At 37.1% G+C, this 288358-nt stretch overlaps 1 pseudogene; it reads left to right on the top strand.

The window, feature by feature from the left end:
* The first annotated feature begins 125618 nt into the window (after window positions 1-125618).
* On the top strand, window positions 125619-241817 carry LOC110565839 (cilia- and flagella-associated protein 68-like; annotated as a pseudogene).
* Window positions 241818-288358: the final 46541 nt, after the last annotated feature.

Below are 288358 nucleotides of genomic sequence, written 5' to 3'. Positions count from 1 at the left end.
TATGTGAGTATTTGAACATGTATGCATGTGCCCTTGAAGGGTAAAGGTGTCATAACTCCTTGAATTTGGAATTATAGGCAATTTCTTGTGGTTGCTGATTATGCAGTTTGGGTCTTCTCTATGAGCAGTGTGCATTACTAACCTCTGAACTTTCCCTTTAGCTACTACATCCATCTTTTTGAAACATGTTTTGTGTTCTCTCTTTTATTCTGTAACATCTTATTAATATTCACTGCCATTCAAAATACTAAGTCTCTCAAATACACATAACTGTCCTCAGTTGGTGTTGTCCTAGGTTTTACCTATACTGACTATGGACTATTATTATACAATATTCATTACAAAATATTATTATTCATTCTAACATACAGGATGACAAAATCAACTGGAGTGTTGAGATGGCTCAGTGAGAAAGGCACTTGCCATGAAAATATGACTACCTTAGATCTTTCATCCTTACCTTTCATGGTGGGAGGCTAGAACTGAAATTCAACAGTAGTTACCCTCTCACCTCCAAATGACATGATCTCTGTGGTGCTTGTGTTCTCTCTCTCATTCTCTCTCTCCCATGTTTGTGTATGTATCTCTCTCTCTTATCTTTCTTCCTATCTCTGTCTCCATGTTTCTCTGTGTGTTGTGTGTGTCTTTCTCACATACACATGAGAATAATGAATTATTTAAACAAAATTCAAATGGAAAGCAGTTTATATCAAATGTTTTTCTAAATTACTAATGTAGAAGAAGAAAAAAAAGGTCCTTCTTAGCAAGATTAAGCTCCCTGTACTTTTCTCCATTCTATTTCCAAATTCTTCTCTTCAAAAAGAAATAATGAGGTTGTGGATATAGCACACTATAAGAATAATATTTCTGAAACCTTACAATGACTTTGGTAGAGTTAGCCATCTTCTGCCATGATGGAATGTCCCAATAACCAAGCAAAAATTTTGCTTTTCTTAACAAAAGGTTTTGTTGCAACTTTGCATACTTTGCCTCTGAAAAACATTATTTTCCCATCTGATTCTTATTTTCATATATTACTCAAGTTACTGAGACCTAGAAATAATAATAAACAAGTTTTAAATCATTGCAGCTAATTTCTGTCATGAAGCTGATGCCTACTACAGATGACATAAAGAATATTTATCTACTAATTTCTCTAATTCAACTTGCTTTCTAATATAATGAACATTTTCAATTGCTGTGACAAGTACGCTCAGACTTTCCGTGGCTTAACTCATTGTTTCTTTTTCCTCACTCATAACAATGTCCCAGGAGAACTACAGAAGGCTTCTCTCCCCTGAGTCATGTAATAACTGAACAATTTTCCATACTCCCTGGGGCTCCCAACACCCCCTCAGAAGCGGGAAATGGAGCCCAATGCTTCAGTGAGGATGAGAAAGTGCCGATGCTGCTGAGCAGTAGAGGCTTCAACACATTTTGTAGTAAATGGTTTCCGCAAAATATATTGTATTAATTTCACTCTCAGAGAAACATTTTCACAGAACTATGATTTCCCCATGCTTGACTTTTATGTAATTCCATTATGCTACACAACCTCAGAAGTCTGCTTCCCATCCTTCCTCTGTCAATGATTGAAGATGCTGGGCTTTTATATTTTTTTTTTCAGTTCAAAGTTTTAATATCAAATTGCATTTATTTGTTTTATTATGTTGTGTTTCAACTTGCTTAATTTTGCAAATGTGAGCATATGGGACATGAATAAATGCTAATAGTAACATTATTTTGAGTAAATTTAATTTGTGATTTTTGTCCACAATACATTGTATATACCATTCTACTTTCTATGAATCTATATAATACAATAACCTCAGAGAAATTTAATAGGTCCACTCAACAAAACATTACATTAAATAGTGTTGTAGTAAAACTTCATTAGTTCCTGAGAACAAGAATTGCAACCCAATTTAGAGATACAGTAACAACTCTTGTATCAGTTGGAGAAAGCAAAACAAACAGTAACTTTGAAACATGTTTGTAGAGCAGGACCAGGATAAACCAGTCACAACCAGCCAGAGTTTCCAAGTGTAACTACAGGATCAATTTGCTCTACCTCTTACTCTGGGTCAGTAAATATATTGAAATAATGAATAAATGGGCTGGACGCTTCTCATCCTTTATTTCTGCTGGTGACAGGGCCTCTGTATTCTCAAGTGAACTGAACTTCAAACAATTTTTATCTAAAGTTTTGTGGCCTGTTTCTTCCTTCCTCCCCTCTCTTCCTTCCTTCCTTCTTCCCTCTCTTTCTCAATCCCTTTCTCCCTGCATTTATCTCTCCATACTTCCTTCATTGCTCTCTCTATCCTCCTCATTTTGCTGCTTTACTTCTCCTTATCTTTCACCTTCTTTAAATTTACTGTAGAAACTTGCTTTTGTAAACCATTCCCTTGTTTCTTTATGATGTAAATAGTTAAAAAAAACCTTCTTCCAGATTTGCAACTCTAGTCCCAAGGATTTGAATAGTAATCATCAAGAAATGGCCAGCCTATAAAACTCTTCTTTATATCTAGAAACAAATCTAAACATGTACATATGGTCATTAAATTTTGGACACACACGTTAAGAGGAAGATATCAGTAAAGCAGAGGCTTTTCAATTACTAAAGGTAAGAAAATAACTTTTGACCATTAACATAATAACATTGTGTCTTTATATCCTAACAAAAAGAAATTTACTCAATATGAATAAAAACTGTAAATAATTTTTACATATTAAACTTTGCATATATATATATAAATATTTGAATCACATTAATAGAAGCTAGTCTTTATGGCACATGTCTAGAATTCTAATACTATTATAGAAAATAGGATCATAGTTCAAGGTTGTACTTAAGAGAGTGAGTTTGAAACTAAACAAGACTATTTGTCAATGTAAAATTTAGTTTTTATAAAGTATGACATAATTTCTGATGCAGACTGAAGTCACAGTGTTCCATTTTTCTCACCAATCCTAGTCCGTGCCATGTTGTGTCAGTGCTCAGAGTTTCTGCATACTTATTTTCAAGGTGCATTTAAGTTAAGCTTAATTAATCAATTTAATTAGAAAACTTATTCCACTCTTCTGTGAATCCATGTTTTTGTTGATAATAACTTTATAGCTATTTTTCATCTAATATTGAAAGCAAGGAAATGTTTCTAAAAACTTCTTTAGTGGTGACCGTTGAACTTCAGCTTAATGTGCAAGATGAAGCTGCCCAAACACAGGTGAGTAATGAAGAAGGCAAACTGAAGCGAATGACTTGACCTCTTTACTGGAGTGAAAATGTTGAAGGATCCTATCAGCACATGCATATTTCTGAAAAATAACTATTACAAATTCTAACATTATACATATATATATATACATATATATATATATATATATATATGCATGTATTATTATATGATTTTTAGAATGGTACTCAGGCTATAGTCTATGTAGCCCAAAATTGGAAGTCTTCTGGTGGAAAGGTCAAGGAACCAGTAGTTGTTCAATCCAGAATACTAGATGTTTCAACAGGCCCAATCTGGTTCCCAAAGAGGACCAAGAGAGCTGCCAATTTTTAGTCCACATTTTCATTCCTAAGAAGTAGTTTCTGATAGCAGCAATGGAATGGCTCAAAATAGGCCAACTTGCTAGTGAGAACGGGGTCAAGCAAACAGAATGCGCAGACTTCCTTTTCCCGAGTCCTTTACGTGCACTGCCGCTAGAAGTGGTGGCGGAGACTTACCGTGGGTCTTCCGTCCTAAATGGTCCAACCATAATAATCCCTCACGTGTGTTGACAACTAAAACTGGTCACCACAGCAACACAGATACAGTGTAGGAAGAGACTGGTTAAAAATTTGTACAGCAGAATTAAGAATTCTAAAATCAGAAGATGACAGTGGTTGAGCTAAATTTATTGAGGAGACACAGCACCCTGTTCTGCTGAAAGCATCAGCTACTCATTTGGGACCATAAAGTAGATGACAGCAGGGTGAAACCCTGGCAGCGAATCGTTGATTCCCTCTGTCTCCGTCTCTGTCTCTTTCTCTGTCTGTCTATGTCTCTGCCTCTGTCTCTAGTTCTCTCTCTCTTTCTCTCCCTCTTTCACTTCTAGTCAACTGCTTTCTTATTCTACATGTGGGCATGGTAATCATCTATGAAAACTCTGTTTAAAAACTCACGAATATCTAACCTACCCATGCTTTTCAGGACGAATAGCACGGAGAGTGATCCGGGGCTTCTTAGTGTCAGCATTTTACAATGTCCTGTCTCACACTTTCTAATGTAACCTATAAGTGTCTAGTCATTGTAGTAAATCTACAGTCTTCTAGGATTCCAGAAACACTAAAACCTGCTGAACAATCCGCACCTAGAATGCAGCTCCCCATGATGGCCTCATTGCACCCCGGAATAAAGAGAAGTCATTACTTGAAAACGGTTTGTCCTCAAAAAGCAAAAACTTTTTCAATTTGCAACACAGTAGAGACAATGATCTACTATTTGATATAATTTAAGCAGGTTTGCTTTATTATAGACACTGCTAACTCCTTTGCATCTGAAAATCTTTCTTTGCCTAAGCATGAAACTCAAGCCTCTACTCAGGAAACAGATTCAGAATTACTGGATCTCTTTATTTACTCTTCCCAAATGCCAAGTTAATTTTAAACACTTTCCTCTACTGTCCATCATATTTATTTTTAATTAACTTAATTATCATATTGGAAGGCAGATCCACACCTAGCTGTTGGGGCTTGCCAAAGTCAGGATTTTTGTCCCCAAACTCAAGTTATGCATAGAAAAAACAAAAATAACAAATGGCCAAACAGAACGGCATTGGTGTACTTGTTTCTTGGCTGTTTGTGAGTTTTATTTTTTGGAATACATACAAAGAAAGAATTGTACTTCCAAAGCTACAAAAAGCATGCAACCCTCAACACACATGTTAAAAGAAAGAAAAATAAAGAAAGCTCAGGATTTCTTGAAAATGAGCCAATGCTGTTCCTGAATATTTAGGGCACTCCCAGGGGAGTTAGTTCCTTGGCAATCCTTCTAGTGTTTTCATTTATAGATAACAGTCTGGCAACTGCAAATTGACGAACAACCCAACAGCGTGCTGTCAGCCTGACTTTGTGTAGCTCTACGAAAATGATTTTTTGTCTGGTTACTGTAGATTTATTTGTGCAAAGAGATTGTGAATGGAAACCCGAGCTTTGTGTACATGCAAATTATGAGGTTCCCAGGTGCCAGTATTAATTGAGCATGCAAACTTAATTGCTTACAATGTTAGAACGTTCAGACTGGAACTCAGAGGGAAGAAACAACATTTACATTTTAACAAACCATAAAATTCCTGTTACCTGTAACTTTATTTCTAGCATTGATAAGACTGAATTTGAAGTTTTATCTTTTGGCCTGGTGAGATGGATCAGTGGATAGTGGCACTTGCTGGGTAGCCTAACCAGAGTTTAATCACAGGACTTTCTACCTTAGAAGGAAAAAACCTATTCCCTGAGTTTGTCCTCTGACCTCCCCTTTCACATTTGGGGCAGTTTTTCACACACATGTACTCATCACACAGGATAAGAAAAACTTAAACATACAAATTTAGACTTGTTCTTTTATTATATGAAGTCTTCAATTAATAAAACATCAAGCTATGAGCATAGAATTGTTTTTTTGTATATTAGCGCTAAAATATTTCAGAATCTAAATCCCAAAAATGGAATTAATAACAAATTATCATCTGTTATTGAATGATATTTTTGTATTAAAGTACTAGAAATCAAAAATTAAATCCAGTCCATAGCTAACAATTTCTTATATTTTTAATGTGACTTTTTTAGGGACTATGCAAGCTGTATTCCCTAACTAGACAACAGAAAAAAACACACATACACATACATGTAATATATACTAGTATATCTATATGTATATATAGATATATTATATATCTATAATATATATTAGTATATACGTCTATATTACATATCTATACATGTATATATACTAATATATATTTAGTATATATATATTTAATATACATATTTAGTATATATATACATGTATAATATATATGTAATATAGATAGATATTGAGGTAGAGATAGATAGATAGATAGATAGATAGATAGATAGATAGATAGATAGAATTTCACTATTTGCTTCTTTGATTGGTCATATTTATTGAGACAGATTTTCATTATAGCCCAGGCTCACATCAAATTCAGGATTCTCCTATCTCAGCCTTCAGAGGTAAGAAATTATATATCCACTATGCTTGACAACCAAGTCATTATAAAATGCTAGAATAAATTAAGTGTAAAAGTAGACTCACCAGTTTGTATTTATATTCCTATATTTGTATATATCTGCATATATGATGTATATAGCATTAATAATTTACAAAACAGAGGTTATGGATTTGAGATGAGGTAGAGGGCTATTGGGAATTGTTAAATTGAGGAAAGGAAAGGGAGTAAATGATGCAATTATATTTTAGTTAAAACTAAAACTCATTAAGAGAAAAATAGAATATAAATGACTATTTATATTCATCTTCCTATCTAGCATATCTATTTGCATTTAAAACTAAAGCCAAATGATCATTTATGTAATTGCCCTTGCTGCATCATGATAATATGTCTTTGTGATGCTGCATTGAAAAGTAGAATTATTGTGTGGCTTTTCTCTGTCTCGGAGAATGAGCTGTAGAGCAACATTATAGCTAAGTTTATCTATACATGTAAGAACTCCATTCATTACTACCCAGCTGTGTTTGCTTAGCCAAGTGATAATAATGGATTGCTGTAGAAGCAAAAACAATGCTGTATGGATTGGCTGGGGAAACAGTGTGCTAGTGAAGGACACATTGGAAAACAATTTGGAGTTTCAGCCTCAATTAAAATGGCTAGGAAGTAAGAGAGCAAATGGATCATGCTGGGAGGAAGTAATATAAACTCTGGGTGCTTTTTACAGCGCATCAGAGCACTCCCAAAATGTAAGGAAAGGAACTCTATTATCAGGCAAAGACCCTTGCACACAGTATGTTCATTCATTCATTGGTTTGCAGATAAATTTTATTGAGCCTTTGTTTTATACTCATTCCTGAAAAATGTTAACATTTTCTCATCAGTGTTAATGATCTGAAGCAAAGATCAAGCTATATCTTTATTTTATTAAGAGAATTTGTCCCACTGTAGGTGGCCTGGGTAAGTTTGTGTGTGAGTGGCTATAGACTTGCACAGCTCAGAACTGACTGCAGTGTCCTAATTCATGATGAAAAAATTTTCATAGGGTACTTCTACCTTGTTTCAATTAGACTCCAGATCATCAGAGAAGCAATAAAACCCACACTTTGATGAATTTATTTTAAACATAGTAATTCAATAGTAGTATAATATAGTAATAATAATATGTTATACTAATAATATAATGATATAAAACGTTTCTATTATCTCTACGTATTAATTGATTTACACAGACTGCCAGGAATTCCATGTTTGATTAAGGAACACAGATAATGTGAGGTAATTTTTTAACTAGAATGCTCAGTAACATTACACCATTTATTTTTTCCTTTTCCTATATTGCCATAATAGGTATGTTCACCATTGTGCCTCTTTGAATAAGAACTGTGACTCTATGTTGCAAATTCAACAGTAGTCTACATTGTTAGTGCTTAATTTCAATCCTGGTAACCCATAGTCTTCCCAATGCATGGTGATAGGCTATAAAAGAAGCATATCCTCAGAGTATGTGGTGTGTCATAAGCAAAAGACACCTAAGAAAAGATTTTTTGAGGTTTGTCGAAGCACATTATGCTTTGGTGCTGCATTTGATAGGATTTGGAATTTGTCTTGACCTTTCAATTGTTAATGTTGCTACTACTCATGATACGTGCTAAAGGCATGGGGTCAGGTCTTTAGGGGTAGACTGTTCTCTAGAGGAGATTTTTATCTTAGTTATGCTTAAAAAGAAAAAAATGCCTATATAAGTGTAGCATGTCACAATTTTTTGAGGAATTATATAAAACTTTTCTCCATCACAATTCTTCAATTGTTAGTATGTATTCTTCTAATATTAAAGAGATGTATGATTGTATTTTGAAGAATTTATGAAAATGGTATGTTTATGTGTTTTCATATTCTTGAGCACCATAAGCCATAATCTTTTTCCAAGAAAAATCTACAATATATTGTGTGAAATAAATCTGAGAACAAAACAGTCACAGTGGCATTATTTCACACACTGCTGCTTAATAACATTAGAAGAATTAAAGAAAAGTTTAGAATAGAGTTAGAAGCTGAGCATAAACTTAATTGATTCAAAGTACTATGATAGTCGTGATATGATTCAGAGCAACCTACCTGAAAAAAAAAAAAACAGCAAAGACAGAATAATGAAAATACAGATAAACTTAGAAATTAGAGAGAAATTCAATGTAGACCAAAGAGCTTTGAAGCCTTAATATGAACGTATAAAATAACATGACATGGGGGAAGCTTCCAGAATCCCACATAACAATGCTCACCTTCTATGCACGGATGCTGTCTGTAATGATGTTTGTAAATTGACACTTGTAGATAAGTACCCTATAATCCACCCAGGCATATCTGGATAATGGTGGTGCATGCAAGGGCTAATGGACTCTGTACTGCCCAGCTTGAGCAGAAAATGAATACTGACATGTGAAGCAATATTATTTCAAGTACTTTGCTAAGCTCCCATGCCAAAGACAAACACATCCAGTGGAGTTATCAAGTCTGTTGGAGATAAACTGTTTTCTACAGTGCAGAAGGACATGTAAAGAATGTGTTACCGAGAAGGATGAAGTGAACAGTGATGCTCTGAGCTAGCACTGTCAGTAACAAGGAGAAAGAAAGGCTGCATTTATTTATGCTAAAGCAAAACTTACGTTGGTTCTAGGATGCTTTTACTTAATGCATCTTTGTTCAAATTCTATTACCTGTTTTTGAATCTTCTTTTTTTTCTTTTGTAATCTTATTAGATTTTATTGAGAATTTCATACAATGTATTTTGATCACATTTAGTCCCCTTCATCAATTGCTCCCAGATCCACCTTCTACTTCTTGTCTACCTAACATTGTATTCTCTTCTTCTTGATTTTTTCTTTTTTTTTAATTTTTAATTTAACTTTTATTAATTACACTTTATTCATTTTGTATCTCCTCTATAAGCCCTTCTCTCCTCCCCTCCGGGTCCCACCCTACCTCCTCTTTCTGCATGCATGCCCCTCCCCAGCTTTCCTCTCAGTTAAATAATTCACCCTGAGTAATTGTACTCCTTAAACCTCTCTAAATCATTTGAAACTTAGATAAAGCAATGCAGCTCATGTTGATGTGTTTGGGCATTATTCTCAGCTGATGTCTCTTAATATACAAATGGTAAGACCAGTGCTGAGCATACTTTACAGCATTTAAGCAGTATCTCCTATATGGTTAGTCAACCCTGGCCAGTAAGATGGCTCAGTAGATTAGTGTTCCGTTCTTCAATTCTGACACTCTCACTTAAATCCCTGAACCAACATGGGGGAAGGAGAGAACTAATTCCTGCAAGTTGTCCTCTAACTCACACACACACACACACACACACACACACACACACACACACACACACCACGTTGGGGGGAAAGAGGGATAGGCAGGGAATTTTAAAGAAAAGATTACTCTGCTAATTAACATAAAGTGATTTATTCCGATTTAAAGTAAATTAATATGGGATATTTTAATATGAAAAAGTAGGAGGAGGGCTTAGCAGCCAGTCCTGAAGACACCTGATAAAACAGGATCAGATGAATGGGGAGGAGGTCCTCCCCATCAGTGGACTTGGAAAGGGGCACGGTGGAGATGAGGAAGAGAGGGTGCAATTGGGAGGGAATGAGGGAGCAGGATACAGCTGGGATACTAAGTTTAATAAAAATAACTGATAAGAAAAAATAAAATTAAAAAAAGTAGCATTACTAATGAAATTAACTCACTATTTAAGTATGTTCAGAACAATCAATAATACAAAATCTAGCTTTCATTTTCGGCACACGGAACTACTGCAACTGGATTGGCAATTGCCATATCAACTTTAGTAATCTCCAATTCTTAAGATACCAAATCTAAACCAGTACTAAACCAACCCATAATCCCAGAGTGTGCCAGATGAGAGCTATTAGCTTGCAGCCTCCAAAGAGTGGCAGTAGAGATGACGAGGAACTGACTCAGGACATTTGCTATGCCTTTGGGCTGTTTTACACTCCAGGTCCCATGTCCTGCTTCAAACTATTTACTGTGACATATTAGAACTTACGAACAATGAAGATAGACTCAATAAAATAATAGTCAGAATGACAAATAGTAAATATTCATTTTTAAATGTTTTTTTTTTTTATCCTGGAGATAGTTCATCTATTGCCTATTGTGCAAAACTAGAACACTATGCAAATGTTTGTAAATATGTAGCTAACCATCATTTGCGTTTCTCTTTTAAAATGACAGCTTAATCTATATTAGGTGTTATATGTACATTATATATTTGCCATGAATGTATAATTTGTTATATATTACGTATTTCTCATATATATTTTTCTGTAACCACTATTTTGATTTTTTTTCTAAGACACAAAATTACGTATTTACTTATTCTTGACTGATAAGGGAGAACATACAATAAAAGACACACTAGATATCTCAAAAAACTTTCTTTGCTCAGTTTAAGAGACACATTTAGTATTTTTTCTGTACTTTACAAAAAAAAGCATTGAAAAATAATTTTATATAATCACTTTCAAAGCAGGAATCAGGCATTTCTAACCTGTGGCCACCCACATTCAGCCAAGAATAGTTATGAATGCTGCCCTACACAGAATCATAAATTTATTTAACTGTTAGGAACTTTTTATGCATTTTTTGTTTTGTAATTCTGTGATGGGATTTTCAGACTGGAAAAGAGGACACTGGAGGATTTTACTAAGAAGAAAGTTTGTGTTAGCACAGATTCCATTAATGAAACTGAGCACAGTGGGGTTTGGCTCATATGCATTTGTTAGACCCCATTTCACCCTACGGTAACATATATTCCCATTGGTTATTTTACTTCAATAAGGCCATGACATTATGGCATTGTGACTGTACAAATCCTACAGGAATGCCTTGATTTTGAGGAAAAGAATAACATATGGAAGCTATATACATACTTACAGTGTCACTGATTAAGTCACAATATTTCCATGCTCTAAAATAGGCCCTTAGCACAACTCTATCACAATTCTTTCATGTGAACTTTGAAGATGACAACTTGGGTTTCAATGTTGAATGCACCTGATGTATGCTAGGGAGAAATCTTTGATAAACAAACTTGTGTTTGTTTGGAGATTCCTTATTGTGTTTCATCTTTTAAATTTAATTTTATTTATATATTTACTTATTACAGTTTATTCACTTTGTATCCTCTCTAAAGCACCCTCCCTCATCTTCTCCCAGTCCTATCTACTCTCCCTCTTCACCCTTTGTGCTCTTTCCCTAGCCCCTGATAGGGAAGGTCCTCCTCCCCTTCTATTGGACCATAGCCTATCAGGTCTCATTACAGCTGGCTGAATTATCTGCCTCTGTGGCCTGGCAAGACTGCACCCTCAACAGAGAGGTGATCAAAGAGTTGGCCACTGAGTTCATGTCAGAGATAAGCACTACTCCCCTTAATAGGGAACCCACTTGGAAACTGAGCAGCCAAAAGGCTTCCTTTGAACAGGGGGTCGAGATCCTCTCCATGCACAGTCCTTGGTTGGTGTATCTGTCTCTGCAGGCCCCCCCTTTCATCTCTTGAGACAAGTAATCACTGTGTAGCTCAAAGTTACTGATTGCTATCCTTCTTACTTCAGCCTCCCAGGTGCTTAGATCAATAATTTAGACTACACTTTGCAAAAGTTTTAATGATTAACTGAAATAACACAACATGCCTAACTTTCCAGAGAAATAAAAAGGAAGGTTTAATTTAAGTTTCTATTTATTGTATAGCAGGAAATTTTGACTCTAACCCCCCCTTGTGAAGGAAATAACAAAGTTCACATTTCTAAGAAAGGAGAAACTTTTATATTGAGTCAAGCCCCTCCCATCTAATAAAAACACAATTTACTTGGTCATCCAGTCTTGGGGCCTCAGAAGTTATAGTCATACAGTCACTTTCTCTTACTGGAGTGAAGGGGGAACAACCCAGTAGTTACTCAGTCAACCAAGCTGATGGTCTCATTCTGGAATCAAGAACTTAGAATCCTCCTGGAGATGTAGTTCTTAGTTCATGATGAAAATCTGAAAATGTTAGTTCTGAGCTCAATAAAGGAATCAGCATTAGCAGCAACAGAGAAATCAATTTGGTGGGAAAAGGAAGCTGAAGAGAGAACAAAGACAAAGGAGGATTTTTTGTTTGTTTGTTTGTTTTGTTCATTTGTGTTTTTGCCACAGCAGATTTTGGGGTTTTGTTTGTTTGTTTGTTTGTTTGTTTTTAATCTGGACTGCTATAGAGGGTGCCTCCTACTTTCATGGGAGGGAGGTCAGGGCATCCTTGCATCCAGGAAGGCAAGGAGGGTTAGGTTTGGTTAGAGTTCCTAATCAAGTGTTTCTAAATTGTGACAACTAGGCTTTAAGAATTAAAATAATCTAACATTTAAATTTAGTCAGATGTTCCTAGTCTAGAAACCTTGTCTGGAGAGACAAGGCCTTGAGATTTTAGGTTAGTGTAGTGTTACCATGATTTACACTACTGATTTCAGTTAATAATAACGCATACCTGAAATTATTTTTTGTATTCTCATTCAATATTTATGAAAATTTACTTTGTATTCCCTCCCTCATCTCCTCCCAGACTCACCTTACCTCCCTCTTCTCCTATGCCCCTCCCTTAATCCTATGATAGGAGGGGTCTTCCTCTCTTTCTATCTGACCCTAGTCTATCAAGTCTCAACAGGACTGCTTGCATTGTCTTCCTCTGTGGCCTGGCAAGGCTGTATTCCCCAAGGGGAGGTGATCAAAGAACCAACCACTGAGTTCATGCCAGAAACACCAACCTGCTATCCTTACTAGGAAACCCACTTGGAAAATGAATCTATGGGATACATCTAAGAAGGGGTTTTAGGTCCTCACATTGCTTGGTCAGTGATTGGGGTATCAGTCTCTGCATGGACTCCTAGACCCAGATATTTTGGCTCTGTTGATCTTCTTGTGATGCTACTTTCCCCCTCCAGGTCTTTCTTTCTCTCCCTTCACACATTAGATTCCCTGCACTCTGCCCAAAGTTTGGTAATGAGTCATGGCATCTGTTTCATGGTTAGTCTTTCAGAGGCCCTCTGTAGTAGGCTCCTCTCTTGTCCCCTTGTCTTCTCCTGCTTCCAATGTCTAATCACTTTTGCCCTTCTGAATGAGGATTGAACCTCTTCCCTAGGGTCCTCCTTGTTGTTTAGCTTCTTTAAATCTGTAGATTTTATTATGTTTATCCTATATAATATGTCTAAAATCCACTTATGAGTGAGTATGTACCATGTGTGTCTTTCTGCTTCTGGGATACCTCACTCAGGATGATCTTTTCTAGTTACCACCATTTCATGATTTCCTTATTTTTAATAGCTGAGTAGTATTCCCTTGTGTAAATGTACCACAATTTCTGTATCCATTCCTCAGTTGAGGGACATAAAGTTTGTTTCCAGATTTTGACTATTATCAGCCGCTGTGAACATGAGCATATGCCCATGTATAGTTGAGCATATTTTGGATATATGCCTAGGGGTGATATAGCTAGATATTGAGGTAGCCCTATTCCTAATTTTCTGAGAAAGCACCAGAATGATTGCTAAAGTGGTTGTACCAGTTTACCTTCCTACCAGCAATGAAGGAGGGTTCCCCTTTCTCCATGTCCTCTCCAGCATGTGCTATCACTTGAGTCTTTGATCTTAGCCATTCTGATGGGTGTAAGATGAAATCTCAGTGTCGTTTTGATTTGCATCTCCCTGTTGACTAAGGACACTGAACATTTCTTTAAGTGTTTCTCGATATTCCTCTATTGAGGATTCTCTGTGTAGCTCTGTACCTCATTTTATTTTAATTGGATTATTTAGTTTGTTGGTATTTAACTAAATGAGTTCTTTATATATTCTGGATATTAGCCCTCTCTCAGATGTAGTTTGGTGAAGATCCTTTCCCAGTCTGTAGGCTGTCGTTTTGTTTTGATGACAGTGTCCTTTGTTTTATAGAAGCTTTTCAGTTTCATGAGGTCCCATTTATTGATTGTTGCTCTTAGAGCCTGTGCTTTTGGTATTCTGTTCAGGAAGTTGTCTCCTGTTCCAATGAGTTCCAAGCTCTTCCCCACCTTTTCTTCTAATAGGTTTAGTGTGTCTGGTTTTATGTTGAGGTCTTTAATCCACCTTGAGTTTAGTTTTGTACATGCTGATAAATATGGACCTACTTGCATTTTTTTAAGAGACAAAAATATAGTTATGTTTAACAATCTTCTCCATGCATAAGTGTAACAACCTAAGAATGTCTTTTTGTTCTCTACGTTCTTAAAAGTTGAGTAATCATATAAGAAGTACGTCAGTGGTACCAATGAGATACCCTCATAGGAATGGCATATGCCATCTTCCCCTGCATCAAAACTGTCTCAGAACAATAAGTATATTCCCTATAAAAATAAACGTAATAAGAATTCACATGAGAGTGATACAAAACAGCATGACCATCATGCACTTCATGCACATTTTATGATTTACATGTTGCTGGCCATAATGGTTTCATGTTTGAGCAACCTGACATTCATGATGTTCTTATCATGTCTCTTCTAGTCCTGATTTGCCACATCATTTTATCAATTTTATATTTTCTTATTTTGTATATTTTTCTCTTTCATGAAACTGAATGCTGTAAAGAATTTAATTTTTATTCTAAAATCTGCATTATTTTTATTTGTGGTCTATTTCTTTAAGTGTAATAACAGTTTAGCCATCAGACATGATTACAAGTAAGCAAATTGAATTCACACCTTTTTGGAAAAGTAATTCTTGTGAGTTCCAAAGCATCACACTTTTTCCTAGTACCATCTTAATGTTGTCCAAAAGGCAAGATCTGTTGCACAGTTTAATTCATAGAATTTGAATCATATTAGCACCCTTAGTTTTTTTGTCATAAGTGGTATGACATAAGCTCATAAAACAATCAAATGACATAAGGCTGCAGAAACCTTTGATCTTTTATGATGGAAAGTTGTGATTAAAATTTGTTTGGCTATGACAGCTTCTACTCCTCATACCCTAATACTGAAACTAGGAACAGTGGAGGATTTAATCAACGAGGCATGTTTTCCTCTGTTAGAGATCTGTCATTTCACTTTGTACGCACAGCCACAAGCATGCACATAGTTCTGTACTCAACTTTTTCTGACATTATCGATCAATCATTATTCCTTCTAAAACTGGCCATACACCATTAATCACTAAAGAAATCCATCAATTTTTACAAAGTAAATCAAATAAAATTTTCAATAAACACCATTATAAAGATGTCTGACTAACTTTTTGCCACTGCATGAAGTTGATGCTTTTGGGTTGCACACACAGATGCTTTGATTTGTTCATTTGCTCATAAACAATCCCACTGGGGTATAGACAGAATTATCAAAATGCAAATATCCTAAAATTTTCTATGCAAATGAAAAAAAACACAAATTAATAAAGCAAATGTTTGAATGACAATAAGTACTCCGATCTGCATAGAAAACTGGAAAAAATACTACTGTAATGATTTATGTATAGAATAAAAGATATTCTACTTAAAGACGTGAAAAGTGGTTACTGGCTATTGATTCATGATAATAAAGTTTTTAGGTGAATTGCATGTATATGAGAATTACTGACAAATTTGATAAAATATGTAAATGTTACATTAAACTATTATAACTAAGCAATTAACATACAGATGGCAATAACAAGACTTATCTGCTTTCTTTATATGTATATAAGAGTGTGCATTATTCATTCTTTTTCTTCTATGAAAGAAATAAGGTTTTTCAGAAGTTCTATGTTACATTATTTAACCTAATAAACTGTTTTATTGATAAATGGACAGGAAAAAAATTATTTTGATGTGTTACTGCCAATGGCATGCACAGCCATTGCTTCAAACCAAAAAAAGGACAAAGCCTGTGGAGGCATTCTGTCTCAGCAGAGAAGTGTGTTTTGTTTGGTGTATATTAATGAAGAAGTTTCTAATCAAATATGTTTTAATTTTCAGTGTTACTTACATAAAGACACTAGAAGGGCAGTCATGTACAGTGATAAATGTTTTCAATATTAAAATGTGTAATATATTAATAATTGTTTGGCTTTCCCATGAGCACTGAGGGTCAGTGATTTTCATCTAATGACAAGAGTTCTAGGCAACTATTAAATGTGGCTATGAATTTCTGGTGACTTCAAAATGCTTACAGAGATTTTTAACTGTTCTATTATATTTAATAACCTATTCATTTTACTTAGCCTCTGAACATTTAACTAGTAAGTAATTAATACGCAGATGGTAATTAAAAAAAAACCCTGAAATCCCCAAGCTCAACTTAATGTTTGGCTGTAGGTCTCTGCTCTCTGCATCAGTTTCCATCATTTTCTGAGTGAAGCCTCTTTGATGACATTTATGCTAGGCTTCTGTCTGCAGGTGTAGCAGAATATGATTAACAGTATAAAGTGGGAGCATTGGCTGTTTCTGACTACATTGCCTGCCTTTGGATCCCTTTCCCTCATTTGGGCTGCTTTGTCTAGCTTTAATAAAAGAAGATGCACCTAATCTTACGGCAATCTGTTATGCTAAGGCTAGTTGATATCCAGGGGAGGCCTCTGCTTTTCTGAGAAAAGGGGAGGGGTGAATAGGTGAAAGAGGAGGAAGCAGTGAGGAAAGAGGGGAGGGGAGGCTGTGATCATGATATGAAGTAAAGAAGTAACTAACTAAGTAAAAAAACTGAAGTCAAATTAAAACAAGGTAAGTTTTGTGTTTGCAAGGAGAAAGAGAAATGGTCTGGCATGTGTTTGTTTAAGCTAATTATTTTAAGTAGTTTTCAGCAAACTTATTTTTTGTGTACTGATAAAATTCTTAGCCTACACAGTTATTGCCATCTTACCAAAAATCCGAAGTCCTTCCCTAAGAAGATGTTGATGTTATCAGAGAAACCATGATCATTATTCTTCTGATGTGATGGTTCACTTCAAAGGCAAACGAAGCTTAGAACAGGTTTTAGTATACAGTCTTGTTAGTATTATAGCTAAGTCTAACACTTCCTTGAAGATGTGTTTTCTTACAAAAGTACTGTACAGCTTCTGCAACAGCTGGGATGCAATAATTGAGTCAGATGCCTTGTGGGTGATAAATCTAAGTTAGACTCATCCGTGATTTATGCAGACGATAAGGTAGAAAGACAAAACAAAAGAAAACGAAATAAAGAAAAACAATATTCTTCGAAGGCAAATACACAAGTAAGAAAAAAAAACAGTTTTATCCATCTTTTGTTTCATTGTTTTCTACACTCAGTTACTTGGCAGAAATTTTGCATCACTGTCACCCACTTTTGAGATTTCTCCTGAATTGCTGACAAAATTGCAAATTCCCCAAGATTTGTGGCCTCTCATGGACCGCAGCTATAGTTTGGCATCAGCACACCACTCTGAAAGGTTTAGAGCAAAAGAAATAAATGTCATTATTTCTCAAATGTAGGGTGAGTGCATTAGACATGAAACCATGAGCTGCTGGGGAATTCTAATTAGCACCATTTGTGTTAATGATGATGATTGAAGTAGAAGGCAGAACTTTACAGAGATAGTTGACTTTGACAAGGGCTTCAGGGAGAAATGGCCTTGGATTTTTAGTACCAACCAGGTGAAATTTTTGGAACTTTCTGCTTTGGAGTCTCAGGCTGATATTCTTAGTGACATTTTTGTTCTCTGTCCCTGCAATTTCCTCAATAGTCAGTTTCTTATTCTAATTTTACACTCTACATCTAAGTACATATTTATTTACATTTGGCTACATGCATAAATATAGTTTTATTCCTCCAGGAAGAAGATCAAAGATATGTACTAGTTCAGAATTGTGTGTTAGGGATAGACCCAGACAAATTTGAAGTTTGTTGAGAGGAAGAATTTTATTTTTGTGTGTTTCTCATGCAGTAAGTGTGGTTCTGGATAGTACAGATGATATCATTGGTGAAAGTTATTTTCTAAGTCTCTGACATTAAAAAAGCCTCTATTTTCTTCCCTAAGTTGGGAACCTGCCACAGAGGGCCTCTGAAAGGCTCTGCCTTGCAGACTATCAAAGCAGATGGTGAGACTTATGGGTAACTGTTGGGCAGAGTGCATGTAATCTTATGAAAGAAGAGGGAAATAGTAAGATCTGGAGAGGACAGGAGCTCCACAAGGAGAGCAACAGAACCAGAAAATTTGAACACAGGGGTCTTTCCAGAGACTCATACTCCGACCAAGTACCAGGCATAGAGATAACCTAGAACCCCTGCACAGATGTAGCCCATGGAAATTCAGTGTCCAAGTGGGTTCCACAGTAATAGGAAGAGGGACTGCCTCTGACATAAACTGATTGGCCTGCTCTTTGATCACCTCCCCCTGAGGGGGGAGCAGCCTTACCAGGCCACAGTAGAGGACAATGCAGCCACTCCTGATGAGATCTGATAGACTAAGATCAGAAGGAAGGAGAGAGGAACCTCCCCTATCAGTGGACTTGGAGAGGGGCATGCGTGAAGGGGAAGGGAAGGTGGGATTAGGACGGGCAGAGGGAGGGGTTTATGGGGGTATACAAAGTGAATAAAGTGTAATTAATAAAAAAAAGCCTCTAGTTGAGGCTGGAGAGATGGCTCAGAAGTTAAGAGCACTGGCTGCTCTTCCAAAGGTTCTGAGTTCAATTCCCAGCAACCACATGGTGGCTCACAACCATCTATAAAGAGATCTGGTGTCCTTTTCTGGGGTGCATGTATACACATAATAAATAAATCTTTAAAAAAAGCCTCTAGTCCTGCTGGTAGAAATGTATCGTGTCTATGGTAACAACTGGGGAGACAGGAAGTGGTAGGTAGTTTAGAAAATTGGTCATGATTGTATTATGAAACCCAGTTAGGATAAGATTTTGATAAAGTAAATAGAAGATGACTATTGACTGAAGAGAAAAGGTAAAAGCAAAATTTTATAAATGCATCTGATTGATAACAACATCCAAAACAAAAGAAAAACATATGCCTTTTAGTATCTATGCCAGATTTCAGAAGTAAATCAGAAAAACTACTTTTGGATTGTTCAATATTATACACAATAATCAAGGAATATATATATTATGCAAATCTATGTCATGGAGAATAGCAAAGTGCATCATGACAGAGAGACTAAAGTCACTGGATATATGCAATACATCCAATAAGAGTCAATAGAGTGGTTTTGATAGACTTCTTGTCACTATTAACTTTTATTCTACTGGAATAAAGGTCTTGACTTGGCAGGTGGATGATAACTCCAGGACACTGACAAAGATTCCATTTTGCGCCTAGATCAGCAGGCAAGAACAAATGAGGTACTGTGCTGACATAATGATCAATTCTGATCACCAAGGAAGCCAGGGATGCTATTTCACATTAGAGGTGTAAAATAATACAGCTGGAACACATTAGATATCTCAAAGTATTATTTAATAACACCATATTTTCTATTAAAGCCGGTGGAAAATGATATAAAGTCAGCTGGACTGATGATAAGCAAGACTCTAGGAATTAAATGTTGAACACTGATAGGGAGAAAGTCATAACCAGCCTAGTCACTAAGGGAGGGCAAAGAGAATATGACAGGGGTACAAGGGTAACATCGTTACAAATACGAGCTAAAATGATGCAGCTAAAATTAAAACTATTAAGAATTATGAATACTATGATTCTGTGTCCCTTGTTTAAATTATCTAAATATTTATATATCTAGTCTAGTTTTCATCTTCCAGTATCTATTATCAACATAAAGAAAAACTGACAGTTTCCATTGCAAATGGATATTCTAAGTGCACAGAAGTTCACTGAGTTGAATAGTCTTTAAGTTAGACTAATTTTTATGTGTAATAATATTTTTATTTGTGACACTTTTATAATATAGATTTTTAAATAAATAAAAAATATCAACAATACTTTAAAATCTAGGCATGCAGAGATACCCAGGCAAAGCCTCTGGGTGTTGTTTCCAAATAAAAAATAAATAAATAAATAAATAAATAAAACAATTAGCAAGGGCTGAATAGTTTAAGAAGTTATTTAACATGGTAAGAGTGAGTGTATGCATTCTCATGCACTAATAAAACTGATCCTATGAAAAAAGTTTACCATATAAAAGTAAGAGAGAACAGTGAGATTTGCTGGTTTTGTGTATTAGTTTATGCACCTGTGTGTGCCAGTGTGCACTTGTATGCACATGTGAGTGGGTACCAGAGGTCTACATTGAATATCTTCCATTTCTTTTTTTTTTATTTTTTAAGACTCTCCCTGAAACTGGACCTAGATGATTTTCTAAGTGTGTTAGCCAAAGACCTCCATGGATCTTCTTTTCTTCACTGCCTTACATTACACCTTATTCTTTTTATTTTATTTTATTTTTATTAATTACAGTTTATTCATTTTGTATCCCACCTGTAGCTTCCCCCCTCCCCTCCCAATCCTTCCCTCTCTCCCTCTTTTCCACTATGCCTCTCCTCCAGTCCTCTGATAGGTTTGGTCCTCCTCCCCTTCCATCTGATTCTAGTCATTCAGGTCTCATCAGGAATGGCTTCATTGTCTTCCTCTGTGACCTGGTAAGTGGTAAGGCTGCATGCCCCTTTCAAGAGGTGATCAAAGAGCAGGCCACTGAGTTCATCTCAGAGACAGCCCCTGTTCCACCATTACTAGGGTACTCACTTGGAGACTGAGCTGCCATTGGCTACATCTCTGCAGGGGTTCTAGGTTATCTCCACAGCTTCTGATAATCTGAACTCAGACTGGTAGGGGGGCACAATAAGCACTTTACTGACAGATCCACTCTCCTAAGACCAAAGATGTGCTTTAACTCATTTTATCTCTTAAAACACTTATTTAACGTTTATATACTATACTTTGATTACATTCTTTCTTCTCCCCCAGCTCCCCTTAGCTTCTTCCTACCCCCTGTCTACCCAACCTCATGTTCTTTCTCTCTCTCAAACAAATAAAACATAAGAAAAAAAAGGAAAAACAAATAAAATTGAAAATCAAAGATGGCGTAACAAAAACAAGAAAATCAATAAGACAAAAAAAAATCACAAAACAAAAACATAACACAAACACATCTTGTTAGCTCTCAAACTCAGTACAAATGGCTAACTGAGGTCCCATTAACACATGAAAGCAGAGTGTCTGACCACCAAGTTCTTCCAGCATCCCTGGGACTCTACCAGTTACAGCGCCCTCCTGCTTAGCAAAGCTCATATCCTCTGCTCAATTCCATAAAGCAGGTATTGGGCTGGGCTTTCCTCCACCCAGCTCTTCTGACTCCTATATAATTAAGACATTTTGGCTTTGTCAGTCACTTAGCTGGTCTCTTGGTCTGTGTGTCCTCTCCTCTCTCCTCTACTTCCTCTCCCTACATAGAGTAACACAGGGACATATTCACTCTGGACTCTTCTAGATGTCCCTGCCTCTGCCTATGCTCTCTTTTTTTTATCAACAATAAACCTCCTCCACCATACCTTGGAGCAGTCATGTCCTTTTTTGTTTTATTTTTATTTTTTTATTCACATCCTGTTGATGTCTGCATGCCAGTGTCTCTCTGTGTGTTAGCAAGTTCACAGGGACCAGGGTAGGATCTGGGTCGCCAAGCTGCTCTAACAAATTCCCATAAGCTGAATTCCTTAAAGTGAGATTGGACAAATGCCAGGAAGAGCTCTGCATTTGGCCCATTCTATTACTCCAAGAAGTCCAACAATAAGATGAGGACAGTCACAGACAGAAGGACAAGGACACACAGGCACACGTTCCCAGAGAAGTAAAGTCAAGAACCAAAAGCTAGAGACTGCTTGAGAGCTGTCATTCTCTTCCAGAGGGGGGTCCAAAACCAAAGCCACATGAAAAACTTCATGTTCTCCCAAATAGGAGGAAAAATATCTCCATACATCAGGCTGGGGGTATTTTCCAGTTCATCCGTTAATGACAAGGGCCAGTTCCAACTCCTTTTGCAAAAGGATAGTAAAACAAGAAAGTGGACACTAGAAAAAAAAGATTACAGACACAAAGAAACACAAAATATAAACCAGGATCTCTGATGGGGAGTCCTCCTAACTCCCTTACCTACCAGTGGGGAAGTCAAAGGTTCCCCTTAAACACCTTACTAATTGAGTAGAGGGCTTCAGCTAGTTTCCGGCCAATGTTGTTAGGGTCTAGAAGACACGGAAAGAACAACCCCAGACTCAAGTAGCATGCAAACAACAAAAGGCATTTATTCTGCAGAGAACCAGCATGCCTGGATCACCAACCAGGAGGAACAACCACCTCCAACAAAGGCACACTGGCCTTTTTATAGAAAACTAGGGGAATTCTAGCTGGGTAGGTAATTTAAAACTTCATTGGTGGATGCCAGGAAAGTTACAGGGTCAGTTTATCATTGGCTTTTGTCCAGGTGGTCAGTGGGCTTCACTCCTGAGCCAAGAATGTTTCACTATAGGATGAGGTACTATATTCCTGTACCATGGATGTTTAACTATTGAAGGCGATAAGGCTACTCAGTACAGGCCCCATCCTGAGTTAAGATGTCTTACCATTCTTGTGGTTATATCCAGGCTATTCCTCGGGTAGGCGATTTTATGGCCTTGTGCCTGGATTTGGTGATCTATGGCCTGGTTCTTGGAACTGATAATTTTTGAGGGTGTCAGGCCTGTTCTTTTCACAGTTGCATGTTTCTACTAGTGACCTCAATCCAGCAGTTCCTCTTTGGAGGATATTACTCTTCATTTGGAACTGCATCCTAGCTGTCAGCACCCTCATTATCATGTGCACCATTCTTTTTACAAATTGTGTTCAAGAATTGAGCCATGCCATGTAAAGCTCAGATTTTTTTTTAAGAACCCCATATTACATAATATTAAATACAAAGGAAAAGTTGAACATAATCATAGCCTAAAACATGAAACTGATTTCTGATGTTTCTGAATATTAAGGTAAAATTCAAAGGCTATTTATGGGCACATGGAAGACTGTATTGAGAACACAATGACAGCAGTCACATTCCTTCTGTGTGGCCTGATTTCATGCATTAAAGGCAACTCACTCCTGCAAAATATCTCTTCATCTGCAAAGCTGATGCCTGCAATACCATTAATGAGGACAAATAGCATTTTATTCCACCATATCACTGGTAGCTAAAAATACAAGTACTTTGAGAAGTAGTGCATTGATTTATATTTATTCGGTGCTGTAAATAACTGAGATCAAATCCTTTCCTACAAGGAGGTTTTGTTATGAGGAAATCACAATTCTTCCTACATGGAGGTTATGATATGAGGGAATTACAATTCTGCAAAGAAACAAAAGTGACTTTTCCTGAGGGAAGTGAAGTTGTTAGCAAAAGAAGGCTTTTCACTCAAGGCCATTGTTCCTAGTTTCAACATTTTGCCTAAGGCTACTTGATAACAGCCCTGCTTTCATAATCATTAGAAAGAAGTAAGCTCCAGTGTTTTTGAATCTGAGAAAGCAAAGTGCTAATGCAAGAACCATTTTCTCACTCTGAAATATCTGTTACTGTTTCTCAGGTTTCCCTTAACAGATGGGAGATGCAAGGGATAAAAAGCTAAATTATTTCCCTAATTGTTTGTCTTTTTTTTTCTTTCCCTGGTTTAAAATGAACAGAAAATGCAGAACCCATAAGATTAATTGATCATATTCCTCTATCACAAGACTTCAAAAAAATCTTCAAATGAAATTACATCTCCTACAAATACAAAAACATTCTCTGGATTGTGTATTATCAGATCATGGTTTACCATCTTATTAGGATTACTACTAATCTACTACTAATAATAAATAGTGATAGTAGTATGACAAGTTAAACTATGTCAGGCCATTCTTGTCATTCCACCACTCAGGAAACTGTAGGATCTTGAATCCAAGTCCAAACTAGGAAAAAGTAGTAAATTAAAAAAGTTATTTAATTGTTTAGTATTCAAATACCATTTGATTAAATCTTTCCTCCTTTTAAGTAATATCTTGTTATAATAAATTGATAATATTTTTTTTCTATCTATAAGGTCTCTTTGTTCTACAAAGTAACTGAAAAAAGAACTTGATACCTTTTTCCAAACAGCAAATATAATCCTTGTCCTAGTGAGTTAGAAATTAATGCAAAAAAGTAAATTTCTTCAAGAGATCCTACAACCTCTATATTATTTCCCATATTATTATCTTATTCTAATTATAAACACACATGTAAATGACACTTACTTCACCTGAGGTTAGACCTTAGACTTTATAACTCAATATACGCTACACTATTTTTGCCCCAACACTAGGCTATACACAGATAACCTAAACCATCACTATATAACAGACATTTTGATTCTGTCTGTCTGTCTGTCTGTCTGTCTGTCTCTCTCTCTCTCTCTCTCTCTCTCTCTCTGCCCCTTCTCTCTGGTTCTCCCCAGACTCAGCAGCTCTCCTTGTCTTCTTTTTCTTAATCCTCTCACTCTGCAAGCAAGTGTATTCCTCTCTCTGTTTTTGCCCCTATCCTGTTCCCAATAAACCTGTATTCATAAACTATAACTTCCTCTTGCAATTAGCTCATTCCGGTGTTTCAGTTACCTCACTCCTTTTGAAGCTTGCATGGGACTTTCTGTTACTCTGAAGATTAGTCTTCAGGGAGAGAGTGTTCAGGTCTGTTCCAACTCTCGGGAAACTGTTTCTGTGGTGCCTGGTGCCTTCAGCAATAGGAATTTTGATTTCTCTCGATACCGAATATCTTAAAATAATATTACTGCAGGGTCCAAAACCATTTCTTTAAGTGTTATTATTTCTTATAAATTCTTCATAAAACCAATATCTCAAGTATGAGATAGTACCTGGCTATTCATTAATAACACAATAATAAAACCAAGGTGGCTTATCAATGGTGAAATGACTAGAGTTACACTGGAGGAGTAGATGAAACAGAATTAGACACTCAAAAGCAGTAAGATGCTTTGGAGTCTCTGTGTGCTACATATCTCCTATAAGTAGAAATTTCTTCTAACCCATCTCAATCTTGCTCTTGTTATATTGGTTGTATGTTCTGGTGTTACAGCTATTGGATTTAAGATCATGTGTCTCAACACATGTCTTTGCTTCTGTGCTGCATAATATAAACCAGAATTTGTTTAGTCCAGTGTTTCCCTTCTTATTCCAATTAGCATGACTTTTATATGACACCTTAAGTACTTAAACACTTAAATACAGTTAAGTACTAGAGAAACCAGAATTGTTAAACAAGCAGACATTTTTTCTTCAACAGAAGTAATTTCCCATCCAGAAGGGTAGGAATGGGTGCCTTAATACCTGTTAATGTTTGCTATTCTGTAAAGCTATACCTTATTTAATCACTTGGAATATTATCCATTGTTTTACAGCCAATACATTTCCTCCTCATTAAAGAGGCCCCAAGTACTTTGCAAAAGAGTTTGCCATTATGGTTATTATAAACCATTCCTTCCTAAGCCACAACTCAGGAACACAGTTTCTCATTCAATACGACCGATTCTTATGGAAAAGTTTACAGGTACTTTGCTGAAGATGTACTTTGCAAAGGAGTTTCAATGTGGACATACCTAAAGCTTTGTTGTGATAATTGTTATAGGGACCCCCTCAAAAGCTCATGATAATTTTTATTACCAGTGTAATAAACTGAATATAGTTTTCTTACTTTCTAGACCATAGTTCTGTCAGATAAGTTTTTTTTAATTGCAATATGGATTCAGAAAACTTAAATTCCTGTGTATTATCACAGTAACACTAAAATGCAAATTCAGAAACATATCTACTCAGTTTTCTCCCCTTTTCTATGCAATCTACTTATTAATTTGTGAAGAATGATTACCAAAGAAGTGCAGGGCTTACTATCTAGGCTATAGGGAAAAGAAGAACAAAGTAATACTGGTTTCGCTTTTTTTTTAAAGTAAATTACATTCTGAAATCAAGCTAACACAATTACACATCCATTAGGATGCATAAATTAATTGAGCAAGATAACCAACACTACTTGTGCAGCTAAATAAGTCAGAGACCAAAGAATTAAAAATTTTTCTGGGGAGTGAGAGGGGTGGGGGAAGAGGGGTATTCCTTTAAAGTTTAATGCACAAGCCTGAACAAAGCCCAGCCAAGTGGAGACGTGTCTGGCCACCTGCTGTGAGGAACCAGCTCTACCCCATTTTTTCCTGCCCACTAGAGATACAGTTGCTAGGAAAAGAACCACTTAAAGAGATACCTTTTCCTAGCAACCCATCCAGATGGCCAGGCCAGAACTATTCACAGTCTTAGCACCTAAAGTAAACCAATCATTTCAAAAGTCAATTTCCCTTATCCAATCATGTAAGGACAAGGCATATAACTCCCTGCTTGAGGTTTTGCCCTTTAAAACCCTTGTTCCCCTAGACCACGCCACCGCACTCCTCCTCTTCACCAGGGAGGTTGCTGCAACCCGGGCTCGAGCTTGTATTAAATAAACCCTCATGTATTTTACAATGGACATGACTTCTGGTGGTCTTTTGGGGTCTTGCGATATGGGTACAACATAAGAAACTGTGGGTTTAAAAGTAACTTGTTGCTTTGAGAGACTTGTCACTATGATCCCACTTTAGCCTTTCAATTTCCATAACTATTTCAAGGCAATATATACCTTTCTACAAAAATATTGCTCTTGCCAGTTTTTTTTTGTTTGTTTTTTTGTTTTTATCATTCCACATGTAATCTGATTTCTTGTCTTACCTTCTGCTCCTCTCCAACATACCATGCTTCCCAAGCCACAAAAAGGACATTGATTTCCATGGCAGTTGGACAGAGTTGGGGAGAGCAAAATGTACTTATGTTTGGACTTTTTGTTTTAAAGAGCATTGTTCAATCTAGAAACTTAGTTCAGACTGAGTGAGACTGAGAGTCTAAGATTGATGGAAATGGAATGTCACATATCTTGAGGTGAAAATTTCAAAGAGCTTTAGGGAACAAAGGGTCTCCTGATGGTTTCCACTGAGTTATGCAACTTTTAGAAGTTTTATTAATAAATATTCAAAAATTGATTACCCACCATAGACCTAAATGTGTAAATAAAAATAATTATATTAATTATTTTATTTTTGTCCTGAAAAAAAGTAACTACTGAAAAAATTCATCTTGGCTTACAGCTTATGAGACACAGTTAATTCATCATTTTATAAAGGGTGTGTGAGAGTTCCTGGTGCCAGGATCATTCAGTTGCTAGTATAAACACCAGGAAGAGGGGGAGGCAGAAAGCAGAGGAGCACTTTTTTTCACTCTTTTATTCATCTGGTTATCTCAGCTCATTCATGAGATGGTGCTACATTCATATGTCTTCCTTCCTCACTAAAAACATCTCTAAACACACTTATAGAGGTATATATCCTGGCTAACTCCAAATCCTCTGATAATTTAGATTGATCATACCAATGGAAAACAAAAGATAGCAGGCTGATGGCGAGTTCAGGGTAGAGTATTGGGACTGCCAGCCATGACCTGCAGCAAGTAGGGACGGAGGGATATCTGATACCAAACAGTAACCATTAATTCTACCCAGCTATGGTGCATATGAACCACATTAACTACCAGCATGGCCCAATAACTCTATAGTGTAGTGAGGGCATGCATACATTGTGGTAAAAAAAAGGCTCTCTAATTCAACTTAAGACCTAAGACCTACACAACAAGAGAGATGTCCTGCCTGGTCCTGAAAACTTAGCTGCTTTATCAGTGCCAGTGAAATCATGGTCATTGAAGGAAAACTGAGCATTAATTTACTACCTCAGCATAATTTATAACAACAACTTGTAAATATGAATTCTTATACCTACAGATAAGACTAGATTTTCCTTTGCAACAGACCAGTACAAAAATCACAACCAATCAAAATGAATAGCTGTGGAGCTGTCTTAGATAGGGTTTCTATTGCTGCCACAAAACACCATGACCAAAAAGCAAGTTGAGGAGAAAAGAGAGTATTTGGCTTACAGATTCCACATTGCTGTTCATCACTAAAGGAAGTCAAGGAGAGGAACTCAAACAGGGCAGGATCCTAATACACAAGCCAAGGAGGAGTAGTGTTTCTTACTGGCTTGGTTCACATGGATTGCTTTCTTATGGAAGCCAGAACTACCAACCCAGGAATGACACCACTCACAATAGTCTAAGCTATCCCACAGTGATCATTAATTGAGAAAATGCCTTACAGCTGGATCTCATATGGGCATTTCCTCAACTGAGCCTTCTTTCTCTCTGATGACTCATTTGTGTCAAGTTGATACACAAAAACAGCCAGTACAACAGCCCAGTCCCCATGTGTATATTTATGAAATGTTCCTACTTGTGAGGCTCAGAGAACAATGCAGAAGAGGGGGCAGAGAGATTGCAAGAGCCAGAGGTTAAGAAAGTTTGCTGTGAGACTGTGTATCCTAACACCACCAGAAGCTATATCTCTGAAGTCTCACAAATGTGAGATAAACAAATATGAAACCAGTGAAGATGCCACATGGATGGAGAAAAACCCCTGTGAGCCCCTACACAAAGAACTGCAGACACCTGAGGAAAGCTGTGAAGAGTAGAGCTGGTCTGCTCTGGGGAAGAGTACACCAATTTGTTGTGCACTGCCAGTCATCCCAGAAAACATACATGTTAATAACATATGGACACAACAGGTTAAATTAGTTAAATTTAACAGGCTGAAAATACAGATTGCCTTATATAAGCTATATGGTATATCTTTTCATATATATATATATACACATACATATTTATGTCTTTTCATATATATATATATGGATGAATGCAATAAAAACTGATGAATGGTGAGATTATCATTGTGAATGATAGCAAAAGGATATATGGAAAGGCTAAGATGGAGTAAAAAGAAGATAAATAATTTAATTAAATTAACATTTCAAAAATAACATGTTTCTTTTAAACTTTCAGAATGGAATGAAAACAGAATAATGGTTCCATGGGATTTCGGTAAATGTTGCCACTTATCCCATTCATCTTTGTGTATGTGAGTTTTTCTAAGGTAAATGTAAACAATAATATGTTTATTAAAGTGAAAAGTATAGTAGTTTTTAGTGGGTGTTTTGGGCTAGGCAGGATGTTGATTGAAGAATGAGAGCCACTGCAGGATAAGTTTTAGCTTTTCTCAAGCGGCAGGGGAATCAGCTTCCCAAGAACTGAGCACTGGCAGCTTCCTAGAAGTGCCTTTTATTGTTACACAAAAGGTACTTTTAGCAAGTCAATTTCCTCGTACTAAAAGCTCTATCTGATCTAGGGGTTTATCTTGAAATAACCATCACCTAAGCAGTTCTCAGCCATGAGCGACTTCCTGGTTTACCAGGTATGTCTCTCCACTAGGTCATACAATGGCTCTGAGAATTCTTCAAAGGAGCAACCCCATAAAATCTCAGATAATAATCACTGACAAAAGGCTACTTCAAAGCCTAGGTACCATCACTCAGAACTCATCTCAGATAGTAAGGCTCTACTAAAATTGTGCTACAATTAATAAAACCATGATCAATCTTAAAAGCACAGCAAAAAAATAAACCACCCAGTGTCGTGTTATCTACAGCAAAGTTTTTTTTTTTCCACTAAAAGTTGAAAGTTTGAAGCGGCTTTAAGAAGAACAATTTAATATTTGAATAAGGACCTATTAAATTAGGCATGATACATAGCAACAATGTTTTTCAGAGGTGGATTTGTCTTAAGAAATTTCCTGTTCATTATGTGCCGATGGGTATTTTTCATACAAAGTAGACTAGCTTGTATGTAACATGTGTGCTGGTCTGCACTGCTGCCATCCTATGCTGCTGTGTACTGTGCATCTTTTGCATTGTATTAAGCACTGATGTCCCTTTGTAGGTGAGAGGAATCTGAATTCATCTTGTTATATTTTATTCTTCAGAGTCAACAGCAAGTGTCTTGAAAAGATCTATGTACCTGAGTGTTAAGCTTTTAACCTTTATTTGTGTGGAATTGAATCAGTCACTACATATGTGTATGTATGTAGACTAGGTATAAAACATATATTTTTGTTATATAATTTATTTTCTATAAGTATGTATACAATTAGGCATGCAGTATTGTATGAACTAATGATGAATGCTCAGCAAAATATGTTTTCAACTGAGATTACTACTATATGAAGATGACAGAAGACTCTTACCCACTTACAAGATAGCTATGAGCCTAACTGGGCAACAAATATTCTTAAAACCACAGTATGATGATCAGTTTTAAGTTTCACCTTTACACAAGTTAGAATAACCTTGGGAGAGTCTCAGTAAGCTCAGTGTCAACATCAGGATGGCCTTTGAGTGTAACTGTGGGCAATTATCTTGATTTATGGTTAATGAGGTTAAACCAACCCACTGTCTGTGACACCATTCTTTAGGCAAGGGAACTTTTTAAGTGTATGGAAGCGATTCAGAACAAATAAGCATGCATGCATTTACTATTTCTCTGCCCTTGACTGTGAATGTGATATGACTAACAGCTTCAACTTTCTGCCTTGATGGCCATAGTCCACGATAGACCATAACTTAGAATTTTGAGGCAAAAACAAACAAACAGAAACCTCTTTCTCTACTGGACTGTTTTTGAGAGGCTATTTTATTACAGCAACAGAAATGGAATTAAAACACACTGTTCCATGTCTTGTCGTCATTGAGCTAAAGGTCATTATCTGATGTATGACTGCATTATCCTAATAATATTAACCACATTAATATTCTATTACTTATTGTTTGTTTCCTCTGAAAAGTTGGGAGGTAATATTAAAACCCTTTACATTTGACAGAATCTATGCAGTGAGATTAAGTGTCCCTGTTCAAAGAATGAATAAAGAGCTGGTGCAGGGTCTGGACCAGAAAGATTTTTTTTTTCTTTTCTTTTTTTCAGATTAAATACACTTAACACTGCACTATCTACTGCATCCCAACAGAAATCTTGAGAAATTTATAAACTATTTAATTGTACACATATGCTAAAGTATTTGCTTAATAAATTTATATATTCACACACATAATCATGTATCCTCTATCTTCACATATGAAACTCTAATTTTAAATACAATGTCATAATTTTAAAGAAAAAGTGAATAATCTTTTAAGAAAGTGCAATGATTTCTAGTTCCAACTTGGAGCACCAGTCTACAATTAATAGTTATGTGTATATTCACACCATTGTATGCGTGAGGCAGGAAGAGGAAATGAAGAAGTGAATGGGGATTTGATTCAGTTGGTACACTGATCGCCTGGTTTTCATGAAGCTCTAGATTCATTTTCCTACCTCAGTACTTGCCTAAAGACCAGCCTTGGGGAGGGAGAGGCAGGATCAAGAGTTGAAGGACAAGCTTTGCTAAGTAGTGAGACTGAAGCCAGCCCGCACTACAGGAGAGACTGTTTCTTGTAGTCTTGCTTTCTATTTCTTGGGACCTCAGTCGTGGTGTGGCAAGTTTCTAATGTCCACATCTTATTCCACCCCAATTCACATTTACTTCTGCCTCTGTCAAAGTTGTACCTGGGAGTTATATTATATTGTAATCCAAAGGGGTTTCCTGACTACTTTAATATGAATGGTTAAGCAAATCATATCGAGCTAAACCATTTTTTTTGTTGAGATCTTTCATGATAGAGGTGGCCACTGATCTCTATTTTGTGACTTCCTTTAGCTTTAATTACATCCACTGAGCCAGGACAATCCACCTAAGGAAACAGTGGCATCTATATCCAGAATACATTTGTATTAATATTGGAGACTTGGAATTTATGCTACATGAAAATTCTGACAAATAGAAGATCATAGAAACAGAACATGCTGTTTTGCTGTCACCAAAAGTAAAGATATAGACACCTTCCAGGTGAGTGCAGGGTGGATCAGTTGAGGAGAGTCAGACTTCATTGCCAATAGGTAAACAAATGACTCTCAGCTTCTTCATTCATTCCTCACTTAGCTCATGATTGATGAGTGAGCACAAAAACAAATTCCCTTTAGATTGCTTTTCTTTCTATCAGAGCATAATCTTTTTGATATTTCAGTGTTTTGTAATCCATATTTTGTACTTTCTGATGTGTTCTTCTCATCTAGACACTGCACCTGACTTATCATTTAGTCCTCCCTATAAATTGAGTTCACATTACTCCTGAAGGAAAGATGTTCACCTATGTCAAATGAACACTTCAATAAGTTGTTCCCATTTCATTTTCGACTGATTGAAACCAGCAGCTGGTCTCCAGTTTTCAAGCTGAATGTGCCACAGCCACAAACTAATACAAAATTTGCTTCCTTAGTTCTCCTGAAATTTGATATTCTTGAAGAACGTGAAAATTATCTTCCCTTAAAAACGGAGAACAATTTCAAGTGATGTGCATGCACGTATAAATTTAAACTGCATATGTACACCCAGAATAAATCACACAAGGCAAGATGATTATGTTTTATAATTGAAGGTTTTTGCATTGAATGTATTTCCCTACATCCTATTTATGACATTTAAAACATCAAAATTCAGGAAGCCTGCATAAGTAGGCGCATAATAAAAAGAATATGTTTTTATATAGTAAGAATGTAAATAGTGAAATACGTTTCTTCCATATTTTGAGATTCTACATAGCAGAAGTTACAAAAAAAATATGTGCTTGATCATTGCTCATGTGTTATATTATTTTTATTTAACAAAGTTAGATTTAACCACAATTACTTACAATTAAATAAGCAAGTCAAAGTTTTAAAAAAGAACACTACCATATGCATTGGGACATGTAGTGATATGAATGAGACTGGACTCTTAATCTCATATATTTGTGTTGGTGGATTGTTGGAAAGGATTTGTAAGTGTAGCCTTTTGGAAGTAAGTGTGTCACTGTGGGTGTTATAATTTTAAATGCACAGGCCAGGCCCAGTCTCTCTGTGTGTCTGTTGCCGATGAATCAGGATCCAAAGCTCCCACCTATTTCTCTAGCACCTGCCTGCACACTGTTAACTCCCCACTATGATGATCATGAACCAACCCTCTGAAACTGTAAGCAAGAACTCAATTAAATACTTCTATAAATTGCCTTGGTATAATTGTTTCTTCAACAATAGAGTAATTACTAAGTCAAAGTGTTATTTATCATTCATAGTATAGATTATTTTTCTACATATAACTGACTTTTCCAAAATATGTATGTATGTATGCCAATATATTTTTGTTTTCCTATATACATATATGTACATATACATATCTATATACATATATGTACATATACATATACATATATGTATACATATACATATGTATGTGTGTGTGCAGCTATAGGTACACATACATATATATATATATATATACATATGTACATATACACACACACATATATATATATCACAACATAACACAGTATACGGGTCAACAGATTTTGCTCACTGGTGTTATTCCAAATGTTAAAATCAGCTTTTATGTGTTATTCCTTAATGTAGTTGTGACGAGGAAAGTGCAATTATAAATTTCTTTGAGATAAGAAAAACATCTCATCATAAAAACAGTGCCATTGGATAAAATATCAATAGATTCTCTTGATGTTATCATTTTAAATTATTTTTAGAGATAAATGCTTTTCTTTGATTAAATTCAATACAACTTACAGACTCTGGACTTGTGAACACATATAAACACAGAGGAGAAAATTGTGAATATCTTAATTTCTCAGATGGCTAAACAGACATAGGATGTCTTTTCTTAACTTCTACAATTTTACTACCCAACTGTAATGCCAACAAATACCCTTCCCTTTTACTAAATGTTCTTAAGGGCTAGGTACACATTACTTGAGGCCCTAGATTCAATACTCAACATTAAAAAGTAATAATAATAATGATAATCAATTTAAAACTATTCCAACAATAGTTTTACATTTTTATGAACCTCTCACAGTAATTGTGTGGGTAAAGAAATATTGTCATAAACCTTCCTAATAGACTATTTCAGCAAAATAAAGTAATTTACAAATGTATTAACTCAGATATTTGCTAATATATTGACTTATAAAAAAGTGATGGATTGTAATTATAGAAAGCAGTGGTAGAGCCACTAGGAACTGGACCTTGTTTGCTCAAATAAGCATATTTCCACTGAATCATGGATATCAGATAAATGGAGACACAAGCCAGGATGTAGTTTTTTAAATAAGAAAAAGCAAGATTAAATGGATTTGGTTAACCACATCTGTGAAGGAGAGGTCATCTGGAGGGCATGGGAACAGTCTTCTGCAGCAACTTGTCATCTCATTTTAAGAACACTGCCTCAGGGGACAGAAGTGACAGCCCGACATTTGGAGAGGGAGTATGCAAAGACTGTATAACCTTGATGACATGATGGCCTTCCAAACTGAACCCTCCCTCTCCAGCTGTTTCCTACCCATATCTGTGTCTTCTTCTCCTCCGTATGTAAGGGCAGCATGAGCTAACAATCAGAATGCAGGCAGCCAGATGTTAGTAAAACTGGCCAAAGCGTGTTGTGTCACACTACAGTATTAAGTAACTTTAGTTCTTGGTGCCTTAGAAGATCTCAGATCAGTCTCAATGAGCCAGCTATTAATTTATAGACGCACGTTTTTATAGCCTTACATTTTCTCCCATTACTTCTTTTTCAATGAATATTCAAGGTGTACTTGTTACGTTTACCTAGTGCCAGTAGTAGTTTGATGCTCAGCAAAAGTATTTTTATTTATTATTCATTACAATTTATTTACTTTGTATCCCTGATGTGCCCCCTCCCTTGCTTCCTCCCAATCCTACCCTCCCTCCCTCTTATCCCCTTATGCCCTTCCCCTAGTCTACCGATGGGGAACAGTCTTCATCCCCTTCCCTCTGACCATAGCCTATTAGGTCCCGTCTGGACTGGCTGTATTTTCTTCTTCTGTAGCCTGGCAAGGCTGCACCTCTCAGAGGGAAGTGATCAGAGAGCCTGTCACTGTGTTCATGTCAGAGACAGCCCCTGCTTCCCTTGCTAGAGAACCCACTTGGAGACTGAGTCTTTGGGCTACATCTGTGCAGGTGTTTTAGGTCCTCTCTATGATCCTTGGTTAGGTTATCATTCCCTGCAGGGTCCCCAGGGCCAAGTTTTTTTTTTTGCTCTGTTGGTCTCTTTTAGGAACTTCTGTCCCACTGAGGTCTTTCTATTTTCCCCTTCTTTCATAAAATTCCATGCATTCTGACCAATGTTTGGCTCAGTCTGTTTCTAAAGCTAAATCTATGATAGTAATCTGAATTTTCAGCCATTTAACTGTGTTGGAGAGCTAATAATCTTTTTGTACTCACTATTATGTCACAGTCTAAGATATGCCACCTGTTTCTAGAATTGTTAGTAATTTTAAATGGTAATATAAGACACTGAAGAAAATGGAATGTTTACTATTCCACAAACCTTTAATTTTTTTTCAAATTAATTAAGCAGATAGCTCTAATTTTCCCTTCCATCCACTTTATGTGATCAGGAAACTCTCTTTCTCTACTCAATTGATCAATTATTAGAAAAGCAATGAAAAATACAGAGATGAACCCAGAACATTTAGGTTGGCCCTTAGGTATGCCACAAAAAGCATAGAGGCCCAAGGCTATGCTTAAATATTTTTTTTAATGTAAGAATTCCTCCAAAGTCACAGGAGATCACTGTACTGATGTAATATTAAATGTTCCAATTTGACAGTTGCTGATCAAGAATCCTCAATTTTCATATGTGGGATTGATCTTTATTAGAGGCCAAAGCAATCTTTTCCATTTTCCCCGTGTATCTCTTGAGCCATGTACTGGTACAGGAGTATGATAAAACATCTTTTTTTTTTTCCTGAGAAAATCAATATTGTACTGGATCATTTTAATACCATTGTTTTAAGAAAAAACCACAGGTATTTATGTCACCAACATTATTTTGTCAAAGGCACTACAATAAAATGATGAAAGATTATACAGCTTCATTTGAGTTTTTCTTTTTAAGAGAGAAAATGACAGTCAGAGTACAGGAGTACAAAGAGACGTCACCAATTCTACATCTGAAAAAAAATTCTACATCTGGTGATCTGAGCATATCTGACTATATCCATATAGATGCTTGAACTTGGGAGCAGAGAACTGTCAACCACTCGACACTTTTACCTTAATTTGTGACCTCTCAACTCATATAACTGTGAGACATACATTTATAAATTATTCAGAGGAAGCGTCTTCGCTATAGTAGCAAGAAGTAACAGAAGAAGAATAGTTGAATTTTAGTAGACAAAAGAGCAAATGTAGAGGTCTCTACTCTTCCCTTTTCTGTCCTATCATGCTCCTAAGTGATCTCTGGGCTGCTGATGTGCTAACATTTCCTGCATGCAAATAACAAAATTAAACATGATAAACATATATTATGCTTTGAACATTGCCATAAACAAGAGAAATATTTTCACAAAAATATATCCTATTGTCATCATTAATTTAAGTTTTAAGGAGGTCTGCCTAAGATTTTCTAAATAAAAATATGAAGTTTACTGATGAGCTAGAACGTGGTAGATTAAAAAGCCCTTCAAGATAGTTGCTTCTAAATCCTCCACACTTGTATAAAGTAGCTATAATTAGATTAATGGGCTTTTTTTTTTTCTGTTTTGGTGATGAGGATTAAGATTACTATAGATACTAAACTGTTCAGTATTATTCCATGAGCTCTTAAAAATAAAGCATATTTTCCAGCAGGAGTCTGAGAGATCCAAGTAAGAAATCAGAGAGATTCAAAGTATGAGGGGATTTGACCTGCTGTTTCTGGAGGGAGTTACAGGAAAAGCATGAAACGAAGTATGATTATGTGCATGGTTACTACAGAAACAGAAACCTCAGGCCTACATCTGAGAAAAGATGCCTTCAAGAAATTTGCAGGCAAATGATGGAAACTAGAAAAGATCACCCTGAGTGAGGAATCCCAGAAACAGAAAGACACACACGGTACATATTCATTTATAAGTTGATACTAAATATATAATATTGGATAAACCTACAAAAACCTGTACACCTAAAGAAGGTGAGCTAGAAAGAGGATCCTGGGTAAGATGATCAATCCTTACTCACAAAGGCAAACAGGACGGACATTGGAAGAAGGAGAAAATAGAAACAGGACAGGACCCTACCACAGAGGACCTCTGAAAGACTACCCAGCATTGTAAAAAAGCAGATAATGAGACTCATAAATAAACTTTGGACAGAGTTCAGGGAATCTTAGTAAAGAAGAGAGAATATGGTAAAATCTGGAGAGGACAGGAACTACACAATCATAGCAACAAAACCAAAATATCTGGGCACAGGGGTCTTCTCTGAGACTGTTTCTCCAACCAAGAACCATTCAGGGAGATAACCTAGAACCTATGCTCAGACATAGTCCATGGCAGCTTAGGCTCCAAGTGGGTTCTCTAGTAAGGGGAACAGGGGCTGTCTCTGACCTGAAATCATTGGCTAGCTCTTTGACTGCCTCTCCTGGATGGTGGAGCAGCCTTGCCAGGACAATGCAGTCAGTTCTAATGAGACCTGATAAGGTAGGGTAAGATGGAAGGGGAGGAGGACCTCCCCTATTCGTGGACTTGGAGAAGGACATAGGACGAGATGAGGAAGGGAGGGTGAGACTGTGAGGGGAGGAGGGATACAAAGTAAATAAACTGTAATTAATATAAAAAATAAAAATTTAATTAAAAAATTAAGTAATTAAAAAGTTAGGAAAAAAAAAAAAAAGAAAGAAGAAAAAGATACCTGAGGTGAGTTAGGCAGTTAGGGAGTGCACACATTCCAGAATGGATGTCATTCCCCCAGGCAGTCAGATCTTAGCTTTCTAAGACCCTCAGTTGAGGATCCGTATGAACTGAGCAGGTTCTAGCCTACAGAAACTAGTACAATAAATTTACCTTGCTTTCATCACAAATTTCGTAGTAATTTTTATGTCAGCGATATAAAATCCATACTGTGCCTATGCATACGTTTGCATTGAGTTCACAGTAAGTAATTAAGGAATATTCACTGTTGAATTTCTGTCAGGTTCATATTTGCAAGGGATTTATTTATCTCATTCCTTTACTGAAACAAAACAATAAACTGCCTTTTAAGCTTTTTCTTCAATTGTAGTTTTATATGCTTCTAATTTTACCTGAAAACGTTACCCTGGATCTTTCTTTCTCCTTTCTATGGAAATTTCCTGTGAGATGAGACGTGCTGGTCAATGGCTGTCATTCACAAATCTTTCTTCCATTGCTCTTAGAAGGACGTAGATTTTCAAGAGGCAAGGTTTAGATCCTTTATCTTGTCCTGTCATGCTTTTCAATGTCACCCTTGGATTTCACAATACTCTGAAATTTTTAACTTCTTTCTCTGGTAGGTAATCACAATTACTTAATCCTTGGCATACTTTTACATGTTATTTTAGCTTCATGGTGCTTCGTATAGTGTATTATGAAGGTCTTTAGTCTGCTGAATAAATAGTACCTTTATTTATACATGAAAAGTGTACATCATTAAACTTATTCTAAAATACATATCCCTTTGGAAAATGAATAACTCTAAAATTTAAATAAGATATTAACTTATATCAGACTTTTGTGTAATAAAGAAAATAAAAATTTGTAAAAAATTGATAAATCATAATCAAGAGAACAATTTATCACTGTTTAGTCAGTATATTTTAAATGAAAAGAAATAATATGTTACATATCTGGAAACACAAAATACCAAAGATAGGCAAAACAACTTTTAACAGTAATGATTATAAAACTTGTTGAGTGTATCATCATCCCATATTTAAAATTACATACAGAGCTACAATAAAGAAACAAACCCAAACAAACATGGTAGTGGCAATAAAAAAAAAACTTATCAATTAAATAGAATTGGGGAGCCACATATGAGCCCAAGCAAATAAAGTCGTTTGATTTTGACAAAGGCCAACAATACACACTGAAGAATAGACAGAATCTTCACCAAATAGTGCTGGTTAAACAGGATAGCTACATGTAGAAGAACTTAATCCTCATCTCTTACCCTATTCAAAACTTAACATCAAGTAAATCAAGGAATTCAACATAAGACCTACTACCCTGAACACAATGGCCAAAACATAAGAAACATGCTTGAATTTGTAGCTCAAGAAAAGGATTTTCTGAACATCATCCTAGTAAGGCTGTTATTAAATCCAAGAATTGATAAGTAGGATATCATGACACTAAAATTCTTCCGTGTTAAAAAGATACCTTCATTAGAGTGAAGAGACAGGCTACAAAAAGATAAAATAATGTAACCAGCCATACATCAGACAGAGGATTATAATTTGTAATATATAAAAATTAATAAAACTGAACATACAGAAAAGAAACAACCCAATTTAAAAGGGGGCATGATCACTTTCCTAGAACTATATTCCAAGTTGTTGTCTTTATAAACAGAGAAAAATATACTTTCATTACTCATCAAAGCAGCTTCTTTTTGGTGTGTATCAAGACTATTATAGAGAGAAAACCTATAAATAGTGTGCAGAGAATAAGGGACGGTGGGTTGCCAAAACTAACTGATACATCTGCCCACAACCCCTACACTTAAGGCTCAGGAAAAATTGCACAAGAAACAACAAGAACACTTTAAGATCCTGAGGCCTCTGATGTTTCTTGATAGAAGGTATCCTCCTCTGGACATGATAAAGAAAATACACACATGGTATCTCAACGATATTATTGCCTGAACAAAACTGGCATAATTACATCACTAGCTGACTGCCAATGTGAATAGGGGAAATTTCATGGTTCCTCTGTTCAATGAAGAGCTACAGACAGAAGCAAAATGAGAATTAGTTTCCACGAAGGATCAGTTTCCCCAGTGGATGTTCAATCTCAAGTGGTCAGCTGTGGACATACACACACATAAACACATACACACACACACACTTTGTGTGTGAGAGAGATTTTATATATATATATATATATATATATAGTAAAGTCCAAAGGACCAAAGAGTTTTTTGTGAGACTCTGTCTCCTGATAAGTCAGAAGCCTAGTAATGTCAGAGTGCCATAAAGTCTCATCAACATGACTGCCTAAACATGAACTCACCAAGGACAAAAAGGACAGGCCAACATAGTTGTGGGAAAGACCTTGGGGCCTCAGCCCAACCCACAAAGAAGTACAGGCAACACAGAAATGTTGATAGTAAGAGTCTATTGTTCAAGAAAGAAAATAAGTGAATTTTCTCAGAATATCGAGAAAGCAAGCTGGTGTTTAACTGGAAGCTTCATTCCTATCTAATACCTTTCCTGGTGATAGAAGGTGCCATGCATGCTACCAGAAAAGATAAGTCAACACTAAATTTACAGAGCTGTAAATGCTTTGAGCTGTACAACACAACAGTAAAAATAATTTACAGCTAGATATAAAAGTGATTAAAATACTGTATAATATGAAATAATTTCCAATTGTTGTTTTCCATTTAATTTCACTCTTCTGTGAGCTGCTGCTGTTGAAACTACCTTTTACCAAAAACTTAGGGGAATCTGAGCCCCCATTCAGATCAGATCAATTACTAACATCAATTATCACATTAGCGGTATAGCATTAAAAACAATTAAGTCACCGTGGTATCAACTGTGCACTGCATAGTTAAATAATCTCTATGCTAAAATTCATTTCTACAGTATTGATGATGGCATATGAAAATCAGCCTTTCCAGTTTGTCTAAGGATGGAAGAATTATTTTCTGAGTTATGTAGTTAGTTTCCTCAACCAAAGATAGTGTAGATCTGTGCTACTTGTTAAGGTAGTCTTCAAGGTAAATTATTTACGTTCTGAATTTTCCTGTATCTCAGGAAGTATCTGTTTATAAAATAAATTGAATAATTTTAATTTCATAATTGTTTTGCTTAATTTTGTCTATCCGTTGCTTATAAACAAAGCTTGCCACAGAAAAAATATTAGAGAACAAAACATTTAAAAATATTTTTCCAGCTGATTACTAAGGTAATCATGATTTTTGAAACAATAATGGAAAAAGAAATACAAAGTTAATACTCCAGAATTTTATTTGAATGCTTCTCTTTGAGATCTTATTATTCCACAGCCTTGGGTTCATCATATCTAATAAACATTGTCTGTAAATAACCCATTTATCTCCAGCTTTAAAAACTTTTCCTCAAGTTATTTCTGTAGATAATCTTCAGAATTAGCAGAAACTTAAGCACCCCTCAAGATAAAATGTGCTGAAAATAGTATGTTATAAAGATCAAAATTTAAAAATCCACTCAGACATAACACCTACAAGATTTACGCACTTCAAAAATGAGAGGCAAACAAGATTTTAATGATGTAGATTTAGATTTATTTATTTTAATGTGTGTGAGTGCTTTGCTTTATGTTTGCAAGTGCACCATGTGTATGCCTAGTGTCCGTGGAGGTCAAAATTGCTTACTGGTTTTCCTTGAATGTGCAGTTAAATGGTTCTGAAACACCATGTGGGTTCTGTAACAGAACCAAAGTCCTCTGGAACACCAACAAGTGCTCGTAAACATTGAGATATCTCCTGAGGCCATGATGGTTTTAATTGTCAGAAAAATAACTTACCTTTCTTATTTGACCCTCAAAGATCCAGAATAAATCTTTTAGTTCACGATATTTTCTTCAGGACAGGAAATTCTATCCACTCACACTGCATGGCCTGTCTGTCTGCTGCTTTTTATGTGTTTCCTCTCAATTATGAAGCCTTTTATTTTTTTATTTATTTTTTTTCCTTCTACTGTTTTATTTTTTTTTTATTTTTTTTTTTCAATGCAGTTTATTCAGGAACCTTGAACAATCATCTGACCCCGGGGAAAGCCAGCCCACAGAAGCCTTTTAATTTAATGCATGTGAGTGTGTATGCACGTATGTGTAGGCACACGTTGTTAGGAGATCTGCTAAGGCATGCCAGAGAATGATGACTTGTCTTCCACATCTTTTCCATGGAATTTAGAATCTGAAGAGGTACTTTACTCCTTGGTTCATGAATCCTATGAAAGATCAAAGATAGGTAAATTCTGAATGTTTCAGAATTTACAAATTTACTCTTTGTGAGAGATTCTAAATAACAAAAATTTCTGTATAATAATGTGGATGAAAATGTAAGTTTACAATGTTATAATTCTTTTTGAAGCATTTTAATAAATGTGTGAGATGATTTACTGAGCAGACAGGATTTTTTGATAATTTTTGATATGATAGTCAATTACAGTAAGTGAACTCAAGTAGTACAAAGGTACATAAAAATGAAATAAGACATATTCCATGACTTGTATTTTTCTGTATCAATTAAACAGCATAGTCTTATCGAACAGATGGACTATGATTGGGAATCTGTGTAGATATACATGTTTGGCATTAGAGGATGCAACAGTTAATTCACACTCTATATATGATTTATGAAATAATAAATGAAATAAATGACAATCAGAAGACCTTTTGATAGCTGATAAATAATCGCCTTTTGGTCATAAACATTAGTCAAAGAATGGAACAAAAGAGCATTTATTTGACAACAAAATTTTTCAAAATTTGAATTGGATTATACCATTTTCCTTTGTGTGTAATGGATTATCTACTAGTTCTATAATTAGTATTTGGGGTACACTACTGTTAAGTATTTATGTCAAGAAAGAGAACATGTCACAGGAATCTACAGATGACAGGTATCAGTAGCGTGTAATATTTGAATCTTCTGTTATTTAAGTCACTGATGTTTGGTTGCTGAATGTTATTAATGCACAGATGTAGCCATGGCAGCTCAGTGTACAACAGGGTTCCCTAGTAATGGGAACAGGGACTGTCTCTTTAAACTCAGAGGCTAGCTCTTTGATCACCTCCCCTTGATATGGGAGCAGCCTTACCAGGCCACAGAGGAAGACAATGCAGGCAGTCCTGAGGAGACCTGATAGACTAAAGTCAGATGGAAAGAGAGGAGGACCTCCCCTATCAGTGGACTGGGAGGGGGCATAGAAGAAGAAGATGGAGGGAGAGTGGGATAGGGAGGGGAAGAGAGAGAGGGCTACAGCTGGGACACAATGTGAATAAACTGTAAGTAATAAAAAATCAATTAATTAAAAAACCTATGCTGACTGATTTCTGAATATAAAGATAAAATACTGCATATTTTTGAATAATTGGTGATTATTATATCATTCAATTTTATGTTTCCTTTCATTAGAATAAAATAAAACTAAAGAAGCTTAATTTTTCCAATAGTCCAGATAACTGCAAATATTCATCAACATGATAAGCATACAAGTAAATTTGTGATTTATCAAACATTTACATTTTATCAACATAGTGAAAACATGTGCAAGGCATATGTACCTTGCACATAAATTCAAAAGAACATATTATACTGTCTGCATACCTATCTAATGTTTTACCTATCTAATCTTTCATTTGATAGCAATATTGCAAATCATGGCAACCTATTTATACTTAATCTATAGTCTGAGAATTTTAAATACATTTTCAATTTTCAAAGAACATATTACCTTCTAAGGCAGACCTAGTAACAATAGCTTAAGATCCTTTTGTTTTTACATCAACGTGTTTAATAAAAATACATACATAAAGAATAAATATGATGTAAATAAGGAGCTGAAGTAAAGAATGAATAGGAGGAGTCCAGACAGGAGATATGGTAATAGGAGGGATTATATAAGAGATGTCCAGAATGAACTTGGCTCAGCGTTCCTCCAGTCAACTATGGAATCTAGAAATGTTTTAATGTTAGAAAGCTTCTATGTCACTCCTGTTTTTTTTTCCTCTTTAATGACAGATTTCTGTCTTTCAGTCATTTTTTTAACACAAGCACTGTGCCTCAGAACACATTAATTTTTGTTGGCAAACATGTCCAAATAAACTAGGATGACTCTCATATACACATCACTAAAAATATCAGAAAGAGTAAATATTGTGATCGTGCAAAAAAGACCATAAATTCCATGAACAACTAGATATGTTCGTTTTGTTTTTGTTCCAACGTCTAGTTTTGAAAACATATTACAAAATTTGCAGAAGACATATAAAATTTTATACTGTTAGTAGTCTGTTTGGAACTTATGGTCAATGTAACAAACAGTATCCCTGATTCCATACACCTCCTCAGCAGGTTCTAAGGTTTTAGTTTTCTATACTTAAATCATGTTTCGGAGGCTTCTCTTTTTGTAATAACAGAACAGCCTGTATTTTTTTTTGTGAATAATTTTACTGAATATACATGTTCAAATATCACGTGCATTAACACTAAACCTCAATTTCAGAGGAATTTGCAATATTTTGAAGTGGATTGTGTTTGATCCCTCAGAGATTTATTGACTTAGATTTTAAGATGCTTTCTGTCTTCATGCCTTTGAAGACACATCAGTTTCCAATGCTTTGCTTTCATTTAAATATATTCAAATACAAAGATGAATTCAATATAAATAAATACATAAAATAACTATAAAATTGAAAAGGCATATCATGAGTATATTTTATTTTATTATTTTTTTTAAGTTTTACACGGTGTTTGCCTCCTAATTATAGAAAGTAAAGTGGTAAAAACTAAAGCAATATTGAGGACACTGCAGATGCAAAAATGAGTTTAGAAACTTCCTGGCTGCACAGCATCACAAGAGTGATATGAAAACGTACCTTTTTATCTCTTACCTTTTGAAATATTTAACTAGGATTTGTATGTGAAAAGTTATTGGGGGTAATCTCTTTTTGCACTGTGAAAGATCATCTTTGTATTATTTAAATGTACCAGCAGAGCACTGAGCACTGTCTGGATTTTGGTATTGTTATGTTATAGATCACCACCTGCCTCGCCTCCCTCACCTACTGATCAGCTCAATAAAGAGCTGACAGCCTCTATCTAGACAGGAAAGGGGAGGCAGGTTTTCCGAGCAGAGAGAAGGCTGGCGATGTGACAGCTCACCACGGGGACACAGAGGAGGTCAGACATGCTTTAGTGAGAGTCAGGGAATGGGCCACATGGTGGAAGCAGGTGAGAATATGCAGGTTAATTAAGTTACGTGAGCTAGCTCGCGGCTAGCCTGAGCTAAAGTCTGCGCTGTAAACAAAAGTTGTATGTGTTAGTGCCTTTATGCTAAAGGCTAGCGAATGCAAGAACGTCCCACAATAGAAAGTAAAGTATGAATTCTTCGGATTGAATTTTGTGAGTAAAAATATGGATTGTTGGAAGATTCATCCACTGTTTATTATTGATTCCAAGTATGAGAAGCCCTTATTTCATGTAGAATCTGCAATAAAAGGGAGCATGGATAGTTCAAATTATTCAAACACAATATACAAAACAAACAAATAAGTTTGCAATGTTTAACAGACAAATGTCTTTACAACAATGACATCAGACTTTTAAATACATAATTGTTCTCTCTTTTGTGTGATCTTTCTCTTGGAGTGTAAGCATGAGCACATTATTAATATCTGCTACTAGCAGTTTTCTGGAAAACATTATTTAAAGATTTCAAAAGTAATTTAATAGTAACTGGATATAATAATTAACTATAATTTATATTCTTAAATTTAAACCTCAAATGCACAAGCTCATGTATAAAATTTACTTATTAAATATAGAGAAATTATTAAGTGAATATACTATAATATTTTTAAAATCTCAGTTTTCAAATTGGTAAGTGCTTCAGCATTCTCAACCATTATTCTCAGCAATGGTTCTGTTACTCTTCCTATCCCTTTACAATTAAAAAAAAATCTGGATCCATTCTAACTATTCTCATAGTATTTAGTTCAATTAAACTACAAATTTTGAGTTTAGAGACATGACCTTCACTTTTCTATAATGAAATAACATAACATAAGGATATGGTATAAGGAACACACATCACTTAATAATAAAACATAAAATTACTAAAGTCTCACTCATAAAATGTGTTCAGAGAGTTGGAGAGATGGCTCAGTGGGGACTGACAAGTACCCTTCTGTCCTACAGGGCACCTGGGTTCCGTCTCCAGCATCAAAAAAGTAGATAAAAATGGTTTGTAATGCCAGTTCCAGGGTTTCAAATGTCTTTTTATGGGCTCTGGCATACGGATACACATGCAAAACACCCATAAATAAGATACAAATAAGTCTTTAAAGTAGTAGACAACCAATCAGGGTGGTAACTTGGTGTACAAAGTATGTCTCATGCAAACATAAGGACCTGAGCTTGCGTCTCCCTTATACATGCAAAGGCTAGATATGTCAAGGTATATCTGTAATTCAAGTGCTGGGGTGGAGTATGGATCCTGTTTCTATGTGCCAAATAGACTAGAAAAAATATATGGGCCTAGGTTCAAAATGTAAAGGGAATAAATGAGGAAGACATTCCATGGTCAATGGTCAACCTCTGCCTTCTACATGTGCCTTGAGGGCCAGCATAACCACACACACATTTATGTCTCCCCAATCACTTTCACTCTTCCCCACACACTCTCTCTCTCTCTGCCAACACACACACACACACAAAGTATTTTCCAAAGAATATAAAAATAATGAATAGTTATATCAACAGGAGGTTCACTTCTCTTCAACAAGTAGATACCAATACACACTAAAATAAGATACCACCTCAAATCTGCTACAGTGATCATTTTTAAAACATGAGGATAAAGGAAATGTTAACAAAAGGAAAGGTGCAGAAAAGGAAGGTGGCATAATGTAGTGGCAGACAGGGAACTACACACTGCATTTAGGAAACGCATTATGAGAGGAGATGTTGCATGTGGCAAAATGTACCTGAAGCGGCTGAAATGGGCAAGATCATGAGACTAGACAGGACATGTGCCTGGGGGGGAACCTCATTCTGTTATTCTGCTACAGGAACACAGTAAAAATGATCCCTAATTATGCATTATTATACCCATAGATCAGAGCCTGTCTCATACCTCATCGGAAAAACTTCTTGCAGCAGGTGGGAATTAACACGGAGACTCAGAACTGGGTATAGTGCAGAAATTGATTTTCTTTGTAGCACTCAAGTCCAAATGGGATGTGTTTTAACTAACACCTCTCCTCAAAAGCAAGGAACAGGACAGGAATCTTCTACAGGGGGGCTTTGAAAGACTCTACCCATCAGGATATTGAAGGAGATACTGAGATTGATAGACAAACTTTGGGCAGAGTGTAGGAAACCTTATGGAAAAGGAGGGAGTCAGAAAGACCTGGGGGACAGGAACTCCACAAGGAGACCAACAGAGCCAAAAAAATCTGGGCAAAGTGTTTTTTTCTGAGACAGATACTCCAACCAAGAACCATGCTTGGAGAGGAGCTTGACCCCCTGCTCAGATGTAGACATAGGCTGCTCAGTTTCCAAGTGGGTTCCCTAGTAAGGGAACAGGAACTGTCTCTGACATGAACTCAGTGGCTGGCTCTTTGATCACCTCCTCCTGATGGGGAAGCAGCCTTAACAGGACACAGAAGAAGATGATGACGCCAACTCTCATGAGACCTGATAAGCTAGGGTCAGATAGAAAGAGAGGAGGTCCTCACCTATTAGGGGATTAGTAAATCGTTTGGCTCTTTGTTTAATTTTGCTTGGTTTTGACATTTTGTTTTCTAATTTGTTTCCTCTGTTTTGTTTTGATATTAATTTTCTATTTTTTTTTAAAAGGGAGAGGAAACCTAATGTTGGATGGGTAGAGAACTTCAGAGAACCTGCAAGAAGTGGATATCCAGTAGATAACATGATCAAATATATTGTAAATATATTATATGCCAAAGTTTAAAGAAAAAGATAATAATAATAATATATTTAAAAATAGATACTATTACCAAATATATCCTCAATGTCAAATATAACAATAATCTTTGACATAAATAAAAATGTTAACTGTACAAACTGATATAGTGCTTATGCAATACCAAAATATTTCATGTTTGAACATGAACACCATGATGCAGTCAGAAGTAGAAATTAGAATCCCAGGTAAAAGAGTGCACAATTACAGATTCACTTCTCCCATACTGTGAAGAACAATGTTTCCCAGTTTTATTCAGTGAGAAAGACATGCGTCTCTTGAAAAAATTTACAAAAGTAAGCTGTTTTAAAAACAATATATTCTTTTGCTCTAAAAGGCACAGTCATGTTTACTTGCCCCACAGAAAGACAGAGGATATTTTAGAAACAGAAAAGGATTATGAGTCTTAGTATCTGCTTTGATACACTGCTAGGTAGAGTCTTTCAGAGGCCCTCTGTGGTAGGCTCCTGTCCTGTTACTTGTTTTCTCCTATGTCCAATGTATCTCCCATTTGTCTTTATAAGTGAGGATTGATCATCTTACCCCGGGTCCTCTTTTTTGTTTATCTTCTTTAGGTGCACAGATTTCATTTTGTTTATCATATCTTATAGGACTATATGAGGGAATATATACCATGTGTGTCTTTCTCCTTCTGGGATACTTCACTCAGAATGATCTTTTCTAGATACCATCATATGAAAGAAGGGGGAGTTTGTATGACATGGAAAGGATAGGAGTGTCACAAGGACCCAATATATCTGGGCACAGGGGTCTTTTCTGAGACTGACACTCCACCAAGGACCATGTGTGGATATAACCTAGAACCTCTGCTTGGATGAAGCTCATGGTAGTTCAGTAACCAATTGGTTTCCCATAGTAAGAGGAAGAGGGACTATTTCTGACAGGAACTCAATGGCAGGCTCTTTGACCTCCCCACCCCCCAAGGGAGGAGCAGTTCTGCTAGGTCACAGAGGAGGACGTTGCAGCCAGTCCTGAAGAGACCTGATAAAACAGGGTCAGATGAAAAGGGAAGAGGTCCTCCCCAGTCAGTGGCCTTAGAAAGGGGCAGGGAGGAGATGAGGGAGGGAGGGAAGGTTTGGGAGGGAATGAGGGAGTGGGATACAGCTGGGATACAGAGTTATTAAATGTAACTAATAAAAAATAAAAATAAAAAAGAAAAGAAACAGAAAAGGAAATATCTCTACATGGAATTACACAGCACTACAGAAAAGAATCAAAGACTGGGTAACCCACAGTTTATATCAAGTTTAGGAGCTGGGGTTTGCATGTCTTTATATTTGTTAACCCACTTAATAGTATGTCACTTCTTCCTGAAAAAAATATTTTTTATTCTATAAACAACAAACTAATCTGTCATTTGATGTCTGCAGGGGATAGACTGTGGAATAGGAAGATAAATCTCTACTCTTGGTGTAATGGAAGACTATATCAAGACCCAGCACCGCAACCAAGTAGGCGATGCTTGCTGAAGACAGAGGCTTAGTCAGAATATTGAACATTCCATCTAGTTTCCACCGTACTGACCACGAATTAGCCTGGGACAGAAAGTGTATGACAAGGACAATAGTGGCTGATGGCCTTCCTGGACAACCGCAATGTGTATATGTGTGTTTATGTTTGTGTATATATGTTTGTGAGTGTGTTTCTGTGTATGTGCATATGTCTATGTATGTGTGTATCTGTGTACGTGTTTGATCACTAAGATCAAAGAAAAAAAATGAAAAGAAATCTGACATTGGGGACTTGTAGTACAGTGTATTCCCTTCACCACAACATCCAACTTTCATTCTTGCCAATTTTTTACCTAGGTGACCACATCCACTGAAATGCACACGGTTAGAGCCTTCTAACCTTTCTAAATTTATGCTTTGCTTCAGCATCCTTTGTTCTGTACAACACATCTGGATTACACAGATTATCAGGAAGCCCAGAGAAAAAGAAAAATAAATACACTTTTTTTCTTATAAATATCTAAGAACTTAAATAGACAACAAAACCTGAATGAAAACTATCACAGGATGGGCCCTTTTTTTTTTTCATTCAGACAAAGAATTTTCACTTATAATAGTAAACATTATAAATTCCCTCCTGGAAGAGGGAACTAAGTCCATAGCGATTTAAAGAATATCTTGCAGTCGGTCTGTTACTATTAAAAAAGAAGAAAGAACGTTGCAAGGGAGATGTAATAATGGGAATGGGAAAAGGAAATTTGAAAGGAGATATTGGTGTATGTGAACAAGATATATTGTACACACATAAGCTTTTTTCAAAGAAGAAAACAGTCTTTGCATACAATAGGAAAGAATCAGTGAACCTGAAGATTTGTTGATGAAAATTATATAGAAAAAGGACTAGAATTATACATGATATTTTTTATTAAATTTAATTTGCTATATTAATTGCAGTTTTCATTTTGTATCTCAGCTGTAGCCCCCGTCTTCATTCCCTCTTAATCCCACCCTCCCTTCCTCATCTCCTCCCATGCCTGTCTCCAAGTACACTGACATGGGAGGTCCTCCTCCCCTTCCATCTGACCCTACCTTATCAGGTCTCATTAGGACTGGCTGCAATGTCATTCCCTGTGACCTGGCAAGGCTGTTACCCATTCATGGGGAGGTGGTCAAAAAGCCAGCCACCGAGTTTATGTCAGAGACAGTCCCTATTCCCCTTACTAGGGCACCCACTTGGAGACTGAGCTGCCATAAGCTACATCTGAGCAGGGGTTTTAGGTTTATATCCACAAATGGTCCTTGATTGGAGTATCAATCTCAGAAAAGACCCCTGTGCCCAGATATTTTGGTTCTGTTGCTCTCCTTGTAGAGCTCCTGTCTTCTCCAGGAGAAAATCTCCCCTTTCTTTCATAAGATTCCTTGAACTTTGCCCAGAGCTTGGTTATGAGTCTCAGTATCTGCTTTGATACCCTGCTGGGTAGAGTCTTTCAGAGGCCCTCTGTGGTAGGCTCCTGTTCTGTTTCCTGTTTTCTCCTTCTTCCAATGTCCATCCTGTTTGTCATTCTGAGTGAGGACTGATCATCTTAGCCAGGGTAATCCTTCTTGCTTAGCTTCTTTGGGTGTGCACGATATTTTTAAATGAGGTAGAACAATGTTAGATGGGTCAAAGATTGCCTAAATAGGATTTGTAAGAAGTAACAATAACAAGAAAAAATGTTGAAGCCAATAAAAGAATGTTTGCCAAATTAATACAACAAACATCAGATAAAAGTAGCTCAGAACAGTAGCTGGTAAAAAGGAAAGTCACACACATACACACACACACACAAATAAATACACACATGTACCCACACATTAACAAACACATATCCATGTACACTAATTTAAACTTCTAAATTAAAAACAAATAATAAGCCAAAAATAAGTAATGAAAACAAACAGGACAAACAGCCAATGTGGGAAATATTAGCATTTTACAAACAAATAATAAAGACAAACTCTCCAGAAGCATGTAGAGAGACAAATTGGATGCTATTTTAAAACTGTGAAGCAAAAGTAATTATTTTGTCAATACAAAATTAAGTTTTTAAAAAAATTATTCTAAAATGAAAAAGAAATAAGAAATTAGCAGGAAAAACACAAGTATCTTTACATTATCTTTTACATAAATTTTAGCTCTGGCCTGACCTTGAAATTATATAAGATAAACACAGAATGAGAGACATAAATGAGCAATGTCTTTCATACATCGTCAATATATGCAAAAAAATGCAAGATAAAAAAACATTATAAAATAAAAATGGTATTATTAATTCTTCATCTCTATTTGGGAGCTTTCAAAGTTATGCAAGGCTCTGCACACACAAATGAGGGAGAAATGTAAACAACTGTGAGACCCAGATATGAACTGTAGAATCTACTATAAAACCTAACCTGGCAAGACATGCCTATTGAGGAAATAGTGGCAAAATGTTATGATAAAACATACCATTTTCTGCGTGAATTTAGGGACTGCATCACAAAATAGAAATGCTTACCATTAGCTGGGCAAAAAACCTATAGCACTGTAAAGTATATAGAATAGTACCTACAGCTGTCAAATTGCAAAGTGAACATGGTAGTAAAATGTCCTGTGATTTTTTTGAGCCATGTGAACCACACATAAGAAGTTTATAAACGTTAGTGATTGATTCTGAGTAACCAGTAACACATCTGTGGCACATTAGGGAAAGAAATAAAAGTATTTCCTCTTCGAATTATTTAAACAAGAGTGACTCTAGATACAAACTGTCTGCTTCATGATCACTGTGTCTTCATGATCACTGTGTCTGTGTTTCATTCTTCTGAATCTATCCTTGTCTGCAGGCTGTGTTAGACCCTGTGTTTCTTTCCGTGTTTGTGTATGTGTGTCTAGGTGTCTGTTGTGTGTGCCTCTGTGTGAGTTGTCTATTTCTCTAACGAAAGGCTTCTTTCTGTGTTTATTGAAGAGCACAGAAAACATCACATTGGAAAGGAATAACATCTTTACAAAAACCTTTAACTCTTTTAGAAGAGAGAAAGTCACTGGCTCCCATTGATCCCAACTCACCCAGGTAACAAACATCATTGTTTATCAAACAATATCCATAGATGTTTGCTTTTAAATTTTATGATAGATGAAATTGCTTTCAACTTACATGTTTACAGCATTTAGCAAATGATACACTTGCATTATACTGGGTCAGGGCCATGGAAAAGTATATAACTTAAGACTGAACATATGCATTAGTCAGTAAAACTTCGTTAGATGGGATATCCAAGCAAGTACATTTGCTCACATTTTTCTCTTAGAGGCAGGTTCAACACTCTGAATAGGTTGCTAGTGTTAAGTCTTAAGTGACCTCAAGTATATTACTAACTTTAGCTGTGAGGCTTGCTCTCTTATGGAAGAAAGAAACATCTTCAGAATATTGCATCACCGCACACAGATTACATTATCTTTCAACCCTCAACAGAGAAGTATCTTCTTGCCGTAGGTGGGAATAATTGAATGAGTGAGCTCTCAACTACTCCATTTGTAATTGAATTTTCAGCTCAAAATGGGACATCTATATCATGCCACTTTCCCCAAACCATAGCCATAGTTGCAGAAGAAGAGGCAATGATTTTGTGAGAGGCAAATATAACACGTATCTAATGAAAAGCAGTCGTTATTTGCCATGACATCATTACACACATGAACTCAGTATCTGGAACACCTATGAAAGATATGGGCTAGATCAAATCGTCCAAAGTCACAGAATGGAAGGGAATGGCTCCTGAAGCCTTATGTTTATCTGAGGAGCTGTTGGCAACGGACGGCTGTTGGTGCAGATAGAGACAACTTTCTTCAGGTGTGAGGTCCTAGAGAAGCTACATGCGATCCAGTGGATGCTTGCTCCCACAGCGTTGGGAATAAGAGGACTTAGTGATTTCAAAAACAGAGAACATAAATTTTGATGGAAAATTTGTGGGTGGTGGTAGGAGAGATTAGTGGGGGCTGGACTGAGAGGTGGATTTGATCAAACATATTTTACATATGTGTAAAATTCTCAAAAATAAAAATAGTTCTAGAAAATGACTGAACAAAGTTTTGTGGGTTTGTTTGGATTTCAGAGAGAAAAAGCATATTCATAAAAATAAAAAAAAGGTGAAGTTGTGGATCTGTGGCTTCATAATAGCAGTCCCCTGACTATGGTACAAATGGTTGTATTTTAACTAAAGAGTAGCTCATTGGTAGAAATGGGCTGTTTTCTGTTCAATTTTAAACTTTTAGTAAAAGATTCTAATATTACTTAAAATAAAACTACTCAAGGAAAGCATGTCTTGTTGTAAATTACCAACTTTTAGTTATATGATGCAAATGTTTTCTGTCCTCCGGTGATTCTCTCTCTCTTTATGGAAAATAGAAATTTTCATACTACATATTATGATTGTTTACCTCCCCTAATTCCTCTTATAAGCAAACATGATAATATTTTGATAAAATTCCTTTCCTTCTATACCAAAAATAGCAAACATTTCATTGGCTACAACCCGATGCTCTGGTCATTCTGGTCATTTATATCTTTGCCTTTTAGGGTACATTTTCTGCATATGTCTTCTTAAATCAGGCAGTCATTAAAAAAGAGAGAAAATATGAGGCTTAAAATTAGATGAAAAAAATGCCGCTTATATACTTCTTTCTTTATTTAATTATTTATTACAATTTATTCACTTTGTATCCCAGCTGTAGCCCCCTTCTTCATTTCCTTCCAATTCCACCCTCCCTCCCTCTTCTCCTCCATGCCCCTCCCCTGGTCCAATGGTAGGAAGGTCCTCCTCCCCTTCTGTCTGACCTTGCCTTTCATGTCATAATTTTCCCTTGAAAAAAATTCTGAAATCATTTATAAACAGGGTGTACATAGTTAAATGAGAAACATGAACATCAGAAATATATAATTTTTCTAACTGCCATCCTTTTTCAAAAGCAAATCCTAGCTGTTCGTGGCCATTTTAGGACCATAAGAAGGAAGGAGAAATAAAGCAGTCCGCTTTTCATTTATTTCAGGAAGATTTAGTTGAAATTTGTTCAATCATTTTTGCTGATGACCATTTGCAAAAATTATTAGTACGGACATACCTTGCTTCTGAGTTATGGGTTTCTTTGGTTCATGACAAAATCCGGAAACCCCCTGATAACCTGGTATTTTGTGCAGAAGAGTGGGGATGTTAGGAAGTAAACTGCTTGAGAACCTGAGTTTGCCTTAAGACCTATGTAAAGTGAGAAGGAGAGAAGGAACTCTACCAAGCTGTTTTCTGACCTCCACAGACTAGGTGTAGCATGTATGCATCCCCAACATATCACACACACACACACATACACACAAATTAAAACACAAAATATACAATACACTAAATGTAATAAAATTAAAAAGGATGATCTGGAAACAAAGAAAGAAGGGTGAATATTCAGAGACAGTGAAAGTCATGGCGATCTTCACCCTTCCAGGAGAAACAAGATTATTAAAGGAATGGATTATAGTTAAAAGTATTTCTTATTCCTCATTTCTTGGTTGATAATGAGGAACTGAAAATATTCTGGCATGAGAAACAAATCACTGACTTCCCATTCGGCAGGCTACTGGTAGTCTGACTGAAGGTATCCTATCAAGATTAGTGGGGGCACAGAACTTGTGGAAATAAGCAGAAAATGTTAAGTTGACTTAATATTAACTCTACAAGAAGGAACTCATACCTGAGACTGCTTGGGTAACCAAGAACCAAAGACTATATAGCCCAGAGACCTAAGGTAAAACCAAACACTACTGGCCTAAAAAACATGTATCAATAAAATGACTCCTAGTGATATTCTGCAAAATTAGTAGATTAGTACCTTATGTAGTGATCAGCACTATTTATCTAGCAGCAGATGGGAACTGGGGCATAGAATCACAGCAAGACTTTTCATAGAGAGAGAATATAAATGGGACGTCTTCCTTAAATGTCTCCCTTCAGAACTCAGAGAATCCCATTGAAGAGGAGCCAGAATAATTGTAAGAGCCTGATATATCAGGACACAGGGGTCTTTCATGAGACTGTTTCTCCAACCAAGGACCATGTATGGGTATAACCTAGAACCCCTGCTCAGATATAGCTCATGGTAGCTCAGTGTCCAAATGGGTTCTCTAATAAAGGGAACAGGGACTATTTCTTTTTTTTTCCATAATTCTATTTGTCTCATTAGTTATATTTTGTTAATTCTGTATCCCAGCTGTATCCCTCATTCCCTCCCCAATCCCACCCTCCCTCCCTCATCTTCTCCCTGCCCCTTTCCAAGTCCACTAATAGGGGAGGACCTCCTCCCCTTTCATATGACTCCCGTTTGTCAGGTATTTTTAAGACTGGCTGCAAAGTCCTCCTCTGTGGCCTAACAGTACTGCTCCTCCCTTGGGAGGTGGGAAGGTCAAAGAGCCAATCATTGAGTTCCTGTTAGAAATAGTCCTTGTTCCCCTTACTATGGGAAACCAATTGAAACATGAACTCAATGGAGAGTTCTTCGACCCCCCTCCCAAGGGAGGAGCAGCCTTGCTAGGCCACAGAAGAGGACACTGCAGCCAGGCCTGAAGAGACTTGATAACTTGGGTCAGATGGAAGGGGAGGAGGTCCTCCCCTTTTAGTGGACTTGGAAAGTTGCAAGGAGAAGATAAGGGAGGGAGGATAGGCTTGAGAGAGAAAGAGGGAGCGGGCTATGGCTGAGATACAAAGTAAATAACCTGTGATTAATATAAAAAATAAATGAATTAAAAAATCAGCCTAAAGAGATGGAGGACACCAGGAGAACAGGCTCTCTGAATCAACTAAACAAGGTGCATATGAGCTTAAAGAGACAGAAGAAGCAAGCACAGACATACATTGGTCTGTGCCAGGTCTGTGGCATATACATTATAGCTGTTAGGTCAGTATTTTTATGGACATTCTGTGTGTGAGAATGAGTGAGTATCCGACTCTTGTGTCTGTTATTGGGACTCCTGTCTTCTTTTTGGATTGCCGTGCCTAACTTCAACGCCATGATTTTGCTTCATCTTATTTTATTTTGTTTTTATTGTTTTATTTTATTTCATTTATTTTCAGTAAAACGGACTTTTTAAGTCACTGATTTCAGAATTAAAAGCTCATTGATTCCTCTCTCTCTTTTTCTCTCTCTGTCGGTTTAACCAGTATGTCTTGAAAGCAGGAGGCATTTGATTGCAGTTCCTCGATGATCCATATTTGCCTTTCCTATATAGAACTGTCAGTATCAAAGCATGGTTCTTCATTGCCCACTCTGGTAGCGTATACCAGTGTACATACTCTCCTGGATCCACAGAGGCACACAATCTTGAACCAAAGAAGAAAGATAAGCGTTTTCTCCAGGTCTTGCAAATTTGGAAAGATGGAGTGAATTGAAAAAGTTAATGCCTATAAGAGAAAAAGTACTTCTACAGGAGTACTGTAAATCCTGTCTCCCCTGAGACCTCCACAGGAAAACAGTGTAGTATTATGTCCCTAAATTGGCAGTGATAGGACTCCCTGCCCTCTGTCCAAAGTTTGGTGCTGAGTCTCTGCATCTGCTTTGATCTCCTGCATGTTGGTGTCTTTTAGAGAACATCTGTCCTGTTTCCTCTCTTCTACCACTTCTGGTGTCTATCCTCTTTTCCCCCTGAATGAGAACTAAGCATCTTCCCTAGGGTCGTCCTTGTTGTTTAGCTACTAAGTCTACATATTTTAGTATGTTTATCCTATATTATATGGCTAATACCCACTTATAAGTGAGTATATACCAATGGAAGAAGAAAGATATAAAAGGAACCAGAAGGGACAGGAGCCACACAAGGAGACTAACAAAGCCAAAATAATTAGACCCCCTTCTCAGATGTATCCCATAGACAGTTCAGTCTCCATGCGAGTTCCATAGTAAGGGGAAAAGAAACATTCTCTAACATGAACTTGGTTGCCTGATCCTTGATCACTTCTCCCTGGTGGGGTGACCTAGCCAGCCCACAGAGGAAGAGGATCCAAGCACTCCTGATGGGACCTGATAGACTAGGGTCAGTCCCATATCTGTGGACTAAGGAAAAGAGATAGTGGAGGAAGAGGGAGGGAGGGTGAGAGCAGAAGAATATGAGGGAGGAGGCTAAAACTGGAATACAAAGCAAATAAAAAAATAATAATAATAATGATAAATTGGCTGTGATACTTTACTTTCTACAGTGGATATCCTTGTAATTCAGTATTATTTTGATATTTTCTAATATATTAGAATTCTACATATAAGTGATATCTTTCTTTTTCTTTCTTTAAAAATCTTCCTGCACTCTACTGAATAGTGTTTTAATCACATTTAATGAGTTGGTATTTATAGAAGATCTTATATGCAAGAAAAGGTTAATGGGAAATTTGTCTAAGTTCAAAGAAAATCCATGAAGAATTAGATACTGTAAGGACATAGTTGCACTTAGTTTCAGAAATAATGATACATTTTTTGGTGGAAGAAAACCAGTCCGTAAAGAGAAAAATATGGAAAAAGTCCATCCCATTGCAATAGGCAAATTAGCTATGACTAGAAAGACAGACAAAACTAGGAAAACTAAAGGCAGTGAGAAAAATCTGGGAGCAGGGGAACTTGTCTTTCCCAGGAAAGAGTATGCAAAATGCATATTGGTAGCCAAGTGCTTAGGAACACATGAACTAGTAACTTTATACAGACTGAGTGGGGGATATGTGTGAGAAATATATATATATATATATATATATATATATATATATATACACACACACACATTGGATAACAACTAATGAGCAAAAAGAGATCATGAAATTGAAGGAGAGAGGCAGGGTACATGACAGTGTTTGGAGTCAGGAAAAAAAAAACATGATAGAAGTTTTGTAATTATGTTATAATTTAAAAACAAAACCAGAAAGAAAAAAATAAAAAGAACTTTAAAAAATTTTTGTTTTGTTTTTAGTAGTTACAATTTATTCACTTTGTATCCCAGCTGTAGCTCCCTCCCCAACCCTTCCCAATACTACAGTCCCTCCCTCTTCTTCTCCTATGCCCCTCCCCCAGTCCAATGTAGGGGAGGTCCTCCTCCCCTTCCATCTGACCCTAGTCTATCAGGTCTCATCAGGACTGGCTTCATTTTCTTCCTCTGTGGACTGGTAAACCTGCTCCTCCCTCAGGTGGTTGTGATCAAAGAGCCAGCCCAGGAGTTCATGTCAGAGATGGTCCCTGTTCCTATTATTGGGCAATCCTCTTGGACACTGAACTGCCATGGGCTACTTTTGTGCAGGGGTTTTAAGTTATCTCCATGCATGGTCCTTGTTTGGAGTATCAGTATCAGAAAAGCCCTTTATGCCCAGATTTTTTGGTTCTGTTACTCTCCTTGTGAAGTTCCTCTTCCCTCCAGGTCTTTCTATCTCCCCCTTCTTTCATAAGATTCCCTGCACTCTGCTCAAAGTTTGGCTATGATTCTTAGCATATGTTTTGATACCTTGCTGGGTAGAGTCTTTCAGAGGCCCTCTGTGATAGTCTCCTGTCCTGTTCCCTGTTTTCTCCCTCTTCTGATGTCCATCTCGTTTGCCTTTTTAAATAAAGATTGAGCATCTTACCCAGAGTCCTCCTTTTTGATTAGCTTCCTTAGGTGTTAGACATATAACATAGGATAATCATACTAAAATATGTACACCTAAGGAAATAGACCTTTTGTAATAATGAACACGGTATATATTGTATGTATCTATATTTACATAATCTATATTTATACCTATATATAGATATAAAAAATTCTAGTTATGAAGATAAGTACAAACAGGACTGGAATAAAAAATACTTCCTGTACAAAATATTATATTATTTTCCCCAATCAAAACTTGCCCTTCATTAGCCATGAGTCATACTGGGCAGACTGCTCAGAACCTGAATAATCATTTAGCCAATGTAGCTCATGCCTTAGTTGTACATAAAGGAATTAATGCTCAATTAAAAGAAAGCTTGATGGTGTTCAATCAGAGGATTGACCTCGTGCAGGAGCAAATTGATACCCTATGGCAAATCGCTCAACTTGGCTGTCAATGAAAATATGCTGGACTTTGAGTCACTAGCATATAACATGAGAATTTTTCCTGTGCTGCAAATCTGTCTAAACAATTGTCGAGCTATATTTTAGGTAATTGGACTGGAGAATTCGATACTACGATGGAGCAGCTGAGAGTGGCCATTGTCACAGTAAATTCTACCAGAGTGGACGCAGGACTAGCCACAGGATTATCATCATGGATTGCTGCAGCCATGAATCATCTGAAGGAATGGGCGGGCATGGGAGCGTTAGCAGGCCTTCTGGTGTTGGTCTCCTTGGTTTGCCTGTGGTATATATGCAAGATTAGAGTCTCACAACAGTGTGATGCAGCCATGATCATTCAGGCCTTTACAGCCATTGAAGCAGGACATTCTCCCCAAGCATGGTTGGATACCATAAAAAGCTAAAATGTTAAACTCAGGATGCGAGGCTAAGCACTGCACTCAGGGTCAGCCGCTTTCCACCCAGAGAAGAGCATGTCTGATTGCATGCGGGTTGATACCCCAGGTCCCGCCTCTGAGAAAAAGGTATCGGACGGGTCTGATGCTCTTTGGGTGGATGACACCTAAATGAACATCGGTACAAAGTCCCAATTTATTTCTAATATCAGAGATCAGACCTCTACTCTAGCCTGATGCGTCTAAAACAAAAAGGGGGAACTGTAGAGAGCTGCGGAATGCTGTGCCTTAAAGATGGAGCTGGTTTCTGCCTTCCACCTTCCCGATGGTGAGTGCTCTCTGTCACGAACAATTCCACATTTGGCTAAGGCTGAGGATCTGGCTTGCTTCCATGTATGTGGACCTATCTGCATTGCCCACGTGGCACGCCTGGGTTGGCTACCCAGAGGCTATTTAAGCTGTGGGCTGGCTTTCCCCAGAGTCAGATGATTGTTCAAGGTTCCTGAATAAACTGCATTGAAAAAAAAAATTGCCCTTTTATTAAATATTCCATCACTATTTTTATAGATATGTTATATAGATGCCAGATTTCTAAACTATGAATTTCTTATGGACAAGTATACTTATTTTGAAGTGCAGCCTTTCCCACTCATGACCTCAAAGCACAGAAATATAAAAAAATATCCCATTTTTTAACTGAAATGTGTGAAGATTAGTAGGTTGATTTCAGGCGTCCCTAAAAGACTGTTAAATAAGATTATAACACAACTCCATCCTTTATGCTCAAATAATCACTTCAATGTGATCAAAGAAAGCTGGAATTTTACATTTACTCTCATCAATTGAAGACAGAAGATGAAATATTAAATTACTTTGTGTATTTGTGACTATAAAGCTCTTAGTAAAATTGTAAGGATTATTCTCAGGTGAAAGATATCTTTGTCAGACAATTATTAATTTAAATAATTTATGCTGTTACTCAGAACGTGAGATGATACAGTATCCAATATTCAACCTCAATTCAGTTTTTATATAAGTTGAATAAAATATTTTGCTTTGATTTTACTTGCTCAAATTTAATAAAACATCACATTTGATATATACATATACAAACATATGTATGTATCTGTGTGTATGTATAGATATATATCACATATTTTACTTGTGTAAAGACTTTGGGAAGTGGTTGATTCAAACAAAAGTTATATTTCTATAGTAAAAAACAACCAGACAGAAACACTAGGTTTGATATATCCTCACATTAAATGAATTGAATAAAAAATGAATCAGCAACTGTGAAAATATAGGAGGTCTGTCTGAATGGACATGTCTATGGAGGTGAGAAAATTGGCAGTGTTTTCAATTATTTTTCACAGCAAGTGTCCTTGGGAAAATCTCTTACATCTGCTTCACATGCTAAGCTCAGCGCTCTTGCTGTTGCACTGTGCATTCATCGTTCCTTAAGATCAGTTATACAGAGACATTTTCTGGTTCTCAGGTAATTTCTGTGTCATAAAACATATCATTTACCAGGTTTGCAATAGTTTACTCAGAGTTACTAGCCTGACCACATTTACATACAGAATTGCAATACCAAGATCATCTGTTTAAAACATTTCACAGATGACACATGGAAAGCCACGACTCTTCATTTTTCAGTTTCTCATGAGTGCTACATTTGTTATTGTTTAAATATAAATTACTTATTTAAGAAATTAGGATAAATTCAGTGATAATAAAAACTAATTATACTCATTCACACAAATGTTTAAGAATAGTTTTGAAATTCATTTTTTTTTCATGCAACATGAATAGGCTTTCTACATCTGGTATAAACATGTTAGATTAGTTCTTATTTTGATTAATCAGCATGTTGCATGCCACTGTAGAATTACAGGTAAACATACGTAGCAATGGATACTTAAGCAAGCAGTGGGGTGGCAAATGGACTGTTTCTTATCCAACATTTATCAGCAACATAGCCTTCCCATGGTCATCATTGTGAATATGTTCAGCAGTACACTGGTTTAAAGCTTATTTATAGACAAACAAAAGTATGTTGAATACTTAACCTTATTCCCTTTGCATTGGATTAACCTGATACCATTTTGTTTTCTGCCTAAACAACTTCATTTTTTGACCCATACAACAAACTTTAATATCAGCATCATTGTTTATCAAGCAATTTCCATATACATTTGAAAAGCAAAATGTTTCAGTTTTTGCTTTCAATATTTTATGTAAAAGTTTTCTAGAATGTGTGTGTGTGCATATATATATATATATATATATATATATGCTGTTTTATTTTTTCTTTATTTTTTTCGTTTTTTAATTTTTATTTTATTATTATTATTTTAAAATATTTAATATTTATGCAGTGTTTTGCCTGCATACAAGAAGAGGGCACCCGATCTCACTATAGATGGTCAAGAGCCTTCATGTTGTTGCTGGGAATTGAACTCAGGGCCTTTAGAAGATCAGCCAATGTTCTTAACCCCTGCGCTATCTCTCCAGCCCCCTTCATTTTTATTTTTTTTTCCTTTACAATTTATTCATTATATATATCTCGATTGAAGCCCCCTCGCTCCAATCCCCCAGTCCCACCCTCCCTCTCTCTTCTCATCCTCTTTCTCTAGTCCAATGAAAGGTAGAGTTCTCCACTATTTTCATATGCCCATAGCTTGTTAAATCTCATCAAGAATGCTTGGATCCTCTTCTCCGTGGCCTGGCAGGGCCACATCACCAGGGGCCAGTGATCAGAGAGCAGTCAAGTGAGTTCATGACAGAGACAGTGCTGCTCCGCTCACTCAGAGACCCACATGGAGACTGAGCGGCCAGTTGGCCATGCCTAAGCAGGGCATGGTCTTCCACTGGTGTATCAGTATTTGCAGGACACCCTGGACTCAGATCTTTTACTTTTGTTGGTCTCCTTATGTGGCTTCTTTACCTCCATGTCCCTCTAATCCCACCCTTTCTTCCTCTATAACACTGCTCCCCATCCCCGTGGGGTGCAGCCTTGTCAGGTCACAGAGGAAGACTATTCAACCATTCCTGATGAGACCTTAAAGGATAGGGTCAGAGAAAAGGGGAGGAGAACCTCCCCTATCAGTGGATTAGGGGATTGGCATAAGGAAAGAGGAGGGAGGGAGGGTGGAATTGGGAGGAGACAGGGGAGGGAGGCACAGCTGGGATACAAACTGAATAAATTGTAATAATCTGTACACCTAAAGAAGCTATACAAGGAGGATCCTGGGTAAGATGATCAATCCTCACTCAGAAAGACAAATGGGATGGACACTGGAAGAAGGAGAAAACAGGAAACAGGACAGGAGCCTACTACAGAGGGCCTCTGAAAGACTCTACCCAGCAGTGTAGCAAAGCAGATGCTGAGACTCATAGCGAAAATTTGGGAAGGGAATCTTAGTAAAGAATGGGGAATAGTAAGACCTGGAGAAGACAGGAGCTCCACAAGGAGAGCAACAGAACCAAATACCTGGGCCCACAGGTCTTTTCTGAGACTGATAATCCAGGCAAGGACTAAAGTCCATGCATGGATATAACCTAGAACCACTGCTCAGATGTAGCCCATGGGAGCTCAGTGTCCAAGTGTGTGTCTTAGTAAGGGGAACAGGGACTGTCTCTGTCATAAACTCAGTGGCTGGTTCTTGGACCACCTCCCCCTGATCGGGGAGCAGCCTTGCCAGGCTACAGAAGAAGACATTGGAGTCTGTCCTGATGAGACCTGATAAGCTAGGGTCAGATGGAAAGGGAGGAGGACCTCCCCTATCAGTGCACTTGGAAAGGGGCAGGAAGGAGATAAGGGAGGGAGAGGGGAATTGGGAGGGAATGTGGGATGGGGCTACAGCTGGTATACAAAACGAATAACATGTAATTAATGTAAAAAAATTAATTAAAAATAAATAAATAATAAAATATTTTCCCCTTGGGGAAAAAAAAAAAAAAAAAAAAAGACTCCCTGCACTCTGCCCAAAGTTTGCCCAAAATCTGGCCCTGAGTGATGATCTGCTTTCATCCCCTGTTGGGTGAATCCTTTCAGAGGACCAGCTACAGTAGACTCCCATCCTGTTTCCTCTCTTCCACCGCTTCTGATATCTATCCTGTTTGCTATTCTGAATGAGATGTAAGGATCCCCCCTAGAGCCCTCCTCAGTGTTTAGTCTCTTTAGGTCTGTAGATGGCTGTCCTGTATTATATGGCTAATATCCGCTTATTATACTATGCCTGTCTTTCTATATCTGCGTTACCTCACTCAAGATGATCTCTTCTAGTTTCATCTGTTTGCCTGCAAATTTCATGATTTCCTTGTTTTTAATTGCTGAGTGGTATTCCATTGTGTGAATGTACCACAACTTCTGTATCCATTATATCCTTGAGAGACATCCAGGTTGTTTCCAGATTCTGGGTATTACAAATAAAGCTGCTATGAACATAGTTGAGCAAATGTCCTCATTGCAATGGTGGAGCACCTTTTTAAGTCTAAGCCCAGGAGTGGCATAACTGGATCTTGAGGTAGTGCTATTCCCAATTTTCCACGAAAGTTCCAGATTGTTTTCCAGCATTGTCTTACAATTGTGCACTCCCACCAGCAATGGAGAAGAGTTCTCCTTTCTCCACATCCTCTTCAGCATATGTTGTCACTTGAGCTTTTGGTCTTAACCATTCTGATATGTGTAAGATGGAATCTCACTTACCAGTGAGTATAAGGACAAATATTTTAAATGCAATAATGCTTATGCTGGCTTAGTAAAATGACAGTAACAGTGTCTATTCTAAAATCTAACACCTCACTTGCCACAGGTAATTTGTTAAGGCTCTGATACTAGTCATAGATTGTGTGGGTTCTAAGTCCACATAGACAGTTGTTAATCACCAAGGTATGAATGCCATTATTGAATAGTTAGGGTTTTTAAATAAAAATAATTTGATATAAAAATGAATAGTAACAAATTAAGTTAAACATAAGGAAACAAATCAATTGGCCATGGGAATGATGGACTGTTTGAGACAAAACCAGATTATGAACTTCCTCAGGATAGTTATTTTGGATTGTTGCCTTGACCCAAGGAAAATTTAAGTGGGAATCAATGAAGAATCGTTAAGACTAGTTTGGCCTGTGAGCACACTTGGGAGGGTGTTTCTTAACTGGGCTGAGGTAGTAACCCTGATCCTGTACCTGGTTGGCAACATTCTTGTTTCTGCTTGAAACCTGTCAAGGAAGACAGGCTTCAATCTGGTATACATATGTACACAACAATATCATGTCTTGATATGTTTATATTGCGATTTGTTTATGAGAATCTAATAATTAATCTATACATCAGCTCACATTGTAACCAGTTAACTTGTGTGCGTGTAAACTGTGAGCTCTGCTTAATTCTTGAAGCACTTGAGATCTATCCAATTCATGCATTTTAGATGTTTAATAAGGTTTTGTCAGGAGTCCATAACCAGAATGCTAGGTACCTCATCTCATTGCTGAATACGTATAACTTAGTCGTTGTCCTTTTGCTTTGAAAATACACCATGAGCAATTGATTGAGGATTGCTTATAGCTTCAGAGGTTTACTCAACCAGCTTTATGGTACAGAGCATGGCAGACATGGCAGGCATGATGATGAAGAAGAAGTTAAGAGCCGCATCCAAGTCCATAAACAGCAGACACAGAGAGAGACTGGGTGTGTCATGGGCTTTTGAAACCTCAAAGGCCACCGCTAGCAACACAAATTCTCCAACAAGGTTACAGCTACTCACACATTGCTACACCTGGTAGTCCTTCTCAAATAATGCTACTATGTGATCACTGATGATTAAGTATTTAAATATTTGAGCTTAATGGGTGCTAATTTTTATTCAAATCACCCCATCCTTTCCCTGGCCCTCATAGTCTTGTAGCCAAATCATATTCCAAAAACTCATTCAGTCCAACCTCAAAAGTCTCCATAGTCTTTCGGTTTCAAAATCGTTTAAAAGTTCATAGTTCAAAGTATCTTCTGAAACTCACGGCAATCTCTTAACTGTAACCCCGGTAAAATAAAAATCAAAAATAGGATCACATAGGTCTAATATTCAATAGCACAGAATACACATTACCATTTCAAAAGAGGAAAGGGAGCACAGTAAGAAAATACTCAACCAAAGCAAGATCAAAAACCATCAGGGCCAACGACAAATTCTACATCTCCAATGCCTGATGTCAAAGCACTCTTCAGATCTCCGTCTCTTTTCATTGCTCTTGACTACAACAAACTTTTCTTTCTAGATATAGTTCCACATGCAACTAACCTTGGCAGACGTTACATGACCCTGGCATCTCCAACATACTGAGGTTTCCAACAAGATCCAGGCTTTACCGTTATGGCTTCATGGTCTCCATGCAGGGATACCTCTGCTATACTCTTGGCCTTACACAGAGGGAAGGACTACAACCCATTTCTTATAGGCTTTTTTTCTAAAACTAGAACAACATAGCCAAAGCTGCCAAGTTTGGCACTTTGCTAGGGCTGGAGTTTGTCCACCTAGTTCAAATATATATATATATATATTTGCATCAGCTCTCTGTTTTCAAAGACTTTCTTAACTATTTGAACTTTTCTTTAAGTCCTTTTTACAAGTTGGAAGTTCAGCTGGGTGGAAACTTGCCTTGAGATCACCACTCTCTTCACCCTCTTTATTCCATTTACCATCAGGCTTTTATACAAAAAAAAAAAAAAATGACTTCGCTTTCAACATTAGATTTCTTGGGGTGTTCCTTTCCTTATTAAACTGTATATTTTGAGTTACTCTTTGTTCAGCTTGTTCTTCTCCATGATTTGTGTAAGACTGACCACTAGTTACTATACGACACAGTCCATATAGGCTGTCTTGAAATTTCTAACACCGCCATTAAATAAAAAACTCTTCAGGTAAGCCACAGAAAAGATTTTTAGGACAAAGACAAAAGGCAACCATATCTTTTACCAAAATATCAAAAAATAGTCTTTAGACTACTTGGTCATATTTTTTTATGAAACTTATTTAGTTGGGCTTCTACAATTTAAATGGTCTGCAACACTGTTTTCCACACTCCTACTAAGCTGGCTAACTGAAACCCACTTAAAGAATCTATAAACTATTGTGGTCCAATGTCTCAAAGTGTTCCAAATTGCCCCAAGAAACAGGATGAACAGGCCTGTGGCAACATTAACCCAATCCCTGGTACCAGCTTTTGTCTTAGTCATTGCTTTTCTCTTGCTGTAAAAAGACACTTTATTTATTCAGTTTTTTTTTGTTTGTTTGTTTGTTCATTATTTAGCTTGTTTTGGAGGCTTGCTTAGAAATTCAAAGGCTTGGTCTTTTATCATCATGTCAGAGAGCATGGCAGAAGGCATGGCAGTCTTGGTGCTTGAGAAGTACTTGAGAGCTATATGCTGATCCCTAGGAAGCAGGAATAAAGAGAGTCTGGATCTTGTGTTGGCTTTTGAAACCAATATGGACATGGTCATAGGATGTATATTATGTGGAAGGCTTTGAGGTTTCAAACACACAAATCCCACAGTCTCTCTCTCTCTTTCTCTCTCTTCCTTTCCTTGTTGCTCATAATATAGCCCTCAGCTACATATTCAGTACTATGCCTGTCTACTGCTATGCTCTATGTCAGAATGTATGTCATATGTAGGCAAAGCCCTACACAGTAAGTTATCTGATCTGTACTTGCTGAGAGTGTCTGCCTCTCTCGATTAGGATTGACCTAGATGTCTTTGGCTAAGGCAATCAGATGGAGCAGGAAAGGCTTTGAATTGTTAAAAGGTGACACTATGGTGGAACTAGTGTTAAGCTGAGAGCAGAGAGGGACACGCCCTCTTCAGGAAGTTCATCATTCTATGAAAGTCATGAGGCAAGGGCTTGGGAAGACATAGGTTTCATTTACTGATATCTGATACCTAACAATACTAAAGATCTCATGTGGCTCTTGTTTTGCATATACACATCTCTATATTCTCACATCCTTTGACAGATAACACAGATTAGACATGTACTATCATTACTAACATGCAGAGCATGACTAGTCTACAGTAAAGTGATGTTACATTAAATGACCATTTTCTTCAGAGGAATACAATAGTGCACTTATAAAACAATAACAAAAGTTTTCTTATTATTTTGACATTAATAAAGTTTTCAGATATATCTCCTAGAGTAATTATAAAAGTATTTATTAAACATCAGATTCTGTGGATATAGAAACACACAGGCTAAACTGCCATCCTTCATCACATGCAGTTCAGATTATTTTCAAAATTATATTTTAGAGAGTGTGCTTTTTTTCCTCTAACATTCCCCATCTATTCCTAGAGTTACAGAATACTTCAAAGCTGAAATGTTTAATAGCAAAATTTTTCTAATTATCATCTTTGCAATGAAAACCTGTTAGTTTTTAAAACGAAGTGGAAGGGTACTTGAAGGTTACAGTCCTGAGAATGGCTGAGGAAATTTCTAAAACCTCAATTTCTCATTCACATTTCATACAACTTTTATACATTCTAACTACTATACACTAAAGATTACTATACACTAAAGGGTACAAAAGGGTAAACTGATAATGTAGCAATATTCTAGTAATCCAAATTTAAGTGTATTTTACCATCTTTATGCTGGCCATTATCTGCTGTACTAAGAAAAACAAAGCATCAGGGAGGTTCTTGATTTAGGAAAAAATGAAAATGTAGGTTTAATAGTGCCTAAGATGACTGACAAGAATACAAATGTTAGAGTTACTATGAAAATATACTTTCTTCTATATAATTATTAGGACTTCTGAGGCACCGCCCCACCAAGAAATGAAAGGGCAACAGGGATGGCTCAGTGGTTCAAAGTACTATCACGTTCAGTTAACAACAGCCACACAGTGGCTCACAAGCATCTAGCTCCATTTGCAAGACTGTAAGGGATCTGCGGTCCCCTTCCGACCTATGCCAGGGGTGAGCAAGCACATGGTGAACATACACACAGTCTAGCAAACATACACATTGAAAATTAAATACATCTCAAATCACCTTTCAAAAACAGTTTAAGATATCTGTTGGAAGCATCCACATATATTGAGGCATTTATTTGAAAATGCAAAAGAGTAAATTTAAAATAAACTAACTTCTACAGGTTCTTGAATATAGTTGACAGTAGTTGAAATGACAGTAGAGAGCACATAATTTTCTCATCAAATCCTTTCGAAAAAAAAATGATCTTTCATCCCCAATTTCTCAGGACAGTCTTATAACTGATTTTCTCAAATTATTTTTCAAGCAACAAGTTACTTTTATGTATCTCATCAACTTGCATTGATAAATGTCAATTCAAAAGCATATCAGAGTTTTGATTTAAGTACATCTCTATTTCATCTTTGCATTTGAATTTGTGTCTGTCACAACTGATAAAAAGTGATGAATTTGACATTGTCATGTTGAAAAAAAAATCATTAGATGTCATTCCATGTCCTGGCACAAAATGGCTGGCAGAAAGTCAATGGAGCAAACTTCATGTGGGGTGCAGTAAGTGGAAGAAAGATCTGAGGCATCCCAGAGTCCAGCAAGCTGTGAGCAATCAATCAATCATTTCATTCCAGGGAAGAATGAAATGAAACTTGATGGCAATGCTGTGAGAGTACCGATAGCTATGAACATCTAACTACTAAGTCTCTTGATTTATACTTAGAAACATCTCCTTACTGGAATGACAAGCAAGGGAAACTTCATTCGATCAATGTCTTTGACTGTCTTCTTGGCTTAAAGTGTTTTTATGTACCTTAGGTTTAAAATAATCTTAAACACGTTTCTAGGTTAAGAGCAAAGATGCCCCAAAGAGACTCTGGTATATAGTTCCCTGTTAGAAATATGATTCATCCACTCTTATGAAGAAAACATTAAATTGGAGTGGCAAGGCTACTTTACATCTTCAGAGGCCTTCTTACAATTTATGTATTATTTACTTAGCTTTCACTTTACTTGCTGTTCTTCCATTTATATGAACGCACTCCCTAACATTTCTAAATATAAATTGTACTTAAAACTGTGGAAATGCTTATACAATATTAATATTTATCTTCAAGAAGCTTTTAAAGTCATCACACAAAATACTGAATGTTTTTCATATGTTACTCAGTCACTCACCCCATTTGTACTATAAACTTAATCTAGACACTGAAAACCAGCTATTGACTGCAGCCTGGTATTCTTTAGATTGATAAATCTGTTTAATCTAGTTTTCTTCCATTTGATGGAAATGGAAATATGAAACATGCCAAGTGAGAAGGGAAGCAGCAGGGAAGATGACAGCAGAAGGTTGCATTAGTGAGCTATCTCTGTATTCATGCTGGATTCAGAGCATTTTAGAATGAGTTACACACTTGTCAATAAAAGTGTACTGAGAAAAATATTATCTATTTCAGGTCATAACCACATTTAAAAATCTTTACCAGACTTTCCAAGTGGCAGCTATTCTAAATCAAAATCTTATAGCTACTTTTAGAAATAGAATTAGAAGTCATTTTGACTTAAAATTCATGCCAGAGTGATTCAGAAAATATAACACTGTTCATTTGTTTATGTCTAGCTTAAGATAATCAATGAGCCTCTCTGAGAAGGCTATCAATAAAATTGAAAATAAAGGATATCTTGTTATTAACAATTAAATATTTATGATAAATTTGCTTACTCTCATTTAATGATGTATATTCTTATTTAATGACAGCATGTGTTGTATTGATGAAAATATAATCACAACTAATCTTTCTACAGGAATGAAACAGAATATCTAAGAAGAATGTTATAATCCAGACTTATATTTCTCTTCACAAATTAATGACATGTATCATGAGAAAATTAAATGACTATTTATTCCAATATGTCTATATTTCTTATTTTTCACATTGCCATTGCAAAATATGGTGATTAATGCAGGGACAAAAAAAAACTTACCAAATACAGATGGCATAATGCTCATCCATAGAGTGACTAAACATAGTACATCCCTCTCTGAAGGCTCAGGAATTCTTTCGGAGGACAGAGTGAAAAAATTCTAAGAACCAGGGGTAATGGATGGCAGCAAGGAATTGGCATTTCTTGATATTTTATTTCAGTTTTATGTAAATAATTCTTATATTATTTTTCTTAGTTTTGAAATTGGTATTAACAGAACTACACCAAGCAATTGACTCTTTTCTATTACTCAAAACTTCATTTTGCTAACATTTTGAAAGTAATTTTTATATGTGGCTTTCCTGATTGCTTCCTAACTATTCTTACTGCATGTATTTTATTATAAAGAAAAAAGAAAGACAAGAAAAGAGTAATCCATGATCATATGTGGAGGCATAGGATAAATAATCTTTTGTTTGAATTTACCTCTATATGAATATAGTATGGAGTATGTACTAATTATTGTGGAATATATACTCATTGATCAGTTGAGAAAACAGGAAATTTCAAAAGCCAAAATAACATTTTGACATATTTCTTTTATGTAATCCAATCCATGGTTTCACTCCTTCTGAGGAGATCTAAATGTTCTTTGGCAGAGAAACTATGACAGAATTGATGCTTTATTGCCTAATGGGTTAGGTAATATGAGATGCTAGGACATTTGTATAATGAAACATGTGTCTTAGTAGGCTGAGATGCTATGTATGAAGACAAATTCATCTAAGAACGCCACAGTAGAAAACAAATGAAGATACTCCCATCAATAATCCCAGCAATAGGCACAGCTCAGACTCTCATGATCTGACATCATACCAGTTGAATGTCACCAATTGTCTTCTGTTGATCATACATGAAGCATAAAGATCATTACATAAGTCCTAATAAAATTTATGATCCTCTAATAATACAAACAAAACAATGTCATTCTTTTTTAAGCCATGTTTAATGATTTTATAGCAAATATATATTATATAAAATACATATGTGTAAGTATATGTGTATGTATTGTTATAAGTATACATGTATGTACATGAGTAAGTAATAAATACTAATACATTATGTGTGCCTACTAATACATAGTGCCTAATACATAGGCACATATAATATGGATATATTTTTACATATTTTATACACACATATACATACATTGCATGTATTATATATTATATGTATAATTATACATTATATATTATCTGTATAATGTATATGTATGTAAAGATAATAAACTCTCTTTAGGTTCCTACTGTCACCTGGATTTAGTGACAGTGGGTGGACAAGTAAGAGAAACAAACAGACCTACTGCAAGACAGAGACCTGTCAGTTCTTATGTAGTAATGGAATTCTGGAGTAAAGTCAAAGTCACAAGATGTTCTAGGGGTTCCAGGTGTTCCAGGTGATTCTTGACCAAATTTTGAAGTAGACACACGACTTCTACTTCCTTATCAAAATAAACATATAAACAAAACTGATAACTTTAAGATTTTAACAAAATTTAGACGGAAGTGGTCCGGACAATTTTCCAGCCATTCAACACTTCTTATAAAGAATCAATGTTACAAAAATAAAAATAAAAATCTAGGTCACTGACAGATTGCTATCTTATCATTAAAAGGAAATCTGACTTGCTTCTACAAACAGCTTTAAGATTTTTGAAAGATTTAAACTGGCACTGCAGGGAAACTCTCAAGTAGATAAAGGCTTTCTAGGGTTCTTAAGATACATCCTCTATATGCTGGCAAATGAAGAGCTTCCAAAGACTTCAGGGCATTTTCCCACCAAAGCTTTTTAAAATGCCCACGTTTTAGAAAGTTAATCTTGAAAGGACTTTTCTGTATATCCTTTATCTATTAGAATAGGTTGTAGTAGGATATAGAAAATGCATGCAATTTATATGGATTGCAAAAACTTGGTTTAAAGGTAATGTAGACAATATTAAACCCTCAAGATTCTGTGCAGAGAAATAGGCTGAAAACTTTGTCATAAGAAAACAGAGTCCATTTCTTCATATCCTCCCTAACAAAGAAAAATGAGTTAGAACATAGACTCAAGAACACAGAAGACACTGTTAAATCAGGGGATTTATTCCCAGAGAGTGAGTCAAAGCCCTACTTAAGGATCTGGCTACATGTTTTAAATTTTTTCTACAATGGTTTTGAAGCAGTAATATTTTTTTCCTTTTTGTTTTTATTTTTCTTATTATTATTTTACAATTATTCATGTTGTATCCCATTTGTAGTCCTCTCCCTCATCTACTCCTGGTCCCATCCTTCATCCCTCTTCCTCCCCTATCCCTCTCCCATAGTCCACTGATAGGGGAAATCCTCCTCTGCTCCTGTCTGACCCTACCCTATCAGGACTGGACTGCCTGGATACTCTTCCTGTATGGGCTGGCTAGGTCGCCCCACCAGGAAGAAGTGATCAAGGAGCAGGCAAACAAGTTAATGTCAGAGAGTGTCTCTTCTCCCCTTAACAGGGAATCCATGTGAAGAATAAGTTGTCTGTGGGGTACATCTGAGCAGAGCGTCCAGGTCCTCCCTTTGCCTGGTCTTTGGCTGATGCATCAATCTCTGCACTCCCCACTGGGCACAGCTTTATTGTCTTTCTTGATCTCCATGTATGTCTCCTGTCCAGTCCAGGGCCTTCTATCTTCCCTTTCTCCCATAAGACTCCCTTTGCTCTTTCGAAAGTTTGGCTATGAATCTCAACATCTGTTTTGATTCCTTGCTGGGTGGAGCCTCTCTCTTAGAGTACATCTGTAATAGTCACTTGTCCTCTTCCCTCTCTTCTACTGCTTCCAGTGTCTATCCTGTTTACCCTTCTGAATGAGAATTAAGCACCTTCCTTTGGGTCTTTGTTCTTCAGCCTCTTTAGGTCTGTAGATTTTAGTGTATTTATCCTATATTATATGTCTAATATCCATATATAAATGAGTATATCCCATGTATGTCTTTCTGTCTCTGGATTACCACACTCAGGATGATCTTTTCAAGGTCCATCCATTTGCCTGCAAATTTCATGATTTTCTTTCTTTTAGTAGCTGAGTAGTATTACACTGTGTAAATGTACCATGATTTCTGTATCCATTCTTCAGTTGAGGAACATCTAGGTTGTTTCTAGATTCTGATTATTTCAAACAAAGCTGCTATGAATATAGGTGAGAAAATTTCTTGTTTTTTACTTTAGCATCTTTGAGATATATGCCCAGGAGTGGCATAGCTGGGTGTTGAGGCACTATTTAGAGTGTTCTGGGAAAGTGCCAGCTTGATTTCCAAAGTGGTTGTACATGTTTACATTCCCACCATCAATGGACAAAGGTTCTCCTTTCTCCACATCCTGTCCAGCATGTGTTGTCACTTGAGTTTTGATCTTAGCTATTCTGATGGCTGTGAAATGGAATCACAGACTCATTTCAATTTACAATTCCCTGATGACTAAGGATGTTGAACATTTCTTTAAGTGTTTCTCTTCCATTTGATATTCCTCTGTTGAGAATTTTCTGTTTATCTCTGTACCCCATTTTTAATTGCATTATTTTATTTGTTGGTGTTTAATTTCTTGAGTTATATATGTATTCTGGATATTAGCCCTCTGTCACAGGTAAGGATGGTGAAGATTCTTTCCCAGTCTGTAGGCTGTCAGTTTGTTCTGTTGACCTTGGCCTTTTCTTTACAAAAGCTTTTCAGTTTCATGAGGTCTCATGTATTTGTTGTTGATCTTATAATGTGAGCTCTCGGTGTTCTTCCTAGGAATTGTCTCAGGAAATTCTATTAATGAATATGATTGTTTTCACTATGCTATGGTTTTTGTTTTCCCATACATTGAGAATTCCTGATGATAACTGATAAGCTAGGGTCAGATGGAAGGGGAGCAGGACCTCCCCTATCAATGGACTTGAAAAGGGGCAGGGAGGAGATGAGGGAGGGAGAGTTTGGGAAGGGAATGAGGGAGCAAGCTACAGCTAGGATACAAAGTTAATAAACTGTAACTAATATTAAAAAATAAAAATTTAATTAAAAAAAGAAGTTGAGAATTGTTCTTTCAAGGTCTGTAAGAATGTGTTGGTATTTTGATGGAGATTGCATTGAATCTGTAGAATGCTTTTGGTATGATGGCAATTTTTACTATGTTGATTTTAGCAGTTCATGAGCATGTAAGATCTTTACATAGCCTGATATCTTCTTCAATTTCTTTCTTCAGAGACCTGATGATTTTTTTTTTCATACAAGTCTTTCCGTTTTTTGGTTGTAGTTACATCAAGGTACTTTTTGGGTTTTTGGGCTATTATGAAAGGTATTGTTTCTCTAATTTCTTTCTCAGCCTGTTTATTCTTTTTATACAAAGGACTACGATTTTTTGAGTTATTTTTATATCTAGCTACTTTGCTGAAGGTGTTTTAGAAGTTCACTGGTAGAAATTTTGTAGTCACACATGTACACTACCATGTCACCTGTGAGTAGTAATACTTTGAGTTCTTCCTTTCCAATTTGAATCCCTTTATCTCCTTTAGTTGTCTTATTACTCTAGCTAGGACTTCCAATACTGTTCTGAAGATATATGGAGAGAGTGGGCAGTTTTGCCTTGTCCTTGCTTTCTGTGGGATTGATTTAAGTTTCTCTCCATTTAGTTTGATGTTGGTTACAGGCTTGGAGTATATTGCCTTTACTATGTTTAGGAATGTGCCTTTTATTCATGATCTCTTTAAGTCTTTAAACATGATTAGTATTGGATTTTGTCAAATGCTTGTCTGAGATGATCATTTGTGTGTGTATATGTGTGTGTGTGTGTGTGTGTTTGTTTATATGGTGGATTGCATTGATTCCATATATAGAACCACGCCTGCATGACTGGGATGAAGCTACTTGATCATGGTGAATAACATTTTTGATGTGTTCTTTGATTTGTTTTGTGAGTATTTTATTGAGAATATGTGTGTCAATGTTCATAAGAGAGATTGGTCTGAAATTTTCTTTCTTTGTTGTGTCTTTGTATGGTTTAGGTAACAAGGTGACTCATAAAATGAGATTGGTAATGTTCCTTCTGCTTCTATTTTGTGGAGTAGTTTGAAAAGTATTGCTATTTATTATCCTTTGATGGTTTGGTTGAATTCTGCACAGAAATGATGTGCCCCTGGGCATTGGTTGGGGAGAGAGTAGGAGACTTCCTAACTGCTTCTATTTTCTTAGGGGATATAGGACTATTTAATTTACTTATCTGATCTTGGTCAACTTTGGTAAATGTAATCTATCATGAAAGGTGTCCACTTCATTGAGATTTTCAAATTTTGTTACTTATTGGATTTTGATGTACAACTTAATGATTCTTTGGATTTCTTCAGTGTCTATCCTTATGTCCCCCTTTTCATTTTTTATTTTGTTGACTTGGATAGTATATCTCTACCTTCTGCCTTTTCATTAGTTTGGTTAAGGGTTTGTCTAGCTCTTGGTTTTGTTGATTCTTTGAGTTTCTCTTTTTATTCTTTTTTTTTTTAATTTCAGGGCTGAGTTTGATTATATCCTGGCATCTACTCATTTACTCCTCTTGGTGTTTTTTGTTTGTTTGTTTGTTTGATTTGGTGTCTGTGTGTGTGTGTGTGTGCGTGCTTACAGATATGCTGCTAAAGGTGCTTGTATGAGATGTCTCAAAATTCTTTATGAAGGCACTTAGTGCTATGAACTTTCCTCTTAGTACTGCTTTCATTTTGTCCCATGAGTTTGGGTAACTTGTGCTTTCATTTTCAGTGAAATCTAGAATGTTTTAAATTTCTTTCCTTATTTCATCCCTGACCTAGCTGTTGTTGAGTAGAGAGTTGCTCAGTTTCCATGTGTGTGTAGGCTTTTCAATGTGTTTCTTATTGTTGAGGTCTTGGTTTAGATCATGGTAGTCTGATATGATACAGGGGATTATTATCTGTTGAGGTTTGCTTTCTGCCCAACAATATGGTCAGTTTTGGAGAAGGTTCCATGAGGTGCTGAGAAGAAGGTATATTGTATTGTGTTTGGTGAACAGTTGTGTAGACACTTATTAGATCCATTTGATTTAAGACCTTCTGTAAGTCTCATTATTCCTTTGTGTAGCTTCTGTCTCTATGATCTGTCCCTTGATGAGAGTGGGATTTTGATGTGACCAACCATTAATGTGTTGGGATCTATATCTGATTTAAGTTTTAATAATGTTTCTTTTACAAATGGAGGAGCCTTTGTGCTTGGTGCATAGATGTCCAGGATTGTGATGTCCTTTTGGTGGATTTTTCATTTGAGGAGAATGAACTGTCCCTCCCTATATTTTTGATTAATTTTGGTTGAAAGCCTATTTTATTAGATATTAGCATGGCTACTACAGCTTGCTTCTTGTGTCTATTTGCTTGGAAAACATTTTTCCAGCCCTTTACTCTGAGGTAGTGTCTATCTTTGCTGTAAAGGTGTGTTTATTGAATGCAACAGAAATTTGGATACTCTTTCCACAACCATTCTGTTAGTCTGGGTCTTTTTATTGGAGAGTTGAGTCCAATGATGTTGATATATATATTAGTGACCAATGATTTTATTGTGGATTTAGTGGTGATTGTATGTTTGTGTGCTTGTTTTTTTGTTTGTTTGTTTGTTTGTTTTTTGCTTTTTGTTGAGAAGGTATCTTTATCCTGTGTTTTCTTGGGTATCATTGATCTCTTTCAGTTGCAGTTTTCCTTCTAGGATCTTATGTAGAGCTGGTTGACTATTATTATATTGTTCAAATTTAGTTATGCCATGGAATATTTTGTTTGATCCATGTGTGTTGATTGATAGTTTTACTGGTTAGAGCAGTCTACATAGGCATATATTTAAAAAATTTTTTTACGTTTCAGCCACATTAGAATATCAATTGATTTGGGGGGATTCTGGTGAAGTCATGATGTCCTGGTTTTTGTTAATTGTATTCTTGTGCTGGCCTCTAGCCATCGGATTGTCCATAGCCTTTACTGTTTGGTCCTGGAACCTGTACTACAGACTGGATCCACCTGACTCTGGAGTCTGGAGTAGTCAATGGGAAGGTGAGAGCAGTCCCGAGGCTCAAGAATGGGTGCTGGCTATCGGGAGGCAGCTAGGGAAGGGAGTGGTAGGTACAGTTGTCTTGAGGGACTTGGCTCAGGCACTGTACCTTGAAAGGCAGAGTACATGCGCATTCATGGTTTTGGGCATGTGCACAGGCTTGGGCGTGGGAGTGTGCTTGAGCCCTGGTGGGTGTGCAGGGGAATGGGCAGGAGTGTTTGTTGAAGGTCAGGGGCATGTGTGTGCCAGCTGGCGTGTGGGCACGGCCTGTGTGTGAAGATGCTCAGATGGGCTCAGTCTGGGTGCGTATCTCAGTGTGTCTCAGAAGGGAGCTGGGCCATGGGTCACAAGTCTGCCAGACTCTGTCTCTGCCAATGAGACTCTTTCTGGATTGTTATCCTGTATCCACGATCTGTGCAATTCCACTGTTTTCCTGGTCTGAATTTTGTCATGTGATGTTTTGCCCGAGTTGGCTAGTAAGAGGTCACATGATATTTTGCTGTGACCCCTCAAGTGCAAGGGGTATGACTGGCCAGCTGAGATCATCCGTAGGTGGATTTTGAGGAGAGGACAGATTTAGCGGCTCACACACAGGAGACATTACTTTTTGGATCAACATCACTGCGCTGATCTTCACAGAGAGAAATGTTCCAGGGTGCTTCTTCAGACAATCCAACTGAGTCTTTCAGCTGTCTCTGCTTTGTGTTGGTCTTTGGACTGACTCCTGGTATCCTGGCCACTGAGTCTGGTAATGCCTAATGACCCATAGACCCTGATCAGCAGGAAGTAAATAAAATAAAAGAGGACTGCAGTTCTTTTTCCTACTAATCTATTATGGTTGAGGGAAGTTGGAAGGGAGGTAAAAGTGAGTAAGAACCAGAAATAAAGTAGGTTCGTTGAAAAATCTAATCCTACTGTGCTTAATATTTCTTTCTTACTATTCTTTTATTTTTCCAAGACCAAGTCTCACTTAGTTACAGTGTATACTGGTGGTCCTTCTTAGGTCTTGCTCACACTATCAAAAACACATTATTATTGTTATCATCATCGTCATCATCTTCATTACCCAACACTCATTATTTGGTATCTTACAGATTTATGCAAGGAGTTCAAATGAAGGCATAGTGCATGAATGGACAATGACAGTTTTAGAAGTCATAAGGTGTTCGCTGAAAAATTCTATATCACTCATGGATTAACTTCTTATGAGCTGTTAGCCACATAAGCCTCTGAAGCCTTCCAAAATGTTCAAAAATTCTTTTGATTTCTGACAGTTGTATTCCTGAAGTAAATGTTAAGACCACATTTCTGAATATGAGACACGTTTTCATTACAGCACATGGAAGAATTAGGCTAGAGATGAACTAGAAGAAGTTTCTTTTCTGATAGTGGTTTATCGTAGTGCCACATGACACCGCATTGACTGTAGGAAGAATTGTCATCAACACTCTTCTGTTACTATCTACTCTCTTTGCTGCAGTACCAAAATGCCAGGCAATAATTTGGCATGATTATTATGAAAGTAACCAATGATTTTACTGATTGGGATTTGGGACTACTCTATAGGAAGGAACTCTCAGGTTATCAGCCATGACAAAAGACTTAGGACACATTCGTAGTAGAGACAACACAGCTATTATTATTTAACACAATAAATAATTTATTTTTATTATTTAACATAATAGTAGCAGTTTATTATGCTAAATAAATGTCAAGTTTATAACGTTGAATTAATGTCAACGTTTCTACTAATCATTTTAGATTATTCCCATAGATTATGATTGTTATCAGATATATCAGCTGAAAACATTTTTTACTCAATAAACTCATAAACCACCAAACTCTTGTGAGCAACTGATGTTACTGTGTCAGAGTAGCTCAATATTCACCCACAGATTGAGTAAAATAATAGATATCTAAATCACCTTCTTCTGGACTCTACAGGATTGTGCAAAAGGTGACAGAAAATGAATTAAGTTCATTTCTCTGCTAACTGTCAAGAAGAAACTTTAGGGGTTTATTGTGTGAAGGTATACCTGTGCATATTTAATTGTTAATTCTGTACCTGCAGAGAGCTAGAGCCCAGTGCTTGCCTTATATTTTGGAAATGTACATCTTGCCACACCTGCCTAGGACAATCTAGAATTGAATTTCGTTGGCTGACTTTAAGAAAGATCTAACATCCAATAGCTAGGCGGGGAGGGGAAGGTGGAACTTCTGGACAGGCAGAGGGACTTGGGGAGAAGCAGCAGATGTGAGGATTCAACAACAAGACATGGGAATGAACAGATATATGGTGCTGAGAGAGAGGTAAATAGCGTGCCATGTAACAAGACATAGGCTAGGATTAGTCAGGTTAACTTATATGGGCTGGCCAAGAGTCTGCCCTGCTATAGCCTGAGCTTTTTTAACATTAGTACGTCTTTGTGTCTTCGTTTAATTGCTGGTGGGTCCAAGGAAGTCTCATTGTAAATCACCTTTTCAGTGGTGGAATTCTTATATCCATCAGGGGCAGAACAGCTGGCAGTCTTTTGTTGATCATAACTCTATGCCTGGCTTGGTGGCCAAAGCCGCTCATACCCAGGACACATAACACCAAAATCAAATCCAATTTGAGCAGTGCAGTGCAGGAGGAGGAAGACAGAGACCTGCATTCTACCATGCCAAATGGTGTGGGCAGGAAAAGACTTATACAGAGTGCCCACAGCACAGCACAGGCCATAGACATACAGAGCCCTGGTTTCCACCGATGGAGGAGGAAGACAGACAGAAAGCTGGGAGCTGCCCTTCCATCCACAGGTGGACAGCATGGACACCCCACTGCCACCATGCCATGCAGCACAGGAGGAGGAGGTCACCCAGGAGACTGTCAGCCACATGGCCAGCCTGTAGTGGAACCCACCACAATGTGCAAGCATGCAGTGGAGGGATGGGCGAGGAAAAGAAGTGGAGAATCTGGCGCATTATGAAGAAAGACAGAACTGGAGACTCAAGTGTGGAGAGGAGTAGCCTGTCGTGAGGGCCCAGCCCTGCCACCTGAGGCCGTCGTGAGATCCCAGCCTGATAAGCCACTGAAGATCATGTCTGGCTCTGAGTCTGCGGCTACACAGTGGCCGGGGTCTGTGTCCATATCTGTGGCTCGTACTACCACTAGAGAACATGAGGATGCCCCTCATGTGGGAAGCTGCTTTTGACCTTGTGGATGTCCAGGGCCTGTGCAGGTCCCAACCCTCATGGCACCACCACTCTGGGAAGCAGACCCCAACTCTCAGTGACATTCAATAGAGTTGGCTTTGTGCTTTACCCGGGCAGCACAGTGGACCCGGCCCTGTTGGCAAGGATGTGGGTGAGCCGGCCCTGAGGATATAGTGTGGGAGAGTCGACTTCGCTACTCATCTGCAGTGGCATGGCAGGTGTGCAAGGTGATATTTCCACTGCGCCGTCTAGCAACTCCCTGTCGCTGTAGCACTTTGAAGAGAGGGCCGTGTACCTTGCCTGGACAGCACAGCAGAACTGGGCCTGGTAGTGGGGCACTGGTGAGGCATCCCCAACGGGGAGAGAGCGAGAGAACTAGCCCTCATTTCCTCTTCTGTGAGGTGAAGTGGTACAAGGGTGTCCCCTCGCCCCTCACCACCTGTGGCAGTTGAGAGAGCCAAACTCACTCGGGGTCATAAGAGCAGGCAGGTTCGGCTAGGCCCTAGCAGGCTGCAGCAATTGGAGGAGTATGCCTCTTGCCTTGACCGGAGCTGCTTTGGAGCTATGGGTGCAGGTGGAGCTGCCCTAACAGCATGAGGGATGACCCTTGCCTCCTACCAATGGCAACGTTGAGTGGCCTAGCTTGAGGGTGCTGAAGATCTCATCTCGGTGTTGCTGATAAGAGAGAGCTGATGCATTGGTCCCAGGCCCACACCCACGGTCCCATATCTATATCATCTCCAGAGGGTTGGGATGCCAGCCCTGCTGACCCAAACTGCAGTATCTCCATGACAGAGGACAGCAGCAGGATAACAGGGAAGAGCCAATGTTCATGGTGTCGCAGAAGTCAGAGATCATGACCTAAACCAATGACACATTGCAATGAACTTTTGCAAGATGTGTGGACACAGGGATTTGCTGCAGGACAGACCATAACGTACTGCAGCTTCCAGTATGAGATGGTTTCTATTCTTATGAGTGTGTGTGTGTGTGTGTGTGTGTGTGTGTGTGTGTGTGTGTGTAAATGCATCTGTGTTTGAGCGTGCCTCCTTGTCATGCCACTAATATAGAAATCATAGCACAGTATCAGGAATTGGTTTCATCTTCTACTTTGAGGCATGTTCTGCCTTGTCAGTTACTGTGTTATATACCCCAGGATAGCTGTTCTGAGGGCTGCGAGGAATTCCTTTGCCTTGTCCTCCATCTTACTGTAGAAATATCACCGTGCCTATGTTTTACAGGTGTTCCCAGGATCTAGACTCAGGTTGTTAGAGGTATGTAGCAATAGTTTTTGACCTCATGGTTTCCACCCTGGTTTTAAGATTTAATTTTATTGGACATTTTACTTTTAATTTGGAATGAAGACATGACTGAACATTAAATTTGTAGATTTCAGGCATTAGAGATACTTCCTGCTTTTCCAGAAAACTGGAGTTTTAAACATAGGACCCCTGTCTGTGAGCTTACAAGCCGTGTCTCTAAAATTTCATGGAGCCTAATGTCCAATTTTTGCCACCGTATTTTCACTAGTATGCCCAAATCATGCTTACATATAGTCTTGAATATTAAAATTAAAACTATTTTAAGAGGTATAAATTGTGTGAAGTGTTTCACTGTGTAATTAAGAGGCATCACATGAAGGAATAAGGAAGACATAGGTGATTAAAAGGTTTTGGCTAAGTCCTGAAGATACCTGATAAAACAGAGTCAGATGAAAGGGGAGAAGGTCCTCCCCAATCAGTGGACTTGGAAAGGGGCAGGGAGGAGATGAGAGAGAGAGAGAGAGAGAGAGAGAGAGAGAGGGTGGGATTGGGAGGGAATAAGGGACTGGGATACGGCTGGGATACAGAGCTAATAAAATGTAACTAATAATACAAAATTAAATTAAATTATAAAAAAAGGTTTTGTCTATAGGAGTTTTCATTGCCTATGATAGAACTTCAACAAAACAGAAAAGTCTGAACATTGTGAGGTTTAAATGAACCAGAACATATTTTTGAAGAAATAAGAGAAAGCATAAATAAGTAATATGATGAATGTGAAAATTTTAAAACAAAGTTGAAACAGCTATAGACTATATTTTGGATACATCACCTGCAATAAGATACATAAATAGGTGATAGATACGTTGTATAAACATACACATACCTATATACATACGTACACAGATGAACGATAATTCAGGCAAGAAAACAGTGCTTCATTTGGAACATAGTGACAGAAGTTTGCATATTCTAAAAATAAGAACCTAGAGACATACATAGATGCTATAAAATAACGTTACTGACAAAATCTTGGTGTTTCTCAATTTAAGGAAACTAACACATAGTACTCTCAGCTGGGAATTGATATCTGAAAAAAGTTATGCTGCAGAATGAATAAATTTTAAACTATTTTTGAAAATGTTAAATACTCCGAGAAAAATCACTGTACTCTCAGTTGTGCAGACTATTATTTTAGTTGCCTAATGACAATGGCTACTGGAAACATGAAAAAAACTTCAAAGTGCTCTTATGGAATATGGCATAAGACAAAGATGATTTTAGGATTCTTATGAAAATAAGTGTTAGTAGTCAGTTTTCATGTCGTGAATCAAAAATTTAAAGCATGATAGTAAATGAATATAGCTGCAGTATTCAGAAGCTGGAGACAAGAGAACAAAGTCTTTGGCCTTTGAGCAAGTTCTATGCCTGTGCTACATGAGGCTGTATTAATAAAATAATAAATGAAGGTTTAAATTATTCTGTGTTTCCTCTTCTGGCATGATTATAAAGGTAACAATCATCACATTGTCTTCCAGGACTGATTCCATTAAGAAAGAAACTTTCATTTTTGTAATGTTCTGAACTGAAATTTGCTGAGTTTAGCGAAGTAAAAGTAATGAACTAAGTTCTTGTTGTGCATCGTTATACTGTAAGCCAACCTGCCACAGTGGACACAGCTGGGCCTGCAGACTCTTTACCATCTCTTGTAGGAGATTGTAAGAGGTCCATTGTAACCTCACCTGAGTATCCAAGTGGCAGTTCTGCCACAATAGCATTGTCCTGGGCAGTGTTTGTGGTGCTGGTGTTGGTGGTAGACGATGTAAGTGGGAACTGATAAGGAGAGGGTTCTCCATCTACATTGCATAAGAAAGCCATAGTCACAGCTGAATAACAACACTCCATTGTAGCCATGCTGTAGATGAGCACCTATTATCTGTGCTCTGAAAGTAAGCCCAATAATTTCATTTCTTGAGGAGCATTGGTGAAATGGAACCACAGATTTTTGTAGGGACCTTAGGAGAAGTGGTGGACCTTGTTAAAATCTCCCATAAGAAAGAATTTATCAGAAAGTCCTTATCAGAAAATGTTACAAATAATTGAGATTGACTTTTTACCTTGTGGTCTTCCTTGAGATAAATAACAGCATGCAAATAGTATTTACTTTGTTTATCTATCTATCGCTTTTCACAGGTGGTGGAGATAGCTCTTTAATAAAGCATTTTCCTTGCAAGCATAAGAACAGAGTTAGGTTCTGGCTGAGTATGGTATAAAAAGCCTGTAGTTACTATGCTGGGGAATTAGAGCTGGGCCAATATTTGATGAACTCTGCTTAGCCAGTAGCTGAACCTGAGTTCCAGTTTCAATAAGAGATCTTATCTCAAAATATAAGACACAGATTGACTGAAGGATACACCTGATGCTGACATCTAGCTTCCCTCCACATTCAGGCACACATCTGTGACCATATTCCTGCAACAAGGGCACAGAGATACTAACAAGACAGAAGAAACAGTCACTATGAAACAAAAGAAAAGGCCACAGGATAATGCAATTGTTAGAGCACCTTGGTCTTAGATGACAGCCTCTATGGTTGTGATAAAACAAGTTACAATGTTTAATCCTTCAGTCTAGGATTGTTTTTCATGGAAGTCCCCAAAACTAATAGAGCCAGTTTAGCTGGATATAAAAGTCTATAGAATCTTATTTAATTTTATTTCTCACATATATTATTTTGTTTGGCTGCTCAAAACCGGTATTTTCTCCAACTTTAACACATTGTTCTACTGGTGTCAGGAAATTATTTCAGTGTGATGAGACATATACACCTCAATGTATTTTCTCAAGAAAATGTAAATATGCTACCTTAAATTTAACTTTAGGGACATTTCGCTGATTCTATTCAAAGCTTGTTTCTTCCTTATTTGTTGTCAATATTTTTTTAAATCATACAGGTTTGGAGCCAAAATACATTTTGTGCTGTTCCTATCCCCAAATACATAGTTAACTACAATTGACCAGTTTGAAATGTTATGAAATGGGTGTTTTCATGACTGCTTGTTAAAGGAAATATGCATAAAGTAAAATGTGTTTATTGCTGTTTCTAACATTGATTATGTAGCTTTTGGTTTTTCAGTCACAGTAGTTATAGAAGGATCTTTGCTCTTTTAACTGGGTACAGATTTCTTAGTTTCATCTCCATCTCCTGTTAGTTTCACATTTTTCTATGTAGATTTTTAAGTCAATCTGTTTAGTGATGTGAACTATTTCACATTTATTTTTGTGAATTTTCATTATAATGTCTTCAAGCAGCATCATCACAACATGGTACATCCAAACTTCACCCATCATTAGTTCTTCTACCAATTGTAGGATCATTTGCCTATTGTCTTATTCAAGGTTCCAAGGTATAATCACTTATTCCTCTTAGTTTTATTACATAAAGAATGATAGATGCAGGATATTTGAAGATTCAGAAACAATCATCTTCTAATTGGAATTCATTAAAGGTAAAAGCAATTTCATATACATGACACTAATTTTCAAGTTTTTTTTATATTTCTTATTTCTTTTAACTGTTTACATGTATTTATTTTATGCATTTCAGTGTTTTGCTCATATTCATGGCTTTGCACCTAGTATGTGACTGGTGTCTGCAATAGTCAGAAGAGCCTATTGAACCCCCCTTAACTGTAGTTATGGGAGGCTGGGAGCTTTCATGTGCATGATCACATTTGGGATCTCTGAAAGTACAACTATTCTAAACCACACAACTTTGAGAACAACTTAAATCAGTCCCACTGAATCAGTGACAAGGCAGGCTGCACACTCTCTGCTGATCTTTTCAACATAGTTCTTGAAGTCCGTGTAGAGCAATAAGGCAACTAAAAGACATCAAAGGGGTATAAATTGAAAAGGAAGAAGTCAAAGTATCAGTATTTGCAGATGATATGATAGTATATATGAGTGACACCCAGAATTCTATCAGAGAATTCCTACAGCTGATAAACACCTTCAGCAAAATGGCTGCATATAAAATTAACTCAAAAAGAATCTGAAGCCCTCCTGTATACGTAAGACAAATGAGCTGAGAAAGTAGGGAAACAATACTGTTCACAATAGCGATGCATAACATAAAGTACCTTGGTGTAACTGTAACCAACCAAGCAAGTGAAAGACATTGTGTGAAAAAAACCTAAAGTCTCTGAAGAAAGAAATTGAAGAAAATATCAGAGGATGGAAAGATCATCCATGCTCATGGCTTAGCAGGATTAATATAGAGAAAATGACCAGCCTGCCAAAAGCAATCTACAGATTTAATGCAATTCCCAACAAAATACCAAAACAATTCTTTACAGATCTTGAAAGAAAAATTTTCAACTTCATTTGGAATAACAAGAAACCCAGAATTGCTAAAACAATCCTCTACAATTAAAGATCTTCTGGAAGTATTTCCATCCCATATCTCAAGCTGTGCTATAGAGTAACAGTAATAAAAACTGCATGGTACTGGTATAGTAACAACCTAGTGGATCAATGGAAACAAATGGAAGACCCAGAAATAAACACACACACCTATGGAAACAATTTTTGACAAAGAAGGCAAAAACATACGGTGGAAAAATGATAGCATCTTCAACAAATGGTGCTGGTCTAACTGGATGTCTATATGTAGAAAAATGCAAACAGACCCATATTTATTACTCAGCACAAATCTAAAATCCACGCGGATCAAAGACCTCAACATAAAACCATACACACTAAATTCGTTAGAAGAGAAAATGGGAAAGAGCCTTGAACTCATTGGCACAGGAGACAACTTCCTGAATAGAACACCAACAGCATAGGCTCTAAGATCAACAATTAATAAATGGGACCTCATGAAACTGAAGAGCTTCTGTAAAGCAAAGGACACTATTACAGAACAAAATGACAGCCTACAGACTGGGAAAGGATCTTCACCAACCCTACATCTGACAGGGGGCAAATATCTGGAATGTATAAAGAACTGAAGAAGTTAAACACCGACAAGCCAAGTAATCCAGTTAAAAAACGTGGTACAGAGTTAAACCAAGAATTTTCAATCGAGAAATACTGAATGTCAGAGAAACACTTAAAGAAATGCTCAACATCCTTAGTCATTTGGGAAATGCAAATCAAAATGACACTGTGATTCCATCTTATACCCATCAGAATGGCTAAGATCAAAAACTCAAGAGATGATACATGTTGGAGAGGATGTAGAGAAATGAACCCACCTCCATTGATGGTGGGAATGTAACCTTAGACAATCACTTTGGAAATCAATCTGGTTCTTTCTTAGAAAATTAGAAATAGTGCTACCTAAAGATCCAGCTATACCACTCCTAGACATAGACCCAAAAAATGTCCCACCATTCAATAAGGACATTTACTCAACTAAGTTCATAGAAGCTTTATTTGTAATAGCCAGAATCTGGAAATAATCTCATTGTCCCTCAAAGGAGGAATGAGTACAGAAAGTGTGGTACATTTACACAATGAAATGTTCGTTTCTAATAGAGAACTTGATCCAACTTTTTTCTGCACAAAGCCTCATCCCTTGAACTTCTAGTGCTTGAGAGTACTTGACACAAATTAAACACTTCACATCGAAAAGACAAAAATTTAAGAAGCGATTTTCTATATCATCTATGAGCTTTAGTTTCAAAATGCATATTTCATAAATGAATAAACTTAGATAAATGTATATCTGACATTCTGAAAATAGTTTTCAAAACCAAATAAGGTCTGCACTGATGAGCTTTTAAAGGTCTCTGGTAACATTTAGATCAGTTTCCTCATAGTAAAAAAATGCTGTTGTGACACATTTTTAGGGTATCTTTCAGGATTCCTGCACAAGTATGTGGGTTATAAGTTGGATGTAATTTCATAATATTCCATATACATATATATGTGTGCTCTGTATGTATATATATACATGTATATGAAATAGTATATGTATGTATACATTTCTATATATACAAATATATGGGGTAGTTTCTTTTTAAACTAAGTGAAGTTTATTCTCTAGAATTAACAAAGATTGAGGAAGTATATTTAAGATTATTATTTAATTACATTTTCACTGCCCCTTTTCTCCCTCCAAACCCTCCCATAAAGTCTTCTCTGTTTTTCCTCAAATTAATGGCCTCTTTTTTTCAATAATCATTTTATATGCATATGTGTATATACGTGTGTGTGTGTGTGTGTGTGTGTTTATTTCTAAATATAACCTGTCCAGTTCATATACCACTACCAGTATGTATTTTCAGAACTGACTATTTGGCAACCAGCTGGTGTTCTCTTCCCTAGCCTCTGCCACTTCCCCTGATCCTGACTTGTCTCAGTTTTCTACAGCTCTTTGTATAGGCTTGAGGCCTCCTGAGTCTTTCTCTATCCAGGTTATATATCCATTTGTAACATCTTTGGGCAGTTAAGACTTGGCCTGTCAAGTTAGTGAGATACACGGCTTCTGATAATACTAGGAGACAGTCTCACAGGAAAATCCTCTATCCTCTGGCTCTTTTTTGTTTGTTTGTTTGTTTTTCTTCTTCTTAGTATTATTTATACTTTGTATCTCAGGTGTAACTCCCTCTCTCTTCTCCTTGCGCTCCCACCTTTCCTCCCTCTTCCTACCCTATCTCTCTTTGTTAGTTTACTAATAGGAGGACGATCTTCTCCCTTACTGTCTGACCCTAGGCTAGCACGTCTCAATAGGACTTCCTGCATCTTGTTCCTCTGTGGGTTGCCTAGTTTGCCCCACCAGGAAGAAGTGACCAAGGAATAGGCAATCGAAACTGTCTTGTCTCCCCTTACTAGGGAACCCACATTGAGACTAAGCCATCTATGTGTTACATCCGAGCATGGGGTCTAGATCCTCTCTATGTATGGTCTTTGGTTGATGCATCAGCCTCTGAAGTTCCACATGGGCAGTGCTTTTTTTGACTTTTGCCAAATTTCAGACAGAACACAGAGGGTCTTATGGAAGAAGGGATTATAAAAGGACAAAAATGACCAAGAGGGGACAGGTACCCCACAAGGAGACCAACAAAGATCCTCTGGCTCTTAGAATTTTTCTGCCTTCTCTTCCATGAGTTTCCCTGAGCCTTAGCTGTAGGAGAGCCTTGTAAAACTCTCTGTTGGGACTAAGCTCCACAAGTCTGCACTCTAATTTTCTGTGGTTTTCTGTAGTGGTCTCTGTCTATTTCAAAACAAGTTTTCTTGATGAGAGGTGAACTTATCCATGAGTATAAGGACAGATGTTTATAGATTGTCGTAGGAGATACGTAATGTTGGCTTTCATGCTGAGTTAGCCTGTCTAAGGGTCTTGTATAAATGGAGGTGTTGTCATGAGAAGTCATTGAGTTTTAAAATGTTTAAATGAATATATATATATATTGTAAATATAATCAGGGATCCTTTGTGAAACTCTTACAGAGTTTGCAGAAAAATTATTTCAAGTACTGGGTCTCATCAGATGTAGTCAACAGAAATACTCATTGAAATGCTGTGAAACTTCTTTAAATATCACATATATCTCTTTGTATATAATGAGTGCACATTTGCGTGCCCTAAATGACACACTAAAGTTAAATCTTTGTTAAGAGTTTTTCCTGTGTTCAAATTTTCTTGTTCTGTTACTCTCCTTGTGGAGACCCTGTCCTCTCCAGCTCTTACTATTTCCCAGTTCTTACCTAAAATTCCATTCACTCTGCCCAACAGTTGACCATCAGGCTCAGCATCTACTTTGATAGTCTGTCACACAGGCAACTTCCCAGAGTCTCATACTCCAACCAAGGACTATTCATGGAGATAACCTAGAACCCCTGCACAGATGTAGCCCATGGCAGTTCAGTGTCCAAGTGGGTTACATAGTAATGGGAAGAGGGACTGCCTCTGACATAATCTGATTGGCCTGCTCTTTGATCACCTCCCACTGAAGGGGGAGCAGCCTTACCAGGCCACAGAAGATGACAATGCAGCCACTTTTGATGTGAACTGATAGACTAAGATCAGAAAGGAGAGGAGAACCTCCCCTATCAGTGGACTTGGGGAGTGGCATGCATGCAGAAAGGAGAGGGAGGATGGGATCGGGAGGGGAGGAGGGAGGGGCTTATGGGGGGATACAAAATGAATAAAGTGTAATTAATAATAAAAAGATTTTTCAAAAAAAAAAAAGAGTTTTTCCTGTACATAGATGTGGATAGTGTCCATAGCTTTCATCAAACCAACATAATCTGGTAATCCTTCGATTAGGTAATAACATGGAACAAAATTTAAGGTGTGTTATTGGCATGGTTAAATCCATAATTGACTTTTGTAATGGAATACCCAAAATAATAGATCTATTATCCATATATCATGGCAAAAGAACTCCCAGGCTGGACAAACCTCTTCTAACAGTGAGAACTGGGTAAGTTCAACAAGGTAAGGTGCCACGCTCTACAGCTTTTAGGAATATAATAATTGGAGGCACAATAACACCTTGAAATAACAAGGCTTGACATAAACATTGCTGTGTCTGGGCAGGACTTACCAACTGAAGAAACAGCTAACATTGTAATAATTTCAGGATTTTACACAATTGCTTTATGGCACTCCTATTAATGTGGACTGTGCTGTCACAAACAATCAAAAGTGTCAGAAATGTATTTATTAAAAAGTTATCCCACGTAGGTAGTCCATAGCTACTGCTTTGAGTTTTATATGGTTACATCCTAACACTAACATGATCTGAAAGTCATAATTTAAGAGTTTTTTTAATATGGTTATAGCAACTTTTTTATGTCTTGCAGAGGATTTACACTGCTTTTTGAAGTCATTATCACGCTATGAATAAGGCAATTCATTTCAACTCTAACATCAATAGACACTGTGTGTTAGTATAGCTTATTAAACATAGCAAGGGGATTTAATCAAAATTAGAAGACTGAGTTAACATTTCTATGCTTAATTAGACAGAATTTGAATTTGCATATTATTTGCTATAAGCTTAAATTTTAGACTTGCATACAAAGTCACACACAAACATTCATGTGTTTGAATGACATGCTTATTAGAGAATGTTATTTGGAATTGCCTAATAAATAGCTGATTCAAATCTACTGATGCTGTGATTAATGGTTACACAAACAAGAGTAAAACAAATTAAACTTGGTATCTTTGTCAAGTACACATATTTTACCTGGGTCTGTCTTGAAATAAGCAATTCAATATGTCTTTGAAAATGTTCTACCATTAGTTTCTGCCATTAGTTTCTAATAGGATTAGAAATGGGAAAAATTTTAATATTAATGTGTTACTTCATATGAATTTTCTTTGACTTTCAGAGTGCAAATATCTTTAAAACCTGTCTAAAGTGATATATAAAATTAAAGACTATTTTGTTCATATAATTTGAGGATTCTATTATAATATGTCTTCATACTTTGTATCATTCATGTTTCCAGTTTTATCATAGATTTATTTCTGCTCAAAGGTCATGTATATTTTATATATAGTCAATTTTATAATATAGTTTTTAAGAGTCCATTTTGTTTGGCAAGCAAGGTTGTGTGTAGCATGGAGTATTTATAATGTTATAGAAGTTTCTTCTGTTCTACTTTAACACTTTAAATGTCTTTCTCATTAAGACAATATACTGTGTGACTTGTCCAGGAAAATGTGGGGGAATAATGTCTATTTACCTAAGGAATAGCACTGACAACGTTTTCATCTAGGTATAATGTGGCTATCCAGATGGGTTGATTTGGATTAGCTTACAGGAGGCAGAGGCAGTCTCTAGAAAAATCCACTGTAATTATAGCTTAGGAGTTCCCAGACCACCATGACTGCAGCTCCAGCAGTCTCCTATTCCCTAACAATCATTTCCAGCTTATAGAAGTGTGGGGAGTGGTTCTTTCCTTCTTTAAAATTTCTGAGCTTACTCAGTTTCACAAGCTTCACCCTGAATATTTAAACATCATACTTATTAATAACAGAACCTGAAAAACAGCTGAAGAGCATCATTAAATATAAACTGGTATTAATATTATTAAGTGTCCTTTAAAACTTTAGAAGTACCACGAACCAAGCAGATTTGTCATGCTTTAAGTATAGGAGACTGTGGGAAAGAAACAAGGATCCATGTCATCGTCTTTAATAAAAACGTGTCTTGAATTTTCTCTTTGAATTTGAACACACTGACCCTTTAAAATTACTGAACAATGCAATAAAATACAGGAAATGGCAAGTTACAGAAACCTGAAAATAGATGATATTAATTAATAGTCAGAGGAATTAGCAATTATTAAAGAGAATACAGTGGGTGGCTATGAGGAGAAATCAGCTCTCATCAACTTCTGTTCTTCCCTGGTTATTGGAGGACAACACTGCATGAACTTATCTGTACTCATCTACAACTCTGCTCTTGTTGCTTGCAGTGTCAGGATCACTTCACTCTTGGGACAACATACTGAGTGACAGAAAATTCTACAGGAATGCTGAGACAAGATTCCAACAAAATACGCAGCCTAGTAAGAGGAAGGTAAGCCTTAGCAAATATTTTCAAAACCAATTAATAGAGAATTCTAAACACTAGCAACAGAAGGAACATTCATTCCACAAAAGGGTTTCATTTGGGATTGAAGACTGAATTTCATTGTGCTTGGACTTCTTTTCAGGAACCTCCTCTTTGTTGCTTTGAAAGCCATGCTTTGAAAGCAATTTCACAAGTGAAATAGCTCATGAAACCAATTAAAGCATGCTTGTTTGTAACTCTGTCTGAAGATAATGTCTGCCAAAGTCAATGACTTCATATTTCCTTAGGCTTTGGTTATGTCAAGGACACTAGCCACAGCTAAGCTACTACTATAGCAAGGTTATAACACAGAACTGAATCTTCAGAAAGGCTTCAACCAATGCCACATAAACCACCTACTTATATGTAAAAATACATGTTTATTATATATTCTACTGGTACCATTAATCCTATAAACCAAAGGTTATTTATTTAGCTGATTAGCTTGCCTCATTACTTTCCATGATATTCTGAAATAAAATTCAGTTTATTAATTACATTATTATATTCTTTATTAGAATGTGATAGACCATTGAATATTATGAAGAGTGTTATGAGGTAAAATTGTTACACATTTATAGTTATACAATGAAATAATTGCTGTTCATGTAAAACTGGCACTTTCATCCGCTTGGTTCAACATTAAAGTTCATGTTTTTATTACTGTATATTTATTTTACAGAGTTATGGCTTCCATAATGAAATTTTCAACCTGGTTCATAATGTAATTAAACTGTATTCAACTCTCAATATCACCTACTGTCCCCTATTTTCATCCTCTCACTTTTTCCATTCCTCCTTCCAGACATTCTCTTTTAGTTTAGTGTGTGTGTGTGTGTGTGTGTGTGTGTGTGTGTGTATGTTGAAACATGGAAGACAAGTCTATCAAAAGCATCACTGACTGTCAGAATCAACACTGAGAATAAATTGAGGTGAAAACAAGGTTTATCAGTCACAGAGATTTGCAAACCTTAGAATTAAGTTGGAGGATATAATGATCTTATCATGGGAAACTTGCTACAAACTTTGAGTCATTATTTTGGATATAGGTAGAACAGCTTTTAAATTTCGCTTCTGTAGTTTTCTTTTTTAAATTAAATTAACCTAAAAAAATTCATTACATAAGCTATAGTTCTTGTCTTCAAACAACATGGAAGTAATGAGAGTGGAAATGTTAGGGAGACTTACACAATTGGAAACATTTACGTAAAATGAATGTTTGATGTGACCGGCTTGAATCTACGGAAGGAGGTACCAACAGTGCGTAGGAAGTTGGGTCCAGAAATAACATCAGATGGAGCCATAGGGACAGCGTGTGTTCTTAGAATTTTAACAATCATCTTCAGGATTCTTCTTACCAATCGTGGAAAATTTCATTAAGGCAAAAACTATGATTTTCTTGTTGAAAACTAAATGATTTCTTCTTGATCCATAGTTATAGAAGGCCAGGTACTTTTTTCATCTCTAGATTTTAAATTTCTGGTTATTTATCAATTCTTTCCTTATATTTATTTGGTGTTTTGAATTAGCTACCATGGACTAAATGAAATATAAATAAAATAGAAAGTGTCATTTTGTGCATTATAATTAACATTGTGACCTTTGACTTATAGACTTTTTATTTTAGGAGTGGCAACTGTCTATATATTAGATAAGGCAACCAAACCAAAAAAAATGCTTTTTGTAATTAAAGAAACATATATAATAGTTAAAAATCAATATACGATTACATTATCTTTAAAAAGTATTTGTTGTGAAAAATAGCTCTATTATAGTAGTAAAAGATATTTTATTGAAATTTCAGTTATGATTTTGTTATCTGTAGAAAAATATAAACATATAAATCTCCTGCAGAATTATATCTGTAAAATTTCCCTGTATTGTACAGGGACATATCAGTTCAAAGCTCTTTTTTGGAAAGGCAGCTGTTAAATACACCACAGAAAGAAAAAACTTAATGCTCTGCCATGAAATTATGTCCACTTCCTCTAATGTGCTGGAGATTTATGAATCTACTTAAATCCTAGGCTATGTATTAAGAACATTTTAGTCAATGAATTATTAATAATAAAATTTAGAAAAGTAAGTACTGTGACTATAACATTTTAAATTATTAAATATTTAAATTCAATTCTTATTAAATATTCACAGATAAATTATTAAAATCATGTATAATTGGATATCTAACAAAATTCTAATAAATACACACAATGCTGTTTCTTTTTTTTTTTTTTCTAGCTTATGTATGAGCATAGATCAAGACCAAACTGCCAGTGCCCATTCATTAGTTGGGAATGTGATGAGTCCTTCTCAGACAAGATAAATGAGTTCAATATATTTCAATTTTTTTTTCTCTTGTGCAAACAGTACATACTTGAACTTTATTAAATAAGCAGGCATTTAAAATTCTTCACTTCTGTATTATGTACTGCAAGATTTATTCGAAATTCTACTCCCATAAACAATGACCTAGATTAGAAGAACATGTAGGAACTTAAATTAAGCAAAACATGGGTTTAATCATAGTTTCAAAAAGCACCTGATGACATTAGGAGCACAGAAAATTTTGTTTAGTGTTACAAGTTTTGAAAAAGAAGTAGCTGTCCAAATGGACACTGACGGGTGAAAGCAAGTCCAAGATCTAATGTAAATCACAGTGCCTCATCTACAGTCTTTAGGAACTCTTCTAGGTTCCATTTTTCTTCTGAATTATGATGTATGTTTGGCCATAGAGGTATCAACTTTATCTCTTATTTTTACAGATTAGGAGTAAACAAAGCAACAATTAACTATCACTTACGTAGATAATATTCAAAATTCATGAATGAGTTTCTAAAAAGAATTAACTAGTCACATAAAATATAGTCACTAGAACATTGGAAAGTTTTCTGAATGAATTGTTGGATATTTTCAACGGAATCATTAACGAGAAAATATCTGAGTAAGAGAAATATAACTTTCCATTATAATGTTGCTGCTGACGTTTGATTTCTGCAAATTTTAAGTAATTTCCACGAGTTAAATATACACTTTCCTATGTATTTCACCATGATTAGTGATCTGAACCGAAGCCACTGTGACAATTGACAGAGTATAGTGATATAAATGGAGCACCAAACTCAAGACCAAAAGTTTGCATTCAAGTACGGCTTATAATCTTCTTTGCACCAGATGAGACAACAATTCTAGCATATTTCATAAGCTTGTCTTATGCTTTCTATTTCTCCTTCTCTAACTCTCCTTTTTATGTATAAAATAAGTTATGTATTTTTATAAATTATCTTGCATGAGATATTACAATATAATACATGAAAAATATATATCAGTGTTGGAAATTATTCTATAGTCAATATAATTATACTATCAATACACTAATATATAGAAAAGAATATATTTCATAATATATGGCATTGTAAATATACTATTGAGTATCATATATTAGCTATTAAGAATAATATTATAAAATACATTCATTTTAAATGATCATTCTAAGAATGAGAAGTATTGAATCCTAAGACTCAGAAAAATAAAAGATGGTTTTCAAAGACTTAAGTCTCTTCTTTCCTTGTAACAGCCATAGTATTAACAACTTGTTAATGATTTTGCTTTCCTTATTTTAATTATTGGTCCTCAGGTAAAGGGCAGGTAATACCAAGAACAGGTTATCATGTTGGAAAACACACTGAAATGACATGAACATATTATTTTTAAAATGGTTTAATATAATTATTATGTCAGTTCTTGTGAGCTAATCTCTGGAGTTAACCTCGCACACACATATATTGAGAGATATGCTTTATGAAGCTCCCTGATGTATCTTTTCTTTCCCCTTTTATTAAAAATAAATTATTTTCTTGTACAATAGGTTCTGACTACCATTTTCCCTCTCTCTGTTACTCTCAGTTTATTCCCATCTCCCCTACTATCTGGGTCCATTCCTTTTCTCTCTCTCACTAGAAAAGGATGATCTTCTAAGAGAAAATAAGGAAACATAACAAAATAAAATATAATAAGATAAAACAAAAACCATCACATCAAAGTTCGACAGAGCAGCCTAACTATAAAAACAAGTGTCCCAAAGCAGGCACAAATGGCAGATACCCACTTGTTCACATACTCAGGAGTTCTATAAAGGACTTAATTGAAAGCCATAATATAGACATGGAGGACCTGGTGCAGGCCTGTGCAGGCCCCATGATTGCTGCTTCATTCTCTGAGTTTGTCTGAGTTTGTCAGAGTTCAATCTCTGCGTTCTCTGGTGATTTAGAAGGACTTAAGCTCCTGCTGTCTTCCATCCCTCTTTCTCTCCCACTTCTGTCTCCTCTTCTGTGGGGCTTTCTTAGCTTGGAAGGGAGGGATTTGTTTGAGACATCTCATTTAGAGTTGTGTGTTCCAAGGTTACTCTTTTTGCATAATGTCTGGCTGTTCATCTTTGGATGTCTGCCTATCCACTGTAGGAGGAAGCTTCTCTGTTAAGGACTGGAAAAGGCCCTGATCTATGAGCACAGAATACTTTTCTCTTGATACGTTTTAAATAACTTTTACCTTGCTATCAAGTAGTGAAAATAAATGTGTTGGGTAACAAACACAATATTTTTGCATTTTTATGATCTTAATTAATTAGTTTTTATTATTTATTACAATTTATTTACTTTCTATCATGGCTATAACATCCCCCTCACTCCTCCCAGTCCCACCCCCTCTTCCTCTTCTCCTTCCTTGCCCCTCCCCTAGTCCACTGATAAGGGAGAACCTTCTTCTCTTCTATCTGACCCTAGCTTATCAGGTCTCATCAGGTCTGGATGCACCATCTTCCTCTGTGGCCTGGCAAGGACAGATCTCCCAGGTGGAGGTGATCAAAGAGCCAGCCACTGAGTTCATGTCAGAGGGAACCCATATTGAAACTGAACAGATTATGGACTCCATCTGAGCAGAGGGTCTAGGTCCATACATGATCCTTGGTTAGAGTATCTGTCTCTGCAGACCTCCCTGGGCCCAGATTTTTTTGGTTCCTTTTGTCTCCAAAAAAATGCGGAGCTCCTGTCCCCTCCAAGTCTTTATCATTTGCTTTTTAAAGCAACTGGTATGTGTATGGTTTTAAATCATTTTATATTTTAATGCACTTTTGTTGAAATACATTAAATTAGAAAGGAAGAAATAATCAGCCTTATTTTGAAGATCACTACCAACTGAAACCAAACAAAATTTCCAAGGAAGTTATTTCAATGATAATATTTGACCTAAAATATGTTACCAATATGGTCATGAAAGAGTGCTTATCCAATAGAAAATGTTATACTCAGTATCCAAGTTCTAAAAGATGTACTTATCGTGTAAACATATTTAAGGTAAAAATTAAACACAATTATTGAGAAACCATGATAGGAGAAATGTATTTAGGATAATATACATTGAATGTTTTGTCACATATAGGATCAAATGACACAATAAGAACTGAAAACTTTCACATTATTACTGAAACATATACAAGTCCCTTTGTATGTGAAGGTTCTTTTGGTGCACTTATGTCTCAAGTTTCAAAGCACGGTATCAGAGCAGTTCCAGGTACAACTGAAATGAAAAAGAAAACATGAAGAGTTTCATTTGAAAGGCAGCTTGAAAGTATCAATGACAATGGTATACTACACCTAAAGATTCACTGATGGTAAAAGCCACGTTTTAACCGTATAAATAATGATGTATCACATTAAAATTTCTAACTTTTATATCCACCCAAATATCCTCTTGTGTTTTCTACATTTTATCTTCTACTACAGAAAAGTAGAACCAATTTGTGGGGACATGACAATCCAGATTTATAGGCTTTGCTTTGTTTGTTTGTTTGTTTGTTTTTGTCTTTTGAGATGGTTTAACAGCAAAAGTCACCTACCATCCACCTTAATACCTTAACACCAAGCACACCGCCCACACCTCCAAATAAGATAAAGGAAAATGCAGCTAAGAATAAAGACATAGTTTTGTTTTTGTTTTAACCATCAGAAATAGGTAATTTTTAAAAAAAAATTAAGAGACTAAATTAAATCTGCTAAAACAGAAAAGGAAATATTGTCCATTTAGATGAAAGTACTTTGAACTTTCTGCTTTTTTCATCCCATTTTGCCATGCAGTGACACTTTTCCTCAGTGGCACTCTCTAGACCAAGTTAAAATTTGGCTATCACTTCCTCAACTTCATGGGCAAGTGTTTACAGTCAAACTGTTGTTGCCTTAAGATCATCTCAACCTCTTTGTATTTGGGATAATGTAACAAACTGTGTACCAATTCAGCAGGAAATGAGTGTAAATAAATGATGTGGAAACCACATAATTATTTCAGTAGATACATAAAACTATTGACAAAATCCTACTAGAAGTTCTGATGAAAGTAAGAGTTAAAAGCTGATTCTTCACCGTGCTTGCTGGATGTGAAACAGCTGAATTTGTACTGACAGAGAAAATCTAAAAGCATCTTCTTTACCACCCAAAGCAAGAAAAGTGTGTCCTCTCTTATTGTTTGTTCAATAAAGTGGAGAACCTCTGGTGAAAGCAATAGGAGAGTGCATTACTTCACTTCCTAGAGCTGTGAAATCTAAGTATCTAAAAGAACAACTTAAAGGAAAGAGTCAGTTTCAGGCACCTGGATCCAGACATCTTGGTCTATTTTGTCCAAACTCATAAGGGATGCAGAGGACAAAAGCCAATTCAAATTCCTTTCTACTTTTCCACAGTTTATTTCAGTCCCCAGATTCTAACTGTTTCTACCCACACTCAACTGTTTTTTTTTTTTCCTCCATTACTGAGTCCTTTTGGAAATACCCTCAGATGTGCTTAGAGGTGTTCTTCCATGATAATTTAGACATTTCTTTGTAAGCTTAGATTTTCCACCAAACCTATTTCATTTAGGGTTCTTAAGCACCTTTACCTCCCTTCCAATCCCTGTGCCCAACCCCACAACCTTAGGTAGGAGATAAGTTAGGAAAAGACAAATACACCTCTTTTATTTACTTCCTGCTGATCAGGGATTACCAGACTCAGCATACCAGCAGTCTAGTCCAAAGGCCACAGGAAGCACCAAAACAGAAAGCCTCAGTTGGATTGCCTGGAGAAGCTCCAAGATCACCACAGTGATGTCAAACCGAAAAAAAAAAAAGTCTCAGTTATCAAATGGCCAAAGTCTTGCCCCTCAAATGAGAGAGCCCTCTCACAAACAAACCTGAGCAAAATATCATGAGTCCAGCTTGCAGCAAACATCACATAACCAAACGGAATCCATAAACTTCCACTTCATTTCTTTATCTGATCTAGCTGACAATCTGCTCACAGGTGGGTTTGGGGTATTAAACAAGTAAAATAAAAAGTGAGCTTTCAGGATGCAGAAGAGGCTATGGTAAGCAGTGGGGGATGATGTAAAACAGTATGGGTCAATACAGATGTTGAATATGATCAATTATGCAAAATGAATTTATAAAAGCATTATAATGAAATACACTTTTTTGTACAAGTAGCCAAAGAAAAACTTTGTTAAAAAAAGTAATACACTCCAGCTGCAGCAAGACAGCAGAACTTGGCAGTGACAGCAGCACAGAACTGGCGGAGCACATGAAAGAAGCAGGGCCAAACCAGAGAGCAGAGAGCCACAGATACCACGATCTCTGCCAAGAAACCTGCCTGTAAGTGAGTGCACCCTTGAGATTCTGCAGTTCCCCAGATCCTGGGTCCTTCTAAATCAGAAGCCAGGCATTGAACCCCCCTCCCACCCACATATCCACTTTGGGAAACAGAGGGGCACTAGGGACATTGAAGTTCCTGCCCTGTGGGCCTAATTGAGGAGTTAGGCAGTTAATGCCAGAAATTGCACTGCGATCATCATTAGCGCCTGCGACATATACAGTGCAGAGCTCCTCCTACACACTCAAGGGTTCAACATTAGCCATCACTCTGTCCCTCCAGAAACTCGTCCACGCACACTTACACACACAGACACACACAGGCGCGCACACACGCTTGCATTTGCCCCGCTTGCGCCTGCGTACTTTCCTCCCACAGGTACAGCTAGTCCTCAGCACACGCTGAGAGTGCTCAGCTTCCTGAAGAACTCTCTAGACACCAGAGAGAGACAGCACCAGTCTGATCTGCAGAATCCAAAAACAAACAGGGAAGGTTTCAGATAAGCCAATGGCCAGGGGTAGGCGAAAGAACACTTCCAACATAAATCAGGACATCATGACTTCACCAGCAAACCCCAAAATCGATGCATACTCCAATTCAGCAGAAGCACAGGAAAATGATTTTAAAGCCATGCTTGCCCAATTATTTGAGGCTCATAAGGAGGAAATTAACAAGTCTTTCAAAGAGATGGCCAGTCAATTGGAGGCAAAGAAAGAAGAAATAGAAAATATCCTTAAAGAAACACAGGTAAACATAGCCAAACAAATAGATACACAAGTAAAGGAGAAATTAGTGGCATATAAAAAGGAAATGAAGAAAGAAATAGAGGCCATCGTAGAGAGACAGGAATCCAAATTCAAACACATGAAAGAAATGGTGCAAGGCATGAAAACAGAGTTAGAATCAATAAAGAAAACACAAAATGAGAAAACCCTTGAGCTGGAGAACTTGGAGAAAAGATCAGGAACCACAAAAGTAAGCATCACCAACAGAATACAAGAGATGGAAGAGAGAATCTCTGGAGCTGAAGACACACTTGCAGAAATGGATACTTCTCTCAAAGAAAAAGTAAAATCAGAAAAGTTCCAATCACAAAATATCCAAGAAATCAAGGATGCTATGAAAAGACAAAATCTAAGAATAATAGGAATTCATTAAAAAGAAGACTCCAGACTCCAAGGTCCAGAAAATATTTTCAAGAAAATCATAGAAGAAAATTTTCCCAACTTAAAGAAAGAGTTGTCCATAAATATACAAGAGGCCTACAGAACTCCAAACAGACTAGACCAGAAAAGAAACACATCACGTCACATCATAGTCAAAACACTAAATCTACAGAACAAAGAAAAGATATTAAAAGCAGCAAGGGAAAAAGGCCAAGTAACATATGAAGGTAGACCTATCAGAATCACACCGGACTTCTCATCAGAAACTATGAAAGCCAGAAGGGCCTGGGCAAGTATCATGGAGACTCTAAGAGATCACAAATGTCAACCCAGACTACTATACCCTGCAAAGCTTTCAATCAACATAGATGGAGAAAACAAAATATTCCATGACAAAACTAAATTTACACAATATCTATACAGCAAACCATCCCTACAGAAGATACTAGAAGGAAAACTCCAATCCAATAAAAACAAATTCACCCAAGAAAACAGGGCATACAGATAATATCCCAACAAAAAATGAAAAGAAAACAAGCAATGAAACAGGGTTAGATCACCAACTCCATTACAAAAGGAACTAACATGCATTGGTCACTATTATCTATCAATATCAATGGACTCAACTCACCGATAAAAAGACACAGGCTAACAGAATGGTTAAGGAAACAGGATCCAACATTCTGTTGCATCCAAGAAACACACCTATGCAACAAAGATAAACACTACCTCAGAGTAAAGGGCTGGAAAACTGTTTTTCAAGCAAATGGTTCCAGAAAACAAGCTGGAGTAGCCATCCTAATATCTAATAAAATAGACTTTCAACCCAAGTTCATCAAAAAAAAGATAAGGAGGGCCACTATATTCTCATCAAAGGAAAGATCCACCAAGAGGACATCACAATCTTGAATATCTATGCCCCAAATACAAGAGCACCGACATTCGTAAATGAAACATTATTAAAGCTTAAATCATACATTGATCCTAATACCTTAATAGTGGGAGACTTCAACACTCCACTCTCACCAAGGGACAGATCAACTAGACAGACACCAAATAGGGAAATAAAAGCACTCACAGAATCCCTACATCAAATGGACCTAATAGACGTCTACAGATTGTTTCACCCAAACTCAAAAGAGTACACCTTCTTTTTAGCACCGCATGGAACCTTCTCCAAAATAGACCATATAGTGGGTCACAAAACAAGCCTCAACAGATACAAAAGGATTGAAATAATCCCTTGTATCCTATCTGACCACCATGGACTAAAGCTCAACCTCAACAACAACAGAAACAACAAAAAGCCGACACGTACATGGAAACTGAACAACTTACTACTCAATGACAGCTGGGTTAAGGAAGAAATAAAGAAAGAAATTAAAGACTTCCTAGAATTCAATGAAAATAAAGGCACGACATACCCAAATTTATGGGACACATTGAAAGCAGTGCTCAGATGAAAATTTATAGCACTACGTGCCTGCAAGAAGAAATCCGTAACATCACATACAAACAACTTAATGGCCCAAATGAAAACCCTAGAAAAAGAGAAGCAGATACACCCAAGAGGAGCAGACGGCTGGAAATAATCAAACTAAGGGCTGAAATCAATCAACTAGAAACAAATAAAACTATCCAAAGAATCAATGAAACAAAAAGCTGGTTCTTTGAGAAAATCAACAAGATAGACAAACCCTTAGCCAAACTAACTAAAAAGCAGAGAGAAACTATCCAGATCACCAAAATCAGAAATGAAAATGGGGACATAACCACAGACATTGAGGAAATCCAAACAATTATTAGGTCATACTACAAAAGCCTATAGGCCACAAAAGTTGAGAATCTAAATGAAATGGATAATTTTCTTGAAAGATTCCATCTACCAAAACTAAGTCAAGATCAGGTAGAAAGACTGAATAGCCCTATATCTCCCAAGGAAATCGAAGCAGTCATTAACAGTCTCCCCTCCAAAAAAAGCCCTGGACCAGATGGCTTCAGCGCAGAATTCTACAAGACCTTCAAAGAAGTGCTAACTCCAATTCTCCTCAAGCTATTCCACAAAATAGAAACAGAAGGAACACTACCAAACTCATTCTATGAAGCCACAGTCACCTTAATACCTAAACCACACAAAGACCCAACAAAAAAGAGAACTTCAGGCCTATCTCTCTTATGAACATTGACGCAAAAATACTCAATAAAATACGTGCAAACTGAATCCAAGAATATATCAAAGATATCATCCACCATGACCAAGTAGGCTTCATCCCAGACATACAAGGGTGGTTCAACATATGGAAATCCATCAATGTAATCCACTACATAAACAAACTGAAGGAGAAAAACCACATGATCATCTCCTTAGATGCTGAAAAAGCATTTGACAAAGTCCAACACCCATTCATGTTTAAAGTCTTGGAGAGATCAGGGATACAAGGCACATACCTAAAGATAGTAAAGACAATATACAGCAAGCCTATAGCTAACATCAAACTCAATGGAGAGAAACTTAAATCAATCCCACTGAAATCAGGGACAAGACAAGGCTGTCCATTGTCCCCATATCTCTTCAACTTAGTACTTGAAGCCCTAGCCAGAGCAATAAGACAACTAAAGGAGATCAAGGGGATGCAAATCGGAAAGGAAGAGGTCAAAGTGTCACTATTTGCAGATGATATGATAGTATACATGAGCGACCCCAAAAATTCAACCAGAGAACTCCTTCAGCTGATAAACACCTTCAGCAAAGTGGCAGGATACAAAATCAACTCAAAAAAATCAGAAGCCCTCCTATATACCAAAGACAAAAAGACTGAGAAAGAAATTAGGGAAACAACACCCTTCACAATAGCCACTAATAACATAAAGTACCTTGGTATAACTCTAACCAAGCAAGTGAAAGACCCGTTGGAGAAAAACTTCAAGTCTCTGAAGAAAGAAATCGAAGAAGATATCAGAAGATGGAAAGATCTCCCATGCTCATGGATTGGTAGGATTAACATTGTGAAAATGGCCATACTGCCAAAAGCAATCTACAGATTCAATGCAATTCCCAACAAAATACCAACTCAGTTCTTTACAGACCTTGAAAAAAAGATTCTCAGCTTCATATGGAGAAACAAAAAACCCAGAAACTCCAAAACGATCCTGTACAACAACAGATCATCTGGAGGTATCTCCATCCCTGATCTCAAGCTGTACTACAGGGCAATAGTAATAAAATCTGCATGGTATTGGCATAGAAACAGAAAGGAGGATCAATGGAACTGCATAGAAGACCCAGAAATAAATCCACACACCTAGGAATACTCAATATTTGACAAAGAAGCCAAATCCATTCAATGGAAAAAAGACAGCATCTTCAACAAATGGTGCTGGACCAACTGGATGTCTACATGCAGAAAAATGAAAATAGATCCATATTTATCACCCTGCACAAAACTAAAGTCAAAGTGGATCAAGGACCTCAACATAAAACCAGATACCCTAAATCAATTGGAAAAAAAAAGTGGGGAACAGCCTAGAACTCATTAGCACAGGAGACAACTTCCTGAACAGAACACCAACAGCACAGGCTCTAAGAGCAATAATCAATAAATGGGACCTCATGAAACTGAAAAGTTTCTGTAAAGCAAAGGACACTGTCATCAAAACAAAACGACTGCCTACAGATTGGGAAAGAATCTTCACTAACCCTTTATCTGATAGAGGACTAATATCCAGTATATACAAAGAACTAAAGAAGCTGAAAAGCAGCAATCCAAGTAATCCAATTAAAAAATGGGGAACAGAGCTAAACAGAGAATTCTCGACAGAAGAATATGGAATGGCAGAAAAACACTTAAAGAAATGCTCATCCTCATTAGCCATCAGGGAAATGCAAATCAAAACGACCGTGAGATATCACCTTACACCCATCAGAATGGCCAAGATGAAAAACTCAAGTGATAACACATGCTGGAGAGGTTGTGGAGAAAGGGGAACCCTCCTCCACTGCTGGTGGGAATGTAAACTGGTACAACCACTCTGGAAAGCTATCTGGCGCTTTCTAAGACAAATAGGAATAGTGCTTCCTCCAGACCCAGCTATACCACTGCTAGGTATATACCCAAAGTTTGTTCAAGTACATAAAAAGGACACTTGCTCAACCATGTTTATAGCAGCTCTATTTGTAATAGCCAGAACCTGGAAACAACCCAGATGTCCATCAACGGTGGAATGGGTACAGAAATTGTGGTATTTTTATACAATGGAATACTACTCAGCATTCAAAAAGGAGGAAATCATGAAATTTGCAGACAAATGGTGGGATCTAGAAAAGATCATTCTGAGTGAAATATCCCAGAAGGAGAAAGACAAACATGGGATATACTCACTTATATAGACCTATAAGATATGATAAACATAATGAAATCTATACACCTAAAAAAGATAATCAATTGAGCAGACATGGGGTAAGATGATCAATCCTCGTTTAGAAAGACAGATGGGATGTGCATTGAACGTATGACAGGAGTCTACTGAGCGCATCTGAAAGACTCTAACTAGCAGAGTTTTCAAAGCAAAGACTCATGACCAAACCTTTGGCAGAGTACAGGGAATCATAAGAAAGAAGGGGAGTTAGTCTGTTGGGGAAAGGATAGGAGCTCCACAAGGACCAAATATATCTAGGCACAGGGTCTTTTCTGAGACTGACATTCAACCAAGGACCATGTATGGTTATAACCTAGAACCTCCACTCAGATGTAGCCTGTGGTAGCTCAGTAACCAATTGGTTTCCCAAAGTGAGGGGAACAAAGACTATTTCTAACAGGAACTCAATGACTGGCTCTTTGGTCTCCCCATCCCTGAAGGGAGGAGCAGTCCTGTTAGGCCACAGAGGAGGGCTTTGCAGCCAGTCCTGAAGATACCTGATAAAACAGGATCAGATGAATGGGGAGGAGGTCACCCCTATCAGTGGACTTGGAAAGGGGCACGGTGGAGATGAGGGAGGGAGGGAGGGACTGGGAGGGAATGAGGGATCGGGACATGGCTGGGATACAGAGTTAATAAAATGTAACTGATAAAAAAAAAAAAGAAATGTAATCCTGAGAATTGTGATCATGGATACAGTATTACAGACTCTACAAGACAATTTTGATCACATTTTATGTATTGCAGGCAAATAGAGCTTAGGATTTAATGGATATGCCATAAAGGTGAAAAAACATGAAGAAAATGAAATTTGCAGATAAATGGTGGGACCTAGAATGGATCATCCTGGGTGAGCTGTCCCAGAAGCAGAAAGACACATATGGTATATACTCACTCATATAGACATGTAAGATGAACCTACTGCAATCTGTACATCTAAAGAAACTAATCAAGAAAGAGGACCCTGACTAAAATGCTCAATCCCCATCCAGAAGGCAAAGAGGAAGGACATCAGAAGAAGAAGAAAACAGGAAAAGGGCTGGGGACCTGCCACAGAGGGCCCCTGAAAGACTCTGCCCTGCAGACTATCAAAGCAGACACTGAGATTTATGACCAACTGTTGGGCAGTGTGCATGGAATCTTATGTAATAAGTGGGAAACAGTAAGATCTGGAGAGGACAGGAACTCCACAAGGAGAACAACAGAACCAAAAAAATTGAACACATGGGTCTTCCCAGAGACTCATACTCCAACCAACTACCAGGTATGGAGATAACCTAGAACCCCTGCACAGATGTAGCCCATGGCAGTTTAGTGTCCAAGTGGGTTCCATAGTAATGGGAAGAGTGACTGCCTCTGACACAATCTGATTGGCCTGCTCTTTGATCACCTCCCCCTGAGGGGAGAGTGGCCTTACCAGGCCACAGAAGATGACAATGTAGCCACTCCTGATGAGATCTGATAGACTAAGATCAGAAGGAAGGAGAGGAGGACCTCCCCTATCAGTGGACTTGGGGAGGGGCATGCATGAAGAAGAGGGAGGGAGGGTGGGATTGAGAGGGGAGGAGGGAGGAGCTTATGGGAGGATACAAAGTGAATAAAATGTAATTAATAAAAAAGTAGAAAGAAAGAAAGAAAGAAAGAAAGAAAGAAAGAAAGAAAGAAACAAAGAAACAAAGAAATAAGGAAAGAAAGAAAGAAAGCACTCATAGATAGCAGTTATACTGGAGAAGGTGAAGAGAATAAGGATGGAAGACATGGCATATTTGTGTAGATGCCCACAAGATCAAGGATATCAGTGAAGTGATTTCTTTTAAATAGATACTAATTAGCCATAAACTCATTTTCAAATGTCCATGTTTTTGAGAAACCATTGTTTTGCTTATTGTAAGTATAACTTTTGAATCTTTTGTAATTTTATTTATTTTTAATTGCCAATCAAATATAAAGCATATTTATTAGCATCATTATGAAAAGGTCCTTGAGGGATACAGACAAAACTTCATCCTATCCTCTGGGAACTTACTATCTAGTTGGGCATAATGTAGCAGATGGAAAACTTAGGCTTCATGTGGGTCCTCTAGTAAGGGAAGTGAGGACTGCACTGGACATAGATTCACTTGCCAGCTTTTTGAATACTTCCCCCTGCAGGACTGCCTTATCAAGCCAGAAGGGAAGGGGACATCCTCAATCCTGATGAAACTAGGTGAGCAGGGATGGATGGAAAAGGACTCTTTTGTAATTTTAAAATCATTCAATAAAAGAAAATTCATTTGTAAATCTGACACCAGACATTGCAGGAGAGGAACCTTTTCAATATTAGGTTTTTGTTAGCTCACATCAAAGTGACCTTTCTAACTAGACGGTCACGCCTAACTTTAGGCATACATCATTATTTTGTGTTAAATTCTGTGAAAATGATTCCACAGGTTGTTATTATGAATAAGCTCATCTTTATCAGCATAATTTCACAATGAACATCTTGTACCAGCATCTAGAATGGAAAACTGGCAACATCTTGCCACATTAGCTTTTTTTATTTGTATTTTTTAAAACAAAATAAGACATTACAGATAATAGCCCTTTGTTCTTTCATCTCAGTCTGGTTTCCTGTTCCCATCTTATAGTCAACCATGCATAATGAACTTAATGCTTCTGTTTTTGTTTTGTTTGTAAGACCTTCACATACTTGGGTATTATATTCATGAATTAAATACAGTGTTGTTTTATTAAAAAAAAGTAATACATTAAATTCAATATGGACTATGTCCAAATTAAATACTGTCTTTAGATTAAAAGATAAAAACCTAAGTTGGTGATGGAAGTCATATATTTTAGTAATTAAAATTCTCCTTTAAATTTGCCAAATTTGAAGAAAATGCTTGCAGTAGATTTTCAAATCAGACATCTCATGTCAGCTTCTGTCATTATTAATAGAATTTTGTTAAACAGATAGCAGAGTCCAGACTCTCATAACCCAATGCCAAAACACTTAAGATCTGAGATGCAAGGACCATGTATGGATATAACCTAAAACTCCTGTTCAGATGTAGCCCATTTGTAGCTCAGTATCCAAGTGGGTACCCTAAATAAGGGGAACAGGGACCGTTTCTGACATGAACTCCATGGCAGGCTCTTTAACCTCCCTCCCCCGCCTCCAGAGAGGAGCAGTCCTGCTAGGCCACATTGGAAGACTTTGCAGCCAGTCCTGAAGATACCTGATAAAACAGGGTCAGAGGAAAGGGGAGGAGGTCCTCCTCTATCAGTGGACTTGGAAAGGGGCAGAGAGGAGATGAGGGAGGGAGGGTGGAATTGGGAGGAAAAGGGGAACAGGATACAGCAGGGATACAAAGTTAGCAAACTAATATTAAAAAATAATAAAAAAAATTAAAAATATCTGAGGTGCAAATCACTCTGAATACAAGCCAAATAGAACAGAAAGTTAAAAAAAAGAAAGAAAAAGAAAAACAAATGAGAACAACACAAATCAAAAGAAGAAAACAAAAGGCTGAGATAAAGAAGGTGTCTCAGAAAAAAATTTATTCATATGTGGGGGAAAAGGAAATTTTTAGAAACTTAATGAAACCCTAAAGAAGGAATTCATTTCAAATGAAACTTTTTAAAAACATCAACAAGAGATATTAATATAGCAGCATCAGGTTTATCTGGATACTAATGAGATGGAACCCAATAAACACAAATATACCAAAATGTTAATACGAATTTGTTAAAACTAGTTTCTTTACATGGACAGGGAAACAAGTTAGGAACCTGCCACAGAGGGCCTCTGAAAGGCTCTGCCCTGCACACTATCAAAGCAGATGCTGAGACTTATGGCCAACTGTTGGGCAGAATGCATGGAATCTTATGTAAGAAGTGGGAAATAGTAAGATCTGGAGAAAACAGGAACCCAACAAGGAGAGCAACAGAACCAGAAAATTTGAACACAGGGGTCTGCCCAGGGACTCATACTCCAACCCTCCAACCAAGTACCAGGCATGGACATAACCTATAACCCCTGCACAGATGTAGCCCATGGCAGTTCAGTGTCCAAATGGCTTCCATAGTAATGGGAAGAGGGACTGCCTCTGAAATGAACTGATTGGCCTGCTCTTTGATCACCTCCGCCTGAAGGGGGAACAGCCTTACCAGGTCACAGAAGATGAGAATGCAGCCACTCCTGATGAGATCTGATAGACTAAGATCAAAAGGAAGGAGAGGAGAACCTCCCCTATCAGTAGACTTGGGGAGGGGCATGTGTGAAGAAGGGGAAGGGAGGGTGGAATTGGGAGGGGAGGAAGGAGGGGCTTATGGGGGGATACAAAGTGAATAAAGTATAATTAATAAGTTTTTTATGAATAAATAATTTTTTGAATTTTATTTTTTTCTTATCAGTTACATTTTTGTCAAATGCTTTTTCAGCATCTAAGGAGATGATCATGTGGTTTTTCTCCTTCAGTTTGTTTATGTAGTGGATTACATTGATGGATTTCCGTATGTTGAACCACCCTTGCATGCCTGGGATGAAGCCTACTTGGTCATGGTGGATGATATCTTTGATATGTTCTTGGATTCGGTTTGCAAGTATTTTATTGAGTATTTTTGCATCAATGTTCATAAGAGAGATAGGCCTGAAGTTCTCTTTTTTGTTGGGTCTTTGTGTGGTTTAGGTATTAAGGTGACTGTGGCTCCATAGAATGAGTTTGGTAGTGTTCCTTCTGTTTCTATTTTGTGGAATAGCTTGAGGAGAATTGGAGTTAGCACTTCTTTGAAGGTCTTGTAGAATTCTGCGCTGAAGCCATCTGGTCCAGGGCTTTTTTTGGAGGGGAGACTGTTAATGACTGCTTCGATTTCCTTGGGAGATATAGGGCTATTCAGTCTTTCTACCTGATCTTGACTTAGTTTTGGTAGATGGAATCTTTCAAGAAAATTATCCATTTCATTTAGATTCTCAACTTTTGTGGCCTATAGGCTTTTGTAGTATGACCTAATAATTGTTTGGATTTCCTCAATGTCTGTGGTTATGTCCCCATTTTCATTTCTGATTTTGCTGATCTGGATAGTTTCTCTCTGCTTTTTAGTTAGCTTGGCTAAGGGTTTGTCTATCTTGTTGTGCGTGGATGCGTGTCTTGAGGGACAGAGTGATGGCTAATGTTGAACCCTTGAGTGTGTGGGAGGGGCTCTGCACTGTATATGTCGCAGGTGCTAATGATGATCGCAGTGCAATTTCTGGCATTAACTGCCTAACTCCTCAATTAGGCCCACAGGGCAGGAACTTCAATGTCCCTAGTGCCCCTCTGTTTCCCAAAGTGGGTATGTGGGTGGGAGGGGGGTTCGATGCCTGGCTTCTGATTTAGAAGGACCCAGGATCTGGGGAACTGCAGAATCTCAAGGGTGCACTCACTTACAGGCAGGTCTCTTGGCAGAGATCTTGGTATCTGTGGCTCTCTGTTCTCTGGTTTGGCCCTGCTTCTTTGATGTGGTGCCCCGCCAGTTCAGTGCTGCTCCGCCGCCATGTCCCGCTGTAACTGGAGACTGGATCGCTAGTCCCAGTGCTTTCTGGGAAGTCCTGGGGTCTCTTTGTTGTGCTCTCCAAGCTTGGGAGGCCCAACGCCTGGTGTGTCCAGGTTGTATGACGTTTCTGCCTGGTTTTGGTGAGTATATAGCTTATTCTCTGTCACTGTGGGATTGGGCGGGCTGTACCATCAGTGATGGCGATCCTGTGGAGCTAGTATGGTGTCTAGCAGATTCGCGCCCTGGGAGGATGGTGCAGCCGCTGCACGAATCTGGGACTCTGGGACACGTACTGCTGGCTTTTGTCTGCCGCTAAAGTGCTTGGGGCTCTGTCTCAGCTGCTGTATACCCTAGGCAGTTAGGTCTGCGCTGAGAAAGATGAGTCCGCTGTGCTGCTGTGCTGAGGAGGAAGGAGGTCTGGGGGAAGGGAGTGCCACAAGATCAAAGGATCGTTTCTCTCCTTCCCCAAACAAGTCCCTGGGTGACCGGAGACCAAAGTTTTCACCTCCTGCCATGTTCCCTGTTGTTCAGAAAGCCTCACCATGGTTTTCCTGGGTTAGGGGTCCTTCCATTCACCAACTCAGAAGTTCAGGTATCCCACCGCTCAGAGACTGTGTGTGCTAGTCGCCATGTTGGCTCTGCCCCTGTAATTAATAAGTTAAAAAAATAAAATAATAAAAGAAAGGAAAAAAAAACTTTCTTAAAACTAAATAAAATACAGAAACAAGGCTGAAAGTAAAAAAAAAAAAAAGAAAAAGAAAAAGAAAAGTAAAGCCTTTCAAAGGTCAAATTTTTGAATATTTGTAATAGTGTGGATGAAATGTCTAAATACAAATGATACTAATTACGAAGACAGGTTAAATTTCCATATAGTAAACTTTACACTTATTGAAGACAATTGAACCTACAAGTCCATATTATTGTGTTTAAAAAAAAGAATATTAAAGAGCAAGAATGTTAACATTTCCAAGGAAATTTTCAAATAGAAATTATAAATTCAAAACATAATATACTCCATGAGACATTTTGTTAATATATTTTCTAAATAATGCTATTTTAAATTTTTTTCTTTTTTTTTATATTAGTTACAGTTTGTTAACTTTGTATCCCTGCTGTATCCCACTTTCTTTTTCCCTCCCAATCCCACCCTCCCACCCTCATCTCCTCCCTGCCCCTTTCCAAGTCCACTGATAGGGGAGAACCTCCTCCCCTTTCATCTGACCCTGTTTTATTAGGTATCTTCAGGACTGGCTACAAAGTCCTCCTCTGTGGCCTAGCAGGGCTGCTCCTCCCTGGGAGGGGGGGAGGGAGAAGGTCAAAGAGCTTGCCATTGAATTCATGTCAGAAACAGTCCCTGTTTGCCTTATTCGGGTACCCACTTGGATACTGAGCTATCAAGGGCTACATATGTGCAGAGGCTCTAGGTTGCATCCATACATGGTCCTCGTTTGGAGAAACAGTCTCATCAAAGTCCCCTGTGCCCAGATATATTTGGTCCTAGAGGAACTCCTGTCCTCTCCAGGTTATATTAACCCCCCTCCTTTTTTTTTTTTTTTTTTTTTTTTTTTTGATTCCCTGCACTCTGCGGAAGGTTTGGTTATGAGTCTTAATATCTGCTTTGATACACTGCTAGGTAGAGCGTTTCAGAGGCCCTCTGTGGTAGGCTCCTGTCCTGTTACTTGTTTGCTCCTACATCCAATGTCCATCCCATTTGTCTTTCTAAGTGAGGATTCATCATCGTACCCTGGGTCCTCTTTCTTGTTTATCTTCTTTAGGTGTAGAGATTTCAGTATGTTTATCCTCTTGTAGGTCTATATAAGTGAGTATATACCATGTGTGTCTTTCTGCTTTTGGGATACCTTGCTCAGGATGACCGTTTCTAGGTCCCAGCATTTGCCTGCAAATTTCATTATTCCCATAGATTGACAGATGCCACAGCGTCCCGATGGCCGCAGCAGATTTTAAATTTGTTTTTCTCTTAATTAATTTATTTTATTTTACTATTAGTTACATTTTATTAATGCTGTATCCCAGATGTATCTGCTCCCTCATTCCCTCCCAAACCCTCCCTCCCTCATCTCCTCCCTGCCCCTTTCCAAGTCCACTGATAGGGGAAGACCTCCTTCCCTTTCATCTGACCCTGTTTTATCAGGTATCTTCAGAACTGGCTACAAAGTCCTTCTCTGTGGCCTAGCAGGACTGCTCCTCCCTTGGGGAATGGGGAGGTCAAAAAGCCTGCCATTGAGTTCCTGTCAGAAATAGTCCCTGCCCCCCTTACTATGGGAAACCTGTTGGTTACTGAGCTACCACAGGCTTCATCTGCGCAGAGGTTCTAGGTTATATCTATACATGGTCCTTGGTGGAGTGTCAGTCTCAGAAAAGACCCTGTGCCCAGATATATTTGGTCCTTTTGGAGCTCCTATCCTTTCCACGTCATACAAACTCCCCCTTCTTTCATGTTTTTCTGTACTCTGCCGAAGGTTTGGTTATGAGTCTTAGTAACTGCTTTAACACACTGCTAGTAGAGTTTCTCAGAGGCCCTCTGCAGTAGACTCCTGTCATGTTACTTGTTTTCTCCTATGTCCAATGCACCTCCCATTTGTTTTTCTAAATGAGGATTGATCATCTTATCCTGAGTCCTCTTTCTTTATCTTCTTAGCAATTTATGCACTTTCCTTTTTACTTTATCAAATGGAGATCTTAGTGTGTGTTGCATTTCTATAGTTTTACAATTTTCACAATCTCTTTTAGACTGCTGAGAAATTTGAACACATTTATATCACATATAATTACATCCTTTCTTTTAATGGAAAATGAGCACATTTTCTCTTTTGAAATGTATAAAAATATATTACGTGCTGAATTTTATTCTTCCATGTCTTGATATAATATTTTGTTGTATTATTTTAAATAATGTTTTACTTTCTTTTAGTCACAACTTTCAGGAAGAGTGACTACTCCATTAATAAAGGTCTTCAGTCTCCAAGAGTTTCTAATGAGTCACTTAGCTGATAAATGCTTTATTTTTTTATATTCATTTGTGTTCTTGAAACTATCATTTCATTTATTTTATGAAAAAGGTATTTAAATTCTTCCTATTACTTGTAATATTGAATCAAATCATTTTGTTATGGAATTGAAGAAACTATAGGAAAAATGTTAGAATCAGCTAAAAACATTTTTTATAACTTAAAACTGGAAATATAATGTTCAAAAGACAGTCTTTCACACCAGAAACAGAAAATAAAGAATGGATAATGGTGTCTTGATTATCCTATATTGACTTTGATGATGTGTTTCCTCTGAACACTGATCTGAGGCCATCATTTCCAACTAAGAATGAATTGGATTCAGTTATCTCAAAGGCTCTGTTTGGACTGTATGTTCATAATATTTTAGAAACATACCAAAGTTTGAAAAAATTGGAAATTGTGACAGTGAGGGTAGAGGAAGGAGAATGTATTTCTGAACTTTGAAAGAGTGCTTACATCTTTTTTTGTTTTGTTTTGTTTTGTTTATTTTATTTTATTTTTTTTAAATTTTTCATCAATTACACTTTATTCATTCTGCATCCCCCATAAGACCCTCCCTCCTCCCCTCCCAACCCCACCCTCCCTCCTCCCTCTGCTTGCATGCCACTCCCCAAGTCCACTAATAGGGGAGGTTCTCCTCTCCTTTCTGATCTTAGTCTGTCAGTTCACATCAGAAGTGGCTGTATTGTCCTCTACTAAGGCCTGGTAAGAGTCCAATTGAGTGATTACATCTTATCTTTTCATTTTCTTTCAATATTTGCAACATCAGTGTATAAGTATGTCATATTATTTTTACTGGCTTTGTGATATATAGACAGGTTTTGTTAATTTGTTTTATGCTTACAAAATCAAGTTTAAAATGTTCATACTAAATAGAAATACTGCAATCTATGACATGTCATTACAATAATAATCATGATTTGGCAAGTAATGTCGGTAACTGAACAATATAATGAAAGTAGAGAACAGAATAAAAGACTTGATTGATTAAAATTACATAAATTTAATTTAAGCACACAAATATTTTATTTTACAGGTTCAGTAACAGTCACTCGCTTACCACACAGACACCAGACTGAACTCAAAAGGTGTTAACTGAATGCTAAACAGGAACCTGACTGGCCAGGGCCATCTCTTTGGACTTGGAGCCAGACTGTGACACTGATCTGCTCCTAAAGCAGGACTTTTATCCAAAACAAACAAACAAACAAACAAAAATGACACCACCAACAAAAAAAACGTGAACCATGTAACAACTAGGTAACAAAACTGTTACCAGGTGTAGGAAACAAACTGCAACTAGGTAACAATCAGGTAACAAAAACACAACCAAGTATCCAGGAGTAGGAAGCAAGATTATATCAATTTGACTAGATAGTCAAAAAAGTGTTTATCTAAAGGACCTTTAATTTGATTGGTTCTACAGTTGGGAGATTTCATAGTGTCCGGGTAACAAAATATACAAACCATAGAGACATACTTGGAGGCAAAATGCGTCTGATATGTTAAAGGCTATAACAGGTGTTAACAGAGGAGTCATAATTATGCTAAGACGTAAACTAGGTCTCAACAGACGATCTGTAGAATTTAAGCAGCTTACAATACGTACTTTATATTTGCCTTTCTATAATGTATTCAATGTTGTTTTTAATCACTAGCAAGTATTCCAAGAAATTTAAGAAATAATTATGTATTTATAATAAATAAACAGAAGAGGTGAGGTACTCACATACAACAGTTATTGACAACTTTTTTAGTCCTTGGATCACGTTTCTTTTCAGCACATGCTAATGTGACATATCAGTGAAGCATAAATGTATTAAATGAGAGTAAAACTACAACAAGTGTGACACATGATCTTTTATACTAAAACAGTGTGATAAGTTAGTAAAGTAGATCAAGTGATTTAGATTGTACTCATATTTCAGAAATTAATTTTTAATATATAATTTTGTTTTTTAACTAATGTGAATTAGATTCTTAAGATTATTGTTATTTATCTATTACACATTCAAAGCATCTATTTTTCATATACCAGCCTTTGGAAATAATAGTCAAAACATTTATTTAGCTAAAGAGTATCATATTTTTGATAATGAAAATGAAAAGAAAGGAAAATTAATTATGGCTGTAAAAGGAGCTACGAGGCATACATAATACAGTCTTTTAAAATTTTTATTATTATCATTTATTACAACTTATTCAATTTGTATCCCAGCTGTGTCCTCCTCCCCGCTCCTATCTCCTCTCAATCTGACCCTCCCTCCCTCTTCTTCCCTTATGCCCTTCTCATAGTCCACTGATAAGTGAGGACTTCCTCCCCTTTTATTTCACCCTTACCTATCAGGTCTCATCAGGTTGCATTGCCTTCCTTTGTGGCCTGATAAGGCTGCACTGCACAGGGGGAAGTGATCAAAGAGCTAGCCACTGAGTTCATGCCAGAGACAGCCCCTGCTACCCTTATTAGAGAATTGCCTTTTAACATTAAATCAAAATTTTTCAATAATACCAGGTTACATATGAAGAAAATGAAATATTTGTTTTTAAGAGTGAGCAATGTACTCAATTAACTTAATTTTGCATATATTTATATTTTTAATATAGTTTATACCCAGTGTATCCCTGTGAAAGACTTTAGTAAATAATGCAGTTTGTTTCAGGTGAATTTTATTAGAAAAGTAGAGACTTATCATACCACATCTTCAAGAGAAGCCAGAGTCATCAAAAATAAAAGAAAAATGTGACCAGCAATAAATGCTAAAACAGCAAGTTTTCCAATGTAGAACATTAATTAAAATCTTAAAACAGTTTGTATTCCAAGTAAGTATCAAAATGAAGATGTCACATAAAATATATTCATCAATGGAGATTATATGTCATACAGAAAGGTCTTTAAATGAAACTTCCAATGTTATGAGCCATAACACTAAATCAGACAAATGATCCTCCCCTGTGGCTGATGGAAGGAAATTCGCCTTCAGATCAATCATTGCAAACAAGCTGAGAATGAGGTAGCCCTGCTGCCGATCTCTTGCCAGACTGGGTGGAAGATTTCATGGGTTCCTGAAATGCAACTGGTGTAAAAAATGCCCATTCCTCATATCTTCAATTTGGAGCAGAGAACAAGGAAATGAAATATATCATTTTAACTCCCCACCTCAAACCAAAACGAGACAAAGTCAAGTCTTACAAAATAGACTATTTGTTGTTGTATATCATTGTTTTTTTTGCTTTGCTTTGTTTTGTTTTCATTTTTGTTTTGGTTATGGATTATATTATTGTTTCTTATTTTTTGTTGTTACATGGAGACTGGGAAATAGGAGAGATTATAGGGATTAATAATAGGCAGTCAGTATAGGTAGCTATATGGTTTGATAGAACTTCTACAATCAACTTAAATACAGGACATTCCGTACCACTACAGCCGGGGTGTTGAATGGAACGTTTTCTTCTAATCTCTATGAACACTTATACACCACTGTTTAACAGAGAACACAGGACACATTCTACCTGTTATATAACTAGAATTTATGATGAGCATCACGTTTTCCTCAGTAAAAGATCATGACTCCTGTAAATATTCCTTGAGAGGTAATTCTTCAATTATAAATAAAAAAGCAAAGCTCAGTAAAAAGTTCTTATAGTAGAAAATTGACATTTTTGCTGGAATCACACATAAGTTACTTGTGTTACCTGTATTTATTTAAGATATGTATAAAGCTTAAACATATTAATAGTAATTTACTTTGAGTGATCATTGCTGACTGTCAAATGAAAGAAATCTATGCATGCTTACATGGGATACAAAAAAAAACAGAAATAAAAGAAAAGTACTATTTTTTGTCTTCATTTTAATGTTCTATTAAATATTTGTATTTTTAATGAGTTCAATTGTAATTATATAGTTTAATATCAAAATAATTGTAAAAAATGCTACTCTTTCACAATGAATACAGTGATAGATTTTTTTTTTCTCAATCAATTGGTTGTTTAAAAAATAGATCTGGAGAGGACAGGAGTTCCACAAGGAGAGCAACAGAACCAAAAATTTTGAACACAGGGGTCTTTTCAGAGACTCATACTCCAACCAAGTACCATGCATGGAGATGACCTAGAACCCCTTCACAGATGTAGCCCATGGCAGTTCAGTGTCCAAGTGGCTTCCATAGTAATGGGAAGAGGGACCGCCTCTGACATAATCTGATTGGCCTGCTCTTTGATCACCTCCCCCTGAGGGAGGAGCAGCCTTATCAGGCCACAGAAAATGACAATGCAGCCACTCCAGATGAGATCTGAGAGACTAAGATCAGAAGGAAGGAGAGGGGACCTCCTCTATCAGTGAACTTGGGGAGGGGCATGCGTGAAGAAGGGGGAGGGAGGATGGGATTGGGAGGGGAGGAGAAAGGAGTTTATGGGGGATACAAAGTGAATAAAGTGTAATTAATAAAAGTTAAAAAAAGAAAAAAATATGTTCCTAACTTTCCCCCTTGCACTCCTGAACTATTTTCACATACAGTAAAAAAACATGAACACTTAATTAATAAATCTTGTAATTATATTGCAAATGCTTTAACAGGTGTCAATGTAGTTAATTTTTTCAAATATTTAAGGTCAAAATATTACAGAGGAGACTTCCAAGCTTGTCATGTTAAGGCTTTTATTAATGAATGAAACACTACAGTTTTCAAAACTAGATCTATTGAATGTCAGAGTTCTGTAATATAACATGTCTTTTAACTTACTTTCTTTGTAATGAAAATAATGAAACAAATGAAAATCAAGGAAGATTTGACTGAGGAAGATTATATCAAGGGAAGAAGAATTTCACATGCAAATTGAAGATAAACTAGCCTTGGTTAGAAACATTGTGCAAACACACATCGACACTTATAATACCTAGTATTTTATTACAGAATATATAGGCTTGGGTTTTAATAATTTGACTTTCCAATATTTTATATATTTCTTTTTAAATTAATTTTTGTTTTTATATTCATTACAGTTTATTTTCTTTATTTCCCAGCTGTAGCCCTCTCTCTCATTTCTACCAAATTCCATCCTCCTTCACTCATCTTCTCCCTGCCCTTCTCTAAGTTCAGTGATAGGGGAGGTTCTCCTCCCCTTCCATCTGACCCTAGCTTATCAGGTCTCATCAGGACTGGCTGCAATGTCCTCATCTCCATGGCTTAGCAAGGCTGTTCCTCTCTCAGGGTGGGGGGAGGTCAAACTTTCCTTAAAGTTTTGAGTTCACAATTTATTATTAAGATGTGATACCCAGCAGCGTATTGAAGCAGAAGCCAAACTTTGGGCAGAGTGCAGGGAGTCTTATGAATGAAGGAGGAGATTAAAGCCCTGGAGGGAACAGGAGCTCCACAGGGAGACCAACAGAACCAAGAAATCAGGGCCCAGGGGACTTTTCTGAGACTGATAATCCAACCAAGGACCATGCATGGAGATAACCTAGAATCCCTGCACAGATGTAGCCCATGGCAGCTCAGTGTCCAATTGTGTTCCTTAGTAATGGGAACAGGACTGTCTCTTATATGAACTCAGTGGCTGGCTCTTTGATCACCTCTCCCTAAAGAGGGAGCAGCCTTAACAGGCCACAGAGGAAAACAATGCAAACCCTCCTGATGAGACCTGATAGGCTAGGGTCAGATGGAAGGGGAGGAGGACCTCCCTTCTCAGTGGACTTGGGGAGGGACATGGGAGGAGAAGAAGGCAGAAGGGTAGGATAAGGAAGGAATGAGGGAGGGAGCTACAGCTGATATACAAGTGAATAAACTGTAATTAATTAAAAAATAAATAAAATTTAAAAATAAAGTAAAAAATGTGATTATGTCACATGAATACTTTCTGCAACTAGATGCATTCAATATACTGAATTCTATCAACTAAATCTTTGCATATATTGATTTAAGTTTCAAGTGAAAAAAGGTAAAAAAGAAAATGATTTTTTGAATTTATTTTCTCACTTTTTTATTAATTATAGGAGGGTGTAACAACAGACACTGAAGGTAAAGAATCATTAGATCATACTTCAAAAACCTTTTCATTACCAATTGGAAAATCTAAGGAAATAGAGGTTTTCCTGATAGATACCACTTACCAAAAATAAATGAAGATCAAGTTAACAATTTAAATAAACTTATAACCCCTAAGGAAATAGAAGAAGTCATCAAAAGCTTCCCAACTAAAAAGAGTGCTAGGCCATATGGTTTTAACAGAAAATCTACCAGACTTTCAAAGAAGAACTAATAACAATATTCTTCAAAGTATTTCACAAAACACAAACAGAGGAACATTGGCACACACATTCTATGAGGCACAGTCACCCTGATAACATAAACCACAGAAAGACCCAACAAAAAAAGAGAATTTCAGACAAATCTCCTTTATAAACATTGATGTATATATAATATTTGCAAACTGAATCCAGTAACACTCAAAAATATCATCCACCATCATCAAGTAGGCTTCATTCCAGGAATTCTGGGATGGTTCACCATACAAAAATCTATCAACGTAATCTACCATGTAAACAAACAAAAAGAAATGAAAAAAAAAAAACACACACTCATCTCATTAGATTCTGAAAAGGTCTTTGACAAAATCCAAGACCTCTTCGTGTTTAAAGTCTTGGATAGATTAAGGATACAAGCCACATACCTAAACACAATAAAGGTAATATACAGCAAGCCAACAGCCAACATCGAATTAAATGGAGACAAACTTAAAGAAAGTGCCCCACTAAAATCAGAGACAAGACAAGGTTGAACACTCTTACTATATTTCTTCAATACAGTATATGAAATTCTAGCTACAGCAATAAGACAAGTAAAGAAATCAAGTGGATACAAATTGGAAGAGAAAAAGTCAAAGTATTGCTACTTGCAGATGATATGATAATATACTTAAGAGACCTCCAAAAATCTACCAGAGAATTCCTACCTTCAGCAAAGTGTCCGAATACAAAATTGACTAAAAAAAAAAAAAAAAAAAAAAAAAAAAAAAAAAAAAACATAAAAACAAACAAACAAACAAAAAAAAAAAACAAACCTCAGTCGCCCTTCTTTATATAAGCAACAAAAAGGCTCAGAAAAAAAAATTAGGGAAACAACACTCTAGCCAAAAGTAATATAAAATATATTGGTGTGAATATAACCAAGGAAATAAGAGACCTGTATGACAAGAACTTCAAGTCTTTGAAGAAAGTGATTGAAGAATATTTTAGAAGATGGAAAGATTTCCCATGCTCATGGATTGGTAGGATTAACAATAAAAAGGGCCATTTTAAATACAATTCCCATCAAAATTCGAACACAATTCTTTGCAGACATGGAAAGAGCAACCATTAGCTTCATATGAAAATATAAAAGCCTCAGGATAGACTATACAATTTTGTACAATAAAAGAATTTGGGGCAGTATCTATACCCTTGATTTCAAGCTATAGCATAGATAATCACAATAAGAACTGCATGGTATTAGCATAAAAATACACAGGTTAATCTTTGGAGCCAAACTGAAGATCCAAAAATAAACTTGTACTCCTAAGGACACTTAATTTTTGACAAAGAACCCAAAACCATACAATGCAAAATGAAAGCATCTCCAAAAAATGGTGCTGGTCTAACTGGATGTCTGCATGTAGAAAAATACAGATAGGTAGAATTTATTACCTTGAACAAAACTCAAGTCTAAGAGGATCAAAGACTTAGACATAAAACCAGAGACTCTAAATCTATTAGAAGACAAATTCTGGGAAAAGTCTGGAGCTTATTGGCACATAAGACATCTTCCTGAACAGAACACCAAAAGCTCAGGCTCTAAGATCAACAATTAATAAATGGGATCTCATGAAAGTGAGAAGCTTCTGTATGCCAAAGGACACTGTCAAGTATGTCAAAATGGCAGCATACAGATGGGAAAGATCTTCACCAATCCTACTTCAGACAGAGGGATAATATCTAGAATATGGAAAGCACTTAAGAAAGTATACAACAACAAATCAAATAACCCAATTAAAAATGAGGTACAGAGCTAAAGTGAGATTCACACAGAGGAATCTCAAATGGCTAAGAAGCATTTACAGAAATGCTCAATGTACTTAGCCATCAGAGAAATGCAAATCAAAATGACTCTAAGATTCCATCTCACACTAGTCAGAATGGCTAAGATAAAAAACTCAAGTGACAACATATGCTGTCAAGGATGTGGAGAAAAGGGGAATCCACCTCCATCGCTGGTGGGAGTGCAAACTTGTACAACATCTCTGAAAATAAGTCTGGTGCTTTCTCAGAATATAGGGAACAGTTCTACCTCAAGACCCAGATATACCACGCTCCTAGACATATAGCCAAAAGAGGTTCCACCATACAACAAGAACATTTGTTCAGCTATGTTCACAGCAACTTTATTCATAACAGCCAGAAACTGGAAACAACCTAGATGTCTCTCAACCAAAGACTGGATATAAAAAGTGTGGTAAGATTCTTTGCTTTTCATATGGAAAAACAAAAAACCCAGAATCTCCCAAACGATCCTGTACAACAACAGATCATCTGGAGGTATCTCCATCCCTGATCTCAAGCTGTACTACAGGGTAACAGTAATAAAAACTGTGTGGTATTGGCATAGAAACAGAAAGGAGGATCAATGGAACTGCATAGAAGACCCAGAAATAAACCCACATACCTATGAATACTCGATATTTGACAAAGAAGCCAAATCCATTCAATGGAAAAAAGATAGCATCTTCAACAAATGGTGCCGGACGAACTGGATGTCTACAGGCAGAAAAATGAAAATAGATCCATATTTATCACCCTGCACAAAACTAAAGTCAAAGTGGATCAAGGACCTCAACATAAAACCAGATACTCTAAATCAATTGGAAAAAAAAGTGGGGAACAGCCTAGAACTCATTGGCACAGGAGACAACTTCCTGAACAGAACACCAACAGCACAGGCTCTAAGAGCAACAATCAATAAATGGGACCTCATGAAACTGAAAAGCTTCTGCAAAGCAAAGGACACTGTCATCAAAACAAAACGACTGCCTACAGATTGGGAAAGAATCTTCACTAACCCTTTATCTGACAGAGGACTAATATCCAGTATATACAAAGAACTAAAGAAGCTGAAAAGCAGCAAACCAAGTAATCCAATTAAAAAATGGGGAACAGAGCTAAACAGAGAATTCTCTATAGAGGAATATCGAATGGCAGAAAAACACTTAAAGAAATGCTCATCCTCATTAGCCATCAGGGAAATGCAAATCAAAATGACCCTGAGATATCACCTTACACCCATGAGAATGGCCAAGATGAAAAACTCAAGGGACAACACATGCTAGAGAGGTTGTGGAGAAAGGAAAACCCTCCTCCACTGCTGGTGGGAATGTAAACTGGTACAACCACTCTGGAAAGCTATCTGGCGCTTTCTAAGACAATTAGGAATAGTGCTTCCTCAAGACCCAGCTATACCACTGCTAGGTATATACCCAAAGTTCGCTCAAGTACACAAACGGGATACTTGCTCAAAAATGTTTATAGCAGCTTTATTTGTAATAGCCAGAACCTGGAAACAACCCAGATGTCCATCAACGGAGGAATGGGTACGGAAATTGTGGTATTTTTACACAATGGAATACTACTCAGCAATCAAAAAGGAGGAAATCATGAAATTTGCAGGCAAATGGTGGGATCTAGAAAAGATCATTCTGAGTGAAATATCCCAGAAGGAGAAAGACAAACACGGTATATACTCACTTATATAGACCTATAAGATATGATAAACATAATGAAATCTATACACCTAAAAAGATAATCAATTGAGCGGACATGGGGTAAGATGATCAATCCTCGTTTAGAAAGACAGATGGGATGTGCATTGAACATATGACAGGAGTCTACTGAGCACATCTGAAAGACTCTAACTAGCAGTGTTTTCAAAGCAAAACTCATGACCAAACCTTTGGCAGAGTACAGGGAATCATAAGAAAGAAGGGGAGTTAGTCTGATGGAGAAAGGATAGGAGCTCCACAAGGACCAAATATATCTGGGCACAGGGTCTTTTCTGAGACTGACATTCAACCCTGGACCATGTATGGATATAACCTAGAAACTCCACTCGGATGTAGCCTGCGGTAGCTCAGTAACCAATCGGTTTCCCAAAGTGAGGGGAACAAGGACTATTTCTAACAGGAACTCAATGACTGGCTCTTTGGCCTCCCCACCCCCCAAGGGAGGAGCAGTCCTGTTAGGCCATAGAGGAGGGCTTTGCAGCCTGTCCTGAAGATACCTGATAAAACAGGATCAGATGAATGGGGAGGAGGTCCCCCCCCCATCAGTGGACTTGGAAAGGGGCACGGTGGAGATGAGGGAGGGAGGGAGGGAGGGACTGGGAAGGAATGAGGGATCGGGACATGGCTGGGATACAGAGTTAATAAAATGTAACTGATAAGAAAAAAATAAAATTAAAAAAAAGTGTGGTACATTTACACTATGAGAGACTACTCAGTTATTAAAAACAAAGAAATCATGGAATTTGCAAGCAAATGTACAGAAATAGAAAAGATTACCCTAAGTGAGGTAACCTAGAGAGAAAAAAGATCTACATGGCATATGTATTCGCTTATAAGTGGATGTTAGCCCTATAATACAGACTATCCGAAGTACAATCAACAGGCCCAGAGAAGCTAAATAAGAAGGTGGGCCCAAGAGAGAGTGCCAGAATGTCTACCCAGAATGGGAAAGAATATACACCGGAAGTGGATAAAGAGAGGGAACTGGGCAGGAGAGGAAATGGGGAAGGAAACAACGTAGGGAAGAGATGTGGGGAAACGTGGGGTGAGAGGTAAAAGGACTGGGAACAAGAAGGGAAACTGAGGGAGACATCTCTTTGTCAAGCTGGAGGACTGTGACAGGGTAGGCTCCTGGGAGGATATGGGTTTGTGAGACTCTAGCTAAGACTCCTAAATTGGGGGCATAAAGACTGAAGTGACAACCTCCTAACCCGGCAGTACTAGTGGAAGGAGGGAACAACAACCCACAGACAAAACCTTCCATCTAAAAATTGCCTTGACTACATGGATAAAGAGGGAAAAAAGATTGAGGGAATGTCCAGCCAATAAATAGTTGGCCCAACCTGATACCCTCCCTATGATAGAGAGCCAGCCCCTGACAGTATTAATGGTGCTCTGCTATGCTTGCAGACAGGAGCCTACCTTGACTGTCTTCTGGGAGGCTCCAGACAGCAGTAGATAGAGACGGATGCTGGGACTGACAACCAAGCATGAGGTGGAGCTCTGAAGTCCTGTGTAAGAGTTGGGGAAAGAAGGAAGCACCTGGAGTGGCCAGGAACCTCACAAGAAAATCATCGGAGACAACTATCTCAGTCCCATGGGGGCTTTCAGAGACTGAGACACCAACCAAGGAGCATGCGTGGTCTGGACCTATACCCCTGCCCATATGTGGCCAATGGGCAGCTTGGTCTTCATATGGGGTGCCTCACGAGTGGACAGGGGGTAATTTCTAACATGGACTCTATTGCCTGCTTTTGAATCACTTTCCCCTCGCAGAGGTGTGTTACCTTGCCTCAGTGGATGAGGATATGCTCTGTCCTGATGAGATTTGCTGTGTTAAGGAGGGTTGATACGGGGAAGAGATCCCATTTTCTGGAGGGAAGGGGAGGGGGGAAGTTCAAAGAAGGGAAACACACATTCTTAGTGTGAGGGAAGATCATCCTAACACATAGGATTCAAAAAGTAAGTTATTTTGCGGCTACGATATTTTCTGTAGTATGGTAATACACAGGAGCATGTGATTGTAGTGCCAGTGTGTAGTTTTCTAAAAGGCAGTAAGCTAACCATTAGCAATGCAGGATTTACTCCACATCTACAAGGCTAGCCAAGGGGAACGTGGCCAGAGCTATGAGAATGATCATGAGTTTGGCTCCCTAAGTAGATAGCCAATGCCTATGTTTAGTTCTGGTCTCGTAACATCTTTATCAGTTCCTGAATTCACTCAACTATCAGACTGGCTTGACCATCAATAAAATAGAGTCAAAAAAATTTAAATTCTTCTGTCCATTAATGGCCCCTTGATTCAAAAGTATTTTTTCTTTGTTTTGGAATTTATTGAGGAATAAAGTTTATTCCAGAAGGACATTTAAAAATCTTTCATAGAATTAGACTCAAGTAACTATATTTCCACCTCATTTTTTATTTGTTTTTTGTTTGCTTGTTGGTGAATATGTTTGTTTGCTTCTTGAGAATAAAATGGTACAACTGTTGTCATTCCTTGTAATCAGCATTGTGTGGTCTGCTTCTCTCTATCTCCCAAGTGGCCCTGGAAATATTGCAATTATATGTTCTGTTTATGCCCGGTGCACACATAATTTTCTGTGAGGGACTACCCCGAGGGAACTAGTTCTCTGCAGCTATGTTATGATAGCTTGTAAAACCTTGCTCACCAAGAAAATAAGTTCCAAAATGATTGTCAAAAAAAGGAAGAATTGTTATTTGTCATCTGGTTGACAATGAGATTGTATTTCACAACAGAGTTCAAAGAAGCTAGGGAAAAATCAAGTCAAATCTCTTAAAACATAATTCAAAGATCTGTCTTTTAACTGCTTCTTAGATTCTCCTGGTTAAAAAGCTATTAATTGTAAATATGGTTCATATGCAATTGAACCCAATTATTTCTTTAAGACTGTGTACAATCATACCATAGATCTCTTAATGAATAGGCATTTGTTTTCTATAGTCTTTATATTCATATAGCTGTAGTATCTCTTATTGCATGCCAATTTCACCTTATTTTAAGTACTTGAGATAAAATTGAGGCCCATTCATATCACGTTTAACTTTAATTAGTTTTCAAGGTCCACAATACTAAGTTTATCCATATTATATGACATTGGGAGTTAAGAATTTAATTTGTAAAATATGAGGATTATAAATTCAGCTTACCCTAATGTACATGGATGAAAACTCTGTCTTTCTGAATATTCCGTAATTTTTTTGTCAAAACAAGAAAATTATATTTTATGTCTTCTGAGGTAAAATTTATTGTTTGTCAGTTGCCATTTCCTGGCAAAAGCGGGGTATGACTGGGTCAAGAGAAAAGGCATTACTCTCATATTGAAGGGTAATCACTATGTTTTACGATACTTCAAAGCTATGTTCTCAGGAGACATGAAGGAATCAAAGCAATACCTGTCTCTAATGTAAGTATGGTAAACAGCTTGGAATTTTCTAGGGAGTGAGATATTATCTGTGCCCATGGACAATTGCTCTAAAAGCTTGCCTAGAAACAAGTATGAATAAAAACCATGGGTATATTTAGTTGTAAGAAATTCATACATTCATGAGTTCCTTGGAAGCTCTCCTTACAATGTAAGTTTTATTTAAAAAAAAAAAAAGCAATCCAAAATTTACAAAGGCATGTGCTAACTCTTTAGAGATAATTAAAATTAATTTAACAGCAAAAAAAATTTAAAAATAGTAGATCATTTACTAGAGAAACTTTTTTTTATAGAAATTAGTCTAGGATTCTTATATTTCCTTGTAAAAGTATTTAAACAATGAAAAAGTATCAATTTGTATACATATATTGCCCGAAATAAGCTAAATAAAGTAAGCTAAATCAAGTTTATAATGATTTATAGAACAAATATAAACAAAATATTATTTATGCATTATAAAGAAAGAAAATTAAAACTCCCAGTCCAGGAAATTTTATTTGCTACTTTGAATGCCTGAAAGTAACAATAAAGATTCATTTCTTTGTAACATTTTTATTTTATTTTAATTCATTTTGTTGAAAGTGTTTATGCTGATCCCAGCAAGAAATTGGTGGTTATCATAAAACAAAACTATAAAAACTGATTTTGTTTTGAAAAGCAAAGTGGATACTATTGAAAATCAGCCTGAGAGCAAGACCTGAGCTGTTCACTATGTGTATTAGGGAGCTGACAAAAACACTTACAAAACATTGCAAAAGCATTAATTAATGCATAAGAAAAAGATTACAATGGCCCTAAAGTCGATAGAGTAGTTTTGTTGTAAACAGCATGGTATTTTTTATTTGACACATCTGTACATAATACACCCAACCAATTTTACATGTCAACATCAGAAGGTTTTTGGCCTTGGAATTAGAGCTAGCCTAAGTAAATCACTTGCTTCACTCAAGTAAGATCCTGTGTTTAATTTCCCACACCATTAGAAAAATAGTGGATATTTCTACTTCATTCAGAAAATAAAGGAGAAAAGAATTTTGTATTAGTGTTGAGGTCCCAAGAAATAGAGGGCTGGTCCAATAATCTCTGAGACACTGAAACATTAAACATCTGTCAGTTATATCTGAGGTTATGCAATATCACAAAAGAGCTCGTGGCATATATGTACCCATTGTAGCCTTTTCATCATATTTTCTCCTTTCTCCTTACTTCATTCCTTTTTCCTGGTGGATGGTCATCCTCTTCCAGCAGTGTTTTGGCTTTCGATGAAAAAAAAATGCAATGAGGTAATTTATTTGTAGGCAGAAATGGAAAGGAAAATGGAACCTAAACATAGATGAATTTTGAACTCCAAATTATTATAAGGCCAGATTCCAAAGACACCGCCAGTGTAGTGATCCCTACAACTTTGCAATATAACACCTACATTCTGTGTTAAATATTTTTTCCTGAGGACATTGATAATTCCTGTTCCATTATTCTTATCATGTCTAATGAACACAGCATAATCCATTTAGAATATAAAATTATGCTCTGTAACACCAAATTTTTATATCCCTTCCTAGTGTTCGTGACAGGAGGTATTGCTACATGATGTGCTTCAGGTGAAGATAAACTAAATCTGTTTATCCTTAGAGATACCTCTCAAAGTGAATATATTTGCAAGATCAATATTAAAAAATTGTTTTTTGTCCAAGAAGAGACGTGGACTTGACAGAGCATCTGAAGCCACTACTTGGATATGCTTACAGGTTTTTTTTTTTTTTTTAATTGTTCTGCATTGTCAGCCTTGATCATTAAAATATGACATAATCTGATTGGCCTGCTCTTTGATCACCTCCCCCTGAGGGGGGAGCAGCCTTACCAGGCCACAGAAGATGACAATGCAGCCACTCCTGATGGGATCTGATAGACTAAGATCAGAAGGAAGGAGAGGAGGACCTCCCCTATCAGTGGACTTGGGGTGGGGCATGTGTGAAGAAGGGGGAGGGAGAATGGGATCCGGAGGGGAGGAGGGTGGGGCTTATGGGGGGATACAAAGTGAATAAAGTGTAATTAATAAAAAAATAAATAATTTTTTTAAAAGATGACATAATGTTGAGCACCACCTCATTATCCTTTAAAAATGGCATTCTATTTTCAATTGATTGAGTTGTAGTATCACAGTTTCAAGGATGCTCATTGGTTTTAATGTCTATAAAAGTTATTATTTTGTGTGTGTGTGAGGTGTGTATGTGAGAGAGACAGAGAAAAAGAGAGAGGCAGACACAGAGAGAGAGTCAGAGATAGACAGAAACAGAAAGAGAGTTGTATGTCTTTGGTCATGTGTGTGAGTATAGGCTTGTTCATGTGCATGCTAGATAAGATACCTGTAGGTCAGATAAATCTTTGAGGTCAGTTCTCACCTTCTACTGTGTTTCAGAAAGGTACTCTTCTTTGCCATTTCCTATCTAAGCTACCTTCAATGGAGTCTCCTGTTCTTGCATTCCATCTTATTGGAGTGCTGCGATTGCATATGGGATACAGCATTCTACTTTACCTGTGACTGGCAGATGCAAGCTCAAGTTCTCTTTGTTTGATGGTGTAATAGCTCTTTTCTTTATTTTTTCTTTAACTTTTTATTTATTCTTCTTTCATATACAATCTGGACTGTGGATGTCCCTTCCTTTATCACTTATATCCTCCTACTACCCCTTTCTCCTATTTTTAAATTTTTAGATATGCATTGCCTCTGCTCAGAATAATTTTTTTTTCAAGTTCCATTTATTTGCCTGCAAAAGCTATGATGTCATTGCCTTTAATAGCTGAGTTTTACTCCCTTGTGTAAATGCACCACATTTTCTTTTCCATTCTTCAATTTAGGGACATCTAGGTTGTTTCCAGTTTCTGGCTATTATGAATAAAGCTGCAGTGAAGATGGGTGAGCAATTGTCCTTGTAGTAGAATAGAGCATATTTTGGTGTATGCCCAGGAAAGGTGAGGTGAGACTTGAGGTATATTGATTTCCAGTTTGCACTCCTTCCAGCAACAGTGTCAGACTTGTTCCACATCCTCGCTAACATGAGCTGTCACTTGTGTTATTGATTTTAGTCATTCTGAAAGGATAGAATTTTAAGTAGATTTAATATGCATTTTTCTGCTACCTAAGAATGCTGAACATTTCTTTCAAGTGTCTCTCAGCGACTTGAGCTTCCTCTTGAGGATTCTCCATTTAGATATGGAGCCCATTTTTAATTAGACTATTTGGATTGTTAATGTTTCCAATATATACTGGATATTAGCCCACCAGCAGATATAAAGTTGGTAAGAATCTTTTTCCCATTTGGAAGGCTGCCATTGTGTCTTATTGATTGTGCTCCTTTCCTTACAGAAGCTTTTCAGTTTCATGATGTCCAAGTTATTAATTGTCAGTCTTCGTGACTACGCTATCAGTGTTATGCTTAGGAAGTTGTCTCTATGTCAGTGCATTCAAGGCTATTTCTTATTTTGTCTTCTATCAGTTTCAGAGTATTGAGTTCTATATTGAGGTATTAGATCTGTTAACACTTGGATTTTGTGCAGGGAACAGAAGACAGATCTATTTGCTTTCTTCTACATGCAAACAACCAGTTGGACCAGCACCATTTGTTAAAGATGCATTTATTTTTTCCATTGTGTATTTTGGGGTTCTTTATAAAAAAGTCAGGTGACCATAGGGGTGTGAATTTATACCTAGGCCTTTGAATCAATTTCATGGATTAATGTGTCTGTTTTCATACTACCAATAGCATGTGGTTTTGATTTTTGTAGCTCTGCAGTACAACATGAAAACAGGGATAATAGTACTTCCAGAAGATCTTTTATTGTACAGAATTGTTTAGCTATGCTGGATTTTTATTTTTCTATTAAGAGAATTTTGTTTAAAATTTGACTAATATGATATTGAATCTATAGATTGCATTTGGTAGGAAGTCCAGTAATTCTACTGATCCATGAGCATAGGAGATTTTCCTATCTTCTGATTCCTTCTTCAATTTCTTTCTTCAGAGACTTGAAGTTCTTTCAAACAAGTCTTTCACTTTCTTGGTTAGTGTTACACAATGATACTTTATATTGTTGTTATGAAGAATGTGGTTCCCTTTGTTTCTTTCCAAGTCCATTTGTCATTTGTATATAGAAGGGCTACTGATTGTATCTTACATCACTAAAGGTATTCATTAGCTGTATATTTTCTTTGATATAATTTTTAAGGTATCTTATATATGATACATCATCATTAATAAAAAATGATTTGACTTATTCCTTCCAATTTATATACACTTGACAATCTTCAGTTGTTCTATTTCTCTCTTTAGAGCTTCAAGTACTTTTGGATAGATATGGAAATAGTGGACAGGCTTGTCTTGTTTCTGATTTCAGTGGAGCTGCTGTAAATTATTCTCTACTTGCTTTGATGTTGGCTATAGTTGGCTTACAAGTTGCCTTATATTCATAAACTATCTAAGACACTTATTATAAAAAGGTGGTGGATATTTTCAAAAGATTTTCTGCATTTAATTAGATGATCATGTGTGTTTTTTCATTTGTTTTATGTGATGGATTACATTGTCTAATTTTCATAAATTGAACCATCCTTACACTTTTGAATAAAGCCTCTTTGATCATAGTGGAGGCTCTTTTTTGATGTGTTCTTGGATTTGCTTTGTGAATATTTTATTGAATGTTTTTGCATTTATGTTCATAAGAAAAACTAGTCTGCAATTCTCTTTTTTGAGTCTGTGCGTTATGGTATCATGGTGAAGGTGGCCTCATAAAATGAATTTGAAATGTTCCTTCTGTTTCTATTTTGTGAAAAATTTTGAGGAGTACTGGTTTTATTCTTCTTTGAAACTCTGGTAGACTATTTGTGTTAAAACTACCTGGCCTTTCGCCTTTATGTTTGGTTACTAGAAGTTTAATGACTTCTGGTTTTCTTAGCAGTTATAAGTTTATTTAATTTTTTTTATTTGATATTGATTTAACTTTGGTAAATGGTATATATGAAGAAAATAGCCATTTCTTTTAGATTGTCCAGGTTGTTATACTGTGACCTGTGATTCTTTGGATCATTGGTTTCTGTTGTTATATCCCCAGTTAGTTTCTTATTTTGTTACTTTGGATAGTCTGTGTCTCTTAGTTAATGTGTAAAAGGGCTTGTCTATCTTGTTTATTTTGTCAAACTCTTTGTTTATTTATTCTTTGTATTGTTCTTTTTGTTTTGATTCTATTGAATTGAGTCCTCTGTTTTATTACTTGCTGGCATCTACTCATCTTGTGTGTCCTTGCTTCTTTTAGTCCTAGAGATTTCTAATGTGCTGTGAAGTTCCTACTGTGAGATCATTTTTTTTTTTTTAATGTAAGCACTTAATGCTATAAAATTTCCTGCACTGCTATGGGAGTTCTTTATTTCTGTCTTGAGCCAGTAGTCATTCACAGAAAACTGTTAAATACCCTTGAGTTTGCAGACTTTCTTTTTTTGCTGTTGTTGTTGTAGTTGAAATTCAGCTTTAATCCTTGGATGTCTGCTAAGATACTCAGAGTCATTTCCATTTCATAATATCTCTTTTTTTAATTTTTATTTAATTTTATTTTTAATTACACTTTTACTTTGTATCCCCCTCTAATTCCCTCCCTCCTCTCCTCCCAATCCCTCCCTTCTGCCCCTTCTCCACGCATGCCCATCCCCAAGTCCACTGGTAGGGGAGGGTTTCTATTTTTTTTCTTCTGATCCTAGTCTGTTAGGTCTCATGAGGAATGGCTGCATTGTCTTCTTCTGTGTCCTGGTAAGACTGCTCCCCACTTAGGGGGAGGTGAACAAAGAGCAGGCCAATCCATTCATGGCAGAAGCAGTCCTTGTTCCCATTACTATGGAACCCACGTGGACACTTACCTGCGATTGGTTCCATCTGTGCAGGGGTTCTAGGTTATCTCCATACATGGTACTTGGTTGGAGTATGAGTCTCTCAGAAAACCCCTGTGTTCAAATTTTCTGGTTCTGTTGCTCTCCTTGTGGAGCTCCTATCCTCTCCAGATCTTACTATTTCCCACTTCTTTCATAAGATTCCCTGCATTCTTTCTGCCCAAAGTTTGGCCATAAGTCTCAACATCTGCTTTGATAGTCTGCAGGGCAGAGCCTTTCAGAGGCCCTCTGTGGGAAGCTCCTAATTTGTTTGCTGTTTTCTTCTTCTTCTGATGTCTATCCTCTTTGCCTTTCAGGATGGGGATTGAACATTTTAGCCAGAGTCCTCCCTCTGGATTAGTTTCTTTAGGTGTACAGATTTAGTAGGTTTAACCTATATTACATGTCTATATGAGTGAGTATATACCATGTGTGTCTTTCTGCCTCTGGGACACTCACTCAGGATGATCCTTTCTAGTTCCCACCCTTTACCTCCAAATTTCATGATTTCCTTGCTGAGTAATATTCCACTGTGTAGATGTACCACAATTCCTGTATCCATTCTTCAGTTGAGGGGCATCTGGGTTGTTTCCAGCTTCTGGCTATTACAAATAAAGCTGCTACAAATATGGTTGAGCAAATGTGACCAATTATAAGGCCAATTTTGGAGAACATTTCATGAAATGATGAGAAGAAGGTATGCTCTAGTTTTTTTGGATGGGTTCTTTCAATATATTGTAGATTTCTCTTAGGTCATTTGGTTATGACATCTGTTAACTCAAATAATTTTCTGATTAGTGTTTGTCTTGATGACCTGTGTATTGGTGAGGGTGATTAATTGAAGTTTTCCAATGTCAAGCTATGAGGAGGTTCATGTGTGGTTTAAGCTTTAATAATTTTTTTATTTTTTTTTAATTGTAATTTTTTTTAAACAAATGGGTGCCATTGCATTCGGAGCATAGATTGAGATGCCACCATGGGAGATTTTTTCCTTTGGTTAGTATGAAGTGTCCTTCTCCTCCCTTCTTTTACTGTTTTTTTTTTTTTTTTTTTTAATCTATTTTGTTAGAATCTAGAAGGGCTACATGAGCTTGCTGCTTAAGTCCATTAGCTTCAAAAACCTTTTACCAATGCTTTGCACTGAGATAGTATCTATCTTTGATGTTGAGGTGTGTTTCTCATATGGAGCAGAATGATGGATCATGTTTTCACATCCATTTGGTTAGTCTGCAGTTTTGTTTGGTTGTTCGTTCTTTTGTTTTGTTTTTTGTTTTCTATTGAAGAATTGAGACCATTGATATTGAGAGATATCAATTAGCAATTATTGTTAATTGCTGTTTTTTTTTTTTTTTTGTTGTTCTTGATGGAAGTTGTGTGTGTTTCCTTTTTTTCTTGTGTAAGATTATTTCCTGTGTATTCATGGGTATACTTACATTTTTAAGTTGAAGGTTTGTTTGTTTGTTTTTTTTGCTTTTGTTTTTGTTTTCTAGTATCTAGTTTTGATGGCAAGTTTACAGCAGGGAGTCTGCCCAAGTTAGAGGCTGTGATTGGAAAGAGTTTTGGAAGCAGGACACCATGGGATTAGAGGAAGTCCACAGGTCTGTAGCCTACCTGGTCTTATAGCAGGCATGGCCTGTGTTTGGGCAAGGGTTGTCTTCCAGAGTTGGGGATTGTGACACAGAGGCAATAAAGGAGCAATTGGGGATAGAGTTTGTTAGAAGATAGAGAGTAAGAGGTTCTGGAAGCTAACTGCTTACCTGATCTTCTGTTAGGTTTGAACTGTGGATGGGGAGGTGTTCTTTGCCTTAAGTAATGGAGGAAATGTACATGTAAGAAATTTTTATCCACTGACCTGTCTTCTGGGACTGCTTTTGGAAAGGTTTGCTGTTGTTGTTGCTGCTGCTGTTGTTTTTCTAGCAAAATAAGAAAGTGAAGATATTTTTTTCTATATGCTAATTTCATCTTAATTATAATGTGAGCTTATGAAATGACCATATCATTTGGATTAGGATGTGTGATTCAGTCCAATTTCTTGTGACCCTAGTTTCAAATCCTCCTTTGACCTTAAAGTATCTTGACCTTAGTATGGATTTATGAGGTGCCTTCAGTGTTTTCCTTAGTTCAGAATTCATATCCTTGGGTAATTGGTGACAGATTCCTTTACGCTAAGACTTGAATGTATCACCTTTAACATTTAACAATTAAATAATTTGATATTATTTCTGAAGAGTGCTGGAGATCCTCATGATTTGATTCATGTTCTCCTTCATATATCAGATTTAAAACTGGGTAAAGTCCAAAAGCAAAGATAGATTATTCCATTCAATGGATTGGCATATGCCAGCCTATGAGCCACCATGACTAGTGTCTCTTTTGATTATTTTTCCTATTTCTCTGTCAATATCTCCATATATGTATGCTATGTTTTGTAATATATATGTATATATCCTCATGTGTTTTAAATTATAAATATAATTCATGAAATCAATTCACACTTTATTGGAGTAAAAGTGCTTCCTCAGGACAAGATAATCACTAATAACTGAGTTTCATAGTTAATTTTTGGATCACAGACTAGATTGTGTTTGAGCCTGACTCTGCTGATTACTAGCTAGGGGAAATGGCATAACATTTGTTTTATTCATTTTTTTTAGTAGTGAACAGTAATTAATACTAGCAACTGTCTAATAGAAATACTATATTAGTTAATAGATTTATATCAATGTTTATCAGTTACTAAATACTACAATATAAAACTGTTTTCTTCTGTTTTATAATTGTAATTTCTCTTATTCTGTAACGTACATAATTACATACAAATCAATATCTGATTAACGGATTCTTTCTGCAAAGTATACTGCTGGAAGTCATCACAACCTACATAAGAAGCTTCAAAAATTCATTTTAAAATTAGTATATTTGAGAGTGTTCAGTAAGGTCTAAAATTTACTATTTTATGTTATTGAACAATTTTAAGTATATGTTTTCATAATTAGTATACATCTATTTCCAGTCCTCAAATAATGAGTCTACCTACACCAAAAAAAATCAGTGTGGAAGTGTGAATTTGTTCTACTTAAATATACATAAAAAACTTATTTATTTATTTAGTTTTGCACACTGAGATTTGATTGGATGGGTCAAGACATTTTCCAGTTGACCAGAGTTTGATCTGTAGAATACATATGGTGAAAAAAGAAACTGACTCCAGCAAGCTGTGATTTGTCCTTCACATGCTTGTCAAAGCACATAAACATTCCCACATATACATACACACTTACAATAAATAAATTAATCTACAAAAATAATTAAATGTTGAGTTGTCATACATGTGTTTAACTCCTCACGGTTTATATGCACACACACACACACACACACACACACACACACATATATATATATATATATATATATATATATACACATACATACATATATACAGACTGACTTAATGCTTGAATATATTTTCAAGCTAGAACAGAAATTGGTACCAAGGGTGGGGGTTGGCTGTGAGAATTTTATCATATGATTTTTTATTTCTTATTATTATTAGTTACATTTTATTAACTCTGTATCCCAGCTGTATCCCACTCCCTCATTCCCTCCCAATCCCACCCTCCCTGCCTCATCTCCTCCCTGCCCCTTTCCAAGTCCACAGATTGGGGAAGGCCTCCTCCCCTTTCGTCTGGCCCTGTTTTATCAGGTATCTTCAGGGCTGGCTGAAAAGTCCTCCTCTGTGGACTAGCAGGACTGCTCCTCCCTTGGGTTGTGGGGAGGTCAAAGAGCCTGCCATTGAGTTCCTGTTAGAATTAGTCCCTGTTCCCCTTACTATGGGAAACCAATTGGTTATTGAGCTACCACGAGCTTCGTCTGAGCAAAGGTTCTAGGTTATATCTATACATTGTCCTTGGTTGGAACATCAGTTTCAGAAAAAAAAACCTTGTGCCCAGATATATTTGTTCCTTATGGGGCTCCTATGCTTTCCCCGTCATACTAACTCATCTTCTACCGAAGGTTTGGTTATAAGTCTTAGTATCTGTTTTGAAACACTGTTTGGTAGGGTCTTTCAGATGCCTTCTGCAGTAGACTCCTGTCATACGTCCAATGCACATCTGATTTGTCTTTTTAAGTGAGGATTGATCATTTTACCTCGTGCCTTCTTTCTTCTTTTGGTGTATAGACTTCATTATGTTTATCATATATGGTAGGTCTATATAAGCGAGTATATACCATGTTTGTCTTTCTCCTTCTGGGATACTTCACTCAGAATGATATTTTCTAGATCCCAGCATTTGCCTGCAAATGTCATGATTTCCTTGTTTTTGATTGCTGAGTAGTATTTCATTGTGTAAAAATACCACAATTTCTATATCCATTCCTCCGTTGATGGACATCTGGGTTGTTTCCAGGTTCTGGCTATTACAAATAAAGCTGCTACACACATGGTTGAGCAAATGTCCTTATTGTGTACTTGAGCAAATTTGGGGTATATACCTAGCAGTGGTATAGCTGGGTCTTGAGGAAGTGTTATTCCTAATTGTCTGAGTAAGTGCCAGATTGACTTCCAAAGTGGTTGTACCAGTTTACATTCCCACCAGCAATGGAGGAGGGTTCCCCTTTCTCCATAACCTCTCTAGCATGTGTTGTCCCTTGAGTTTTTCATCTTGGCCATTCTGATGGGTGTAAGGTGAAATCTCAGGGTAGTTTTGATTTGCATTTCCCTAATGGCCAATGGCACTGAGCATTTCTTTAAGTGTTTCTCTGCCATTCGATATTCCTCTACAGAGAATTCTCTGAGATCATGCAGACAGTGGAAGCCTGGCTTGTGGAGTTTCAGAGATATGTTTGACAATCACTCAAAGACTCTATTTCTGTGACATTTTTAATTACAAATTTGTGATGTTGGGTAAGCTATTATAGAAGAATCTGATGTGATTAAAAGGAAACCAACAACACTGAGGTGAAACTTTTGTTTTGGTGGGGTATTAAGTTTGGCTCTCTGAGGCTAGAAAGAAAAATTGGCTTTGATTAAGAGATTACCAGCATCATTGAGGAGAACTCTTCTGGTAAGTATTTCCTCAGAGTCAGTACATAGAAACTGTGATCCGGAAGGCTCAAGCCTTAATTTCAACTTGGCAGTCAAACTCAGGAATGCGTAAGGGTCTCTAATGTGGTACAGGTTTTGGTCACATAGAGGCTGAAGTATTCAGGGAGTCATGAGAAACACTGTGACTTGATCCTGAAAGAGGCCAGCAGAGGCCATTGGTGGAGATGTAGCTTCAGTTGCAGGGGCGATCACAGCATACTGGAGATGACAGAACCACTGGGTACACCTGGCATGCTAACAGGTGTGGAATACAGACTGCCTGAGCTTGAGCCAATCCACGTGTGCTGTGGAAGGTAGCACGAGAAAGGGGAGAATACTGCCACAATTGAGGGACAGAAGGTGATTCCCAGATGCCGGGCACCGAGCTTTTTATGTTATCGGCAATGTTCTGACTTGCAATTGGTTTGTTGTATTGGATATGTGTGTAATTATTCCTCGGTTCTTACCTCTGGTAATAAGAATGTATTTACAAGAGTCAACAGCTAAGAAATTGTGCCTGTTTAAAAAGACTTTGAACTTATAAAATGTGGGGCTTTTAGAGTTATGCTATGTTTTATATTGTGATATTAGCGTGGGCTCTTGCAGATAAAGATTGTTGATTATTTATATGTCAATCTGACATATAAATAATGTTGCCAAACAATGTTGGCAATATCAGTACTAAATTAGTAGTGTTTACTCTATGCAGACAATATAATGGAGGTTAACTCACACACTTAAAACATCCTCAAATAATTAACAGGCATCGTCAGGCATGATCCCATGAACAAATATTTACTGGTGACAGCGATTATCCATATCACTGAATCTCTTTTCTCTTGCTTGTAATCAATACTACTGATCATGGAAGCAGTTCTTTTTTTAATATGAATTATGCTGACTGAATTCAACCTGAAATGAAAGTTTCATCACCAAATACGCTTGGAATAATTCTTTGTCTGGACAGTTTGGGGAGGAATCTTCTGGCTGCCCCATTCATGCAGATGTAATTCCACAACTCTACAGCTGGCAGGTATGTCACAGAAAATAGTTTCAACTGCTGTACATACAGAACAGGCTGAATTGCAAAAAACCACCACACAATTGTCAGGCATCATTTTTTGGAAATGATTCATCCTTGTAGCAGCTGTCTTCACCAAACGTGATGGCATTCTCCTTCCTATTCCCCAGCCCACAGGTCATGCCATGCAAAGCTGCTTGGTGCCAGGACACTGGTCACAGTTCCAGGCAGCTGCAGGCCAAGCAATTCTAAAATTTTAATGCTAAAATCCGATTTCTTTTCAATGTGTATCAGAAACATATGGGCAAATATTATTTTACAACATATAAAGTAATCAAAGAGAGGTCAATGATTTGTCAGCCACAATCTTTAAGGACAGTACAGTGAGGCCCTCAGAGAAGTGTTCTACAGGGAGTAGTAGTTGGACTTATGAGCTTTTTTGAAATGCTAATTACAATTATATACCTTCTTCTGCCTAATTCTTTACCATAACTCTAATATCAGAGGGAACACTGAATACCTTACCATTTTCTCAAATCTCACCAGGGTAGAATAAGGCTAATTTAAAGTATGTGTAAATAAACAATTATTTTCTGCCTTTTATTTAAGATATTTCCTTTTTGAAGGTGAGAAATTGAAACAAGAGTCACCACAGGTAATCTCACTCACTGTCTAGCCGTGTGTATCTAACTGACTGAATAAAGTGGGGAGTGGACGCTCAGACCCCATACCCCAAAAAATAAAAGTTTTTTTTTTTTTTTTTTTTTTTTTTTTTATTTTGAGTAGTGTGCCTTCTGTTTAAATTAGAAAGTATCAGGAGAAAAATCCGTGGTAGAAAGAACTTGAGCAGATTCAGGACAAGATTTGAGGATTTGGAGGTCATTATCCTGTGAGATGCAGCTCATTTAGAGCCTTCTATATTCAGAGTAGGGACTTAGATATTGTTATCTTGACAGACTTTGTACAATGATCTCCATGACCTTCGATGCAACAGTTACATTCATAACATTCTGAGTAGAAGTATAAAAATTGTCTGAGAAACGATACAGTTTCCTTCAGTCTATAATGTAACCAAACTTATATTACAAAATTATTCCAAGTAGTTTATTTTTATTATTCATGAATTTATTTGGGATCAAGTTTCTGTTAAGAGCTACGTATTTAGAATTTACATTTAAAACACTCTAGCGATGGTTTCTCCTCATCATTCATAAATGCTGCCAGCTGCTGAGTATAAACCATGTGTACAGAGAAGGTATTTTAAGCACCTAGTGCTCTGTCAGAAAACAGAAGTGGAAAGAATGAAAGGAAAGGGTTGTTGGCAAATATGGGTAGGAGGAAAATTTCAAAAAAAGGGGTTTCAACTTCAGGATGTAAATTTGCACAATTTCTGTAGCTGTTGAATCTTCAGCTCTGACCCGCAGAGTAAAAACAGACAAAGGCCTTTTAGTGCTATTTGAAATGTGGAGGGGAAAGAGGTCTGTCTCTTAACTAAAAATTTCAATTCCAGACCTTACCAGTTAACTCTGCGGTTGAACCAAAGTCATGAATGTTCCCTATAGAAACATTCAGAATTTTAGCTCTCCATTCACGAGAATCAATATAACTGGCCTTGGACATGAAGGAAACTACTATGTATGAAAAGGCAGGTACAATAAGAAGAAATTTTATGTCACACTGTCTTACTAAGATACCAGAGAGGGAGCTACCCTCCTTTCTTTTTAAAGAAATTAATTTATTAAAGTATTTTGTAATTAACTTCACCAAGTTTTGTTTTTCTAATCTGTTTGGCATTTCATATTTTATATTTATCCTTGTGTTCCAATTTTCTCAAATCCTGAGAATCTTTCTGCGCCTATCATTGCTACTTTATTTTGTCTCTTAAAATACATGGATGTAATATAAATTAGCAGGCTCGGTTTGTATCCAAGCTTTGTAAATAGCTGACTGTAATCTTGACAAACTTAAGGAGGTATTCAGGTTTCATTTGTGTGTGTGTGTGTGTGTGTGTGTGTGTGTGTGTGCATACATACAAATATATAATTTTATTTAGGATGGAATACTCATTTTGGTTTAGATTTGTCATTAACATCTTGACATAGTTACCAATCTTCAAGTACACTTTTTGAAGTAATTTGAAATAAATATTGTAAATATTTTGTTTTCTTTTTTCCATTCCATCACTCTCCTTTCATCTGATATTTAATATGAATCAATTAGTTTCTTAGTAGATAAAATTACATCATATCTTCTATAATTGCGTATCTCTTACTATTTAAAACCTGTAACTGAATATTATCAAAACAACCTGAAGTGTAGAAGCTGTGGTTGAATGCTCCAGTTCTCCAAACCTGCCCCTTCACAAGTTTCTTCAGATTCTTTCTGCTCTGTCTTTAGATAGTGCTATTTTAAATCAGAAAGGCGTCCTCATCTTATGCTGAACAACGACATTCTTCATTGTTCTTCATTGTTACTTGGTAGTGTCGGTGTCTGCCTGACTTCTGTGCCATGCTCTAGGAAATGGTACATGACGGGAACTTCGGTCTTTGGAATAATCTTGATTTACTAGCAGATTTGAGATGTTGCCACCACCAACTAACAGTAGTTAAGAGGAATGAGATGCGTAGTACTGACTACTATTGCTGGTCCCAACTTACACTGAGTCTTCTGGAACAACGTCTTTTAACTGACAACTCAAAGGTATGTTTATGTTTTCCACGTTACTTTGTTGTGTACATTTCAGTACTATGTCCAGTTTTACTGAACTACAAAGGTATTGCAGATAAACTAATTTGTTAGTGTTTTGGGGTTATAGGAAAAAACATAACAGTTGTAAAAGTCCATCAGAGTTTCTCAGGGTGATCTCAGTTGATCCATCAGATGTAAGGGATATGGGATCTGTTTCAGAATTGTGGTTCCCGTCTTTAGCCCTAGCATTAAGGATGTGAAACAAATAGTTGGATACAGGTTTCAGGCCAGGCTGACATACAAAGCAAGTTATAAACAAGCCAAGGCTACACAGGAAAGCCCTGGCTGGGAAAAAATGTTTTTAATTTATTTTCTTTAAAATTAATGCCTAAATTCTCTATCTGTTAATTTTACGTTAAAATAATAGTCAAATATGTGACACGACAATATCATGTTCAAATGAATGTTATTGAATCGATTTATTTTTTTGAGATTAACTTATTTAATATTTTACCTCTTCAAGAAAGTGATTTTTTAATTTAATTTTATTTTATTAATTATACTTTTATTCACTTTGTATCTCCCCATAAGCCCCTCTCTCCTCCCCTCCCAGCCCCATGTTCCCTCCCCCTTCTTCATGCATGACCCTCCCCAAGTTCACTAATAAGGGAGGTCCACCTCTCCTTCCTTCTGATCTTAATCTATCAGATCTCATCATGAGTGGCTGCATTGTCATCTTCTGTGGCCTGGTAAGGCTGCTCCCCCCCCCCAGGGGGAGGTGATCAAAGAGCAGGCCAATCAGTTCATTTCAGAGGCAGTCCCTCTTCCCATTACTATGGAACCCACTTGGACACTAAACTGCCATGGGCTACATCTGTGCAGGGGTTCTAGGTTATCTCCATGCCTGGTACTTGGTTGGAGTATGAGTCTCTGGAAAGACTCCTGTGTTCAAATTTTCTTGTTCTGTTGCTCTCCTTGTGGAGTTCCTGGCCTCTCCAGATCTTACTATTTTCCACTTCTTTCATAAGATTTCATGTACTCTGCCCAACAATTGGCCATAAGTCTCAGCATCTGCTTTGATAGTCTGCAAGGCACAGCTTTTCAGAGACCCTCTGTGGCAGGTTCTAGGTTGTTTCCTATTTTCTTCTTCTTCTGGTGTCCATCTTCTTTGCATTTCAGGATGGGGATTGAGCATGTTAGTCAGGCTCCTTTTTCTTAATTAGTTTCTTTAGATGTACTGATTTTAGTAGGTTTATCCTATGTTATGTGTCTATATGAGTGAGTATATACTGCAATATACTGCCTGTGTCTTTCTGCTTCTGGGACAACTCACTCAGGATGATCCTTTCCAGGTCCCACCATTTTCCTGTAAATTTCATGATTTCCTTATTTTTCATTGCAGTGTAATATTCCATTGTGTAGCTGTACCACAATTTCTGCAACCATTCTTCAGTTGAGGGGCATCTATATCCAGTATATATAAAGAACTAAAGAGGGTGAAAAGCAGCAAACCAAGTAATCCAATTAAAAAATGGGGAACAGAGCTAAACAGAGAACTCTCTGTAGTGGAATATAGAATGGCAGAGAAACACTTAAAGAAATGCTAAACTTCATTAGCCATTAGGGAAATGCAAATCAAAACGACCCTGAGATTTCACCTTACACCCATCAGAATGGCCAAGATGAAAACCTCAAGTGACAACACATGCTGGAGAGGTTGTGGAGAAAGGGGAACCCTCCTCCACTGCTAGTAGGAATGTAAACTTATAAAACCACTCTGGAAATCCATCTGGCGCTTTCTCAGACAACTAGGAATAGTGCTTCCTCAAGATCCAGCCATACCACTCCTAGACATATATCCAAAAGAGGCTCAAGTAAACCATAAGGACATTTGCTCAACCATGTTTGTAGCAGCTTTGTTTGTAATAGCCAGAAGCTGGGATCGATTTATTTTTCACCTTGTTATTATTGTTATTATTTACTATTTTTCACTTTGTATCCCAGTTGTAGCCCCCCACATCATCTCCTCCCAGCCCCACCCTCCTTCTCTCTTCCTCCCTGATTTCTCCCCTAGTCCACTGATAGGGAAAGCTCTCCTTCCCTACTATCTGACCCTAGCCTGTCAGGTCACATCAGGACTGCCTGGATCCTCTTCCTTGATGGGATGGTTCCAAACCATACATGGAGAGGACACAGACCCCCTCCTCAGATGTAGTCCATAGGCAGCTCAGTCTCTATGTCGGTTCCCAAGTAAGAGAAGAGACAATGTCTGGCATTAACTAGGTAGCCTGCTCCTTAATTGATTTACTAAGATTTAACTCCCTTTAAGACTTAACTCATCAGTCATAGCAAATAACAGTTCACAGACTTTATATTTTTCCATGTACAGTTTTGTTATATTAACTCTTTTTTAAAAAAATAATATTCTTTTATGGTTATTTATTGACTTGATTTTTAATATTTTTACATACTTTAGTTTCACAGCCTTTCATTACTTTTCTGTCCACTCAGAAACAGAAGTACACATACAAAGATGGTACTTAGTAACTGTCATTTTTCTGAAACAGATTTGGCCTACTAGAGCTTGATGAATTAATTTTACTTCATGCAATAAAAACATAAAATGGAATACTTTTATTTTATAAAATATTGAAGAGATGCAGGCAAAGGTAGTTTGTGAATGGAATTCATAGAGCAGAATATATTGTAGAACTTTACTTACTGAGATGAAAATATTTTCTTTACACACATTACTAAATTGTGACATCTCCCAACTAAAAAAGCCCTTAATAAAACTTTTTCTATTAAATTGTCTGGAGGATTTACTTTTATTGTCATTGGTTAGATTAGCCAGTTTAAAAAGTCACGTAAAGCAAGGACACTGTCATCAGAATAAAACAACAGCCTACCGACTAGGAAAGAATCTTCACCAACCCTGTATCTGACAGAGGGCTGATATCAAGAATATATAAAGAAATAAAGAAGTTAAACACCAACAAATAAAGAAATACAATTTAAAAAATGGGGTACATCCTGGATATCAGCCCTCTGTCAGATATAGGGTTGGTGAAGATCCTTTCCCAGTCTGTAGGCTATCATTTTGTTCTGATGACAGTGACTTTTGCTTTACAGAAGCTTTTCAGTTTCATGAGGTCCCATTTATTGATTGTTGCTCTTAGAGCCTGTGCTGTTGGTGTTCTGTTCAGGAAGTTGTCTCCTGCACCAAGGCTTTCTAGGGTCTTCCCCACTTTTTCTTCTGACCCATTTAATGTGCCAGGTTTTGTGTTGAGGTCTTTGATCCACTTGGGCTTTAGTTTTATGCAGGGTGATAAATACGGATCTATTTTCATTTTTCTGCATGTAGACATCCAGTTGAACCAGCACCGTTTGTTGAAGATGCTGTCTTTTTTCCATTGAATGGTTTTGGTTTCTTTGTCAAAAATCAAGTATTCATAGGTGTGTGGATTTATTTCTGAGTCTTCTATTTGGTTCCATTGATCATCCTTTCTGTTTCTATGACAATAACATGCAGTTTTTATTACTATTGCTCTGTAGTACAGCTTGAGATCGGGGATGGAGATACCTCCAGATGATCTGTTGTTGTACAGGATCATTTTAGAGATTCTGGTTCTTTTGTTTCTCCATATGAAGCTGAGAATCTTTTTCTCAAGATCTGTAAAGAATTGAGTTGGTATTTTGATGGGAATTTTGTTGAATCTGTAGATTGCTTTTGTCAGGATGGACATTTTCTCACTGTTAATCCTACCAATCCATGAGCACAGGAGATCTTTCCATCTTCTGATATCTTCTTCAATTTCTTTCCTTAGAGACTTTAGAGTTTTTTTTTCAAACAAGTCTTTCACTTGCTTGGTAAGTGTCAGCCCAAAGTACTTTATGTTATTATTGGCTATTCTGAAGTGTGTTGTTTCCCTAATTTCTTTCTCGGCCCTTCTGTCTTGGGAATACAGGAGGACTTCTGATATTTTTTTTTGAGTTGATTTTGTATCCTGCTATCAACGAACGAATGGATACAGAAATTGTGGTATTTTTACACAATGGAATACTACTCAGCAATCAAAAACAAGGAAATCATGAAATTTGCAGGCAAATTGGAGAATCTAGAAAAGATCGTTCTGAGTGAAGTATCCCAGAAGGAGAAAAACACACATGATATATACTCACTTATGTAGACCTATAAAATATGGTAAACATAATGAAATCTATACACCTAAAGAAGATAAACAAGAAAGAGGACACGGAGTAAGATGATCAATCCTCACTTAGAAAGACAAATGGAATGTGCATTGGACGTAGGAGAAAACAAGTAACAGGACAGGCATCTACTGCAGAGGGTAGGTGAAAGACACTACCTAGCAGTATATCAAAGCAGATATTAAGACTCATGTGGACCTATCTGCATTGCCCCCGTGGCACGCCTGGGTTGGCTACCCAGAGGCTATTTAAGCTGTGGGCTGGCTTTCCCTGGGGTCCGAGGATTGTTCAATGTTCCTGAATAAACAGCATTGAAAAAAAAAAAAAAGACTCATAACCAAACCTTCGGCAGAGTGCAGGGAATCATATAAAAGAAGGGGGAGTTAGTATGACATGGAAAGGATAGGAGCTCCACAAGGACCAAATATATCTGGGCACAGGGGTCTTTTCTGAGACTGACACTCCACCAAGGACCATGTATGGATATAACCTAGAAACTCTTCTCAGATGTAGCCTGTGAGAGTTCAGTAACCAATTGGTTTCCCATAGTAAGGGGAACAGGGACTATTTCTGACAGGAACTCAAGTGTAGGCTTTCTGACCTCTCCCCTCCACCAAGGGAGGAGCCATCCTGCTAGGCCACAGAGGAGGACTTTGCAGCCAGTCCTGAAGATACCTGATAAAACAGGGTCAGATGAAAGGGGAGGAGGTCCTCCCCAATCAGTGGACTTAGAACACAGCATGGAGGAGATGAGGGATGGTGGGGTTGGGAGGGAAAGGGAGCGGGATACAGTTGGGATACAGAGTAAATAAAACATAACTAATAATAAAAATAAATAAATAATAAATAAATGAATAAAGTACCTCCAAAGTTTGGCAATTTTCAGTTATCAAAACTGAAAAATAAAACATGATTAGTGTCATGTTTCTTAAAAAACCTTTCTGGTGCGTAATTTTAAATATGACACCTTAGAGGCAAACTAGAGACAAAGTATAGATAAATCAGAGAACGGAGAAAAATATCTGCAAAGAGAAGCAATAAGGATACAGGATTTTTAGCTTTTAAAACTCTTTTGATGAATTCTTGTCAAATATCTATAAGAGAATATTATATCTCTCAAAACAATTTTTGACCAGTTATAGTCATATGTGAGTATAGAAATATGGAGCTAGTATTCTATTATATAATGAAATGTACTAAAATATAAGTAAAGCCCTTGCTGTTTCCCAGCATAACCATTTTTTCTTTTCTTTCCTTTTTTTTTTTTTTTTTTTAAGGAGTGAGTAGGGAGTAGTCTGTAATGCTAGGATTTAGGAAGGCAGATGCAGCTGGAGGATTTCTGTGAGTTCTAGGCCAGCCTGGCCTACAAGAGTCCAGAACGGTAAGGCTGCACAGAGAAACCCTGTCTCAAAACAAACAAACTGAATGCTCTTAACCACTGAGTCATCTCTCCAGCTCCCAAGATATACAATTTATAATGTAAAATGAAAACAATTTTAGCATGCAGGTCACAATAAAACAAGATGTAGGCTACAATTAACCTATGGGTTATAGTTGCTGTCTGTTTTCCCAGGAGCGATGGCTTAAATAATCACATTTGTGTTTATGACACATACTTGAATTTAATTTTGTATGTGATGTGAGGTTAGTTATACATTTAAATATTTTCCACATGACACTGAACCTTGATATATCTGTGCCTGTCCTTTTAGCAATTATGTGCTTATTGCAGCAGCCTCTGCGAACCTCCTACCAAGAACTCTATATGATTCTGAAGGATTCATGGAAGGCTGCCTCTGACTCTCTCTGGAATTGATGAAGCTGTCGTTCATCTTCTTTCTCTATTTTCTGACCCACAGATATGTTGCGAAAACATCATGTAATATATCTTATTTTGAAACCTCCCCAGAGCCTTTCCTGAAGATCCCTTTTGCATTCCTAAGAAAAGTCTGTGACAATTTCTTTTTTTTTTTTTTTTGACACTTTATTCACTTTGTATCCCCCCATAAGCCCCTCCCTCCTCCCCTCCAAATCCCACCCTCCCTCCCCCTTCTTCACGCATGCCCCTCCCCAAGTCCACTGATAGGGGAGGTCCTCTTCTCCTTCCTTCTGATCTTCGTCTATCAGATCACATCAGGAGTAGCTGCATTGTCATCCTCTGTGTCCTGGTAAGGCTGCTCCCTCCTCAGGGGGAGGTGATCAAAGAGCCGGCCAATCAGATTATGTCAGAGGCAGTCCTTCTTCCCATTACTATGTAACCCACTTGGACACGAACTGTCATGTGCTACATCTGTGCAGGGGTTCTGGGTTATCTCCATGAATAGTCCTTGGTTGGAGTATGAGTCTCTGGGAAGTTACCTGTGTTCAATTTTCTGGTTCTGTTGCTCTGCTTGTATGGTTCCTGTCCTCTCCAGCTCTTACTATTTCCCACTTCTTACATAAGATTCCATCCACTCTGCCTAACAGTTGGCCATAAGTCTCAGCGTCTGATTCAAGCAAAGACCATGTATGGATATAACCTAGAACCTTTGCTAAGATGTAGCCTGCGGTAGCTCAGTAACCAATTGGTTTCCCATAGTGAGGGGAACAAGGACTATTTCTAACAGGAACTTAATGGCTGGCTCTTTGACCTCCCCACCCCCACAAAGGGAGGAGCAGTCTTGTTAGGCCACAGAGGAGGGCTTAGCAGCCAGTCCTGAAGATACCTGATAAAACAGGATTGGATGAATGGGGAGGAGGTCCCCCCAATCAGTGGACTTGGAAAGGGGCATGGTGGAGATGAGGGAGGGAGAGTGGGATTGGGAGGGAATGAGGGAGCAGGATACAGCTGGGATACAGAGTTAATAAAATGTAACTGATAAGAAAAAATAAAATTAAAAAAAAATCTCAGCATCTGCTTTGATAGTCTGCAGGGCAGAGGCTTTCAGAGGTCCTCTGTGGCAGGTTCCTAGGTTGTTTCCTGTTTTCTTCTTCTTCTGATGTCCAACCTCTTTGCCTTTCAGGATGGGGATTGAGTGTTTTAGTCAGGGTCCTCTCTCTTGCTTAGTTTCTTTAGATGAACCGATTTTAGTAGGTTTATCCTATTTTATATGTTTATATGAGTGAGTATATACTGTATGTGTCTTTCTGCTTCTGGGACAGCTCACTCAGGATGATCCTTTCTAGGTCCCACCATTTACCTACGAATTTCATGTTTTCTTTATTTTTCATTGCTGAGTAATATTCCACTGTATAGATGTGCCACAATTTCTACATCCATTCTTCAGTTGAGGGGCATCTGGGCTGTTTCTAGCTTCTGGCTATTACAAATAAAGCTGATACAAATATGGTTGAGCAAATGTCCTTATTCTGTACTTGAACTTCTTTCTTTTTAATTGACATACTTGCATGAACTAGAAACTATTTGTTTCTTGACTTTTTGTTCTATTTTTTTCTTTCTTTTCTTTTCTTCTTTAATTTTTTTTATCCGAGAGAAAGGGTGTTTGAGTCAGGGTTTCTCTCTGTAATCTGGTTGGCCTGGCATTCACAGACATACAGTTCCTCTGCCTCCCTGAATGCTGGGGATACAGGAGTACGCCATCATACCCGGCTTGTTTCTTTGACTTTTTAAACATTCTTCTTTTTCTTTAATTTTTTTTTCTAAATTCATGTCTTTTTGTATGGATGAATTCTATTATACATTACCTTTTTCTTAGGATACTTTCTTAGATTCGTCAACTGGCCCAATCTGAAGGTATTTATGATTTTTCTTCTATCAAAAGCTATATTTTTTTAATGTTTCTATAACACAAATGTAAGATTATGTAATACAGCAATAAATCTAATAAATGCATAATTGATATTTATGCATAAATAATGTAATTATATTAATAACACCACTTATATATATATTTTTCTTTAACCCACAGTTACTTTGAAAACATACTGCATAAAAATTCTCTGTAAGCCGGTTGAGGTGGCACATGCCAGTAATCCTAGCACTAGCGGAGGCATAGGCAGGCAGATCTCTGTGCGTACACAAAGTGAGTCCAGGGCAGCCAAGGCTACACAGAGAAACACTGTTTTAAAAGCATAAGAAAAAAACTCTGTAATTCTACCATTTTATACATTTCCTCTTTTAATTGCTTTGCATGTTGTAGCAATCTTAATACTTTCACTTCTAATTAGTTTCTGCATATCTTACACTGTCTCACAAAATTAAACTTCTTTTCCTTTTATAGTAATAATTTTGACATGAAATTCTTATGAATATATGGACCTCTCAGTGTCTTTGTTTTGATTTTTATTTAATTTGTGCTTGCATTCTATGATACAGAAAGTGGTGTTTCTGCTCTAGTTTGTAGGTGTTTTTTGCATTTAATACTTTTATTCCCTGTCTTTTAACGTGAAGATTGTTCCTTTATATAACATATATATATATATGTATTATATAGGCATTATACATATATGTTATATATGTATTATATATGTTATATATTATATATAAAAAGTTTACAAAAACACACATTTTAAGTGATTCATATATAATTTTAGTTTAGTTTAGTTTTGCATTCACTGATTTTAATTACATTTCTTCTAGTGATCCATATGCTATTTAAACATTTTAATGTTTATTTTAAAAATATAATTATAAATCTTTAACAGTGAGTACATTAAATCAACCTGTGAGAGTCTGCTAAAATGTTTACATTTATCTAGAATATTCAATATGTAAATATATGTTAAAACACTTTTTAGCTATATTTTTTTACTGCTGCTTATAAAGTAACCATTAATTTTTATTTATAGTTAGATAACTCTTGCTTCTTCTGTTTCCCAGAATTCATCAGGTCCCTTCATCTGCCTTAGCAAATAGAGATCCAATATCAACAAACATCATTTCTGAGAAGGATTTTAATCACTTTATTTTGACATGGTGCTCTTTGGTTTCATTCAATTTGAAATGTTTTTAATTTTCTTTTCTCTGATTTGTGGATTGCCTCAAGGTGTTTCAACCGTTAAATACTTGGAGTTTTTTAATATTTCCTTATTATCCAGGTTTTCTTTATTCCATTGCTGCCAGTTTATATGGAATGAGTTGCTTTGAATGACTAGGACTTGTTTTATGATATGAATTGCTTATCTTAGTGCTTGTGTCATCTCTACCCACATTCGGTGGGGTATTGTTGCAGACCAACCACTCCAATGTGACTGCTGAAGTTGTTCAGTTCATCAGTTCACAGGGTTTTTAAATAATTGCCCTTTAAGATGCTAAAAAAGTGAACTTAAAATAAATTCAAATTGGAAGAATTCTAATGTACTGGATTAATATGGATCTCTTTTTTATTTGTGAGTGACTACCTCATATGTACTCTTTAGTGACATTTTTAAATGTAGAAAATCACTTTAAAAGGGTAATTCCCTTACTCTTCCATTCTTTTGTGTTGCTCTCTTCATACCCTTGATTTTCACATACATGTATATATTACTATGTTTTGAAATTTTAAGATATACTGGTATATACTAATCTAAAAGTAAGATATCCTGTTTCTTTTTTTTTCCTTTCATTAGCATCCTCTATAATGCTTTATTCTAATTTATAAACAATTCTTTCTATGTTTGAACAAAGGGCTGTGACTGCTCTCTTTTCCCAGATCTGCCACTCAAAGCACATATATCTCATGGAGCCAGGCTCAGGAAGAGTCCACATCTCAGTTGCTGCTGTACCTGGTGGTCCTTCATTGGTACTGGCATATCCAAAATCCAGAGTTCTCCTCTGCAACTGAGGCTTATCTTTACAAATTAGTCTCCCTCCAAAGACTGTTACTCTGAAACATGGTGACAAGTCAAAATTTCCTTCCACATCTCCTGCAATCCAGGAGCTATCATTGTAACTAATGTTGTACCTTTAATGGTTTCTCTTGACCTTTCTCAGGGATAAGCCTTGGCTGCTCTCCATGACCTCCTCATACCTTCAAAACTGTAACACCTTGGAGAGCCTTATGCACTACCAAGTTCAACAGTCTGCACAAAGTACTGGCTTGGCCACCTCTGAAATAACACTTCTATATGCATTCTGAGGAGAAACAACTTTCATAATATTGTGCCACAACAATGATGTTCTCTTCTTAATCACAGATGGTTCCTTAGCCCCAAGTGACCGTTACTGATTGTTTCGGAAAAGGAACCTTCCACTTCAGCAGTTCTGAATTCAAAATATCATAGATAGCCTTGGTAGATTCTTTAAGGGACTCTAGATTCTGAGTTCTGAGACTGCACAAGCCAAGCCTTTATAATCTGCACTACTCTGAACATTATCTTCTAAATTCCTACTACAGCAGGCAAAGCTGCAAACACTCGAGGAGTTTTCTAGCCAAGATTTCCAAAGCACTTCCGAACTTTTCTTCAAAATGCTTGGTCATATCTGTCACAGCAATACCTTATGACTTGGTACCAGTTTCTGTCCCGGGGAGGTTTTCTATTTCTGTGATAAAAACACCATGAGTAAAAGCAATTTGGGTAGAAAATACTATATTTCTCCTTACAGCTTAATGGTCCATCACTTAGGGAAGACATGACAGGAATTTGAAGATACAAAATAGAGCAGAAGCCATGGGGGAGTGCCTCTGACTGACTTGCTGCCATGGCTTTCAGCCTGCTTTCTTATGGCATCACCAGAACCACCTACCTATTATTGACAACCCCCACGCTGGGCTGCCCCCCCTACATGAGTCATCAATCAAATAAAGGCCCTTCAGACTTGTCCACGGGATATTTTTTCAATTGAATTTTTCTTTTCCATATTGTGTCAACTTGACGGAAAAAAAAAAAAAAAAGTCAGGACATTCCACCTCAATGGTTCTGATTTTCTTTCGATTAGAGTTGATATTTGGCTTAACCAACCACCATCCATTCTCTCAGAAAACAAACAAACAAACAAACAAAAAAACAAAGAATAATTTGTTTCCATAGATTATTTTTTCCTTTCATCTAATTTTTATTAGTTATTTGGTATTTTTGTACAGTGTTTTAATAATATTCACCTTCCTCCCTTATCTCCTCTGAGATCCACTTATCCTTTCCCACATACCCAACTATGTGTCTACTTTTAAGTTTCTAAACCTATAAAGTCTTTGTCCCTTCCATATATTAGATGTATAATATTCCACTAGTGGTTGATGTGCTATCAGCAAGTCCTAAAGAAAAGAACTCTCTCTCTCTAAGCGTCTATCATTTGCTCAGTTTGTACTTAGTTAAGTTAGTAAGTTTTCTCGATTCTGAGGTACTGCTGAGATTTTGGCCTACATACCCTATCAAAGCTAAACTTCATTCAATTTGTACTCGTGCATATTGTCACAATTTCTGTGCAATCACATTTGTACCTTGTCAGATGTCTCGAAAATATGGTTTCACTGTAGTCATTCATAACCTATGTCTGATAATCTTCCCACCCCCTCTTTCACAATGATACCTGTACTTTGGGAAGAGAGAGGGTGATAGGGATATTTTATTTAAGGCAGAGCATTCTGGAGTCGCATACTATTTACAGCTTGACTAGTTGTGGATTTCTGTGTTAAGCTTCACCTATGGCAAATAGAAAGTGAAAAGACCACCTATTACTATGAGGTTCTCAGTACTGCCAAAAAGTCCATCTTACCAGAGGTAACTTAAAGACTCATTGTAATTCCTACCACAATCCTAACAAAATTCTCCACAGAAATAAAAAACACAATTTTAGATTTTACCTTGAAATACAAAAGATTCAAGGTAGCCCAGACATACTAGAGAAAAATAGTAATAAAAGCATCATAGTAGTAAGATAAAATACTCACTGATCAATGCTAGAATTGTTTAACCACAAATACTTAAGCCTAACTTAAAAACCTTAATTTTTAATGTGCTGGTGTTGAACGGATTTTCCAATTAGGTCATGATGATCTTGTTCTTATTGGTGATATTAATATGTTCAAGGGGACAGAAAACTAAATGATGTCATTCCCTTGGGAAAGAATTCTGTAACAAGTGTGCAATCAAAAAGAAGTTCTGACCAATAGCACAGGCTCTAAGAGCAACAATCAATAAATGGGACCTCATGAAACTGAAAAGCTTCTGCAAAGCAAAGGACACTGTCATCAAAACAAAACGACTGCCTACAGATTGGGAAAGAATCTTCACTAACCCTTTATCTGACAGAGGACTAATATCCAGTATATACAAAGAACTAAAGAAGCTGAAAAGCAGCAAACCAAGTAATCCAATTAAAAAATGGGGAACAGAGCTAAACAGAGAATTCTCCACAGAGGAATATCGAATGGCAGAGAAACATTAAAGAAATGCTCAACCTCATTAGCCATCAGGGAAATGCAAATTAAAATGACCCTGAGATTTCACCTCATACCTATCAGAATGGCCAAGATGAAAAACTCAAAGTGACAACACATGCTGGAGAGGTTGTGGAGAAAGGGGAACCCTCCTCCACTGCTGGTGGGGATGTAAACTGGTACAACCACTTTGGAAATCTATCTGGCGCTTTCTAAGACAATTAGTGCTTCCTCAAGACCCAGCTATACCACTACTAGGTATATACCCAAAGTTCACTCAAGTACACAAAAGGGATACTTGCTTAACCATGTTTATAGCAGCTTTATTTGTAATAGCCAGAACCTGGAAACAACCCAGATGTCCATCAACGGAGGAATGGATAAAGAAATTGTGGTATTTTTAGACAATGGAATACCACTCAGCAATCAAAAAAGAGGAAATCATGAAATTTGCAGGCAAATGCTGGGATCTAGAAAAGATCATTCTGAGTGAAATATCACAGAAGGAGAAAGACAAACACGGTATATACTTGCTTATATAGACCTATATGATATGATAAACATAATGAAATCTATAACCTGAAAAAGATAATCAAGAGAGTGGACATGGGGTAAGATGATCAATCCTCATTTAGAAAGACAGATAGGATGTGCATTGAACGTATGACAGGAGTCTACTGAAGGCATCTAAAAGACTCTAACTAGCAGTGTTTTCAAAGCAGATACAAAGACTTATAACCACACCTTTGGCAGAGTATAGGGAATCATATGAAAGAAGGAGGAGTTAGTATGATGGGGAAAGGATAGGAGCTCCACAAGGACCAAATATATCTGGCACAGGGTCTTTTCTGAGACTGACATTCAACCCTGGACCATGTATGGATATAACCTAGAACCTCCACTCGGATGTAGCCTGTGGTAGCTCAGTAACCAATTGGTTTCCCATAGTAAGGGGAACAAGGACTATTTCTAACAGGAACTCAATGGCTGGCTCTTTGACCTCCCCAACCCCAAGGGAGGAGCATTCCTGTTAGGCCACAGAGGAGGACTTTGCAGCCAGTCCTGAAGATACCTGATAAAACAGGATCAGATGAATGGGGAGGAGGTCCCCCCCTATCAGTGGACTTGGAAAGGGCAGGGTGGAGATAAGGGAGGGAGGGTGGGAGTGGGAGGAAATGAGGGAGCGGGATACAGCTGGGATACAGAGTTAATAAAATGTAACTGATAAGAAAAAAAATAAAAATATTAAAAAAAGAAGTTCTGACTAGAATTCAGTGATCTTAGAATCCTGAATTCCTTAACTGTGTGCACAATTTTTGATTCATAAATCACAGTCTATGAATACTCTGAACACTCTGAAATATCTTTAAAGTGTTGTTTCCTCAGAACCCAGATTATGAGAGTAGTTCTGATACAGATCTCTTTCTTTTGCCTAAGAAATTACTTTTGAATAGGAAATTTATTCAGTCTGTTGGTGGAAACAAGTTACATATATTTCACACACTCAGTGCTGAATGAAGTTTCTATTATACACAATGAATGCAGAGGATTATGCGAGCCCTCTTAGGGATTATCACATATAGGAATTATAATTCACAACTTGAAAGTGTTACATATAGAATTATGAGTACAAGAAATTAATATTTATATGGGATATAAAATTTCCCCCAACCTACTCCTTCCAAGTAGATGTTTTTTGTAGTAATTTGAAATAGAAAATTGAGAAACTGAATAACAGATTTAAAGTCAATACCATTTATCATTGTTAACTTCTCCCCTGTAGCACTAATCCAAGTGAAATGAACAACATTTGTAATAGAAAAAAATCCATAAATAAGAAAGTTAAGACAGTAAACCATCATGTAACTTAGATGATGTGAGGCATCAAAAAAATAACAGTAAAATTCTATCATCTATCTATCTATCTATCTATCTATCTATCTATCTATCTATCTATCTATCTTTGGTCATCTATGGATTTACACACACACACACACACTCTCTATATCTAATCTATATCTATATCTATTTCTATCTCTATGCATTCATCTGTCACCTATATGTCTACCTATGTTGGAATATATATATATGTATGTATATGTATATCATCTATCTATCTAGCCATCTGTCTTCTATTTTCTGCCTACAAATCAACTATTTATTATCTATATACCAATCTATATTATTTGTCTATGTATTGCAAATGTCTTTATTATCACAGTTGAGATGAGAGCCATTTTCAAGCTTTCTAGCTCTTTCTGAACTCTCGTTGGCTGTTCAATTCAGCTATTCTGGCCTAAATTCCTGGCAAAGCTGACTGTTTTAGAATGGATTCTCTTGGCTTCTGACTGAATTTCTGTGCCTGGTCTCAAACTAATTCTGATACTAGGTTTTACTCCTCTGGCTTAGCTCTTTCTTATTCTCTTGCTTGTTCTGTCTTCATCTGGGTCTAGCTTGTTCTGTCTGCAATCTGTCTTTGTAAAACTGTCCCAGTAATCAAGTCTCAGGAAAAGAAACACCCTTTGTGTTTCTCTTTAGTTAAGTAACATCTCTTACCTTTCCTGTTCTCCTATGAGTTGGGCACATCCTACTTCTGACTCATTCTGTCAAACCTTTGTCTGATTCACCATTACGTCTGCGCCTCAATTAAATGTCATTGCTCTTGATTAAATATGTGTAATAAAGACATATTTGTATTCCAACAAGAGTGATTAAAGGGGTGTACTAAGGGCATGTCTATATTTCAGCTGGATCATGCAAAATTAAGTGTTAGGAAATGATCCCTTACCATGTTGCTGGACTAAATTTCTTTACAGTTGAGCTGAGTCTAAATATTAAAAGAAATATATGAAATAACTCACTTTAAAATACTGTCTGGGCATGAGTAGGGGCTGTCTCTGACTGTATTGCTTCCCTTTGGATCCCTTTTTCTTAACTAGGCAGCCTTGTTGAGCCTCAATAAAATGTGCTCTTAATCCTACTGCAGCTTGATATGCCAGTGTGGGTTGATATGCATGGGAGGCCTCTCCTTTTCTGAAAAGAGGAGAGAGGGATAAAGGAAAGGGAGGAGAGAAGGGAGGGGAAGCTATGATTGGATGTGAGTTTAATAAATTAATTAAATAATGAAAAACATAATTTAGTTAGAATGTATAAAAATTTCAAAAAGAAAACTTCTACAAGTGTTCATATCTTGCAGAAATTTGTGGCATTTGAAAAATCAAGCTACATATTTGGGTCCAGCAAATATATTGTCTCAGTCTTCAAAGGCATTTGCTGCCAAGCTTGATGACCTGAGTTCATTCCCGAGATTCCAGATGTCAAAAGACAAAGGACCATTTAGCAAATTGTCCTTTGACTATATATGTGCTGTTTCATGCATAGGTGTACCCACATGGAAATAAATAAAAATAGCAAAAATATATCATGCATGTATATATGTTAATAAAAAAATATTTAAAATTTCAAATCACAATGATGTTTCTCTACCAGCGTTTTGTTCAAATGAAGCTGAGCAATATTATATTCAGATATTTGGTGAGAAAGAGATAATTTTGATGAAGTTTACACAGACTAAGATCAAAACTTTACCTTTAAGCAAATCTTTGAAAAAGTGTGGTAGTAAAGTAAAATATGAAGACAAAATACATTAAAAAAAAGGAGAAAAGCACACAAAAATAATTGTAATATCATATCGTTAAAAAGAAATATAAACAACAAAAGAAGTTGACAAAATACAAACTATCCAAAAAGGACAATACTGATTTGTAACACATTTAAACATACAAAAATTTATTATCAAATAATATAGAAATTAGTAGATAATATAAGATTCTAAATATATATTTACAAACAATGCATGTGTACTCTTATTGTGGTTATTACAAACTTAACAAGTGATGTTTCGAAGTGTTTCTTATATAAGTCATTACATTTCATGTTTCCACATGTTTAAATGATTTCATAATTTAAATTTTTTGTTTTCAAACCATGATATAAAATAATTAAATCCTCCAGGTTCATTGTGGTTCTTCTGGAAAAGAAGAATATACCATTGATATATTGATATACCATTTACTTCTTGATTTTTAGAAGGCGTTGCACAGGTAATCATACATAAAATAAAAAATAGTAACCAATTTTTTGTTTGATACAAGAAACATGTTACTTCTTCTGCTTCTCACTCTGAAGTTTTAAAACTCAAAACCTGGTTATGATATATCAAATGAATGCCTCCTGTTCCCATTATCACTTAAGCCTTAGTCTGCAAAATTATATTTTCTCAACATAATGATGAAACCTTTACTGTAGGAAGTATGTGAGATGTTAACTATGAGACAGGAGCTGTAACACCAAAATTCCCTCACTGTGGTCTGTGATTGCAGCCAAGTAAGATAATTCACTTATAAATTACCACCTTTGTAACTGCAGGTAATAGAAGAAGAGCGGGTGTTCGCCATCTGCAGCTAATTTTATTCTCCATTGATATGAAGTGTCATTTTTAAGCATCTCTTATGTTGTAGCTTCCATTCCAAAATGGATTCACCATGTGGCAGTTACCGAGCAAATGGACATGCGTAGGCAATTCAGAGAAATCTTGGCACAAATTCCTTCCCAGGTTGCTGTCATTTCCTGAACCCTGTGTAGTCTGCCCTCCTTGCAATCTACTCCATTTGGGAGCCAACATTCCTCCCACATTTGGCAGCAAGAGGACTCCTATGAAGATTGGCCAGCCTTGGATATTTGTGCAGCAGATGTTTGGGAAGTCTTGATTTTGAAATTTGTAGCCTCTATAGAATAAAAGTTGGGGTTTAAAATATGTTTCGCATATTACACTTCCAACTATTTTGATAGTAGTGTGTGCACTAGAAATCCAACTGTTAAATATAAACTACCAATAACTGGCTGTTTTCTGTTGATGTGACTAGGCATTTTTTTATGACAAAATGGGTAAACTTTGAAGTATAACAAAGTTATACTCCCTCTTTACATAATCAGAATAAGATATCAAAAGCACAGTTTGTCAAGAGGAAAAAAAGTGTGGAAGAAACAATCAGGGGATCAAAAACAGGTTCAGAGACTCACAGCTAAACATTAGACAGAGAGCACGGTTTCTTGTAGAAGAAGGGGGATATAGAAGGACCCCAGGAATACAGGAGCCACACAAGGAGACCAACAAAGCTGAAAAAAAAGCAGGGCCCAGGGGGACAGCAGAGACTGATGCATCAACCAAAGACCATACAGAGGACATAGACCCCAGCTCTGATGTAGCACATAGACAGCTCAGTCTTCATATGTGTTCTTTAGGAAGGGAAGAAAACACAGTCTCTGACATGTAATAGGTTGCCTGCACCTGGACCTAGCCAGCCCACAGAGGAAGAGGATACAAGCTTTCTGACGTGGCTAGGGTCAGAGAATAGGAAGAAGGACTTCTCCTATCAGTAGACTAGGGAAGAGGGATGGAGAAGGAAAAGAGAGGAAGGGACCAGGAGGAGAATAGGGAGGGAGCTACGTGGGGATACAAAATGAAAAACTATAAATAATAATCATAAATGCTTTTTAAAATGTGGAAGAAAATACAGTTAAAGTTCAATAGTATATCACAGGTTTTCGGGTCAAATAATCACACAGTGTTTTCTTTATTTAATGTAAATTATAGTGAATTTATTACTTTTTTCAGAAAAAATATGATAACAATGATGATGACAATTAGTTAATACGAAATTATATATGAAAAAATTAAACTAGAATAAACCCAGTGCTCTTTTTCTCCCATGTACACATCTATGTGTATGTGTATGCGTGCGCATGCGTGTGTGTATGTGTGTGTGTGTGTGTGTGTGTGTGTGTGGTCTGATGTGTATTTTTATTCATGTTCCAGGCAAAAGATGATGCCAGGAATCTTTTTTGTTGCTTTATTTTTTGAATGAGCTTCTCCATCTAGCTAGCCCACAACACACCAATATGACTAGATTCATGCCAGCTTTTCCGTTGGAGGACAGTGCCCAGCTTTGAGGCTGGAATCATAGGCTGCCTTTCTCTGAGATCAGGGAATTTAAATGTTGTAATTTTTTTCTAGTACTAAGCCTTTTAAAAACTAAGCCATATCTTCAGCACTCACTGAAAGCTTTACTACTTATTTTGAATGCTAACATTTTCTGTAAATGTGTTGACATGTACAAAAAATAATTTCCTTAATATACATCACAATTTTATAACATATTCTAAGAAAAAAACAGGAAAATTTTCATAGTAAAGATTTTTCCATATTTTCAAAGAGTAAAACCACAGTTCTTTTTTTTTTCTTTTTTCTAATTCTTTTCTGAAGGATTTTCAGAAAAAAAAATTATTATTTATTTTTTTTATTTTTATATTAGTTATATTTTATTTACTTTGTATCCCAGATATAGACCCCTCACTCACTCACTCCCAATCCCACCTTCCCTTCCTCATCTCTGTCCTGCCCCTCTCTATGTCCACTGATAGAGGAGAGCCTCCTCCCCTTCCATCTGACCTTAGCTTATCAGGTTTCTTTCAGGACTGGCTGCAACGTCCTCCTCTGTGGCCTGTAAAGGCTGCTCCTCCCTTAGGCAGGGGGGAGGTCAAAGAGCCAGCCTTAGACTTCATTTCAGAGATAGTCCCTTTCCCCTTACAAGGACAACCCACCTGGATACTGAGCTGACATGGGCTCAGCAGGGATTCTAGGTTATATCCATGCATGGTCTTTGGTTGGAGAATCAGTCTCAGAAAAGACCCCTCTGCCCAAATATATTTGGTCCTTGTGGAGCTCCTCTCCTCTCCAGGTCTTAATAACTCCACCTTCTTTCATATGATTCTGTGCACTCTGCCCAAGGTTTGGTTATGAGTCTTAGCATCTGCTTTGATAGGTAGAGTCTTTCAGAGGCCTCTGTGGTAGGTTCCTGTCCTGTTAATTGTTTCCTCCTACTTCCAATGTCCATTCCACTTGTCTTCCTAAATGAAGATTGATCATCTTACCCCGGGAACTCTTTCTTGTTTATCTTCTTTAGGTGTACAAATTTTAGTATGTTTATCCTATCTTATAGGTCTAGTATTTACTTATAAGTTAATATAAACCATGTGTGTCCTTCTGCTTCTGGGATACCTCACACAAGATGATCTTTTCTAGCTCCCACTATTTGCCTGAAAATTTCATGATTTCCTTGTTTTTCATTGCTGAGTAGTATTCCATTGTGTAAATGTACCTCAATTCCTGTAGCCATTCCTAAACTGAGGGACATCTGGGTTGTTTCCAGGTTCTTGCTATTACGAATAAAGCTGCTACAAACATGGTTGAGCAAATGTCCTTGTTGTGTACTTGAGCCTCTTTTGGATATATGCCCAGTAGTGGTATGGCTGGATCTTGAGGAAGCACTATTCCTAGTTGTCTGAGAAAGCACCAGATTGATTTCCAGAGTGGTTGTATAAGTTTGCATTCCCACCAGCAATGGAGGAGGGTTCCCCTTTCTCCACAACCTCTCCAGCATGTGTTGTCACTTGAGTTTTTTTATTTTAGCCATTCTTATGGGCATCAGGTGAAATCTCAGGGTCATTTTGATTTGCATATCCCTGATGGCTAATGAGGTTGAGCATTTCTTTAAGTGTTTCTCCGCCATTTGATATTCCTCTACAGAGAGTTCTCTGTTTAGCTCTGTTCCCCATTTTTTAATTGGATTACTAGGTTTGCTGCTTTTTTAACCTCTTTATTTCTTTATATATTCTGGAAATCAATCCTCTGTAAGATATCAGGTTGGTGAAGATAAAACCTCAGTTCTTATGGCATGTTTTTTTTAATAATTTTATTTTTTTTCTTATCAGTTACATTTTATTAACTCTGTATCCCAGCTGTATCCTGCTCCCTCATTCCCTCCCACTCCTACCCTCCCTCCCTCATCTCCACCGTGCCCCTTTCCAAGACCACTGATAGGGGAGGACCTCCTCCCAATTCATCTGATCCTGTTTTATCAGGTATCTTCAGGACTGGCTGCAAAGCCCTCCTCTGTGGCCTAACAGGAATGCTCCTCCCTTGGGGGTGGGGAGGTCAAAGAGCCAGCCATTGAGTTCCTGTTAGAAATAGTCCTTGTTCCCCTTAATATGGGAAACCAATTGGTTACTGAGCTACCACGGGCCACATCCGAGCAGAAGTTCTAGGTTATATCCATACATGATCCTTGGTTGAATGTCAGTCTCAGAAAAGACCCTGTGCCCAGATATAGTTGGTCCGTGTGGAGCTCCTATCCTTTCCCCATCATACTAACTCCCCTTCTTTCATATGATTCCCTATACTCTGCCAAAGGTGTGGTTATAAGTCTTTGTATCTGCTTTGAAAACACTGCTAGTTAGTATGTTTTTTGTTTTTTTTTTTTTGTTTTGTGTGTGGGTGTGAGATGTTAAAATAAGAGGACAAACATGAATGAATTTATAATGCATTTACATACAAAATTATAAAACAACACTAAAGTTTTTGTTTATAAAACTTTTTAAATTACAAGAGAAGAATTTCTCACTGTGAGTAATCAGTGATTTCATGTTATATGGAAAACTTTAACAGATGAGCGCAGAGGCAGAGGCAAGACTTGTGACAAAAGTTAGAAAAGAAGTAGAAAACGACAGCATAGGACAACTACAAGCAGAGTGCAGTATATATAAAAATAATGAAAATTCTTGTCATGTGTATTAAAATTTATTTACAATGATAAGGATTATTGAGATAATTCAATGCGGTGGTGAGGTTAGGGTATGTATATTTTGATCCTATTTAAATGATCTACCATTTAGATACCACTACTTTTATTTCTTATACATTTATGTCACACCCCTTCTGTCTTTGTTAGAGTTTTACGTATGGGAGCAAACCATGAACAAAAGAAACTTAAGAAGGAATGAGTTTATTTGGCATACTTTTCCAGGGTTATAGTCCATAGTGTGATGGTAACATATAAACTGAACCAAGCACCGTGAAAGAATGAATTTAATTGATTTGTCCTCCATGGCCTTCTAAGCATGATTTTATACAGCTAGGAACCACTACTGTTTCTCCATCAATCACTAATCAAGAAAGAGCACCAAAGACTTGGCTAAAAAACTGTCTTTTGGATGCATCTTCTCAATTCAGAGGACCTTAGCTTGTGTCAAGTTGACAAAATTACCACTCCATTTTTCATATATTATTGTCATAGTGTAAGCATTGGTCTATCTTGCTTGCATAACAACACTGCAAACTTTATAGCCAATACACAGTGGTATCATTGCCACTTAAAGTACTAAGAGAGAGAAATGATACTTTTTAACAGCATAAAGATACAGTTTTTCTGTATTCAGAAATGCTGAGCTTTAAATTTCATTTTAAATTTCTGTTTAAAGTGTTGTCATAAGGGTGGAAAAGTGGATCAGAGTTGATGACTTGGTTTCCAATGTTGGGACCCACATCATTAAATTCAAGAACAAATTCACTCACTTTAAGTGTTCTCTGAAATCAATTCATGTACAGTGTCACACACATAGCCTTCTATATATCCACACTTAAAAAAATTAAATCTAATGACCAATTTAAAAAGTCAAATAGTGCTCATTTTCAACTGAAGTGAAATTGTTATGAAGGAATGTGAAAGTAAGATACAGAGTAACAGTTAGTGTCAACAAGGACCATGTATGGATATAACCTAGAACCTCTGCTCTGATGTAGCCCCTGGTAGCTCAGTAAACACTTGGTTTCCCATAGTAAAAGGAACAGGGACTATTTCTGACAGGAACTCAATGTCAGGCTCCTTGACCTCTCCCCTCCCCCAAGGGAGGAGCCATCCTGTTAGGACACAAAGGAGGACTTTTCAGCCAGTTCTGAAGATACCTGATAAAACAGGGTCAGGTAAAAGGTGAGGAGGTCCTCCCCAATCAGAGGACTTGGAAAGGGGCAGGGATGAGATGAGGGAGGGAGAGTGGGATAAGGAGGAAATGAAGGAGCGGGATACAGAGTTCATAAACTGTAACTAATAACAAAAATAAATTAAAAAAGGAAAAAATAAAGTGTAATTAATAATAAAAATTCAAAAAATAAAAAAAACAGTTAATGTCTAGACATAGAGCCATACAAGTTGTTCCAGAAAAGCTAAATTTGAACGAGAACTTCAACAACTGCTCCATGATGCTCTTATGAAAAAAAGAGTAGATTTGTGATGTTACAAGAGGAGATTTTCTCATTAAAGTGCAGCTTTAGCCTCATGGTTCCCTGTATAAGTAAATGCAATACAAAAATACATAAGTTTTTTTTTTTAATTTTAAATATCACATTCATATCCAAGTAAAAGAAGTTTTTAGGGAGAAAAATCATGTTACATATGTCAAAATGTCTTGTTTTGTCTAATGAATTTTCAAAAACACCCATAAGAAATTCACTACATTTGTACTACTGAAAGGATCAGACCAACTCTGTAACCTATATGTCTTCTAAAACCTATATTTTTGAGTTTTAGGCCCAGGTTAAGCTAAAGCCTCTTAGTACTTTTCCAGAGAATGGAGGAATGTGACCTTGGCCATCTGTGGGGACAGATATGAAAAAGTGAGCAAGCAATAACCTTCACTCAGCAAAAAGAATGACTCAGAGCCTTGTCTTTGAGATAGTGTTTCTTAGCAACCAACCCAGATGGCCTCAGTCCTTCCTGTGAATAGCCCCTGACCCCTGGCCAAAAGCCCACAGTCCTGATCTTCAAGGATGAGCTAATCACCCCCACCCCCACCTTTAATTGAAGCCGCTTCTAGACTTGGCAGGACTGGCCAAGCTTGAGCACCTAAGAATAACCAATTATCTTACTTTATAGTTTCCTCTTCCAATCCTTTTTTTTTATCTTTTTTTTTATTTTATTTTTTATCAGTTACATTTTATTAACTCTGTATCCCAGCCGTGTCCCGATCCCTCATTCCCTCCCAGTCCCTCCCTCCCTCCCTCCCTCATCTCCACCGTGCCCCTTTCCAAGTCCACTGATAGGGGGGACCCCCTCCCCATTCATCTGATTCTGTTTTATCAGGTATCTTCAAGACTGGCTGCAAAGCCCTCCTTTGTGGCCTAACAGTACTGCTCCTCCCTTCGGAGGTGGGGAGACCAAAGAGCCAGTCATTGAGTTCCTGTTAGTAATAGTCCCTGTTCCCCTCACTTTGGGAAACCAATTGGTTACTGAGCTACCACAGGCTACATCTGAGTGGAGGTTCTAGGTTATATCCATACATGGTCGTTGGATGAATGTCAGTCTCAGAAAAGACCCTGTGCCCAGATATATTTGGTCCTTGTGGAGCTCCTATCCTTTCCCCATCAGACTAACTCCCCTTCTTTCTTATGATTCCCTGTACTCTGCCAAAGGTTTGGTCATGAGTCTTTGCTTTGAAAACACTGCTAGTTAGAGTCTTTCAGATGCGCTCATAGACTCCTGTCATACGTTCAATGCACATCCCATCTGTCTTTCTAAACGAGGATTGATCATCTTACCCCATGTCCGCTCAATTGATTATCTTTTTTAGGTGTGTAGATTTCATTATGTTTATCATATCTTATAGGTCTATATAAGTGAGTATATCCCATGTTTGTCTTTCTCCTTCTGGGATATTTCACTCAGAATGATCTTTTCTAGATCCCACCATTTGCCTGCAAATTTCATGATTTCCTCCTTTTTGATTGCTGAGTAGTATTCCATTGTATAAAAATAAATTGCCAAGACTATAACCCCTAAAAGTTCCCATGATTTATCCTTTAAAAACCCAAGGCTTTTGTCTCCCAGGGCCACTCCTTGCTGACCAGCAGGGTTGAACCCATCGTGAGATGGTGAAAATAAACCTTTTGCGATTTTGCATCGATGAGATCCTTCTCCTGAATTCTCTTCATCCCTTCTGGAAATTAGGCTCATGCTGGGCCTAACATTACATCATTGACCATGATCAAATAGGCTTCATCCCAAAGAAGCAGGGATGGTTCAACATATGAAAATGAATCAATATAATCCATCATATAAACAAATTGAAAGAAAAAAATTACTCACATAGTCATCATATTTGATGTATAAAAAGCCTTTGACAAAATCCAACATCCCTTCATGTAAAAGTTTTGAGGTGACTGATATACAAGGCACATACATAAATGTAACAAAGGCTGTATAAAGCAAGCTGAGAGCCAATGCCAAATTAAATGGAGAGAAGCTCAAAGAGGTTCTACTAACATCAGGGACAAGACAAAGCTGACCACTCTCTCCATATCTCTTCAGTATGATAATTGAAGAGCAATAATAGTAATAGCAATATAGTAATTGCAAGAGCAATAAAATAACTAAAGGAGATTGAGGGTACATACATAAGGAAGAGGTAAATGTATCACTATTCGCAGATGATATTATAGTAGACCCAAAATTCTACCAGAAAACTCCTACAGCTGATAAACACCTTCATCAAAGTGACTGGTACAAGGTTAATTTAAGAAAAAGAAAATCAGTAGCTTTCTGCATACAAAAGACAAACAGGTTGAAAAAGAAACCGAGGAAACTAAACCCTTCACAATACCCACAAATAATTTAAAGTATCTAGGTATAATTCTAATCAAGCAAGTGAAAGACATGTATGACAAGAACTTCAAGTCTTAAAGAAAGATATCAAAAAATGAAAAGATGTCCAATACTTCGGCATTTGTAGGAATAAAACCCAGAATAGATAAAACAATCCTATTCAATAAAAGAAATTCTGGAGGTATCTCCATCCCTGAATTCAAGCCTTACTACAGAGCAATAGTAATAAAATCTGTATGGTAGTGGCATAGAAATAGACTGGTTGACCAATGAAATCGAATCAAAGACCCAGAAATAAACCCACACAAATACAGACACTTGATTTTTGAGAAAGGAGCCAAAACCATACAATGAAAAAAAGATAGCATCTTCAACAAATGGTTTGGTTTAACTGGATGTCTACAGGTAGAAACACTCAAATTCATCCATATTCACCATTCTACACAAAACTCAAGTCAAAGTGGATCAAAGACCTTAATATAACACTAGATACACTAAATCTATCAGAAGTGAAATTGGGGAAGATCTTCGAACACATTGGCACCAGAGACAACTTCCTGAAGGGAACACCAACAACTCTGGTTCTAAGATCAACAATTAATAAATAGGACCTCATGAAACTGAAAAGCTCCTGTAAGGCAAAGGACACTGTTAATAGAAATAAATGACTGTCTATAGACTGAGAAAAGGTCTTCACAAACCCTACATCTGACAAAGGGCTAATATCCAAAATATAAAATGACCTTAAGCAATCAAACACCAATAAACAAAATAGCCCAATTAAAAAAAGAGAGACAAATAACAGAGTAGTCTCACCAGAGTAATATTGAATGACTGAGAAACACTTAATGAAATGTTTATTTATTTGATAAATGTTTATTTATCAAAACTGTCCTGAGATTCTACCTCACACCCATCATAATGGCTAAGATCAAAATCTCAAGTGACAGCACATGGAGGCCAGGATGTGGAGAAAGGAGAACACTCCTTTTGATCGTGGGAGTGCAAACCTACACAACCACTTCGGAAATCAATCTGGCCCTTTCTCAAAAAAAAAAAAAAAAATGGGAACAGCTTTTTCTCAAGATTCCAGCTAGACCACTCCTGCGCATATACCCAAAAGACATTCCACCATACAACAAGGACACTTGCTCAACTATGTTCATAACAGCTTTATTGATAATAGCCAGAATCTGGAAAGAGCCTAGATATCCCTCAACTAAAGAATGGATAAAGAAATTGTGGCACATTTACACAATGCAATACTAGTCAGCTATTAAAAGCAAAGAAACCCTCATCACATTACTATGTAACCCAATTGGACTCTGAACTGCCCTGGGCTACATCTGTGCAGGGGTTCTGGGTTATCAGGCTCAGCATGTGCTTTGATAGTCTGAAGGGCAGAGGCTTTCAGAGGCCCTCTGTGGTAGGTTCCTAGGTTGTTTCCTGTTTTCTTCTTCTGATGTCCATCCTCTTTGCCTTTCCGGATGGGGATTGGACATTTTAGTTAGGGTCCTCTCTCTTGCTTAGTTTCTTTAGATGCACAGGTTTTAGTGGGTTTGTCCTATGTTGTATGAGTGAGTATAAACCAAGTGTGTCTTTTTGCTTCTGGGACAACTCACTCAGGATGATCCTTTCCAGATCCCACCATTTACCTGCAAATTTCATGATTTCCTTATTTTTCATTGCTGAGTAATATTCCATTGTGTAGATGTACCACAATTTCTGCATCCATTCTTCAGTTGAGGGGCATCTGGGTTGTTTCCAGCTTCTGGCTATTACAAATAAAGCTGCTACAAACATGGTTGAGCAAATGTCCTTTTTGTGTACTTGAGCCTCTTTTGGATATATGCCCAGTAGTGGTATGGCTGGATCTTGAGGAAGCGCTATTCCTAGTTGTCTGAGAAAGCTCCCCCCCAGAGGGAGGTGATCAAAGAGCAGGCCAATCAGATTATATCAGAGGCAGTCCCTCTTCACATTACTATGTAACCCAATTGGACTCTGAACTGCCCTGGGCTACATCTGTGCAGGGGTTCTGGGTTATCTCTGTGGATAGTCCTTGATTGGAGTATGAGTCTCTGGGAAGTTCCCTGTGTTCAAATTTTCTTGTTCTGTTGCTCTCCTTGTGGAGTTCCTGTCCTCTTCAGCTCTTACTATTTCCCAGTTCTTACATAAAATTCCATTCACTCTGCCCAACAGTTGCCCATCAGGCTCAGCATCTGCTTTGATAGTCTGTAGGCCTGCTCTTTGATCACCTCCCCCTGGGGGGTGGCAGCCTTACCAGGCCATAGTAGAGGACAATGCAGCCACTTTTGATGTGAACTGATAGACTAAGATCAGAAAGGAGAGGAGAACCTCCCCTATCAGTGGACTTGGGGAGTGGCATGCATGCAGAGGGAGGAGGGAGGGTGGGATTGGGAGGGGAGGAGGGAGCTGCTTATGGGGGGATGCAGAATGCAGAAAACCATGAAATTTGTAGGAAAACCCATGGAATTATAAAATATCATCTTGAGTGGAAAGACACACATGATATGTACTAACTTATAAGTAGGTTTTATCCATACAGTACAGGCTAAACATACTACAAGGCAGAGACCCAAAGAAGACACGTAACAAGCAAGACTCAAGGGAGGATGCACAAATTCCACTCAGAAGGGGAAGTAAAATAGGCAGAGATAGTGGTCAAGGAGAGATAACAAGGTAGGAGAGGTGGCACAGAGAAATACGAGGGTGGAGATCAGACATGCTCAGTGTGGGGGCGAGAGGACAGAAGGCCTGTAGAGAAAATAGAAACTGTGTCAAGCTAGAGACCTAAGTCAATGTAGGCTCCTGCGACTATATGAGGAGGACTCAAGCAGAGACTCCTAGTAGAGAGGCCATAGGAATGGAAAAGGACACCCTCTAACTAGACTAGCCTCCTACTAGAGGGACTGGAACAACAAACTACCTACAAAACCTTCGACCCAAAATTTGAACTACCTAAAAGGGTAAGAAGTAGAGCAGAGATAGAGCAGAGATTGAGAGAATGTCCAGCCGATGCCTGGCCCAAACAAAGACCCATGTTTTCGTGAGGTACCACTTCTCACACTATGAATGACACTTGGTTAAGCTTGTAGAGTGAAGCAAATCCGAGTTGTTCTCACAGAGGCTATACCAAGCAGTGCCTTAAAACAGATGAGGAGACTCACAGCCAATCATTAGGTGATATGTAGGGAGTCTTGTGGAAAAGTGGCAGGAAAGAAAAGGGGATCAGGAGGGGACAGGAACTCCACAGGGAGAGCAAGAGGAGCCAAAAATCTGGGCACAGGAGTCTTTTATGTGACTGATACTCCAACCAAGGACCATGCATGGAGATAACCTAGAACCCCTGCAAAAATGTAGCCTATGACATCTCAGTGTCCAAGTGAGTTTTCTCGTAAGTGGATCAGGGACTGTCTCTGACATGAACTCAGTGGCTGGCTCTTTGATTGCCTCCCCCTGAGCAGGGAGAAGCTTTAACAGGCCACAGCGAAAGACAATGCTGCCAGTCTTAATGATACTTGATAGGCTAGGGCCAGATGGACAGAAAGGAGGACCTCCCATATCAGTGGACTGGGGAAGGGGCATAGAAGAAGAAGAAAGAAGAAGGCTGCGATTGGGAGGGGATTAGGAAGGGGACTACAGCTGAGATACAAAATGAATAATTTGTAATTAATAAAAAAATTAATTAAAAAGAAACAAATCTCTCTCTATATTATATTAATTGAAGAAAACGCATAGGTAGAATTGTTAGAAAATATCTGCAGGGCACTTATAACTCAAACTATATGGAAATGATAATGAATCAGAAAAAAAATTAAACAAAGCCCATCAATACTGTAGTATTGAACAACTCAATACACTCAAAAATTGAGAAGAAAGAATTCTGTAATTTTTTCACTGTAAAGAAATGATAATGAAGAAAAAAACATGTTTGTTTTAAAATGAACTATATATGCAGTTTACATATATCATTAAACTTAAAAACATCCATGAGTTGGAATAATAACTGTAAATATATATATTATGCCTGTAAAAAATGTACTCTGTCCACATTACTATATATAACATGGGCTGCATGAAGCAGTTTTTTTTATTTGATTTACAAGTTAATAACCTTACTTTTAGTTTTATCCACTTCAGAAAAAAAGTTAAAAGAAAATGATAATGAAAAAGAATATATATGTATATATGCCTATATAAGTATATATATAATGTATGTACATTTATGTATACATATATATACATGTATGCATATATAATATCCTAAATAGATCAATGACCTAAAGGCAAAATTTGTGAAAGTAAAACAGAAAAAATAATTTGTGATTTTGGGATAGGCACATTTTTACATTTATAAACATAGAAAGCAAAATACGTAAAATAAACCAAAGGTATATACATGCATGCATACACATATGTGTATATATATACATTCATATATGTTTATATATAATATATAAAAATAAAGATATAAATATATATTATATAAATAAACATATAAATATGTTTATGTATACATGTATATACATAAAAGAGAAAATCTAACATATTTGCTGTCTGGCTCATTACAGAACAAGTGTTCCGTTCTTGACTTACGGAATCAATGTAAATACAACTCAAATGTTAACACCCTATTTTATAGATACTAACAAGTTGGCTCTAAAATTTATATAGAAAGGCAATGAACTAAAATAGCAACATGATCCACTTTTCACTTACCATAGTCTATTATTATCAAGACACTAAGATGCTGGCGAAAGCACAGAGAGTAATCAATGCTACAGAAATAGAGTCTATTTCTGAAATGGTTTGCACAAAAGCAGCTAAATTTTGATGAAGATACAAAAATGACCAGTGAAGAAATAATAGGTCCTTATTTCAAAAGATAGTTCCAAAAAAAAAAACAGACTTTTTAAGCAAGATTAAATCAGAAAAAATTCTTAATTCAAACCTAATTTATAATATTACAAATAGATCAATGACCTAAACATAAAAATTGTGGAGATGGGGGTAGAGAGTTGGGTCTGTTTCTTTCGGGGGGCAGCAAGAGCTCTGTGATGCTCCTTACAAGACATGGGGTCACCTAGATCAAGGGAGACTCTGAGAATCCTGCTGAGATAAGGGAGTCTATCATTATAGACCAAGCACAAATAATTGGCTATTCAGAGATGACCAACCAGCAGCTCTCACAATTATAAATACCTAAATTAATTTCAGATGCTAGCAACTACTAGGAAGATAAAAGGGAATTGCATGGTAGCTTGGAGTTGAAATCAAGGTAAGTTTGGAGGTTTTTTCTTTTAATTGAGGTGCTCTTTAAAGACTGTAATGAAGAACCAAGCCACAATAGGGCAGGTCAGTAAAAAGATCTTCCATATGGAAAGAAATGTCAGAAATGAGCTGAAATGTGATAAAAAAATAGATAAATAGAGGATAGATAGATAGATAGATAGATAGATAGATAGATAGATAGATAGATAGATAGATAGATAGACAGGCAGAGACATACAAGAAACAGGGAGAAGCCAGTTACTTGTTATGGTTTAAGAATTAGCAACAACAACAACAAAAAAAGAGCTTTTGTTGATGTTATAATTAGAAGCCGTGAAAGAATGCTGAGGAAATGATTCTGAGAAACAGTTAACTGTGGTCATTTAGAAAAGGTTCATGGGACATGTGGTACAAGAGGCGTCGTGGACTTTAAGCCTTTCACAAACTTTCGTAATGTGTGTGCATGCATCTCTGTAGTATGTTGAGTAAGAGCTTCCCGGCACATAAGCCTGGATTGGTGCAGCTGGTCACATTCCTTTTTCCTCATATCCTTTCCAACATTCATTGTCATTTGTTCTATTTGTTCTGATGAAAACCATTCTTACTGAAGCAAGCTGGTATCTCAAAATGTTTTCATTGCATTTCTTTGACACATTTTTTCAAGTTCTTACTTAACATTTCCTTGTTTCTATTGAGGACTGTTCAATCCCTGAGCCCATTTAATCACTAGACAACTCAAGGATTGATGGTTAATTTTTGGACTTCTTTCTATGCTCGAGATATTAATTATTTATCCATGCTGGGCAGCTGGCAAAGATTTCCTATCATTCTGTAGGCCTTATCTGTACTATGCTGTCTGTTTCATCAGCCAGTCATGTGAATCTTCAATTTCTTATAATCCCAGTTTTTCAATTCTTGTATTTCATTCCCATGGTACTAGAATTCTTTACATAAATTTCTTGTCCATGAGCACTTTCCAGGATTCTGCACTTTCATGACGGTCTTTTATCTTTTTGAATTGATTTTCCTGCATAACCAGATATAATGATTTAGTTTTATTATCTGCATGTAGACGTACAGCTATTCTATTATCATTTGCTGGAAAAAGTTAGGTTTTATTTTAATATGTATGTAGCTGCAGCTGAGCGCAGTTAGTCTCAAAACATGTACTTCATTCCTCTGATCCGTGTGTCTGATTTTGTACTAGGTCCATACCGTGTTTGTTATACGGCGTTTTAGTATGAATGAAGGCAGATTCCCATTGGGATTGAGAAGTCAACAACCTCAATTATTACACTGTCTGACAAAACACAAAATACAACTGTTTTAGTAAAATATTTGGAACCTATTCTATTTATTGTTTGTGAAATAAACTTTTAACATGTTATCAGATAAAATTTGTTAAGTAAATAATTAGAAAAGCAATATCTCGGTATCTGTTTTGAATGAAAACCATGTAAGGATGTTAAATGTAAAAAAAGAAAAAAAAAGAAGTTCATGTTTATTTTAATATTGACAATTTGATGTGCTCACTTTGAGCACATACATAATAAATAATGGCATATATCATTTTGACAACAAAGTAAATGGCATCTGTGTTTGTAAACATATTCTAGGGATGATGGTCATATCATGATATGGAAAGAAATAAGATCTCCTTCATAATACAATTAACATCAAATGATGCAAAATACCAGAATATTGCCACAAACACCTTTATAGCCTGTACATTTCCCAGCTATAGAAAGGCAGTGTACAGATTCATTTGATACATGATAATCCATACAATTATATTTAATGGACAATTTCAAAACCATTGGTTTATTTTGCATCTATAGCTGTAAGTTAATAAGATGTTTTCTTGCAGAAAGTGATAACTGGCTAACTTGGGATGTCTCTCCTCAGGAGTGCACAAACTCGGGAACAAGAGATTATATGTGTAGATACAACAGAGTAGGTAGACTTTTGAGGTGAGAATAAGGGCAATCTGGCCACAGTAAACATAGGCCTTACCAGATCACGTTTTAAGCTGATGGACTGTGGTGATGTAATAATCCGTATAGTTTAGTTCTTTTTAAAGATTAAGTTCTTCCTTTTCTGAAAAAAAAAATAGAATGGGTGGTGGTTAAATCATTCATGTTATTTCTGAGGCCAATTATGAATTCCATGGAAAAATGCAAGAGTATTATTTTCATTGCCATGGATGGTAATATAGGTGAGGAAACTATTGGGTGCTTATCACTGGCAGGGGTACCTCAGAGAAAATGGAGTTGTTCTATTTGGAAAAGTATAAATGTCTTTTGCCATGAGTCAAAATCCCCAAACGTGTGTTTTAGTTAGGGTTAGTTATGTGTTTTATTGATTGATAAAACATCATAACCATAAGCAACGTGGAGAAGAAACGGTTTATTTGGTTTAAGTTCCATATAACAGTGCTGAGGGGAGCAAAGGGCAGGATCCTGGAATCTGGAGCTAATAGCACAGTCATGGAGGAATGGTGCTTAGGAGCTTGCTTAGTCCGCTTTTTTCATAAAACCTGTGGCCACTAGCCCACAGAAAGGTCCACCCACAATGTCTAAGCCCTCACCCATCAATCAATAAGTGAGAAAATGACCTACAGGTTTGCCTGCAGCTTGATCTTACAGAGGTATTCTCTTAATGGAGGTTCCCTCTTCTCAAGTGACTTTAAGTTCTGTCAAGCTGACATAAAGCTTTCCAGCTCAGCTGATTCCTGGTCAAACTGACACACAAACACAACATTGTTAAGTCACAACTTTTATTTTTCATCCACAAGATGACACAATAATATCATTTTCACAAGATGAAACGTTTTAAAAACTTTAAAAGCCCCATGGTCTTTATAAGTCCAAATACTTTAAAAGTCGGCCTTTTAAAAAGGGGGAACTGTAGAGAGCTGTGGAATGCTATGCCTTAAAGATGGAGCTGGTTTCTGCCTTCCACCTTCCCGATGGTGAATGCTCTCTCTCACGAACAACTCCACATTTGGCTAAGGCTGAGGATCTGGCTTGCTTCCATGTAGGTGGACCTATCTGCATTGCCCCCGTGGCACGCCTGGGTTGGCTACCCAGAGGCTATTTAAGCTGTGGGCTGGCTTTCCCCAGGGTCCGAGGATTGTTCAAGGTTCCTGAATAAACTGCATTGAAAAAAAAATTATAGGAACAGAACCAAAAACAACACCTGGGCACAGGTGTATTTCTGAAACTGATTCTCCAACCAAGAACCATGCATGGAGATAACCTAGAACCCCTGCACAGATGTAGCCCATGACAGTTCAGTGTCCAAGTGGGTTACCCTAATAAGGAGAACAGGGATTGTCTGTGACATGACCTCAGTGGCTGGCTCTTTGATCACCTTGGCCTGAGAGGGAAGCAGCCTGACCAGGACACAGAGGAGGACAAGGCAGCCAGTCCTGATGAGATCTGAAAAGTTATGATCAGAGGGAAAGCAGAAGAGAACTGGGGGAGGGGCATGGGAGGAGATGAGGAAGGGTGGTATTGGGAGGGGAGGGGGGAAGGAGCTACAGCTGGCATGCAAAGTGAATAAACTGTAATTAATACAAAATATAAATTTTTAATTCAAAACCCCTTTTAAAATCTAAAATATCTTTAGAAATTCAGTCTCTCAACTTTGGGCAAAAAATAAATTAAATATATTCTTACTTCAAGAAAGAAATCCAAGGGCACAATCACACACACACACACACACACACACACACACACACAGAAACACAACATAATAACTAAATATCTGGGATTCACTTTAATCTTCCGGGCTCCTTCAAGAGGCCCAGGTCACTTCTCCGGCTCTTCCCTCTGCAGCACACAGTTTGCCCCCTGAGCTGGGCATGCTCAAGTTCCCTGTTGCTGCTGGTCTTGGTGGGTGGTCAGGCCACGGTCCTGGCCTTTCCAAACTGCTGGAGTCTACTGCTGCAACTGAGCTGCACTTTACCAGTAGCTTCAGGGTTGGACACTTCAGCTTTTTTCCTTCACTCCTTCAGGTCTGGGGCTTTGGCTGCTCATCTAGCTGTACCTTCACCATAACCCTCTCCTGGCTTCTCACAGCACCAAGTCTTAGCTGCTCTCCATGACCTTTTCTTACCTTCAAACCAATGTACTGCCTGGGAGACTGTTCCACCACCCTGTTCACTTGGCTGTGCTGAGTACAATGACGGCCATGCCGGCAATACAGCTTCTGTGTCAGGATTCTGAGGAAACACTTCCAAAAAGATTTGGCCTTCATGATGCCAGTCTTTTCTTAATCACTGCTCATTTCTTAGCCTAAGCTGACCAGCATGTCCTGTCCCTGTAATAATAATGCAAAGGTTTTAATTTACCAAATATGGGCTGTTGTTAAACAGAAATGATTCTTCAGACTCAGCTAAGCAGAACTATAGATTCTCAGCTCAAAGTAGGAAGCATCCCTAATAGAGACTTTAAACTTCTCTCCGAAACTTTACAAGCCAAGCTCCACAGTCTGCATGGATATCAACATTGTTATTTTCTAAGCTCCCAATGAACAGCTCAACAAGATTTTAAAACTCAATAGACTTTCTTGCCCAAAGTTCCAAAGATTTTTCCAAAATCATTTCAAAAACACAAGTCTCTCATAGCAATAACCCAAATCCTAGTACTAAGTTGTCTTCATTGGAGTTACTATTGCTGTGATAAAACACCATCATCAAAAGCAACCTGGGGAGGAGAAGATTTGTTTCCCTCAAAGCTGCGTATACCAGTTCATCCTCAAAAGTAGTGAGTGAAGGAAGTCACTCAGGGCAGGAACCTGGAGACAGGAGGTGATGCAGAGGTCAAGGAGAGCTGCTGATTTTAAGTGGCTTGATCAGCCTGTTTTCTTATAGAAAACGGGCATAGCACCACTCACAATGGACTGGACTTCTCTCCATCAATTATTTAAGAAAACATCCTACAGGCTTGACCTTAGCCAGATCTTAACGCGGGCATTTAATTAATGGGCATCCCCTCCTCTCAAATGACTTTCACTTACGTCAAGTAGATATAAAACTATCCAGCACACTTTGTCTTAAATGCTTAATTGTTTCTCTTTTAAGCACTCAAGGAAATAGAAAGATTTTTCTGTTCTAGCTAAGATTAGGTCAGAATTTCAATTATAACCCTATATGGTCAATAGCTTACAACTTAGTCATATCTGACTTTTTTTTTCCCTGAAGGAGGGGGAAAGTCAAGTTGTTTTTAAGATTGCAGAAAGGACAATTTCTATTTCTTTTTATTTGTGTGTATCTCTGTGTGCCTGGTGAGATGTATGTATGTGTAACACTTTTTGGGACTAGAAATGAACAATTGTCTGATCACTCCAGATAATACAGCAATGACACACCAAAGTAAGGAAAGCAACAGTGTTCAACTTAATAAATAACGTATTTATTGAAGATACCTTTAACAGTATAGGCAAGTGTTTCCGCGGAGGAACAAAAATGACTCCAAGACAGCTGCATCATCATTCTAGCATAAAATTAACAGCTCATATAGTATGAAAATCTGTAGTTTGATTCTCAACTTCTTGACAGCTGAGTTGCAGTGTCTTTAGGTTGTCTGAGTCTCTTCTAGGCAGCTCAGTTAGACTTAACGTCTCCTGGGTAGCTCTGCTTTTCTTTCTCTCTCGGAAAGCTTAGCTGGTCCAAGGGTCTAGTTCAGTGTTTAAACATGTTCACAGAGGGAGGAGTCCTAGTGTACTTGGTTAGGTTTGGGGAATTCCTGAAGACTTTGAGTTTGTTTCCTGAGGTTAACAAGCTTCCCTAAAGGATGTCAATGTTAAACCCACCATAGAACATCCAGTGACTTAAAGGGCTTTTCTCCAAGATATAGTTAACCATGGAAAAAATTGCTGCTCCAGGGTCCACTGTGTATATGGAGATGCCTTTCACATGCCAGAAGATGGCATTGGATCCCTTGCAACTAGAAATAAAAGTTCTTGAGAGCCACCAAGTGAGGGTTCTGGGAAACAAACAGAAGACACTCATGTGTCTTGCAGGAACCCTAAATGTTGTTAGTTTCTGAGGCATTCCTTTAACCCTGAAGAACCAGCTATGCAAACTTATTTTAAGAATTGGCCATTTTAAAATTTATAACATCTTTAAAGGAATATTTTAGAGACTTATTGTACTCTACAATTCCTAAAAGAGATTGGTTTAAATTGTACCGAGCCTCGGTTGAAGAGCCATTACTTAAAATTTAGTCTCTTTCCAATATTAATATATTTTTTTTAACTTCTGTGATAATTAAAGTTTAAATTCCTATTTCAGAGTTATCTGTGTAACAGTGTTAGTAATGATTGACTTCATCTTCTCTAACAATATGCTGAATAAAAACACTCAGAAAACCACTCCAAATCTCATTTCTACACAGCACATTTCAGAAAACTACATTGAGGACAGCAAGTTTCATAACAGAAATTTCTATATACTTTATTTTGTTTGCATAAATGAAAAGTTGAGGTTTCTAGTCCTTTGCTAATGAAGCCTGGCAAATAGCATCTGAGGGTTCGTCTTCCTTTTCACTCTGTCTGATAGAGCAGATGCTGCCTGTGTGGTTTAGTCCAAGCTGGTCATCACCACATGAGAGTGGCTGGCTCTTTGACCGCCTCCCCTTGATGGAGCAGCAGCACTGCCAGGCCACAGAGGAGGATAATGCAGCCAGTGATGATGAGATCAGATAAGCTAGGGTCAGAGGGAAGGGGAGGAGGACCTTCTCTAACCGTGGAAGTGGAGAGGGACATAGGAGGAGATGAGGGAGGAAGGATGGGCTGGGAGGGGTGGAGGGAGGGTACTACAAATAGTATCTATATTTTCCTTAGCTACTATGAGGATTTTGAGTGCAGACCTAGCTGTTTGTCTGTTCAAAAACATTAAAATGTAGCAATTTATGAAATTATAAATATATGTATAGTCTAAGAAAAACCATACAAAACATTCAGCAGCCTACATATTTATTCATGTTAATCTTTTTGATAATTGCCTGAGTAATTTTTAAATAATGTCTTAATATAAAACTTCAACATGTATTTCATATATGCATAGTTTTTCATTCATTATTTAATTTTAATGTTTAATTCAATGTATTTGCCTAAACATTATGATAGTGGAGGAAAGGCAAAAACCAGAGAGTAATACTGATTGCAAACAATGAGGAAGAAGGTATGATTTTTTTTTAGGAAGAAAATAGAGAGATGAAAATGAAGATTGAAATTGTTCTTATTTTATACATGTTAAACTATTTTGTCAATCTATTTTTGAAATAGTACTTTGGGAAAAATACTTCAGTAATAAAATATTTTATATGGTCAAAATCAATATTTTGTCACTGATTTAAGCAAAAGCTGATTAATGTAGAACCTGACATGAGCAGGAACAGAATGCAGTGCAAATGCAAGGGAGATGTCTTTTCACAATATAAGAAGGAACGAAAGTTCTGCAAAGACAGATTTCTAAAGTTAATGTTGGTTAGGGATAAGATTTAGATACACAAACAATTAACATTTCATCTCCAGTGGAATGTACTAAGAAACAAAATATGGCAACGTTTAAAATAGGACATATGTGAGATTTATTTAGCTTGTATCTATGGGACTCACTAGGCATTGAGCCAAACTGTTTAAGACTGACTGCCAAACGAAGGGTCAGTTTTTACTTAAAATCTACAAACAACAGATAATAAACAAACAGAAGTTATTTTCATCTACCAGTGTTAGTACATAAATGTTCTCTAAGAATCTCATTTTAGAGAAGAAAAATAAAAACAGAATGTTCAGTTTTGATGGCAAATTTTAATTTGATTTGTGATAACTGAGATTGAGCCTTGTGACATCGAATTGTCTGCTATCTTTTGTAAATTTTATTAGGAGTTTTACTAATGGTCAAATAATTTTATTTCCATTCTGTAACAATGATTTGTATGACTAGGTGTAGAGAGTATATGGATGCTGAAATTCAGTATTCTTTTCTTATGTATATCAAATCTTATTTTTTTAAATAAATTCTACCAAAAGTTATGAGCTGTTGATAGTCACCTCCATGTATAATAAAATAAAGCACCATGAAAAAAGAGGCATTTCTGAAATGTTACATTATTCATAGTCTACAGATAATAAATGATATTATTTATAATATTAAATAATATGATAATAAATAATATAATAATAAATAATATTCTAAATAATATATTGTAAAAATGTAAAAATATAAAAGTAACAATCCATATTTCACAGTGAAACTCATTCACACAGTGAACAAAAGAATGTGGCAATCCACTGTTAAGCTTTGCGAACTCAAATCTTGGTTTTTCACACCAAAAAGTACTCTGGTCATACCACATCCATGGTAAATAGAGGAGAGGAATAAATCCATGGTCACTTTCTTACAGCTTTCTTACACAGCTCCCTTCCTGTAGAAGTGTGTCAACCATAATGACAGGGTCTTCTCACCTCAGCTAAGGTAAACATGATAATCTTCAGAGACACGGCATAGACTGATGCCATCTAGAAAATCCTTCATGAAGACTTGTTTTCCTGCTGGGTCTAGGTTCTACCAAATTGACAAATTAACCATCACAACTCCACCTCCTATCAACTTGATACTCTAGTGTTTGACATAAATTACACTTTCAGGAAGAAAGAATGACATGAAACAAAAGTGTCTGTGGAAAGAAAGGAGGGATCTTACAGAACTCAGAAAATGAGAGTTTTGACATACTTTATATCTATTTTAATTTTTTTATACCTCTACCTCCCTTCCATTCCCTATCCACCCATACCTTCGAACACCTCAACATGTGGTAGGAAAGAAAGAACGTTAGTGGGGAGAAAAGCCAGAATTCTCTTTGGCTCCTTCTAGCTGATTAAGTTTGTAGGGTTTCTTGGAGCAATACCTATCTCAGCCATCAGGATATCTAGCAATTCTGCAAATACAGCAGCATGACAAACAAGGAGCCTTTTCCCTCTAAGAGCGTTCCTCAAAGTATCCTTCTCCTCTTGGCTCTTGTATTTATACCCTCTCAGAGTCCTGAGAGTTCCACTAACACAGTTGGCAAAGACCAAGCCCCTCTCTGAGTCCCCTGAGGCTGTTATCAGTTGTGGATTAACTAAAAGCAGCTCCACATCCCACACTTGAGAGTAAAATAAAAACCTGTTTATGTAATACAACTGAATGCTTTACGAAACCAAAACTTCCCACTACATGGCAGTATGAAGATGGTCACAGAGTTCTGTGAAACAGGCAAAAGAGTAACCACAGGGTGAAAAGAGGTCAAGTGAAAAGAGATCAAAAGATCCATAAATAACAAAAGAATGAGACAAAGATGGTAACAGTAAAGCAGGATACGTGAGGAAGTTTAAGACATTGAATAGGGAGAAATAGGTGATTTTTAAAAGAAAAAACGAGTACTGGTTTTTAATAAATGAGATCTTAGAAGATAATACATTCTAATCTGGTGGAGAGAATAATGTAATCTTAGCATTATTAGATATTATTTAGTTGATGAATCAAAATAATTGTTTTAGAAACAAACCCCGATAATCTTTGAAGACCGAGATAATTTGAAGAATAGACTTATAAGTAATTATATAAAAATTAAATATAACTAAAAGTAATATATAGATTCATGTAAATGTCATTGTGAAAGTCATTAATTTTTTTACACTTAATACTTGTTTAAAAGAAACAAAAAGTTGGAAAAGAAGGTACAGACATGAAACTGATGCCACATGATTGCTATGAGTTTGTGCTAGTTTGGGTTACAGAATAAGGTCCTGCCTCATAAAAACACTCTAATACCAACAAGTAAATCAAGGGATAAAAAAGTGAATAAGGAGGAGGGGCAAGATGGCGGAGCCGGGAGGACTCTCATTCTGAGCAGCAGCACAGCAGGATCAGCACAGTGACCAGCAATCAGAACACTCGGCCATAAAACACAGTCATTGTGTTTCCCAGGTGAGAGGATACCCCACGGTGGGGGATTCAATCAGCTTTTAACTCACCCGGCTAAACCGCAGAAGAGATCCCGGTTCCGCCAGACACTTGGCTGCCGGCCGCCAGGCCCAGCCCCAGCCCAGAGCCACAAGCCAGTGTCTCTGGTCATGGTCCCAGACTGAACCGTGGGTACCACACTATCAGAGACTGGAATTTTCAGTCGAGAGATAACCCCAGGGTACAGGAAACGATTGGGACCGGCCTTAGGTCACCCAGACATCCCCTGGAAAAGACTCGGGCGGGTTCCACGGGCACCCCAGGAGCCAGTCCGGAGCCAGAGCCTGGGACCCAGGTTCCAGCACAGAGCCCTGCCTGCCTGTGCACCTGATTCGCCGCCTGAGATAGAAACGGCGGGACTGATCTCAGAGCACTCAGCTCACCCCAACCTGAAAAGGTCCCAGGAAAATTACCCAGCTTAGGGAGCCACTCAGGCTCCCAAAAGCCGCAAAGGCAGACACAGGCAGTTTCTGTGCACCAGACAGCTGGCAGAGACTGAGCCGCCATCACACAGCTGTGCTCCAGGCACAGGCAGTTTCTGAGGCCAGCCAGCTGGCAGACACTGAGCAGTGTGCACCAGGGCAAAAAAAGACACTAGGAGTCCGTGTCTCCAGAGAATCCACGGGGAAGGAAGGAAACTGTACTGACCTAAATCACCCAATCCTTCCCTAGAAAAAGTCTAGCAGTCTAGTGGGGCCGAGGCGCCAGCACTCAGCTGTGCTCCAGACACAAGCACAAACAGTTGAGGCGCGCCTGATGTCCAACTGGGTCACAGCAGCTGATCATTAAATTTGCAACAAGAAACCCAGAAACAGGGCAGCTGCCCTCAGGACTTCCCTGGGTGAGAGGAGAACCCTCTCGACTAACAAAGACCACAGTTACCACTCAGGTCTATATCCCTGAGGTGAGCAACTCCTGAAAAAATACCAGCCATCCAGGGACTATACCCAAAAAGCTGAGAAGACATCCTTCAGGAAAAACCAGCTTTCTGCAAAGGGGATTCTCTCCACCACAGGATCCCCAGGAACCACCAGAAAATAACCCCAAACACCTAAGATAACACAATGGGTAGAGGCCAGCGTAAAAACTCAAGCAACAAAAGACAGAGCAATATGGCATCTCCAGAACCCAGTTACCCAGGGGCAAGTAGCCCTGGACACCCCACCATAACTGAAATCCAAGAAGATGACCTAACAAGTATGCTCATGAAGATAATAACAGAGGAAACAAATAAGATTCGTAAAGACATAGAGGAAGATAAACTCAAACAGAATATTGCCATCCGTAAAGAAATAGAGGAAGCTGCAGCCAAACAGTTTATGGCCTTTAGAAAGGAAATGCTTAAAACACTGAATGAAATGATAGAAACAGAGTTGAAGGAACTAAAAGAAAAACAGGAAAGTACAATCAGACAGGTGAAGGAAGTAAACAAAACAACTCAAGACCTGAAGATAGAATTGGAAAAATTAAAGAAAACACAAATGGAAGAAATAATGGAAAGGAAGAATCTAGGGAAGAAAACAGGAACTACAGAGGTAAGCATAACCAACAGACTACAAGAGATGGAAGAAAGAATCTCAGGTGTAGAAGATACAATGGAAGAAATCGATGTATCTGTCAAAGAAAATGTTAAATCCGAAAAATTCCTGACACAGACCGTCCAAGAAATGCAAGACAATATGAAAAGACAAAACCTAAGAATAATAGGTATAGAGGAAAAAGAAGACTCCCTTCTCCAAGGCCCAGAAAATATTTTCAACAAAATCATTGAAGAAAATTTCCCCAAGCTAAAGGAGAGGCCAATTAGAATACATGAGGCCTACAGAACACCCAGCAAATTTGACCAGAAAAGAAAATCCTCCCGCCACATAATAATCAAAACAGTAAGTATACAGAACAAAGAAAAAATACTAAAAGCTGCAAGGGAAAAAGGCCAAATAACATATAATGGCAAATCCATTAGAATCACACCTGACTTTTCAACAGAGACTATGAAAGCCAGAAGGGCCTGGACGGATATCATGCAGACCCTAAGAGAACACAGATGTGAGCCCAGGCTACCATACCCAGCAAAACTCTCAGTCCTCATAGATTGAGAAAACAAGATATTCAATGACAAAAACAAATTTCAACAATACCTACAAACAAATCCAGCATTACAGAAGACACTGGAAGGGAAAATACAACCCAAGAAAGCTAGCTACATTCAAGAAAACACAGGAAATAAATAACCTCACTTCAGTAAAACAAAAAGCAACCAAGCACACAACCTGATGACCACAGCCAATATCAAAATCAAGAGATCTAACAGCCACTGGTCCTTAATCTCTCTCAACATCAATGGACTCAACGCTCCAATAAAAAGACACAGATTAACAGAATGGATACGTAAACAAAACCCAGCAATCTGTTGCATACAAGAAACACACCTAAGACACAAAGATAGACATTACCTGAGGGTAAAGGGTTGGAAGACGACTTTCCAAGCAAACGGACCCAAGAAGCAAGCAGGAGTAACCATTCTAATATCTGATAAAATAGACTTTCAACCAAAATTAATCAAAAGAGATGGGGAAGTACACTTCATACTCATCAAGGGAAAATTCCACCAGGAAGACATCACAATCCTGAACATCTATGCCCCAAATACAAGGGCACCCACATTTGTGAAAGAAACATTGATGAAATTTAAAGCACATATAGATCCACACATTAATAGTGGGAGACTTCAACACCCCACACTCAACAAAGGACAGGTCAACCAAACAGAAATTAAACAAAGAAACAATGTCTCTGACAGAGGTCATGAATCAAATGGACCTAACAGACATTTACAGAACTTTACACCCAAACACAAAAGAATTTACCTTCTTCTCAGCACCTCATGGAACCTTCTCCAAAATAGACCACATAGTGGGTCACAAAGCAAGCCTCAACAGATACAAGAAGATTGAAATAATCCCATGTATCTTATCTGATCACCATGGATTAAAGCTGGACCTCAACAATAACAGAAATAACAAAAAGCCTACACACACATGGAAACTGAACAACTTGTTACTAAATGACAGCTGGGTCAGGGAAGAAATAAAGAAAGAAATTAAAGTCTTTCTAGAAATCAATGAAAATGAAGACACAACATACCTGAACTTGTGGGACACAATGAAAGCAGTGCTGAGAGGAAAGTTCATAGCACTAAGTACCTTCAAGAAGAAATTCGAGACAGCTCATTTAAGCACCCTAATGGCTCACTTAAAAACCCTAGAAAAAGAAGAAGTAGACACACCAAGAAGGAGTAGACGGCTGGAGATAATCAAACTCAGGGCTGAAATCAATCAATTGAAAACAAATAAAACAATTCAAAGAATCAATGAAACCAAGAGCTGGTTCTTTGAGAAAATCAACAAGATCGACAAACCCTTAGCCAGGCTAACTAAAAAGCAGAGAGACACCACCCAAATCAACAAAATCAGAAATGAAAAGGGGGCTATAACTACAGACACTGAGGAAATCCAAACAATCATTAGGACTTACTTCAAAAGTCTATATACCACAAAATTTGAAAATCTAAATGAAATGGACAATTTTCTTGATCGATTTGACTTACCAAAGCTGATTCAGGACCAGGTAAATCAACTAAATAGTCCTATATCCCCCAAAGAAATAGAAGCAGTCATCAAAAGTCTCCCATCCAAAAAAAGCTCAGGACCAGATGGCTTCAGCGCAGAATTCTACCAGACCTTCAAAGAAGAGCTAATACCAATTCTCTTCAAACTATTCCACAAAATAGAAACAGAAGGAATATTACCAAATTCATTCTATGAAGCCACAATCACCTTGGTACCTAAACCTCACAAAGACTCAACAAAGAAAGAGAATTTCCGGCCAATCTCCCTTATGAACATTGATGCAAAAATACTTAATAAAATACTTGCAAACCGAATCCAAGAACACATCAAAGATATTATCCACTATGACCAAGTAGGCTTCATCCCGGGTATGCAGGGGTGGTTCAATATACGGAAATCCATCAATGTGATCCACCATATTAACAAACTGAAAGAAAAAAAACACATGATAATCTCCCTAGATGCTGAAAAAGCCTTTGACAAAATCCAACATCGATTCATATTCAAAGTATTGGGGAGATCAGGGATACAAGGCACATATCTAAACATAGTAAAGGCAATATACAGCAAGCCTATAGCCAACATCAAACTGAACGGAGAGAAACTTAAAGCAATCCCACTGAAATCAGGGACAAAACAAGGCTGCCCACTCTGTCCATATCTCTTCAACATAGTGCTGGGCGTCCTTGCTAGAGCAATAAGACAGTTGAAGGGGATACAAATTGGAAAGGAAGAAGTCAAAGTATCACTATTTGCAGATGATATGATAGTATATGTGAGTGACCCCAAAAACTCTACCAGGGAACTCCTACAGCTGATAAACACCTTCAGCAACGTGGCAGGATACAAAATTAACTCCAAAAAATCAGTAGCCCTCCTGTATACAAAAGACAAAAGGGCTGAGAAAGAAATTAGGGAAACAACACCCTTCACAATAGCCACAAATGACATAAGGTACCTCAGAGTAACCCTAACCAAGGAAGTCAAAGACTTGTATGAAAAAAATTTCAAATCTCTGAAGAAAGAATTAGAAGAAGATATGAGAAGATGGAAAGACCTCCCATGCTCATTGCTTGGTAGGATTAACATAGTAAAAATGGCCATCTTACCAAAAGCAATCGACAGATTCAATGCAATGCCCATCAAATTACCAACACAATTCTTTACAGACCTGGAAAGAAAAATTCTCAACTTCATATGGAATAACAAGAAACCCAGAATTGCTAAAACAATCCTCTACAATAAAAGATCTTCCGGAGGTATCTCCATCCCTGATCTTAAGTTGTACTATAGAGCAACAGTTTTAAAAACTGCATGGTACTGGCATAGAAACAGAATGGTGGATCAATGGAACCGAACAGAGGACCCAGAAATAAACCCACACACTTATGGACACCTGATCTTTGACAAAGACGCCAAAACCGTACAATGGAAAAAAGATAGCATCTTCAACAAATGGTGCTGGTCTAACTGGATGTCTACATGTAGAAAAATAAAAATAGATCCATACTTGTCACCCTGCACAAAACTGAAGTCCAAGTGGATCAAAGACCTCAACATAAAACCAGATACATTAAATCGGCTTGAAAAAAAAGTGAGAAATACCCTAGAACTCATTGGTACAGGGGAAAACTTCCTGAACAGAACACCAACAGCACAGGCTCTAAGAGCAACAACCAATAAATGGGACCTCATGCAACTGAAGAGCTTCTGTAAAGCAAAGGACACCGTCATCAAAACAAAGCGACCACCTACAGATTGGGAAAGAATCTTCACCAACCCTTTATCTGACAGAGGACTCATATCCAGTATATATAAAGAACTAAAGAAGCTGAAAAGCAGCAAACCAAGTAATCCACTTAAAAAATGGGGAACAGAGCTAAACAGAGAATTCTCTGTAGAGGAATATCGAATGGCAGAGAAACACTTAAAGAAATGCTCAACCTCATTAGCCATTAGGGAAATGCAAATCAAAACAACCCTGAGATTTCACCTTACACCCATGAGAATGGCCAAGATCAAAAACTCAAGTGACAACACATGCTGGAGAGGTTGTGGAGAAAGAGGAACCCTCCTCCACTGCTGGTGAGAATGTAAACTTGTACAACCACTCTGAAAATCAATCTGGCCTTTCTCAGACAACTAGGAATAGCGCTTCCTCAAGATCCAGCCATACCACTACTGGGCATATATCCAAAAGAGGCTCAAGTACACAAAAAGGACATTTGCTCAACCATGTTTGTAGCAGCTTTATTTGTAATAGCCAGAAGCTGGAAACAACCCAGATGCCCCTCAACTGAAGAATGGATGCAGAAATTGTGGTATATCTACACAATGGAATTTTACTCAGCAATAAAAAATAAGGAAATCATGAAATTTGCAGGTAAATGGTGGGATCTGGAAAGGATCATCCTGAGTGAGTTGTCCCAGAAGCAAAAAGACACACATGGTATATACTCACTCATATAGACATACAACATAGGACAAACCCACTAAAACCTGTGCATCTAAAGAAACTAAGCAAGAGAGAGGACCCTAACTAAAATGTCCAATCCCCATCCGGAAAGGCAAAGAGGATGGACATCAGAAGAAGAAGAAAACAGGAAACAAGCTAGGAACCTACCACAGAGGGCCTCTGAAAGCCTCTGCCCTTCAGACTATCAAAGCAGATGCTGAGCCGGATGGGCAACTGTTGGGCAGGTGAACGGAATTTTAGGTAAGAACTGGGAAATAGTAAGAGCTGGAGAGGACAGGGTCTCCACAAGGAGAGCAACAGAACAAGAAAATTTGAACACAGGGAACTTCCCAGAGACTCATACTCCAACCAAGGACTATTCATGGAGATAACCCAGAACCCCTGCACAGATGTAGCCCAGGGCAGTTCAGAGTCCAATTGGGTTACATAGTAATGTGAAGAGGGACTGCCTCTGACATAATCTGATTGGCCTGCTCTTTGATCACCTCCCTCTGGGGGGGAGCAGCCTTACCAGGCCATAGCAGAGGACAATACAGCCACTTTTGATGTGAACTGACAGACTATGATCAGAAAGGAGAGGAGAACCTCCCCTATTAGTGGACTTGGGGAGTGGTATGCAAGCAGAGGGAGGAGGGAGGGTATGATTGGGAGGGGAGGAGGGAGGGGCTTATGGGGGGATGCAGAATGAATAAAGTGTAATTGATGAAAAATTTAAAAAAAAAGGGAAAAAATAATTTAAGAACCTTAAATGACTTTCAAAAGTGGAGGAAAACATGGAGTTAGTCAATTGGCATGGAGCACGTCTCGCCCCTGGGGGCAATGGTCTCCTGAACCTACTCAGACCTCGGACACCACCACTGCTAGTTCTAGAACTGACGCAGGATGTTCCAACGAGGGGTTAAGGCTTCTCATAATATTTCCTATAAGCCCACACCTGTTTGTCTATATCCCCCATTTTTATTCATTATTAGCCAGATAGAGCCAAGTAGTTGTGGTAATGATACTTGCTTTTTTGCCCAATGCTGGAATGCTAGTAAATTTAGGTATGCCCTGGTTACTCGCATGCCTCACTGGGTGCCTGTGCCCATTGATGCCCCTCACGCTATGACTCTCTTCAGACAGAAAAGGGATCTTGGAACTACAGCCACCATTGTTACTATCATCTCATTGGCGGCTGTTGGAGCTACCACCAGGGCATTAGCCATGAGTCATACTGGGCAGACTGCTCAGACCCTGAATAATCATTTAGCCAATGTAGCTCATGCCTTAGTTGTACATAAAGGAATTCATGCTCAACTAAAAGGAAGCTTGATGGTGTTCAATCAGAGGATTGACCTCTTGCAGGAGCAAATTGATACCCTATGGCAAATCGCTCAACCTGGCTGTCAATGAAAGTATGCTGGACTTTGTGTCACTAGCATACAACATGAGAATTTTTCCTGTGCTGCAAATCTGTCTAAACAATTGTCGAGCTATATTTTAGGTATTTGGACTGGAGAATTCGATACTACGATGGAGCAGCTGAGAGTGGCCATTGTCACAGTAAATTCTACCAGAGTGGACACAGGACTAGCCACAGGATTATCAACATGGATTGCTGCAGCCATGAATCATCTGAAGGAATGGGCGGGCATGGGAGCGTTAGCAGGACTTCTGGTGTTGGTCTCCTTGGTTTGCCTGTGGTATATATGCAAGATTAGAGTATCACAACAGTGTGATGCAGCCATGATCATTCAGGCCTTTACAGCCATTGAAGCAGGACATTCTCCCCAAGCATGGTTGGATACCATAAAAAGCTAAAATGATACGCTCAGGATGCGAGGCTAAGCACTGCACTCAGGGTCAGCCGCTTTGGACCCAGAGAAGAGCATGTCTGATTGCATGCGGGTTGATGCCCCAGGTCTCGCCTCTGAGAAAAAGGTATCAGACGGGTCTGATGCTCTTTGGATGGATGACACCTAAATGAACATCGGTACAAAGTCCCAATTTATTTCTAATATCAGAGATTCAGACCTCTACTCTTGCCTGATGCGTCTAAAACAAAAAGGGGGGACTGTAGAGAGCTGCGGAATGCTATGCCTTAAAGATGGAGCTGGTTTCCGCCTTCCACCTTCCCGATGGTGAGTGCTCTCTGTCACGAACAATTCCACATTTGGCTAAGGCTGAGGATCTGGCTTGCTTCCATGTATGTGGACCTATCTGCATTGCCCACATGGCACGCCTGGGTAGGCTTCCCAGAGGCTATTTAAGCTGTGGGCTGGCTTTCCCCAGGGTCCGAGGATTGTTCAAGGTTCCTGAATAAACTGCATTGAAAAAAAAAAAAAAGTGAATAAGAAAATTACTCAAAAGAGGTGAAGACAAATGAGAAACATTTAAGTGCAGGTATGATCTAATTATTATTTCCTAGACTTTTGGTCACTTATTGAGTGTTTTTTCCTTATTTTCCTATGCCACATCTATCTCTCATAACCCCCCAACACAAGTAGTATAGAAAGAAGGTTAGAGGGGAAAGGGGGCATTAATATGATTTAGACTACTTCCTGCTGATCAGGAAAGTCAGCTTTCTTGGAGTGAGTTTGATCTTCATCATCAGGATATCTCCAACCAGCAAACAGCAATTCGGCAAACAACAACAAATAACCAGCAGCAGCAGTAGGAGTAAACAACTATCAGCAAAAGCATACACAGAGGCGGCAGGGGCAGTGGAAACAGTAGCCTCTCTTGCATTTATATACCCACCAAGAGACCCCTGAATTCCAACGGTTGTTCACTTGCAGAAACTATTTGCAACTGCCAAAATCATGCCCAAGCTAGAGCACAAAGCAAATCATAGTCAGCTGTTGTGGACAACTGAAGCAGCCATATATTCCACACTTGGAACGAAAACAAAAACATATCCACGTAACATTTCTATGTTTAAAAAAATTCCCACTGCAAATAACAGAGATCATCAGCTTCATGTTCATATCTTTGTACTGATTTACTGTAATTTACAATCCTGACACATGCTGGTAAGACATATGGAGAGATGAAAAAGTGAGACCAAGTTATATTCCATTTATTAAAAGGACAGCTGGAATGAAAGCAGACTGTAAAATATACATTGAATTTAGCAGTATAAGCCTTCAAATAACATTAAATAGTTACAACATGTACCTTATTAGAATGCAGAGAGCCCTGGGTTCTACAATTACTGATTTCACACACTTTTTGGATGATATTGTATAATCTTGAATCTAGCAAAATACCACAGTGCATATTACTTCTCATATGTTTGTTATCATAGTTCTTCAGAATTGGAAGTCAAAGATCAAGATGTGCCTTTATTATTTGCTGCTCAAGAGCCCCCCATATTGGATATATTAACTGTGTCATTACAGGACAAGTGGAAAGGTTCTGAGCAAGTTAGGACATTTCTAAGGTAATGATCTACCTGTGTCTCTCACCATATGGTATGGTAATAAAACAATTACCCTCTAATGGGTCTTTTGCAAAATCATCACATTGGAGTCTGAAGAATGAATATGTAATTTCTCATAGAAATCAGCCTTAACTCCATAGTAGCAGAGTATCTGGTAGATGACTTTGAGTTTTTATCAGAATAAGTTTTTTAGTGTTTGCTGATAGGTAAAGTGGTCAAACCCAAAGAAATAATTTACTAAAATGTGCATTTATATAGTGAAGTTTTAGAAGAAAGCCAAATTTAGAAGAAAGAAAAAAATAATAAAAAAGAAAAAATAAATAAAATCTACAATCACATTAAAACTCAATGTCTTTTATCTGTGGGCTCCTATAAAAATGAAAACTAAGTCAAAACTTTTTTCTAGAGGGAAGAACCAGAGCCCGGCCACAATCTGAACAAAGCAAAATCAATCTCAAGCAGTATAAGTAGCTCAATGTTCAAAGTTGAGGATTCACACACAATCTTCTTGGTTCCAACAGAGGTCTTGGGTCACTTCTTCAGCTCTGACCTTTGCAGCACACATAGCGCTTCTTCTAGTCTCCAGCTGCCTGCACTCCATCTCTGCTTCTGTCCTTGGTGGTCAACCCATTGTACTGGCATTTTTAAAGTTTCTGGGGATCCTCACTGCATTTTAATCAATAGAGTCTCCTGGACTCCCTTCGGAGGCTCCATTCTGGCCTCAGCATCTCCACGACCCCTTCATGCCTTCAAAAGCAGTACTACCTAAGTGACTCTTATGTTACTAAGTTTACCTGTCAGCCAGGGAAAAACCTCACCTACCTTTAGAACACTTCCTGATCCCGAGGAAACAATTCCCAGATGATTTCACTTCAAGAATGTTGCTCCCATCTTAATCATGGCTAATTTCTCATTTCCAGCTAATCACGATCAATTGTCCCGGTAACTTCAATGGAGCCAGTCTCTTGTTAATCGTGGTAACTCCCTGGCAGCTGCTAACAAGACACCACAGATTCTTCATACATTCACAAATTTACACAGAATCGTCATAGATTCTAGTGACCCACTAGAGTCTTCCGTGAGAAACCTCACAAGCCAGTCCTCCATTATCAATTATGATCCCATAATTCTTATGTTCTAAGCTTCTACATAACAGCTCACTGTGCTCCCAGCACTCATGGATTTTAAGCCCATAGTTACAAAGCCTTTATGCAATCCTTCCTAAAATATGGTCTTGCAGCAGTACCCCACTATGCTGGTACCAACTTCTCTCTTGGGATTACCTTTGCTGTGGTGTCACACCATAACCTGAAAGCAAGTTGGAAATTTCAAATCACGATTCATCATCAAATTATGGAGGCAGCTACTGATGCAAAAGATAAAGAAGAGTCCTACTTAATTACTTACTCAGCCTGCTTTCTTATAGAACCTACCTCAGATGTGTTGGAATCCACAAGGGACTAGGCTCTACCTAGTGAATTACTAATTAAGAAAATGCCCCAAAGGCTTGTCTACATCCAGATTGTATGGAAGTATTGAGGTCCCCTGCTTTCAGAAGACTCTGGCTTATGTCAGGATGACATAAAACTAGCCAGTACAGGAGACTCCAAGATGGTGGTGAACAGTGAGCACCGTTTCTGAAGGGCAGAAGATCCAAACCTCCAAAACTGGTGAGTGAATGGGTGGCTGAAGCCAGAGCATCAACCTTGAGGCTTCTCAGCCTAGAGGGGTCAACCCCTGAGCTGGGACATACCCCACATACACCCTGTGTCTGAGAGTGGTGAACTATCTACTTCCTGCACTTTTGACTATACCTGCCCTGACTCCTGTGACAACAGCTGCAACAGTGGTGGAGAGTGCATAACCCCAGGTACGGTGTACCTCCTCACTCTAACCAAACACAGGACCTAAACCTGAGAGTTGAAAAATGTGTGCTCTCTGAACTTACCACATAGTCCTACAAGTGACCTCACAGGCCCTCTGTGCTTTCCACACAAGCCTGAGAGTGAGTGCTTCTCTGAGAGGTTACATACAGAGTCCCAGACTGGAGTGCCTCCACACTAGCCTCCAGACAGAGGATCCTTCTCCCCACCCCCACTGTGGGCAACATAGGAATCTCTGGGACAGCATTCACAACACTGAAGACCCTGTTCTGGGAGTCTCACTATGGAGTCCAGCCAAACAATTCCTGGAACCAAGATGACACAGCCCAGCCAGATCAGAACACTTGGAGCACAATAACAAGACAGGCCTGTGGGCCACTGCACCATTCAGGAAACCTGATCATGCGAACTGTGCCTGTGCACAGATCCTCCACTACAACCTGCACTTAGACTTCTCCCTTTTACTTCACCCTTCCAGGCAGGCACACTTCCATTCACACTCCTGCACTTGACCTTCCTCCCTTAGCTGCGTCTGAAACACCAACACCCACTCTCAAACCTCTCACATCTTCCTGAAGAATACTCCAGACTCCAGAGATAGACTGACCTAGTCTGCGGTACAGGCTCCAGTAATAAGTAGCAAAGGTTGCTAATCATCAGGGGGCTCAAGGCCAGGATAAGAACATATCCAACAAAAAACAGGACACCATGGATTCAGCAGCCACCCCCCCAAATCAATGGATATTTTAATTTATTCAAAACACAGGAAAATTATTTTAAAGCTATGTTTATTGAGTTATTAGAGGCAGGTAAAGAGGAAACAAACAAAACTCTCAAAGAAATACAGTCAAATATAGCCAAACAAATACAGACACATAAAGAGGAAACGAAAAAAAAATGATGTCATCATAGAAAGACAGGAATCCAAATTCAAACAGCTCAAGGAAATGGTACAAGATGTGAAAACAGAATTAGAATCAATAAAGAAAACACAAATAGAGAAAACCCTAGAGCTGGAGAACTCAGAGAAAAGATCAGGAACCACAAAGCTAAGCATCACCAACAGAATACAAGAGATGGAAGAGAGAATCGCAGATACTGAAGATACAATTGCAGAAATTGATACATCTCTCAAAGAAAAAACAAAAACAGAAAAGTCCCAAACACAAAACATCCATGAACTCAAGGGCAACGTAAAAAAAGACAAAATCTAAGAATAATAGCAATAGATGAAAAAGAAGATTCCAAAGTCCAGAAAACATTTTCAAGAAAATCATAGAAGAAAATGTTCCCAACTTAAAGAAAGAGATGTCCATATACATACAAGAGGCCTAGAGAACACCAAATAGACTAGAGCAGAAATGAAACTCTTCATGGCACATAATAGTCAAAACACTAAATCTATAGAACAAAGGAAAAAAAATAAAAGCAGCAAGGGAAAAAGGCCAAGTAGCATATAAAGGTAGACCTATCAGAATCACACCAGACTTCTCAGCAGAAACCATGAAAGCCAGAAGAGCCTGAACAGATGATGTGCAGACTCTAAGAGACCACCAGACTAAGATGCCAACCCAGACTACTATAGCCTGCAAAGCTGTCAATCAGCATAGATGGAGAAAACAAAATATTCCATGACAAAACAAACATAAACAGTATCTACACAGCAACCCAGCCCTAAAGAAGATACTATAAGGAAAACTCCAATCTAACAAAATCAACAACCAAGAAAACACAGGACATAGATAACTTCACAACAAAAATTCAAAGGAAAACAAGCAAAAAAACACAATATCACCACCAACTCCACAGTAAAAGGAACTAACATTCATTGCTCCCTATTATCTATCAACATCAATAAACTCATCTCTCCAATAAAAAGACACAGACTAACAGAATGGTTGTGGAAATGGGACACAACATTCTGCTGCATCCAAGAAATACACCTCTGCAACAAAGCAGACAAAACCTCAGAGTAAAGGGCTGGAAAAAAAAATTTTTTTTCAAGAAAATGGACCAAAAAAAAAAAAAGCTGGAGTAGCTATCCTAATATCTAATAAAATAGACTTTCAACCAAAATTAATCAAAAAAGATTAGGAGGGACATAATTAAAATTAAAATCACATATCAATCCCAAATACTTTAATAGTGGGAGACTTCAACACTCCACTCTCACCAAGGGTCAGATCATCTAGACAGAAGCTTAATAAAGAAATAATGTCACTTACAGAGGTCCTAAATCAAATGGACCTAATAGAAGTCTACAGACTTTTCATCCAAACTCAAAAGATTATACCTTCTTCTCAGCACCCCATGGAACCTTCTCAAAAATTGTCCATATAGTTGGACATAAAGCAAAACTCAAATGGTACAAGAAGATTAAAATAATCATTTGTATCCTATTAAACCACCATGGCCTAAAGTAGATCCAAACAACAAAAATAACAAAGAAATGCATGGAAATTAATCAACTCTCCTCTTGATAACTGGATCAGGGAAGACATTAAAAAAAAAAAAAAGAAACTAGAGACTTCCTAATCAACTCTCCTCTTGATAACTGGATCAGGGAAGACATTCAAAAAAAGGAATTAGAGACTTCCTAAGGGGAAGGAATTAGAGCCTTCCTAAGGGGACACAATGAAAACAGTGCTAAGAGGAAAGTTCATAGCACTAAGTGCCTCCAGAAAAAAAAAAAAAATTGAGACTTCTCATACAAGCAACTTAATGGCATACCTGAAAGCCCTAGAAAAAGAAGAGAAGCAGACACACCCAAGAGGAGTAGACAGTTGGAAATAATCAAACTCAGAGCTGAAATGGAAAAAAAAAACTAGAAACAATTAAATCAATTCAAAGAATCAATGAAACCAAAAGCTTGTTCTCTGGAAAAAAATCAATAAGATAAAAAAAAAAAAAAAAAAAAAAAAAAAACAACTATCCAAGTAGGCAAAATCAGAAATGAAAAAGGGGACATGACAACAGGAACAGAGGAAATTTATGGGAGCTCCACAAGGAGAGCAACAGAAACAAAAATCCTGGGCACAAGGGTCTTTTCTGAGACTGTTACTCCAACCAAGGACCATGAATGGAGAAAACCTAGAACCTCTGTACAGATGTAGCCCATGGCTGCTCAGTGTCCTCGGGGTTCTCTAGTAAGAGGAACAGGGGCTGTCTGTGACATGAACTCGGTGGCTGGCTCTTTGATCACCCCCCCCCCCAGGGGGAAGCAGCCTAACCAGGCCACAGAGGAGGACAATCCAGCTAGTCATGATGAGACCTGATAGATCAGATAAATAGATTAAACTGAAGGAGTCAGCTTATGGAATTTTACTTCTTTACTTAATTTTTAGCATATAGTCTGGAGGTTAGTCTCATAGAGACCTGGCAGAAACAGATGTTCTTACCAGTGTCTGTTCTTAAATAGGGAAGTTTTCTGCAAGTGAACTATTGGGCAAATTTTTACTGACTGATGTAGTTTTTACTTTAAGGTAGTTGCTTCTGGCTTTTTGTTTTAAAGATGCTATCTGAGTGTTGAATAAACTAGTCTTGATCAGAATCCTGTCTTGACTCCATTCCTCCCATCTCTGTCCCTGTCATTCCCACTCCCTCCTTCAGGTAACCCTGCTCAACTTGCCCCTTGGGACAGGACATTAAACAGTCCTATCACCCAAGGAAGTAGAAGCAGTTATCAAAAGTCTCTCTGTCAAAAAAAAAAAATCCCTTGGTCTGATTATTTCAGTGCAGAAGTCTACCAGATTTTCAAAGAGCTGATGCCAATACTCTTCAAACTATTCCCTAAAATGGAAACTGAAGGAACATTACCAGTATCATTCTATGAAGCCATAGTCACCTTGATAGCTAAACCTCACAAAGACCCAACCAAGAAAGAGAAATTCAGACCTATTTCTCTTATGAACATTGATGCAAAAATACTCAATAAAATACTCCTAAACTGAATCTAAGAGTACATTAAAGATATCATCCACCAGGACCCACTAGGCTTCATCCCAGGCATGCAAGGGTGGTCCAACATATGAAAATCAATCAATATAATTTACCATATGAACAAACTGAAAAAAGAAAAAGCACATGATACTCTTCTTAGATTCTGAAAAGGCATTTGAGAAAATTCAATCCCAGTTCGTGTTTAAAGTTTTGATGACATTAGGGATACAAGGCATATATCTAAACAATATACAGCAAGCCTATAGCCAACATCAAACAAAAGGGAGAGAAACTTAAAATAATCCCACTGAAATAAGAGACAAGGCAAGGCTGCTCACTCTCTCCTTATCTCTGCAACATAGCTCTTGAAGTCTTAGCAAGAGCAATAAGGCAAGTAAAGGAGATCAAGGGGATACAAATCAGAAAGGAAGAAGTCAAAGTATCACTATTTGCAGATGATATGATAGTATACATGAGTGACTCCAAAAATTTTACCACAGAATTCTTGCAGCTGATAAACACTTTCAGCAAAGTGACTGGATACAAATTAACTCAAAAAAATCTGAAGCCATTCTATATACAAAAGACAAAAGGGCTGATAAAGAAGTTAGGGAAACAACACCCTTCATAACAGCCACAAATAAGATAAAGTAACTTTAACCAAGCAAGTGAAAGCCCTGCATGAAAACAAAACAAAACAAAACTTCAAGTTTCTGAAGAAAGAAATGAAGAGGATATCAGAAGATGGAAAGATCTCCCATGCTCATGGATTGGTAGGATAAACATAGTGAAAATGGCAATCCTACCAAAAGCAATCTACAATTAATATCAAAATACCAACACAATTCTTTACAGAACTTGAAAGAACAATTGTCAATTTCATATGGCAAAACCAAAATCCCAGAATTGCTAAAACAATCCTGTACAAAAACAGATCTTCTGGAGGTATCTCCATCCCTGATCTCAAGCTATAATATAGAGCAACTGTAAAACAAACTGCATGGTACTGCCATAGAAACAAAATGGTGGATCAATGGAATCAAATAGAAGACATAAACTCATACACATATGAATACTTGATTTTTGTGAAAGAAGCCACAAGAATAATGTAAAAATTATAGAATATTCAACAAATGGTTCTGGTTTAACTGGATGTCTACCTGTAGAAAAATGCAAATAGATATATATTTATCACCTTGAACAAAACTAAAGTCTAAGTTAAGCCTCAATATAATACCAGACACACTAAACTTGTTAGAAAAAAAAATGGAGAAGAGCCTTGAACTCATTGGCACTGGAGACAATTCCTTGAAAAGAACACCAATAGCACAGGCTCTAAGATCAACAATCAATAAATCGGACCTCATGAAAGTGAAAAGCTTCTGTAAAGCAAAGGACACTGGCATCAGAACAAAATGACACCCTACAGCCTGGGAAAAGATCTTCACCAACCCTATATTAAATAAAAGGCTAATATCCAGAGTATATAAAGAACTTAAGAAGTTAAATACCAACAAACCAAGTAATCCAATTAAAACTGGAGTACAGAGCTAAATAGAGAATTTTCAATAGAGGAATATCAAATGGCAGAGCAAAAAAGAAATATTCAATGTCCTTAGTTATTAGGGAGATGCAAATCAAAAGAACCCTGAGAATTCATCTTACACCCATTAGAATGGCTAAGTTCACAAACTCAAGTAACAACACATGCTAGAGAGTATGTGGAGAAAGGGAAACCTCCTCCATTGCTGGTGGGAAAGTAAACTTGTACAACCACATTGGAAATCAATCTTTTGCTTTCGCAGAAAATTAGGAATAGTGCTTCCTCAAGATCCAGCTATAACACTCCTAGGCATACATCTAAAATATGCTCAACTATACAACAAGGACATTTGCTCAACCATGTTCGTAGCAGCTCTATTTGTAATAGCCAGAAGCTCAAAAAATAAATAAAAATTACAAACAACAATAACAATAAAACCAACTAGATGTTCCGCCTAGAAGGAATGGATACAGAAACTGTGGTACATTTACACAGTGGAATACTACTAGCTCTTAAAAACATGGAAATCATGAAATTTGCAGGTATATGGTAGAAAGCAAAAAAGATCATCTTGAGTGAGGTAGCCCCAAAATAGCAAGACACACTTGGTATATATTCACACATAGTTGGTTATAAGCCATATACTATAGGGTAAACTTATAGAATCAATACTCCTAAAGAAGCTAAACTTTGAGGAGGACCCTAGGGAAGATGTTCAATCCTCATTCAGAAGGACAAGTACAATAGACACCAGAAGAGGGAGAAGACAGGGAACAGGACAGGAGCCTGCCACTGAGGCCTCTGAAGGACTCTGCTGATTGGGGTATTGAAGAAGAGGCTGAGACAAACTTTGGGCAGAATGCATGAAATTTTATGAAAGAAGGGAGAGATAGAAAGACCTGGAAGGGACAGTGGCTTCTAAAGGAGACCAACAGAGTAAAAATAAAAATAAAAAAAAAATAATAATAATAATAATAATAATAACTGATAACTGAGCCCTGGGGTCCCTGAAGGAAATGATACCCCTATAAAGGATAATGTGTAGAGAGGACCTAAAATCCTGGCTCAGATGTAGCCTACAGACTCAGTCTCCAAGTGGGGTCCCTAATAATGGGAGCAGGGATTTTCTCTGGCATGAACTCAGTCTCAGGCTCTCTGATGACCTCCTTTCTCAGGGGCCCAGCTTTGTCAGGCCACAGAGGAAGACAATGCAACCAGTCCTGATGAGACATGATAGGCTAGGGTCAGGTGAAAGGGAAGGAGGACCTCCCCCTATCAGTAGACTTAGAGAGGGACATAGGAGGAATAGAAGGAGGGAGGGTGAGTTTGGGAAGTAGAGGGCCACAGCAGGAGTACAAATTGAATAAATTGTAACAAATGATAATAAAAAAAGGGGAAAAATACCTAGACAGTACAGAGTCAGTTGGATTAAAAATTCAAGGTCATTCCCAGCTATTGAAAGAGTTTAAACCAGTCTGAAACACAACAGGTTATGCCTTGAAACCTATAATAAACAGATTATCTGATATTAATAATTATAGCAAAATATAAAAATATAAGACTTTTAAACATTAGCAATAAAAGATATTTAAATTGGGGAAATCCATATTGATGATCAAATACAACTTACTTTTTCCAAAGTTCTATGAATAGTAAGTTGCCCTAATATACAAAATGTATTTATTTCTCACATACACGTATGTACACTCTGGGAAGGTCATAAAACAGAACTCCTTAATGCCATGTAACAAGTTTATAAGGAATACTTTAATTTTAAGCTCCCTTTATACTAATAGTAAAGAAAAAAATGTTATTAAATTCAGATAATAGTTACAAAGGGAAGTTCAGGTTGAATAAGAAAATGAAATTTAAAGCGTAGGGCTTTTAATCTTTTATTTACAAATTCTCATTATTGCTCTGTTATGCAGTAGATGCTTGAGATAAAGAAACATCATGGAGGAGGTTTACAGATGAAATCTTTTCTTTGGAAGTTGTTATTTGTTATAACTAATAGAGAGCCGAATACAGAGATACTTGAGCTCCAGTGTGGTTTGTGGAACTGCACAAACACTCGCAGTCTCTGTGTGAAAGAACGATAATTAATGTGACGATCTGTAAAACGCTGCATGACAAGGGAGTTAGGACTTTGACATTCTTGATTTCCAGCCAGATGAGGAGTCGCTTTTAGTCAAAGAGGATTAGCATAAAATGCCTTGAAGCACAGGCAACCCTTGATCCCAGGAATCTAAGAGTCACAACACAGAAAACAGCTCCCATTCAAGAAGACTCCCTTTAGAATGGAAAAAGATAGAATAAAATATTTTAGTGAGAATAGTAGGTAAATTTATTTTTTTAGACAATGTTCAAATATTCTTTACACACACAAACACACAAACCTGTTCTAGCCTGTGATCTATAAATATTCAGCAGTAATTATTGTGGCTTTTGTTATTACTAAGAAGAATGTAAGAACACCTCTTACAAACATGGTGTTGGCTCAAAAACCACACTTAATATTCATCTTTTCAGACTCAAAGTAGAAGTGATAAGACATCATGTTTCCATTTGGAGCTATAATAAAATGGGTGTTCATAATTATACTTTGGGTTATTGCTTTAACATTAAGAAAGAAAATGGGACAATTATTTTATTGTGTGTCTAAGATAACTATTGGCTTTTATTATGGCTTTATTTTCAGTGACACCAATATTGAAATAACTACATCTCATAGGACACTTTCAGGTAGAATATTTTTAATTATAACAAACTTGTGGTCAAAAGTAATTCTTCAACATGAAAATAATTTAAAAGGTTAAAACTTTACTTAATTATAATAAAAGCTTATATATTTCATGAATATAGGTAGAGACACTGAGTTAATAATCAATTGGTGATACTAAATGGAATTATTTTAATGTTTGCCTTTATACTATTTGTTCTAAAAGGTGATTTACTTATTTGTATATATTTATTGGCTTTAAAAATGTTATACAATTCTATTTAATACTCTTCTCATGAATTCTATTTTTCTATAAAGCTCCTCCCAGCTCTTTTCCACCACTTTACTCCAACTTCATGTTCTTTTTCATTTTTAGAAAGATATAAAAACAAACAGCAACAATATAGAAAGAAAAACTTCAAAAGACAAAAATATCCAAACAAAGCCATACACAGTGTCAATCAATCAGCCAGTCAATCAAAGAAACAAAAATCCAAACACAAACAGATTCGATTTTGTATTAGCCAGTGGGAATCAATTGCAAATAACATCCTGTTTAGGGGTAGGACTTGATGCTTCCTTCCCCTTCTCTGTAACAAGATTCTGTGTGTCCTAGTTTGTTCAGGACTTGTTTGTACCGTTACAATGTGGGGTATTCATATGGGAGCCAGTCCTATTGTATCTAGATCATCTTGGAGTCATTCATCACTCTGGTTCTTACCATATGTCGACCTTCTCAAGCACATATGTCCCTGAGCCATGAGAGAATGTGTGTTATAAAAAGTAGTCTGTTTAGTGTTTAGTCCTGAGTGATGCATGGTCTCTCAGTGTCTGCACTCTGTCCAGTTGTGGGATCTATATTCTCTGAGGAGAGACGAATGATGCAATGAACTATGGGTATAATAATCTGCTCTTAGGTGTTCTTTTATCTTTTATGTTCATTTAGCAAGAAAATAATAGTAATTTTTTTTCCCCACAGGGCCCAATGTCACAAGTTCTTGGCTACTTTAACAGAGTTATGAATGGGTTCCATCTTATGGAGTGGAACATAAAACCAATCAAAATGCGGCGAGTTACTGTCAAAACATTTGTGCCACTTTTGAACCAGAATATATTACTGACAGGAGAACATTGTAGGTCACAGATGTAACAGCTATGCAATTTTGATAACTACCTTCTCTTTCTGTAACATGCATATTATCTTCCAGCGCAGCTTATGCTAGTAAGTAGTGATAAAGCTTCTAGCTGGACATTGGCTTTATTTCTTCATATTTGAAGGTATGAGTGAGTGATATCTTCAACAGCAGGGCCTTACTCACAGGGTGGAGGATAGCAATAAGACTGGCAATAGCCTGGTTTCACTTGATAGTATGTGATATCTAGTGTTACACTGCAATCCTGATTTAGGGGAACTCCATTTAAATCCCGTATACATATATTTTCAGAAGTAAGTCTCCATGTAGATTTCTAAGGCAAGAAAAAAATTTAACGTAATGCTCCTTAAAATATTTATATAATTTAAAATAAAAACATGAAATGTTATATGAAACATTGTTTCACTAATTTAAAACAAGGTTATTGAAATATAATTACAAACAACCTGAACATTATAAAATGCACAAGTAAATTTTGATGAGAAAGTAAGAACACATTTAGTAATATATTTGCCATCATGAATCTCTTACCATTTTCTTTTTCTTTTTTCCATACAGCTTTTCAATAGTATTTAGTGTTAATCTTTCCCTCCTTATAGTCACTCCTTTACCTTGACCTTCCACTCAACTCCCCATGTTATCCTGCTAAACAAGCTTCCTATGCTTTTCTTTATAACACTATATTTCATTTCCCATAGTTCAAAGCTGCTCTTCCCTCACCTGGTCCCTTCCAAGTTACCTACTCACTCTTGGTCTTGGATACCAGACTCGGGATGATTGTTTCTAGCTCCATCAATTTACCTGAATTTTTCATAATTTCAATTTTCTTTACACTTTAATAATTTCATTAACCATTCATTAATTGATGAACATCTAATCTGTTTCTAACTCCTGGATATAATGAATAGAGCAGCAACATACAGGAACCTACTACTATAGAAACTTTATAAAATAAATAAAGATTATTTAAATAGAGTCAACTTATAATGGAGGATATAATACCTCAACTATATCTTTTAACCCACCAAATAAAACTTCCAGTGCCAGAACTGTTGAAGCTTTTAACAAAGGGAATTCAAAAACTCCCTACACTATAATCTATAATCACAGGCTATTTTCTGGACTGTTGATTATTTTCCATAAATTAATGATAATCCCTTATTGCTGAAGACATAAATAATTTATGTCATTAAATAAAACCTAAACTTTTAGCCAGCTAGAAGTATTGCTCCTGCTGACTTGCATTCATGTCTCTTCAAGCTAAGTTTTAAACTGCTGGAGGGAAAAATAATCATCAATATCATCCAGCTGCAAATCCTGCGACCTGCTCCTGAGACCTGCCTGCATGATATAAAGGTTCAATAATGGCACAGATTATACTGGAGTAACCAGCTCTCAGTTGGATTTAAGGCTCACTCCTTGAAATGAAACCAATGCCTTATACTCTTCAAGAATTCAATAGCCTTAGATTAGATCTGTTGTGAATCTAGAGAAAAACTTGCTACTATTATTCTGCTAAATTAAGTGTTTTAGTTACTTTTCTATTGCTGTGCAGTGATACCATAATCAGGGCAACATCTAGAAGAACACATTTATTGGGGTTTGTAGTTTCAGAGGATGAGTCCACAATCATCTGGCAAAGAATATGCAGAAGGTAGGCAGGCATGTTACCGTGGAAAGCTGTACCTTATATCCGTTTCACAAGCATGAGGGAAAGAGAGAGAACTGACTGACAATGGCATAGACTTTGAAACCTCAAATCCTCCAAGTAGGCTCCACACCTCATCATCCTTCCCAAACACTTTGAACTGGTGGCCAAACATGCAAATACCTCAGGCTATGGAAGGTACTGTTACTCAAACTACCACATGGACATAGTTATGAAATGACTTCTAAGGACATATTGCAGTATTTATAGAAAAGAGTAACATTTAGCCCTCATCAGAGAATCTTCTTCTTGAAGTAGATGGTAATTAACAAGAGGGATCCATAACTAATGACAGAGAATGAGAAAACTTGTAACACGCAGTATTAATAGGATGTCTTTATCAAACCCCTCCCCTCAAGACTCAGGGATCTAGGCTAAGAGGAGGTGAAAAGATAGCAAAGTCCAGAAGTGGCCGATGACTCAGGAGACAATGTTTCCAGACACAGAGGGACGGATACACAGATGAACTCCCAGTGTCTGTAACAGCATGGAAAATACATGCATGTGTTCAAGTCAGACAGAATCCCAGTACTGGAAAGAGAAAGTACACACAAATTCCCATCTCTAACCAATTAAGTATTTGCAGTTGGTATCTACTGGCAGGAGGAAATCATTTTTCTTCAATGGAGTGGCAGTGAGTATTCAACTGCAGGATAGGCCCATGCCCAGGAGAAATTGGTCAACACAAAATAGGCTCCATATTTTGTGTGTGTGTGTGTGTGTGTGTGTGTTGTGGTTTTGTTTGATTTTGTTTGTCTTATTGATTTTTTTTCCTAGTTTGTCTGTTTTGATTTTTGTTTGTCCGTGATTCAAGCAACTACTAAAAACTACGTAGAGGTCTATGATCTAAGCTACTACCAACTGCTGTGGGAAGGAAAGGTTTTTTTCCTCCTCCCAGTGGTATCTATGACTGTAGACTCATAACTGAAAATGAGAGAGGTTGAAGGCTTCTGTGACAACATTCTGCCTTCCCTCTCCTACACACATACACACACACACACACACACACACACACACACACACATATATGTGTGTGATAGCTTTAAAATCGTGATAGAAATGCTGAAGTATATAGCTCTTCACAACTGACGACTCCTGGCAGGGGTGGTAGTGTTTGTGGTGCAGGGAGACAAGAAAGGACTCCATTTCCTTAACGGGCTGTCCTTTGGAAGTTTGACAGTGCACCAACGAGGATGAGCAACACAAACTGGACTTGGTGATGTGTGTGCTTGTGTGTTTGTTTATGTGTGTCTTTGTGCATGCATGTTTGTCTGGGGGGGTGCAAGGGTGAGAGTGGGAGGGGAGCTCTGGAAGAAATATAAAGTGAATGTGATCTGGCAGTACTATACAAAATTTCCAAATAATGATAAAATTATTGCATTGGAAAAAAATGACAGAAGTCACTCTAGCCCACATACCGTATGAATACATTTATACATATACACGAAATATACCAGGGTAGGCAATTCCACAGCGGAAAAAGATGTGAATTAGTGGTTGCAAGCAGCTGGAAGGGGGAAGAGTAGGTAGTGACTATGGACTCATTAGAGGAAACTCTTTGATGGTGATAAAAATGTTCTGAAAGTAAACAGAATAGATTAAAAAAAAATCTGTTTGAGCTATCAATACAGATTACAAAACATTCAGAGACCAAGTAAATGGTGGAAATAAAATACAAATTATTTTTAGTAAAAGTTTTTCTGGGTCATATTTGCCAGATAAAGTGGATTTGAGTAACAAAACTTATACAATCCAGAGCAACTGCAATCATTCTTGAAACCCATCACTGTCCAAGAGGTGGGGCTTTGTTATGTGTTTAACTTCTTTTGCTTTCATCACTAAGCCTGTGTGGAAAAATATTTAAAAGTAATTAAGTGTGGAATAAATTAAAGCAATAAAAGATCACAGAACTTAAATCTAAAGCTGCAGAGCTGATTTTGATTTGTAAAGAATAGATTCTGAGGGGCTAGAGAGATGGTTTGGAGGTTAATAGTACTGACTGCTTTTCCCTCTTCCAAAGGTCCTGAGTTCAATTCCCAGGAGCCACATGGTGGCTCATAATGATCTATACTGAGATCTGGTGCCCTCTTCTGGCATGTAGGCACACATGCAAGCAGAGTGTTGTATAAATAATAAATAAATAAAACTTTATTTAAAAAAAAAAAAACAATAGATTCTGGTATGATCATTGACAATAGAGCAGAAGCAACCTAACACAATAAATGCACCCACTATGTACAAGAATTTAGTGTAAATCATTCTAAATCTCTGTGTATATATAACCATAATGGATTCACAAAATATATATTAACATTTTATGTATGTATATGTACATATATAATTCAAACAGAATTTCACACAGAATGTTTTCACTTCTCAATGAATATTGTTTTAGCTGTAGGCTACATATATAGTTTCAAATCATATATAAGTGTGTAATCTGATCTAATATACTGTAAGTTCTTATATAAGTAATGAAACGCTGTGTACATATTGACAGGTATCTATGTGGTTGCCAATGAACGTGTTTCAGCAGTGTTATTTATCATTTCTAAGGATTTATTTAATTTTTTAAAAAGTATTAGATTTCTGAAATTCAGTCTAATTCATCATATTAAAAATCCTTCTGACTTTTCCCAGACCTTCTTTCCTCCCTATCCAAGTTGGTGTCCACTTTTTTTAAAAAACATAGAGTCAAATGTGCAATTTGCATGTACTCTTATGTTCGTGTCCATCTACCAGAAAATGACTAACCTGACAATTTGTCTGTGTTTGGAGGAAGAATCATCAAACCTTTAAAAATTTGATCCTCCATTCCTCTAGCAGCTATCAAATAGCTTCTCAAAGAGGGGTAAGAATCTATGCCCAAGTCTACCACCTACGATGAGATTTTATCTGGCTTGAGCCTGCATAATTTTTGTTTATAAGTGCAACTGTGCTGCTGTGTCCACAAAGCACATTTTCTTTAAAGTCATCCACTTTATCTAGCTCTTATAACCTTAAATCCTCTCTTCCATGGTGAATGATTATTGAGAGGACAGGATATAATATAGATGTCCCATTTTAAGCAGGGAATTCCAGTCTCTTATTTTCTACACTTTGACCAGTTTTGAATGGCTGTATCGTCATTTACTGCAAATAGAAGATTGTTTTATGAAAGTTGAAAGATGTATTAATCCCTGGTTGTAATGGTAAATCTTTAGGAATTGTTTTAATATTATATTCCCTATGGCTTATGACAGACTTGTCTAGCAATAGGTTCTTAGGCACCAATTATGGTGTCAAGTATCAGTTTCATCTTGTGGAGTGTGCTTTAAATTAAATATGGAAGTGGTTGATTAGTCCCATAACATTCAGTCTAGTATTGCTCCAGTGGGCATATATTTCTAGACCAGTTATTATTATTGCTCCCAAGATTCATAGCTCAAAGGAATTGATTATTACTTTTCTCCTAAAGTATCATACCTATTATGTGCCTTCACTATGACAAGTAGCCAATAAAAATAAAGCTCCTACTTCAATACCAGCTTAATTTCCCCATGCTCTATGACTCAAATATTTTGTCTTTTCAGTAATATTCTGATTGTGAATTTCAGAAAGAAAAACAGAAGCGATATCCTGTACTGTTTGGAGTTTATGAGTCTTTTCTGACCAACACCTCCAAAAGAGGAAACTCATTGCTGGCACTGTGGATATTTATTACCTTGTTGTCAAGGAGGGGCATTGTCACTGAGTTAACTACATTCATGCTCGTTTTTATATGTGTGTATGCACATAATTTAGGAAGCCTCCTCCGTAGAGGGATTCCATATGACTTCTGGGAAAGATCTTTAGTGTTAGTTATCCCTCCCTTTAAACTGTCCTCCGCCATGCTTTACCACCCTTCCCATCTTTTCACCTTTTCTAGTCTATTTTCATGTTTGCCCTATTCTATGTCCTCGTTTTTAACAAAATCTCAATGGCTCGATTTTTCCAATAAAGACTTGGGACTCACCTGCTGGGGTGGAAGTCTGCCAGTTTAGAGAGGCAGAAGAAGCACACAGACGACCATCACCCTCAGCCAAGGTCACAAAGGGAAAAGCTCTTTCTCCACACTGTCTCAAAAATCTCTCAGACTAAATGTGCTTCCCTTCTACTTCCTTTGTGTCTCTCTAATGTTTCTATCCGTCCTCCTAACTTCCTCTTAATCCGTATGTTTTTGTTTTTGTTTTTTTTCATATGTTCACTCCCTGCAAACAGGTTGCTTGCTCTGCTTCTTGATCTAGGGCTAATTATTTTTTGTGAGTATTATTATTATTATTATTATTATTTAGAGTCTCCCTCATATCCTCCTGGTTCCACCCTCCCTTCCTCTTCCTACGCTAACCCCCTTATATAGTCCACTGATGGAGGAAGTCTTCCTTCCTTATTGTCTGACCCTAGCCCATCAGGTCCCATCAGGACTTCCCGGATCCTCTTCTTTTGTGGGCTGGCTAGATCACCCCAAAAGGGAAAAGTGATCAAGGAAAAGTAACAGCCCCTGCTCCTCTTACTAGGAATTCCACGTGAAGACTGAACTATCTATGTGCCACATTTGGGCAGGGGCTCTGTGTTCTCTCTATGTAGAAACTTTGGTTGATGCATCAGTCTCTGCAGTCCTCCCTGGGCCCTGATTCTTTTATGGCTTTTTTGGTTTCCTTGGGTGGCTCCTATCCAAAAGACTCCCTGAGCTCTGTCCAAAGTTTGGCTGCCAGTCTTGTCACCTGCTTCAATCCCCTGCTGGCTGGAATCTACATCTTCAATTAAGGGTATATGCTAGGACTGAACCACCCCACAACTAGAAAGAGGCTTTTCCAGTAAACAACACAACCTCAGCCTAATGTGCTTCCCTTCTACTTCCTACACAGTCAACTAATGGGGCTGTTCAATCTGGATAGCCACATGTAGAGGCACAAAACATAATTGTTACCTCGTAATAGGTACAAAACTCAGGGGTCACAGTATAATCAAATATCCTGCAACATTTCCCCTCCTCGTGGTAAGCGTCTCAGCACCATGACTACTTACTCATGGGTACTTCAAATTAGACACTCATATTCAAAGTTTCAAAACTAACTTTTATTCACAAATAATAAGAAAGCATGTGGCATTTCTCTTCCCTGGTATTGGTTATCTCGATTAGAACGATTTATTTCAACTGTGTTTACGTATATGTGAATTCCATTTGTCTTAACAGTTAAATGTACAAATGTATCACAATTTTTATCCATTGATCAGTTGATGGGCCTTGTGCTATTTCAAATTCTTAAATGTCAATCGAGCAGACATGAACATAGATGGGTTGGGTATCTTTGCAATAGATATAAGTGTATATGACTAAGAGCAGTATATGTAGATCATGAGATAGATTTATTTTTCACTTTCTGGAGATGCTCCACCTTGTTTGCCATATTGGCAGCATGAGTTTACACTGCCAGAATTGGTGAATTAATGTTTGCCTTTCCTTGAATCCTCTCTAGCATCTGTTCTCAGTTGATTTTGAGATCTTAACTATTTTGACTTGGGTAACAGGAAATTTTAAAGTAGTTTTAACTTGCATTTCCCTGGTGGCTAAGGATGTTTAGCAGTTTTAAAATTAGTATCTCATTTTTTGGAGAACTCTTTTTAAATTCTTGACCAATTTTTAATTGAGTTGTTTGTTTGATTTTTATTTTTTTTCTGAGCTTTTTAAACACATGCTATATGGAAATTTTATGTCAAATGTTAAAGATTATTTCCAGTATTGTGTTATGTTTCATTACTTGAGTGATGATGTCTTTGTTGTATAAAACCTTTTATTTATTTATTTATTTATTTATTTATTTATTTATTTTTACTTTAATGAGGTTCTATTTATGAAGTATTAGTCTAAATGCCTGTACTACCAGGCAGAAAGTTCTTTCCTGATGTGATGAGTTCAAGCATATTGCCTACTTTCTAATCTATAAAATTAATGGTGTTTGTTCTTATGTTAATACTCTTGATCCACTTGGAGTTGAGTTTTGTACCTATTAAGAGGTAACAATTATGTTTTGTGCCTCTACATGTGGCTATCCAGATTGAACAGCCCCATTAGTTGACTGTGTAGTCTTTTCTTCAATACTGTACAATAAAGTCTTTCATCTGTACAGCAAAATTATAAGATGTTGTCTTTACAACATTTAAAGTAAAATATGAGAAACATATATTAACATAGTTTCTATCATGTGGAATGTATTAGACATAATTGTATTTTTTTTTCCTTTAGCATTGCTATGGCTTTCTTTACATCAACACCACCACAACAAAATGAACAATGTGTGAAATTACATTTACATAATGCCTTCAGTATCAACAGCCAAATGGAACTTCTATTTAAAGTTATAATTTCTGTGATTATTATTGTACACAGCGAACAAAGCATTACAGATCAATATTAACCAAAACATCTATTTGTTATAATGCTGTAGTTGAAAAATTTATTTAAATTTAAAACTTTTAAAATATGATTTTTTCTTTACGTTTGAATTTTCTGTATAAAAACATATTAATCTAGCCTAGAAAAGAACATTTTATGCATTTCCTCATTACTGCTTTTTTTTTAATGTTTCGTTTTCATTGATGGCTGGCTTGTTTTATTTTTCTTTTGTTTTTCACATTAAAAATCAACTCTATCTAAAGTACACACATACATATAATATCAAATTTTCTGTGAAACCAGAAGTTATAAGAAGACTTATCTTTGTTTCCATGTAGGAATGGAAAATTAAACTTCTACACATGTGACTGTGACTTATCAGTACATTACCTCACACATCAGTAGGTGCCTTTCCATGATGCAAGAAGAATTCTGTTTGTATGGAATTTTCTGCTGATTTAGCTGTGAGTTGTCTGAGTTGGCTACACTCACTGTGCATTCCACTGAGGCCCTGTTAACTCTTTCTTATGATAATTACTGTCACATGAATGACATGAGGATGCTTATGCTTATTTCAGATCTCATCTATATTGATTTAGGCCACACTCTGTGGCCAGTTCAAGTTAGGGACTAAGACTCAAGCTAAAGATTAATGAAAAAAGTTCAAGGTTTAGTAGTGACTGTCTTGACATGTGTGTGGGCACAAGGTGGGAGGAAGCACCAGGATTACATCAATCTAATTCATGCGTGTACCTAAACAGATACTTATTTTGAAAGATGTGTATTTGTAACTCCAAGAATATTTGAATATAAATATGAACTCATAATTTATAGAATACAAAATCAATAATTAAAATTCTAAAGTCCAAACTTTTTCTCTTTTTCATTACTAATACTACTATTTACAGTTTATTCACTTTGTATCCCAGTTGTAGCCCCCTCCTTCATCTCCTCCCAGTCACACCCTCCCTGCCTCTTCCTCCCCTATCCTTCTCCCCTAGTCCACTGATAGGGGAAGCCCTCCTCCCCTACTGTCTGATCCTAGCATATAAGGTCCCATCAGGATGGCCTGGAATTTTTTAACAGAGATTTAAGTTGGAATGGGTTCACAAGGAAGAACCCCTTTTATCACTTATGGCACAGCTCTTTGGCAATGCTTTGTAAAATCATTAACCATGTCTGCATAACTCAGATGACTCATCTGCACCTAATATTACCCACTCCATTCGTATTTTCTCATAACTCTTTTTGAATTCTCCAGTCAGTTGGACCAGACTAAAAACATCTTTCCTGTGAGGGTCTTTTGAACTTTCTTTTCGATGGTTAACTTTTGTAGTTCAAGATTTTAATGTTAGATTGTTAGTTATCAATTATTACTTAACAAACTTATAAACATATATTTCACCATACTGATGGAATATAGTTTCACTCTGGTACAGATATAAGGAACACCTTTTATAGTAGTATGTTATGGGTTAATAATATTTGTTGTTGACTTATCTTTTAGTTAAGCAGCGGTTATTCCTAAACCAGATGCATACACAAATTACCACACAGAGACTAGGATTTATTTAATTATCCTAGAGCACAATGCTAAGCAATAGTTATTCCATCCTAAACCTACAAGCCTACATAGTTTCCTACTATTCAGATTTCACCCATTATACTTATTTTAGTCATATCTTAACTGTGGTTCATCTCTTCTCATGGTCTGAAGTCATCTCCTGCTGATCTCGTGTTCCTTTCCTCCTCCTTGCTTCCTTCTCCTCTGTAGATCAGGATATCCCACCCTATTCTCTCTATTGCTCAGCATTGTTTTTTTTTGTTGTTGTTTGTTTGTTTGTTTGTTTATTGACAATACAGAGAAAAAATGGTGGCATGTTTACACTAACTTGAGACAGGTGAGGCTTAGAATAAGCATCACAATGCAATGTCTGGATTGAAACCAGGTGGTGGGGTAGAGAAATCAGTATTTGAGTGAACAAGGGTAAAGTGTATACATTTCACAAGAACATTATACCAACAGTATTATTTTTTTTAACAATTTATTCACTTTGTAATCTGACTGTAGCCCACTCCCTCATCTCCTTCAGGTCCCTTCCTCTCTCCAATAGTGCACTAAAACGGGAACTCTTTCTCCCCTACTATCAGACACTAGCCTGTCAAGTCTTAGCAGGACTGCCTGGGTCCTCTTCCTTTGAGACTTAGTAAGACAACCATGCACAATGAAGTAAATTATAGGCAACCAAGTTCATGTCAGAGACTGCCCCTGCTCCCTTGGGGACTCATTGGAGACTGAGATTCCTATAAGCTACATCTGAGCAGGGGGTCTAGGTCCTCTCTATGCATAGTCCTGATTGGTGCATCAATTTTGCAGACCCACCTGGGGCCAGATTTTTAGGCTTTTTTGGTCTCCTTTTGGAGCTCTTGTCCCCTCCGAATCCTCCTCTCCCTCCCTGTTTATAAGACTCCTTCCACTCTGCCCAAAGTTTGGTTGTGGGTCTCTGCATCTGCTTTAATCCCCTACTGGGTGGAGTGAAACTTGCAGGCAAATGGATGGAACTAGAAAATATCATACTGAGTGAGATAACCCAGAAGTAGGCAGACACGCATTGAATATACTCACTTATAAGTGAATATTAGCCATATACTATAGGATAAACATACTAAAATCTACCTTCATAAAGAAGCTAAAAAAAAAAGGAGGACCTTGGGGAAGATGCTTAATTCTCATTCAGAAGGGAAAACTGGATAGACACCAGAAGCAGTGGAAGAGAGGGAACAGGACAGGAACCTACCATAGATATCTTCTGAATGACTCAAAATTGTTTATTTTTTATTTTATTTTTATTTTTCAGACTATCAGTAAAGTTATGAGGGACTTAGATTATACACACTCACACAAACACACACATACACATACACACACACACACACACACACTGTATTTGATCTAATAAGGGCAACACTGATTTAAAACAGAAAAGGATAAATATTAGCCAAGCAAACTATAAACCTTTTAAAATGTATCATCAAGTGATCAATGTAGGAATAACTAACCAGTGCCAAGAAAAATGCTTAAAGACCTTGCCAAGAGGCCAGATGCTCCCATTGCTAAATTATCTCTCACAGATTGGCACTACATCCTACAACTGGCATGCCTATAGGTGTCATCCATACTGCAGTGCCATACACATTCGACTACCTATTTAAAAATAGTTTACTTAATAGTTTAAAGTGCATACTCCCTGTACACTTGTTTGAATCTCCTAGGAGATGTATACATTTTCAAAAATCAGGCACAAAAATAGAATGACACTTGCAAAATGTACTTGCTTCATGTAAACAGGTTGTCATATAAAATGATATATGATTCAACGCTGCCAACCCTTCCTACCATCACTTACATCTTGCATGTGTTGAACCCCAGTCTGAAGTGCTGGCTTACAAAAAGAGGAAAGATAAAGCTTATCATACTGTGTTAAAATGTCGATACGCTATGTAGTGTATTTAAGAAACAACAAAATGAACTTCCTAAATATGTAGTTGAAGTATTTTAATATTGTAGAGAAATACTTTAGACACATATTTATAACAACAAAAGGAAGCATTCAATAGCTCTTACACAACTGAATACTCTATGAAGTATTTTAAACAGGAGAGGCTCATTCTAGCATTCTTTGACATTCTGCAAAGAGTTTCATCTTTATGTTAAGTATGGGACAATTTATTTCTGATAAAGCAGATGAATGCAGGAAGCAAGAATTATTAAGTATATTAGGGAAATAAAATAATTGTGTTAATTTAAATTTTTTTGCTGCAGCACATTTTTTTCTAAACATGTTAAAAATATTTCAAAATTTGACGTTGGTTTATTAAGGATAGTAAGGCCTTTGAAATTATTATTTTTCATTTTGGGGAAATTATGTTTATTTCCTCAGTATCTCAGAACATTTTGCCGAGTGAGACAAAAGAACAGCATGATCCATCACAGAAAGTTATGAGGCACATGCACAATAGGTCTGAAACATATTGCTATAGTTATTTTCTAATGTACTTAACAGCTTTCTATAGTGTAGGTAGAAAGTCTACTTGGAAAGAATTGTAAGGAAAGAAAATATTTAACATTATACCGAGCGGCAGCTCATGCTGGTGACAATCATGATGGTATACATTGTGTAAAGAAACAAAGAGAACACAATTTAGTTTTGCTGTGTAGGTAGGCTACTGAAAATTCTAGGTAAAATTCCATAATCTCATGTCAAGCATGTATTTTGAAACAAGAGGTAAAATTAGTTCTGTCAGTCAGGTGATGTCATCTCTGGGTGTGTGTTATTCTGCAATAAACATTGCTAATTTTAGTGCCTGAGAATCAAAGTCTAATGAAGTGTGTATTAAAAGAAGGCAATGAAGTGTCATGGTCACACTGTACTTAATAAAGCCTGTAATGGCTTTTGAGATGTGAGCATGTAACCAGGAATATATGTGGATTTGAGTGTGAAGTTAATAATATCTCTGTAAGGCCTTGTTTGTGGAAACAGTGTATAATTTATTTTACTTAAAAATCAAATTGATATTTTATATGGCTTTTGCATAATCGCATTTTAATTTTCAGGATTCATGTCTCAAATACAATTATTATGCAATATTTAAGCTAAGGCTATACACGATGATAACAAGTTACCATACAAGATGTATATGTACATATACAGATATATGTACCTATCTATACACACAAGTACATATTCGCGAAAAAACAGCTACCAGTGGGAAACAAATATGAGTTGTCCTTCAAATGCTATACTATTATTATTAAATCAATAAGTGCCAGATTTAAAGAGACTTGTGCAGTGCAATATTATTTTCTTTAGCTAGACTGAAGACTTTCCCCTGGGACCTTGTTTGCCAGGAAGAATTCCGGGCTGGAGAATATCAGCAGCTGGCATGATAATGAGTCCACTTCACTGCAAATGAGTTCATTATTATTCCATTCCTGCTGTCTTGTAATTCACAGTTGCATGGTATCTATCCATAAATAAAAAATAGGTATTGTGCATAGCTGAGCTCTAGTGATCTGTAAGAACTGTATTTGCAAACAAAAGAACAGAGTAGGAAGCAAAATCAAATGGAGCTACCAGGTAAGTGAGGAGAAGAGAATCAGGGGCTTTACAAGCAACTGAAAGAAAACAAAATTAATTTTAAAAATAAGAGTTAGCCATTCTAATGCTCATGTTTGTAACCAACAAACAAATCAGCTTTGTGTTGTTATTTGATCACTTAGGTGAAAAGATTATGTACTTTTTTTTTCTAGAACTATAATAGTTTATATAAAGTCTCACATTAGCACAGCAAAAATAAATCTATTTATGTGTGCTAGTAAATTATTAGACACCTTAAAATTGAAAATAATAGCTTTTCATTCAGAAAGGATTTTCTGATTTTAGTATAAGATGCAACACAGTTGGAAATGCTGCAGATGAAAAGTCATCTTGATTCAGGTAGTACTGAGAAAATTCACACAAGAGTTGAGTTGAGATAGTAAAATTTTTTTTTCATCTAGTTTTAGAAATGGAAATTAAATGATTGAAATGAAATTAAACAAATCTAGAATGTTTCAAAATAAGATCAAGAAAAAAGTATTCCAGATTACAGGTGACATTTAAATTCTGCTACAAGTGTTTTACAGTATATGAAAGCTGTTATGGGAAAAACTTATTGGCTGTTTAATGTAGATCACTCTAAAGTAAATTGGAATGTGAGCAATGTAATTTAAGAGACACATATGGTATATACTCACTCATATAGACCTATAAGATATGATAAACATAATGAAATCTATACACCAGATTTGGAAAAGGACTGGGAGGAGATGAGGGAGGGAGGGAGGGTTTGGGAGGGAATGAGGGAGCAGATAGAGCCAAGATACAGAGTTAATAAAATGTGACTAATAAAAAATAAATAAAGAAAAGAAAAAAAAGAAGATAAACAAGAAAGAGGACCCAGGGTAAGATGATCAATCCTCACTTAGAAAGACAAATGGGGTGCATTGGACGTAGGAGGAAACAAGTAACAGGACAGGAGCCTACCACAGAGGCCTCTAAAATACTCTACCTAGCAGTGTATCAAAGAAGATACAAAGACTCATAACCAAACCTTTGGCAGAGTACAGGGAATCATATAAAAGAAGGGGGAGTTAGTATGACATGGAAAGGATAGGAGCTCCACAAGGACCAAATATATCTGGGCACAGGGGTCTTTTCTGAGACTGACACTCCACCAAGGACCATGTATGGATATAACCTAGAATCTCTGCTTGGACGAAGCCCATGGTAGCTCAGTAACCAACTGGTTTCCCATAGTAAGGGGAACAGGGACTATTTCTGACAGGAACTCAATGGCAGGCTCTTTGACCTCCCCACTCCCCCCAAGGGAGGAGCAGTCCTGCTAGGACACAGAGGAGGACTTTGCAGCCAGTCCTGAAGATACCTGATAAAACAGGGTCAGATGAAAGGGGACAGGGTATTCCCCAATCAGTGGATTTGAAAAGGGGCAGAGAGGAGATGAGGGAGGGAAGGAGGGAGGGTTTGGGAGGGAATGATGGAGTGGGCTACAGAGTTAATAAAATGTAACTAATAAAAAAAAGATACAATCATCTCTTTTTATGGTTAGTCTAACTTTTACTATTTAAAAGAAGAAAAAAAAAACACAGTATGAGCATAAGTATTTATGAGAAATTAAATATACAAGCTAAAAAAGTGTTCTTTTAGACCAGATTAAAATTTCTTAATCACTTAGGGATTTTTATAGTGCTACCTTCATACTAACACCTTGGGAGAGATGGTATGGAAATGTAACATGCTTCTAAACTGGGGTATTAGGAGAAGATAGAATTCTGGTTGTGGACAAATACAGCCTTGATAAAACAAAATACTTTGATTCTAATTTTTTTATTTTTCAATTTTGATGAAGCAAACTACTACATTTTTTAATATTGTGATGAAATACTTTCAAGAAAAACTGAACTAAAACCAATAAAATTTATATTTTGTATCTTTATAAAATTCAGTTACCTAGAATTAGGAAATGAGAAAATATTATGGCAAATCCTCCAGAATCCAATTATCTTGAATTCAAGCATTATTTGAGAAAATTCTGTTACTTTTTTATTTTTAATTAAAAATTCAAGGTAGGTATGCAAAATGAAAATAGACTAAGGGACAAAAATATTACTGTAAAGTTAATACCAGAAATGTCAGAAACAATAATACTGTTTTGGAAGCCCCTTAGAGAGTAGGATATTTGCTTCATCACATTAAATCTATGTTTTATCTGTTCAGCAACTATGCAGGAGGGGTCCATGTCTATATGGTACTCCCCAGGAGCACAGCCTTTCTTCAGATGGATACCATTAACTATTGATGGGCATTTTCCTTCCCTGCACTTGCTCTGCAAATACTGGCATAAAACAAAACTTTTTGCGGCAAACAAGTCAAAAATTATGAAAAAAACTGAGAATAAATATAAATATTTGCCTATCTGCTAAAACAGCGTGTTCACGTTTCTTTTTGTTCCTGTACAGTTATCTGTAATCTGCTAGCATGAAAATGAAAATACTTCTCTACAACAGTAGTTCTCTCTATTTAAATTAGAAGTATTATAATTTAGCATGTATTATAAATTTTGGAAATATATTAACATATGTGGTAATTTATAGGATGCAAATTCCTTATGTGAATGGTAGTCTGATTTAAAATTAAGAAACATGAAACTCCTTACATCGATCCAGCTTTCTTTATACTTCCAAAGAGACCATATGTTACTCAAACTCCATACATCCTTACAGATTGTTTACTGTAATGAGCGTCTTCCATCCATCTGAATAATATTCTTGTACTTAGAAAGAAAAAAGTGAAATAAAATAAAATGAAGTACATCTTAGAAAACTAAGAAGGACGTAAAGGTCACAGTTTATGCCTGTGAAAATGTACCTTACCCGTCTACAAATCCTGTTGGCAAGCCTGGGAGAGGAATCCTCAAGGGTGTGAAATATTGCTTCCTTTGCCCAACTGTTTTTTGGACTCAGGAGAGAAAATACTTAGCCAACTCCTTCCAGACTGCAGGAGGACAGCAGTTGATTCATTTCACTGGTTCTTATCAAAATGAATGTAGTGTACAGAAAAATAACACATTGTAACAATAGATACTGCTTTTGTTATCTTTTAAAATAAAATAAAAAAAAAACTTATTTCCTGATCCTCTTCTTGCTGTTTCTGCTTTCCCTTTATGGATAGATATTTTAATTTCATTTTTTTTTCAGCTTTAATGTATATCTACCTATAGAGTGTCAGTTTCCCTTACTGGAATTTATAATGTAAGCTTCCCCCTCCACCTCCGGTTCTCTATGTCACAGATTTAATGTCTTTCCAATTTATTTTAAAATATGTATATTTAGTCCCGACTGGGCTGAGTAATATAACAGAACATGTATGTCACACCCAGCTTTTATTACTCTCATAAATCTATTCATAAAAGGCATAAGAAAGGTGACTAACCACTGTCTTAAGTGGGCACTGGCCCAGATGTTCTGGGGAGACACTAACTGACCCATGCCATGTGTACTCTGTGTGAAAAATAATGAACGTGAAGTGAATTCAATAGTAGTTTTGCCTCTTTGGCTGTGACAGAACTGATGAGACATGATGGGATTCTTCCCTGCACACTAAGATACCCTCTCTTTTGCTGGCAAACTGAGTAGACAGGAGGTCTTCTTTCCTAAAACACAGTCCTCTTGATTACAGGTAGATCAAGCTGACCTGAAAGCTGAAGGGAGGATCTGCTCCTAGATTGCATTCTTCACCAAAAAAAAAAAAAAAGGGGTTAGAAATCCCTACCCATGGTGTGTACAGATTATGTCTATAACAAAATTACAAGCACCTGATAGGGAGAAAGAGAGACTGACAACAGCCATCATTTACTATGCATATACACCATCCAAAGGGTGAAGAAGCTGTGAATGGCTATGGCTTGGCTGTTATTACTAGCGTAGAATCCGTGGGTCGTTTGCAAAATAAATTCTATGTGATGCTATGTTTTCTTTGCTGTCATGGTATAGAAACACTCAGTTCATTGGATATGGAGGCTTCTTAGAGCCAAACTTTTGTTCAGATATAAAAGTGGGTTATCCCAAATGAATGTTGGTTCTATATGATTTACGCTATTGCTGCAGGGAATCAGGTGTCTAAAAGTGTTAACTTTATTGTGAATAATTATTGTAAATGGAATCATAGTGCTTTGGCTTTTACTAGAATTTGTTTGTTTGCTTGTTTGTCTATACTTATTTTTTAGTTACGGTATCACACTATGATCTAAGCAGGACTGGAACTCACTATCAAGTGCAGACTGACCTTGAAATTACAAAGATCCTTTCACATTAGTTTCCAGAATTCTGGAATTCCGTATGTAGCCACTATGTTCAATGTGCGCATTGAATCTGAAGTGTCTCCTAGAGGCTGGTTTGTTTGACCTCATCTTCCCCAATGCTGCTGCTTTGGGTGGTTGTAGAACTTTAGGAGTTGCCTTGCTGGAGAAAGTGGATTTCTGGGAATGAGCCTTGAGGTTTTCTAGACTGGTCTCATTTTCCATTCAACCTCTCTGCTTCCTGACTGGTGATGTTAATGTCTTTTACCCTAGAACACACAAACCTTTAGCAGCTATTTGGCTGTAATACTACCTGTAAGAAAACTCTCTGAAATAAACAAATAAAAGCTGGAGAGTGCACTGTTTTAATTTTTAAGGAAGCATTTTCTTTTAAAGGACTTATCGAGAGGTTCAATAACCTCCTCTACTTTGAGGAGTACAAAGGGAAATAGTCGATTATTTAGTAGAACAGTCACCATTAATTAGATGCACATGAAGACTGAGCTTCAGTGACTTTTAGGTCACTGAAACATATCGTTTGGTAGCTATTATCTAATGATCCTATAATGAAAGTGTAGAAATTGGTAATAAGGTTGAAAATGTTTAGGTGGGTAATAAAAGATTAGATAAATAGCTGTTTTATTATTTATTGCTTCCTTCTTTGTTTGTTTGCTTGTTTGTTTGTTTGGCTGAACTAGGGACACTGCGAACCATACAGACTGGACACTGCTTTACCTGTGGGTTCCAGTCAGTATTTTACCTTTTTCCTTTTCTTTTCTGATTTTCCCCATTTTTCTTTAATGTTCCCTTCTTTCCTCCATGTCTCCCTTCCCCCTTCTCTTGCTCTCCCCCCCTCCCCCACCTTTCCTTTTCTTTAAAAACAGGCACTAAACTGTCCAATATATTCTTGAATATGTTCTGTTGCCCAGGCCAGGTTTGAACCTAATGTATTACGGCCTCAGGCACCCAGGCAGCTGAAGTTAGAACACTGTACAACCAGTCCCCAGAAAGACACATGTGCCAAATGATCATACTAATCATACTTAATGATGATCACTAGAGAATGAGAACATTGTTGGGAAATGGTTGCAGGACAGATGGATGCAGCGGGAATGCTGACCGGTTGTGTTAAGGACATTAAATGGCAGGATGCAGCACATCATTGAGAGAGATCAGGGAGGGCAAAACAATTGGCTAATGCATGTATTGGGGGTTGGCCTGGTGCTATTTTAATTTTAATTACTTCCCCCCTGAGGCCTGCTTTCAGTTTTTACAAGCAGAACTCTTGCACCTCAAATGACATTGTAAACTTTCACTCTCTGTTTAACCAATAAAATGCCATCAGACCTGCATAAGGTGGATAGGGAGGTGTGGCCAAGGTTCCAGGAAGATGAGAGAAAATGACAAGAAGAGGGAAGAGGTAGAGGAGAAAGTAGAGTTGCATGGGATAGAAAAAGAAGCATGTAGGCAGGGAGGAAGGCATAAAAAGGAATGGCCCAGATGAAGAATATGAGCAAGTGTTTGGAGATTATGGATGAAAAGTAGTCCAGATAGAAATGGTTAAGGAAGACAGCAAGAGATAGGAGCTGGGAAATAGTGAGAGAGCATAGGTGGAATTATTTGCACAGCCCAAGGTGAAATAAGGTAAACTTAAAATCTAAACAGGTGTCTCTGTCTTTATTAATTATGATAGAGGGTTTGATAACACCACCCTAATAATTATTGGGCTAATAATTAATATTATTAGACCACACCATTAAATTAACAGTAACAGGGATGATATGGTGAAAACAACTAACCTGAATAACTATACTTGATAAGCACAAATTCCACAGCTAGAGCAGAAGGGATACTAGTTCAAACATAGTGTTGTTTGAGATCAATGGTTTTATATAAATACCTTCATAAAAAGGAAAATACAATGTTACTTTCTAGAGAAATTAATCTCAACCTGTTTGGGATTAATGATGCATGAATGCAGAGATAGTGAAATGAACCAATGGTTGCTCAAACTATTCCCAAGTAGTCAGGATTTAAGTATAAAAATAATTATATAATTGGATATATATAGATTTGAACTATGGATAAAAATTTTATCTCAATGCTTTTTAATAAAAACAACACTTGGTAATAAAATATCACATGTATAACCTTTTCTAAAGATTTTTTATTCTTAGTGATTTGAGTAGATACAGTGTTTTAGAACCTACCTAAAGCATATTTCTATTGATCTTCTCAGAAGTTTATGCCTTGGCTCTTTCCAAATGATCACAATTATAGACAAAACGATAATACTTTATTATGAAAACATGAGCATCTTATATTAAATAAATTTTGAATTACTAGGTTATTTCATCCCTTTGTTCTGATGTGTAACATCCCCCTTCATCTCCTTAGCTATTCCTTACTTTTTAAATTTTTATTTTTTTTTCATAAATTACAGTTTATTCACTTTGTATCCCAGCTTTAGCCCCCTCCCTCATCCTTCCCAATTCCACCTTCCCTTCCTCATCTCCTTCCATGTCCCTTCCCAAAGTACACTAGTAGGGGAGGCCCTCCTCCTCTTCCATCTGACCCTAGTCTATCAGGTCTCATAAGGACTGATTGCATTGTCTTCCTCTGTGGCCTGGTAAAGCTGCTCCCCCATCAGGGAGAGGTGATCAAAGAGCCAGCCACTGAGTTCATATCAGAGACAGTCCCTGTTTCCATTATTAGGGACTTGGAAACTGAGATACCATGGGCTACATATGAGCAGGAGTTCTAGGTTATCCACATGCATGGTCCTTGATTGTAGTATCAGTCTCAGAAAATACCCCTTTGCCCAGATATGTTGGTTCTGTTGCTCTCCTTGTGGGACTCCTGTCCCCTCCATATCTTTCTATCTCCCCTTTCTTTCATGAAGTTGCCTGTACTCTGCCCAAAATTTGGCTATGAGTCTGTGTCTGCTTTGATACTTTGCTGGGTAGAATCATTTAAAGGCCCTCTGTGGTGGGCTCCTGTTCTATTCCCTGTTTTCTTCCTCTTCCAAAGACTATCCCTTTTGCCTTTCTGAGTGAGGATTGATAATCTTACCTTAGGTTCTCCTTCTTGCTTAGCTTCTTTAGGTGTACAGATTTTAGTATGTTTACGGTGGGAATGTAAACTTGTACAACCACTTTGGAAATCAACCTGGCACTTTCTCAGAAAATTAGGAATGGTGCTACTTCAAGATCCAGCTATACCACTCCTAGGCACATATCCACAAGATGCTCAAGTATACAACAAAAACATTTGTTCAGCCATGTTTGTAGCAGCTTTTATTTGTAATAGCCTGAATCTGGAAACAACCCAGGGATTCCTCAACTGAGGAATGGATACAGTAATTGTGGTACATTTACATAATGAATGCTACTCAGAAATTAAAAATGGGGAAATCATGAAATTTGCAGGCAAATGGTAGGAACTAGAAAAGATCATCCTGAGTGAGGTGTCCCTCAAGCAGAAAGACACACAGTATACACTCACTTATAAGTGGATATTAGACAGATAATACAGAATAATCATACTGTTGCCTACTTTTAAAAATTCCCACACTTCAAAATAAGAGAATGTATATTCTTGCTACTGTTCTAGCCAATCCCACTATTTTCAGTGGGTTGTGAATATGTCACGTTTACACCTTCCATTTTAATATGAACAAAAAGTTTAAAAAATGGAAATAGAAAGTAAGAATAGCTCTATGGAATGGGAAATATAAATCACGTTAAAACTTTTTATTATAGAAATGTCATGAGTTTGCCTGTACTTGTAAGACAGGATGTTGTCCTGCTTAGAAGGTGTCTAATAACAGAACCTGATCAGTGTCATAGACCTACTCCCATCAATCCCTGCTTGCTGTGAGGCAATTGAAGTAAATGCCATTATTTTTCATTGTAATCACAATCAAAAGAGACATAGTGGAATCAAGTACATGAAAAATACATTGCTCATTTTTGAAGATGCCTAAAGCAAACTGAAAGCAAACTACTTGGTGAGTTGTTTCTGATGAGCTATGAGATGGAAAAGATTCATGCTGAGGTAATAAAGGTGAAATTTTCTAGGCAGTGAGAGAGCCTCACACAGCAATGCTGTGAAGTCACCTTACTCAGTAATCACCAGGCAGGTTTCAAGTGCATACATTAAAAGTATAGAGGCCATGTTCAATATCATTTAATGCATACTGAAGGGTATGTCTACTTTTACCACTACACATTTAAATAAATATAAAAATATTTTTCTAAATACAACCATGAACATAAGGGTCAGGTATATAACCAGATCCAGGAAAACTTTTTGTCTTATTTATATTTCTCTCACTTTTTCTCTCTTACACACACACAGACACACACACAGACAAACACACACACACACACACACTTAGCACTGAAAAGAAGATGTGATACATATTATTGTATTGAAATAACTTAAAATATTTATTATTAAGTGGATAAAAAAGTTCTGAATGGTTGAGCATCTTTCAGATATATGGCCAGTATTCTTATAGCTGTGTCTTGAGGTTGCACTATTCCCAATTTTCTGAGAACATGCCAGATTTATCTCCACTGTGGTTGTATAAGTATATCTGAAAGATGCTCAACCATATCCCAAGGACATTTTTCTCACTCATGTTCATAGCAGCTTTATTCACAATAACCAGAATCTGGAAACAGCTTAGTTGTCCCTCAACCAAGGAATAGATTCAGAAATTGTAGTACATATACACAATGGAATAATACTTAGCTATTAAAAAAAAGGAATGCATAAAATTTGCAGGCAAATAGATGGAATTAGAAAAGATCATCCTGAGTGAGGTGACCTAGAAGAAGAAAGACAGACACACATTGGATATGCTTACTTGTCAACCAATATTAACCATATAATATAGGATAAACTTACTAAAATCTGCAAACCTAAAGAAGCTAAATAACAAGGAAGACTCTAAGGAAGATGCTTATTCAGAAGGGCAAACAGGATAGACACCAGAAATAGCAGAAGAGAGGGAACAAGATGGGAGCCTACAATAGATGTCCTCTAAAAGACTCCACCTATCAGGGGATTTAAGCAGATGCAGAGACCCAGAGCCAAACTTTACACAGAGCACAGAGTGTCTTATGGAAGGGAGGAAAGAAAGACCTGAAGGAGATGAGAGCTCCACTAGGAGACCAACAGATCCAAGAGGACTAGGCCCAAGGGTTCCGGCAGGCAGAGGCTGATGAATCAATCAGGGATCATGCAGGTAGACCTAGATCCCTGCTCAGATAGAGCCCTGCTCAGATAGACATCTCAGTTTGTATGTGGGATGCCTAGTAGGGGGAGCAGGGGCTGTCTCTGACATGAACTCAGTTGCCTGCGCTTTGGTCACTTCTCTATGGTGGGAGAACCTAGCCAGCCCAGATAGGATGAGGATCCAGGCAGTCTCAGTCTATGAGACCTGATAGACCAAAGTCCAATAGCAGGGGAAGAGGACTTTCGCTATCAGTGGACTAGAGGAGAGTCATTGGGGAGAAGAGGGAGAAAGGGTCAGACCTGGAGGAGATATGGGAGGGGGATACAATGGGAATACAAGTGAATAAGTTGTAAATAAATAAATAAAAAGTTCTGAGTATGTTTTATTTATCTATCTCTTTATTTATTTATCTGGAGTTATTTTTGTTTGTTTGTTTGTTTGTTTGAGACAGGATTTTTCTGTGTAGCCTTGGCTGTCTAGGACTTGCTTTGTAGACCAAATTAGTCTGGAAATCACAGAGATCTACCTATTTCTGGTTACCTGAGTGCTGGAATTACAGGTGTGCACCATCACACCAGGATCTGCATGTTATCTTGAATACCCAATGACATTATGTTTGATGAGTATTAATAAAAGTTTTAATTGAATTGGTTCATTAAAGAGGTAAATGTTGTTCTAAACAAATTGTTTTTGAATATTGATGGCATGGTTACATTTACAATATGTAATCCTAAGAGATTTAAATTATCCTTATTTATTGCCCCTTGATTGATTTTGTTCATATTTAGAATTTCATTATTTTTGTTTATGTGTGTGTAGTAGTTATGTACATATATTAAAAACTGTTTCATTTTCATGAGTTTTTTTTTTTAATGTATTTTCTACAAACACATAAAAGAAAGACCTTTACATGCCCAAAGCTTACCATATGCTTCCTGGCAACTTTTACTGTTTCCATAAACCTGAATATTGTAAATAATGAGTTCTAACCTTTATAGGGATTTATATATACAGAAAATTAAATTAGGTTTGTGCTTTAGCTGGTATTGACATACTGTCTGGATTATATATGCAATATATAGTATATAATATTTTATATTTTAATAAATTTTATTTTCCTAAAATTATTTACACCTGCTTGCAGATGTGACACATTTATAATGCCTACTATAAAACATATGATTATATTCTAATAGTGTTCCTTTTCCCCCACAATTATATTGCATCCGGTATCTGCTATTATGTAAATTTTGAATAGGAATAATTTTCCTTGAATTTTAGAGATTGACAAGTATGTATTACATAATTTTTATGTCCAGATAGTACATTGAAAGAAGAGGATAGAAAGACCTGGAGTGGACAGGAGCTCCAAAAGGAGAGCAACAGAGCCAGAAAACAAAAACAAACAAACAAACAAACAAAAAGACCCTGAGCCCTGGGGTCCCTGCAAAGACTGATACTGCAACCAAGGACAATGCATGGAGAGGACCTAAAACCTTGGCTCAAATGTAGCCCATACACTCAGTGTCCAAGTGGGGTCCCTAATAAGAGGAGCAGGGCTTTCTCTGGTGTGAACTCATGACAGGGTTTCTGATCACCTCTCTCTGTGGGGTGCAGGCCACAAAGGACTAGGGGAGGAGCATAGGGGGAGAAGAGGGAGGGAGGGTGGGTTTGGGAGGAGTAGAAAGAGGGGGCCAGAGCAGGGTTACAAATGTAACAAATTGTAATTAATAATAATAATAATAACTAGACAGTGCAGAGTCAGTTGGATTAAAAGTTCAAGGTCATTCCCAGCTATTGTTTTATTTTTAATATTTTCATTCCTATTTAGTATAACCTGAAACATACATACACACATACACACAAACATACACACACACACACACAAATTCCACACATTATACATGCACAGACTCATAACAACATACAAAGTACACAGGTGTAAATGTTGTCCTTATTTTCTCAGAAGAGGGGATGAGATGAGAAACACACACAAGCTTTATGAATACATGGTCTGAACCCAGAGTGTTTTATCTCACTACCCCTAGAACTAGACCTGGAAGCTTCTAGCCTCCATCCAGTCTAACCCTCTGCAAGCCTAGATCCTGAAAGCAACACCTTCTTGGCTCCAACTACTAACCTAGGCCTACCAGCCTCTGAGACTTAGTGCTGAATAAGCTCATCCTTTCTAGTTGTTTCTGAACTCTGGGCTGGTTCAACTAAGCTGTTATGGCTCAAAGTTCTGGCCGATTTAAAATAGCTTCTTTCTGCTTCGCATTGACTTGCTCTGCTTAGAAAAACTGCCTCTGATGTCAGAAGTGATGTTATCTGCATGTAATTCCAGCACTCAGGGAGGCAGAGGTAGGTGGATCTCTGTTAGCATGAGGCCCGCCTGCTCTACAAAACGAGTCCAGGAAAGCCAAGGCTATGCAGGAAACCTGGTCTCAAAACAAAAAAGAAAATGAAAAACTTCCTCTGAACTCCTTGAACTGAATTGCAGGAATTCAAGTACATTCAACTGCACTGCATTGAACTGTAACATACCCCCCCGAACTCTACTGCACTCTCTCCATGAACTCGCTTGCTCTCTCACTGTGATGATCTTAAGTGGCCTCTGTCTCATGAGAATTGGACATACCCTCATTCTGTCAAATCTTTCTCTGACAAGTTACTTTGTCTATGCCTCAATTAGATCTTTGTTTGGGATTAAAGGTGTGTACAAAATACCAGGGACTAAAGGTCTTTGGAATCTATACTCCAGCTGAAGGGATTAAAGGTATGTACCTTAGCTAGAGGGATTAAAGCTATATGCTAAAGCAATTTATGTAATGCAGCCTGATCATACAGACCTAGGTCTTTGGCTCAGATCCCTTGCCAGATTAGCCATGTTGCAAAATTCCTCTACATATAGCACCTTTTGGAAAACATTTTTACATTTTCAGTCTCTTATAAAGTACTTTATAAAGCAATTTGTTTTCCTGTGTTACCTCACAACACTGCCGTCATTGTACCTTATAATGCAGTCCTGTAGGTACAAATTCTTGTGATTTTTGGAAAACAAAAGGTAGAAGGAAAGTGATGCACCATTTATGTAAGGTTAATAAGTGTTTGTCCTTTTCTGTTGGACATTTGACTTCTATAATGTGTCAACAACCAGTTTATGAAGTATAAGTAAATCTTGCAATTGCTAAGTGGGTACTTTGCTAATTTTGGAGATCAGAATCTGTGCCAAAAATCTTTTCGTAATCTTCTAATCATAATAAGGTAGGATATATGATATATATATGGAGGTATTTCAATAGAGAGATAGATGATTGATTGATTGATAGATACATACATACATAGACAGATTTATAGATGATATACAGACAGATGACAAATAGACAAACAGATATTTAAATAGATAGTGCATAGATAGATAGATAGATGCAAAGGAAAATGTAGTGGGAAACTATACTACTTTCAGGATTGGATTAATTCCAGGATCTTTCTCAAGTTCTTTTTGGTATTCTCATCTTTTGTATTGTTGTTGCAGGTGGTGTGTGTGTGTTTGTGTGTGTATGTGTTTGATTTTTGGAATTTGGATTTCTCTATTTTTATAGTTTAGTTTGTTTAATTTGAGATAAGGTCTCAAACTTCCTATGTGACAAAGATAACCTTGAGCTCATGATCAATCTTCTTCTACTTTCAAAAGATAGAATTAGACATTAATCCAAACCCAAACTTCATTCTAAAATATATTCTTTTACATATTAAAATTAAAAATTTTCATTTACGGACCCTTGTCTTCTTGGAGTCCCATTGCCCATGACTGCAAGGTGTTATGTGTTATTTTTCAAACTCTCTTTAAAAAATAAAGATAGATAGATAGATAGATAGATAGATAGATAGATAGATAGATAGATAGATAGATGTCAATGAAAATATGCTGGACTTTGAGTCACTAGCATTTAACATGAGAATTTTTCCTGTGCTGCAAATCTGTCTAAACAATTGTCCAGCTATATTTTAGGTAATTGGACTGGAGAATTCGATACTACGATGGAGCAGCTGAGAGTGGCCATTGTCACAGTAAACTCTACCAGAGTGGACGCAGGACTAGCCACAGGATTATCATCATGGATTGCCGCAGCCATGAATCATCTGAAGGAATGGGCGGGCATGGGAGCATTAGCAAGCCTTCTGGTGTTGGTCTCCTTGGTTTGCCTGTGGTATATATGCAAGATTAGAGTCTCACAACAGCGTAATGCAGCCATGACCATTCATGCCTTTACAGCCATTGAAGCAGGACATTTTCCCCAAGCATGGTTGGCTACCATAAAAAGCTAAAATGTTACACTCAGGATGCGAGGCTAAGCACTGCACTCAGGGTCAGCCGCTTTGGACCCAGAGAAGAGCATGTCTGATTGCATGCGGGTTGATGCCCCAGGTCCCGCCTCTGAGAAAAAGGTATCAGACGGGTCTGATGCTCTTTGGGTGGATGACACCTAAATGAACATCGGTACAAAGTCCCAATTTATTTCTAATATCAGAGATCAGACCTCTACTCTTGCCTGATGTGTCTAAAACAAAAAGGGGGAACTGCAGAGAGCTTCGGAATGCTATGCCTTAAAGATGGAGCTGGTTTCTGCCTTCCACCTTCCCGATGGTGAGTGCTCTCTGTCATGAACAATTCCACATTTGGCTAAGGCTGAGGATCTGGCTTGCTTCCATGTATGTGGACCTATCTGCATTGCCCCCGTGGCATGCTGGGTTAGGCTACCCAGAGGCTATTTAAGCTGTGGGCTGGCTTTCCCCAGGGTCCGAGGATTGTTCAAGGTTCCTGAATAAACTGCATTGAAAAAAAAAAAAAAAGAAAAAAAAGAAAAATATCCACTTTATTTAGATTTTGTGGAGTACAGGTTTTCAAAGTAAGACCTAATGATTCTTTGAATTGTCTAAGTGCCTGTTGTTATATCCCCCTTTTCATTTTGATTTTGTTAATTTGTTTTAAATAAAAATGGCCTGCACATGTACAGGAAGAACTACCAGTTACACAATCAGAGCCCCGATGTGCCAGAGTCAACTACATGCAGAGGAAGTTCCATGTCTGCATTTCAACATGAACATGAAACAATTATAAACCAAGCCTATACTCCTTTTGGAAGAAGAAGTACATAAATATGATCGCTATAATACTTGAGTTTCCTACATTTAAATGGTGTTTTGATATTGATAAATCAAAGAATTTTTTAAAAATATTGTTAGTTTGCTTATGCCATGCTCTTGTTATATTTACTTCATTATTATTTAGGATAATAATATCATTATATAATATAGGAATGATCCCCTAAGACAATATATAATTGTCCACAAAGAACTAGATGCCTTTCAACATGCATTGTTTTCTTAAAAAGTAAGGTATCAAGAAGCACAAACTGACTGAGGAGTAGCACTGTGTGTAAGCCAAGATTTCTCCTTGTAGAATGCTCTTCCTGGTAAAATTCAAAACACTCATTAATCCTTCACAAATACACTGTTTTATGGACAAATATGTTTAGAGTTAAAAAAATAGATTTTTACAAAAAAAAAAAAAGCCTCCAAAGGGAGTGACATTTTTATTAGGTATGATCTTGTTGGAGTAAGTGTGGTATTGTTAGAAGTGTTTCACTCGTTCTGTCACTCTGGGCCCAGGGGTCTTTTCTGGGACTGATACTCCTAAAAAAGACCATGCATGGAGATAACTTAGAACCCCTGCACAGATGTAGCCCATGGCAGCTCATTATCCAAGTGGGTTCCCTAGTAATAGGAACAGGGACTGTCTCTGACATAAACTCAGTGTCTGGCTCTTTGATCACCCCTCTCTGAGTGGGGAGGAGCCTTACCAGGCCACAGAGGAGCAGCCAGTCCATATGAGACCTGATAGTCTAGGGTCAGATGGAGGGTGAGGAGGACCTCCCCTATCAGGGGACTGGAGGAACAGCATAGGAGAAGATGAGGGAGAGTTTGGTGTTGACAGGAGATATTGAGAAGGAATGAGGAAAGGTGCTTCAGCCAGGATACAAAGTGAATAAACTGTAATCAATATAAAATAAATAAATTATAAAAAATAAGTGTTTCACTGGGGTCAGGCTTTAAGTTCTTAGATGCTCAAGCCAGACGTAGTGTTCCTATCTCTTCCCCCTGTCTGTGGATCCAGATGTAGACTCTCTTTGCGATTTTTTCAGCACCACATCATCTTAGAATCCGCCAGCCTTCCTGACTTCATCCTCATGAACTAAACCACTGAACTATAAACCAGCCTTAATTAAATAGTTTTCTGTTTAAAGACTTGTTTTATTTGGGTTATCTCTTCACAGAAATATAAGCCCCAAGACAGGGTATCTTTGACATTTTTACCTGCTTTGGGGACCCTTTTATTTCTACTTGGTTGCCTAGTCCAGCCATGATATTTGGAGTTTTGCCTAATCTTTTTTTTTTTATAATTTTTATTTTTATATTAATTACAGGTAATTTACTTTGTATCCCAGCTGTAGCCCCCTTCTTCATTCCCACCCAATCCCACCCTCCCTGCCCCTCCCGAAGTCCACTGATAGGGAAGGTCCTCTTCCCTTTCCATCTGACCCTAGTTTATCAGATCTCATCAGGACTGACTGAAATCTTATTGTATCTTGTTATATACCATGTTGGTTTGACATTCCTGAAAAACCTGTTCTTTTCACAGAGGATCAGTGAATCTTGGTAAGAGGGGCCATTGTAGGAATTGGAGGAATAGAGGAAGGAAAAGATATGGTCAGAATGTATTATTGTTTGAGAAAAGAATAAATAAGCAGAGAAAAGAAAATAAATAAAGCGTGAAATATATGAAAAATATGTCTATTCTTATATAAGCAATAAACCCCATCCCTTTTGTTTATTTTGAATACAGTTTTTTAAATATATTTAAAATTTTGAGACTATCTTGAAAAGGACAGCCTCCAAAGATGTTGCTATTGTGCAAGTGTTTTAGCATGAGTCTCAAATGTGTGTGGTATCCCCTTTCTATAGGTGTGAGCAGGAAAAAGGGTTCTGTTTCCAGCAAACTAAGTATGGCACAGATGATAGGTAGCTCAAGAAACCTGGCTTCTATCTCCCTTAAACATTGTCTTTGGTGCTTCTCATTACCTAATTTGTGAGACCAGTTGTCAGGATATGAGGTGTTCTTTGTATCTATAAAGAGGTTCATATGCAAAGAGTATAATGACTTCCAACCATAGCTGAGGGAGCTCTGAAATTCAGTCTAACAGGCATAAAATTAACTCATCATGACAAAATCTGTGCAAATTTGCTTGTTATCAGAACCTTACTCTATCAATATTTGACTGAATATCAAATTTCAGTAGACATTTGACTAGAGTTACATAGAAGAACAAATAGATCCAATTGTACAGATTTTGAAAATGCAAAGTGATTGTTTTGAGTAATGTATTAATATAAGAAACACAATCTCTAATTGAGTCAGTAAATTTGGAAAAACCATGGAACAATATTTACGTTATCTTTATTCATTACTTTTATTAGAATGTCAGCTATAATATGCCATTATTATATATTTGACTTCTGGCTTAAAGAATTTTGGATTATTTATTCATGACTTTGTTTATTCAAAATAGGTTAAAAACATTTCATGGCTTAAAATAATCAAAATCCATTATAGACATATATTGTCACAGTAAAACTTGGATTTTCACAATTAAATTATGTTAATAAAATTAAGTTGACTGGCTGAAAAACATTTTAAAAATAAAATAAAATCATGTTACTTTGAAGATGTCATATGTTTAAAAGAGATGTTTATGCATTTTTATTTAAATTTTATATTGTTTAACTATCCTTTGTGAGCTTTTTTTTTTCTACACCTGCTGTTAGAATTTTCTTTCAACTGTTAACAAAATATTGAAATATTACCTTTGGAGAAAAATTGTTTCCTTTCAGTTAATTTTTTTTTTATTTTTGAAAACTTACTGCAAATATACCATCCCTATTTGCAAAGTACTAATAACTAAGTTTCCTGATAATTAATACTTTCCAAAGACTGGCTGTCTCACAACACGGAGATAAAAATGTCATTCATTCCAGCATCTTCAGGGATGTCCCTAAGTCTAGGAGACATTTTATTTCAAGTAAGTTAAACGAACAGCACTATGGGCAGCTAAAATGCTCTTATCTCTCTCTTCAGAGAGTCAACATAGACTCTATTGTTCTTTACTGTTTTTATTTGATCCATTTGAGATATTTATTCTAGGAATGAAAATATAAATATACATTGAAAGTACTGAGCAGTGTTAAGAAAATAATAGGCCCCTCTCTGAGTACAGCCTTTGTATCTACAGTACAATGGCACTAACAGACTAAAGGAAGAATGCTTTGGTGTACTGCTTGACTTTTTAAAAAGCGGCTTCACAAACAACAGACAAGAACAAATCCATTTCGGTAATTTTCAGAAGCAGAAAGTCATTTATTCCATTCTGTCTTATTATGCCATGGATTGAGCCTTTCTTTTCAGCTGGAAGGATGCTGCTTATTATTTGCAGTCACTGACATTCTAACATTGCTTTTAATCTATGCACTAAAGTCTAGATCTCTGAAGTTTAAAAGATGGTTCCGAAAATCCTGAGGTAGGAATGAGACCTCCTGAAAGCAGGCAATTCTAGCTCAGGAAACACGCATTTCTTAACCTGCAGCAGAAGAAAAACACAGCTTAATGGAAGATCTAGAGGTTGTGCGTTCCGCAGTGTCTCACACAGTTCCTCCCTGCTCATGAAGGTAACAGGAAATATGAGGTTGAAGTGACATCATCTTGGATAGAGGAAGTCAAAAGTAACTCAGAATCTAAGTCAAAGAGGAAGAAATTTAACACAACTAATTTTAGAAAAGAAAATTTACCAGTGTAAATTTAAAGTTAGGCACTTTTATTCAGCCTTTGTGTAATAAATCTTTTGTCAATAGGTACAATAGCTGTTGTAGGAGCTTTAAACTTTATTTCCTTTCTTAAAGCTATGGATACTTTTAACGGAAACTTACTGAATAGTTCAGTATATAAAACAAGAAAATTGCTACTCTTTCACATTCTTTCTACTACAAAGAACATTGAATTTTCACTTAACAATACGACAACTTGGTACGAAAACATTGTGCATGAAATGATAGTTTTCTTGCATACTGGCTTTCAGAAAAGCTTAGAAATCTCAAAAAAAGGAGAAAAAGGAAAGGTATCAAATATAAGCACAAATGCAGCCATATACTGAGCTGAAGTAGGATCCCAGTAGGTCAAGTACAAGCATTGCCTGCAACAAGCTCTAAGTTTGATCTCCAAAAAAAAAAACCACATAAAATCAGAATAAGATGAGAACGATTGTCATCCCAGCACTGGGGATGAAGACAAAAAAAGATGAGGAACTTACCAGCTACATAGGAAATATGAGGTCTTTCTGTATTACATGAGACCATATCTCAAAACAACAACAAAATAAATAATTACAGGGAAAAACAAAGTTGATGTACCTTCACTTTAATATCAGCCACAGCTCTGTGATGGCGAGACTGCATTACATCCCACAGCTAAAGAAGAAACCAAACTTCAGAAATTTTTCTTCCTCCCTTCATGCCTCCCAGTTCCACTGTCTCATTTCTGTCTTTTCCTGATCCACTCATCCTCAATTTCCTTTTCAAAAAAGAACAAGCCTCCAAGAAATGATAGCCAAACAGAACAAAGCAAGATACAATAATATGAGACAAATTTCCTAATCTTGAGGCTGGACAAGGCAACCCAACGGGAGGAAAAGGGTCCCAAGAGCAGGCAAAAGAGTCAGAGATAAACCTGCTTGTATTACAGGTGGGAGTCCCACAAAAACATCAAGATTACAAACATAACATGTACAGAGGGTTCCTGTGCAGACGCACAAATGCCTGGTGTTTTCCATTTCAGTCCCTATGAGCCCATATGAGCCCTGCTTAGGTTGATTCAGTGGGCCATGTTCTCCTTGTAGCCTCCAAACCCTCTTATTCCTACAGTTTTTCCTCACCCTGTTCTACAAGTTTCCCTGGATTCAAAGAGGATGGACCCCAAGGAGACCTCCACATTAACACTCTCTCTACATAGTATCTGGCTGTTCAACTCTAAACCTGCTCCTGTTCTGCTGCAAGAAGATGCCTCCCTGACAATGACAAGAAAAGACCTTATCTATCAGTATAGCAGAATATCATTAGGAATCATTGCAATGATATTTTTTTTTTCTTCTTCTTTTAGTTGTGTTTGGGTCTATCCTACATTTCTGGGTTAATCAGTCTCTGGTCCTGCCCATGAAGGCAGTGTAGTATGTCTCTCAGATTAAACCAAACATTGGTTGGCCACTCCCACAATTTCTGCACCACCATTGCCCCAGCACATCTTACAGAGGACAGATTGTAGGTTGAAGGTTTTGTCCTAGGTTGCTGTACAGTTTTCATTCATGTACATTCAGTAGCCTGAAGGAGTACTTTCTTCTGCCAAAATGATTAGAAGGTAGGGGCAAAGGCTTCATACAGCCATCAGCTTGACCTCTCTACATTCAATGAGATGTGTGGATGTTGCCATTAGCAACTGGACTGACTCTTATGTTCTAGGAAGATACTTTCTCTCCTAGCATCAAATTGGGTTGATTAGAGATTTTTCCCTGGACCCCCTTGGCCAACAACTTAATCTATTATAACCTAGTTTCATCAGAGGAATCCTTGCTTGGCTACAACAGGTAGCCAGTTCAGATTCTGTGTCCTCCATTAGTAGGAATCTTCACTAGTGCCACCCTCTTAGAGTGTAGGAATTTTTCACTGAACTAGATTTCCACACTGACCCCCACATGCAAACTGTCTCTAACTGAATTCTCTTCAACCTTCCCACTCCATGTGAATTCTTCCATTCCTGTCCCAATCTGCTTCCAATCTATATGCAAAATCTATTCTATTTCTATGAATTTGAGATACCTGTATTGAGAATTCTCTGTTTAGATCTGTACCCCATTTTTAATTGGATGTTTTGTTTTGTTTTTATATCTAATTTCTTCAATTCTTTATATGTTTTAGACATTAGGTCTTTATAGGATGTTGAGTTGGTAAAAATATATTCTCATTTTGTAGGCTTCCTCTTTTTCTGATTGATGGTTTTCTTTGCCTTGCAGAAGATTTTAAGTTTCATGAGTTTCTATGTATTGATTGCTGATCTTAGTTCTTAAGCTATTTGGTGATTTGTTCAAAGAGATATTTCCTGTGCCAATGTGTTCAAGGCTGTTCCCCACTTTCTCTTTGATTAGTTTCATTGTGTCATTTTGAGGTCTTTTATTTACTTGGACTTGAGTTTTGTGCAGGATGATAAATGTGGATCTATTTGCATTCTTCTACATGCAGACATCTAATTTGACCAGAACAATTTGTTGAAGATTTTTTCTTCTTTTTTTTTTTCAGTCTGTATTTCTGGATTCTTTATAAAAAATCAGATGTCCATAGGTTTATGAATTTATGTCTGGGACTTCAATTTCATTGATCAAGGTTTTTGTTTTTATGCCAATACCTTTTTGATGGGTACTCTGTTGGATCTGTTGGTTGCTTTTGGTAAGATGACCATTTTTACTATGCTAATCTTACTGCTCCATGAGGATAAGAAATCTTTACATCTTCTTTTTTAAATATTAGTTTTATTTTTTTCACAATTTACTCATTATATATCCTGAACAGCCCCTTTCCCACTCTCCCTCCCTCTTCCCCTCATTCCCTTCTCTTAGTACAATAAAAGGAGGAGTTCTCCACTATTACCATCTGCCCATGGCTTGTTAAGTCTCATCAGGACTGCTTAGATCCTCTTTCTACATGGCCAGGCAAGGCTGCATCATCAGGAGCAAGTGATCAAGTGATTAAAGAGCAGTCAACTGAGTTCATGATAAAGGCAGCCTCTGTTCCCCTCACTCAGTGATCCACACGTAGACTGAGCTGCCAATCAGCCACATCTGAGCAGGGAGTCTAGATGCTCTCCATGGGTAATTCATTTGTATATCAGACCACTGGGCTCAGATCTTTTAGTTTTGTTAGTTTGTTTGTGTGGCTCCTTTCCCCTCCATACCCCTTTATCCCCTCCTCTCTCTTCGTCCATAAGACACCTTGCGTTTTGCCCAAATATTGGCTGTGAGTCTCAGCGTATGCTTCGATACCCTGTTGAATGAATCATTTCAGAGGAACCTCTATAATAGGTTCCCAACCTGTTTCCTCTCTTCCACCACTTCTGGTGTCTATCCTGTTTGCCATTTTGAATGAGATTTAATCATCCTTCCTAGGGTCCTCCTGAGTGTTGAGCTTTTTTAGGTCTGTAGATTGCTATCCTATATACACCACATCTGTCTTTCTGTTTCTGGGTTATGTCACTAAGGATGATCTCATCTAGTTAAATCCATTTGCCTGCAATTTTCATGATTTCCTTGTTTTTAATAGCAGAGTAGTATTCCATTGTGTATATGTACCACAATTTCTGTACACATTCCTCTGATGAGGGTACATCTGGGTTCTTTCCAGGTTCTAGCTATTACAAATCTCCCCCAGGGACAAGCTTCCCAATAAGTTATCAAATCAAATATGTGTGTGTGAATATATATGCATATGTATATGTATTTATATATACATATATATATGCATCTCTGTGTGTGTATATACATAATAGATGTGTTTCTGTGGGTATTGTCTGTGTATGTGTGTTTGTGACTTACAATAATAATCTGAGAGTTGAAGCTGAAAGAGAGCATTGGATTATAAGAGAATGAAATAAAATGCAATGGTGCATAACCCAGGAGCCAATAAATAAACTGATTCACTAATTAGAAAACTGCAGATTGTATTTTCACAGTAAGTTTTTCAATATTTTTAAACAATAGACTGATTTAATATTGAAAAACAAACACCCAGGATCAGGAAAAAGGTCCATGGCAGAAATAGATACTAAGGCAGGAAAGTCATGGCTCCAAACACTAAGATGCACTATCATACCCTACAATAATAATAATAACAATCTAAATGCCATGAATCATCTGAAGGAATGGGCGGGCATGGGAGCGTTAGCAGGCCTTCTGGTGTTGGTCTCCTTGGTTTGCCTGTGGTGTATATGCAAGATTAGAGTCTCACAACAGCGTAATGCAGCCATGACCATTCATGCCTTTACAGCCATTGAAGCAGGACAGTCTCCCCAAGCATGGTTGGCTACCATAAAAAGCTAAAATGTTACGCTCAGGATGCGAGGCTAAGCACTGCACTCAGGGTCAGCCGCTTTGGACCCAGAGAAGAGCATGTCTGATTGCATGCGGGTTGATGCCCCAGGTCCCGCCTCTGAGAAAAAGGTATCAGACGGGTCTGATGCTCTTTGGGTGGATGACACCTAAATGAACATCAGTACAAAGTCCCAATTTATTTCTAATATCAGAGATCAGACCTCTACTCTTGCCTGATGCATCTAAAACAAAAAGGGGGAACTGTAGAGAGCTGCGTAATGCCATGCCTTAAAGATGGAGCTGGTTTCTGCCTTCCACCTTCCCGATGGTGAGTGCTCTCTGTCATGAACAACTCCACATTTGGCTAAGGCCGAGGATCTGGCTTGCTTCCATGTATGTGGACCTATCTGCATTGCCCACGTGGCATGCTGGGGTTGGCTACCCAGAGGCTATTTAAGCTGTGGGCTGGCTTTTCCCAGGGTCAGATGATTGTTCAAGGTTCCTGAATAAACTGCATTGAAAAAAAAAATCTAAATGAAACCCTAGACATACTTCTCAAATGAAGCAGACAAACAATGAGATTTTGTTAAAAATGATTTTGTTGAAAATTAAAAAAAAACACACACTGTATTTCAAAATTGAATCTTTTGTTTCATAGTTGCAGGTTAGTAAGTATAAAAGATGCTTAGAAAACTTCAAATATTTTTAAATTTCAGCACATAGCTAATAGAGCCTACAGATTGTTGTTATCAAAAAGAAAATGTATTCAAAGACAGATTAATCACATTGTAATAATATTTTATAAAACAGTTAGAATTTAGCTATGTTATATAACATAGTTATGATAGACTTATATGATAGACATAGTTAAAAAGTGAGCAGTTAAACTACATTCAGACAATTAATTTTGTATCACTTATTTCAATGGTATATTTAAAACATATAAATAACTGAAATATTCAAAAACAGAAAATATATTTAAATAATGAGGAAAATAACTTAATAGAGAATTCCCTGAAGTACTTTGACACATTATTCATATATTACTATAAAAATACTAGAGACCATTGCTGTATACAGCCCACAGCATAGATATGGATAAACAATAAGAGCCATTGCTATTGAGCTACAGGCTTGAAAGTGAAATGGAGTTATTGGTCTTATCCCCTCTCCTTCGTGTGCCTCTGAAGGCTCCCTTGTTTTCAGAACAAGATCAGCCCTGAGCATCTTCCACAAGTCTGCTTGAGGTTAAAGACAGTCACTGAAGGGTGAGAGTCCTGAGTATTCCAGAACGCTGGCCTCTGTAACTGCACCATCTCTAGAAAAGGCTACATCCTGTTCTCTCAGCAGCTGCTCAGCCTTTCTCCAACACCTTGTCTGTTTCCTCAGAAACCCACACTATGGCAGCCTTATTTGTGGTGATGGACATGACGAGTTGTGGACAGACTTGAAAAACATGCCCACGATTTTTCAGTACAGATGAAGATGCATCACTATAAGAACTCATATTTGAACTGTACCCTGATGAGCAACATGAACCAGAAAAGATACGACCTAAAGAATATTGTAAAACCTAAACCCTTGCCTTCCCAGTTTGGACACTGCTTTGAAACAACACATGATTGCAAACCACAACAGCAAAAGGCCACAGTCAACCCATAGATTTACATGTGAGCCTCATTGGTCTGGACTTCAACCTGACCTGCATCCTCCTCAATACAAATGCACAGAAAAGTCAACTTGTATGTTACTCAATGCCTTAACCCACTCATTACTCTGGATGTATATGTGATCCAAACATGGACCAATTTTAGGATCCAGGCATGAAAGAAAGAAAAAGTAGATTTAAATTTTTCTTTTCTGGAGTGGACTGTATAAAGGAGTACATTCTCAGCAGCCTTGTTCTTGACATAACTACTGTCTAAACAAACCACAGGGCACCTAAAGTAATCTCTACTTGTGTTTATTCTAACTGTCCTTATCAATTTTCACCTAAGAACAACTGGACACGTATGTATATACAGACTCCTGGAGGCTGTATATACAGACTCTCTCTCTCTTATATATATGAGAAGGGCCTACGTTTATAATTTTCTGATCCCATTTCTGTTGTGTCTATGTGATTTCAGGGATAAACACTCTGTTGTGGATAATCACTTAGGGGCCTTGTCCCTGGCCTAACAGTTATTCTTTACTTCTCATTCCCTGTCTAAAGGCTTTGTGGCCTTTCTCTGTTAGCAGTCTGTTGATATCGTCATTGCTCATGCATTGTTTGGGCAAACATTCTAGGAGACACAGCCTCACCGAATGCATCCTGGTAGCCTGGCTCTTACAATGTTTAAGCTCCCTTTTCTTCCTGTATAGTTAATATAATATTCTATTTTACTTGAGTGGTGGATTCAAAGCATTTTTATTAGAAATACTGCATTTCGATTTAATACATAGTAAATACTAATTCGTTGTTTAAAAATAATATTAGAATCATTGTATTGAAAACTAGAAAATGTATTCTAGCTTTATTTACTGCCTGGCATAAAAGAAGTTACTGACACATGTAAGTTTATTTCTTTAAAAGACTATGCTAAAATGAAGACAGTGATTGCAATACAAGAAGCCCTGTAAAATGGAAATGACATAGATTGTAGAGTACAAACTCTAACTTCTTTACTTTTTTGTTTTCTTTTATTCAAAAGAGATTCTTTTTATCACTTCTTTATTAAGAAGAACTTTCTATATAAGTTCTCTTTGCCTCATTGAGAATGTTTCTTCTGTCATCAAAGAAAAAGCATGCATTTAGTTTAAAAAACGAATACTACTCCCGACCATTCTCTCTGGGAGTCTAACTTTTGATGAGCAGTATGTGATTCTAACAAACAAAGACACATCCCTTGTGTGGATAATAAGCAGAGATAGTATAAAGACTTCTATAATATAATTCTGAGAAATAGGACAAAGGAAGGGGTTTGGATGAGAGCTGCAAATGTAGTTCAGTGTAGTCACTCACTAGCTCTGTTAATTGATTTAAATCCTATTCAGTATTCTTTTGTAGCTCCAAGATAAATTTAATAGTACTGATTTTCTCATCACATGTTTATAATTGATAAATAATAGTTGCAGTATGATATCACAAAGCATTTTAACATTGGAAAAAAGAATGTGACAATATTGAGAACAGTACACAAGATATTAAATTTTGGTTATTTCAAAAAATTGAATGTGATAAATAAAACCACTGAACTTACTATATAAAGTGTTTTAATTAGAATTAATTTTCAAGTAATATGGCAATTAACCTGAGTACATCCATAAAAAGCTGTCTTTTCAGGTATCGGATGGTCTGATGCTCTTTGGGTGGATGACACCTAAATGAACATCTGTACAAAGTCCCAATTTATTTCTAATATCAGAGATCAGACCTCTACTCTTGCCTGATGCGTCTAAAACAAATGGGGGAACTGTAGAGAGCTGCGGAATGCTATGCCTTAAAGATGGAGCTGGTTTCCGCCTTCCACCTTCCCGACGGTGAGTGCTCTCTGTCACGAACAACTCCACATTTGGCTAAGGCCGAGGATCTGACTTGCTTCCATGTATGTGGACCTATCTGCATTGCCCCCGTGGCACGCCTGGGTTGGCTACCCAGAGGCTATTTAAGCTGTGGGCTGGCTTTCCCCAGGGTCCGAGGATTGTTCAATGTTCCTGAATAAACTGCATTGAAAAAAAAAAAAAAAAAACAATCAAGTAAAGTTCTCAAAATAAAAAATTAACAGATGAAAAAAAAAAAGCTGTCTTTTCAGTTAAATCTTTGAAATTTACAGCATATATATGGAAAAGCATTAAACATCTCTAATAAGTACATTATATAATTTCTATGCTCTGTGTTTTTTCCATATTAAATGCTGTGGTATCATTGTACATAAATGTGAGTGTCCAGAAAGAATTTGTTCACATTCAAAAGCCATTTGACCAGTCAGAATTGTGCCCTACAGGAGCCACCTGTCGCTCTTATTCATCTGTTTCTAGTTGATGATGGTCCTGACACCTTATCTCCTATCTATGTATTAATCAATCAATCAATCAACCTCTCTAGCTACTTATCATCTATGTACCATTGTATCTAACTACTCAATTATCATCTCTCTACCTATTACCTATTTATGCATCTATCTCTCTATCATGTATCCATTCATTATCTATCACCCGTTCATCTCTCATTTATTTATCTAACTATCATAATATCTATCTATCTATTGTCTGTTTGTCTGTCTGTCTATCTATCTCTCTCTCTGTCATCTATCTATATAGGGTTTTGGTGCTGTGGTGGAACTTAGGCCATTGTTAATACTAGGAAGTCACCTGACACTGAGCCACATTTCAGTCTTTGTCCTATGTTTTTGTTATTTTCGTAGTGGTTCTTATTTTTCTTGTGGACCATGAAGAGAATGACAGACATATTACATGAACAATCCCTGTATATGCAAACCACCTCCAGGCCTCAAGGGTTGGTCATGATCATCATTTTAACTAAAAGAAAATCGAGACAGAGAGGGGTCAAAAAAAAAAAAATAACACAGGCATGAGATTTACAGAGAAGAATTTTCTCCAGCTCTGACTTCAATCTGTGACTGCTTCTCTGCATGATTGCTTATATTTTTTCTAGTTGACGAGTTTTTACAAGTCACTGATTCAGCTGATTGGTTCATTTAACACTTGTTGAATGCTTAGTATTACTTTCCAGCTGGCAATGGTTTCTCTTTGCGTTTTTTTCAGGAGAAAGTAAAATAAGGTTTGACCAGGACAATAGAGACTTGCAAGACTCATTTCTAAAGCGGAAGCTCAGTGAGTGCCTGCCTCTGAAATGTGTGGCCTTCCATGGAACATAGCCATCGATAAGTTTGCCTGAAGTTATACTAAGAATGAATTCCAATATAAGAAGTCTTGTGGGATGTGTCTTTCTCCGTACGGTTTTCCTAAAGTCCAAGAATCAACCATTCTGCAGCAAATGGGACATTTTTTTCTCTGTAGGAACTACTTTATACTGATTTAGCAGGTAACTCAACAGCATGGAACTTATTTTTAGGTTTTAATTCTGTCCACATAAAATTCATGTGTTGGAACCCAGACTCCAGGATGATAGTGTCTCAGGGTAGGACTATTTGGAAATGAATAAATACAGAAAAGAAGGCAAACAGGGCAAGCAGCAGTTTCTTCCAAGCTCTAGCATCTTCAGCTTGGATCCACAACTGATTTTTCATATCTGTTTCTTTGTCAGTCGCATTTATCTTTGACACAGAGTTATGGATCATGACATCTATTACTATAGGCAAGCTTTAGCCTATTTGTGATTATGTGTAGCATATAGTAGGCAATCCCTAAATGCTTACTGTTTTATGGCTTAGCCTATCCTGAAAGGAACTTTGAATGAAAAGCTAACAGGAGTATGGGAATAGAGAATCCTCATTTAATCCTTTTCATAGGATTTTTTTTAAATAAAATGTAAAAGTTACTTGTTTGATTTTAAAATAAAATTAAGACAAATGTAAAAAAAAAATATATTCATTTTAGGGATTGTGACTTTTATTTAGGCTTCACTGTACCTGAAATTCAGAAGCAACCTAAGAGATACATTCTTAGTTGGTCATAGGGGTTTTCCAGAGAAGTTTAGCTGAAGTGTTAAGACATTCCTTGTATGTTGGCGAAACATATCACATGGGCAGGATCCTAAATGGAACAAAATGAAGGAATCCTGTTAACCTCAAGCATTCACATGCTTCCTGCCTGTAAATACAAATAATCAGCTACCTCACACCAACATCTCCACATCTCCCCCAACACAAGGAAATGTACTCTTCAACTGTGAACTGAAATCTTCTCTCCATGCCTTCAGTTTCTTTTATGAGATGTGCTGTGACAGACCAAACCCTTTAATTATTACAGAATTTGGTTTCAACTGCTAATCAATATAGACTATTGTATTTTTATTTCCTTTTTTTAAAAAAAATTGAACTCACAGTCAGTTTTCATTCTAGAACTTTCAATATAAGTGATATTATTATTTTTTTTTTCTACCAAAGGAAATGAAAAGGTCTTCATCTGAGACAAGTTTTTTAAGTTCCGTGGCAAAACAGAATGGAGAACTACATTTTTTTTATAGTTAAAGGATTAATTAATTGGCCAGGAATGTTTTTGCAAAACTGTTCTGACAAAAAAAAATAGTTATTAATTTGTTTTTAAAGAATTATAGTAATGCTGACAATGTGTTCTTTTGCATATGGGCTTTATTTGTTTACAATAAATTATATACAGCAAGAACAGTTATGAAATAATTGGCAAAGCCATATGTAAAATTACATTAAATATGTTTTGCTCATTTGTGTTTGGTAATATTGAAGAAAATACTATCTATCCTATTTAGGTGAGTCTAAAGATTTGTACATATTTCATTCTCTATCATATCTTTTATTTATCAACATAAAAACATTTTTCTATTCTCCCCGTGTGGAGCTCCTGTCCTCTCCAGGTCTTACTATCTTCTCCTTCTTTCATAAAATTCCCTGCACCCTGCCCAAAGTTTGGTGATGAGTCTCAGCATCTGCTTGGATACACTGCTGGGTAGTTTTTCAGGGGCCTCTGTGGTAGGCTTCTGTCCTGCTTCTTTGTTTTCTCCTTCTTCCAGTGTCCATCCATTTGTCTCTCTGAGTGAGGATTGATCATCTTACTCAGGGTCCTCCTTCGTGCTTAGCTTATTGAGGTGTACAGATTTTAGTATGGTTATCCTAGATGATATGTCTAATATCCACTTAAAAGTGAGTATATACCATTTGTGTTTTTCTGCTTCTGGGATACCTCGCTCAGGATGATCTTTTCTAGATCCCACCATTTGCCTGCAAATTTCATGATTTCCTTGTTTGTAATTGCTGAGTAGTATTCCATTGTGTAAATGTGCCACAATTTCTGTAATCTGGGCAAAGGGGTCTTTTCTGAGACTGATACTCTAACCACGTACCATTTGTGGATATAACCTAGAACCTTGCTTAGATGTAGCTCATGGCACGTCAGTATCCAAGTGGGTTTTCTAGAAAGGGAAACAGGGACTGTCTCTGACATAAACTCAGTGGCTGGCTCTTTGGTCACCTCCCTCTGAGGGGGCAGCAGTCTTGCTAGGCCACAAAGGAAGACAATGCAGCCAGCCCTGATGAGACCTAATAAGCTAGAGTAGGTGGAAGAGGAGGAGGATCTCCCCTATCTGTGGACTTCGAGAGGGGAATGGGAGGAGATAAGGGATGGAGGGTGAGATTGGGAGGGAATGAAGGAGGGGGCTACAGCTGGAATACAAAATGAATAAACTATAATCACTATAAAAATAAAAATTTAATAAAAAATATTGTGATTGAAAAAACATTTTTAAATGTATTGTAATTAAACAACAATTTGGAATGTTGAAAATAATCTTTCTAGACCTTACAACATTTTTTAGAATCTTAAACATATTAAGCCTAACTGAGAAGCTATAACTATCTAGTCTTCAACCCCATTAGAGACTTGAGAAGGAATAAAATTATTTCTAAAGTAGGAAGTACAGACCCAGTGGGACCCACAGGCAGGGAGTTCTGTTTTACTTTCTTCAGTTAGGTCCTAAACAATGCACAAACACTATTTCTTGAAATCTTAAGTAAACGAAAATAAAATGATATCTTGATGTTCTGGATGAATGCTGTAATATATGTGTAAATACGTTGTATACAGACATATGTATACTTATATACATGTCATTATTCAATAATAAAGCAAAAATATTTAAGACAAATTGATAAAGAGAAAATACATGAAGTTTTCAGTGAGTCTCAAACCAATCGATAGCATGCTCATTCCAGAAATGAAGACTGTGTTCTAAGACATTGAGTTTTATGTCCTGAAATATTGTTGGTACCCACTTACATTTGTAGAAAAAACATAAATTACAAATGATTTACACATCCTTTTCCACATCTTTGGTTATCACAAAAATCCATTTAACAGAGTTATGGTCAAAATACAGACTTTCTAATGAAATCAGCCATATTAAACTATAAAATTAATATGAAGATGACTTCCTAATTGTAGAAATCCTACTCACCTAGAAGCCTTTGGATTTGTGCACAGAGTCATCTGTTGAATAAGCCAAATCTGTCTCCATTGCCACTAGCTTTCCAGGTGATTACATACATCATGTAAGTGATACATTTTGTATACATCTTTTTTGAGGTATCATATTCTTTGTATATATGTCAAGAGAATTAATATTGCCCATGTGTTTCCATTTCTACTCATTTGACTTAACAAATACACAGAACAAGAAGGTGTAGTAATAATATGAACTATTGTGATGGTTCCAGTTATAGTAACATGATTGGAAATGCTATTAAAATACATTCAAGTATGGATTGTATGAGGTTGAAGTCTGTATTAGAAGAGGTCAAATAACAAGAATAAACATGACATGTTGAAGTGATACATTGCAACATTATGTTTATAATATTTTCCTGGGTACTAATCCTGCACTTCTTGAAAAGTTTACCAAAATGTTCATCTTGAATCAAGGACCTTTTTCTTGTGAGGCGAGCATAATAACCACTACACTACAGAAGCACCCGAAATGTTCATCTTGAAATGAAATTAATTTTTCAAGCACACATTTCTTTTACTTTTCTGACAAATATTGGAAATATTGTGATTCTTTTGGTACCTTAAATACCATTAAGATTAGACGAATCTTATGCTTTCCTTACACATTTGTTGAGGGGAAAAATGAATATCCTTGGTAAATTTCTATTATTATTGTCTTCTTATTATTGACTTCCTGACAAATAAGAGAACATTTAAATTTCATAAAGACTTTAAATGTGATATACATAATATGAATGTTTTGCTTGTGGTCAGGACGAGTTATAGGTGGAGTTTGGATGATGATATTTTAGACCCTGTATGTAAGTAGCATTCTGAGCACATCATTCCGTAGACACAGACAGAGAGAAAAGTTTTTTTTTGTTTGTTTGTTTTCCAAGGAAAGAGGCCAGAGAGACTGGAGAGAGCAGTGAAAACCTACTTAAGAAGTCACTGTTCCATGGTAGAGAGATTACATCCTCTGGAATGAGATGGATTTCCATTCAATTCCCAGCTCTGTCACTTTTCAGCTCCGTGGATGTGAGCAAATTACTCAGTGCTTGTGAAGTTCAATTTTCTCATTTATAAAATGTGATTAATAATGGCAGCCTCTTAGGAAGTTTATAAAGGCTAAATGAGAAATTCTGTGTAAATCCCTTAGCTCAATGCCGGGCACACATAGGTAAATTAATTAGGTCACAGGGTGAGCTGTTATGACAGAGATATAAAAAAAACACAGTACCTGAAACAGGCAACTATGAATTGCTATTTCCTGAGACAGTGTTGTGAACGAGGAGTCCAGGGAGACCCATAGCTCTGGCAGGAGGTAACTCAAGGTCAGACACAGGTTCCTTTTATATTATTGCACAGCTACAACTTTGAGAGTTATGTTGCAAGCAGGTGTGATGCTGGCCCATGTGTTGTATCAGTCAGAGCACCAACAATAAACACAGAATGCAACCCAATGGCATATTTTCAATGAGTCTGATTAAGAGACAATGTGAAGCAGGAAGGGCAGGGTCAAAGTAAGCAAAAGTAGTTGATTAAACATAAAGGAATGAGATACATGTGAACTATTAAGAAACCTGCCTTAATAAAGGAGGGCTGGTGTCCAGAATGTGGGGATCTATAAGGGGTTATGATTGATTATCTATTACCAAAATTGTTGGTCCTTGAATCCCAAGACAAACATATGGCTAGTAGTCAGGTCTCTATTATTTGCCCATTTTTGTTACTAATTTCAAGTGTTAATAATTTGTCTCCTGATTTCAGAGCCCCACTTCTTTCACTCACCTCAGGGGTAATGACTATGATACTCCCATCTTTGTGTTGATCAGAGTTGACAGTGTCTTGTAATTATTTCCATAAACAGACTATTTACTGCGAGGAATTACACTTTTATATCAGCTAAAGACTAAGAAATGACACATATTTGGAAGAAAACGAGAGTGTGTTGGTTTGGACTCAGAGAAGCGGAGGCACTAGAATTTTCCAATTAGTCTGTTAGGAACTTCCAGTTTTTACACACAGAAGATTCAGACTGCTTCAACTGGAAAAGGAGATGCCATACTAGTCTATTCTCTTTCTCACTTTTAAATGTTCCAGACACAATCCACGAGTTCCATCTGTCACCGTTTCTTTTTATTAGCACTTGTCATTTTAATAAGATGGGTATTTAATTAAGATTGTGATTCTGGAATTCAAAGCAGTAGCCTCTGAACTAAAACTCCAAGTTTTATTATCCACACAGATTATCTTTCAAGTTTTTTTTTAATTAGAAAGTTTTGTGACTGTCACATGAGTACCACATAGACATCATTTCAACCTTTCATCTCTGCACTGCAGCTCAGTCTTTCTCAAATTCATGATCTCTTCTTTTTAAAATATTATGGCTACATATATGTATAAATACATACTTATATATAAATACAGCCCACTGAGTCCTTTTTGTGTTGCTCATATATGTACATGTTTAGGGCTGGCCATTTAGTGTTGGACACCCTATTATTGGATTCACCTCCCCCTTTCCATAGCTCTTATTATTCCGTGTAACACTTTACCTAGAGAAGGGTGCTTGTAAGATTTCTGACATCCACACTGGCTTGGCTATTGGTGGTGTCATTATGTGGGTCTTATCTAGTTAACCATATTGTAGGGAGTTTTTGGGGTGCAGTTCCTCTCGTATATAGAAGGCAACGTCTTGCCTCAGGTGCCTGTCTGCTGACGTTTACAATCTTTTCACCCTGTCTTTGATGTTTCCTGAGCCTTAGGTGTACCAGTTGTGTCAGGATGCACCAAGTGGTATTGGTGATCCCTACCAACTCATCCTCTGTGTTTTGGCCATAGTGGATTTCTATAATAGTCTCTGCTACAAGAAGAAGCTTCTTACTGAGGAGTAAAAGCTATACTTTTTTCTGTGCTTTCTTCTCAAAGTAAGATCATATTTATGTGTTAATCCATTTAAAGAACTGTTTACATTTAGATGTGATGTTTCATGTATTTAATCCTAGTGCTTGTGAAGCAGTGGCAGGTGGCTCTCTGGGGTCCAAACCAGCCAAGATTATGTAAAGAGATTCCATCTCCCCCCATATATATATATATATATATATATATATATATATATATACATTATATATATATAATGATATATATACATTATATATATATATAATGATATATATCATTATATATATATGTATATAACTCAGTTTCTGGGTGTGGAGGGACCCAACCTCATACATTTCTAAACCTTACGCCTTAATCACACAATTGCTGAATTATTGAAATTCAGAACTCCCCACCCCAGAACAGAACCTGAAAAACAAGCCAGTAATTCCAGAAAGAAAAAAAAAATGTGGAGTGGATATGGATGATCAAGTATAAATTTATTCCATTCATTAATTTCATATTTGAGTCTATGAGAAAATGAAAATCGTACAGACATATAAGCCATGGATTTAAAAAAAAACTAGAATGTGAGCACAGCATTTCCTTTTTATACTCTGTGGTCAAGTTCTAGGCACAGGGCCACACCATCTGCATGGAAAAATAAAAAGTATAAATTCAAGCTGGGTGGACATATGCACCACTAAAACATGAGGCTTTATTTAATAAAACAAGAAGTGATTATCAGAGGCTATGTAGCAAATTTTCTTACACTACACTCTATGAAAATATAAAATAAAGTTATATGAATAAAATATGATTTAATCAACAACTCAATAGATAAATATTTACTCTTTGCTTTGCTTTTAAAATTCTAAATTTAAGGGAAATCTTTCTTTGGGATTTTTGTCAGACTCTTAATAGAAATGATAGGCTTCACCTTAGAGGAAAATCGATCAAAGCATTTGATCAGTGTTTTGGGAGCAAATGATGAAAATTAAACAATTACTGATATGTTTTACTATATTGTGGAAGGTGAACATGGTACTCATGGTAAGAGAATTAACAGACTTGGAGGAAATCAGTATGAAACACCCACTATATGATAACACAATTTATGATACATTAAAACAAAAATCATATCCTTTGATGTTTTCTTTTTGGTGGCTTAAGAGATGTTTTCATGTCAGAGGTATAAAGGACATTTTAGACAGCACTGCTTGGACCAGCCAGGCATCTCAAAGTTGGAGAAATAACAAGCCTCATCAGATGCACATGTCTTATAGAAAACACAATCTCACATACTCAGAAATATGAAAGATCCTAATGTCAGTGAAAACATGGGATCCTAGAAAAAAAAATGTAGATGGAAAATAACAGCAAGTTGGGTCTGATAAAGCTGTGGTTCGATCAGGCAATTCTTAATCCATCAGAAAATTGGGGACTTTGTGTATTAATTATTGGATGATTTGAAGTGTTATAATATATAATTTCATTACATTGAAATTGTTATACTTACACTTTTCTATTTAATGAACTCATTAGGATCAATCCCTGAAAGATGGAGCAGGAAAGGTAATTTCATTTTACCTTGAAAGCACAAAAATGAAGATGATTATAAGTAGCTTTTCATTTTTAAGTCTATAATATTGCTTCTATATTAAAATATTTATTTAGTTTTTATTGAAAATAGATTCTTCTTTCATACAATATATCCCAACAACAGTTTCCCACCACCTATCTATGTTCCCTACCTCCCGTCTCTGCCAGATACACTCCCTCTCCATTTCCTATTCAGAAAAGAACAAGAAACAAGAAGAGCCAAATAGGACAAAACAAGAAACACTAAGACAAGACAAAATCTCTCATATCAAGGATGGACAAGCAAACCAATAGGAGGAAAAGAGTCTCCAGTGCAGGTAAAAGATTCAGAGATGCACATACTCCCACAGGAGTCTCACAGAAACATCAATCTAAGAGCCATAATGAATACAAAGAGAACCTGGTGTAGACCCATGCAGGCCCTGTGCTAACAATTTCAGCTCCGTGAGCCTGCTTAGTGGATTTGTTGGACGATGTTCTCCTGGTGTCCTCCATTCCTTCTGATGCCTATGATCTTTTCTCTCCCTCTTCTGCAGAGTTCCATATTTTTCTAACAAGGAGACCCCATATTTAGACACACTCTCTGTGCACAATGTCTGGCTGACTATGAAATTCTGCACCCAATCCTATACAGAGAGCAATTTATGAGCATACAAGAATGTCATTGGGAATAATTTCATTGATTTTTATTTATTCTACCCCAGGTCTCTGGGCTATCCAGTCTCTGGTTCATGGACATCCAGGAATTATAGAACATGGACTCCTTCTCGTGGTGTGGGCCTTGACTTAATCCAAACATTGGTTGGCAACATCAACTTCTAGTAGTGGAGGATACAGAACGTGAATTGGCCTTCTTGTGTGGCTGAGCAAGGCTTCCAGTGGTGAGACTGGGTTGCAGTCAGTTGAGTTAGTTAAATCCCTAACAACTCTTTCTGTTTCTAGGACAGAATGAAACATTGCCCCTACACATCCTGAAGGTAGGACAGATTGTAGGTGCAGGGTTTTGTGGCTGGGTTGGTGCCTATGTTTCTCTTTCCATAGCCTGTAGAATATGTTTTCATGTCAACACAACTAGAATACAGAGGTGAACTCTCCATGTAGGCACCAGCTAAACCTCTCTAGATTCTGTGAGGTGTGTGGATGTTTTCCTTGGTAACTGGGCCCAGCTCTCATTTTTCAGAGGGCAATATTAGATTTCTTGGTTTGTTGGTGTTTGACTTCATGACTTCTTTATATATTTTGGATATTAGCCCTCTGTCAGATATAGGGTTGGTGAAGATCCTTCTCAGTTTCTAGGCTGTCATTTTGTTTTATTGATAGTGTTCTTTGCTTTACAAACAGTTTTCATTTTTATGAAGTTCCATTTATCATAATAATTTATCATTTAATATTGATTGTTGATCTTAAAGCATGTACTGTTGGTGTTCTGTTCAGAAGTTGTCTTCTGTGCTAATGAGTTCAAGGCTCTTCCCTACTTTTTCTTCTACAGAGCTAAACAGAATTCTCAAGAGAGGAATACCCAATTGCAGAGAAACACTCAAAGAAATGCTCATCATCCTGAGTCAACAGGGCAATGCAAATCAAAATGACCTTACACCTCAGATAGAAAAGGAGGAGGACCTTCCCTATCAGTGGATTAAGGGAGGGGCATAGGGGGAGAAAACAGAGTGTGGAATGGGAAGTGATGAGGAAAGGGGCTATTGCCAGGATACAAAGTGAACAAACTGTAATAAAAAATAAATAAATAAAAATTTAAGAAGGAATTGTGTTGGAATTTTGATGGTAATTGCATTGAATTTGTAGATTGCTTTTGATAGGATGGCTATTTTTGCTATGTTATTCCTACCAACCAATGAAAACAGGCAACCTTTCCCTGTTTATATATCTTTTTTCAATTTCTTTTTTTGTATTGATATTATTGATATCATCCCCCTAATACTGTTATGATTATTTCTTGCCATCTATTTCTCTTGGTTGTACTTATTTCTTTTTAATCTAGAGCGCTCAGGTGTGCTGTGAAATTCTTAGTATGAGATCTTTGCATTATTTTTTAAATGAAAGCACTTAGTGCTATGAACTTTCTTTCCCCTTAACACTACTTTCATTTTGTCCTGTACGTTCAGATGTATTGTGTACTCATTTTAATTAGTTTATAGAATGTCTTAATATCTTGCTTTATTTCTATCTTGACTTAGTTTTCAATCAGTAGAGAACTCTTCAGTTTCTATGAGTTTGTAAGTTTTCTGTCGTTTTTTTTTTTTTTTTGGTGGTGTCGATATCCAACTTTACTCCATGGCATTCTGATACGAGGCACAATGCTATGTTCATTTTCTTGTATACATTGAGACTTCTTCTGTTTTTTAATACGTGTTCAGTGTGACAGAGAAAGTACCATGATGTGCTGGGAAGAAGGTATATAGGTTTATATTTGGGTGAAATGTTCTGTAAATATCTGTTAGGTCCATTTGGTTTATACCATTTTTTTTAGCTGCAGTATTCTTCTATTTATGTTTTCTCTGGATGACCTGTCCATCACTCTGAGTATGTGAGAGCCAACATGTAAAAGAAGCTATGTTGGTGCTTATTTTTGAAAAAGTAGGTCTCCTTGTGTTTGGAGATATACAATTTAAAACTCAAATATTATCTTGGTGGATTTGTAGATAGGTATTGATAAATTTGAGTTTATTACAGAATATTTATTTTCTCCATCTATGATTAGAAATTTTGCTGGAAATAATCTGGGCTGGCATCTGTGGTCTCTTAGAGTCTGAAGCACATCTGTTCAAGCCCTCCTGGCTTTTAGAGTTTCCATTGAGAAGCCAGATGTAATTCTAAAAGTTCTGCCTTTAAATGTTACTTGGTCCCTTGCATTCCTGACAAGGGATCATTGGAGTTCATGGCCTGGGGCAAGTTCCTATGACATGACTGCGGAAGTGGGACTATATGTAGCCTGATGTTGGGGAGCCTACTCGGAGACCACCAACCAATCCCAGACTTATGGTATAGAGGGTTGGTTGCCCAAGACTATATAATGTGCTCTCTCTTCCTGGAATAAACAAGTCTACATCTGTTTGCCCTTGGATCGCATTCGCCAGGCTCCCAGTGTCTGTGTAGTGAATCCACTGCCTCTTACCCCCTCGGATTGGACCTCCTGTCCTCACATACTATTTGGACCTTAGGAGGGCGACCAATACTTGCTCTTTTTCCTTTGTATCATTTGATATTCTTTCTTTGTTCTGTGTTGTGTATGTTTAGTGTTTTGATTATTATGTGGCAAGGATACTTTTCTGCTCCAATTTATTTGGTGTTCTGTGTACTTCTCGTAGTTCTTTGTAGGCATCTTTTTCTTTAGGTTAGTAAAATTTTCTTCCATGATTTTGTTCATTATACTTTCTGGGGTTTGAGCTAGAATTCTGCTCCTTCCTCTATTACTGTTATTCATTGAGTTGGTTTTACATAGTGTCCCAGATTTCCTGTATATTGTAAATCCAAAGTTTTGAGAGTTAAAAATTTTTGGAACAACTATCAGTTTCTCCTAAGGTATCATGAATGCTGAGAGTCTCTTTTCATCCTTTGTATTCTGCTGATGAAGTTCGCCTCTCTAATATCTGCTGGCATTCCTGAAGTTTTCATTCCCAGAATTCTCTCAGGTTGTTTTCCTATTGTTTCTTGAATGGTTTTATTCATTTCCTTCCCTTGTTTTGTCTGTTTGTTTGTTTGCTTGCTTGTTTTTCTTGGATTTCATTAAGGTATTTATTCATTTCCTCCAATTGTTTGTGTTTTTCTGGAGTTTTTGAGGGATTTATTAATTTCTTCTTTAAGGACCTCTATCACCTTCATATAATTGAAAGTAAGGTCTTCCTCTATAATTCAGAACTCCTGTGGTAGGAAAGATGGGCCCTGCTAGAGACATGTTGCCCTGGCTGTTATTTATTGTGCTCTTTTGCAAAAATTTAGGTATCTTGGTTAGGGGTGAATATAGGTCTAGCTGATATTTCTGGTTTTTCTTTTATTTTGGGGAGAATGGGGTAGGTGTTTTTTCTCTGGATTTTCTTTTTTTAATGTACTTTTTTAAAATTAACTTATGTTCCATTAATTACACTTTATTCATTTTTGTATACCAACTGAGCCCTTCCCTTATCCTCTTCCAATCCCATCCTCCTTCCCTCTTCTCCACCCATGCCCTTCCCCCAGTCCATTGATAGAGGAGGGTCCTCCTCCTCTTCCATCTGACCACAGGTTATCATATCTCATCAGGAATGGTTGCATTGTCTTCCTCTGTGGCCAGGTAAGGCTGCACCTCCTCAGGGTTGGTGATCAAAAAGCAGATCACTGATTTCATGTCAGAGGCAGTCCCTGTTCTCCTTACTACAGAATCCACTTGGACACTGAGCTGCCATGGGCTACATCTGTGCAGGGGTTCTAGGTTATCTCCATGAATGGTCCTTGGTTGGAGTATCATTCCAGAAAAGCACTGTGGGCCCAGATTTTTTTGGTTCTGTGGAGCTCCTATCTCCTCCAGCTCTTTCAATCTCCCTCTTCTTTCATAAACTTCCTTGCACTCTGTCCAAAGTTTGGCTTTGAGTCTCAGCCTCTGCTTTAATACCCTGCTGAGTAGAGTCTTTCAAAGGTCCTCTGTTGTAGGCTCCTGTCCTGTTCCCTGTTTTCTCCCTTTTCTGATGTTCATCCCTTTTGCCTTTCTGACTGAGGATTGATCATCTTACCCAGGGTCCTCCTTAGCTTCTTTAGGTGTACGGATTTTAGTATGTTTATCCTATGTTATATATAATATCCACTTATAAATGAGTATATACCATGTGTGTCTTTATGCTTCTGGGATACCTCACTCAGGATGATCTTTCCTAGTTCCCACCATTTGCCTGCAGATTTCCTGATTTCCTTGTCTTTAATTGCTGAATAGTGTTCCATTGTGTGAATGTACCACAATTTCTGTATCCATTCCTCCATCGAGGGACATCTGGGTTATTTCCAGATTCTGGCTATAACAATTAAAGTTGCTATGAACATGACGAGCAAATGTCCTTGTTGTATACTTTAGCATCTTTTGGATATATATGCTTAGGAGTGGTATAGCTGGAACTTGAGGAAGCACTAATCCTAATATCTCTGGATTTTCTTAAAGTCTGTTTTCTATATGTTGTTTTTACTGTCCTGATTCACTGATATGCTCAAGAGGAAGGTTTGCTGGTGTCAGAAGATGTGGGAATTGGGTGGCCAAGGATGATGATCTGTTGCAGTGCTATGACTGATCCTGTGAATTGGGTCTAGTGGAACAGAAAGGGTGGAAAGCTCTGAGGGCAGCCTAACTGGTCTTCTGGGTATGTGCACTGTTATTGAGTAATGGATGTCAGTTGGATTTGGGGGATGAGACACAGAGACCAGGTGGAAAGGGAGGGTAAAGGGAAGATGGTGTGCAGAATCCACAGGAGGTGTGAACTGGAGACAGAGAGGGAGAAAAAGCCATAACTCGTTTTCTGTTGCAATGAGGTGACCAATATATATATATATATATTTCTTTTTTTCTTTAGAAATACACAGTGTCTTTCTATGCTACTCAACAAAACCTTATCTAATAACTGTGGGAATGATCGCAGAATATGAATATTGATTTTTTTATATTGGAAACAGTTAAAATAAAATTTAAAAATGATGTTAAAATGCATATTGCAAGCATTCCTAGTTCTACATATGTCTTTTGAGTTTCTATTACATACTTCAGCCATGTTCATGGTTCTAACCATAAACGTTTTAAGCTACTGACTTCCAAATATCTGTCAACACCAAGATCCATTATTCTGCTCTATTTCTCAGTGGTTTGGCCATTCAAATTTATATACTGATATAAAAAAAACCACAAGTGACCTACCCGACTCTACTTGGAATCATCTTTCCCAGTAAAATTCATGTAAAAGGAAGGATGGAGGGCTCAAACAACAATATCATAAAATTATGTTTTAAAAATGTAGAGACTTGTCTGGATCATCTGTACTTTGATGATATGTATTAACACAAATGCATCTCAAAGTGTTGAATTTACCATGAGATGAACAGCACCAAGTACCCCATGTGTTTTTTCCTTTATGTTTCTTCCGATATCCTGATTTAATACCATTGTCTAATTTTTGGAAAAAATACTTTGTAATATTGCTAGCTATTTCCAAAATAAAATTGTCTGGAATCTGGATGAAAAAGGCACCACTGAAAAAGATCTCAATGTTATCACTTTTCTCTATCTCTCTTTCTCTGTCTCTGTCTCTGTCTTTCTCCCTCTCTCTCTCTGTCACACACACACAAATAAGCATACACATCTGTCTCTGTCTCTCTCTTTCTCTGTCTCTCTCTCTCCCTCTCTCTCTCTCTGTCACACACACATACACACACACACAAACAAGCACACACATCTGTCTCTGTCTCTCTCTCACACACACACACAAACACACACACACAAACAAGCACACACATATGTGAGAGAGTGAGAGGAGGGAGTTCAAACACATACAGGATGTAGTAAGGTATTTTAAACTCTAGTGCTACGTGAATTCATACTCTGTAGTACCCTACTCCGCAGCACGGAATTCACGTTTGATAGTGAAAATCTTATTAAACAAAATCAGGGTGGGTGAGGCCATAGGTCAGCCTTAAACTGTCTTCTTAATTTCTGTGTATGTACACATTTACAAATGATAATTTCAGCCTGAATCAGAGAAGCCTCTTTTCATTGACTGTTGGAGAATGCAGAGACTCCAGCTGCAGAAAATAAGTGTCAAGAGTGCTCAACCCAAAACCTTCCCATCTAATACTATGGGAACATTATGAAAGAGTGGATAGATACAAGATAAGAACCAGAAGATAGAGGAAAGTGTTGCGAAATCTTTTCTTCTGCATAAGTCACAGCCATTGCAAATATTTTACAGAAACTGTGGACACAGAAATGGTATCATCAACACTAAGGTTGGGTTAGAGGAGGAGCTTTGGAAATCTTACTCCTCCTTTACTGATTTGATGATTGTGGGTTTAGAGAGAGCAGGAGTCATTGCCTCCAGGTAGGTGTCTTTGCCGACCTCCAGCATGCATCACTTGAAACACAGGTGGCCCTGGTTCCCCTAAAGGAGTCATAAAACAAAACCAATAATCCCGAGTAGGGGAACGGATGGTAGGGAGAAGTAGTATTTGGTAGAGATGGAAGGAAGGGAAGAAATGGTAGAACATGAGAGTAATTAGAATCCATTATATCCATATGTGAAATTGTTAAATAATAAAATAAATAAAGCCATGTGTGGTGGCACACACCTTTAATCCCAGCAGTTTGGGAGACAGAGGCAGGTGGAGCTCTGTGAGTTCAAAGCCAGCCTGGTCTACAAAGTGAGTCCAGGAGAGCCAAGGCTACAGACAGAAACCTGTCTCAAAAACAAAAACAAAACAAAACAAAAAACATAAAATAAAAAATAAATAAGTAAATAAAAAGAAAATAAATAAAAAGAAAAGAAAAAAACAAGTCCAAACAGAAATGAATTAATTTTGATTTCTATAGAAAGTATTCCTATAGCTACCTTTTCTTGCTAAAGGACAAGCAATCTTTGGCTAGCTGAACCTGGATAAATTCTTTAATAAAAACATTTTAAATAGTTTGAATGTATATTTCTCTAAAATACTATAAACAATATAAATATATATATAGCTGTAAATATTGTCAATGACTGGTCATAGTTTGGTTTTTGTTTAAAATCATTTCAATTTCAATGAAACAGTAAACCTTTCACTTGACAAATACAATTTGATAACTCACATTTCTCTTTCAGAAAGGTGAAATGGCCTAAGAGAGATCACTGGGGTGAGCATATGTCTTCTTCTATTTTCAGTTTACGTTTCTTCTAAATGGTAATGTTCACGTGTCCTTTTGAAATTGTGTGATTTGTCTGCCTGACTTACAGAATTGATAGAAGCTTAAATTCTTTGTTGCACAGAGATTTTTATGTCCCATAGTTTGGCTTTAAAATAACGTAAATTAATTAATTTTGTAAGGTGTTATTACAGAAAAAGGCAATTATGGAAGAACTGTCAAATTCCATTTAAAATATTTCTACATTAATGTAAGTCTCAAAAATATTTCATAGAATAATAATAATAACCCTCACTCTTCTTACCTCAGTAGGCAAGATCAAGCAATATTCTTTGATTCCAATGATATCATCTATTGTACTTTCATATTCATTAATTTTATATATAAATATTTTGCATGAGTATATGTTTGTGAAAGGTGTGAAAGCCTTGTGTTTACAAAGGTCAGGAATAGCCTTTAGATTACTCAAAACTGTGTGTATGGATGGACGCCAGCTAACATACGGGTTCTGGGAACCGAATGTGAGACTTTGCAAGAGTGGTCTAAGCCATCTTTCAGCCACTCCCATTATCAGGGCCAAAGTTCTTGCAATTAAGAATGATCAATAGTATGCTCAGTGTTTCATTTATATTTTTCAATTGATGAAAATGATTAGTTTATACTTCTCACAATCAACCCGTGGGGTGGGGAGCATTTGGCTTTATCTTAGTACATGTTAGAAGTGCAAGTTCAGTTCTTTCAGAAAAAGTAAAATCTGTATGTTGGAATTTCATGATCCTTTTTAACAGAGGCCACAGTCAAATAAAACATTTGATTCTTGGAAGTGGACATTTTAGAAAAATGTTATAAGGAAATAGACCCGCTACAAGCCAGGGGGAAAAAAGCCTTAAATTTATTTATATTCATGCAATCAACAATGTTGTTCTCTTTTTTTTTTGACAGAGCCAGTAAGTCTTTCTATAGCTTTCAGGAACTTGCTGGAGCTCTTTTAAACAAACACTGAAGATGTTCTTCCTTTGCTCTTATTATCATTTAAAAATTTCATTCATAATGCTATTCCTGAGCATCAAGAATCGGAATTTTGACTCCAGCAACTGATTTCAAATCATACTATGAGAAATATTACTGAATTTTCTTCTCCACATTTCCTCAACTGCAGCATGTTTCACTAATCATGTTTTTTTTTGTTTGTTTGTTTGTTTGTTTTGTTTTGTTTTGGCCCTTAAACCTGTTATCCAACTAAAGTTTTTTTTCAGAATTTTGTTAGAATTTCATCAGCCAAAATAGGATATGTTTTTGTACTTTCAACTATCACTATGCTATATTTGTTGCGTAAAACTAAACTGTTAACCTCACAAAAGAGACACCACAACAGCAAAAACTAAGTCATCTTTGCTTACTGTTTCATTACCTGTATATTTATACAATGCTGTTGTAGTACTGGTATACAATAAATTTCAGTAACTTATTCATAAAAATATTTTGCTAAATTATTTTTAATAATTTTTAGTTATTTTTTCTGAGGAAATTTGAATGAATAAAAAAAACCAAACTGCAATCTAAAGTGCAGATGCAAGAAAAGTGTACAAATAGTTCTGTGGTTCTAAGAAAAATCATACTACACTTAATATTTTTTAAATCTTTAAAAAAATCAGATTTATGACAATAATAAATTTTGACATAATATTAGGTGATCTTTTTTTGAATGCTTTAGATACTGCAGAGGTTTTTCCCAAAATTAAGTGCATCTTTTAATTCATAGCACAATAGGAGTAAGAAAATTTTATATTCCAGTCACAGACTGAGAGAAATGACAAAATAGTGCACACACACACACATGCACACACTCACTCATACACCATACACAAACACATACATACCATACTATATACCTCACATATACACTATAAAAATCCCCTAGATACACAATGAAACATACTGTACCTCCACACACTGTATTAAACACCACACCCCTCCCCCATACACAAACACACACACACATAAATATATATGTATATTATATACATATACATATATATACATATACATATATATATATATATATATAAACATTGAACAAAGTTTTAAGTTTTTATTCTATCACCCAAGAAAGACAAGACAGGGACTCAAGGCCAGGGTCTGGAAATAGCTACTGAAACAGTGACCAAGAAGAAACACTTACTAGCATTTCTTGATGTCTTATCCAGCCTATTTGTTATATAAAGCAAGACTAACTGGTCAAAGTAGAAGTGTGCAGAATCCTCCAACACCAATATATCAAAAAAAAAATGAAAAGAAAGAAAAAAAGAAAAGAAAGAAAGAAAGAAAGAGAGAGTCCAATAGACATGACCACAGGTAAATACATATTGAGATACCATTCCTCCAGTAATATTCATTCTTCCTAGGTGACACTAGTTTTTTTTTTAAACAAAATAGTTATTTATTTTTTTAATTTAATTTAATTTTTTATTATTAGTTACATTTTATTAACTCTGTATCCCAGCTGTATCCCTCTCCCTTATTCCCTCCCAAACCCACTCTCCCTCCCTCATTTCCTCTCTGCCGCTTTCCAAGTCCACTGATTGGAGAGGACCTTCTCCCCTGTCATCTGACCCTGTTTTATCAGGTATATTCAGGACTGGCTGCAAAGCCCTCATCTGTGGCCTAGCAGGACTCCTCCCTTGGGGGGTGGGGAGGTCAAAGAGCCTGCCATTGAGTTCCTGTCAGAAATAATCCCTGTTCCCCTAACTATGGGAAATCAATTGGTTACTGAGCTACCACGGGCTTCATCCGAGCAGAGGTTCTAGGTTATATCAATACATGGTCCTTGGTGGAGAGTCAGTCTCAGAAAAGACCCTGTGCCCAGACATATTTGGTCCTTGTGCAGCTCCTATCCTTTCCACATCATACTAACTCCTCTTCTTTCATATGATTCCCTGCACTCTGCGGAAGGTTTGGTTATGAGTCTTAGTATCTGCTTTGAAACACTGTTAGGTAGAGTCTCTCAGATGCCTTCTGTGATAGACTCCTTTCATACATCCAATGCACCTCCCATTTGTCTTTCTAAGTGAGGATTGATCATACCCCGTGACACTAGTTTGGTCAAGTTGACAACTTGACAACTGGACTCTTTTCAAGTTGACACAGAAGCACGTTATCATGAAACCATAACCTTTCTTGTTTACCTCCCAAACTCATGTTAATATTGCATAATAAAACATGGAAATATAGTGTCAGTTTAAAAAACCCACAGCTTTAAAATTTTAATATCTATTTAAAAGTCCATCATCACTCGAGTGTGAGTTCCTATAGCATCAAAAATAAGTTACATATTTCTTATAACACGACAGATGCGTCAATGCACAAAAGTGCTCACACTTAAGCCAAACCAAAGTAACATCAGCACAGCTCACTGTCAGACACCTGCACCTCACTATTGTCTGGACTCCAGAGGTTTAGGCAGACTTACTTCTCTGGCACTGTCATCTGTGGCATATGCATCCAATTCATACATTGCTTATCTAGCGGGCGTGGGTGGCTTCCTTCCCTACTTGCTTACCCCAAGGTCCTGAAATCCCCGTATGCCTAGTTTTTCCACTTTAATGGATACTACACCCTTATCAGTGCTCTTCTGAGTTTTATTTGGGGACTCTAACGCTACCACATGCAGCCAAACTTCAGTTTCTCTCCACTCATTTAAATCCTAGAGATTTTATGCCGCTAAACCCGCTAGCAAGTTTAAGCCCCTACAAATTATCAAATTCAACTGCAGCTTGAGATAAAATCTTGCCATCTCTGGCTCATGGCTTCTGTCTGATGACCCTGAGAAAACTACATTCCAGGAGATTTCACCTCAATGATGCTTATCTCTTATTAATCAAAGTGGATTCTTCAGCTGCAGCTAACTAGCTGAATTGTCCCAGCAAAGCCAATGTTTCACTTCCAGAGATTCTTAATGCAAATTTTCACATAATTATAGACCTTGCTCTTCTCACTGACTCTCTGTGGTGCCATTTCCCTCCCCCAATTAATCAAGAGACACCAATGGACCTAAATGATGACCATAAAGGAAGCTAGTGTATGTTTGTGTACATCTTCACAGATATTTGCATATATTTCTCCTCATGTGTCAGGAAGTATAGAATGACAAGATACAATATATTTATATGGTCTAAGTGATGCAGTTCCTATACACAAATGAAACACACATTAAGGCTCATGCTTTTTTTAAACAAACAAACAGACATAAAACCCAACAACAACACAATCAGCACAATTTTCCCTTCTGGAAAATCACAGAAGGACTAGAGCATTAGCTTTGCCATTTGGTACGCAAAGCTCTGAAGGATTCGGGAGAGATCTAGGAGCGCCACATGGGAAGGACAACTGCTTTTATCTAATATTCATATTGGAATTTGTCCAAGTATTTCTGAGCCATGAAAAGCTGGTGAGATTATCTGCATGAAATGGCCTCAAGTTTCTCTGATGTTCTTCATCTGTGAAATGTATTTCTACCCTCGGTAGAATACCTGCACAGTTTTAAAATGCTGTCACCTCAGTGGGGTTTACTGTACTAAAGGTCAGTGCTATATGTATACAGTAAAAGCTTCTTGTTATTAGACCTCCCTTGATTTATCACATAATGGATTATAGGAGAGTCTATGTTTGGCCGTGTTCACTTTTAAAAACTAAATTTTAAATAAAGGGGTATATTTCCTATATACTCTATAATTACTCTGAAAGAAAACACAATGTAAAAATGTGCCACTTTTGATATCAAATTCATTTAGACTTTAAACTTCCTTGTTTGGAAGCAATAAATTTTCATTCTTAAAATGTTTCCCTGGGAAAACAAACTAGACCAAAGGACAATTTAAAGTTTTTCCAATTAAGTAAATATAACACTTCAAATCTGAGAGCATTTGTTCATATATAGCATACCAATCCTTCAAATAAAAGCCATCTACTACCCACATAAATAGTTTTTGAAAGAGCAAAGAATTTTTATATTTACTATATGTGCCTTTTGACTGGCATCATCAGATAAATCGTCAGACGCTTACTAAATTTTTTCCAAGAACAAAATACATGTTTAATGACAGCTAATTGTATAGGAAAATTAATGCCCAGAAAATTAATGGCTACAGCTAATCTTAAGAAAATAAAAACAAGCTGGGCGCAGTGGCACACGCCTGTAATCTCAGAACTCAGGGAGACAGAGGCAGGTGGATCTCTGTGACTTTGAGGCCAGCCTGGTCTACAGGCCAGCCAAGGCTACACAGAGAAACCCTATCTCAATAATAATAATAATTATTATTATTATCATTATTAATATTGTTATTATTAACAGTTAGGGTCTGAGAGTCACTGAGGAAAGACCCCAGACTCAGGCAGTACACAAGAACAAAGAGCATTTATTCTGCAGAAGTTAACAGCATCCTGTGCTCATCATTAAGGCAAAATGGGGACCCAGAAGTGAGTGCATACGCTCTTTTAATAGACACGGGCTTTGCGTGGTACCGTTTTTTTTTTTTTTTTTTTTTTTTATTTTAGCTTTCTTTTAAGCTCCACTCTTTGTGAATGTGTGTGTGTGTGTGTGTGTGTAGGCATGCATGCATCTGTGTGTTTCAATACACATGTATGAGTGTTTGTAAGCAGTGTTGTGGTAACTCTTAAACTAATTGGTCAGGAACGACATAAAGGTACTAGGGGATTTAGGACTGGCTGATTGCTTAGGGATTTTCCCTAGTTATTGGGGACTTTGTTGACCCACTGATGTTTGGCTTTCACTCATGCGTTGGCCTTTAATTTGATTGGTTAGGACTGGCTGAGCTTTACTAGGAGAACAGCAAGGCCATGTATTCATAAACATAGCTTTTGGTCAACTTGACCTGTAAGCTGATTGGTTGTCCTCAGTTCGTGGCTTTTTCAGGAATTCTTTGAACTCTGACAAACACATATTCAGGCCTAGTCAGACAAAGTGGAGAAAAGAAGCCTGTCAAAGTGTCAGATCTGCCGAACAGATAAGCACTAAATCTGCCCCAGTTTATTCCAAAATCTAACAGTCATGGATGGTCCAGACCCCTCAGCTATTGGACCTCTACTGGGATTGGCTAGTGTCCATGGAGGCTACATAACTCTGGTTAGAAATGGCTAGTGTCACGGACCGGCCCAGTCGGGCTCCCGGCGTCCGCGGGAGAACAAGGCTTTAGACAAGAAGACACGGTTTTGGCGATGAATTGACAGACAAAGACCAGTGAGGCTTTGGAATCTGCTGCACTTTACTGAAATCAAGCTAGTATTTTTATAATGATTTCACAAAAAGGCACCTTAAAGTTGGCATACCTCCCAGAACATTTAGACTTTACCAAGAATACATAGTTTACATTTTAACATAGGGAAGTGCCCACAAGAAATCTTGGCCTAAAAACTTTTGATCAAAGCAGACAAAGGGAAAGAAACCTCAAATGCAGTTTCACTATTGCTAACCAATGAAGAGGAAAGTCAGGAGCTAAGTCAGATGCCTGCCAAAGTCTAAACACACCTTTGTCAACCATCCTCCCATATGTCCTGCTAAAGATTTATGATCTTTCCTAGGAACAAGACAGTAAGGGGGGCAAGCTCGAGCCAGCTGTACTTCTCATGCTATTTTTTCCTAAGAAGGAGCCTATTATTTTTTTTACTATTCTTATAATGCCTATAAATACTGAATCTGATATATTACTTTTCTTAAATTTATTCTTTTTACATTTTATTCTTATTAAAGCCTTTAATAATTTACTAATGATAAATTTCTTTATAGAGTTAGTTGTGCTGTTTTAGGAGTCATAAAGAAAGATCAAAAATCTCATTAAGCCAGCCCCACAACCACAACCGAAAAAGGGTAGAAATCTCAGAACGTGTCTCTTTGCCAGGCTGGGGGATCTGCCAGGGAAATCCAGAGAGCATAATCCCAAAGGACACATATCTCTTAGTCCGAGTAGCGCTATCTATTGACATGCTACACCAGACTCTGGAGTGGGTGTGGCAGGCTAACTCCTTAGAATTAAGTTCTCTCAATAATAATAATAATAATAATAATAATAATAATAATATAAAGAAAGAGAGGGAAATAGAAACAAAATGAGAATTTAATATCTGAAATTTGGGGTTTAGTAAGTTACTGAAAATTCATGAAAGTTAATGAATGTGTGTAAGGCTATATTTATTATATACTATGCTATATTATATTCTATTGCTATTTTTATTTCTATGTCACTCTACTCTATACACAAACATTATTTGTTGTTCATTATACACATGTATTTCTAAACCTTTGAATTCTCAAGACCCTTAGAAAAGTCTGTGCTTTTCTGTCACCAATGTACCTCCTGTTTTACATTCTGAAACTTTTGTAGATTACATAAAATGCTTACCACAGTGGAAATGCTAAGTAGACACTCAAGAGTGTTTTAGGAGATAAGAACCAGACAGTCTGTGTTTTTATATTTTATTCTTTTTCTAAATATTTTCAATCCAGATTTGAATAAAATGCGAATTATAAATACACACACACACACACACATGCACAGGCATGAGCGCACACACACAAACACCGGGAAAGGACTGAGGAAGAAAAAAGGGAGGGAACGCTCTCTGTTGACCTCTGCTTGAATGTCCCAAAGTTGAAATTGATGCTTCCTTTCAACCTTACTACTTCCAACCTCAAGGAGTGAGATCTTTCCCTCTCTTTCTGGAGGTTTCTCCAACTTTTCTGGTTGATTTTTATCCTTTTCCTAGGAGAATCCAGAGCTCATATGACTTAACAATCTCAAGAGGCAATCTTCAGACAATTAAAGAGATTCCCCACGAAGTCTAAGCTTTGCAAGAGCTGGATTTTCAGACCGTACTGGTAGGCTTGGGTTATGGGCTCACAGTGGAAGGTATTGTGTAACACTGATATCTAATTTTCCTTCACTTTTTCTTTCTTTCTCCCCCCCCACCTCATTCTGGAAACACTTCCAAAGAGACCATCTGTAAGCAGATCGTGCATCAGGAGCAGTTAGGAAAAGTTAACAAAGACACACTTTTTGCTAAATCAGTAATATCCTTTCAAATGTGTTTTAAATTTGTGAAATGTCTTATCTAGATACTGTTTATAGTAAAATCTAGGATCTCCTTTTCATATTAGCTTTATTTCTGGAAATATATTAGCAATTATTGAATATAATGAATTATCTATGGGAAGAATGCTAGGCAGAAAATTGAAATTTATATTGTACTCAAGTGCCATTCACTGAGAATCTAGAATTTTCTTTTTAAAAGTCTGTTTTCAGTACAGATGAGTTGTTTACATAGAAAAGCAAACAAACAGCATTAATTATAAAAGTAGTCATTTAATCTCCAAATGAGGTGTCACTTGATATTTTAATTTATCTTACTTATTTATATAGAGTGTTATCAATTTCAAGTATCCTTTGCAAAATTTATTATTTACGGTTTGCAAAGCACATATCAACCAAAGAGAAAGAAGCCACAAATATACCCCCTTCTACAAATAATTCCAAAGCTGTTAAGCATGAAAAATTATGTATTCAGTTTTCTTTGGGTGATCACAACTTTTTCTTTGAATGAATATTTCAATTCATACTTTCATTTCTTTCCTCATTGTGTTTGAGTAATAGCATTTCTGAAATTCTAAAGTGATACTTGAGTAACTCAGTTCCTCTTTTAAAATATGCTTCTTAAGAAGCGTTTAACTGAAAAGTGATATTTTATTTCCTTTTCAAGGTGTTGTTTTCATCCAGACTCATAAAACCCTCATATGACCACCTCCCCCTCAAGGGTAATATTTTAAAATTTATACCAGTTGAAAATTTAGAATTGATTTTTGTGTACTAGTTTAACCAGGCTTGGAGTTTGATAACATTTTTATAGCTGAGCGTTTATTATAATTTATTAACAACCATTAACTACTTGAACTCTTATATTTTCTTGTTCTCACATATGTTAAAAGACCTTTAATTACATTTCTTTTCCGTAGTTCCTGATGACACAGTACTAGTGTAATCCCAGGGTCTGCCACGCTGCAGAGTATATATAAGAAGTTTGGCTATGATTCTCAGTATCTCCTTCAATACTCTGGTGGGTAGAGTCTTTCAGAGGTCCTCTGTGGAAGGCTCCTGTCCTGTTTCTTGTCTTCTACTTCCGATGTCTCTCCAGTTTTCCCTTCTGAATGAGGATAAAGCATCTCCCCTGAGGTCCTCCTCCTTGTTTACCTTCTTTAGGACTATAGATTTTAGTATGATTATTATATGGCTAATGTCTACTTATAAGAGATTATATACCAAATGTGTCTTTCTGCTTATGGGTTACCTCACTCAGGATGATCTTTTCTAGTTCCCACCATTTGCCTGAAAAGTTCATGATGTCCTTGTTTTTAATAGCTGAGTAGTATCCCATTGTGTAAATGTACCACAATTTTTATATCCATTCTTTAGTTGAGGGACAACTATTCAGTTTTTTTCCATATTCTGATTATTATGAATAAAGCTGCTATGAATATAGATGAGCAAATAGTTAGTATTTCTTTAGAGGACAAACCTCTTTACCACCCTGCCACATGATAAAGGTTTTTTTGTTATCATTACCTGTTTATTCCAAGGAGAATCCTATAAGCAAAACTTAGTCTTAATATTTTGCTTTTTTTTTCTTGAACATATTATTGTTCGGTTTCTTTTCATGCTTGACAACTTGTGAAAGGAGGACCAAGTTGATTTTAGGTACTACTGGTACTAGAGGGATGGATCAGTGGTTATAAATGGATATGCGAGAAGCGTGTTGTGGTACAAGTCTTTAATGCCAGCACTAGCAGACAGGTAGATCTGAGTTCAAGACTAGCTTGGTCTTACATAGGAAACTCCAGAATAGCTACGGTTACACAGTGAGAAAAAAATGGCATTACTCTTGAGGAAGTCCTGAGTTCTGTTCCAAGAACCCAATTCAGGCTGCTTACAGACCCTGTACCTAAGCTCCAATGTCCCAACACCATCATTCAGACACTGTGGACACTATTCTCACACACACAAAATCACACTCACACACAAACACATGCACACCGATAGAGTAAAATCTATAAAGAAAAGTTCCAGATTCTATTATGTTGTTTCTAAAACTTAGAGGCTTTATTTACTAACTTTTGATTTTTTTTTTTTTTTTGAATTCAAACAGAAAGTTCCGAGTCTTCTACGCTGGGAAAACAGAAAATGTTGATAGTCAGTAATTCTTCCTGCAGTGCATTCTGTGCACAAATGACACAAGTTGTCCAAACACCCAGAAGAGTTTGTAGAATCTGAGGCTATAACTCTATATCCTCTACTTTCTCAGGTGTTTATTTCTGTCTGAAGGTGCTGCATTCACTTGAAAGTATTATATTTGTTTTAAGGATAGTAAGCTTATCAATTTTTTTACTTATTTGAAGGTCTGTCCTCAGGAAGGAAGCCATAAAATTGAAAAATGTCAGTTGTCACTGTGCTGGGAATTGAACTAGGGACCTGTTTGTTTACGTTTGGTAAACAATTTGTCACTGAGCAATAATCCCAGTCTTTCTCTCACATTTTATTTTGATATTGAGCTTTTTAAAAGTTGCTCTTAGTGACACTGAACCTACTCTGTGTGCTCAGCCTTTTTCTTGAGTAAGTTGAAACTACTGCGCAATGCAACCCGCCATGGCAGGCATTCAATTCCAATTATGATTTTTCTGCTTATCAAAATTATTTTTAGTCAGTTATCAACTCATAACTTTTGTGTATGTGTATTTATGAGAAAGAAAATTTTGCATTTATTTCCACTAAAGTCTTCATGTTTTTTAAATGTAATCATTAATGCAATTTCCTAGAAAGTTCTTGACTCCTGCTTTCCTTATCTTCATCCACTTACCTCATAATGGCACCCAGCATGGGTGATTATGTCAAACTCTGCACAGATTCTACATTACTGAATCTATTTGTGGTCACATTAAGCATATGGGATATATCAAAGTGGGAACTTCCCTTATGAAGGTTTCAGATGCTATTTGAGAACATCCTTAGCCTAAAGAGTGTTGGAAAATTGTGCTTTATTAAGTAAGTTAATATATCCCAAAACACTTCACATTCTAGTTACAAAGAGGTAACAAAGTAGCCATTGAATGCTAAATTAGAAGGTTAACTAGATCCCAAACTACCTTGCAGAGGACCAGGGTTCAGGTCTCAGCATTTTCACCATGGCCTGAAATTACACATAATGCCAGTTCCAGGGATCCTGAGGATGCTCTTTCGTGACCTTCTTATGCTGTACACACACACACACACACACACACACACACACACACACAAATAAAAAATAAATACACCAAAATAAATCTGTTATATTTGTTTATCTGTCTGCTTATCTACCTATCGATGTATCTGTTTGTGTGCCTATCATCTGTCTCCGAAAATAATTTGACTCTGGATCTGCATCATGCAGCTCATCACAGTCACAGCATTGTCAGTCAGCATCACAGAAATTTTAATATTGGTGTTTTGTTTTCTGGGAGCATCAGTTAATGAAAAAAGTCATAATATTTAAAAATAGTCACACCATTTACTGGAGGCCTAGCTAAACAAGGTGAAGGTACTTCGTGCAGGAAAAGTGTAACAACTCTATTGAGGTATCCCTTAAGCAAGAATACTTATTTTTAGAACAATGCTGAATCTTCCATGGGACAACTGGAGAAAGTAGGAGACAACCAAGCCATTAAATGCCACTTAAATGCTTAGAAATGTATATAAAAATTTCAATCAATCGGTTCTCCCATTTAGGAGGTAGAATGTTGAAAACGTGGTTCAGTATGAAACCTCATAAAGGATGCAATTGAGAGTGGGTAGAAGTCAGATTTTTTGTTTATTTTGGTTTTTGTTTCATTTTTTTCTTTTTAAAATATTAATATTATCATCATTATTATTTACAATCTATTTGCTTTGTTCCCCAGTTGCAGCCCGCTCCTTCATCCTCTCCCAGTTCTACCCTTCCTTCCTCCTTCCTCCCCTTTACCTTTTCCCTAGTCCACTGATAGGGGAAGTCCTCCTCCCTTACTGTCTGACCTTAGCCAACAGGCCCAATCAGGACTGCCTGGATCCTCTTCCTCTGTGGGTTGGCTACATCATCTTACCAGGGAGAAGTGATCAAGGAGCAGGCAACCAAGTCCATGTCATGACTGTCTCTTCTCCCTTTACTAGAAAACACACCCACGTAGAAACTGATCTGTCTATGGGTTACATCTGAGCAGGGGTCTAAGTACTCTCCATGCATGGTCTTTGGTTGATGCATCAGTCTCTTCAGTCTACCCTGGGCACAGTGTTTTGTGTGATTTGTTTGTTTGTTTGTTTGTTTTTGTTTTTTGTTTGTTTTGGCTTTGATGGTCTCCTTGTGGGGCTCCTGTCCCCTCTGGGTTCTTCTAAATCCCCCTACTTCCATAAGACTCCCTGTGTTCTGTCCAAAGTTTGGCTGTGAGTCTCTGCATCTGCTTCCATCTCCTGCTGGGTGAAGTCTTTTAGAAGACATTTGTGGTAGGATCCTGTACTGTTCTCTCACTTCTACCACTTCTGGTGTCTATCCTGTTTTCCCTTCTGAATGAGAATTAAGCATCTTCCTTAATGTCTTCCTTCTTCTTTAGCTTCTTTAAGTCTGTAGATTTTAGTATGTTTATTCAATATTATATGGCTAATATCTATTTGTAAGTGAGTATATACCATGCATGTCCCTCTGCTTCTGGGATACCTCACTCAGGATGATCTTTTCTAGTTCTACCCATTTGCCTGCAAAATCATGATTTCCTTGTTTTTAATAGCTGGGTAGTATTCCAGTGTATAAATGTACCACAATTTCTATATATTCTGGCTATTACAAATAAAGCTACTATGAAAATAGTTGAACAAATGTTCTTGGGTATGGTTGAACATCTTTCAGGTAATGCCCAAGAGTGGTATCGCTGGGTGTTGAGATAGCACTTGTCACAGTTTTCTGAGAAAGCGCCATATTGATTTCCAAAGTGGTTGTACAAGTTTACACTCCCACCAGCAATGGAGCAGTGTTATCATTTCTCCACATCCTCTCCAGCATGTGTTGTCATTTTTTTAATTTTAGCTATTCTGATGGGTAGGTGATATCTTTGATATACTAAACATACATCAACTAAACATAATCAATTTCGTCCTAAGTACATTGTATATAGGTAGCTAGACAAAACATTTTAAGCTGATTGACTAGAATATAGGCTTGGGGACTTTCCAGTGCCTCATCTTCTGGAAGAAAGGAACAAAACAGGGCATTGTGGTTTTATTTAAGTAGAATATATACCCTCAATTCATGAAAGTATCATTAATTCAACAAATATTGAATTATAATAAAAAGGCTATTCAATTTCTCAGGGAGGCGGAGACTGAGAACCTGATCTTAATTTCACCTTATGATTAAAATGAAGACATAAAGACAAAATGGTTTCTGTTATGGTAAAGACGAAAGCAGGTGTTGACAGAGGATGTTAACAGAGGCGCTGCAGTTATGCTAACGATTAAAGTAGGTCTCAAAGGAGTAGCTATAAAGGTTAAGCAGGTTAAGCAGGTACAAAAGTAAAATTTACTCCCCTCAAAAAACTATTTGTCAGAAATGAAAGTTATGGTTTTCACTGTATCATTCTTTAAAATATGCTATATTTTATAGAGTAGATGTCTGTCGGGCAGGATTGAAGGATTCCACTGTTTTAAATGTATATAATAGCTATCAATTCTTTACATGTATAATGTACTGTATGAATAATATAACCAGGTTCAGCTTGCCTGCCTTATCTCCTCCACACAGTGATAGCAAACAATTGGAGTCCCCTCCTTAGCCTCTGAAGGTTTTTTCTTTTTAGTTCCAAACCTTGCTCCTGAGTAGTGGTGTTAAGGGAAAAGAATCTTTTATTCTGACAACTCTGATATCCTTTGTATTTTCCACAAGTGAATGAAAGGAGAATACTGTGTGAAGGGATTTGATTTGTAACACAATAGCTGCTTTTCCTCAGCTAAAGCAGAGAGCATAGAACAGATTTACATTAAGTGTGTGCTCTTATGGAGGAGGAAATAAGCATTTGGATTTGAAATATGTTTAGCAACTATTTTTATGAAGAGAAAGTCATTTTGTTCAGCTGTGATTTTCACTCTAACTCGGGCTCACACTAAGCATTCATTTTCCACTTCTGGTGTCATCTCGGTTAAGCTTTAGATCTCCCACATTGTCCCTTCTTCCCTCAGAGATGGATTTCAGAGAATGTTGGCTCTGCTGTTAAATTTTACAATTTGATGGTAATAAAATATCAAGAAAGCTATTTCGTGGCCTCTTAGCAATGCAGCTAGATTAAGAACAGGACAATGTATCAGTCCATGCCACCCTCTTCCCGATGCCCTTGGGTAATTGATGATAGGTCTATTAGCTGCATGATATGAGGATATAAGGCTCCAGGTGGATTTTTTTTTCTGTTCATCCCTGTTACCTTTTTCATTTTCTTTTTGTCTGTTAATAAAATATTTGAGAGTTTTAGAAAGGTTAAACGACTGGTGGCCATAGTTAATAGAAAACATTTGAATAGCAAATGGTGAGGTAAAACCACAAATGCACAGCCTGAGTAATTTCTCTTGAGCCCCAGGAGGCAGAAAAATAGACTCAAGCCTAGCAAGGCTGATCCCTCCTCAGGGGGTGGGGGTGGTCAAAGAGCCCTACTGAGTTCATGTCAGAGACAGTCCCTGTTTCCCTTACCAGGGTACATACTTGGAGACTGAGCTGCCATGGGCTACATCTGAGCAGCTGCTCTAGGTTATATCCATGAATAGTCCTTGGTTGGAGTATCAGTCTCAGAAAAGACTCCTGTGCCAGATATTTATGTTCTGTTGCTCTCCTTGTAGAGCTCCTGTCCTCTCCAGGTTTTACTATCTCATCCTTCTTTCATAAGATTCCCTGCACTTTGCCCAAAGTTTGGTTACAAGTATCAGCATCTGCCTTCATACACTGCTCTATGGCAGGCTCCTATCCTGTTTCCTGTTTTCTCCTTCTTCCAATGTCCATCACATTTGCAGTCCACAGAGGAGGATAATGAAGCCAGTCCTGATGAGACCCGATAAGCTAGGGTCAGATGGATTGGGAGGAGGACCTCCCTATCAGTGGACTTGGAGAGGGGAATGGGAGAAGATGAGGAAGGGAGGGTGGGATTGGGAGGGACTAAGGGAGGGGGCTACAGCTGGGATACAAAGTGAATAAACTATAATTAATATAAAAAATATAAATTTAACTAAAAAAGACTCAACTCTCTCATTTACCAGAATGCATGTTGTCTTTTTTTTGTGAAAGATATTCTGGAAGCATGACTATTACCTGTAATAAGAGACAGTCATCAATGAAATGATACCATTACCCTTCTATTGCTTTTTTTTTGTTTGTTTGTTTGTTTATTTGTTCCTTTGGGTTTTTTTGTTTGTTTGTTTGTTTTTGAGATGGGGTTTTTCTGTGTAGCATTGGCTATTCTGGACTCACTTTGTAGACCAGGCTGGCCTCAAACTCACAGAGGTCAACCTGCCTCTGCCTTTGCCTCTCCAAGTGCTAGGATTTCAGGCATGCAGCACCGTGCCTGGTGCCCTTTTATTGTTCTGATGATTTTCGTTGAACTAGCACACTTTAGATGTTGTGTCTACTCATGTCCTTCTTTGACACATGGATTAAAAACAAAAGAAAAAGAATGTAAAAATAGAAAACAATGTCATGGTACTTAATATCAGCTCCATAGGTCATATTGAATGACAATGACAATTACTGTGGGCAAAAGAGATGGATTTTAGTAGTTACTTGGAAATCTGAAAAAAAAAATTGGTCTTTCATAGGATAAAAATTAACTTGATTCCTAAGAATGGAAGTCCAGAGAATGATACCACTGTGGATTCATTTTTGATCTTATTAGTAAAGGCTGCAAGCTCCATTTAAGATTCCTGGTGAATTCCTTCAGTGTGTGCAATCTTAAACCAAAGACTGCCTCATCCCCTACCCAATGCCTCTAGTTATCAGTGAAGAAACATTAAACATTAATTCTAAATCTGTTGGTCTAAAAAAGTCACACCTTGGTTAGCTAAAGCTAGATGTCTAATCAAATCAGGGTGAAATTGTTCCTTTAATCAACAGTAAACATTAAAAACATTCCCTTTATTGGGTTTCAGAAAAGTATACAGTCATATCAAAAACACCTGACCTTTGATCTATGAACCCCCTGGTTGTTGTTATGGCTGGGGTTGAATGATATTTAAGAAACTGAACATTGTTTATAGGACACTGGGAGAAGCAGAGAAAACAAAGATCCCTTTGTGTGTGTGTGTGTGTGTGTGTGTGTGATGTGCTTTCTAAATTTGGTTTCTTTCATTCATGCTGCAGTAGATTATGGCAGCAGGTTCTCTCTGCCTCCAAATGGCTAGTCATTCTAACAGAAAGTATATGGATATGCTGTCCCTGAGGCTCCTGTGATAACTGCTTCCAGTCAGTCCTCCTGTCTTCCTTCTGCCACCAAACACAGTAGATTAAAAACCATCTCCTGACAGATACTTTAAAAAGCAGCCTGATTCCCACATCAATCAAAGGAGAAACTGCATCTGGTATACAACCTACTGTATGTTACTAGAATAAAACAGTGCCAGAATTTTAAACTGTCTTGAGTATGATGACTCCATAATCCTTATGAATATATTCCTCTGAAAGCCTTTATCTTTCAGTTAACATACAATGCTGGTTCTTACTTCAGTCTCCTTCAACGTGTAAAATGTCCTTTTACAATGGAAAATGTAAAATATTACCTTCAATTTTAATTTTCTGGCTGCAGCGATTTTAATGAGACATGTCCCCATAGGCTTATGTATGTAATCAGTTAGTTCCTCAGTTGATGCTGATGTTGTTTGGAAATTTTAGGATCCTTTAAGAGGTGGATCCTCCCTGCAGGAAATGTGTTCCTGAGGGAAGACCTTAAAGACGCACAGTACCTTTCCTCTTCCTGTCCATTTTTCTCTGCTTCCTGTGTAAGCCACCATTCTTGTTCCTGCTGCTCTGCCATGCCTTTTCTGTCGATGTGAACTCCAGCCCTCTGGAACTTCTCACTTCCTTAAGTTACTCAGGCTCACAGCATGTTATCACAGTGACAGAAAGGTAACTCACACACCTACTATGATTTACTTACTGTTTATTTACTTATTATTAATGTTGATAGATAGTGTAAATATAGATTTCATACTTCTAAGGATTCAACATATCTGGTCAGAGATTACAGATGTATCTCAATGTTTCAAAACAGCAGAAATGGCTAAAAATATTCCATCATTAGAATTGGCCTTTTGATAGAAATTAGGACCTTTAAATATTTGTTGAGCAATTCCAGCACTAAAGATGAATGAGTTGAAAGAAAATGTGATTCTGAGTTACCAAATAGATATAAGTTAAATTTGAGGCCCTAAAAGTGAATGTTATAAATATTGAAACAATTGCATTGTAAAAGGAAGAATTGGAAGTTAATAAGTCTCATCTAAGCTTCTTTCCTTACTGGCACAGACTTACATTTTTCTGTCATTCTTAGGATTCTCACTGTGATGCCTGCTAGGTGACCCTTGACCCTCTTGCTACAAAGCAGGTCTTTAAAAGTTCAAGAGTTTGCAGTGTATCATGATTCTGCTTTTAATGATATTTCTTGGAAAACGCCTTCAAAATGGTGATAATACGTAATGGCTAAGGATCTCCTGATCATTGGTTTTATTTTCTTAATCAAAGACTGGTTTTCAATACATACAAAGAATCAGCTATGAACAACAACAACAAAAATAATGTGATCAAGAAATACACGTGAAATACAAGATTTAAAATTTTATAGTCACATTTTTATAAAAATGTAAAAGGCAACTTTGATTAGTTTTAATCATTTCTTTTATTTAATACTCTTGTAATGTAGTTAAATATTAATTTTTATGCTTAAATATTTAATTTATCCATTCCACACAGCTGATTGTATGGCATGTGACCTTGTAATTATTTACGTTCAATGCTACTTTACCTACATTTGACCCTCCTCTGTTTTTCTGGTGGCCTGTAGTTGGAAAGGTTCTCATTAGTGATTTTTGCTTTATTATGACAAGGCTTTTTAAAAATTAATTACATTTTCTTAACTTTGTATACCAGCTGTAGCCCACTTCCTCATTCCCTCCCAATCCTACCCTCCCACCCTCATCTCCTCCCAAGCCCCTCTCCAAGTCCACAGACAGGGGAGTTCCTCCTCCCCTTCCATCTGACCCTAGGCTATTAGTTCTCATCAGGACTGGCTGTATTGTCTTCCTTTGTGGCCTGGTAGGGCTGCTTCCCTCTCAGGGGGGAAGATATCAAAGATGCAGTCATTGAGTTCATGTCAGAGACAGTCCCTGTTCCCCTTGTGAGGGAACCCACTTGGAGACTGAGTTGTCATAAGCTACATATGTGCAGGGGTTCTAGGTTATCTCCATGCATGGTCCTTGGTTGGAGTCTCAGGAAAGTTTCAGAAAAGTCCCCTGGTCCCAGATTTTTGTGTTCTGTTTTTCTCCTTGTGGAGCTCCTATCCCATCCAGGTTTTTCTATCTCCCCCTTTGTTCCTAAGATTCCCTTTACTCTGCCCAAATTTTGGCTATGAATATCAGCATCTGCTTTGATACCTTCCTGGGCAGAGTCTTTCAGAGACCCTCTGTGTTACACTCCTGTCTTGTTTCCTGTTTTCTCCCTCTTCCATTGTCCATCCTGTTTGCCTATCTGAGGAAGAATTGATCATCTTACTCAGTGTCCTTCTTCTTGCCCAGCTTCCTTAGATGTACAGATTTCAGTATGTTTGACCTATATTATATGTCTAATATCCAGTTATAAGTGCATATATACCATATGTGTCTTTCTGCTTCTGGGATACCTCACTCAGGGTGATCTTCTCTAGATCCCAACATTTGCCTGAAATTTTCATGTTTTCCTTGTTTTTAATTGCTGAGTAGAAATCCATTCTGTAAATGTACCATAATTTCTGTGTCCATTCCTCCATTGAGGGACATCTGGGCTGTTTCCAAGTTCTGGCTATTACAAATAAGGCTACATATAAATGTATTCATATAAATTATGGATAAACGTCCTTGTTGTGTACTTGAGCATATTTTGGATATATGCCTAGTAGTTCTATAGCTGGATCTTGGGGAAGCACTATTCCTAATTGCCTGAGAAAGTGCCAGATTGATATGAGAAGGCTTTTAAGTATGTCGTGGTAGAATAGATATAAATGTATGGCTGAAAGAGTTAAGAAGAAACATATGCTTCTTTAAAAGACTTAATGAGAAGTTAAATGGAAATTGTACCTGGGAAACAGTTCTATCCTCTTTGGTCTACTTATCTTTTTAGTGTTTTAAAAGTAGAAATAGAAAGATTATCTTAATTAAGAGATATTTTAATTAAAGAGAAATAGATCATTTGGGGGGTGTTAGCTGCCTGATTTGTGATTTAACTTTTCAAGCATAGGTTATTTTTCCCTGAGCTGCTCTCTTCTGGCAATTGACTTTCTGTGGCTGACAAAGGGGACTAAGTAAAAAAAGAATTTACTGGTAAATGCTGTTACCAGGTAGGTTCCTGAGTGCTCTTCCAGAACTGAAGCCTCATTCAACAAGCCTGTAGAGGATTTAACTCCAACTTGGATATTTTTTTTTCTTTAAAACTCAGGAAGATTTCTTTAAATCTGCAAACATGGATTCTACAGCAAGTCTCAAATGAATGGTGAGATATTCCTACTCAAATATATATCTGTCATTCTGTCAATTTTTTTATTCTTTTTTTAGTTCTTTATTAATTACACTTTATTCACTTCGCATCCCCCCTGCATTGCCCTCCCTCCTTCCATCTCAATCCCTGTCTTCCTCCCCCCTCTGCATGCATGCCCCTCCCCAATTCTACTGATAGGGGAGGTCTTCTTTTCCTTCCTTCTGATCCTAGTCAATTAGGTCTCATCAGGACTGTCTGCATTGTTTTCCTCTGTGGCCTGGTAATGCTGCTCCCCCCTCAGGGGGAGGTAATAAAAGAGCAGGCCAATCAGTTTGTGTCAGAGACAGTCCCTGTTCCTATTACAATGGAACCCACTTGGATACTGAAGTGACATGGGCTACATCTGTGCAGGGGTCTTAGGTTATCTCCATGTATGGTCCTTGGTTGGAGTATCAGTCTCAGGAAAGACCCCTGTGCTCAGATTTTCTGGTTCTGTTGCTCTCCTTGAGGAGTTCACGTCCTCTCCAGATCTTACTTTTTCCCACTTCTTTCCTAAGGTTCCTTGCTTAAAATTTGTACTAATATAATACACTAAAGAAGCCAATTAACCGAAACAGTCTGAGTGACTCTATGATTACTTCTGTAGCTCTCTGTTTAGTAGCATCTGTTGCCTGTGTAACAGAGAGCTTTAAGAGTCTCAGAATCCAGTAATCCCTCAGTTTTCTGCAGACTGCAGTAAATGTGCCCTCAGGCCAGTGGTTGTGTTTGAGCTATCATTACTACTGTAGTCATGCTTCCTAACACATCTTTTTCAGTCAGCATTTATTCAGCACCACTACTATATAACAAAAGCTGGACCAATCGCCTCTGCCTCTCAGTTTTAAGTGTGATTGAATGAGATTAACTTTCTCCTTAATATTTACATGAATTTGAATTAGGATTTTTAACAAACCATTTTTTCTATCAATAATACTTTTGAGTGCAAAAAGGAAGCAGATCAGTAAATGAGAAAAAAAAAAGTGTAGTTTAGTGAAAGAAACCAAGATTTGTTTTGTTTTGCTTTGTTGTTTGTTTTATTGCAAAAATTTATAATGAGTCAAATTCAGGTTGACAATCTCCAGGGAATTTTAGGAAATTTCCAAATGTGTGCAGAAAAGAATATGTGGGCACTTGTGCAGGACGAGACTTCTTTAGACCAGAGTCTGTAAACCATTATCTAAGTTGGCCGATTGTTCTCTCCTGTTTTCACTAATCAATGAAAATTCTAAATCTTAAAAAAACTCTGTAAAATTACTGACATTCTTCTATCAAATTTGCAAGATGTTCATTTGCATAAGGTAACAAATCAAATATCATAGAAGTTGTGGCTTTGACGAGCCAAATGGTTCTAAAATATTTCAAATGTAATTTCAGCGTTTCTTATATTATTGGCATATGTGTAATTTAAAAAATAAAATCATTCAAAAAATATTAGTCCTTTTTAATTTGTATTAATGCAAAGTTTTTATTTTAAATGAAAGATAATTTATTCTTTATATGCATTGTCGGTATTGTAAAATCTATTGTCAGAAACTAAAAAAGAAACGTCTGAAAGTTTTACTTTTTACTGTAAACTCATGAACTTTTAAATTTTATCATTAAGTATAAATGCAGTGAATACCTAAAAATACTGAGATGATTCTGAGACATCTTTAACAGTGTAAAATAAAATGCTCATATCTCTCCCATCATCAAAATTACAAAAAATACAAAAAAAAAAAAGCCCTAACTAACTAACAAAGAGTATCTATGAACACTTTAGTATTTAAAATTCTGTTGGAAGCTCGAGAGCTAGCTCAGTGGTTAAGATAGATGCTGTACTTGCAGACGATCCAGGTCCATTTCCTGTCAACAAGCGGCAGGTCACAAACCTCTGTAACTTCAGTTCCGGAGAATCCAATTCTCCCTTCTTTCCTTTGAGGGACTATACACTGTGGCCACGTACATCGAAGCAAAACACTCATACATTTAAAAACAAGTAAATAAATTTCAAATCACTGTGTATATATGAACATTTGTGCAAGAGGAGACTTCTTTAGAGCAGAGGCTGTAACCATTATCTAAGTTGGCCGACTGTTCTCTGCTGTTTTCACTAGTCAATGAATATGTGGATTGGATTGTTGCAAAGATGCACTTTCACCTTTAATCACATTCACTTTCATCACATTTCTATTTTTAATAAGTTAATAATAATCACATAGGATGTTGAAGTTTTGTGTATGTATAAAATGTCCCACATTTTCAGATTTTTCAAAGGTTAAGACAACCAAGTACAATCAAATTGTAGAATTGAAATGTTTGTGAGGAAGATTGGTTTTCATTCCTGTTTATTTCCTTTTTTCTTTCTTTCTTTTTTTAATTAGAAAACAATCTTCCTATGTGATCCTGACTAGCTCTGAAATTTTGGGTATATATCAAAATTCTTGGCAAGATTAACTTTTAAAGTAGATGCACAGAATAAAATAGAACCAAGAGGGTTTAGAAACTTAATCAATACATTCCATTCTATATAATTAAATCCAATTTATGAGTGTATATTGTGAGTACTTACAACAGATGGCAGATAATTTGTGTTTGTTTGCCACTTAGTCTTTTGAAATAACCTAATTAAATTGTTGTTTATATTATACTAATCTTATAAATCAGAAACTGCTGCACAGGTGAAAAAGAAAATACTTCAAGGTCACAAAGTTAGTATCTGTTCACTCTGACACAACTGAGTATAGTACCAGAGAGTAAGTGCTTTACAAATCTTTTCAAGATATACTCAATACTTGGTATTTAAAAAAGATTTGTTTTATTATTTTTTACAATTTATTCAATTTGTATCCTGATTTTTAGCCCCTTCCCTCGGATCTCTTTCCAGTCCTTCCCTCCCTCTCCTCACCCCCATGCTCCTCCCATAGTCCACTGAACAGTGACTGTCCTCCTTATCTGACCCTAGTCTATCAAGTCTTATCAGAACTGCCAGGATCCTCTTCCTCTAAGGCCTGGTAAGGCCACCACTTGAGGGGAAGTGATCAAAGAGCAGGCAATCAAGTTCATGTCAGAGACTGCACCTGTTCCTGCTCGCTTGGAGACTGAGCTTCCTGCAGGATACATCTGAGTGAGGCATAGGTCTTCTCCGTGCATGGTCTATGCATCAGTCTCTGCAGGGCCCTTGGGCACAGATGCTTGGGCTTTGTTGGTCTCCTAGTGGAGCTCCTGCCCCTCCAAGGCCTTCTATTTTCCACTTCTTCAATAACACTTCCTGCGCTCTGCCCAAAGTTTGGCTCTGGATCTCTGTATCTGCTTCTATCTCCTGCTGGAAGGTGGCTTTCAGAAGACATCTGATAGACTCCTGCCCTGATCTTTTTCTTCCACTGCTTCTTTTGTCTACCCTGTTTGTCCTTCTGCATGAGATTTAAGCATCCTACCCAGGGTCCTCCTTGTTGTTTAGCTTCTTTAGGTCTGTAGATTTTAGTATGTTTATCCTATATTGTGTGACAAATATCAGTTTATAATTGAGTATATACCATGAATGTCTTTGTACTTCTGGGTTCTCTCACTAAGGATGATATTTTCTAGTTCCACCACTTGCCTGCACATTTCATGGTTGCCTTGTTTTAAATAGCTGAGTAGTATTCCACTGTGTAAATATACCACAATTTCTCTATAAATTATTCAGTTGAGGGACATCTAGGTTGTTTCCAGATTCTGGCTATTACAAATAAAGCTGCTATGAACATGGTTAAGCAAATGTCCCTGATGTATTGTTGAGCATCTTCCGTGTATAGGCTAAGGAGTGATATAGCTAGGTCTTGAGATAGCACTACTCACAGTTTTCTGAGAAAGCACCAGATTTCCAAAGTGGTTGTAAGTTTGCACTCCCAGCAGCAATGGAGGAGGGTTTGCCTTTTCCTCATCCTCTCCAGCTTGTGTTCTCACTTGAGTTTTTGATGGGTGTGGGGTGGAAAATCAGAGTCACTTTGATTTGCATTTTCCTAATGACTAAGGTCATTGAACATTCTTTTAAGTGTTTCTCTGTCATTTGATATTCCCAATTGGAGAAATCTGTTTAGCTATGTATCCTAGTTTTTAAATTGCATTATCTGGTTTATTGGTGTTTAATTTCTTGAGTTCTTTATATATTCTAAATATTCACCCTCTTTCAGATGAAGGGTTGGTAAAAATATTTTGCCAGTCTGTATGCTGTTTTTTTGGTCTGTTGACAGTATCCATTGCTTTACAGAAGCTTTTCAGTTTGATGAGGTCCCATTTATTGATTGTGGATCTTAGAACCCAAGATCTTGGTGTTCTGTCCAGGAAGTAGTCTCCTGTGTCAATGAGGTTGAAGCTTTTCCCCACTTTTTCTTTCATTAACTGACATGAATATTTTTAATTTTTCAAATATCAATATCTGAAATAAGGATTTACTTTCAAAGTAAATAGACTCTAAGATTCACTTAGAAGATACCATTTTTTTAACTTTTAAAATAAAGATCTAATTTGTTTTAGATTAGTGATGACTCTCCTGAGTGATATAGTACTAAAAATGTTAAACTTTCCTAAGCAACATTATAAACACAGAACATCATGGCTGCCTTTCACTTAATTCATCAGCACATCTTTGCCACACTTTTTCTGTCTTTCTTCTATTACTTATTCAATATCCACAGAACAACTATGAAATGCTTTTAAAGCAATTTCTTCTATTTTTTTTTCCTTTAGGGTACTGATAATTACAAAGTTAAAAACATTTTATTATGGAAAAATACATATTCTCAAAGCAAGAATGAGGTAATTGAAGCATGCTTTTATAAGGTTGTTTTCCCTACGTGGATGAGAGGACCTGACATTGCTGGTTACTCTTTTCCCCTGAAATGAGAGTACATAAGTTAAACTCCACATATCATTGCCCATGATGCATGAGGCATTGTGAGCACAGTGAAATATCATAGAGAGAAATAATAAACTCAAAACCATTTTTATTTTTCCAAATGACTATATTTTTAATATTTTTCTCAAATATTTTCCTTTACTTCTTCCAAAACCACCCACATAACTGTGCTTGCTTTCTTTTGAATTAATGGCTGGCCTAAATTTTTATTCATTATTGTTAAATACATATATGTGTATCGATATGTATCAATAAATAGAATCTGTTTAGATTGTATTCTGTTACTTGTGTGTATGTTTGTTTAGGCACCTTTCTGCCCAACATTGTTATATACTTACTACGTGTCTAAAAACCACACAGATATTTGATATTTGAGTTTTGATATATCACAAAAACATGTATCCTAAATAAACATTACTGCCTTTAGATATTTTTTTCATATTGGAGGAAAGTGAAATCATGTAAAAATGACTACAAAATTTAGAGTTATGATTAGTTGAAGGTTTCAACTAATGATAGGAAATGTTTTGGCGATACGAGCAGTTTTTTGAAGAAGCAACTATGGCATAGTTGCTAGATAACCATATTGTTAGCTCAGGCAACAGCAAACCCAAAAGTACAGTGCTGCCACTCCTTGTTTTTAAGGAAGACTAACCTCTAGGAGGTTTCAAGGGAGGACTGTAAGTCTGTAAATAAACATAGTAAAAAGTAATTCTTTCTGTATCTTTACACTGACATATTGTACCAATAAAAGGCAAAATTCTAGTAGTAAATCAGGGTACCAGTTATGGCCAGCAGTGAAGCATTCATTAGGGAAGCACCAAGTAACATATGACACACATTAAAAGTTAAAGGTAACAAAGGTATTTGGGAATTGTTAGACTAGTTAATGGATTAATTCATGAGGAAATTCCAACCTGGTCATAAATAAGTAGAAAGAGGATACAAAAGCAATATGTAATGTGGTACCTGCAATTTAAATGTTAGAAAAAGAATGGAGGAGAAATGTAGGAGCTAGAGAAAGAGATAAAGAGAGAGAGAGAGAGAGAGAGAGAGAGAGAGAGAGAGAAGTAAGACTGTGTGAAACACTGTTCATGGCTAAAGGTTGTTCACTGAGGTATAGCAGCCTAAGAAGTCTAGAGGTACAGAGTTCAGACAGAGACAAATGTTCTGATAAATTCTATTAACTTAGGTGTTATCTTGAAATATTGTGCCAAAGAGGTTGTGTATGTTGGAGACAGATGTTCACTCGAAGGTCTTTTAGAAGAAATTTGAATCATTTCTCTGAAACCAATTTAGTTTGAAATGTACCGAAATATGAAAATGACTGATGGATTCCTATATGCCTGCGTACGTTTAGGAAAACAAATGCAATAAAGTTGTCAGTAGCAGCGTTAATTAAAATTGTCATCATTCACTATAGCAATGGTTTAATTTGATTTTTGAAAAATGTGAAAATGCAGAAAAAAGTTTATACTTAGCAGGAAAAATTAAGAATGTTGTTTTGATACTAGTGCTTGCAAATGAATGAAAATAATAAGAATGTACAGGGCATTCTGGAGAAAACCCAATAACTCAAGATGGATGCTAGAAGTACACAAAAATTTGCAAGAAGGGGGGAAAAAGTAAACCAAGATAACACTTGCAGAGAAAAAGTAACAATAATAACTCATGTATGTCAAATTCATGGCAATATTTTTATTGCATATAGTTTTTTAATATTAGTTACAGTTTATTAACTCTGTATCCCAGCTGTAACCCCCTCCCTCATTCCCTTCCCCTCCCACCCTCCCTCTCTTATCTCCTCCCTGCCCCTTTATACTTCTAAATGACAGAATAATTCCAGTTATTTATAAAAATATATGAATAAGTACTTTAACGAATATGTGCAAAAAACGTTCCTTTTTATTTTATTTTATTTTATTTTATTTTATTTTTTATAAGCTTATGGATGTCGAAGGACAGTTTTCACTATCGCTTTTTTTCCTTCTGTGATGGGAATCTGTGGAATTAAACTCAGGTTCACGGGCTATTTATCAAGTATATTTACTCATTATGCCTTTTCACCAGCCCAAGAACCATTTAATGGAATAGGAAAAGAAGAAAGAAACAACTCTAACCTATTGTAAACATATAAATGAATCATGTCCAAAAGTAGGTTTTTACAAAGGAACGTGACAGGTGGCACAAAGAGAATGTTTACAGTGTAAGAAAAATCAAAGCATGCTGCATGCTCAAATTAAAGACTGAGATCACAAAACTGTAAGAAATGAGCCAATTAAGTTTTATTTACATAAGGAAATATGCAGAATAGAAAGAAGATGAAAAAGATTAATTATATGTGTACATAAGCCATCCAAGCACCAATCCTACTATAAAAATATTACATCAAATTATATTGCAATGTAAAAATTATTAATATATCTAGATAAATATTTACCATGGAAAAACATTTACTGAGTCAACAAAATTTAAAGTTTCATAATTATGCAACAAAGCTGGCATTAAAAATATGAATGAATAAACCATCCCATAACTGTACTGAGATACTTAATCCCAGCCCTATAAGTAATAAAGGAACCAGCACACGAATATTAAACAGATGTGAAGATTTGGCCATCATTGTCAGGTACACTGGGCTGAAGGATGAAGTTATTGGACACTCAGATCTTCAGAAGAAAGACAATTTCAGATCACCACAGAACATTTATTTTTTCTTTTTTAGTTTTGTTATTATTATTATTATTATTATTATTATTATTAATCACAATTTATTCACTTTGTATCCCGGCTGTAGCCTCCTCTCTCATCAATTTCAGGTCTCAACCTCCCTTCTTCCCCCACTATGTCCCTCCCAAGTCCACTGATAAGAGGAGGCCCTCCACCCCTAATATCTGACCCTAGCCTATCAGCTCTCATCAGGAGTGGCTGCATTATCTTTCTCTGTGGCCTGGTAAGGCTGCTTCCTCCTCAGAGGGAGGTAATCAAAGAGCAGGCCAATCAGATTATGTCAGAGGCAGTCCCTGTTCCCCTTACTAGGGTTCCTATTTCGAGACTGAGCTGCCATGGACTACATCTAAGCAGGGGTTCTAGGTTATATATATATATATATATATATATATATATATATATATATA

This window comes from Meriones unguiculatus, chromosome 18, assembly GCF_030254825.1.
Source record: "Meriones unguiculatus strain TT.TT164.6M chromosome 18, Bangor_MerUng_6.1, whole genome shotgun sequence".
Lineage (NCBI taxonomy): Eukaryota > Metazoa > Chordata > Mammalia > Rodentia > Muridae > Meriones > Meriones unguiculatus.
Note: the sequence above shows the minus strand (reverse complement) of the source record. Positions and strands in the feature narration are given on the sequence as shown.